Genomic DNA, 276,628 nt, shown 5'->3' with positions numbered 1-276,628 from the left:
CCTGCTTATGGCCTGGGAAAGCAGCAGAGCATGGCCCAAAGACTTGGGACTATGCACCTGTGGGGGAGACCCAGAAGAAGCTCCTGGCTCCTGGCTCTGGATTGGCTCAGTTCCAGTCATTGTGACCACTTGGGGAGTGAGCCAGCAGATAGAAGATCTTTCTCTCTGTTTCATCTTCTCTCTGTAAATCTGACTTTTAAATAAATAAATAAATATAGTTTTTTTTTTTAAAAAAAGAAGGTAGAATTGACAAGTTTATCTTGGTGCAAAAATATTTGAAAGCCATGCACATAAAGGGTTTTCACCAAGTTCATGGAGAATGCAGTGGGAGGGGGGAGGAAACAGATTTTCAGAATGTTGGCACTCAAATAAAATGACCCTCTCAATTGCATTTTCCATGAACTTTTTAAAGCCCCGTCACTTGTACACACTGACCGCAATGGCTTCAGTTCTGTTCCTGGAACACCTGGCCACCGGCACTGACAGCCTGATTTGCAGCATGAGCTAAGATTGCCCATGGCCTCAGGCTTAAATAGGTCAATGCTATAGACTTTCTCCTGGAAGGAAGGATCAGCAACTTTCATTTAAGCTCAGTGCCCTCTCTGTTCCTCAGTGTATTTGCAGTTCCTGTGCCTTCAGAGCTCACCAGGGAACTAGAGAGGTGCCTGGGGGCTGTAGCTCGGTTATTGTTACTGTATCACTGTTAATGCTGTGGTCCCGAAAGGTGTTACCTCCAGGATAACAAGCTGGGTGAATGTGGGAATTTTCCAATCTCTCTTGCATTATTGCTGTAAGTCTAAAATTAGTTCAAAACTAGAAGTTCTGAAGAAAATGAAACCCTTGCTAGGAGTTTCATTGACTCTGCTTTTCCATCTGTCTCTTGGATCTGCCATTTTGTGTATCTTTCCGTTGTCCTTTTAAAATCTGTCTGCTTCTCCTGATTCGTTGGTCCTTGATAGTGTCTATCTCTGTTCCTGTATTTCCTTCCCTTAAAAATATGCTCCCCTCCCACATGTAAACATCAAATCAGTCACTGTTTCATTATGATGATGATGATGATGAATCTGAGAAGTAGAGACAGTGAATGAGCTCCTATTCACTGGTCCTTTTCCAAATGCCCTCGACAGCTTGGGCTGGATCAGGGCTGAAGATGCAAGCCAGCAAGACAATCCAGGTCTTCCCAGTGCTTGGCAGGGATCTAACTGCTTCAGTCATCACCTACATCTCCCAGCGTCTGTGTTAGGAAGCTGGAGTCAGGAGACAGAATTGGAAATAGAACGCAGATGTTCATTTCTTCCTTCCTTCTTCCCTTCCTTCCTTCCTTCCTCTCTCTCTCTCTCTCTCTCTCTCTCTCTCTCTCTCTCTCTCTCCTCTCAAAGGTAGAGTTATGAGGAGAGAGAGGAGGTGGGGCAAGGGAGGGAGAGAGAGTGATTTTCCATTTGCTGGTTCACTCCCCAGGTGGACACACGGCTGGAGCTGGGCTAGTCCGAAGTCAGGAGCTTGTTCCAGATCTCCCACATGAATACAGGGCCCCAAGTGCTTGAGCCATCTCCCATTGCTTTCCTAGATCATTAGCAGGGTGCTGGATTTGAAGTGGAGCAGCTGGGACTTAAACCTGTGCCCACATAGGATCCTGGTGCCACAGAGGTTTAGTTTGCTCTGCCATGGTACCAGCCCCCAAATCAAGCATTCTGATATGGCATGCAGTTGACTTAACCACTTCAGCTCATATCACCAAAGTCCATTTTGTTAATTTTCCCAAATAGCTGTCAGCTCTTCCCTTCTCTCTGGTACCACTTCCAAGGCTCCCGGCATTGTCCATTTTGTATTGTCATCTGAATTACTGCGAGCCCTCCAATTGTACTTCCCATTTCAGATGTGGGCTCAGCTTCTTCATTCTCCACCTTCCTGTAGCTCTGATTAGGTCTCTGTGCTGGCTGACGTCCTCACTGGTTCTGCATTGCTCATTGAGCAAAGCCCTATCCAGCTTTATCATTAACCTGGTCCCTGCTTCCCAGCATCAACCCTCCCTACCAGTGACACAACTACTTCAGTTGAGTCCCACAGCAAAAATCTAACAGGCGCTTCTGCACATGGCAGGATAAATAGCTCTTCTTTCTCCTGGGGAAGGCAGGATTGTGCACAGGAAGTTGAGGTTCTTGGGTAGAATGTGGAAGAGAGGTGGGCAGGTAAGAGCAAAGGGAACAGAGCATGGAATTCAGTTCAGTACCTGCAGAGGGCAGGTGCCTTCTGAGGGAGGGGAGGGCAGAGTCTCAAGCTATCCCAGGAATAGGTTGTGGTTGCAACTATGTAGGGATCACAAGAAACACCAGAGTAGCCTGTGCTAGTCAGTTGTTGAAAGAAACAAAACAAAACAAAAAACTGAAGAGCGGGCACTGTGGTCTCATCCCACCCACCTGCACCTTGTCCCTCTCAGTCGTGAGCTCTCAGAACCTCACCTGCAACCCTGTCAGTGAAATGAGCCCAGTGCACACCCCTGAAAGCCATAGACCACAATAGAGCAGCTGCACATTGCTGGTTATACAGTGGCCTGCAAATATCACAGTGTTGTAGCCACTGGGGTGGAGGGGTAAGGCGGTTGGACTGTGGAGGGCTTTAAACATACCAGTCGTTGTGTAAGGGTCATGGGCAGTGGGAGGGCAAGTTGGGTTTTACCCTCCCAGGCCCTTCTAGCAAAGCAGGTTTCAGCAGCTTGAAGGTGCACCTACAAGAAGATCAGGTGCTGGCTGCTGGGAGTGAACAGGAGCATGAGTCTATGCAATGACAAAAGGGTCTGAGAAAATACAGGGACAGCAGGAGGGTGTCTGCTGCAAAAAAGGAAGATGGGGTGGTTTTGGATAAGGAAGCTCAACAAAGGACTCCTTAAGATGACCAGTAAAGAAGAACCTGTAGGAGCAAGGGCCAGCAATGCACACAGGTGCCCTTAATTTCCAACACAGTACGTGACATGTGGGCACAGACTCTGGATGAACAAGTGAGCTAGCGCAAAGACAAGCCCTGGTCCCTATGAAGAAGTGGGCAGGTGGGGAGTCTGGTGTGCAATGGGTGGCCCATGCCAGGCAGGAGGTCCGGGTGCAGGCCTCTTCCAAGTTATACTGCCCAGGGATGACAGAGAAATGAGCATCTTGAGTCCCCCAGCATCCTTGTGGAGAAAACACTCCAAGTTGCTGGAGAGTTGCAAACTTGCTGGGTGCGTGTGGGCTGCCTCGGGAGCAACAAATGAGCCTGTGCAGATGGTGCTGAGACAAACGGCGCCATCTTTTTACTGTAGCAGTACAGTCGTAATTTTCCAGAGACATTTATTAGGTGGCGTCTCTCTTCTGCGGGGCCGTGCAGTGGCTGGCGCTCAGAGCCACGGCAAGCAAAGCGGAGAGCCAAACCCAGCGCAGCTGGTAAGACGGGCACCCGAGTCTCTCCTGGTCCTTGCCTCCCATGCTTGCTTCTGACAATTTATGGGTTAGTTTGATGTGTGAATAGCTGTCTCTCCCTGGTAATATGTATTCTTTGTAAGTGTTCCCTGCTGTGGCATATCCTAAGAGAACTCCATCAAATAATTATCTTCCCTCTTATTTATTCCTCTTCTTTTCACTTGATCTGCATCCCTATAAAGTATTCTGATGGTCTCCTCTGAGTAGTGAGTTTCTCCATGATTGCAAAGTGCAATTATATACAGTATTAAATGCACTCTCGGGGGCTCTGCCTCGTGCCACTGGTCCAGTTAGGGCTCTGGGCTTGCAGTGGCTTCCCACTGCCTTCCATTAGGAGAGGGAAAGCTGGGCTCTTGGAGGTCACCTGCTGGGTCCCAGGCCCCAGCGGCATGGAGAAGCCAACAGTGGAGCCCTAGCTGGCCCCCACTTCCCCGCCCCGAGCCTCTGGGATCTGGTGGATAGGTGCACAGCACCATCAACCTTTTCTGATTTTCTCAAACTCTTTAGCACACAGTTGGGCAATCAACTCATGCCCAGATCACAACTTACAATGAAAAGCAAACTGTTATCTCTAGGGAAGGTTGTCTGATTAGGGTCTTCCTTCAAGGTCCCCGAGGCTATTACTTTTTCATATGTGATCTAATGGATTTACTATGTTTACGCAACTCTTTCCAAACTGGTGGCAAGGGTCTGTGGCATCTCACAATCGCAGGCCTGGAAATCTGCTTACAGCCCATGTCTGGACACGAATCCTGGATTTCTTCCTGCTCTGGTTCTATCCCCTCAGGCGTCCAGATTAAGCAAGTCGAAGGAAGAGAACACAGATGTTCCAGAAATGAAACTCACACTAAGAGTCAAGGTAACTGGACCCTAACCAGCTCCAACACCGCCCTCCCCTCCCCAGAGTGACAGAATTGCCGTAGCCTTTGCTTTCCTCAACTATGAAGTCCAAAAATATTTAGAAGGTCACAGAAGCCACTGATCCAAAGGCCTTTTAGTTGGACGCTCTGCACTGTGTCTCTGGTTAAACTGGGAAGGTCTTCAGGGGTGCAAATTTTCTTTGTGCCTTTTTGTCCAGGGTTTAGCCACATGGAGCTAAACATGTCTTCCGTTTGCTTTTCTCTAGCTGGCTCACAATTTAAGTAGAATCTTGGTATTCTCCCTGCTGCTTCTCAGGGACAGCGCAGGCATCTCTCCTCCACAGATAGTCTGGAGCTGCCAGGGGAGGTGGGAGTGAGGGCCAGGTGTGGAGTTCCCCAGAGGAGCATTCACCTGGCTTGGCATCCGGGGCCCCTGCGGAACTTCATACATTTGCACAGGTCAGGCACACATCTTGGGTCTGCTGGCTTACAGCTTATGGGGTTGGGTCCCTGGGTGTGCAATTCTCAAGATGCCCAATTCACTCAGAAACTCCATGGATTAGAAAGGGTCTGGGGGACACTCCCATGTCCACTGGCAGGGAGTGGCCAAAGCTCTGGGGTCTCAGCTCTTGCTATTACTGGGTTCGGGACCAAAGAACAAGGAGGCTGACAACTTTTGTTCAGGATCACAGTATAGGCTGAGCACTATGACCTTGAGATAGACCTACGGTTGCAGGTGGATGTACCAATGTGGAGCTGATAGGAGGTTGACCCCTTACCTCCCCCCAAGCAGACTACGGTGATCCTGCCACCCTGCAATTGCTGCTGCCAGCAGGAACTGTCACCCACACCAACAGCCCACCCAGCTGGACTGACACAGGTACTTCTGCCCTAGGCAGTGTCCTCTAGACTTCTGATGGCCATCTTGTTCAAGTTACCAATCAGACAAGGGGTTGACTGCTAGGATCATATGGGTTCTCTCCTTTGAGTATCTCATGTAAACAGTAGTACCCCATTCAAGCCAGACTCTTCTGTGTGTTCATATTTCTTCATACTATCACTCAGTAGGCTTCGCTCCTACTACTGGCTCTGTAGAGTTCCCCTCCCCTCCAGCATCCTGCACCTGACCCTGCTCTCCAGGTGTGGCTGAACATGCTCTGACCCACACAGGGTCACCCCTTGCAGGGTCTCAATCTTTTTTTTTCACTTATGCCAACATCCCTTATTTCCAACAACTCCCACTTCTCAGGCAGCCATACTAGCCCCTCTCTGAATATAGTCAAGTTTAGTGCAGCACCAAAGGAGCTATCCCTTCTCTTTCAAAGGGAAGAGAAATAAAGGAAATCTCCTTTTAAAAAATATTTTGAATGCTTCTGTTTCGAGGCAGTGGGGAGCGGGGAGCTCCATCTATCCACTAGTTTGCTCTCGAAGTGCCTATGACAGCTGGGGCGAGGCCAGGGTTGAAGCTGGGAGGTGGGAACTCAGTCCAGGTCTCTCGTGTGGGGGGTTCAAGATCCAATTACTTGAGCCATTGCTGCTGGCTCCCAGAAACTGGAACCAGAGCCAGAAACAGAAACGAGGCACCCTGAAGCTGGATACAGGCGACCTACGTAGTGACTTAACCACCAGACCAAACACCCGTCCATGGAAAGGAAATGCTCCTGCCCTCCAAGCCGCAGCCTGGGGCACTGCCGCAGGATGTGGCCTAGTGGGATGAGCACATTTCAGGAGAGCAGCAGCCCTGAAGCTCCCTCTCCTCTCACACCTGGACACCTGGCTCTACCTCGCCCCCCCCACACACACCCCAGGCTCCCTCCAACCCCTGCATATCCCCCATTCCTCTCCACCAGGGCTTAAGGGTGCACTGGCTGTTGCACCCTCTAGGAACAAGGTACTTTGCCCCCCTCTAGTCCTTCTTCCGGTTACGCAGTGCACTTCTTTCGCCCAGGGAGCCTTCCAAATGCGGCTGAAAGTTCAGTGGCAGCTGCTCGGCATTTACATTTTACACAGTGCAAGGTTATTCGACTGCCACGATTTGATCTTCTCTAGTTAATAACCTTGACTTATGGAATAATAGCAGCCGTGGCTCAGTCCCTCTTCCTGCTGCCGGGAGCGGTGGGTGAGCACAGAAAGCCCTCTCTCCGTCTCCTCCACCCACCATGAAGGGGACCCTGCGAGCCTAGAGCAGCCTGACTGATGCTGGCTGAGGTCAGACTCCCATCCACCACTGGCTGCTTCCTCTGTCTGCCCATCATATCCCAGCTCCGCCCCTCTTCTGGGGCACTCTGCTTTACTCCCCATGTTCTTCTTCAAGCAGGGCCACCAGCAGACAGGGCCACCATCTTGATCCCTCCACCCTGCTCTCTGGGAGTCCTTCCTGGCAAGGGTTAACTGTGTGTATAAAATTGATTGCGATTTTAGTAATTCGGTATAATCACAGTCTACCAGCAGGCTGCTTTTCCAGCAGGAGGGTTTGGAATTATTTTCTGGAGTTTGCAATATAGAACTTAAATTAAGCCTCAGAAGTCAGGGGAGCCGCGCAGCATCCCTAATGCGGTGCTAAATTCTCAGCAGCACAGTCTCTGTATTAAGCCTTTGCTGGCAATTAGGTTCATTAACTATCACAATACCTTATTTATTACTCGCCGTGCCATATGGTTTCCCAGCTAAAGAATGGCGCCCGTTCTCCTACAGACCATTTGGCATCATAAAAATGTTAACAAATAATATTATGGCTCTCGGGGGCACCAGGCCTCACTGGGTTCCGGGTCTGAGCGGCGGGAGAGAATATGAAAACATTTTTCTTCGATGGCGAAATAAAAAATTCCTCAAGACAGAAGTCTTCAAAGAACGGAGCCCTTGCAGAACAGGAATGGGAGTTTTATTCGCCCTCGTAATGGTTATGTCAATATTTGCATCAGCCGCGACTTTGACTCATCTTTCTCCCTGCTCTCTTTTGGGGCTGTTTTCGCTTTCCTCTTTGCCCCTTGACTGGAAGCTCAGGCCAAGCACCAGAGGCACCACCCACAGTCCAGGGCTGAGTGCTGCTGATGCCAAGAGCTGCACGTGGGATTCTCCCAGGATCCACCGGGTCGTGAGGTCTAGCACCACCCCCGCTGCCTTTCCCTGCCCCAGGTTGCCTGCTGTGTGCTCCCCCTGTTCAGTCTCCAGCTAGTATTGCCGGCAGAACATGTGTGTGTGCCCGTGTGGTGCTGTACTGAGCAGAAGCGTTCCACTGTTCAGGTCTGGCCGGGCTCCCGCCCAGGAGGAGGGTGGGCGAAGAGCGAGGTGAAAGCCAGAAGAGGAGCCCTAGGAAGGAACGGCAAGAAGCACATCAGAAGGCCCATCTCAAGAGGCCTGCACAAAGTCCTGCTCCCTGTCCCCTGACTGGAAAAGTGCCAGGCACTTGGCATGGGGCCGTCGGCCCCTTAGTGCGAGAGGCTCAGCATTAAACAGGTCCTCTTGCCATCAGGGGCTGCCCTCATTCGCGGCCATGGCTTTCCTGACAAATGCAGGGTCTTCCCACGCAGCTTCCAGAAAGAACTCCTTGGCTTGCTTTTTCCTTAGACCTGGATGGATGCTGGCAAGTAATATAACCTGGCAGCGGCGGGGGACTGGAGCCAGAGCAACTCTGGTTTTGCCTCGTAGTGTACCCCTGTGCTTAGTTGGGTATCTTGCCAAAGCTTAGTGTCTCTCTCTATGAAATAACGATAATAACGGTACCTGATGCCAAGGACTCAGTGCGCTGGGCTCCCAAGGGGCCTGGAACAGTCACTGGTTCAGGGTAAGCACCACGCAGTAGAAAGCTGTGTTGGGAACCACTCTTCTTGATGTTTGCTTTTTGATCCCTTTGGGGCATTTGCAGGGTGGGTGGGGGAAGCAGTGAGTTGGCCACACCCAACTCCTCCACCACTCCGTCCCAGTTCCAACCCCGAGATGGAGCCAGGAGGGCAGGGCAGTCGTGCCAGGTTGACATTTACTCTCTTTTCCCCTCATTTCCCCCACTGTGCTCAGATGACTAGATATGATATGGTCAGCGTCACTCAGCCGGGAAAGGGGCAGAAAGGAACTCCTGGCAGCAGACCAGTGAGGAAAGGAATAGGGTGGTGCGGAGGAGAACTCAACTTGACACCAATCCCATTAGGAGTCAATGACGGGCACAGTGCAGAAGGAACCAGGCCCCATCACTGGCATCAGTCAGCACAGGAAGCTGCGGAGAGTGCCCCTACCCTGTCTGCTGCACCCAGAGTTCCTGGAAAGAAACAGGTGGGTCCTGCCAAGAGAGTGCTCCTGCTCCCCTGAGCCGGTCTTACCTTCAGAGTGTGGGCGATGGCGAGCCCTGCTGCCCGGACCCCTCAGCCATCTCCTGTGTCCCTGGCTTCCCCCCCGCTGGTTGCTGCAGACTTTCTCTGCTCTTGTGTCTCCAGAGAGGTGGCCTCCTGGGGCAGACGCTTCCCGGAGGAAGTATACAGGCCTGCGCCGGTGTGATGACAGTGTGCCAACACCTGTGCTGCCCTCCACACAGCCACAAACAAATGTTGCACGTCACCACGAGCAGTTCAAGGACACACCCTTTGTTCTTTTGGGACTTAACTCATTTTCACTGCCTGGTACCCAGGATCAGTGTGTCTTTGTTCAAGTTTTCCCACACCTCTCTACCTCGTGTTTCTCCTCAAAACCTGGCTGCAAGGCTTAACACAATATATCGAAAGCGCTTCCAACACCATCCACATGAGCATCAGCTCTGGCTATAATTAATATTCTGCATGATCGTCTATCCTGGGTCAGGTTCTATTACCTTATTGATTAACTGCTATCTATCTGTAATGTATTTATATTCTACATATTATCTCATTTAGTCCTAAAAACACTATACATAGGCACAAGGGCTACCAGGTCCCACTTTCTCTGGGATGTCCATGAGGACACTGTGCCAGACGGTCCCACCGCTGAGGGTCACGCTGGGCCCTGAGGTCAACCTGTCCCTCTGCCTCAGTAAGTGTGGGGAGAGGTGGGTCAGCCGTTCAGACTGGGGCCAAGGCTCCACAGGGCCAGTGCGGATACAGGGTATGGGGTGGGCAGAGCCGACCAGAGTGAATGTGAGAAACAGTGTAGCAAGGATTCTGGAACATTACACAGAGCCCAGAGAGAAGTGGGTAATTTTAATCCCATGCAGCTGCTGGAAATTAATTTAATTGTGCTGGCGCTGGCTTTCCTCCCTTCCAGCCCATTTCATCCAGGGCCTGATGGAGTGCTGGGACTGCAGACCACAGCCCCCCCTCCCACCCCCCATGCCAAGCAGCTCTGGGCACACAGCCCTGGGCTGGACTCACCACTCCTGTGGCTGCTCCCACAGCTGACAGCACTTTTTGTTTCAATCTTGATTATCTGTTTTTCTCCTCTGGAGGAAGGGACTGAGGTGAGACCACAGGAAGAATTCCTCAATAGTGAAAAGTGGGTAGTTTACTGCTAAGCACCTGACCAAGGACAGCCACGCTCAGGCTGTGTTCACGCAGGCCCGCTCGAGGCCAGACAGGATGCTGGGCCCTGGGGCTACTTCGGAGTTTCCAGAAGTGCAACCTGACCAGTCCTGGTTTTCGAAGCCCCCAGTGGACTTTCAACGCTGCAGCCTAGTGCTGAGATCTGCGCATGGGGAGGAGCCCTCACTTCCCTCTCCGGCCCCGCGTGTTGTGCATCAGTTCTGCCTTGTGACCACTAGAGGTCAGCAGGACCTGGAGCAAGCCGCACTCCTGGGCATGCACATGCCAGCCTGCCCTGCTCGTCTGGCCCCCAGTGCAGCTGCGCTGGAAGGTCAGGCAGCCCACTGGGACCTGTGCTGAGAGAGGACACCGCCAGGGGGCAGGGGCGGCCTGCTGCCAGTGAGCTTTGCAACTTGAAAGTCAATTCTGCTTAAAAAGATTTTCAAAACAGCATGCTCCACGAACGCTCCCAATTTTGGGCTGCTGCTGCTGCTACTGCAAATACCTCTTTGCACCCAGGAGCCTCTGCACCAGCCACGAATATTGCTGGGTGCAGGGAAGCAGTGCATGCGTCCTGCCCATGTGGACAGGCACGTGGGGGAGGGGGCAAGCCTAGAAAAGAGAGCCATTTATCCTTTCCCAGAGGAGGGGCTGGTGTGGAGGATTCCAGGGGTTTGTTTGGACCCTTTGCTGTTTTTGCTGGAGAAGAGTGAAGCCAAGAGTTCCTTTACTTTGGCTCAGATGTGCACACATGAAGGCAAGGGGCACCGAGTCTTAGAAAAGAGAGCTGGAGGGGACCCGCGGACCAGCTCTCTCTCTAGTATCTCCATGAACCACGAAGCCAATGCAAAGGTGAGAGAACAGCAGCTTCTCCCTCTTTTGGCCGTAAGAAGAAGAGCGATTTACCTATGGAGACACTTGACCTTAGCAGCAAGAAGTGGGAAAGCCCCGTTCAACTCCTAGCTTCTCCTTCCTTGCTTGGTTCTGGCTTCTGGATTGCCGTGGTGCTTTGCCCGTCCACAGGTCCATGATTCCTACCTCCCTTCCCCTCTAAACCGTGAGGTGGGTGGGGTGTGTTTACAAGTCCCTGAGGTCCATGTCCTAAGTTGGTATGCCCGGTTTGAGATCTGGCTCCTTCACTTCTGATCTAGCGCCATGTTAGTGAGCACCTGGGAGGCAGCAGGGATGGCTCAGGTACCTGGGTTCCTGCCCCCTCCCCACCCTGCACATGTGACACCTGGACTGAGTTCCAGGCTCTTGGGTCCAGCCTGACCCAACCCTGCCTGTGGTGTGACCATCTGGGAAGCGAGCCAGCAGATTAAAGATTTCTATCTTTCCCTGTCTCCCAGCCCGTCAAATGTGAAAATATAAATAAAGACTTAAAAAGAAACATCTAAACTGTGAGGCTGTTTGACAGCAGGACGGGTTCTTGGCATACAGCAGGTGCATAATAGATGTTTGCCAAACCAAAGTGTTTGCTGTCAATCATGTCTTGAATCTAGCTTCCATAGTATTTATGATCAAGCCAGAGAGAACTTTCTAAACCTGTGTGCATTCAAAGGCCTCCCCCTCTTAACTCGAAAATGGAGGGGAGAGGGATTTGTTTCATGTGCCTGCAAAGCTTGACAGAGGGACTTGGGATGTGTGTGTCAGAGGGAGTGAGCACCCTGTCCCTCTGACACACACATCCCAGCTGGCTTTCTGGCCAGGATGTTTGATACAGGACTGCAAAGCTTTGATCCTGTCAGCAGGGGGTGCTGTGTGTTATCCTCATTGCTTCCAGTGGGGAAGCAGGCAGGGTTTGGCTCCTTTTCCACCTGTTCTGCTCTTCCTCAGGCCTGCTTGTCTTCCCTCCTTTTATTTTATTGCTGCTTCCCTTGGTTCCCTGTACTTATCCCAGCAGCTGGGGCATGGCAGACGTCGGAGTGTCCTATGGGACGATTCTGGAGGTTCCTGACCTTGGCTGGCAGACTGAACTTGGAGCCTGTTGGCTCACCTGGCTGCACCGTGCCTCTTCGCATACAGTACCCTCTCCAAAAGGCCGCCCTGCGTGGCGTGATCTCTATGGGCCCAACTATAAGAGTGGGAGGGGAAGCCACCTGGAACAATACCAGCCACATGTCTTGCAGACGTTGCACGGAGCACCTTGATTTACATCCCATTAAGCCCGAAGCCAGCATTGGAGGGCACGACACGTAGAAGATGATGCCAGCCCCACCTCACAGAGCAGTTAGGCCATTTGCTGAAGTCACTTAGCAAGGACATGGCAGGGACGGACTTGAATTCAGATCTACCTGACTAAAATTCCAAAGCTCAACCTCCCTCCCCATCCAAGCCCCCCACAAAATAAACAAAAAGTGGGAGCCTTGCCTTCTGCCCAGGCTTTCCAGACCAAGTGCACGAGACCAACAGAGGGCCCCAGAGCCACCTAACAACCTTGCTGAGGCCAAACACAAAGGGAAGATGACCAAGCCATCTGGAAGCAGTGAAGCCAAATAATGATAAGCGATTAACCACAGCTTGTCCTGAGTGCCTTTACCAGGGATGGCAGGGGCTGGGGGAGGGGGAGCTGGGAGTGGCCTCTGAAGGAGCACCTAGGTACTGTCGCATCAGCCCACCTGGCCGTGCCAATCAAAAAACACTGCCAGAAACACAAATGCAAGAGACCCTGCTCCAAGTAGCTCCCCAACAGGCACTCGTTATGTCAGTTTTCCCACCTGTAGAATGGGATTAATGCTACTATACTGATCCTATTTCAGTCCCAAATAAAAATACAAAAACTCAAATAAAAATCATCTCTTGGGGGCCCAGCATGATAGCATAGCAGTTAAAGTCTTCATATCAGCCGGGATCCCGTATGGGTGCTTGTTCTAATCCCAGTGGCCCCAGTTCCCACCCAGCTCCCTACCTGTGGTCTGGGAAAGCAGTCGAGGACAGCCCAAAACTTTGGGACCCTGCACCTACATGAGAGACCTGGAAGAGGCTCCTGGCTCCTGGCTTCAGATTGGCTCAGCTGCAGCCGCTGCGGCCACTTGGGGAGTAAATCATCGGATGGAAGATCTTCCTCTCTGTCTCTCCTTCTCTCAGTATTTCTGCCTTTCCAACAAAGAATAAATAAATCTTTTTTTAAAAAATCATCTCTTGAGGACATAAACTCCCACCGTCTTTCCAAGAAGCCTGGAGTGGAAAGGGTGATAATTTCTCAAAAAACAGTATACGACCTTACCCACATCGCAATAAGGAGATCCACAAGTGGTGAAAAAAATCCCAAGTGTCCTATTTTATTCTTTTTCTAAATATATTGATTTTAAAAAAAACATTTATTTTTATTGAAAAGTCAGAGAGAAGGCGAGACAAAGAGGAAGCTTTTCTGTCCACCGATTCACTCCTCAAGTGGTTGCAATGCTGAGCTGAGCTGAAGCCAGGGGCCAGGAGCTTCTTCTTGGTCTCCCACGCAGGCGCAGGGTCCCAAGGGTTTGGGCTGTTCTCTATTGCTTTCTCAGGCCACAAGCAGAGAACTGGGTGGGAAGCGGGGCCACAGGGACACGAACCGGTGTCCATGTGGGATCCTGGCATGTACAAGGTGAGGATTTAGCCACTAGGCTACCACAGCGGACCACCTGTTTTGTTCTGTGCCATTCCCAATCTCATGAGGTTTGATAGTTCATAACCCATACATAGCGGACCACATTCTCCATTCTGTCTTATAAACTAAGAGGAACTCTCCCACCTGCTTTCTCTTTTCTAACAGACACAATCTACCCAAGGCTCGGAGAGACAGAGTGACTTGCTCAGAACCACTGAATAGTGAGGGCTGAATCCTGGAAGCCTGATGTGGACGCTGGCTCTGTCTACCAGCGATGTGACCTTGAGCTAGGAATGCAGCTCTCTGAGCTGAAATGCTCTCATTTGGAAATAGATACCACGCCTTCTCTCTCTGTCTGGGCTGATATGACAGAATGCCACAGGGCGGGTCATTTCTAAATAATAACCATTTGTGTCTCTCAGCTCAGGATCGGACAAGTCCAAGATCAAGGCTTTGGCAGATGCAGTGTGGGGCGAGGCACCAAGGCCTGGTTCTGTATTGCCTTCTCTGTATTTCCATCCATGCTGGAAGCAGCCTCCGTCTCATGGAATCATTCCATCTCCTGACCTAACCACCTCCTAATACCATTGCCATGGTAACTGAGCTTCAACCTGTGAATTGCACAAACGTTCAGGCCATGGCAGATTCCCATCTTTAAAATGGGTAGGCAGTAACTGCACCTGTCTTCTGGGACTACTCTGAAGTTAATCGCTTGGCCCAGTTCCTCAGCAGCTGATGCTCAGCAAACACTAAAGTTGTTCTCCATTGTAACCGCCGTTGCTACTATCATAGCAGTCACCCCGTCTTCTTTTCTTCTCTAAGACCTCTGCCAAACCAAACCCATCCATAAACTTTCTTTCCAGGAATAAAGCTCTCAGATCTAAGCTCCCTGGGGAGACTGGGCCAAAATGTCAGCCTGACTTTGCTTGATTCTCAAGAACATGCAAAGAAGATAGAAAAGTTCAACGCAGGGGAAGAGGGGAAACTAATCAGTGGCAACTGAGACACCAAGGGGAGAGGAGGAGAGCCAGTGGCAGCTGAGAATTCTGCTGCAAACCAGTGACAGGACGCTGGCAAGGAGGGTGTGGGAGGCCTGGCACTGAAGGGCAGACTCTTACCCAGGTCTAGCAGGACTGGGCAGCCCCACAGTACTTGGGAGGCTGGTTTGATGACATTGCCAATAACGAGGAGCAACGTTGTCACAGGGAAATATGAGCAAACTACTTCAAAGGCTGATTCACACACTTAGCCTGACTGTAAAGGCAGTATTGCCCAGGTTCAGTATGAGGTTAAAATTCTGCTTCTGTCTTGTGTGGGGCGTAATGGGTAGGAGCCCTGGAGGCCCTACTAAGCTGCCTAATGAGGATTCCAATTCTGTGCCCTTAGTGCCAACCTCCAAGATCTGGCTGCTTGTTTGGTCTGTAGTCATGAGCTCAGTTCACATCCTACCTGATCCAGTTTCTGAGACTATAGTGACAGCAGCTCATCAGAGCATCGGCCAGAGGCAGAATTCCCAGGCCTTCAAAACTCCATAGTCCTCATAGAGCTGAAAAGATAGAGAACTTACACTCTGGTTAGCCACCTGTTTGACAACTTATGTCTCAACACACATGTACATGCATGAGAATGTTACCATCCCACAGGCCCACCACGATGACTCAGTGGCTAAATCCTCACCTTGCAAGTGCTAGGATCCCATATGGATGCTGGTTCAAGTCCTGGCTGCTCCTCTTCCCATCCAGCTCCCTGCTTGTGGACTAGGAGGGCAGTGGAGAATGGCCCAAAGCCTTGGGAATGCGCAATCTCATGGGAGACCCAGAAGAAGCTTCTGGTTCATGGCTTCAGATGGTCTCAGTTATGATCTTCGTGGCCACTTGGGGAGTAAATCAGCAGATGGAAGATCTTTCTGTCTCTCCTCTTTGTATATCTGATATGCTTTTCCAATAAAAATAAATAAATAATTCTAAAAAAATAAAAGTCTAGGCCTGGTGCAGTAGCCTACTAGTTAAATCCTTGCCTTGAATGCACCAGGGTCCCATATGGGTGCTGATTTGTTTCCCAACAGCTCCACTTCCCATCCAGCTCCCTGCTTGTGACCTGGGAAAGCAGTCGAGGACAGCCCAAAGCCTTGAGACCCTGCACCTGCGTGGGAGACCCTAGAAGAAGCTCCTGGCTCCTGACTTCAGATCAGCTCAGCTTTGGCCATTGCGGCTACTTGGGGAGTGAATCAGTGGATAGAAGGTCTTTCTCTGTATATTTGACTTTCCAATAAAAATAAAAATAAAATAAATCTTTTTAAAAAAGTATTTTATCATCCTCCCTGTCTCTGGCTGTGTCCACCATCCTCCCCCAGAGACTTTTTGGGGGCACCTGCTAAAGGAACTCTGGAGTTAGGTGTTATGGGAAATCCCAGTGTTTCTGCGGTCCCGCCTCCTTCTCGTCTACCCACTCCAATGTTCCATGGACCTTCTGTAAGTGAGCCAGTGTGCTGGGCACCAGGAAATTGGGAGACAGAGATTGAAGGCAGAGTGCTTTTGACCTGGACAGAGAGAGCAGTATCTGGAGTAGAAGGTACAGTCTGTCCAACGCTAGTGAAACGCAGCAAGCCTGGCCAGGGAGTGGGAAGTGGCTCACTGGGCAAGAGAACGCAGCCAACTCGAAAAGATCTTAAAGGCCATGCAAGGAGCTGAATGCAGGCCATGAGAGAAGCCAATGAAAGATGTGAAATAGAAGTGTGACAGATCTATCCCTTAGAAAAATACTTCCTGGGGCCATCTGGGGGCAAGGTTACCAGCAGCAAAGTAGTAAAGTGGGTCAAAGCCTTGCTCCAGTCACTTCTCCCTGTGGTTATTTTAAGGCTACTTCTAGACAAGTATCAGATGACATGATAGGAAAGGACAGAAAATCTGCCAAAAGCTTCAATAAGCAGGGGTGGGCTGGTGAGCTAGAGGTGCATATCTGGGGTACAGGTGAGAAAAGTAGGGATGCCCCCAGCTGCCTTGCCAAGACCCTCCATAGTAACGGCTCCGTCTGTTGTGGACCTGTGTTGAGACCACCCCCCACCCCGGGGTGTGTGTGTGTGTGTGTGTATGTGTGTGTGTGTGTGTGTGTGTGTAGGGGACTCAGCTTGCATGAATTTAGCTGCAGAGTATTCACAAGCAAAGGTTGAGAGTGCCAGCTGCATCCTGGGCAAGGCCCAGCTGTACTTGATCTCAGTCAAAACGCAGAGCCGTGGGAGCTGAGCTTGCTCATCTGTAGCATGGGTCCTGTAGAAGTCCTGGCACAGCACTGTGCACATTTCGGGTATTCTTGCACACACTGGAGACCAGGAACAGCATGATGCACAAGGTGTTTACTCAGATGGCAGCACCAGCGAGACTAACGGCCATGCTCACTGGCACTGCTCTCCCCCAGGCCAGGGAAGGACAGATGCCTGTCCCTGGCCTGATTATTGCTTAGGCCTGCCTTCGCTAGAACAGGCTGCCTATTTGTTCAAAAAGTTCTCCTAGGAAGACAGCATAAAGATAAAGTGTGTTTCCTGTTCTGTTCTTTCCTTTTTTGAACAAGTTAGGTTTTATGAACCTCCTGTGCGGAAAGCATTATCTCGGTGCTGGGGGTGGCAAGAAGAGGCCTGAAGAGTCCAGGCCTCTGCCCTCATGAAGCTTACAGGGGCTACAAGGGGTTCAGCTAAAGAGGCTCCTGGGAGGCCAGCCAGGAAATAGACAGGCAGTCGCATAAACAAAGGAAACAATTTCAAGTAGCAACAAGTGCTGTGAAAACAATCAAGTAGGGCAGAGGGCCTGCAGGGCAGGAGTCAGCTCCAGATAGGGCTGAAAGGGGAAGTGCTGTTTGGATGGAGAGTTTGAAGATAAGCATCAGGGGAAGCAAGCTAGGAGCTACTCCTATGTGCTGGGGAAGGGGGTTCCAGGGGGGAAGAAGCGGCAACAACAGCAGGTGCAAAGGCCCCAAGGTGGGAATTAGTGGCCTTGTGTATGTGAACCTGCTTTGAATCAGGTGTTCAGGATTTGGACATGATATCCTATGAGAAAGACATGTATTTCTGCTCTGGCTTCAAAGTGGCCAGTCTATATCTAATTCCCCCCCCCCCCCTTGCTACAGCAAGGCCTACTCATTGGGTCACCACTAAACTCCTTCATAACCACAGCAGCATGCCTTTTCCTCCTACTCCATCCTCTCCAACCTGGCCTTGGCTCTAGCATGGGTATTTCTTTCCTTTCCTTCTTGGGAGCCTCAGAGCCATCCTGGGCAGAAGCATCTCCCATTTCCTGTCCAGCTAGCTCTCCTTCTTCTCCATTTTGCCTGCTCCAATGTGGAACTGGCTTCTTGAAGATGGTGGTTCGACCTGTGGTAGGACGAGAGACCTTCTAAATCTGCCCTTCTCTTTATATTTCATTTCAACATGCCTGATAGAATCCAGAGCCTTGGAGAGTTTTCAGGGCAGAGCAGGCTTGGTAACACGATCAGGGTGACAGCTTCAGGTTGTCCACAATGAAGCTGAAATTTGTTGATTTATTTACTTATTTAAAGATTTATTTATTTATTATTGAAAGGCGGATATACAGAGAGGAGGAGAGACAGAGAGGAAGAAGATCTTCCATCCGATGATTCACTCCCCAAGTGACCACAATGGCTGGAGCTGAGCCGATCTGAAGCCAGGAGCCAGGAGCTCTTCTGGGTCTCCCACGTGGGTGCAGGGTCTTCCAAAGCTTTGGGCCATCCTCGACTGCTTTCCCAGGCCACAGCAAGGAGCTGGATGGGAAGCAGGGATGCTAGGATTAGAACCGGTGACCACATGGGATTCTGGGTGTGCAAGGCGAGGACTTTAGCCATTACACTATTGCGCCGGGCCTGGAAGTTGAGATTTGAAGGAGGGAAAGTACCTGGCTCCAGGTCAAACAGGAAGGTAAGGACAGGTCTTGGGGGCTTTTCTCAGAGTTGAGCAGAGATCTTAAGGAGGTGAAAAAAATTTTTTTCCATATAGTATCTCCTGGTATTATAGAGAGTAAGTGGGAACACAGAGAGCTTGAGTAAGCTGCCCAGAACAACACAGGAAGTGGTCCAGAATCCATGTCTTCTGAATGGAAGTACAATGTTTCTGTGATTTCATCATGCTTTTTCATGCCAAACAGTCCACCAGAGCATTTCAATGACATTTGGAGGAGAAAAAAGAAATTCACTATCCCTGTATGATTATATATTCTTTCCTTGTTACTCACTAGGCAATAAACTCAATAGAAGGACCATTCTCTGTCTGGAAACATCAGATATAAGTCTGAAAGGAATTTCCCCACAGCCAACTATTGGTACAGCTTGTTTCAATGATTTCTCTTGAAAGATAATCTCCAAGGACTAACAGCTCCTGCAGAATGGGCCTTCAATAAACCTGAGAAATCCATGCCTTGCAGGATTCAATTTATAGCCGTTCCTGCTTTTCACCAAATTTCTCTTCCTGGTAATATTTTTGGCATTTTATTTTTAGGACATGAATGAGGAGTGAGAATGTTTTTTTTTTGAAAAAAAACTGAAGTATGGTATATATCATTAAAATCCTGTCATTTTAAACAAGATTTATTCATTGATTTGAAAGGCAAAGCTTCAGACACAGAGAAGGAGAGACACACAGAACAAGATCTATGCTGGTTTCACTCACTAAGTGGCTGTAGTGGTCAGAGCTGGGCAGGGCTGAAGCCAGAAGCCAGGAGCTTCATCTGGGTCTCCCATGTGGCTGGCAGGGTCCTAAGAACGTAGACTATCTTCTGCTGCTATCCCAGGCACATAAACAAGGAGCTGGAGCAGCTAGGATTTGAACCTGCGCTCCTATGGGATGTCTGCATTGCAGGCGACAGGTTAGCCCATTTCATCACAACACTGGCCCCTCACATATGATTTTAACCTACATGTATTTTTTTTCTTTCTTTTTTTGAGGAGGAGCTAGAGAGCAAGGTGTCTTACATCCACTGGTTCACTCGCCAGTACACACAATACCCATAGTGGGGCCAGTCTGAAGCCAGGAGCCAGGACTTCATGGTAGTCTCCTACAAGGATGGCAAGGCTCCAGGCACTTGTGTCATCAGCTGCTGCCTCTCAGGATTCACCAACAGAAAGCTGGATCAGAAGCAGAGGTGCTAGGACTCCAGCTGGCACGCCAGTAAGGTATATGGGCATACCAAGGGGTGGCCTAACTTGCTATGCCACATGGTTTGCCCCTGGGGTTGATTTTAACATAAATCATCAGAATGACCATATAAATAGATATGTGTATATTTATATGAAACTACTTTAAAAGGTTTTTTGGAAAACGCAATTGAAATTTTTTAATGTATTTATTTTTATTGGAAATGCAGATTTACAGAGAAAAGGAGAAACAGAAAAGTTTACCATTTGCTGACTTACTCCCCAAGTAGTCACAATAGCCGGAGATGAGCCGATGCAAAGCCAGGAGCCAGGAGTTTCTTCCAGGTCTCACCCGCAGGTGCAGGGTCCCAAGGCTTTGGGCCGTCCTCTGTTGCTTTCCCAGGCCACAAGCAGGGAGCTGGATGGGAAGTAGAGCAGCCAGGATATGAACCAGCACACATACAGGATCCAGAAGCATGCAAGGCAAGGATTTTAACCACTAGGCTACCTCACCAGATGCAAAATAATCTTATCTTTTAATTCCAGTTTTTGAAGTGCCCTTGTACATATATAAGCACACATGTGGACAAATAGACAGATGTGCCTCCCAATGTGTATAACACACTTCTGCCTAATCAGGTGACAGTGATGTGACACTCCTTACGGCTCAGTGGCATGAGGTCTCGGTCTTGAGACAGCCACCGGGGCATGCTTAGCCTCAGTTCCCCAATCTGACTTGTTGTTGGGACCTCAAATTTTATTACCCAGCTTTATCACCCTCTTGCGCTAGTTTGGAAAATGAAATCTTCCCTCTAGGGGCAAGATATGCCATGATGGAGAATTTTCCAAAGACTAATGTTGAACAGCAATTCCCAAAAATCTCATCTAAAAACGACTGAATGGCTTCAACTCCATTCTTGCGATGGTCCCAACCATGGCAGTTCTGGGCTGGAGGCCTAGCTCTGACAGATTGCGAGATTTGGGGAATGTTGTACCCCTTTTCTGCTCTGTTCCTCTTGCGTGAAATGACAGGTTGTCCCAGAGGAAGCTTTATACTCATTTTGGTTTTAAGAGTTTTTCGGGGACTTTGAAAAAGGCAGTCATTTAAAAAAAAAACATATTTATTTGAGAGGCTGAGAGAGTTATCTCATTTGCTGGCTGATTCTCCAAATGCCAGCAATGATAGGGGCTGGATCAGGCCATACCAGAAGCCTGGAACTCAACTCAGGGCTCCCAGGCAGGCAACTGGAAGCCCTCATGCTGCCTGCCAAGGTCTGCCTTAGCGGGGAGCTGCAGTCAGGAGTCGGAGTGGGGGATTGAACCCAAGGATTCCAATGAGGGACAGGAATGGCTTCACCTTTAGGCTCAACACCTGCCGGTTGGCCATCATTTTGAAGCAGACAAGCTCTAAAAATATTCCAGCAAAAGGGAACTGCCTTGCTCTATGAGGGGTCAGCAGGACAGATGCCCCTTATTTACCAGCCTACCTATTTTTTTGTAAAGATTTATTTATTTTTATTGCAAAGTCAGATATACAGAGAGGAGGAGAGACAAGGACGAAGATCTTTCGTCCAATGAGTCACTCCCCAAGTGACCGCAACGACCGATGCTGCGCCAATCCAAAGCCAGGAGCCAGGAACCTCCTCCAGGTCTCCCACGCGGGTGCAGGGTCCGAAGGTTTTGGGCCATCCTTGACTGCTTTCCCAGGTCACAAGCAGGGAGCTGGATGGGAAGCAGGGCCACCAGGATTAGAACAGGTGCCCATATGAGATCCTGGCGCATTCAAGGCGCGGACTTTAGCTGCTAGGCCACTGTGCCAGGCCCAAGCCTACCTACCCCGGGTGTGGTATAAATAGATCTGACCGGATGAAAACGTATCATTCACTTGCAGCCTACCTGCAACAAGGGGCTGGCTGGGTTCTTTTTCTTACCTCTTCAGTCACAGTTTAAGGTGGGGAAAGTCTATTGCAGACCTCATTCTTGTTCCCAGGCAAGCTGACAGCCCCTAGAGCCCCAGGTTCAACAAAGCTGTCCTTCTTCTGATGGTCTAGCAATCAAATGTGCAAAGCTGAGGGGTGGGGAGGGAAAGGGAAGGAGGGCAGAACTCCTAATCTGCTTCATGCCCTCCTTCCCTTCTGCTGCTGAGGGCCCCAGTGTCTGCCACCCAGGCAGAATGAGGACAAGCCGTTCCCCAGTGGAGACTCTGGGGCTGGCTGCCCCTTAGCTGTGCTGCCTCAGGAAGCTCACATCATCCACCAGCACAGTTGGGTTCACTGTGAAATGGGAATGACAAGAGTACCCAGTCTGTGTGATTATCTGGAGGAATAAAGGACAGCATGTGTGCCGAGGGCCAGCGCCAGGCATCAAACTGAGGCCTCACTGAGCGTGTGCTGTGGTCAGTCCTTTATAACTGGAACTTGACCTCTACCAGCCTGTGGTCACGCTATCTTCTCTGTAGCAGTTCCTCCTAGTGTCTGTCCTCCCAGACACCCACTCCCTCCTGCAGCCACTTTCACTTTGGAAAACAAAGAAGCAAAAAACACAAAGCTTCCCCTCTCCTCCACCCCACCTACCCTGCCTTCGGACTGGTTCGTTAGATTGGGGCTTCCTGAGGACAGAGTGGAGCTTCTGCATGTCTTGGCCAATTGCACCTGGATTTTAACCCAAGAGAAGCAGTGCTGGTGGGGAGAGGAATGAAGGAGGGCTGTTTTCCTACAGAGACTGCAGAGAAAAGCACAGAGGCCCCCATCCAGGGAATCACCATTCCAGAGAACAAGGGATCTGTCCACAGGAAGAAGGCTTGGTCCTGTGAGGAAGGGAAGAGGAGGAGAGGGGGAAGAAAGAAAAGGAAAAAAAGAAAAAGAAAAGAAAGCACCATGGCTTAATTGGCTAATCTTCCCCTTGCATGCACCGGGATTCCATACGGGCACTGGTTTGTGTACCAGCTTCCCAGTGAGCTCCCTGCTGGTGGCCTGGGAAAGCAGTGGGGAATGGCCCAAAGCCTTGGGACCCTGCACCCGTGTGGGAGACTCAGAAAAACTCCTGGATCCTGGCTTCAGATTCTCTCAACTCCAGCTGTTGCTGAGTGAATCAGCAGATGGAAGATCTGTTTATCCTTTCCTCTGTAAATCCGCCTTTCCAATAAAAATAAATAAATCTTTAAAAAAGAAAAAGGGAAGGAGCTGGAAGAGAAAAAGTGAGGCAGGCCTGTGGCTAGGTACACTACTCATCTTCACTCTTCTGCCTCTTCCTGTGGGATCCCTGGCTCCTAGAATAATTGTTGCTAAAGAAGTAGGATGCGGGGGACAGGTGAGCATCTGGAAGGTGGCCACTGTGCCCAGCAACCAGAAGGTGGCCCAGTTTCAGTGGACAGCTTGGTGTCTGGCTACTAAATCTAAGACAAAGAAAAAATTACGACCATAGTTGTTGTTGCTTTTTTTTTTTCTAGCTTTCATGCAATGCTATATGTATCCCCAGCCAAAGGAAGAATAGGACACGATTTCTCCCTTCCTGCACCATGGGGGTCTCTCACTCTAGCCAGGTGGGCTGGAGCTGAGGGGGCACTCAGTACTCACCAGACTCCTGGTAAAGAGATGCAGACCCCAGCTACCCTGCAGACCCCTGGTCCCCTGAGTCCCGTGCTAAAGGTTAATCATAATCACAACAGGCAGCCCATCATTGCCTCCCTGTCTGGCTGAGAGGTTTACAACTTAAACTCAAGGTAGAGGGAGAAATTGGTTCAATCACTTGGAGTAATGGTACATGGAGAGCCAGTTGGGCATGACTGCTGTTTCACTCAAGGAAACCAGACTGGTGTGCTCAGCGCACGCACACGCTAATAAACACGTCATGCTACGAGGTGAAAATTAACACCACCCACTGCCCATCAGGCCTCATTCTGCATCCCCCACTTGCCTCACTCCCGACAGAACACACAAGGGTAGGCTGAGAGCATAGGGCCGTGCACAGCTGCAGTCTGCTACGACGAGAAGCCAAGGGTCCCTGACCATGTTGCAATCTAGGAAAGAGATTTAAAAATCATCTATTGCAAGATCTTAGTCCAAATACCAATCATATATTTTTTGGTTGTTTCTTTTCTTTTCTTTATTTCTTTATTTAATTTTTATTTTTAATTTTTTAAAAATAATTTTCCTTAGCTGCTTAGGGTACAAAGGGTCAAGGGCTACAGGAAAGTGGGTAATACCATTGTTAACACACTAATATCATCATTTTTTCCCCTGTATCTGGGGTCAGGGGAGAAACAAAGGGAGAAGCCTCACCCAGCCTCCCACCCATCCCAGGTCCCCAATGGGAGGCGCGCTCCAAGGGTCCTGCTCAAGCAGTTTTGATAGTTCAACAGGTCTGAATTGCTGCCAATCTCGCCATTCCAATTGCGATGAAATCTATTCAGAATCTACTAGCTGACATAGTCCCTTCATGGTTGGGGTTCTGAGATCAGCAGTTCAGTTGGAGGGATCTCCAAAGAAACTTCATCTGATGTGATCCCAGACATGATTCTTGTGCTTACTTGCCAGTACAGAGTCCGGCACAATGCATTGCCCTAATCACCTTGTGCAAATGCTGGTTGTAGTAATTGCTGGTCAGTTCTGTTTCCAGCCCTGTCTTTCACTTGAACCGATGGGTATTGTAGTCCAGCCCGATCCTGCCCACTTCATACTCGGCCCTCATGCAAACGAGTGGGAGCTGCAGCCTAGTCAGGGCGACTCCCCATAACCCCCACTAGGCCTGCCCCCTCCCCTGGTTCCCATGCTTGTATGTACCACAGATTTGTTCAGTCTGTCCCATTTAACTCTCGTATGTGTCAATGGGCATTGAAGCCTAGTTCAACCCAACCAATCCTACTATCCAGCCCACAAACATAGTGCTGGGTGCTTTTCTGTCTAGCCACCCCTGTCCCTGTCCTGGTTTTCATGCTCTCCAGTGGCAGTTGTAACTCAAGAAGGAGGTGGCCACTATCTCCCTACTAGGCCACTCTCACTCCCAGATCATGCACTCTCCAGGTGGTTCTGCAGTTTAATTTGACCGAATTAGCCCCCAGTGCCAACATCTGCCAGCAGATGCTGTGGCTAAGCACAACCCTCACCCACTCTGGTTTATGCTTGCACCAGTAGAAACAGTCACCCAGCCTGGCTTTTCCCTGATCTAGCTCACATGAGGTCCACAGATGTTGTAGCCCTGCCTGATCTGGTCTGTCCATCCTGACTCACACTCTCCAGTGGGAGTGGTTGTCCAGCAGGGGAGCTCACTTTCCCCCTGCCGGCTCTGCCCCTCCCCTCTGGTTCTCACATATGCTGTTCAGGTGCTGCAGGGAGCTGGATGGGAAGTGGGGCTGCCAGGATTAGAACCGGTGTCCATATGGGATCCTGGCGCATGCAAGATGAGGGCTTTAGCTGCTAGGTTACTGTGCTGGGCCCTGAGTGAAGTGTTAATAAGGTGTAAGAATGTCCTTTATATCAGGTGTTGAAGGAGAAGAAGTGGGGGAAATGAGAGAGTAGCTTCTTTGGTGGATTTTTTTTAATGTATAAATTTTTAGACAGTAAACAATCTGTTTTCAACTTGTAAAAAAAAAAAAAAGAAAAAATAGAAACATGCCACAGAATTCAGTCATTGATGGGCTGCACATATGAATGTGGTTCTCTTGCACTATATAACCTCGTGAGCAACAGGGCAGCTCTTTTTAAAAGATTTGTGGGCCTAGCGTGGTAGCCTAGTGGCTAATGTCCTTTCTTTGCACATGCCAGGATCCCATACAGGTGCCGATTCATGTCTTGGAGGCCCTGCTTCCCATCCAGCTTCCTGCTTGTAGCCTTGGAAAGTAAGATAGCCCAAAGCCTTGGGAACCTGCACCTGTGCTGGAGACCCGGAAGAGGTTCCTGGCTCCTGACTTTGGATCAGCTCAGCTCTGGCTTGTGGTCACTTGAGGAGTGAATCAGTGGATGGAAGATATTCCTCTCTGTCTCTCCTCATCTCTGTATATCTGGCTTTCCAATAAAAATACATCAATCTTTATATAAAAAAAAACCACACCATACCACCACCTTGTCATTTCTGTTAAAAATTATCGTTTTTAAAAAAGTTTATATGAAAGGTAGATTTACAGAGAGAAGGCAAGACAGACAGAAAGACCTGCCATCTGTTGGTTCATCTCCTTAAATGGCTGAAACAGCTGGATCTGAGCCTATTTGAAACCAGGGGCCATGAGCCACCTTTGGATCTCCCATGCACGTGCAGGGTCCTAAGGCTTTGGGCCATCCTCCACGGCTTTCCCAGGCTGCAAGTAGGGAGTTGGATGGAAAAGTGGAGCAGCCAGGACATGAGTGGTGCCCAAATGGGCTGCTGGGTCTTTCCGGCTTGAGGATTAACTAACTGAGCTAGTGCAGGAATCCTGGAACTCTACTCCTAAGTTGTAGGTGTGATGGTAGTCTCCAAATGGTGTATTTCTTTGAATATGTCTCTGTAGGATTGTGACACACAATGCATTGTTTTTTTTCTGTAAAATATTTATTTATTTAGAAATGGTGATATAGGGACTGCTGCAATGGCTCACTGGCTAATGTCCTTGCCTCGCATGCGCTGGGATCCCATATGGGGTGCTGCTTTGTGTCCCGGCTGTTCTACTTCCCGTCCAACTCCCTGCCTGAGAAAGCAGTAGCGGATGGGACCTTGCATCCATATAGCACCCCCCCTCCCCCCCCCCCAAAAAAAAACTCCTGCTTCCTGACTTTTGATCGGCTCAGCTCTGGCCATTTGGGCACTTGGGGAGTAAACCAGTGGATAGAAGATCTTTCTGTCTTATTTCATTCTCTTTCTGTAAATCTGTGTTTCCAATAAAAATAAATAAATTTTTAAGAGACGTTGATATATCTATCTATCTATCTAATATTCCTTATATATTCTTTTTTTCATTTTCATCCATTTTATTGAGGCAGTGACTAGCGTCCCATATATATTATATATATATATATATATATATAGAGAGAGAGAGAGAGAGAGAGAGAGAGCGAGCGAGAGAGAGAGAGAGAGATATTCTATCTGATGATTCATTTCCCAAATGGTTGCAATGATTAGGGCTGGGCCAGACGGAAGCCAGGAGCAAGCAGTTTCTTCTGGATCTCCCACGTGGGTGCAGCGGCCCAAGTACTTGGGCCATCCTCTACTGCTTTTCCCAGGCCACAAGCAGAGAGCTGGATTAGAACTGGAACAGCTGGGACTTGAACTGGTGCCCAAACGAGGTGCTGATATTACAGTTGGCAGTTTTATTCTCTATCCATAGCACCACAACTTCACCTACACTCCCCACCTAAAGATTTATTTATTTACTTTGAACAAGTTACAGGAAGAGGGAAAGAGAGCGAGAGAGATGCATTCTGCTTTAGGGACACCGTGAAGCCTAGCTATCATGTGCCTTGGCAACAGACAGCACAGCCCCAGAAGAGAGGCCTATATTAAGTCAACAAAGTGGTTTGGTATACTTCTTTCACATCAAAATAGAAATATGTTGTATACTGCAACCTGGTAGAGGACATGGAGTTGCATTTCTGGATTGTGGTGCCCTTTGGGACTTCTAGGGGGCTTGCCTGTCTACCTCCAAGCTTTGGAAGGCTGTGTCCATAGTCCTCAAGCTCATGTAGCCATGCCCCTGCCTTGTGTTGGAATCCCTAAGAGGTACCCACTAGCTTACCAGTTACCCATACAACAGTCAACAGGATGAGCAAATGTTACATTCTTCCCTTCTTTCTGGCCTCCCAACAAAGACCCCTGGGCATGTTGGAAGGGCTCCTGCTCCCCCTCTGAGAACCTGGGGGTTTGTTTTCAGCAACAGTGCCTGGGGATTCAGCTGTGGCGCTCCCCTAGCGGGAGTGATGTTGCTTCGCTGGATACACTCTATATTCAAAATGCACCCCTCGATAGCTACAAAAGTTTAGTTTTGAAATTGAGGCTTTCTTTGAACAAAACAGATTTCCAGAAACACCAAAATCTATTCAGTGTTGTCCAACGCAGTGTACGTGTGTTTATGTGTGATTGTGAAAGGGAGAAAATGCCTTTGTCTCAGCGCCTGTGATCTCTTCAAAGACAACACCACTGAAATGCTGTGTGTCCAGTAGCCAACAGCAACGGTTGCAATGCCTTACCTCTGAGCTTTGTTCGGAACTCCATAAAACCTGACACGTGGCTTGTGATGCTCGGTGAGACACTGTGCTTCTTCTGTAATAACCTGAGCCCTGCTGTCTGCCATTAAGGGACCTCTCTTATTAAGCATCTCTTTTTTAAATGGCTGCCGTCATCTGGTCCCAGCGTACATTAAATCCCATTATAATTATAAACACACTTCCCCATAACATCCATGGCAGATCTCATCCACACTGCCGACCCCCTCAGGGCATCTTTGCACTAATAACAACTCTGATTTGCTATTTGAGTTGACAACATTAGGTCCCAACACCATTTGCAATATGCTGGGGAGGGAGGGAGGAAAAGCTGTCTTTTCCTTGATCATGGAGATCTTGGGGTCACAGTGATCTGAGACCTCAAAGGCTTGAAAACTGTCCCCTTCCTTCCTCTTTGAAAAGTTGCGGTTTTAGGGCTTGGCACAGTAGCCCAGGGGCTAAAGTCCTCGCCCTGCCTGTGCCTATATCCCATATGGGTGCCGGTTCTAATCCTGGCAGCTCCACTTCCCATCCAGCTCCCTGCTTGTGGCCTGGGAAAGCAGTAGAGGATGGTCCAAAGCTTTGGGACCCTGCACCTGTGTGGGAGACCTGGAAGAAGCTCCTGGGTCATGGCTTCCAACTGGCCCAGCTCTGGCCACTGTGACCACTTGAAGTGTAAACCAGCAGATGGAAGATGTTTCTATCTCTCCTTCTCTCTGTAGATCTGACTTTCCAATAACAAAATAAATAATAAAAAAGGAAAGCCATTTTCATTAAAAAAAAAAAAGATTAGATGAAGGGCATACTTGGCACCTGCAAGGGAAAACCCAAGTATATAGACATCCCTGGAAAAGGGATGAAGGCAGTGCTACTCAAAGAACCTTCTTTGTGTTAGCTTTTCTGCCCTTACCAGAACACACAAGTCTCCTGATTCATTTCCTCCTGCTTTTAGGACGTGACATGAAAGAACTCAATTTTTTTACAAAATACAAACAAAACCTTTTAAACACTCAAGAACCTTTTACTGTAAGCAAATGTAAATGCTATTTTGCCTATGTATCTTAAAATTTTGTTTATTTGAAAGGCACAATAATGGGGAGAGAGAAAAAGGGAGGGGAGAAGGAGATGGTGCAGATATCAGTCTTGGGTTATGCTGGTTCACTTCCCTTAAATGGCTGCTACAATTAGGGTTAGGTCTGACTGATGCCAGGAGCTGGGAACTTAATCTAAGTTTTACATGTGGGTTTCAGGAACTCAACTGCTAAACTATCTTTTGCTGCTTCCCCGGGGGTTTGCCTCAGCAGGAAGTCATCATTGAGAACAGCCTTGCGACTGGAACCCAAGTGCCTGGACATGAGATGTAGGGATCCTAACAGTCTTACCGACAGGCCAAATGCTTATTCCAGCCCTGCCTGAGTTTTGACATTGCCTGTGGCAAGTGTTTGAAAATGGTGACCTGAAAGATGGTAGGATTCTTGGCCACCAGAAAGGGACATATGGTTAGCTTTATCTTCCGCTAAGGTTGCACAGCAAAGATTTTAGAGTAAGTGGGACTAGCCTTATCTATTTTTCCAATGGCACTCAGAGTTCTCGGAGTGTTTTGTTGTATTCAGGAGTTACCTACCACTTTCCCCAAGCAGGCTTCACTCTCCAGTGATCTCAAGGCTCAGGGAATATGTAAAACAATTTCTTCTCCCCAGTGGGTTTAGACCTTCAATTCACTTACCAAGATAAGAAAGTTGACTTTCATATTTTTTCAAAGATTTATTTATTTTGATTGGAAACTTAGATATACAGAGAGGAAGATCTTCCATCCACTGATTCACTCCCTAAATGGCCACAATGGATAGAGCTGAGCTGATCCGAAGCCAGAAGCCAGAAGCCAGGAGGTTCTTCCAGGTCTCCTGTGTGGATTCAGGGTCCCAAAGCTTTGGGCTGTCATCGATTGTTTTCCAAGCTACAAACAGGGAGCTGGATGGGAGACAGGGCAGGCTGGGCCACCGTGACACAAACTGGTGCCCATATGGGATGCCAGCACGCAAAGCAAGGACTTTAGTCACATATTTTCTGGGGCTGGCACCATGGCATAAAAGGTTAAGCTTCTCTCCCTACAGTGCCAGGAACACATCTGGATGCCAGTCCAAGTTTTGGTTGCTCCCCTTTCCACGCAGCTCCCAGCTAATGTGTCTGAGAAAGCAACAAAAGGTGTCTTGAGTGCTTGAGTCCCTGCACCCACTTGGGGTACCTGGAAGAAGCTCCAGGCTCCTGGCTATAGACTGGCCAAACTGTCACTGTGGCCAGTTGGAGAGTGAGCCAGCAGATAGAGGATTTCTCTCTGTGTCTTTCTGTCAATCTTCATTTCACCTAAAAACAAATCAATCTTTTAGAATTTTTTTTTCAACTTATTCTTCAAATGAAGAGTGTACTCAAAAAGAGTTGCAACATTCCATTCACCATCAAGACACTCAGAAAACCATTGTCCTTGGGTATCAGTTAACATTTTACTGTGTTGGGAAACTTTCATGTTAACGAAGGAGACAAAGAGAAATGATTCAAGCCTATTTACTCAGTGGCAGAGAAGAGAACTTTTGGTCGGTCCTCAGCATGGGTGGCTGCTGTACAGAGCCTGTCCCAGTGGAGTATGGGGAACAGGAAAATGAAGAGTCCTTGCCTCTTTGGTGTAGCTCAGTAGTGGGTACCTGTGTCACATACACTTGGCAGTCAGAGTGGTGTCACTCAGCTGTGATGCTGCGACCTACAGTGCTGGGTAAGGAATGTAATGTCTTTGACCCTCACAGTCTTGTCTGCTGAGACACAGAAGTAAATGGTATCTGAATGAAGAGGGCTGCAATGATTTTTTTTTAATATTTATGTTATTTTTATTGGAAAGGCAGAAGTACAGAGAGGAGGAGAGACAGACAGGAAGATCTTCTGTCCGATGATTCACTCCCCAAATGACTGCAATGGCCGGTGCTGCGCCGATCCGAAACTAGGAGCCAGGAACTTTCTCCAGATCTCCCATGTGGGTGCAGGGTTCCAAGGCTTTGGGCCGTTCCCAACTGCTTTCCCAGGCCACAAGCAAGGAGCTGGATGGGAGGCAGGGCCGCCAGGATTAGAACCAGGGTCCATATGGGATTGTGCCATGTTCAAGGCAAGGATTTTAGCCGCTAGGCCACGCTGCCGGGCCCAAGGGCTGCAATGATTAATAAGGCAACACAGGCAATGTAATTCGTGTTAAGATGCCAAATAAGTATTCCTACTGTGTTTCTTCTCCATGGTCCTCGAGGCTCTGTATACCCTCCCTGTCCATTAACTGACCTCTGCTAGGTGGGAGATGTGTGAATACAGGGGAAGGCATGCAGTAAGAAGATTCAGCAATGTGATTTCATCAAAGGGCCAGTTTCTCTTTGCCAGTCTCCACCATGACCTCCCCTATCACGGAGGTCTTGTATTTTCCAAGTGCTGTTGTCCCAGGTTCCCCTCACTTGCAACCTTCAAGAAGACATGTAACAACAACAAAATCACTGCCAATACATGAAATTCACAGGCAGAGAGAAAGAGAGAGAAAAAGAGAGAGTGTGTGTTTTCTCCTGCAATTTTCCATCCTGTTTGTTTTTAGGTACTGCTACATGAAATCTCTGAACTGGGGAATCTCATCAGCTTTCCCAGGACGCAAGGACATCGTTGTGGCTATAAATGGTGCCAGTTTTGGTGGCGGAGCTGTGACTGCTGCTTTATCTGGACCCAATAAACCTTATCAAACTGCCTTGCAGCCAGCCTTCTGTGCTAAGTGGAAACGCTTGGAGCCCAACGCTGGCACCAAGCCCACTGCCTCGCCTGCCTTCTTCCCTTTTTGTTACCTTCTCCACCTCTTAAATTCAGGCATTAATCTCTCTTTAACACTTCCTAACAAGGGCTGGGCTTTTTAATGGGCAGAGTTTATGAAGCAAGGGAGATTTTCACGTAGAGTGACTGGCATGGGGGTGGGGTGGGGTGGGAGGCCTGGGGCCATGGAGGGAAGGTTCTTTCTCTTCTATTGTTTTCAGAGATTCTCTCTTGCTCTGATTTGAGGATTAATAGGAGATTAGGATCTGGGGTTAATTGGGTGTTTCTGCCACTGTACTGGGAGATACTAGTGGGCAGTTGTGGACAGCTGGGCAGCAAGCTCCAGTCAGCACCAGCTAGGCAGAAATCCAACAGGTGAATGATGCTTCTCTGGGAGGATCTGGTGGGTGTGTTTTCTCCTCTCCTTCCATTCTCTCACTCATGAGCTCCTTGCATCTCAGTTCCCTCTTGACTTTAAGCCCCCTTCCTTTTCCAGAGGGCTGTAGACTTTGGCTAGGAAAACAGGAAGGCTCGAAGTAGGCAACGGTTGCTTTTCCACGTTGAGGAAATGAATGAGGCAGTGAGGGGCAGGTCTCATCCCCAGAGATAGTAGAAGCCTTTCTTTCAGTGCTAAGTGAAAGACACCTGCTGGTTTACCTGCAAGTAGGAGCCAGGAGCCAGGCTTGTTGGACTGGAGGGAGTGCCCTGCCTCTCAGCAGCTTTGTGCAGCCGCTCAGTTGGCATATGCAAACTCTGCCCAGCTGCTCTTCCCTTTTCTGCCTCTGATCGGTTTCTGCCACCATCCATGACCTTACACTTTCTAAGGTTTACTCTAGGTCCGGTGTAGTGCCAGTGGGCACATATGGAGAGTAGTTCCGTCTGAGTCCTGTGAGGAAAACCTTTAGCCCATCCGCTAGGCACTTAGAGAACCGGCAGATTCAGTGGCCGACGCCCTGCGACCAGCTACAACCGCAGGATGCTGGTTACTGACTGCGCGGAGACCCCTGGATGGCGCTCTCTGCTACCCCCATCCTCCAACCTCTTGGACTCTGAGGCCTCCACCGTGTTAGGAAGAAGGCTCCCCACCTCTTGCCTGACTGCCTTTGGCAGGCTCCATGGAAAAAGGGGGGAAGGCCAGTTTTCTACCGTGGCGTGACTCTTCCCTGGCGTTAGCGATTTGAAGTGCCTGCGCAAAGGCCAGGGGGCCAGGGGAGCAGGGCGCCCTTTAGGGCGTTGCCGAGCGTTTCCAAGCCACCACCCGCCCCGAAGACTGCGCTGAGCTTCGAGCTGGGTGGTTGAGGGGTTGAGCCTAAGGGATGCTGAGACCACAAGGGAAAAAAAGTTTCACTCCGGTCTCAACTTCAGCCTCCAGAGACCGCGGCTGAGAAAATCGGGGTCCCCTCTAGACAAGTCCTCAGGAACCTCCCCTGACAACCTAGTCGAGCAGGGCTCAGTGGTTCTGCGCCCCGAGACTCTTCTTGCCCGCTGGTGCGCAGAATGCGAGGGGCAACAGAGGCCTGGGAGTGAACAGGGACAGAGACCTTTGAAATCGGGGGTCCTGAGAGGTAGTCTCAAACCTGGAGAAAAGGTGAAAGACGAGATGGCACGCACTGAACTGGGGGGAAAGCATTGGAGACCGACACAAAACTCCGCGCTCGGAGCTTAGGAGTGGCGCAAACGAAACAGTGTCCAGTGCAAAAGAAAAAAAAAAAAAAAAGAGAGAGAGAGAAAATACTGGAGTGAGGTGGGGGCTGCCCCCTGGACCCCAGTGCCCTCACGCAGCGTTCCCGGCCTCCCCCGCAACGTCTCCGGCGGCCTCTGGGCTGGGCCGGAGCGCGGCGACCGCGGCGCCCCAGCAGCAGCTAGGTGTCAGGCGAAGCCCGGGGCGCCGAGGGCCGCGCAGGCAGGGCGGGTGGGGCGGGGAGCGCGCACGGGCTGGGCCGGCGTGGGGGGGAGGCGGGCTGAGCCCGGGGACAGCGCGGGAGGGGGAGGAGGGGGCAGCTGTGGGCAGGGAGCCGCGCTCGGCCGCCAGCACTAAAGATGGAGAGGCGCCGGGGCCTCGCAGGGGAGGGGGCTTGGCGTTGACGTGAGACGCGGCGGAGGCGCCGCAGCCTGTGGTGATTTGCTAACCTCGCGGCAGAGAGGAGTTGAGGGCGATGAGAGCGGGTACTGCGAACTGCCGGGCGCTGCCGCCGCTGCCGCTGTGATCCCGAGAGCAACAGTTCCCCAGCAACACCCCTCCTCGAGGCAGGCACACGCCCCCTCCCCCCCACAACCCCAAGCCGGCAGGCCCGCACGCCCACCCCGCGAAGCCCGGCTCGGCAGCGGTGAGTTGAGGGGTGTCGGGGGGCCGGGGAGGGGCTCAGCGCCCCGCCAAGTGCCGCGCGCCCGGGCGCCCCGGGGCCGGAGAGGTCAGGGCGGTAGGGGGTGGGGGCGCGCTTGCTCTGGCCACTCGGCCCCTGGGTTGTACCTTATTTTATCCCGCGCGTTCCCGTCCTGCGGCTGCAGCCGCCGCCGCCACCGCCGCCGCTGGCTGGGGTCAGCTCGAAGAGGGGGAGCCCCGGCTGTCAGCTTGGGCGCAGCTGCCTTCTCAGCCTTTCCTCTGCAGGGCACCGTCCGGGTGAGAGGTGGAAGGCACTGCGGGCTGCCGGGACAAGGGAACGCGGGCGCGGGGGTCGGAGAACCGGAGCCTTGGTACAGCAAGGCACCGGAGGGGGCTCTATGTATGCGGACCGGGGCGCGGGTGTGAGAGAGGCTTGTGGCTTATGTATTTGTGTGTTTATTTGCCGGCCGGCTGGGAAGCTGGACTCAGTGGAGCTGGCGAGTGGAATCAGGGCCGCCTAGGGGAGCAGGAGAGAGACATGCTTGGGTTTTGTTGCTCTTTCAGAAATACCGGTGGGCTCTTTTTCTTTCTTTTCTTTCTTTCTCTTTTTCCTTCATTGGACTCGTTCCTCTTTTTTTGGGCGAGGGGTTGGGAGAAGAAAGCTCTGGAGGGTCCCTCTTTCCCCAGTGCTCCGGGCCTTTCTCGGCTCTCGGCAGGAGCGGTGCGTGGCGCCGGAGCTCTCCGTGCGCTCCCTGTCGCGCTCGGTGGGCGCCCGGGCTCTGCACCTGATGTGTGCGGGATGCCTTTCCCTCCGCGGGCGCACCGACTCGCGCAGTCCTTGACGCACTCCCGCACGCGTCTGAAACGCGCCCGATCCTGCCAGCCTGAGAACCACTGAAACACAGACGCGCTCCACACCGGCTCGCTTGCCGCGTCTTTGGAACGGACGCTCGCGACATTGCCGGGCCCGGCACGCTGGCAGCTGGCGCCGCCTGCGCGGAAACGGGGACCCTGGTCATCGCTTCCCCGGGGGGTCACGGCCCTCAGGTCGGAGGCGGGGTTGGAGCGAGAGGAAGCCTGGAGACCCTTTCTGGCTTTTCTTCGCCCGTTTCGCTGTAGGGCTTTTGTGCTTCCCCTCCGCAGCGGGCCGGGTCCGCCTCCCGGCCGCCGCGTCCACCCCGCCCGCACTTGCCTTCGCCTTTCGCTTTCCCTCTGCCTAGCCCGGCTCCTTTTCTTTCAGGCTTCTGACTCCCCAGAAAAAGTTGCTTTCTGAAGTTTGCTGAACTCCGAGTTTCCAAGTCTCGGTGGGGGGGTTTCTGAGAGCTGGTAGTGTTGAGAGAGAGAGAGAAAGAAAGCGTGCACTAGGTGCCCGCCTCTGCTCCGGCTGGTTAGCACCGGCTTCCCCCCCCGAACCCGCGCTGCGGGATTCGTGCGGCAGTCAGTGCTGGCTGGGTCGCGCGGGCCGGGCGCGGAGCCGTGGGGTGAGGTGCCCTAGGTCTCCGGGATAACTCCCAGGGCTGGTTTAGAGAGAGGGAAAGCTCCCATGCTACCCTTTGCCCCTGCTTTCCCTGAAAACTCGGTGTCCGAGCAAGAAAGCACAGGGTATCGAGGTGCATGTGGACGGGCGCCCCACCCTCGCGGCCACGGTCCCCACCTGCGGCTGGGCAGCCGAAGTGTCTGGAACGAGGTGTCCTGTTAACCCTTTATTTCTGTGGGAGCTTGGTGGCTCGAGCCTGTAGGACTGCTTTTGGGCGTGGTGGCGAGCCGTGTTTGGGGAGCACGGAGAGCTGGCCCCTCGCGCTCGTGTGCTGCAATATCACCAGCAGCCAGGCAGAGGCTGAGAGGAGCCAGGCCCCGCGAGTTCTTCTCGATGTTCCTGTAATGGACTGCAGAGCCCCAACAGACTCTGGGAGAGGCCCGTTGTCTCCTGTTTTTTTTCCCTGATGGTTGTAACTCAGAGGGTCCACTCTGGTTGCCACTGTCACTTGCAGTATCCCTGAGCCGTGGTCAGCATCAGTTGTTGCTCCTGGTTGCCACTTGCCAACTCCTGTGGGGACACCCTTGGAGGCCACACCCAGCCAAGCAGGAACCCTCCTGGCTGTGGGAAAACCCGCAGACCTGTGATTGCTCTTTGTACCCACATGGCCCATTCTTCAGGTTTTTGAGCACTTGGGGGTAGGAGGGTCAAGTGTGGGCACATGGATTAGTGCTTTCTGGTTGATGTGCACGCACACGTAACAGAATCCAAATTTTGGATTCCATGTGCAGTAACTTCAAGGCAGCTGTGGTTGAAAGCCCTCCCCCAGTGAATGCAGATTGCTGGAGTGTTCCTGTAACCTGAAAAGGGTCTCAGGGCCTGGGGTCTGCTTGTGCTTTGCAATCGGGAGAAAAGTAAGACAGAAGCCTAGCTAGGAGGTCACTGGCTTGTGAAAGCATGGGCTTGGCGAGCATAGCCCCTTGTCAGTGGGTGTCTGTGGCCCCCACAACTGCAGCCTGCAAGTCCCAGAAGAATTTTTGATTCTTGGGGCTTCCAAGTGTGACAAGGTTTTTAAAAACTGCTTTGTGTTAGACACCAAATGATTGGAGGTTGAGGGCGAAGTTGCACATGTAAGTTGCCTCAAGGAGGGGCTCAAAATCTTCCTTCATTGTTAAGATGCTTGGGCAGCTCCTTCTAGTGAATGTTGGCCTTGCTTGGGAACAGATTCAGAGGACTTCACTGTAATTCATGGTTCACTTTCATTCAAGATGTCATCCAGCAGAGGAGGTAGCACGTACTGTGCAAGAACATTCTCACTTTCCTCATCCCTGGGCTTGTAAAGGCAGATTTGTAGACCTTTAGGCAGCTTCCGATTGCTGGGGGCTTGTGCGAGTGGGGATGCGAAGCAGGCTGAGTGTCATGCCTCCTGGAGATGCTGTCTGTCTGCCGCTTGTTCTCATCTTTCTTGCCTCTGCCCGCTTCTGTTTTTCAGTCTCTTGCACTCGTCCAGGAAATCCACCGTGCCCCGCCACGCAGAGCAGAGACGCCAGGGGAGCCTAATGCCTGAGCCGAGGGGAGCGCCATGGATCTGACGAAGATGGGCATGATCCAGCTGCAAAACCCCAGCCACCCCACTGGGCTGCTGTGCAAGGCCAACCAGATGCGGCTGGCTGGGACTCTGTGTGATGTTGTCATCATGGTGGACAGCCAGGAGTTCCACGCCCACCGGACGGTGCTGGCCTGCACCAGCAAGATGTTTGAGATCCTCTTCCATCGCAACAGCCAGCACTATACTCTGGACTTTCTCTCGCCAAAGACCTTCCAGCAGATCCTGGAGTATGCCTACACAGCCACGCTGCAGGCCAAGGCAGAAGACCTGGATGACCTGCTGTATGCGGCTGAGATCCTGGAGATCGAGTACCTGGAGGAGCAGTGCCTGAAAATCTTGGAGACCATCCAGGCCTCAGATGACAATGACACAGAGGCCACCATGGCTGATGGTGGGGCAGAGGAAGAAGAGGACCGCAAGGCTCGGTACCTCAAGAACATCTTCATCTCAAAGCATTCCAGCGAGGAGAGCGGGTACGCCAGTGTGGCTGGACAGAGCCTTGCTGGGCCTATGGTGGGCCAGGGCACTTCTGTTTCCACCTCCTTTGGTCTCTCAGCCATGAGTCCCACCAAAGCTGCCGTGGACAGTTTGATGACCATAGGGCAGTCTCTCCTGCAGGGGACACTCCAGCCACCTGCTGGACCAGAGGAACCGACACTGGCTGGGCGGCACCCTGCGGTGGCCGAGGTGAAGACAGAGATGATGCAGGTAGATGAGGTCCCCAGCCAGGACAGTCCAGGGCCGGCTGAGTCCAGTGTCTCAGGAGGACTGGGAGACAAAGTAGAGGAAAGAAGCAAAGAGGGTCCTGGGACCCCAACACGCAGCAGTGTCATCACCAGCGCTAGGGAGCTGCACTACGGGCGGGAGGAAAGCACCGAGCAGCTGCCACCCCCAGCTGAGGCTGGCCAGGGCCCTCCAGGCCGCCTGGAGCACTCTGCACCACCGCCCACCGAGAAACACCTGGGTATCTACTCAGTGTTGCCCAACCACAAGGCTGACGCCGTGTTGAGCATGCCATCTTCGGTGACCTCTGGCCTGCACGTGCAGCCTGCCCTGGCCGTCTCCATGGATTTCAGCACCTACGGGGGGCTACTGCCGCAGGGTTTCATCCAGAGGGAGCTGTTCAGCAAGCTGGGCGAGCTGGCGGTGGGTATGAAGTCGGAGAGCCGGAGCATGGGCGAGCAGTGCAGTGTGTGTGGAGTTGAGCTTCCTGACAACGAGGCTGTGGAGCAGCACAGGTAGGCCTCGCTGCAGTCCTACACCTGCTGCAGAACTTCTAAAACCCTGGCTGCTCCTGCACCTGGGGACCAGCTTTCCTCTCTTTACCTTGCTATTATTTTTTTTTTGCTTAAAGAATACTTCTTCCAAAGTTCCGGGGTGGGAGGGCACATTATTCAGTGTGGGGTGAGGAGGGTTGGGGGTCTTTCCAAGCCATTAGGGAATTCATGGGTCTTAGCCCTTCTATCTCATTTTTTGGGGGGGGGGGTACTCCGTTTTGCTTTTTTTTTTTTTTTTTGTAATCTATTCCACCCTCCTCTGCCAGGAATGACGGGAGTGGAGGGAAGGTGAGGAGAAGGCGGGGTTCAGGTTGAGTCTGGACCTGCTTGTGTTCCCAGGTTCAGGTGCTGGGTTCTGCACCTGCAATGGAAGGCTGATGCTGTCTGCAGCTTGGAAGGTGGGGAGCTGGATGCCGCCGAGACGACAAGAGGTGCTGCCGTAGGTGGCTCCCGTCGAATGTGCATCTTTACATTCTCTGTCACTTCTCGGTCGCTGTTCCTACAGTCACATGTTGGGGGCTGGTTGATTAACATTCAAGGTGGGAATAAGTCTTGATCTTGCAGTCTGTGTTACTCCTGTCCCATCTCTGCTCACACAGAATTAAATGTTGCTGGCTTCTGCTTCCTCCGGCTAGCATTCAGGGAGCTGTTAGGACAGCTTCTGTTCCTGATGAAGTGTGATGTCGTTCCCATAGCCCTGCCCGTGGATGCTCCTGAGATGGGGACTCTGAAGAAGGGTTGTCTCTCTCTGGTGTCCATGAGAAACCGTGTGCCTGTCATTTGATTGTCTGGCCTCTAGGTCACGGGCAAGGTGGCAAGAAATCACCCTCCATGCTCTGTGGCTGGGCTTGTGTGGGTCCTGCCCATGTGCACCCATGGCACCCAGCCCAGGGCCTCTGATGCTGCTTCAGTGTGGGGTGTAAGTGAGGGTGGTGGGGCCTGAGTTTCTGGAAGCCGAGCAGCTCACCCTCCCCGGAACCTGTTCCGACGCTGCGGTTTGGAGACCCATCTTGGTGGAAAAACAAGCTGTTAAATGGAGCCCATTTCTCCTCCCACATCCCCCCGCCCCGGTGGGTACGAAAAGTAACCGCCACCTAGGTGTGTCTTCCCGACATCCGTCCCTCTCAGAAGTAGACCGAAGCTGGGTTTGTTCTCACACTTTCCTCTGGAGGAAAGCTCCTCCCCACACTTGACCCCCTAGGTTTGTCATCCTCTGCTGTGTAAGTCCTTTCAGTGGTGTGCTGAGAAATGGGTGTGGGTATGTTGCTTCCTGGCTCTCATAGGATCCTGCTTACTTTCCTACACCTGTGAGGGCTCTCCAAAGACGTCCCTGTTCCTGGCCGGTGGGGTCCTCACTCCCCCTGGGTGAGATGGGAGGGTGACTGTCCCATTGCAGAGAGCCCAGGTGGGTGATGGTAGGCATGACAGATGACTGTCTGCATGACTGTTGCTCAACCTGCCGAGCCTGGTCGTATTGTTGGTTAAAAATGGAGCTGACTCTTAAGGTTGGTACTGAGTGAATGAAGTAAGATGTAGAAACCTCTAGGGCTGTAACTGGCTTGCGGGCCCTGCCATGGTGAACATGTGACCCCTCTGTCTCCTTGTCCTTGTTTGGGTCTCATTTCTGTAGCCTCTGCTGTGGTTCTGGGTTCTGCAGCGTCCATGGTGCTCCTTTCCATGGGGGTTGTGTGGCCTGGGAGACAGTGCCACATCATCCCTGGGGGACATCATCCCTGTCCCTCTGAGCCTGATACAGTGGGACGCGGGTCCTGGTCTCCTCAGTGTCACATAGAAGGCTGTTGACAGGGAGAACATGCTTTTGATTGAGGCGGCGAGTCAGCTGCTGCAGTCCAGGCAGCTAGCACTGGGACAGCGTCTTCCATGGACAGCTGTGGGGGTCAAAAGAAATCAAGGAGAGGAAAAGATACTCCTGTGTGTGCTTCATCCTGACTCTGAGTGGCAACCCCTTAGGTCCTGGCTCCATGCACTCCGTGGAAGGCCTTTTCCTCTCATAGTTCCTGGGCTGACTATGCTACTTGCCAATTTTCTACTGTTCTCTACCCACTCCCATCAACGATCTGAAAAAATAACCCTGGTGGAAGAAAAAACATCACTGTTACCAGTGCAAACAAAAAGGCAAGGCAAAACCATAACTGAGTGGGAGAGTTGGGTGCCAAGGGGCCATGAAAAGGGCTGGAAATATGAACAGTGGATGACTGTGATGAAATAATAGGCTACAGGGTTCACTTTATTTGCTTTTTAAGTCAGTAGGCTAGAGCGTTGGTAAAGTTTCAGTCCCCAGTGGTTATTCTAGCTGTTTTTTTTTTTTTTTTTTCTGTTGGGAGAGCAAAAGGGTATGGAGGGCCCAGTGGCGTGGCCTAGTAGCCCAAAGTCCTCACCTTGCATGCGCCGGGATTCCATATGGGCACTGGTTCTAATCTTGGCAGCTCCACTTCCCATCCAGCTCCCTGCTGGTGGCCTGGGAAAACAGTCGAGGACAGCCCAAGGCCTTGGGACCCTACACCCGCGTGGGAGACCTGGAGGAGGTTCCTGGCTCCTGGCTTCGGATCAGCGCAGCACTGGCCATTGCGGTCACTTGGGTAGTGAATCATTGGACAGAAGATCTTCCTCTCTGTCTCTCCTCCTCTCTGTATATCTGCCTTTCCAATAAAAAAATAAAATAAATCTTTTTAAAAAACAAAAAAGGGTATGGAGAAGAGGGCAGAGAGCTGGGAAGAGAGGCAAGGGGGAATTTGCTGTTTGTTGTGGAGTCCCACCTGTGCCTTTGGCCTCAACATGATCCCAGTCTAGTGTGGAGGGAGGGGTGAACCTGTTGGTCAGGCACAGAGTTAGAAAGAAGCCTGAGGAAGTTGTGTATCATGGGCCTTGCAGCCAACAACAAGATGCAAAAGCAACGTCAAATGTAGTCAGATTGCTGGAGAGATTGGGTAAAGACACTGCCTGGTCAATGAAGCAGGGCTTCCTTACCAAAATGAATCCAAAAAAGGAATCCCAGTGAAGTTGGAACAGTGGTCTGATTGGTTAGCCAGTTTGTTAAGCAGAGGTCCGAGAAGTGCTGAGTCCCTAGGCCTTCCCCAGTGAGCCCACAGTGTTTAACAGAGGTGGTTTCAGAAGGCTTGACCCTCTTCCTCTAGGCCTTCTCTGTCTCTCTAGGTCTTTCTCTCAAAAGATTGGAGCAGCTCTGCACTAGGCCTGTCCAGGTCTACCTTATTGTTCTTAAGAGTTCTATTTGTAGGTGACAAGAATCCAAGGTACAGCACAGGTTGGGAGCTCACTTCTCGGGGGTCACCTTAGTCTCCCACTAGGCTCATACAAGCTGGTCTTCGTGTGTTTAGGAGTTCAGTGAGTGGGGTCTGCACCAGCTGCACTGTATATCCTGCCCAGAGTCACAGCTTTCATCTGAGGATTGAGGAATTGTTCAGCAGCCACAAGGCAAGGTTCCATTAGCTCCCTGGGCCTAGCCCTTTCTGGAGATTTCTCTGGGGCCAGCTCTAAGGTTACATGAGCCATATGGTTGAGGTACCCAAGTCCTTGTTGGCCCTTTGCCTTGATCTTTGTGAGATGGCCAACTGCCCTGTTTCCAGTGGTTGACCACGCAGAGGGCTGTTATTGTTGATCCAGGTCACTTTGAGGAGGTTAGAGATTGTGGGGGGTCTCTTGGTTCTCATTCTTCTTTCTGCTGGGGACCTCTGATGTCAAACCAAGTTCTTTATTGAGAAGGATCTGATGTGGAATAGTGAGAGTGAGAACAGCAGCCATAGCCAGACCTGTTATCCATTTGAGCACTTTCCTTCTTTGCAAAACACCTTTAATGACTTTGTCGCTCTCTCTCTCTCTCTCTCTCTCTCTCTGTCTCTCGCGCCCAGGCCTCCCTCAGGGGGTATAGGCCCTTAATCCTGTATCTGTGATTATGAAGTCTGGCAAGCTCGGAAGGCTAAAAGGTTTCATGCAAGTTTGCGGCAAACTCATTTAGTAGCAAAAATCTGATCTGACGTGAGGCTATATTTATCCCGCTTATTTTGAATATTCATATGTTTTGCTACAAAAATATTAATGTGTTTGATTACAGAGTGCTGCCCTAGACTCTGCTAGGGTTGCTAAACACTGTAGACTGCAGAACACCTTCCAAAAGCTGAGCATTTCTGACTTCTGAAGCACCCGAGGGTTTTGGGTAAAGGGATTGTGGGTCATTATTGGCTCTTATTTGCAGATACGGAGACTGAGATTGGAGCAGGTAAGTGACCAGTCCCTGGCTGCACAGCTATAAATGGATATAGCTGGGTGCCCAGTTGGCCCTCTAATTCACAGTCCTGGGCACTCTGCACCAGGCCATATAAGCACATGGGTATTGCTGTTCTGGGCAGGAGCCATCTGACCCAGTCTTTGGTTGCCAACTCCATCCCCGCGATACCACCGTTGGAGGCTACAGCCGTCTTCCTTGACGTCAATGCTAAAGGTCAGGTGTATACCAGCTTGTCCTAGTAGCTATTTATGGCTCTTCTGTCATTCACAGATTTGCCCAAATCCTTTCTGAATCTGTCTCTATTTCCAGGAAGTATCTTTTTTGGGGGTGGTGGTGGTGATGAATGGCTTCAGTTTATAATCTCCCGAGATCCTGAACATCAGGTCTTTGGGAGCGGATGTTGAGCCGACAGTTCAGGGGCAACGGCATGCCAAGACTGCAACCTAGCCTGCATTTCTTAGCTGTGTTACTATGGCCAGTGTTTTTCTCCCTGAGGTTTAATTTCTTCATTTATAAGATGAGCCATTTGGATGAACTCTTTCTGGATTGTTGAGCTCTTATGAAACTTCCCTTGTGCATACACGTACATCTTCATGGAATCTTTCTGGCTAATTGACTTTTGCTCTGCTTTGGAATCTGGATTGGCAGTATGGCCGACTGCGCAGGGGGTCGTTCTGATTTGATGCTGCATGTTCAGCCCACAGTTTCTAGTACTTCAGCCTGCTTAGGTTTTGCCGCCATCTGGGGTTTAGAAGGCACTCCGGGAACTTCTGAAGGCGAATTCTTTTATTTCCAGTGAAGGAAAGTTGCCCGCTCTTTCATCTCAGTGAGAAGTCCCACTTTAATTCGCTGTCACTGTTGGACAGAGCTGCTAATTGCTGGAATTGGGGGTGGGGAGGGGGGTGGTGGGAGCTGGAGTTAGCAACACCTTTTTCTCTGGCTGGCTTGTTTGAAGAAAACGATCACAAATCTTTACAATACTGATTATCCTGAATGGATAGAATCAAACTGGGATCACAGAGTTTTGATTTCTTATTAATCCAGGAGAAAAACATTGCCAATAACTATATCTATCTATCTATCTATCAATCGATCTATCGATCTCTATATCTATATCTAAATCTTTATTTAAATGAATGACTTTAAAGCAAGTCCGACTCAAGGTGAAAATATAAGGATATAAGGCTTAAGATGTTGCTAAATGAATACAGGTGTGCCTTGATTGTCCCTTGAAAAGTTTCCAAATTTTCTGTAAAAACTGAAGGTTTTCTTAGCCAGGTTCTCTTTCTGCTATGGTTGATGAAAGCCCTGACTGTGACCATTCTTTGGGTAGCCAAAAAATTTGACCAAAGCATTCCCGCACTGCGACCTCTGATGCCGTATTTTATACATGTGCACATTTTTTACTCTTGGGGCAGGATCCTAGCTTCACTAGCCCCTAGCTAGTGTGACTGTGGCTATGTGAGGTAATCTCTCTGAGCCTACATGGTTGTCAAATGGGCATCCTGCTAGTAGGTACTCACTGGACTGCTATGAGGAGTCATCAGTATGTGTTTAATCCTGGGCACAGGGAGCTATGCCATAGGTTGAGTGTTTATTGCCACTGCTGTTGTGAAGTGGGTCACATGGGCAGAGAGCTCCTGCTTTCCCGCCAGAGCACCATGCCATGGCTGTCTTGGGCACCCATGGCTTGGGCTGAGACTCCCTGTGTCCCTATATCGGTCTCCAGAGGCTTCTCTATTCATGTACTGTGGTGGCCAGGGTACTCTTTGTCCCAATGACCTGAGGCCTGGTGAGTCATTCCAGTCCCTTGTTTAAATTTAGCTGGGCAGTGCGCTGCTGTCATCAGCTCCAAATGCCGAGGTGGCTCAGCAACACAGTGTCCTGTTGCCAGTGTCTATGTCACCCTGGTGACAGCAGAGACCAGGCACCAGCACCAACATACTGCAAGCAGTCTTTGGACTAGATATTCCAGAGTGCCTTCCTTTGGGATGCTTCTGCCTGTGGACTCAGCAACTTTAGCATTTATTTATTTATTTAAGATTTATTCTATTTATTTGAAAGGGAGAATTGGCAGAGGAGAGAGAGTTCGCCCATCTGCTGGTTTATTTCCCAAAAAGCTACAGTAGTTGGAGCAGGGCAAGGCTGAAGCCAGGAGTCAGGAACTGCATCCAGTTTTCCTATGTGGGTTCAGGGACCCAAGGACTTGGGGGCATCTTCTGGTGCCTTCCCAGGCTCATGAGTAGTGGAGAAGCTGGGACTTGAACCAGAATTCCAATATTGGTTGCCAGCATTTCAAGCAGCAGCTTAATTCTCTGTGCCACAGCAATAACCCCCACATATCAGGTTCTGGGTTAAGTACATTCCTGGTCAGTATCTCCAGCTGCCCAGAGAGGTGGGTGCTAGTTTCACATTGTTGATAGGGCAAGAGAAGCTTGAGAGATTACTGGGCTAGTCTGTGGCAAAGCTGCCCTGACCTCCTCCCTGCCTGTGGTCCTGGGTAGTTAGTGTGTTATTTGCTCCAGGAGTTTGGATCCCTGGGGGTCCAGGTTTGTCCATGGGTCCAAGGAATTCCATGTCGTTATCATCTCATCGCAGTGGAGACAGCAGCTCTCAGTGATAGAAACTTTTCGTGCTGACTCAAGACAAGAGAAGAAGGAAGAGAAAAATAAATGCAGTTATAAAAATAAAAATCCTGTGCTGTTAATTCCATGCCAGCATAATCAGAAAACCCCCTTTCCACTGTTTCCCCTGAAAAGTCCCAGTGTCCTTATGATGCTGGCTCAGTCTGGGAGAACTGTGGCTGCATCCTGCCTCTTCTCAGAAACTTTACCCAAAACCTGCTCCAGTCGAAACTCCCTGTTCCCCATCCACTCTGACCTGGTGACAGATTGGGATACAGCCTTGCAGTAGGATACATCCCAGTTAGGAAGGAAACTTCTTAGAAGCAGTGGGTCATTGTCCAGGAAGTTAGTAGGAGACTCAGTCACAGGTAATTTGATGGAAAGGAGAGGTAGTTTGGCGAGTCTCCCCTCCTAGAACCGCTGAGATCCTCTGCTGAGGAGCAAGAAGTGAAGGTAGCTACAAGCATACAACCAACCACCTCCAGACCTGCAAGAAACAGGACTGGCACACCAGCAAGCCACAGGCTTCAGGGCAGTCTGATGGCTATGTACAGGCATTGAAGCCTGGGCAGGGTGGGCCAGCTTGGATTTGATGCTAGCACCACATTAACTATGGCTGATGACTGCATCCTAGTGTTTTCAGAGTGGGTCCCCTTTTTTGTGACATGAAGCTAGCCCCATCTCTGAGTATAGCTTATAGAACAAACGGATCGAATGAGATTGCCACCTTCATCCTTCTCCCTTCTCTTGGGACCCTGAGCCTGACAAGGGAGCTGCCAAGCCCTTGCCACCCTCACCGGGCCTTGCTGTCTGAGTGGATTAGCCGAGCGTTGGGCTTTTAATGCCATTAGGCCTGTTGGCACAACTCTGCTTGCCGTAGTGAGAAGCAGATGTGGCTGACCGTAATGGCCCTGGGGTGAGCCATCAGGCCCGGGGGTACTGGGGGAAGCATTATTAGTGTTAATTTGGGGGAGCCTTTTATGGGAGCTGGGGGAAATGTGGAGGGATGGTTGGAAATCTATTTAAGCTGCTCAGTGAATTGGATGCCGCTGAGGTCTACTCTGGCAAACCTCCCCCAGTGTTCCCCCCCTCCAAGCACTGCGCCTGCCCCTAATCTCTGTGCCCTCCCTGTCCATCTCTTGGAACAAGGCCCCTCCCCAGCCCTGAAGCCAAGGAGGAGGCCTGATTGCTTCCAGAGTGGAGAGGCAGCCTAGCAGGCTCTTGTTTCTTCCCGATGTACCTTATTAGTAGCACCTGGCATCATAACCCGCTAATGGGAACCAGGGCCCTCCTCCTGCGTGGCCAGTGACAAGTAGCCCGTCAACCCGAGCTGGTCGTGCGAGGAAGTTCTTATTAGCTTTATGGCCAGGAGAACCTGTCCTGTTCAGGAAATGAATGTTGCCGCTAAAGGTCCGCGGCCCTGACCCTGGCGGCGTAACCTGTGCGGGCGGGGAGAGCCGATGCAGGATGCTTGGGATTTCAGCCCCTCTCTGGTTCTTGTCATAGGTAAAGAGGGAATCATTGTGGTATGTTGCAGCCTTGAACTCTTGATTTATGTGGTGAGGGAGACTTAACCATTTCCATGCCTGGACAGCTGCATGGTGACAGAGCAGAGTGTGTGTGTGTGTGTGTGTGTGTGTGTGTAAGGAGAGACCCCCAGGTGTTGTTTCTGGGGCTGGAAGGACTTGGGGTGGAATTTCTTTTTTTTCTTTTTTGCATCCTTGTAATGGCTGAATCCTTGCAGTTGTTGGTTTGGGGTGGTGGGGGGATGAAACAATCTGCTTTCTAAAAGCTGTCAAGCCTGGTGGCAGGAATCCTACCTCCCCACCCAGGCTTCCTCCCCTGGGAGATGAGAGTAGTAACTCCCAATTCCCTAGTTCCTAGTGTGGTTGTTGTGGAGGATGGCCTCTGGTTGTATATTTGAAAGATTGTGCAGGAGAGGGAATCTTTGTAAAGTTGGTGGAGAGAGAATGCCAAGGTAACTTTATTTTGGTGCCAAGAGATGTTGAAGACCACATGTAGTTTTTTCATAACAGGCTGTTTGTACCAGCTTTTTAAAGACTCCTCTTCCTCCACTTCATCTCCTTTATTTATTTTTTTCATGTGTAAAAATATCAGTTTGAAGAGATATGTTTTAAGAAAGCTTACTGATTTTTTCCTAACGAACAGAGCCCATTACCTCCAATGAGTAGAGTCCTTAAAGAAAGGCCCCCTCAGTGGTCCCTTACCTCCTCCCCTAGGCCTGCCAGGGTTATTTCTAAAAGTGAATTCTGCAGAGAACAGCAGCCTGTAACCTCGTTCTTGAGGGCAAACTTCTCCCGATTCTTGGAGATGTTTCTGAGTTGTCTGGCAGAGGGATGCGTGACTTCTGCGGCTGTGCTGCCACTGCTGGTGATGAAGGAGCGAACTGCACTTTTTAGTTGGGGCTGGGGCTGGGGGTGGGGTGGGGTGGAGGAAACGTGCCTGAATCATCCAGAAAAGCGGTCATGGGGGAAGGGATGGGACACAACGCCTCCTTGGGAACCTTAAAACAGATCTGCCCATCTGTGTCTGGCATTTACGGCATCGTTGATGGCAGTTCACGGGAAAATAAAAATAAATGCTTGCCCCACGGTGGGCTCAGGTGGCTAGACCTGGAGTTGCATGGAACGGGATGTTGGCTCATTTCTAGGGGAGTGCATGTGTGCGTGCACACGCATACATACACACACACACACAGACACACACGGCTGTGAAAGGCAGAGTCTTACCCTCTCCTGGGCTTCTCCTATGTTGTCTGCCTCCCCTGGGGAAGCAGCTTGGAGCCTCAGAGCAGGCGAAAGCTTCCTTGGGCCGGAGAAGGCCCAATGTGGAAGTGGAATCATGAGTTTCCCTGTAAAAGATCTGCTGGATTCAGCTTCCACTCACATTTCTGAAGCTCTTCCCTGTGGTTGGATGGGGGTGGGCTGTACCTTCCTTCCTACCCCCTTGTCAGGAGGGATAAAGATGAGCCCCAAAACAACATGAAGCAGGTGCTAAATCCAGTGACTCAAAAAACCCACTTTTCTCCCAGCAAAGTGCTCTGTGAACATGGAGCACCGAGCTGGGCTTGGGAGGGAGGCAGGCTTGTGTGCCTGGTCCGTCGCCCTCCCTTCCTAGCATCGTGGTTCTCATTGCACCTCTCCATGTTTCTCCCCCCTCCTCCCCTCTTCCCTTCATAATTATCCTCTGTTTTACTTTCTGCTGGCCTGACAGCTACAAGAGTGGTTGTGTGTGTGTGTGTGTGTGTGTGTGTGTGTGTGTGTATGTGTGTGTTTTGAGCAGAGTAGCTGCTAAATATTCCCCAGCAGCCAGAATCCACTGGCTTGGGGCAGGACGGGAGGGAGGGGGAGAACAGGCCAAAACCTTGGCATCCCCTGTTGCAAAAGTGAAAAATATTTCTGTTTGCAGTTAATTTTAGTGGCAAGCAGATCATGTTAACTGGATGTAATTGCTTCCAGATATGGCGGAGGGTTTTGTGTGTTGAGATGAAGGGTCTGGTAAGTGCTTACTTCCTGTGTAAATTAGCCTATTCCATTCAGTCTTTCATTCTGGCCAGCCCTGGACTCTGTCATTCAGCTCCCGTTTTCTCCCTCCCCAGGCCTGCAGCCTGGCGTGAGAGGCAGTTGGCTCACTCTCAGGTCCCTCTGACTACAATTCTTTTGTCAGTTGCACTCACCTCTTGATTCTTGCTGTGTTTGTCCTGGGAATAGTGAGGAAGCTTCGAAGAGATGCCACCTGGCTGCTGGCTACCGCTTTCCCTGCAGAGGCAGATCCACGGGGCACTTGCTGTGCACATGGGTGCAGCTCTGCACTGATCACGCCTGGCATCGCTGGGAGGTTTTGTGCCCTCTGCCCTCTGAACCCCACTTCCGCCTTGGGGAGCATCTTCTCTCTCCCTGTCAGTTTTCCACCTCCTCAACCGTAACACAGCACATTCTAGTCTTGGGGAAAATAACTCGGCTCAGAGTGAACTGGTGTCACTCGGCTGTGACGGCTCCAGCTTCGCAAGAAGGGCCTGCAGCACACCTGCCCCTCCCTGCAGGAAAGGCAGGGGCTAAGCCACCCGGACCTGCTGCTCCAGGGCTGCAGCGAAGCAGGAGAAGTGTTAAGATTCATGTTCTTTTAAACTCTGCTATTGCCCTCCGGCGGGTCCCACATTCTTAGTGCTATTTGCATAAGAGGTTGCTGTTTATCTTCCTGTATCAGCTCAGGCTGATAACCCCTGGAGTCTGTTTAACAGTCTTATGAGGAGTAGATGACTTGATAAATGCCAGTTTTTCCAATATGCAAAGATAAACTGTAGGGTCGGGGTGAGGGGTGGTGGTGTTGGAAGGGGGGACCAGGTGGGGAGGGGGGACCAGGTGGGGAGGTGGAACCTTTCTCAGATTGGGGTGGAGATGTGGGAAAGAGCCTGATGGCAGAAAACAGGTCTTGTCAACCACAGCAGCTGCATCGATCACACGTTTTGTCAGCTTCCTGCCCTTACCTGCTACCCTCCTCCATCCTGTGGACCCACGGTGCCACAGAACATTTCATCAAGTGAGTTGCCTGTGCCCCTGTTAATACAGATCTTTGCTTCTTTAGCCCCTACCTCTTTCTCCCTTGCCCTGTCCTACCCCTCCAAGTTGTTGGTGGGTAAGTCATCAGTGTTACACAAACTGTGCAAGTTGTAACTCTTCAGTGTGTAGAATTCTTTGTGTGCACTGAATTTGCCACTTCTGGGTGAAAACTTATGACCCCATCAGCTTAGTCAATAAGTTGTCTGAGAATCAAACAAAAGGGTCTGGCGGGGCTGCTAAACTGGGGACCTAGCTGATAGCTTTGTTCTGAGGTCCATGTAGTGTTTGCAGGTCATGGAGCATGCTCTTTCGAGCCTCATGGGAAGTTGAAGCAGCTGAGCACAAAGTCCACAGGATGCTGAAAATAGAGCCAGACTGTAGGAATTGGGGTGGGATGGCTATGAGTCCTCACTGCTGAAAGACTCCTCCAGGAAGTAGTGAAAGTAGTGTAGGTGCCAAGGGCAGGATGGAGGAAAGGAAAGGACTCAGATTTCCAAAGGAGACATGCTGGGCAAAAACCCAGGCTCTTGAATTTACTGTGTATCTTGGGAAAGTTACTTGGCTTCTCTGAGCTCCCGTTTCCTTGTTTGGTACAAAGGGACCAGCTAGCTATGCTTATGACTATAAAATAGGCGTAAAGTACCTGATGCAGTGAGGGTACTGGATAAACTGCTGTTGAGCCCTCAGAGTCTTGCTATTTTGGCCTAGGGGAGAAATTCCTAAAGGAGCAGTGAAACTTTTTTTCCGGGCCTTGCTGAATTGGTGACTATACTAACCCTCCGCTGGTAGCCAGCAGATAAAATAATAGGTGAAAATGCCTGTGTGTTATGCTTGTAAAGGTCTCCATTTGCAAGATGCTTCTGTTGCCCCGTAGACATACCATATCTAATAAATGATCCTATAGTCCGCGGAGGCTGCTGCAGCCCCTTCCCGAAAGTCTGTTCTTTGGCCCCGTCTTTCAGAGGGTAGTTTCTGCAAGCACCAGCGGGTGACTGCTCAGAGGGCAGATTCTGCAAGGGTGTGTAGGGTTGGCAGGTCAGCCCAGTCCAGGCGCAACACTGGTCTCACTTAGTAGATGGGAAGGTGGACAACTGCCGTGGCTGGAATTCAGAGGGTAAAAAGAGTCGATTGCCTGGACCTATTTATTTATTATTATTATTTTTAATATGATGTATTTACTTTTTATTGGAAAGGCAGATATACAGAGAGGAGGAGGAGAGACAGAGAGGAAGATCTTCAGTCCGATGGTTCACTCCCCAGTGGCTGGAGTTGAGCTGATCTGAAGCCAGGAGTCAGAAGCCTCTTCCAGGTCTCCCACGCGGGTGCAGGGTCCCAAGGCTTTGGGCTGTACTCGACTGTTTTCCTAGGCCACAAGCAGGCAGCTGGATGGAAAGTGGAGCTGCGGGGATTAAACCAGCGCTCATATGAAATCCTGGCGTATGCAAGGTGAGAGCTTTAGCCACTAGGCTACGCCACCGGGCCCTCCTGGGCCTGTTTATTGCTGAACTGTTTCTGGTTTTGCAGTGTGGCCTCCTGTGAGTTTGGGTTCCTGGAAGTCCCTTCTGTTAAAAACTGTGGCCCTTCATAGGTAGGTGTTGCCTAGAACTAGCAGCAGTGGATCCAGATTTGACCCATACACCTTGAGGCCATAAGCATGGGTGGTGCAGTAGCCTGAGTGGGAATCCTGACTTTACCTCTTTGGAAGGCTGTGGAAGGTTTGAGGAACTCATGTGTTCAAATGCTGTCCTGGTCCCTGGCACATACATGGCATGTATTAGCTGCCTTTCCTGACAAGGTGACCTACTCTGAACGCCGGAGAGTGGAGAGAGGAATGCTGACTGTTCTTCCCCTTGGAACCATTGCTCACCCATCAGCAGGCAGGGATTCAGGTCAGACCTGGTTCTGGTCTGACCTGGCTGTACAGAGGGCCCTGTGCATGTCCTCTCTTCTCTTTCTCTGCAGTATTTATAGTAAACCATATTAGAACAGAGTGTTAAAGAGGAAGGATGAGTCATTCCCATTGAAACCATTGATGACATAAATAAAAGTAAAATGCTTACTATGTGTTTTACACTGCATTTAAGGCTAGGTTGTGCTAATTTGAACACTCCCAAACTGGATTTGTGAAAGTACACATATGTGTGGGGAAAAAAATTTCAGGCTTACCTAGAGGAAAGTTCTTTATTGAAAATCCATTTCAGTATTTGCTTTCTCCCTTGCCGTTATTTCTGATTCAGATTCGTCATGTTTCTCTTTCTTGTTAATGCGAGCATTGGCTGATTCATTAGCTAAGGTTTGTTTATTTTTGGAGGGTTGAAAAGTGATGCAAAAGGGGTGCATGACTCTTGCATGCCTGACTCTGGCAGGTGTGGGCTCGCATGGTGACCAGGAATCCTAGAATGTAAGAGGTGATGGGTGGGGGGGTTTTTAAAATCATCTGAGGTCACAGAGCAAGCTGCTGTCCAAGCCAGGATTTGATCTCAGATCTCTCCCTCAGCCCACTTTGTAGACATATTTTTAATGTTAAAAAATATTTATTGATTGATTAATTTGAAAGGCAGAATTGCAGGGGGAGAGGAAGAAAGCTTCCGTCTATCTCTTGGTCCACTCCACAAATGGTCTATATGGCTAGACCTGGGCTACGACGAAGTCAGGAGCCTAGAACTCCATCTGAGTCTCCCACATGAGTGCAGGAGCCCAAGCACTGAGCTAACCTTGGCTGCTTTTCCAGATACCTTAGCATGGAGCTGAATGGGAAGTGGAGCAGGCTGGAACTCAAAACTGACACCCATGTGGGATGCTAGCATTGCAGGCTGTGGTCCTTCACAGCTTACTTTGATTGCTCTCTCACAAGCCAACCCAACCATCCAGGTCTGCTCTCTGTGTCGCTGGGTGAGGTGGCCTAGAGTGCTGTCAGTACAGTTTCAGATCCTGGTGAAGGGCTAGGTACCTGTGCTTTTGGGGTGTTCATTACCCGCACTACTGTCCTGATGACACCCAAGTATGTCAGTTCCTCAGAGTTTATGGGCAATGCTGTGTGTCGGGGATTTTGAGATCAAAGGTTAGTAAGACAAACAATTTGTCCCTGATTCACACAGAAAGGTAACTACTTAAAATACCATGTATGTTGATGACTGTGATAGGGACTGGGAAGTGAAAGGGCTATGGTACTTATTCAGATGCATGTTCAGAGATGGAGTGCATATTTAATTAATTTGAAAGCAGAGGGTTGAGAGCCAGAGGCAGAGATATGGGGTGGGAGAGAGACAGAGTCCATCTTCCGTGAGGGCACTTCCAACAGTTAATGGAATCCGAAGGCATGGTCATTTGGTGAAGGAGCGTTTTGAAATCTCTGTATGATCTTTTCCCAGTAGATATTTTCCTGAACTTGTTGAAAATCCCTAGTTTACAACATTTTCAAAAATTGCCTTTTTTTTCGCACCAGAAATGAACTTAACCTTCTGATTCCATTATGGGGTGCGCGTCCTGAAGTCTCCTCATTCTTAATACCTCTGTGTGCCATGCCTAGAACAATTGTAGTTGCTCCACAAACTTGAGTGTTGTGCTGTCGCAGACTTAATCTTGGGCAGGTGGGACTTTGATGACATTTGAGGACTAGAGTGAAGTGTCCTGAGATATCCTCACCGAAACTGTGTTCACCAGCCACACATCCAGCTGCCCCTGTTTCCTGCCTGCCTTGGAGAAACAGTAGGAGAAGGAGCGGAGAGACTGGCCCTCCCCTTCCCAGACCTGCATCTCATACTCCACCAAGATTGATGAAATGACATGAAACGGACACAAGCCGGCTCTCCTGGGTGGGCGGAGATCCTGGGAGGGAGGCTGCGCAGGCAGGAGCAAAGGAAGTGAGAGCTCAGAGCTGGGCAGCTGGACTGTCGCCGAGCCTCTTATTCACTTTTAATAGAAGTGCAAAGTCTGCCTTCAGGCTAACCGTCTGTGCCCCTCCTGCCTTCCGATAGGGGCCGAGACAGCTATCTCTGGCAGGCCAGTGTGCCTGTGGTTGTAGCTCTACGCAATGGCTGCAACCGACTGTGGCACAGAGAGATAAGGGTTCCATCATTGTGTAACAAGGGCTATGGGCTGTTTGCCCCGTGGCTCTTGGCCCCTGGGTAACTGCTAACCTCAACACAGGAGCCGCTGGGCTTGGAAATGCCGTTCCAGGGCCCCTCGCTGGTTCCACGGATGCCTTTTTGTGGTTGGATAAAGGAAGCTCACGTAGGCCGCCTACAGCGCGGCATGGCCTTGGGCTCTGGGCCTTCGCTTGTTTTGTTTTTTTCTCTTTGTCTCTTTTTTAAGAGAAGCTGAAAGAGGGACAGTCTTGCTTGGCATCTACTACTCTTTGCTCCAAACAAAATCAACAGTACTGAAGTGTCAGCTGAAATTCCACAGGTGGTACAGGCGCCTAGCTCTAAGAACTGGCTTTGGAAACTTGAAGCCACACCAACTTTTCTGGTCTTTGGTTCTAGGGAGCAGAGATAGAAAATGCATTGCATTTTGTGCATCTGCTTCCTCCCATCTCTCCCAGCCACGTACTGCCCTGTATTTTCTTTTTTTAAAGATTTATTGGAAAGGCAGATTTACAGAGAGAAGGAGATACAGAAAGATCTTCCATCCAATAGCTCACTCCTCAAGTGGCCACAGAGCTGAGCTGATTTGAAGCCAGGAGCCAGGAGCTTCTTCTGGGTCTCCCAAGTGAGTGCAGGATCCCAAAGCTTTGGGCCATCCTTTATTGCTTTGCTTTTCTCAGGCTACAGACAGGTAGCTAAATGGGAAATGGAGCAGCTGGGACATGAACTAGGGCCCATATGGGATCCAAGTGCTGTAAGGTGAGGATTTAGCCACTGAGTCATCACACCAGACCCTCCCTCACCTTTCAGGGCAGGTGGAGGCCTCTCACTCTGTATCCCTGGTCCAGCAGGCCTGACGCAATGCAGTGCCCTGACTCCTGCCCATTTGTTGTCACAGGATATGGATTCGGTGGGGTTTTGTGGCCACCCCATTCTAAAATCCTCTGCTGCCTCTCCTTGGAGCCCCCCACCCTCCAGAGGGAGATGTCATTGTTCCCAGGGCAGCTCTTCCATTTTTTGGAACACTCTTAACAAGCCTGGAAGTGCCTCATTGCTGTGGGGTTCTAGGGACCCTGGGCCACCACCACAGTGCTCTGTCAGGTGCTGTAGCTACCTGTCTCCTCCATGGGGGTAGTGGTTTCTGTCCTTCTTACTGTTTTTTTGTAACCCACCTCTAGGGAGCTGCAGGTTTGCCATTTCTTCGGAAACATCCATTCATTAATTGTTCGGAAAAGCAAAGAGAATACTCATCCATTAGCTAGGCCGAAGCCAGAAGCCACAGGAGCCAGGAATTCCATCTGGGTGTCTCACATGAGTGGCAAGGAACTGAAATCCTGAGTCGTGATCTGCTGTTTCTTGGAGTCTGCATGAGTGGAAAGCTGCAGTCAGAAGCAGAGCTGCATGATAGCCTAGTGGCTAAATCCTTGCCTTTGCATGCTCCAGGATTGCATATGGGTACTGGTTCGTGTCCTGGCTGCTCCACTTCCCATCCAGTTCCCTGCTTGTGGCCTAGGAAAGTAGTGGAGGATGGTCCAAAACCTTAGGACCCTGCACCATGTGGGAGATCTGGAAGAAGCTCTTGGCTCCCGGCTTCGGATCAGCTCAGTTCTGGTCATTGTGGTCACTTAAGGAGTGAATCAGTGTACAAAAAATTTTTCTTTTTGTGTCTCCTGCCCTCTGTATATTTGCCTTCCCAATAAAAATAAACAATATCTTAAAAAATATATATATATATCTGCTTAGAAGTAGAGCTGAGACTTGAATTCAGGCATTCAGCTGTGGGGCACTGGCCTGTATACTGTTGCCTTAACTGCTGGCCCAAATGTCTACTCCCAGTTGGTACATTTTGTGTTACTGTTTTATCCGATCATATCAGTAACATAACCTAGTAGCTATGACCAGTTTGTAGGAGAACCACTTGCTCACCTGTATTGTTAGAGATTTTTTTTAAAGATTTATTTATTTTATTACAAAGTCAGATATACAGAGAGGAGAGACAGAGAGGAAGATCTTTCGTCTGATGATTCACTCCCCAAGTGACCGCAACGGCCGGTGCTGTGCCAATCCGAAGCTGGGAACCAGGAACCTTTTCTGGGTCTCCCACGTGGGTGCAGGGTCCCAAAGCCTTGGGCTGTCCTCGACTGCTTTCCCAGGCCACAAGCAGGGAGCTGGATGGGAAGTGGAGCCGCTGGGACTAGAACCGACGCCCATACGGGATCCCGGTGTTCAAGGTGAGGACTTTAGCCGCTAGGCCATTGTGCTGGGCCCTAGAGATTTTTTTTTCCCCCTGACAAGTCCTCTAAGTACCTTCCTCCTGCTGTTTTCCATTGCATATCCTGGTTATGTCCCTTCTTTGCTACCTGGTTGCTCCCAGAGGCTGTAGTGTGAATGCTGTCTGCCTCTCCCACCATTAGCCTGAATGGTCATTTTCTGACTTGAAGGCTGCTTCATGCCCACGTAGGGGTCTGACTCACGGATGGCCAGGGGAGGGAAGATGTGATTTGAAAGATTTGAAGGTGTGGCTTCTATTGATTTTAGCTTATCTGACCCTTTTGCTGGAAGCTGCTCTTTCCTCAAAGTGTCCAATTGGTTGTAACTTAAAGCAACAGAGAAATGTATATCATCCCATTCCTTGCATTAATTAGGGCTGAGAAATTCATTATGTAAGAATGAAAAGAGCTCCTGAGGAACGAGGCTTCAGAACATGTTTAGAGATCCATGGCAGGGCTGCATGATTCCCAGGTTGCAAGGGCCTGTGTTGGAGTGGCTGACGGGAGGCAAAGCAGGAGCCAGGCTTGGGTGCCGAGACAGGTGAGGTGGCCCCAGAGCCCTGTGTGGCCAAGCCCAGATCAAGTGCCCTTCTCTGACCTAGGTGTTGGGCTCCTGCAGAAACTCTGGAGGAGGCTTCCTGGCCTGGTGTCGCTGAGCTGACTTAGAGTCAGCGCCTGCAGGAATTGCTGCTCCGACACACGGGCGGTAAGCTGAGGGCTAAGTGCTCCATCCCCTTTTGTCATAAAGCTGGTTATAGGTCGACTCACCCTGGAGCTGGGCTTGTCCTGAGTCTCTTGGACCTGCTGGGATGTTCCTACTGTGATGATCTGCTGTGATGCTGAGGTAGAAGACGGAAACATAGCATGGGTGTGTAGTGACCCTCAACCCCCAGGAACTTTTCCTGAGTTCTGTTTCAGATGGCACCCGATAGCCTGCTTCTTTTTTTTTTTTTTTTTAAATTCTTGGATGGAAGCATGACCGGTGGCTAACAGTACATTTTCCATCTCAATCCAGAGTGCAGACAGATATCATTCAAGTCAGAGGTTCCTGGACGCTGCAAATTCCTATATGCTTGATTATCTTCTTGTTCATTTTTCCTATCCTGTTTCATTTGAAAATATTCATCAGGGCTCACCTGATGGGTAGGTACCACGGTTTGGAGAACTTTCCAGAACTCTCCAGAACAGTGAGGTCCTAGCCAGGGATAGTTGAATTTATTCAGTGGGCACCTGCTCTGTGCAAGGCAGTTGTTAAGAGCTCTGGGGCTGGCACAGAGGTATAGATAAACTCTTGAAAGACACACAGTGAAACAGAAAGGACAGAAAAAAAATGTGCACCATACATATCTGGCCGTGTGTGCATATATGTATTTATATCTCATATATTTATATCTCAGACCATATGCCCAACTATCATGTAAGTGAGGTATATAGGAAAAGCAAAGGAGACTGGAGTGATTCCTAGTGACTGTTCAGGAGGGCTTCAAGGAAGGGGTGGCATTTGACCAATGCTTAGAGGCTGGCTTGGATTTGGACAAGTGGAGACAGGGACTGCTCTTTCAGGTGAACTGTGAGCCAAGTTGTAGCAGTGTGAGTGGGTGGGGACATACACACTGGGAATCGTGCTGGGATGGGGGATGGCAAGGTACAGGGTGGGAGATCAGGCAGGGAAAGAGGATGGGAGCCAGGCTGTGGGGTGCTTTGGATGCCAGGATAGTTCTGGGCATTGACAGAGGTTCCTGGAGGTTCCACAGCTGAGGTTTTCTGGGATGGTAGAGCTGGGGAAAGGTAGGATTGTGTGAGAACTGAGAATGCTGGCCTTCCGTTGGGCAAGCAGCCTCCCTTGGGGCCTGCTGCTGGGGTTGTGGATGGGGAAGTGGCAGCCTGAGTTGGGTGCTAGCCCTTGGTCTGGAGTTTCATCTTTCCCGGCACCTGCTGTCGTGAGTGGCAGTGCAGGGGGACCTGTGGAGGTGGCTCCCTGTCCGTCCTTCTGCAGCCTTTGGAGACAGCACACGCAGCACTGCCCACTCAGCCCCTAGGCTTCAGGGGGAGTTGGGGCATGGCCAGGTGTTCAGCTCTTGGTGTGGAAGTGTCTGTTTTTGGTGATTGTGACTTCCACACCCTTGACTGCTGCTTGGACTGTCCATCCCTGCCCCTCTTCCACATGCCAGCTAGCCTGTGAGTGTCAGGCTGCTTGGGGAAGCGTCTCGCTGTCTTGGGTGAGAGTTGTCTCGCTGTCTTGGGTGCTCGCTGGCTTCCTGATGTCGTCCCTCACCGTGTGCTCTGCTTGGCGCTAAGCTCTGTCTCCTGGTTGAGCTTGTGTGTATTCTTGTTTTGCCCCCCAGCTGAAACCCAGGTCTGTGGAGATGACGATCCTGGTTCTCCTTTGTCCTTTTGCCACCATGTTGAGCCTGCAGTAGGCACTCAGGCAGTTTACCATGGGCCAAGTGCTTTGCTGGCATTACCACCTTTCAGCCCCACCAGCATGTAGGAGGTGGGTTCCCTGGACAGGAAGACTTGGGTGCTTATAAATGTGTTCCTGCTGCTGGGGCCTGCTGTGGTCATTCGCCCCAAGAGCTGCTCAGTGTAGGGGACCTTGTTCTTTGAGAGGTCATTCGTGATTCTTGCTGATCGCTTAACCCCCTGCCTGCCCTTCCCCTCACATCCCTGGTGCTTTCTGGCACTCTCTCCTCGAGGCAGTACAGCCTGGTGGGTAGTCCTCTGTGGGGTGTGTGTTTGAATCTTGATGATCTAAACACTTGCCGACTCTCCTCATGGTGTATTTCCTCAAATGCAAATGCAGATAGGGTCTCCTTTGCTGGGGCAAAGCTGGGTGGTGAGTGTGTTGCCCCTGGCCATAGCCTCTTAGCAGGTGCTTCCTAAGGGGGTGTCCTTGCCTCTGTCCCCCTCTCCCTACCCTCCAGGTTCGCTCTGGCAGTCCCGTAGTTTCCATGAGTACTTCTCTGTGGACAGCTTCCAGATCTTCACTGCTAGTTGCTTGTTTGTTTTCTTTTTTGTCTGTTCCGGTGCTCCACACATTCCTTTCCGTTTGCCTGCTGGGCACAGCAGTCCTGCCAGGAGCCAGGACGTGGTGTGCCTTGAGCTGTGTTTGTCACCGTCCGCCTTGAATCCTCTCATTCTGTGTCCTGACGTCCTACCAGGGGCTCTGCCCTCTTCCTGGGCACCCAGCTCCAGACTTTGTCGTCCTCTCTGTCTTCCTCAGTCTGTGGCTTCTGTTTGCCGTTCACAGAACTAGATGCCCTCCTATCAAGCTTTCTGCAGTGCCCTCACTGCTGTGGCCCACCACCCATCACATCCTCCCTAGCAGAGCTCTGTTGACAGCCTGGGGTTCTGCTCAGACACCTTCAGTTACCAACTCTTCCCTCCTCTAGAGAAGATACAGGAGTTCTCTGTCTGACCCACAGCCAGCCAGGTCCCTGGATTCTTTGTGCATCTCTCCTTGGCTTCTCTTTCTTGGTGTATACCTCAAGGGAGAGACTGTTATTCTCATGTCTGTGTGGTCCATTAGTCTTGCCAGTGAAGGGCTGGAGGCTCTCTGAAGAATGGCCATATTTCTGTGGGGAGGAATGGGCTGAGCTCTCTGAATATCTGCAGTGTGGCTTTTGAGGGTTAACTCCCCAGGTGGTGCTGGGTATAAGGAATGCCCAGCTGCTGGCCCTGGGCTCAGGTCCTGCTAAGCAGAACCATCTTGGCTTAGGAGAATTTTCTCTTTAATGGGTGGAAACCTGGTCCTGTTTGGATCTTTACTGTGTCAGATCTAGAACAGGCAGGAGTGCAGGGCCCGGAAAGGTGGCCAGTTTGCCTCCCTTCCCCATTCACTGTGTTACTGTGTACTGTGTTTGCACCTGTCAGATGACAAGGAGCCGACCACCTGTGGACGAAGACCCTGAACCCCTGCTAAGGGTCCCGTTCTTCCCTTTTCTCACCCTCTGTATCCCTACCCAGCAACCATCCTTTGGAGTCACTCACACCCCAATAAGAAACAGTCCTTGAGGGACAGCTTTGCTGCAAGTGGCAGGCAAGGAGTAAGTTAGGGTTTTCCTGGGGATTGTTTCCTATGTGGAGTGGGTCTTGGAGAGAGAGAGAAGGGTCTGACCCTTGGTAGGCAAGGATTTTTCCTCTGCAGCTGCTGGCTTGTTAGCCTAGTGATTCTGCTTCCACCTTCCTTTTCCACACCTCCCCTTTGCTAAGCCCGAGGGAGCACTGTAAGGACAGGGATTGTGGCTTTTTGCTGTCTCAGTGCCCAAACTGGCAGGTAACACAGGGTCATGATTCATGCTTGATTTGGGGAGTTGAATTAGAGGTGGATTGAGGGGGGCGTCTGGAGTTGGCTCAGTTCCCTGGGGAGGGCATCAGTTCTCTGGGAGCTGCCCAGAGATCTTCCCCTCTGTACCAGGTTACAGCAGCTTACAGAGACTGTTGAGTGAGCTGGCAGATCTGCAGCAGGGTGGGAGTCCTAAAGCACCCATGGGGGAATGATCTTTGTGCATCAGCCTTGCCCAGGTGCTACACACCCTCTAGCACTTGAGAACCTGATGCAGTTAAGAGCTGGAATCTCCTTCTATTGCACTTTATTGGCAAAGCCCAAGGAGTTGCTTTGGTGCTGTGGAAGGGTCCAGAGGTTTCACAGGCAGCCAGCTGGCAGGTGTGGGTACCGTCCCTTTGCTTGGGGCCCTGCTGGGGCAGCCAACCAAGCTCAGGGCAGGAAGCAGCTGATTCTGGGTCACTCAGCTGCTCTTGTTAGCTGTTGCTGCGGTGGCTCCTGCAACTGCAGTCTTAGAGTGAGAGGGGACTTGAGCTGCAGAAGGGGAGTTGTACTGTCAGCATGCCCCGCATATAGACAGGTGACCAAGGCCTCTAGTGGCAGCCTGGCTCCCCTGTAGTTTCGAATGTGGCTCCCTGGGTCTGGGCTTTGGCTCACTCCCAGGGTATGGTGTGCATGGCTGGGGCGTGGGGTAGTGCCTTCATGAGCATGTGGTTCTGCAAGGTGAGACCAGGAGGCTCAGTGTTGTTGAGACTGTCCTGTTTCATTTCTAGGGAGGATGGGGAGGTGGGATTTGAATTCTTGGATTTCTCCGTGTCGAGGCCTCTCTAATGCCGAAGGCTGTCAGTGGGAGCTTCAGCATCCTTGCCCTGAGAGTTTCAGTCCTTTTATCCCTCCATCCCAGATGACTCGTTGTGTAACTCCGCTGGGCAGGTTCTGTGCTGCTGTTGGACTCTGACTTCTCCTTTGCTGGCCAGAGCTCATGTGCTCTGTGGCTGTCCCTGCGACTCATTCTTGGTGAGATCTGAAAATCCCTGCTGGACTCCCAGTTTCCTTCTGTTCTCTGTTCCTTTTTCTTGGTAAGCAGTTTATCTCTGGAGGCTGTTGCAGAAGCATGTATGCTCCCTGCTGTCTCTGCTTACCTGTTTCTCTTCTGCGGGTTTTGACTTTCATTCGCCCTATCGCCTGCTCTGCCATCAGGTGTTACCAGTGAGTCACCATGGGTCTGGCAGGATGGTACAAAGGCTCTCCTCCTGACTATCTGGCTGCAGAGGCCAAAGCCACGGGTGTTCAGAATAGAACCTTCCACCTGATTATCATGACTCTCCCAGCACAACTCCCGACTCATGCTGTGGTACAGCGTCTTGAGTGTGAGTGTGTGGAGTATGGTAGGTCGCTGAGCCGGCCTGGGGGTGTGGCTGTACTGCTGAGTTTGGTTGCCAGTTCTTCCTTGTGCCTTTCTTTCCCTGAATCTTATTCTGTCTTTCCTTTCCATTTTTCTTTTTTTAAAACATGTGACTGTATCTAGCATGACCTATAATTCCCTTTTGCTCCTCAGGCTTGTGGGGACCGCATTCTTGGTATGTAGCTGTGACTGAGGGTGGACCCCAGTCTCCGTGTCTTTGTCCAGTTGGCTGGACAAAGGGAACAAAACCAAGTGGCCTCTCCTCCCCCACCCCCAAACTAGTCAAGCAGTGGTATTCTGGCATCCTGCTCCCTGCAGCCCTTCAGACAAGTCCTGGAACTAGCCAGGCCAATGCTTCCTTGCTAATGGTTGCCCCTAACCCAGCCCCAGCCCAGATCTTTTAGTCTTGCAACCCTCTTGGTGCCCAGGGGGCATGGGCAATGGGGCAAATAGGAGGGACCAAGGCTGTGTGGGCCCCAGCTCTGTTACAGTGGAGCAGGAGGAGGGCCAGGGGCCAGAGGGGCAGGTCAAAGAGGCCTCTTTTATTTACAGTACTTTCTTTCACTGCCCCCTGGACACAGGAGCTCCGAGAGGCCGCGGTGAAAGGGTACTGTGTTTGTGCATCCAGGCCTTCCAGGGTTTGCTACAAAAGGTGGGGGCACCCAGATCCCTGAAGGGGCCTTTTGTCACGGGCAGTTTGGCTTAGGGGGAAGGGAGTGGGAGAGGCCAGAGGCCACATGGAGAATGGTGAGCATGTGCCTGTTAGGATCGCTCCAAACTGCTCCTGAAAATCAATTTTGTGGTCTGAAATTGGGGCAGGCGCATCATCTTGATATCCTGTCTTTGGAAAAAGCATTTCCTTATGAGGGTCTGTTCTTCTCACATCAGTGGTGGTTGGGGATGCAGAGGGGGAGAAAAACTCATTCTTTTCCCTATAATCTCCTCTCTCCAAAGAACAGTTTCATGCACAGTTTGTTCTTTATTCTTTTTTTTTTTTCTGAAAAAAATTAATTTGCAAGACAGAGTTGGGCAAGCAGGGGCAGGGTAGGGAGCGAGATCATCTGTCCTCTGGTTCACTCCCTAAATGGCTGCAGCAGCCAGGGTTGGAGCAGATGAAAGCCAGGAGTCTGGAACACTATCTGTGTCTGCTGTTTGGATGACAGGGACCCAAGTACTTGGACTGCACTCCACTGCCTTCCCAGGCCATTGGCAAATAGTTGGATTAGAAGCAAAAACAGTTAGGACTTGAGCAGGTACTGCAGTGAGAGATGCCAGAAGCTTTGCATACTGTGCCACAATGCTGACTCCTGAAGTTGCATTTTTTTTTTTAAAGATTTTATTATTATTGGAAAGCCGGATATACAGAGAGGAGGAGAGACAGAGAGGAAGATCCTCCGTCCGATGCTTCACTCCCCAAATGAGCCTCAACGGGCCGGTACGCGCCAATCCGATGCCAGGACCAGGAACCTCTTCCAGGTCTCCCACGTGGGTGCAGGGTCCCAAAGCCTTGGGCCATCCTCCCCTGCCTTCCCAGGCCACAAGCAGGGAGCTGGATGGGAAGCAAGATCATGGGGACAAGAACTGGCGCCCATATGGGATCCCGGTGCATGCAAAATGAGGACTTTAGCCACTCGACTACCAGGTCAGGCTCAGTGACTTTTTTAATTTTCTAAAAATGCAACTTTAGGGGCCCGGCGGCGTGGCCTAGCGGCTAGGGTCCTCGCCTTGAACGCCCCGGGATCCCATATGGGCGCCGGTTCTGGTCCCGGCAGCTCCACTTCCCATCCAGCTCCCTGCTTGTGGCCTGGGAAAGCAATAGAGGATGGCCTAAGGCTTTGGGACCCTGCACCTGCGTGGGAGACCCGGAAGAATCTCTAATCACCGGCCGTTGTGGCCACTTGGGGAGTGAATCAGCAGACAGAGATCTTTCTCTCTGTCTCTCCTTCTCATCTCTGTAAATCTGACTTTCCAATAAAAATGAATAAATCTTAAAAAGAAAAATTCACCAGTGCCTACCCTGGCTAGGCGACCCGACCCCTAGCAAACTACCAACCTGGACTTCTGGGATCTGAGGATTCACACTTTTTTGCCAATGCCCTTTCGTTGTGTCTTTGCAGCCAGGGCTGACATTAGCCTCTACTTGAGAGCCTTAGGCTGCCTAGAGAGTTCTGGGTGGTGAGCAGCTTTGGGGATTGTGTGGGAGGTTCTGTGTCCCAGGCATAGAGGGGCTGGTCGTTTTTTAGCCTTTATTCTCTGCTCCCACAGGGAAAGCCTGCTTTTCTCATGCTTACCCATTTCCCAGGGAGGCAATGCATGAACAATAAGGTAAGAAGGTGTGAGAGGACACCTTAGAGGGAGACAGGTAAATAACCCAGGAGGGATGGCAGGGCGCTGGCTTCTGGCATAGACTCTGGTGTATTCCCAGGTGATGTCTTACCCATACTCTCACCCCTCAGCCACTTCTGTGTCCAGCAGCTGGAAGCAACAGGTGCCTGCAGAAAGATGGGAAAGACACATTCATGGAGTTTTCTCTTGTAGCTGGCACCGATTCATTTTGCTCCTGGCTGCTCAGAAGCACTGATCTGCAAGAGAAATGGAGAGCCTGATTTCTGCCCCTGAATCTGCCTGCCTTTTCTTGTTGGTTTATAGAAAGCACATCATTTTTTGGGCGGAGGAGGGTAATGTTGAGGCATAATGGGTTAAGTTTGCTGTCTGCCGTATTGGCATCTTATCTGGGCACTGGTTCAAATTCTGGCTGCTCCACTTCCCATCTGGTACCCTGCTGCTCCACTTCCCATCTAGCACCCTGCTAATGGCCTGGGAAAAGCAGTGGATGATGGTCCAAGTGATTGTGTCCCTGCATGCACATGGGAGACCTGCATGAAGCTTATGATTCTGACCTGGCCCAGCCCCAGCTGGTGTGTACATCGGGGGAGTAAACCAGTGGGTAGACAATCTCTCTTTCTCTCTCTTCCTCTCCAACTCTGACTTTGAAATAGATAAATAAATCTTTAAAGGAAAAAATTGACACCCTTATAGTTCTTTGAGGCAGTGCTTCATGGGTAAGGATGGCATCTGGTGGGGTAAATCGAATGGTCAAAGGACGTTTTATTTTCCTGCATTCTTGTGTTTAGAATAGTGATGTTATCACTGTTGTAGACTTTGAGGCCTTATCTGGTTAAGGCTTTTCCACAAAGTCCCTTAAAAGTATTGTTCTGACTTTCTAGTAAAATAAAACCTGTGTGTGTCCACTTGCGGTCTGAGATGTCAGTTCAACCGAGCCCTGGGATGTTGGGATGCGGTGCCCTTGAGGAAGGTTTGTTCTTGCAGTTGGTGTGGGGCTAGAGCTACCCCTTGGCTGGCAGAGCTGCTGCTGCTTGAGAGGCTGTAGCCTCGGGAGGTTAGTGGGAAACCTGGTGGTGTAGACAGAAGGCAGGAGGCGGTGGTCTGTGGGCAGAGCCTATGCCGCTCACATAGGACGTTCTTGTGTGGGCTCAGGCAGGGTGGTTCACCAGCCGCACAGTGCATCCATCTGAACTGGGAAAAGTGCCCCTCGTTATCACAGGATGTGGTTCTTGACCAGGGACTGATACTCAGTGAACTGATCTAGTGTGGGGCTGGATCTCATTGTCCTTGTTTCAGAAGCCTGGCTTTCCTGGCCTAAGGGGGTCTCAGTACTATAGTGGTCCTGAAATAAAAGCCGAGAAGCTTGGAGCTGCCGATTCATTGAGTTTTTCAAGGCCAGAGCCTCTGGGATCTATTTTCCCTGATTCCTTAGCCAGCCCACAGCCTGTCCAGGCCACAGGTCACTGGGGGCTCAACACCAAAGAAACCGGGGCCTGTCCGCATGTTGTGGTGTCCCTAAAACTGCCTGGAAATGTCAGATGGGGTTTATGGCATCCTTGAAGCATGACTGCCTCCTGTAATCAGGGCTAAGAAAAAGTGCAAAAGAGAAAGATTGGTAAATCTGCATGCGCCTGTGGTCTTGGCCTTTATAATCTGTAGGGTTAGCCTGGAAAAAGAGGCAGTTTTTTACTCACAAGGAAGGGTGAAAGAGGCCTGTGGACTAGGTACCATTTAATTCTTGGTAAGATGTGAGTCTCACTAAAGCAACTGTATGGCTCGAATCTGGGGGAAAGAGTCTAACTCAGGGTCACTGTAGCTTCAGTGAGCTGGGAGTAGTGCATTGCTGAGGTGCCAAGTGCCCATGGGAAGGAGACCAGGGTCTGGGAATTATTCCCGTTGAACTAATTATTATTCTTACTCTAGTAGGTTTGAAATCTATTTAACTTTTCAGGGTCCTGCAACCTTTTAAATGTTGCAAGTGTATTCTCTCTGATAGGTTACCTTTCCTCTCCCTGTAGGCTATAATTAGTGTCCTTTACACAAAATTGGCTTAGAATTGGATTTAGAGAAGATAAGAATCAAATTACTAGTATTTATCTTGTAAATTCCAAAAGATCTACTTAAAACACTGTATTGAGGAAAAAAAAAAAGAGTATAAGAGAAAAGTTGGTTCTATGAAAAAGTCAGTGCCTCAGTCTGAGGAAGTCAGGGACACGACAGAGTTAAAGTCCCAGCTTGGAACCTTGTTGGAACCTACAGCCACGCTTGCCTTTGTCTGTTTGGAGCCTTGGTTGAGCTTCTGAGATCCGTTGCCAGGCTATGGATGGTGGAGAGCTGATGTGGTCTTGGCTTTCATTGCCCTTTGGAGGGTTTGGCTTATCTATTAGTTCTGATTTGTGGTAAAGCATAAACCTCTTAAAATAGGCCTATCTTAAAGAGATACACACAACTTTTATCTTGGCATGGCAGGTGGCTAAGCTGTTGAAAGATGGGAGAAAGGACTTTCGTGATCTCTTGCATGTTTGTGTAAGGGGTCTTTAGCAAGTTCATAAAAAATCCCTAGAGGAAAAAATTACGAACAGAATTTTTTTTGCATCAAAATGGACTTAATGTTTAACATTTTTTCCATGAATTTTTTTGAGTGCTGTCGGGTTAGCAGGCAAATTTTAACATGCTACCTGATACAGTCTGTCCGCAGTGGATTTCCCGCAAGTCATGCTGGGAGTAGGTATTCATTTTATTTATTTTTTAAAAAACGTTTATTTATTTATTGATTGATTGATTGATTGATTGATTTGAATGGCAGAGCAGCAGAGAGAGGAGAGTTGCATTCGCTGATTCTCTCCCCAAATGCCTGCAGCAGCCAGGGCTGAATGAAGCCATAGCCACTCATTCATAACTCCATGGTATTCTCCCCTATTGTGGCAGGTCCCCTGTATGTGGACTGTCTTCTACTGCCTTCCCAGACTTACTAGCAGGAGCTGCCTCAGAAATAGAGCAGCCAGGACTTGAACGGGGCACTCATGGGACACTGGCTTAACAAACATCTGCTTAACTTGCTGTGCCACATGCTGGCCCTGGGCATGGGTGCTCAGCCAGTGTTTAAGCTGCCTATGTCCTGTATCAGTTCCTGGGTTTGATCCTTGGCTCTGAGCCCTGCTTCCAGCTTCCTATGACACAAACCCTGGGAGGCAGTGGGGATGGTCCAAGAAATTAGGTTCCTGCCACGCACATGGAGATGTGGATGTTGTTTATAGCTCCTGGATCCAGCCCCATTCATTGTGTTGGGTACTCGGGGGAGTGAGCCAACTAATGGGAGCTTTCTATCTGTCTCTCCCTCCCCCCCAACCCCAGTGTTTCTGCTTCTTAAATAATTATTTTGAAAAAGGTCATATTAGAAAATATGCATATATTTTTAACATTGTTGTCTAGCCAAGGTGCCAGGCAGGACCGACTGAAATGGCTTATCAAATTGCTTGGCGGTGTTGCCTGCACCTATGAGTGTTTTATGGAGGCACATTTCTGGTGTTGAACTCAGGCCTCTTGCCTCCTGCCAGCCTGGAAGTGAGAGTAGCAGGCCACGTCCCCCGCCTCCACGTGGCAGTGTGGCTCTTCACAGGCACTTGGTGACCCACTGCCCTAAGTGTGGCTGTTTTCCCAACAGTGTCTCCTTCAGAGTTCTAATGAGTTAAGTGGGTTTCGTCTTCATATTTTTGTACTCCTGAGTGTTGATTACAGAAGTACAAATGATGGATGGCTTTTAAAGGGGCAGAAATACGTTTTCTGAGCAGTTCTGCTTCTGGGTGTGTAACCCAGAAGAAGTGAGTGCAGGAAGTTGAAGGGAGTTCATGGCAGCGTTAGTCACCAAAGTCAAAAGGGGGAAGCAATGCAGACATGCATTGACACGTGAGTGAATAGACAAAATGTGCTGGAAACACATAGAGAAAGACTGGCAAATGCTAAGCTCTTCCCACAGGGAAATCCTCCACTCTTAATGTTTTAAAAAACTCATTCATTAAAATTATTTCTTAAGCATGGATTCATTTTGAGTGGCAGAGTGACATAGAGAAAGAAAGAAAGAGGCAAAGAGTTTTCATCTGCTGCTTCATTCCTCACATGGTTGCAGTGGCTGGATGGAGTCGGGAGCCAGGACCTTCATCCGGGTCTTCCGTGTAGGGAGAAGGGGCCCCAGTACTTAGTGGACCATTCTCCACTGCTTTTCCAGCAGCCTTCGCAGAGAGCTACATTGGATCTGGAGTAGTCAGGACTCAAACTGGCATCCTAGTGAAGGATGTGGCACTGCAGGCAGTGTTTTAACTTGCCCCCCATGTTGTGGGCTTTTATTTGTTTTATTTTGGCACTTAAATAATTTAAAAAAACATCTGTGGCACTGAAATGCCAAAAGGGTTCATTGAGGAAGGAAATTCGATCTAGGTTACAGCATTTCTGAAAATAATAGAAGAGGTATTTGTGGTTGTAGACTTGGTACCTGTGTGGTCACGGTTTTAGTCACCATCTGGGCTATGCCTTCTGCCCTCCAAACTGGTGGCAGATGTAGCTTCCGAATGGAAGCTTTTCTCTCTATTCCTTCTTTTTGTTTAGTTTTTAATATAACAACAAGTGACAAACTCCCCAGGGAATTCAAGTGGGAAGAAGTCTATGCCCAAATCAGAACCTCAAGTTGAAAATGTGAGCTCTGGAAATGGAAGTGTTCCCTACCCCCACAGTGGTTTCGCAGCCAGCAGCCTCCCTCTGAGCTCCTCAAGGTTTGCTGGCCAGTGAGGGGAAGGTATGGAACTCACCATATATATAGTACCCAGGCGCGTAGGCGCGTAAGCACGCTGGCGCCCATCTGAGAAAGCTTAACTTTGGCATTTCTAGGTAATGCCAGACACAGTGCTGCCTTCCCACTTAATGTAGCTATACATTGATTGCTTTTAATTAGTGTTGGATCTTTTTTGGTGTTTTGCAGCTTGGGATATATAAAAAGTCGGAGTTAAAAAGAAGAAGAGCTAACTGCTGACATTCTCACGAGTCTGGCAGAAATGAACACAGGGGCTTTGGAACTCTAACCTCCCCCACCCCCTCTCTGTCCTCCTTATTTTTATCTTCAGGTGGGGTGGCAGTGAGGAAGGGAACACGTGCCATTAGGTGGGTGTCATCTCCTTGGGCTGTTGGGACAGACATTATGCATTTGTGTTGAAAATTGAGGTGTGGTGAGCTAGGTTTTCATAGCAGTCATGTCATTGATGAATACTGTGCCAGAGGAAGGGGTTCTTGTTGAGGGGGACAGGAGGTGGGGAGGGTCTGTTGGTGGTACAATTTAGAAATGGTCATGACCCTTGCCTGATTTTCAAGCCAGACTTTCTCCCATTTGCTCACCAGCCTCCCTGACACTGTCGAATTCTACAGTAAACCTTTCAGAGGTCCTCAGCCCTGCTTTCTCCTCCCTGCAGTAAATTACATATTAAAGTAGCCTGGTAACTGAGCACTGGTTGCTGTGAGATAAGGGCTGGGAAATCAATATGTTTGCCATGTGGCTGCTTGTTTATGACACCTGCCTCTGGAACAGTTGAGCAATGTTCTGTTTGTTAAGGCTGCATTTCAGGAGCTTGTATCCTAAAACAACCTGACTAGGGGAGAGAGCGCGAGCGAGGAGAGAGATGTGCTACAACTGATATTGATTTTAGTTTTTCTCAGTATGGAATTACACTTCTCAGCAATGGTCTCACAGCTTCTGATCCCTGTCTTGCGAGGAGGGGAGTAGATGCTCTGGCACTCTGGACACAGATACATGCATATCAACATCCATTTATTTGGTAATATTTATGATGTGGCCAGTTGGAAGCAGGAGCATCGTTTGTAACAAGAAAGTGAAGGTGTTGTTTAGATTGGTCTCTTCTCCCAGTCCCTGGCTTACCCTGGTTCCATGCTCTCCAGCCTCTTGGTCTTCCCTGACTCTGCCTTTCAAAAAAAGAAAAGCAATGGGAAATATGGCTGCTGGAAAGTTGGCATTTGGACCTCATCTTCTAGTGAGGTTTGAGTTTAGCCCATGAATGAGGCTGCCGTCTTGGGACCCCGTGTGTTGGCTAGTCTGTAGCAGTTAAAGCAGTTAAAGTGGTGTGCTATCGAGTGGAGCAGTGGTTGTGTGTGATGCATAATTGTCACATATGGAGGCAACCCTGTCCTCTTCCCTTGGCCTTCCAAAGCTTATTGGAGTGATTCAGTAGGAGGAGACATGCATTTCCCAGCACGTTGCTTGAGAACAGTCAGACGTTGGGGTATAAAATGTGCACTGTTGGTGGGCTTGTGGCTGCCAGGGGTGCACACCCTTCCCGTGTTCCTATACCTTCTGAGAAGTCTTCAACCTTTTCCTTCCTGCATTGTGTCCTGTGGCTCCAGCGGACTTACACAGAAACAGGCGACTGTGCTGTATTTTAACCAGATGTGAGTTAAAGGCTCGGGAAGAGGAGCCCTTCCAGAGGCACCACAGAGGCTGCTGCAGTGTGAGCTGCTGCCCAGCCTGGGGAGCCCCATGGGCAGGGCCCGTGCTGTCCTGATGACACTAATACAGCCTGAGACCTGATGTTTGTGTTTGTGTGTGTGTGTGTGTTTTTTTTTAACTCAGATTGGCAGGTTCTCTTTAATCAATAGGGCAAAATGTCTCTTTCTTTTCTCTTTTCCACATGATGGTAAATGGCCTATCCTGTCATCTCTCTCTGCTCGTGCTCAGCCCAAGGTGATACTTAAAATTGGATGGCAGGAGCTTGGGGTAGGAAGGTTTGATGAGCTTGGCTCCATCATTTAAGCCCAGGAAGAGGGCTGGATCTGCACTGCTGATGGAAGGCCTGTTATGATCCCGGAATTCAGATAAAAATATTCTTTCCTCACCTGCTTGTGTACCTCTGAATCTCCACTAATTTAGCGGTCATGGGGAGAGGTTCAGCATTACTTAGTTTTATTATCTAAGGTTTTTTTTGAGACGTATTCATTTGCTTAGAAGGCAGAGTTTCTCTCTGTCACACACATATACATAGTGGAGAAAGAGAATGAGAGAGAGAGAGAGGGAAAGAAATCTACATGCTGGTTCATTCCCTAAATGGCTGCAGTAGCTAGGGGTGAGTCAGGCTGAAGCCAAGATCCTGAAACTCTATCCAGGGTCTCCCACGTAGGTGGTAGGGATCCAAGTATTCAGGATGTCTTCCATTGCAATCCCATTCCCAGGCATATTAGTGGGACATGAATGGAAAACGGAGCAGTTGGAAATCGAACAAGCCCACCAACAGCGTGCACATCTCAGGTATGAGATGCCAATATCATAACCAGCAGCTTAAGCCACTGTGTCACAACTCTGGCCTCCAGTTTTTCTGGTTGTTTCATGACTGGAGGATAGAAGACTTGACGTGGGGCCTGGAGCTAGGTTAAGCTGCTGCCTGCAGTGCTGACATTGCATTACAGCCATTTGGGGGAGTGAACTGGTGGATGGAAGATTCTGTCACTGTGCCTTCCAAACAAATGAATAAATATTTTTGTTTTGTTTTTAAAATACACTTACTTGCTTGAGGGAATCACAGTGTAATATGGGAACTTGGGTGTGTTAGCGAACTGGTCCCTTTACTCTTGAGTTTACTTACGCACCAATGGAAAAAGATGAAGCTCAGTGAGGATGCTTCTAATTATTGTAGCTTTCTGGGACAGTCCCTGAGTGGTGCTGGGAACTGAAGTGATTCTGACCTTTCTGATGGACCCTTTTCAAGATGCAATGTATCTTGCTTCATGAAATTACTAACCTTTTACAAGACTGTGGTAATGATGGATAGAACGGGGCCAGAGCTCAGTGGTCAGGCCTCTCACTTAGAAAGATCAGTGCTTTATTGCTTTCACAAAACCTCCTACTGGTGTGGGAGTCCAGTTGGAACCTGGGCATGGGCAGTGGCCTTGGAGCTGTTGTCATGAGGGTAGACCCCTGTGGTCCAGCATTTCAAGGACTTGGGCAAAACGTGTGGCTGGGCTAGTTTTCTTGGGCGATGGGGAAGACTTTGGTTTTAGACAGTTATTGTCCTATTGAGGGATATAGAACTCTCTCTCTAATGCTCTCTGGCCCAGCATTCGGGGCTGTGGAGGCATGTTTTCTGGGATGGATTGATTTGTCTGTTTAACCAGACTTATTTGATGAGTTTGCTAGAAACCTGAGTGACAGAAGAGAGCAACATCACACGGTGCGTTTGTGAGAGTAAATGTTGGAATCCTGTAGGCCTGGATGGAGAGCTAAGCCATGTGGTAGTTGTGTGCCTCCTTAGACACGTCCTGGTGACATTCACAGGCTCAGATCTATCACTAGCAAAGTTACTGTGACTGTCCAACAGAAAAACCTACACAGATCTCCTGACTGTTCTTATGAAAATATCCAGAGGGCCCTGGCTCCCGTATCCTCATTTCTCTTCTTAAGAACAGAACACTTGATTTTATTTCTTTGTGTTTTTTAATGTCATTGCACAGATGGAGACAAAATTGTATGCCTTTTGCTTATTTTTATCTCTATTATGGTGCTGACAAGGCAATTGGTGGTACCTCAAATGGGAAGGGAGAAGGTTAAGGTTTGCCAGTGGCTCCTCTTTTTTGGATGAAGTTGAATGCTGTCCCAGGGAGGGAGAGCTTGGGGTCAGTCACGTTTCACTGCAGTGGCCAAGAACCCCTTTAGGTAGGTGGTCTGCTTCCCGCTCTGTCTTGGTCTTGTCCGGGCATTTAGTGTTGGTGGTGAGCATGCCAGTGAAAGGTATCCATACAGGCCCTCCTATGTGGAGCTCCAAGGTTTGGCTGCTCTGCCCTGTGTGTTGGTTCTTTTTCTGTTTTCCTTTCGAGGAAAAAAAAATGCTTTGGAAAGGCTTTCTTACTGTGGTTCTAAGGCACTGGTGAACTGTTGGCAGCTGAGTTGGGCTGGAATCTCATCGGGGATGGAGGCTGTGAAGTCGCTATTCCTTACCATGCTCTTGGTCTTTTTATGCAAGGACCGTCCTCTGGATCCTTGGTGAATTTCTCACTCTGTGGTTTTCAGGAGAGAGGTTTGTCATTCATCGTCACTATTCTCATCCATCACAGCACTCAGGAGGTGCTCACTGCAGAGAGGGGAGAGGGAAAAGGTAGCAGCAGTTGTTCACACTTTTTCTATCTTCCAGGTAAGCTTGCCCACCCCACCCCCCACCAGCCCCTTGACTTTCTGACCAGGCCGTGTCGGGGCGTGGGGAGTGAACTCTTGGAAATGCTTGCACCAGCGTTTCCGGGATGGTTTTGGTGTGTGTAGAAAAGAGGGGGTATCTTTTGCTTGAAACCCCAGGGGTTGGCCCTGCATTGTTGAGGTGTGGTTTAATAAGAGATAAACAGTCATTTAATTCTTTATAGGGTGCCTGGAGAATTTTATAGACAGGAGCACCTAGGGCAGTTTTACGATGAAAAGGCCAGTCTTGGAGTTCGTTGCAGGGGATGCCCTTCTTGGTGAAACCTCTGATGGTCCCCAACATTTGTAGCCTCCAGTGCCAGTTGTATGCTGTGTAGGGTGTTTGCTTGTATAAGCTCATCTAGTCCAAAGTGGGTACCCTTGCAAACTGTTATGTCTTGCTCTTCCCAGCTGCTGGAAGTATTAAAAGAATTTATTTGAGGGCAAGTTCATAAAGAATGAGTATTGGGGAAAAAAGCCATGCATGGATTTCAGGTGTTTGTTTTGTTTTGTTTTGTTTTGTGCCAGAGTGGATATATTGTTTAATCCCATTTCCCCACAAACTTATTTGAAGACACCTCTCATCAGTGATGTTGAAATTTGAGGTCAGTGGAATGATGCTTCATTGCATTGATTACAATTTCTGCTTTAAACCTTGCAGCTCCAAATAGGAGTTGAGAGAACCTGGAGATGGTTGAAAACCTTCTCCTGCCTTTTAGGTAGTTTCCTGTATTGTATAGGAAGCAGGAAAAAAGTTCGCCATGCGGGCGGGAATTAAAACAGAGTGGCAGAGTGGCAAAGGTGGACTTCTCCCGCTCCCCAGCTTGAGAACAACGTGCAATTTGTCTGTCTCCTGGTGGTGGGCACAGAGAGGATGCATTGCACCCGAATTGCCAGTTGGCTGAACATTCTGCTTAAACACACATTTTTTTCCCCCTCTTTTTTAATGTGAACTGCCTGCTGGGACTAAAGTTTTGGTGGTTGGTTTTTTGACTTTCTGCTTTAGAGTCTCTACCTGCATTTGTGTTTTGGTAACCACATATAACAGCCAGTGGAATCTTTCTTCTCTTTGCCCTCTCTGAACTTTCCAAAGAATGGGGCCCTATCTCTTGGGGGATTAACTCCTTGTGGGCCTGTCGTTGGTGCTCCCCCACCCCACGTCAGCATCTAAACCTCTGCACACAGGATGTTTTCTCCAGTGCTTATCAGATGGTTTAGGAGATGCGTGGTAGAGATAGAGGTAACGTTTAACCCACCCTGAATTCCTTTCACGAGCTGAGGCCCAAAAAGAGCTCAACCACAGAAGAGAGAAGGCTTGGCTGGAACAAAAGATGTTGGTTCTGTGGTGGGGTCGGCGGCTCACTTACCCGCTCTGTGGACCCTCATGTGTGGGTTTGGAGCCTGGATAATCAAAGGGAAGTTTAACAAACTGTTCTTTATTGTGTGGGGGCTGAATGCTGAGTTTGTGGGTTGTCCACGCCAGTTCCTTTTCTTTTCTCACCCTCCTCCCTTCCGCCTTGCCCTGGCATTTTGGCCAAGGTGCTCAACTGAAGCACACTTGCTCAGGGTGTGTAGGGAAGGGAGTGAAAACGGACTTAGATTCTGAAAAGCAACCCAAGGCTCTTTGCTACCGTGATGCGTTTGAATTGTGTAGAAGTTTAAATTTTCTTTATAACCTGGGCTCAACACACATGGGAGATTGGGAACTCACTGTGTTCTGCTTTTCAGCCCTGCAGTGGTTCCTCCTCTGAAGGCAGCAAGGGTAGAAGCCAGGTAGGGAGTGGTTTAACAAGGCTTTAGAAGTGAACACCAAGCATGTGCAAGCCTGTAGACATTGCCTGCCAGCAAGAGGACAGGACGAATTGGTGAAAGACGTCCACCTTCACTTTCAGCATCAGCACTTAAAAAGTAATTCTCATTCTGTCTGGATCACAGCTGGAAGGCAGAGGAAAGTACCCTGGAGCAGCTAGCTCCCAGCACCAGGCCCTGTAGAGAGGAATTTGAGTTTTCTAGGAGGGGAGTGAGTGGAGAGGGAAGAATGCATTGGTTCTACTTTGCTGCCATTGGATGTGCATTCTCCAAAAATGTCTCTGGGGTGATTTTCAGATGCAGTGAAAAGGGAGTAGGAAATCCTGGGAAATAGGAGACCTGGGCCGTGGTAGCTCACTGTGAGAATGGGCTCTCTGAGGCTGCAAAATAGACAACGTCGCTGTAGCTTCTGCATCACGCCATTTTGTGAATGGGCATGAATCAGCTTAAGCTCTTCATGAAGATACAGGCAGTATCTCTGGCTTTTTGACCATCAGAAGGGGAGTGTGCCTGGAAATGAGAGGTGGTTACCATACTAGTAGCCATACTTCCCTTAAAACAACCCATTTTATACAGTAGGCCAGCAACACTACCCTTGCGCTTGGGGAAGATACATTGGGGGGAAAAACAAAACATCAATGACTGGCACCTGTTCGGTGAACATTGTGGTATGTTTAGGATGTTTCTTCTGATAATTCATCCTGGTTTTCTTTGTTGTAATCTGAGTACACGTCTCTGCGTTTTGTAACACACCTGTAAGCTAGACAGCTCAAACTCCTGGAGTTCATTCTCTGGTTGAAGCCCTGGGTGGGGCTGCGTTTTGGTGGAGGTAACAAAAAAGAGGTGGGGTGTGTGTGCCAGCTCCATTTAAGGCAGAGATCTGGCCTCTCTCTCTGTTCCTTGTTTGTTTATAAACTCTGCTTAAATGAGGTTTTTTTCCATTCCCCTCTCCCCTTGTCATTCTCTCCTCCTCCTCTTATCCTAACAGTCTCCCAGGTAAACTTAGAAGGAAGACAAATACTTCTCCAACTGTCACCAAGGGTGCCATAAAAGAGACATTTGGACAGTGGTTCTGGGGAGATCCTTGTCTTTGCTCGATGTTAATACAAAGGGATTGAGGGTAGCCTAGATCATCGGGGAAGACGGTTTTTCTTCATTTAGCTTTTAATTGCTTTCTTTCACTTTTATGTATAAAAGATTGTCCATTTAATTAACTCAAGAATGCAATTTCAAAAACACTAATGCTTTACACATGATGGCTTTTAAAATAAAAGTAGCATTCTAATATTGCGTAATGTTTCCTTGTCCCCTCCTCTCTACCAGCCCCAGCCCTCCAGCCGGCATCCACCTTTAACGGGAGGGTTGTGAAGAGGAAAGCCCTGGGCTTGCTGCTGTGTCTCTGTTCTCCCCTTCCCACCCAGCCAGACCCTTTCCAGAGGGTTCTGTCCCTTTTCTGGTGAGGGGGGTTGCTCATCCCTGCCCCCTTGTTCCATTTCTTATCTGTATTTACCCTCTTTTAGGGTCACTGTGGCCTCTACAGTGACTGCCTTTTAAGAAACTTCATTATGATGGATTAGATGGGAAAATTAAAAAGAAAATAAAACACGAGCACTTAGCTCTGGTTTCCTTTGGTGATTTCATTAGAAGTCTGTATAAATTGGCCCAGGGGCCTATGATTTCACAATCCTCTCCTTTCTGGCAGAGAAGAAGTGTAGCTCTTTCTTATTTCTTCTTATTCCCTTGCCACTTCCAAAACCGATGTGAATTCTTTGGTCTTTTTTTTTTTTTCGCTGAGGGAGGTGCCACTGATCCTAGAGTTTTGCTTTTTCAAACCAGCTCTCATCGCCCAGTTCCCCAAAATACTTTTTATTTAAAAACTTTTTCAAAAAAGTGGTTTTTACAAGTCTTGTCTTTACCAGGTGGACTTAAGAAGGGGCAGGAGTAAAGCTGGAGACAAGAAAATACATGGATAAAGTTCATAGAAGAATGGAATTAAAAGATTATTTTAGAGGAAAACATTTTGAAATCCCGGCATACTTGTTTTTCATAATACACATTTTCCGTGAGGTTTTTGAAGAACTCCTGTGCAGATGTGCACAGAAAGATCATCCTGGTGCCTGTTACAGCCATGAGGTGGTGAGGACCGGGTATGAATGTAGAAGACCTGTGACCAGCCCTAAGGTCATGCTGCCGGCATGTTAAAGCCCACATGAGTGTCACTGACTTGGCAGAAATGACCACTTGCCTAGGCAAATGTAGTTGGATTCGTCTAGGTCCTGGAAGAGAACTTGGGGTTAGTGACATTCACGCATGGCTTGTGGTTTGTTTCCGATGATGGCCTGAGAACTTTATAGGCCTTGTAATTTGCACTGTAAAAACACTTTGCTCTTGGATCTACCTTCACCCATGCAAGGTTCAAACTAACCCTGTTTTCCTGTGTTCTGATCCATGTGCTACGGAGACGCGGGACTGCTCAGAGTGAACGTGTCTCCCTGCTCTGCCAGGCGCTTCTGCGCGCAGTGGTGCACTTCCCTCACTCTTCATCCAATGAGTCTCTTCAACAAAGCACACTTTTTTTTTCCTTCAGCCTACTCAAGTGATGGCAGCATGGAATGTTTCATCCTGGGAGAACAATTGGGTAATCATTTGAGGTGATTAAAAAGATGGCTTGCTTTACAACGTGTGTGTGTATGTGACTCTTTCTTGATTGTGTGCTGTAAGTAGGTGTCTGTGTATCCTGGGAAAGGGATGTGCAATGTGTCGGCTAATGGACCTTGCATATAGTTGGGCTGGGAGGAGCTAGAGTTGGGAGATGGGGTATGCAGCATAATGCGTTTTTTTGTTTTTGTGTTCTTTTTGAGAAGAAAGATTTCCCTTTTTTCCAAGTTTTTTATTTAAAATTAACAAAATATTGGAAAGGCAGATTTACAGAGAGAAGAAAAGACAGAAATTTCATCCATCTGTTAGTTCACCCCTCAAAATGGCTGCCATGGCTGGAGCTGAGTTGGTCTGAAGTCAGGAGTCAGAAGACCCCTTTGGGTCTCTCACGTGGGTGCAGGATCCCAAGGCTTTGGGATGTCTTCTGCTGCTTTCCCAGGCCATAATCAGGGAGTTGGGTGGGAAGTGGAGCAGCCGGGACACAAACCAGTGCCCATGTGGGATCCTGGCGCTTGAAAGGAGAAGATTAGCCAGCTGAGCTATTGTGCTACCCCCAGAGAAGAAAACTTTTCAAATGATTCTGGAGCAAATGCATAATATGGTGGGAGTTCTGAGACCCATCTTTTTTCCTTTAATGTCTGCCTTCCTTGCAGAGAGGTCCTATGTCCATCTGCCCCCCTATGTTGTTATTCCTGAAGTGCTGGTTTGCACTTCAGGAAGCTGCAGTGTTGAAGATGCTGGGGTCGCATACCGTTTGTAAGAGGAGAAGCCGACAGGGACCATATACCAACTGCTCTTACTGCAGTGGTGGTCACAGTATCTGAGCTTTAGAGTGGAATTGATGGCCGTGTGCTTCTTCATGGGTCTCTATAGTAACAGCTATCTGCCTTCTTATTCTTCAAGGAGTCCAAGTCTTTAAATTCACTTGGGAACTTTGAGCTCTTCTGCCTCCTCTTTCCCTTTCCCACTCAACTCACTATAGGACACCTCCAGTGAGGCTGGAGTGGGGAGGAGGATGACAACTCAACTAGATGGTGGTGGTAGTGGCGGAGGTTGCCTTCCTCCCTAGGTTTGGTGGGAAGTGGCTGTGGTGGTCCAGCACCTACAGTGTGCCCACCCCTGAGCTTAGAATTGGCACCTGTGATCTCTCTTAGTCTTCTTCATAGCCCTTGGCATCCTGGTGTTATAGATGAGTTGATGGTGTTGGGTAGCTGTTGATACATCCCACAGCTATCTGATTGTTAGCCTGCTCTCTTGGCGCCTTCTGGAATTTTCTCTGTGAATACAGAGTTGGCTGGGCACAGTGTTGATGGGCAGATAAAGGTAGGCACCCAGCAGAGGCTGCACCTCACCACAGGTGTGCTTACCTCTGTGTTTGCTTTGTCAATGAGTCAGTCCCATTTTTGAGGCGGGTGGCAGCATATCTGCTGTTCTAGTCCATGATAGACTCAGGTGAACTGAGAGGTATCACTGTATTTATGTGTGTGTTGGGTGATCTGGGAAGTAGGGGTTGAGCAGGGAGGAGAGTAGTGTTGGGTGGGAGTCAGGGCAAGGAAGGAAAAGAGGGGGGCCACCATGTCCTTGTCTGTGAGGCACTTTTTCCTTCTGGTGGAGTTCAGTGCTCTGCAGTGGATGTTCATCTGACTGTGGCCATTGTATAGGGAACTTTTGTGCCGTCATGAGCTGGCCCTGTTGCTGTTTGGCCCAGTGTTGCTTCTGTAGTAGTGTGGCTGGTCTGTGAGAGGGAGATGGAGTGTGGTGCTTTGAAGTTGGTATCTCAGTTTTAGCTGGGACTTCGGTGAGACTAAAATGGCTGCACCCTCTTCTGGAGCAGGGCCCTGGCCTCCATGTCCTGGTGTCATTCCCTTTTGGAGAGATGTGAAGGTTGGTGGAATTCCCCAAAGCTGGTTGGGGAGCACAGAGAAGGCCAGATGTTTTGCATAGTTTTCCCGTTGCCCTGATCAGGAATGTGTTCCCTCAGGACAGGTTATGGCCTGGAAGTGAGCCTAATGTAAACATCCTTCTTGAGCGGGTCTCCCTCATCCAATTGCAGTGGTTGGGGAGGGGCACAATGCGCAGTTTGGGGATCAGGGAGAGGAAAGGCAGAGTTGGGGGAAGGGGAGACATGCAAGGCTGTCTTGGGCCGCCTTGTAGCGGGTCTGGAGGCAGCCACAGGGCGGGTCCTGACTGGAAACTGACTTCATGGAGATAATGGAACAAGAACTGGGACAGTTCTCTTAGGCGACTGACTTCCCTCGGGCAGTGTTGAGGGAAACAATGGAAGGGAAACTGAGGTGAGTTAGAAAAACCAGGATGAGGAAGGAGAGGAGCAGTGGAAGGCCAGAAGGAGGTCACATGGAAACCTCTGGAAGGATCCTACCAACTCATGTTTAGATTAGATCCTACAAGGACCTGGCACAAAGGCACAGTGGCTAATCCTCACCTTGCAAGCACCAGGATCCCATATGGGTGCTGGTTCAAGTCTTGGCTGCTCTACTTCCCATCCAGCTATCTTTCTGTAGCCTGAGAAAGCAGTAGAGGATGAAAGAAAGAAAGAAAGAGAGAAAGAGAGAAAGAGAGAAAAGAAAAGAAAAGAAAAGAAAAAAAGAAAGAAGGAAAAAGAAAAGAAAGAAAAGAGGCAATACCGGCCCAAGGCCTTGCAACCCTGCGCCTAAGTGGGAGACCAGAAGAAAATCCTGGCTTCAGATCAACTCAGCTCCAGCCGCTGTGGCCACTTGGCGAGTGAATCAGTGGACAGAGATCTTTTTGTCTCTCCTTCTCTCTGTAAATCTGCCTTTCCAAGAAAAATAAATAAATCTTTCAGTAAATAAATAAATAAATAAATAAATATCTAGATTAGATCTTACATCCCGAAGATGATCTGAAGGATTAGACCATTAGATCCAAGTCCTTCAAAGGACTTGGAAGCTCTTGGGCATCATTATACTTTGAGGAAACTGGGCTTGAGGGATATCAGGAGAGAAGGAGAGTGAGTGTGTGTGTGTGCATTCACGCTAATTACAGGAACGGCTCCTGGTAAGGGGTTCTTGGTACCATGGTGAGACCCTTTCCACTCTGTTGCCAGTTTATCCTATTTCTTTGAGGGGCTCACACTATCAGAGAATCTGAGGCTTTACTCGGACCCTGGGGGTGGCAAGACTGGGCAGTAAGTGGTGTTTTGTGGCTGCCATTTGCACAGATCATCCAGCAGGAGTCTGGGGTTGCCAGGAGCCATTCTCCATTCCTCACCTGTTCTTCCCGGGGGAATGTAGGACTGCTCTAGGAAAGCTGCCACAGCCATTTTAGCCCTGTAAGCCTTCAGGGCTTTTCTGTTAGGCTGACTTAAAAGAATTTGCAAAGATGCCAAGACTGGCCCATTGGTGTCACTGATGCAGAATCAAAGAATGAGGGTCGGGTATTGATGCAGACTTTGGGATGGTGGTGATGGGAAGCTTTTCATCCTGGTGTTGGAGAATCTTGGTACCTTGAGTATGCCAACAAGATGGAAGAAGTAAACAATCTAGTTTGCCTTCAGGATGCAGAATCTAATTTAAACATGATTAAGTTGATTTGATTTTATAGATTGGAATTTCTAAGTGATAGAAACTGATGAGGTTAATGTGAAATATTTACTTAATAAAAAGCCTCATTACCTGATGCTGAAGGGTAGAAAGAGAGAAAAGACTCTTCGTAACACGTTTGATCTTTTGGAAACAAAGTTGGATTCAAGTTTTCTTGGTAAAAACTAAATTCTGCGATCTTGTTTTTACACATGCTGTGCTTAAATATTAACACCAATTGAGCAAATTGCCTTTTAACTGCTTTTATTTGCTTTCATTAACAGTATAATTTAAAAGCTCAAGAATTTGCATGGAACCTGTTGTGCATGTTGCGGGGGGAAAACTGTTCATAAATTAATTAATCGTGAGAACATTATCTGTGTGGAAGGTCATGAAACATGAGCCTAGTGTCTGAAAAGCCAAGGACATGCTTTGCTGTTTCTTGGGGACATGATGTACTTTTGGCTTAGAGATAAGGGGTGAAGGAGTGTGTGTGTGGGGGGGTGTGTGTGTGTGTAATGACTTGGCTGGATTAAGAAAAATTCTACTGCATGGCCGTGGTTGAAGTTAAGTTGAGTGAACCTAATTACACTGTAGTTTGTTTCCAGGCAGCTAAAGGCAATACGGATGGTATTTAAGCACCACTTTCAAAATTAAAGCAACCTATATAATTGGCTGTAGCTCCTTAAATTGTTTATCTCTGCTCTCCTCTATCGTGCAACCCTCCCCATCTCTTTCTTTCTTTGACTTCCACACCAATAGGGAGAGAGAAAAGGAACTGGCCAGTTCTGCCAACCGCAAGAGTACTCCCTCAGTGAGGGATGTGAACTGTGTTGTCCTTTTGTGAAATGACGCTAAAGATCTTAGAAGTTTCCAGGGTGAGTTCACTGAAATCAGTTGCTTCCTTCTGTACAGATGTTGTGGTTTAGGAGCTTGGCCAAGGCAAACATTGTGAGTGAGAGGCAGAGACCACTGTGTCCTGGGAGCAGCAGGCAGTGTCTGGCGCAGTTGTGCACTGCTGTGACACCTCTCTTTCACACTGCCATCTTGTCTTGCCTGTTCTGGTGCTGTTGGTGTGGGGTGGTTTTTCTTAATGGATGTAATCTGGAGTTGAGTTTTGCTGGGTCTGTAGATGCCAGAATGCTGTATTTATTTATCCTGAGTGTGTTTATTGGCTCCTGTTGAGATACAGTCTTCCTCTCCCCCGCCCTTTTTAAATCCTGAGTCTCTGTTCTTTTTTTATGAAGCTTCCAGATCCACTTCAAAATAAACGAAGACTGTAGTGTGCATGTGTCAGGTGCCTTGTTTTCAGGGGGGGGTTTGTGCATTTTAAATAATCCATCTTTCAGACAGTCATATGAGTATCTAAAATGTAATGGGAGTAAAGGAGATAGGTAAATTTGACTGCATCAAAAACGATCAAACTTTTATGTGTTTTCTCTTGAGTTTCTGCTCTTTCCTTATACAGTTGTTGATTTGCTTTCTATATAAATCAGAACTACTAATCCTTCACTTGTCAAATATGTGGCAGTTGTTTTTTTCCAGAGTCTGCCATTTATTCCGCATTTTTATTGTGGCTCTATTTATCACTGAATGTTTTTATTATTTAATTTTAAGTGTTAGAGTGATGTTCCTAGAATGGATGGTATAGAGCCTTAGATCATTGTATCATGTAGTTTCCATTTGGGAAGAGTATTTGAGTGGAGAGAGGGAGGGAGAAAGTGAGTGAAAGAAGCTAGGGAATGATAAGAATAAATGGTATTTCAAGGGTGATTTTTTTTTGTTGTTATTCTGTAAAAAGCTCTACTGTTTTCTTTGGTTTTAATTTTCTTTATTTGAAAGGCAGAGCAACAGAGGGATAAAGGGAGGAAGGGGGTGAGAATAAAGGGGAAGGAGAGAAAGAAAGCAAAGGCAGAGAGAAAGAGAACAAAGGCAGAGAGACAGACAGAGAGACAGAGAGACAGAGAGACAGAGAGACAGAGGGAAAGAGATCATCCATCTGCAGGTGCATTTCCCAGGCCAGGCTGAAGCCCAGAACCGAGAGCTCCGTCTGGATTTTCCATGTGAGTGACCAGAATCCAAGCTTGGACCTGGGCCATCTTCTGCTGCCTTCCCAGGCACAGCAACAGAGAGATTGTGGAGAAGCTGGGCATCAAACCAGTGCTCCAAGCAATGGCTTATCCTGCTGCACCATAACACTTCACCCCCTTCCTGTACCCCACCTGCCACTGACTTCTGAGGAGGGCTTTCCTCTCTAAGGGGAAACCTGCTCTGGTGCTTTTAGCATGCTCTTGTGGCATAAAACTTCCCATATCTTGAAGAGTCTCTCCTAAGAGTCACCAGAAGGTGGTTCCACCGTGTTCTGTCTCGCACTTGAAATACAAGTTCCATAAAGCCATGTTGGCTTGATTTTTTTTTTTTTTGCATTGTTTTCTGATTTGTGGCAGTAAAATTTCTTAAACAAGATTGATTTACTTATACAGAGTTACAGAGAAAAATGAACACAAAACATATTTCACAGATTCCATCTGCTGGTTCACTCCTAAGATGGCTGTGACGACTAGGGCTGTGCCAGGCGAAAGCCAGGAACTTCATCTGGGTTTCCCACCTTCCTGTGCTTTTCCTAGACTACTCAGCAGAGAGCTGGATCAGAGAGGAGCAGCAGGTTCTTGAACTGGTGCCTGTATGGGATGCTGGCATCACAGGTCGTGGCTTAACCTTCTATGTCACAACACCGGCCCCAGTAAAAACTTTTTTCTTTGGTTTTAATAAATGTTTTATTTTTTTTAAATTTTATTTTGATCATGTCTACATAGCTGAGAAGGATGCATGTTCATGTGAACTGCATACCAGAGTTGGAAGCGTCGAGGAACAAGGGAAAATGGACGAGACCTCAGTTTTTGTTTTCTTTTTGCACCTGGGGGAAGAAGGGAGAGATGGGGAGAAGCCAAACCCAGCACCCCAACTGCCTCAGTATCCAGGGATGAGGAATGGCCACCCGATATCATCCCAGGGTCCCCAATGTGGAGCATGCTCTGAGTGCTCTGCTCAGGAGGTTTTGTAGTTCTGAAATGCTGTTGATTTTGTTGCTCTAGGGATGAGGAAATCTTTCCAAGATCCATTGGCTGACATAGTTCACCTTAGAGTCTCCATATGTTCAAATACTTGCAGTCAAAGCTTGGCTGGGAGAGTTGTCCAAATCGCTCTGCCCTCCTATTATGGCACTGGATGTCCTCTGTGGGCCCCAATGAACTTCCATATCTCCCATGTGCTTCTGGGCATGCTGTTTACCACACTGTCTTCAACAACTGAGGAGGCCCAGTTCTGACACATGCATTCCACAGTCAGACCACACATCCTACGATCCTTCCTGTGGTTGAAGTTCTGAGTCCTCTGGTTCAGTTTGCAGGAGGGGGTCCCCAAAGAAACCTTGTCTGAGGTGATCCCAGACCTGACTTTTATGGTGCCAACCAGTATGAAGTCTGGTTCAGCCCGTCATCCACATCAGCCTACACACACACTGGTAGTTGCAGTTGCTGGATCAGTTCTCCAGCTCCATCTCTTATGCAAACTGATGGATGCCATCCATACCACACACAAGGCTCTCACACACACCAGTGGGAACTACAGTCCAATTGGAGTGACCCCCCATAACCTCCACCAGGCCCGCCCCTGCCATGGTTCCTGCATGTGCAGCAGACTGGTTCAGTCTGTCCTGTATCCCATTCGTCTTTTGTACACACCAGATTCAGCCTGACAGACCCCACTGTCAAGTCCATGCTGGCGTGTGTTATTGCCTGTTCAGCCATGTCCACCCCAGCCCTGGTTCTGATGCTCACCAGTGGAAGCTGCAGCTCATCAGAGGGGTGCCCACAATTTCCCTACTCTGCCCACTTCCAGCCTCGGATCTTGCGCTTTCCAAGTGGTTCTGTTGTCTAATCTGACAGGACGTGCCCCTATTCCTAGCACTTGCCAGCTGATGATATGGCAAAGCCCAACCAGCCTGTGCTTACTCTGGTTCATGCATGCAGAAGTGAATATGGTTACCCTAGCCTGCCTGTCTCCCTAACCCAGCTCCCATGCAGACCAATAGATGTGTAACCCTGCCCAGCCTGGTTTGCCCTTGGTCCCAGTTCTCATGCTCACCAGCAAGAGCAGTGACCCAGCAGGGGAGTCCTTGCTACCTCCTACTGGGCTTGCTCACCCCTTCCCAAGGGTCTCACGTGTGCTGGTGGGTGCTGCAGCTCAGTATGGCATGACCTGTCTCACCTTCGAGTTTGCTGGCAGGTGCTACAGCCTGGCTGTGCCCGGTTTACCCCAGTTCCAGCTCACGCTAGTGGGTGTTGCAGCCTAGCCCCACTAAAATTTCTTAAGTGTTATATTTTTCTGTAGGTTGTCTCTTAATAGTAAAGACACTATATATACTTATTTTTTAAGTTTTTGGGCTTAAACTTTTTTTTTTTAAATATATCTGAAAGATAGGTTATAAAGAGAGAGGAAGCAGAGAGACTCTTCTATCCACTGGTTCATTCTCCAAATAGCCACTGTGGCTAGGACTAGGCCAAGACAAAGCCAGGAGCCTGGAACCTGGAGCTTCTTTCAGGTTTCCCATGTGGGTATTAGGACCCCAAAGCACCTGAGCCATCTTCGGCTACTTTCCCAGGCACATCAGCAGGGAGCTGTAATAGCTGGGGTGTGAGCTGGCATCCATACGGAATCCTCTTGTCACAGGTAGAGGCTACACAACAAGCCAGGCCCCAGTCTACACTGTTTCTAGCATTTATCAATAAATAGTCTGCCAAACACATCATTTCTCCTATATTCTTTCTCCATTGCTTTGTCCGAGAAAGGGCTGCACCTCATAAGAGGTATTGGGGATGTTGAAGTCCAGCATTCAGATACTTGGCATAAATTAGAGTGGAGGGTTTACTTGGAGACTGGCTGGTATTTGGGGAAGAAGGGAGGGGAGCAGACCAGGTAAGAAGGAATGTAGAGTTATAGCACTGATCTCAGGATATTATTAATCTAAAAGCCCTCCAGTCTTGTGGTCCCTTCCTCTCCCAGATGAGTTACCAGCAGCTTATTCAATAGTCATTTATTGACGGCCTGACTACCTGACGGCTTTGGGTGGGGGCTGGGAGGGCATGTAAGACAAATAGAAATAATATGTGATCTCTGCCCTTGGAGGCAGTTCTCCAAGATTTAGAACACTGTTTTTCTGGAAAAAGAATTAAAAGATACAGATACTTTCTGTTATTCTCCCCATTCCCTTCTGTTCTTTCTGTTTTTTAGAGGAAGTAGACTCTGGTAAGGACCTTTCCCAAAATCGTCCCTAAGGAGGTTGTTGGGGCAGCCAGAGTTAGCCACCTAGTTGGTCTTGCTTCTTCATTTGTCCAGTTAGCCATTCAACAGAAAGTTATGCAATCAATATTAGCTGGATTAGTTGATTATTGGCAAGTGTTTAGTGCAAGAATGCTCAAACTGAAGCCCTTTTTCTATTAGAAATCTGATCTTTTAGTATCACTGGTGGATGGCAGGGATCAAATTGCTACCAAAAACTCCCACTCCATGGATTGGCCTACCACTAACCAGCACTGTTTCTACCTCCTGGACGTATTTTTGGGGACTACTTAGTTTGGATTTAGAATAGCCTGGAATTATAAATGGAGATGATTTCTTTAAAGATTTATTTATTTTTACTGGAAAGACAGTTATATAGAGAGGAAGAGAGACAGAGAGGAAGATCTCCTATCCATTGATTCACTGCCCAAGTGGCTGCAATGGCCAGAGGTAAGCCGATCCAAAGCCAGGAACCAGAGCCCTTTCGGATCTCCCACACAGGTACAGGGTCCTAAGGCTTTGGGCTGTCCTTGACTGCTTTCCCAGGCCACAAGCAGGGAGCTGGATATGAAGTGGGGCTGCCGGGATTAGACCTAGCGCCCATATGGGATCACGGCCCGGCATGTGCAACGAGAGGACTTTAGCTGCTAGGCTATCGTGCTGGACCCAGAAATGACTTCTTAAGAACATGTCTGTCCCCAATGCTTGATACAGTGTTTGCCACAAAAATAGGAGAGCATCGAATGTTTGTTGAAAAAGCAAATGGAAAAAGATTGAAATTTATGAGGCCACTCTCTTGGGGATGGTAGGGGAAACCTGATTGGAGGGGCTCACACAGGAGTTGGGTATTTTATCTTGCTATTGTTCAGACTGGTCGAACTTCTGAAATATTGGTTAAAAGTTCTTGTTCTTACAGTTGTACCACCTGGGAGATCTTGTGTCTTTGTAGCTGCCTGGAGGTGATGGAAGCCAGAGTTTAGATATTAAAATTTTGTCTGTTTTTACCAGGATTCTTTCAGAAACAGGGCATACTTTTCAGTACCTGGGCAGAGTCAGGGTGGAAGCTAAGGTGTTTCTAAGTTGGCTGGGCTGATTTTTCTTAGAGACCTTAACACACCCTTGTTCCACGATGGGTTACCAGGATGTAGGAATAGAGACCTCAGGCCACTGATCCCTCCCTTCCATCCTTCTTTGCTTTTGCTAAGAGGGAGGCAGGAGGGTTGGGTAAGGCTGGGGTACTGCATAGCTGCAAACCTGGATCCTTTTACTTCAAGAGCCAAACCTTTTTGCTGTGGTATCTGGGACAAACCTGGAGAAAGCAATCAGTCTATTATATGTGAGTATGACAGTGGGGGACAGTGTGGTCTGTGGCCTCTACAGAGGTCAAAGGTGAGACAGACTTTGTGTTGGTGTTGATTCCCTCTGTGTGTGTGTATATGTTTAAACTCCCTCTCCTTGTTATCTCAGCTCCCAAATACCAGCTTTGGAGTCTGTTGTTGGGACTTGGAGAGGACTCTTAGCACATGGGCAGGTGTTGGTTTTAGTGGGCAGGCGAGAGTCCCACATTCTTCTGGGAGAGGGAAATGGGTTCCACCATGTTCCTAGCCCTAAGGCAGGAGTCTCCAGCCCTGCACCCTTCCTGGGCTGTGCTGACCAAGGATGTCTCCCAGTGGAGGGTGAGTGTGTGCTGGTTTTCTCCTCTGCTTTTTAAAGCCTGTCTGAAGGGATCTGTCTTCCATCAGAGTGACTGAAGAGAGGCTGTCTAACAGGAACGTATTAAGGTTTCATTAATCAAAGACACTTCCACTGCCCCTTTACAGAAACACAACTGCTTTGGCTGTCCTCTGTTGACAGCCTGCTAATTTATCTTTTCCCGAGGAAGGGAGGGGAGAAGGACAGGGAGGCAGGGGCTTGGCCCTGTTCTGCAGAATGGCTCTCTCAACCCAGGTTCACATGGTGCTTTCAGGGGACTGTGCTCCTGCTAGATTTGCTAATGCTGAACAGAGGTAGCCTGCTACACCTCCTCCCTGCTCTGGCCACACAGAACTACCACAAATGGACACTGGAGATGGGGTTACTTGATTTTCTTCAGTTTGCAAGAAAAATTGCGCTTTTGACTTCCAGCTTCCAACTTTGCTGGAATCAGAGACAGAAAACTTTAGGAGAGAGAAACAGGAATATAAGTGCTTGTCAATATATGAGTTCAGCAGACATTTAGGGTGAGGTTAAGGAGTGATGGGGACGTTAATGCTGTAGGAGCCATTGACCTGAAATACTTCAGTCTTTTTAGCTCAGGTTCCCCTAGGTTCAGGTTAGAATCTGACCCTCTGTAACCCTTGGCCCAGAAGGGGGCATTTAGAAACCTTTCCAGGCCTCCCAAGTAGCTGATTCAGCACTGTGTCCTGCTTTAAAAGCTGGATCTCTGATGGGGAATAACTTTGAACTCATGTTGTTCAACTCATCAAATATTTGCTGAGTTACCTACCAGATGTGCTTTGCTCCATTGGAGAAGTACTAGGAACACATATTCTATCTGCTGGCTTTCAATTTAGAATTGGAACTACTACGCAGATGGGCATAATAAAAGGTAGAATAAAATGTGTTCCCTGAGACCAGTATGAAATGGAAACTTTGAGAGTGGTGTAGTGACCACTGAGTTGATTCCTGCTATATTCCAGACAATGGTAATGCAGAGATTCAAAGAATTATTTCTTGTCTGCATGAATCTGATAAGCTAGTAGGAGGTAGTGGACATATAGACATAATAGCATATTAGCATATGATGCAAGGAAAAAGGACAGAGGAGGTGGAGGTGAAGCAACAGTTGATTATACTTTGAAGGGGTTGAAGACAAGACCTTGGTCAGAAAGTGACCTCTAATCAAGGTTTTAAAAGTGGGGAGGAAGATTGCTGGCTAGACAAGAAGGAAAGTGCTTCTAAGAAGAGAAGATGGCTGGGAACTGGGTTGAGCTCATCAAGCAGGTCTTGCTTGTGCAGCAAAAGGACCTAGTCTTTGCTCTGTAAGTTTGGGTTGAAGGTGTTGCAAGGTTTTCATCAAAGAGCTATGTTTTAGAAGAGGAGCAAAACACTCCTGAGTATTGGTACTAAGGATGAATATGAGGGAATTGGCTTGGAGTCACAGGTATACTAGGAGCCAGTAGAGTGGTTTGGGTTGGGGAGAAGTAGGCTGAATCATGGCAGTCTAGAAGGAGTACTCTTAGACTGGTCTTGTTGATGGTGGTGATGTTATGAGAAGGAAGTTGAGAGAGACTCCTGAGTTCCTGGGCTTGATAACTGGTGGATGTGGGGGGAAATCTGAAAGGAACTCTGGGTAGAAAAACACTACAATTTCTGTTTTGGGAGAACTTTGTCAAGGTGGCATGTGTGTTTGTGATAAGTCTTGAAAGGAAAGCTGTGCTGGCAAGTGGAAGACATCCATTGACTAATCTAGTTGTACTCATTGACTTTTGATGACATTTTAGAGTGAATAAGACTCGTAAGTATCTTAATTCCAAGGCAGAAAAACAGTATTTTTGGAGTTCCCTGAATAATGAGAAGTGTTTTCATCAAAGCTCTTTATTCATGTGTGTGCTGACATCTGGGGAACAGAGATAGATATTTTTCTTCATTCTGGATTCCCAAGCCATAAGCTCTTTTCCTGCTCCTAGTGAATCCTTTGTAGTTAGTGACTGATGGTATCATGACTCTATGAAATTTTAATCCCTGGCTGTATAGACTCAACTGGCTTTATCATAGGAGCCCAGGTGTGTATCTGAAATTCATGTGTTGAATCTGTTGCATATTTGATCACTATTATAAAATTCGCAGGATCTGCAAAATACAGGCTAGGATTTTTTTTTTGACAATGTCAACTGATTGTCTGATGTGTATCATGGAATCTGAGCTCTTGGAGATTACACGATTAACCATCTCACCTGCAGAAACTTAGGCCCTGGGAGGTGAAGTATCCAGAACTTGCACTTTCTGTTTCATAGTCTGTCTCCTTGCTTATTCCTAGAACAGGTAAAAGAAAAGTAGTCTTGAATGATGGGTTAAGAGAGAATAATGCTCCTAGTAAGAGTGTGAGTCTTGGTTATGAGACAGAGTGCTCCGGCTTCTCTAGTTTTCCATGTCTCACAGTCAAGAACCTTGGAGTGGAGGAGTAGCAGAGACTAAGGAAGGTCCCCATTGCACAAGCAGTGACTTACAGTGGAGATTGACAGTTCAGGCTGACACTTGGGACAAACCGTGTAGGGAGATGCTGTGTGAATGGGCAGGTGTAGACACAGGCCCTCCCTCTACCACTACCATTCTCTTTGGTAACCTAGAGCTTAGCTTGCTTGATAGATTTCCTGCTAGGGACCCTTGACCTTAGCATCTGCCACTATGCTGTGATGCAAAAAGACTTCTCCCTGTGAAGCTAGACAGGGAGAACTTGACAAGGTGCTCTGGGTTCATGTGTGGGGTGTGGGTCACTGGCGTTTATAGTTGGCTTGGTGGAGGACTATGGCAGAGGTCAAGAACTTCTGTTTGGTTCTTAGCAGAAATGAGTCATGTGGGTTTTACCTTGTCCTTCAAAACCAGATTTTAGTTAATTCTCCACTGTTGTGGTATCCTTGAATCACATTGTTACTAAGCCATGGAGCTGGGACCTTGATGCTGATCCCCAGCTTTGCTAGTTCAGTGGCTCCCTGTTTCCTTATGGCACCCTAACAAGGGAGGAGAGTGACACACTGGGATGTGTGTATTCTCTGTTGAATGAGAAACACCTGCCCTTAGGGGAGGGATTTCTCAGAGGAAGATGACAGAGCTTTCTCTGGTGACTACAGGAAGAGCAGAATCCCAGGATACAGCTGAAGGGTATTGTCTGGAAGTGGGGGAACAAGCAAGGTGGCCTCTTGGGGCCTTCACAGGAGGGGTACCTTTGAGGGTGGAAGAGGAGGGTTGCTTAGGAGGTGGGTGAGTGCCTGAGACCAACAAATACCTTCTGTCCCAGGAGCTGCAGAGGCTGCCCGAGCCACCTCAGGCTTCCATTCCAGAGACACTGTCAGGATGAATGGGGCTGGAAGCAGGTGCTGTCACGAAATAGCAGAAAAGGAGCAGGATGCTCAAGAGGATTGCAGGTCCAGGGGGCAGCCATGTGCCTGGTGGAAAGTCAGATCACCTGTTCCTAGCCTCCTGCCCTGCCCCTTGCCCCCATTTATCCTGGACAGGATGGAGGCACTGTGGTCCCCACCACCTCCTTAGCCATCATCTAAGACTCTTGTGCCTTCCCCTCAGGATTCCTTCTTCTCATCTTCCCTGGAAGCCACATAGCTTCAGCCTCTCCAATATGGCACCTACTGTGGCAGCACCTAGCCATGGAGCCAGTCTCCATAGGAAATGGTTGAGAAGAGAAGTAGAGGAGCAGTCGTGGACACTCAGTTTCCTGTGAAACCCTATCATGTTCAGAGAGACCATTTGGCTGCTTAGAGTCATAGGTGTCAAGTATTGATCAGATCCCTAGTCTTCTCGTGGAGGAAGTTCTTCCATTGTGCTGGGAAGTGTACGGGGTAAGTCCTGCTTTGAAGCTTTTGCTGACTTGTGTAGGGTAAACACTCCCACTGCGGCTCATTTCAGGTTACCAGGGGATGTCATTGAGAGCAGAGTCAGGAAATAGTGTATACCATAGGACATGCCAGCTCCAGGGCACCTTGGCTTCTGATTGCCAGCATCAAAACACTGCAAACTACTGCTAGACTCTGGAGTGGCAGTCTCATCCTTGTGGAGTTACTTCCTCAGTACATCAAAACTGGAAATCTATGGCTCTGTTCTTCGTCTCTCCATTCTCATATCCAGTTTTTGATTCTGGCTGGCCCTATGGATATTCAGTGAAATTATTGCTGCTCCTGTTGCTGCCTTCAGTGAAATGTTTGCATCCGTGATGTCAGTGAGTCATTATGATCCCATGAGATTTGGTGTAATTATGATCTCCATTTCACAGATGAGGAAACTGAGACACAGGCTGGGTAATTGCCCAGGGTTTCATATGGTTTAACTTAGAGAGTCAGAATTTGAAATCAGAATGAGTCTGATACCACATCCCAGATTCTGGCCCTCCTAGTTTTGGATAATTCACATATATCTCTAAACTTTGAACTCTACTTCGAAATTAGGGTCCTATAGTATAATCTTCCTTCCTACTGGTAGCTCCTCATTTTGGGCTGTTGAGATGGCATCTCTGAGATGTGAGGTTCATGATCAATTAATGGTGAGTTTGGTTGCAAGGCCCTCCCTGGCTCTTCTCCAAGACAGTTCTCCAGCCCCAAGTCCACAGATTTCACTGAGGACTGAAATGACTGCATTCTTCATAGATACTGGGTTTGCCTGTTCCAAAAATGGTGATTTCTATAGCAACCATTTATTCTAGCAGATGTGTGCCTGGTATGGTTGGCAGAGAGGGTGGGATCAAAAATGGAAACGGCCTTTTATTCTTCACTTCCTGAATGCACGCCCTGCATGTGATGCACGGAGGAGGGGCAACATGGCATCCTTAGCGTTGGCACAAGATCTCTGGCCGGCAGAGAAGTACATGTTGCCGACAACTGATCCGTGTCTGGAGATTCATGTGGGCTCTGTTGGGTGTAGAAGTGCATCCTTTGGCAGATGGACCTGTTGGTTTTTAGTCAATGAATGTTTGTCACTGGGTCTCTCTAGAAGGTGGCCATTTCTGTGGGGGCAGAGTGTTTAAAAAATGGGAAGACTGCTTGGTTTCTGGCCTTCGAGTCTTAGGATGCTTTTTGCTTGTAAGTGGTTAGGCTGGCAAAATCCCTTAGAGATTTCATTGTGACATACAGGGATGTTTTATGGAGCCTGTGGACAGGGATACAGACCCACCTTTGAAAGGCAGATGAATGGAGTTACGATCTAGCTGTCTAAACTCTTTCTCTCGTCCTGGACCTGCACGTGCATCAGACTCTGTTTTCATCTTTCTTTAGATCACAGAGTCTGAGTGACCACCCCAGGACACTCAGGTTTGTGTGGGGCCTGATTCACCTTTTCCCGCCTGCCTCTCCAGTTCTACAAAGAACAAGAATCTGTCTAATGAGGCATAAGGAGGGTCTGTCCTTGGCCAGCTCCTCCCTGAAGGCTTCATGCGATCAGGGGTGCCATTGTCTTTCTGCTCAGCCTGTCACAACAAAAGGCTGGCTGACATAAGCTACAGAAACATGTTTTTTTCACGGTTTTAAAGGTGGGAAAATCCAAGATGAGGATTCAACAAGGCCTGGTGCCTGGTGTTTTGTCGATGTCTGCCTTTCCCTGGGTCATCACCTGGTGGTGGCATGAACTCTCTGGTGTCTTTTTGTAAGAACCTGAATCTGTTAGATTAGGGACCCACCCTTACCACTTCATCCTTAGAGATCCTGTGTCTAAGTACAATCCCATTGAGGGCTAGAACTTCCAGGTGGTAATTTTAGGGGACACAGTTTAGGCTATGCAGTCATAAAGCATAATAACATGGCTGCTGGCATCTAGTCTTGGGCCTTGTGGATTGGAAGGGGGCTCTGTGGGGAACCCAGCAGGACATCACTACATACTGCATGATTATGTGTGCTTCAAAGACAATGTCATGTGCCAGGTTGGACTCTGAACCTCATCGTTGTTTTTTAAGTTTTGATGTATTTGTGAGAGATATTTTCCTTTTATTGTTCCACTCACTAGTTGGCTATAATAACCAGGAATGTGCCAGGTCAAAGCCAGGAGTCTGGAACTCGGTCTATGTAACATGAAGTTGGTAGCAGCATGACTACTTAAGTTATCCAAGGGTGTATATCAGCAAGAAGCTGAACCTGAGAACTCCAGAATGGGGTATTGGGCATTCTGAGGATCAGCTTAACTGCTGAGCTGAATACTCACCTGTGAACCTCCATCCAGGTGGAATCACAGTTGGAGTTAATAGCTGTGCTGTGATATGCATGTATGTGGTTGTATGTGTGTGCCTGTGCATGTGGTGTACAGCTATGTATTTATGAGGGTAGTTCAGAATTTCATGAACCAAGAAGTTAAAAAATATGATTCCAAAAACTTATCTACCAGGCATCCACAGAAAGTTCATGGAAGGGCCCAGCATAGCACGATGGCTAAGTGGCTAAATCCTTGCCTTGCACACACTGGAATCCCACATGGGCAGCGGTCCATGTCCCAGTTGCTCTACTTTCCATCTAGCTCCCTGCTTGTGACCTGGGAAAGTAATTGAGGATGGCCCAAATCTTTGGGACCCTGCACCTGCGTGGGAAACTCAGAAGAAGCTCCTGGTTTCTGGAGCCAAGCTGATTCACTTGGGGAGTGAACCAGCAGACAGAAGATGTTTGTCTCTATGTCTCCTTCTCTCTGTAAATCTGCCTTTCTAATAAAAATAAATAAGTCTTAAGGGAAAAAAAATTCATGGGAGGAATATATTTTGTGAAAAACTTAAGAATGGATTTCAAAATTTTTTCACACCAAAACTTAATTTTCTAGCTGGATTTTTCACAAACACGGTTAACTTTCCTTGTATATGTGAATAAATATACATAAATACATAAACATGCATCATACATACCCACAGATTTGCTCATGTGTGCTGTGTATGTGTGTGTGTGTGTGTGTGTATGTGTGTGTATACATAGAAAGCTACAGAGAACTTTGTGGAAAAGGAACGTTTGTGTACAACATTTTCTCTGTGTCAGTTTTGCACATGAGGTTTGGAATTGAGTATCAATTCCTGCTTCTCTTGCTTGTGGGTAACCTTCTTTCTGAGGAATAACCAAACAACTTGGATTTACAGTTTGCCAGGCTCTTCACTCCATGTTGCTAAGGAATTAAGTCAGTCTTCCTGACAATGGCCTTAGAAGAGGGTTTTAATAAAGTGAAAAGGGGTGCTGTGAGGTCCTACCCTCCTGTGCCCCATGGCTAAGAGAAGATCTGGGCTCCAGGCTCCTAGTGGAGTGCCTGTATTAGTGGGATGCGTGCTGCGACAGAGACCAGATGATGAATATATTTTTAAACTTGGAACCCATGAACCACTTATTATTTCTGAATTAGAAATGAAAACATACGAATAATCTCAACAGGGTAGCAGCAGATGTCTTCTGCTTTTAAGGTCAGTTTGCTCGGGGAGGTTGGGGCGATGGTTCACGTTTGTGACCCAGGAGACATCCATGTCTTATGTGTTCAACTCACACCCTATGTGGAAGTGCCACGCCGGGGACCAGGTAACATCTTCTTGCAGCTTTAATACACCATGGTCACCAGCACGGACATAGCAGTGAGCAGGTGACAGGCGCCAGGGGCCAGGTTCACTGCTATGATGAGAAAAAGGCAGCTATGGGCAAGAGTCTTGAGGTTTACCTGTGGGGCTTCTCCCACCCTCTGCTCTCTGAGTATCTCTCCCTGCACACTCCAACCCCATGCCTCACAAAATCCGGAACTGAGGTGTTCTGGAATTCCACCTTGTTAAAGCTCAGGGATTAAGGCCAGTCATTTGGAAAGGGGATGATGGGAGAGGAAAACAAAATCCAGCCTCCAAATGTTAACCCCTCAGGCCCATGACACTGAGGTGGCCTCACCTTTTCAGCCCCTGGCACATCAGCGGCCCTTGGCCACATCCCTGAAACATGAGCCTCAGGCACCAGAAGGAGACAGTTAAGCTGAGCCAGGCTGATGAAAATCTCCCTATCCTTCATGAGGGACACCTGTTCCAGCCGCTCACACGCTCTCATTGTCAGGCGGACTCAGGTATTGAGTGACGAGCAAGGACACAGTGTGGCCTTGGAGGCTGTGGGGGCAGAGGAAAGCCATTTCTTAACCTCCCAGGAATTCTCTATGAAGTGTGGATGGGGATGGGGGAGGTATGTCCATCCCATGGCCAGCAGGTGGGGTGGGAGGCAGGAGAGAGAGCTCCCACTTGGCCTTTACCTGCTTGACTCTTGACGGATGTTTAACAGATTTGCTGCACTGTTTTTTTTTTGGAAGTAGGTGGCACTAATCTTTGCTGTGTTGGAGGTGAGGAAGCTGTGGCCCAGGGCGTTTGGGCATTGTGCCCAAGGTTATGTGTCGAATGGCAGGGGCGAGTGTTCAGGTTAAGTTGCAGTTTGGCATGCTCACATCCCATATCAGAGTGCCGGTTTGAGTCTCAGCTGCTCCACATCCAATCCAGCTTCCTGCTCATACCTGCTTGGAGGCATCAAGTGTTTGGGAACCTGCCACACGTGTTTTCCTGGCTTTGGCCTGGTTTATCCTTGGTAGTTGTGGATATTTGGGGAGTGAACCAGCACGTGGAAGAAATTTTTCTGTCTCTCTGACTCTACCTTTAAAGCAAATGAATATAAATAAATAGTTCTGTTTTTTTTTTTTAATAAATTGTGTCATGGGACAGGCACTGTGGTGTAGTAGATTAAGCTGCTGCGTATAGCAAGAGCCTCCCACATGGGTACCAGTTCAAGCTTTGGCAGCTTCACTTCCAATCCAACTCCCTGGTGATGCACCTGGAAAAGCAGCAGAAGAGTCCTTGGGCCCCTGCACCCTTGTGGGATACCCAGAAGAAGCTCTTGGATCCTGGCTTTGGCTAGCATGACCTAGCCGTCACAGCCATTTGGGAAAGATTCTCTCTCTCTCTACCTCTCTCTCTCTCTCTCTCCTCCTTCCTCCCTCCCTCTTTCTCTTTCACTCTCTATAACTTTGCCTTTCAAATACATAAAATAAATCTCTAAAAAAAGTCACAGCTGGGATCCCTGTCATGTTTCTCCATGATTTTACTATTACATTAATATATTTCTTTACTCATAGGATGTCTCATTTGATCAAATCTGCAGAAGGGGGGTTCTTATTCTTTCGTGAGAGTGAGATACTTGCAGGAAACACCTCCTCTTATTTTCCTGCGTTGGACATGTGAGCAACCTGCAGGACCATTTAGGTTTCTTCTTGGGGCAGACCTGGCCTGGTGGGAGGAACCCCGGGGGTGCTGGGTGCAGGAGTGTCATCTTGCCTCAGCCCCTTTCTGCTTTGCAGTAGGTAAGGTCTTCTGGAGTCAGGTCTAACTCCTGTAAAGGAAACTCCACACAGGCATCTGCTTTCTAGTGAACAGGAGTTTTGTCTCACTCCTAGAGTAGCAACAGGGTCTTCGGAGCCAGATCTGGGTGTGCACAAACTTGTAGAATTGTCTTGTCCTTATTTGTGATGTGTCGTCATTTGTGAGAGGACTGGATTACTCTGGTAATGGAGCCTTCAATCTTTCCTGCAGCCCCCGCCTCTGCTACATTTGCACTCATAGATAGAAGGGTTGGAACACACTGCCCAAGTTTCCTTCTCTGGGGCTCTGGAGTGGCTGGGGGAGGATGGGGCTTGTAAGCACAAGGACAGTCTCTAGAAGATCCCTGACAGGGATCCCTGACAAGGCCTGGATAGAGACAAGCCCCAGAGTGGGGGTGGGAGGTGAGGTCAGATGCTGGTGTGTGTTCCAGTACCCAGAGTCTGCTGGCACCTTGTCCCAGCCATGGCCTGGATGGGGCAGTGCCGCTCAGCTGCCAGGGTCCCACTCAACACGGAGCACAGTTTGCTCTTCAGCTCCTGTGGCTACTTTTTTTTTTTTCCTTTCACTTCTCTTGGAAAATAGTCAGCAAAAATCCTTATTTCCATAAGCATTTTTCTGGCTGTAAAAGCTGAATCCCAAACCTGTTATTATAGCTGTTCATGCTATTTTCATCTGCTCTGTTTAGAGGTGAGAGGGTAGCAGTGACTCTGCAATTACTGAGTACATTTGATCCATGGCGGTGCAGTCACTGGAGCCGGCAGAGAACCCTCTGAGTGGGATGGTGCCGTGTGTGGCAAATCACTTTCAAATTTACTAAAAATATGCCCCTTTGCAGCCGTGCAGATATCATAATTTTCCTCCATGAGGCTTGTTGAAATTCCCATTCGCTTCCTGCCTTACGCTGGCGCCCAGCACGCGTCCCTCAGCCCACCTGCTCAGTCTCTTTCCTGTCTTGGACCTCTTGCCAGCTTCTATCTGGGCTGGCTCGGCCTCTGCCCCAACCATTCCCTGCTTCTACCCTCACCCTCACCCGCTGCCTCTTCATTTCTGCTGAAAAATATTTTCTATTCTACTACTGACCAGCACATGAGTGAAACCATTTTCTATTTGCCACGGTTAGAAGAAAAACACTTAGAATTTCAAATCTAGCAACTATTTCACATTTAAACAGGCTGGCAGGCTGGAGCGTCGCTGCGCCTCCTACATACAGTAATTGTTGCATCCCCAGGCTCCCTTTTCTATCTCTGTTCCCATTTCATTCACTTTTCTATTTGCAGCCAGTGTAGGCTCTGGGCTTCTGCCCCCTCCCTTCCTCCTGCAACCCGCTCTCTAGCTCAGTGACCTTGGCTTCCCGGAGTGCTGCACTGTAAATGAAATGTGGCATGGCCACATGTATCTTGATAAAATATATCAGTGGATGAATTGATTTTCATATTGATTTCCTAGGACGAGCAAGGTGTGTATGGAAATCAAGCGTCTCTTAATGATGGTCCCAGGGAGAGCCAAGATGCCTGGGAAGGAGCTGGCTTTGTTTTTCTTGCACTTAGGAAAAGTTTCTGTCTGAGAGCCTGGGAGAGAAGCCACATGGCTCAGTAAGTTCACACTCTTGTGGGAAGGGCATTGCCTGAACACACACACACACACACACACACACACATACCCCGCCAGAGAGGACTGCACCACCCCAGTGACTTCCTGGGGCGCTGGAAGAGAACCTGTCCCTAGACGCCCATGTTACTTGGTCATGGAAAGAGCTGGGAAACTTCCAAGATGTGCTGGAAGCTCATGTGCACCTGACGACATGGTCAGGGAGATGAACTCACCTGAAACATTCGCATCTTTTCCAAAAGTGTCTGTCCCTCACCCACTCCCATTGCCACTTCTGTTTCTCATGTTAGTGGAGAAGTGTCACTTACCAATCTGGGATGGATGTTGTATCCTATGGGCATAGTGAGGATGCACTTGATTGTGTACATTTCACAGGTAGACATCTGCATCAGTACTGGGCATGGATGGATGGATACGTGTACTTGCAAGTACACACAGATGAAATGCAGCTGAGAGTTGTCTGCAGGTTAGCTGAGACTGAATGAGCATGTCTCCTGACTCCTGGTAGCTTTCATTAATGATTTGTGCACGGCCAAAAGGACAGTATCCAGTGAGGTTTACAGAACTTCATTTTTATCTCTTCTATGGTTGTTTTCCCAATTCCCTGTCTGAGCTGCTCCTAAATAAAATAGATGCTTTCAGTCGATGGTTAGTTGACACCTGAATCCTTCTATTAGGCTAAGTAAGCATAGCGTGTTTGCCTATGCTCATGTGAGGAGAGTAAAACACAGCTGGAGTATTTGGGGGGATGAGACTGTAATAACTCATGATGCTGTCTGACTAACTGAGGTAGTTTTGGCAAATTCTGGTGGTGTAACATTGTATGCAACACAGCAGCTGTTTTTGTGCTTCCTAAAATCTTAAGATAGCAAGCTGAGTCCTTTGACAATTCACCATCTAATGGCCTGCAAAGGCTGCTGTTTTGGTTATCACTGATGGTTACACAATGCTATATGAAAAATATGGAATTAGCATGGATTCATATTTACCCATAAAAGATGATTCTCACTTTGGGGACAGGTGTTTCCCCCAGGGCAATTTTTGCAATGTCTGGAGACAATTTTTTTTTTTTTTTGCTTGTCACACCGAGGGAGATCATTACTGATATGTAGGGGTAGAGTGTAGGGGTGTTTCTAAACTCCATAAAATGGACAAGGCAGTCTCTCTCCTCCCACTGCTCCACTCCACTGCAGATCATTCTTGGTTCTAAAATGCTGGGAGTGCTGAGATTGTGAAAACCTGCCCTTTATGATGAATCTTTAAAAAAAATTGCCCCCAGGGATCCCCCAGCCATGTGGCTGTGACTGTGGCTGAGAGTACCCGTGCTGGCCCAGGTGCCCTGCTGGGGATCCTAGCTCTCCATTCATTTGCTAGGTGTGGGGAGGGTCCTGGGCTTCGTGATTGGAGTGGCAAGATCGGCAGCAATACAGAACTGTTGAACTATCAAAACCACTTGAACAGGACCCTTGGAGCATGCACCACATTGGGGACCCTGGGATGGCTGGGGGCTGGGTATGTCTTCTCCCCTTATCTCTCCCCTCCCCCAGATACAGGAAGGAAAGAAGAGAATGTGAAAACAATGGTTTTACCCACTTTTCCTTTAGCCCTTGACACTTTTCACCCTAATCAAATATGTAAAAATTATCGAAAATAAAATTTATACAATTAAAAATAAATAATAAAAATTCTTATTAAAAAAATTTTTTTCCCCTAATGTATAGTCAGTTTTTACAAATGAGATCTTTTGTGTTCACTGATCTGTTTTTTCTTATGAGTTGGGTGCTAAGAGCATTGTGAATAGTAGAAGCTGCTAATGCATTGCCTTTTGTTGTTCCACAGAACAAGTTGGGAAGCCTGCCAGTTTGCAGATGGGCAGGCCTGTCCCCAGATGGCCCACCAGTGAATGCCCAAATTCATTGAACCATGTAGGGCCATTAAGAACTGTGAGGGCCACACTAGCTTTAAGTTGACCGAGGTGGAGTCAATCATCTCAGAGGAAGGTGTCATTTATTCCCTTCTTGTTCTTTGCAACCCAAACTGAATGCCCAGAGACTAAGCTTTTGGATGATGGAAGGTGTTGCTCTTTTTACTGACCGCTGGACAGTGGCAGCCTGGCAATGCTGCACTTCACAATGCTTTCAAAATAGAGACAAGTGCATTGGTTTTCAGTGGCCCTAAGTAAGTCTCTGGCAGGATCCACCTATCCTGTTGTGATAGGTGTATTACAGGGCAAATGGGGAGATTCTGCCTACTCTGCATCTTTGTGAATATACCATTGAAAGTCCATGGATTCACATATGGGAGGGTTCCTAGGCAGAATGCAGGTGCTTTGGCAGGATATCCAGGGAGCCTAGAGAACCTATTTTATTAAGGCAGAGGAAAAGCTTTTGCATTTGAACTTAATCTCAAATTTAAACGTCAGTGTCAAATATTCTGGAACTATTGCGCATCATTTTATTAACCTATCACCTTTCTGTGCAGAGTACTGTGAAAGAGTAGTTAAGTGAAACCAGTGTGTGTCTGAATATGTGTTAGGTGACTGCTGGTGAGAAGTCTGAGGTGGAATGTTCCACACCTGGCTTCATGTGCGTATTATTCATGGTGATAACCTCTGGCAGGGGCTCATTATTTTATTCCAGCGGAAGAGGGAAGATACTATCCCCGCAAGATGAATTTTCTGAAGCACTCACAAGGTCGGAGTCATGCTGCTGAGGTGTGGTTCATCAACCTGGTCATGCTTTAGTGTTTTACCTTTCTGTCTGAGCTAGGAGGGAGAGAGGACTGGGGTGGGGTCAAGGAAAGGGGAGGGTCTCAGCCTGGTTCTGTTGCCTGCTGGCTGTGCAACTATGGACAAATTACTTACCTTCCGTGAACGCTGTCAAGACCATGGCACCCACTGTGCCTACTTTACCGCTTATTTAGGGGATGAAGGGCTAGGAAAGTACCCTGTGTGTTGCCAAGAGCTGAATAAATACCAGGCACTGGGGACATTGTTCCATTGTGAAGCAATAGTGGTGCCACGTGCCACTTGGAGTAGATCTGCAACATTGTTTATCAGAGGAGTTGGGACTTCCCTACAGACGCTCCTTGAAGAATTGGTGTGGTGGGTTGCTCCCATTGCTGTTGATTGAAATCTAAATGCAAGTGTAGGTGGCCTGGGGTCTTCTGTCTTACCATGTGGACTCCAAGAGGGAACTGGACATGTCTCCTGTCCTTTCTCTTAGGTGGAGGTGTATTTATAGCCTGGTCTGTGTACACTCAGAAGGTTCCAATAAAACTCTGTTATTACTGCAGTGCAAAGTTAGAAATGCTTGAGGTTTCGGCTTCTTGGCTCTTCCATGTGGCAATGAATATTTTATGGGAAAGGAAATACTTAGTGTCTGACTCTTTTTATAGTGCAGCTCCTCACAGGGCTGGTAACCTTCCAGATCTCACCAAAATCCAAATCACTGCCCGTCCAGCTCTCTTGTCCCTTCTCCATGACATCCACGGGTACCCTGCCTCATTGAGGTGACTAGATTCTCTTCTGAATGAGTCCATTTATAAAATGTATAGATTGCACTTTTCAGTCCTAACCAGTGCCCTAAAACCAGAGGAGCCATCATTCAGAGGGTCGCACTGGCTAAGGACCCATGGGGTCTTCCCTACAAAGGTGTCCCTCAGCATTTTCTATGATGCCTGCTTTGATAAACCCTGGGAGTCTCTGGAAGAAGGTGCCTAACTTCTCCAAAGTCCAATCTGACTTTGGAATTGAAAAGGCAACTCTTTAGGCCAAGCACACCCCGAAAGTGCCTTTCTCTTCCCAAGGCCTGAACTTTAGGCTGAAGTCTGTCACCTGCTGGTGACATGTTCTTTCTGTGGTCCCTTCTGTGGTCTCACGTGTAAGGCAGGAATGTGGACCTCTACGGTCTTGGCCGTGGTCTGCTAGAGCAATGACTTTTAGGTAGAGGAAATGGGTCTCTTGGCAGGTGTCAGTGGAGATGGCTCTGCTGGCAACCTCACTGAGGTCTCCTGATATAGGTGTTCAGCTTACCCATCCCCGTGGTTTGCAGAAACTTGTGGCTTCAATGACTGCAGTCGAGGTAGAGGGCCTGATTGTGATGTCGAAGAGCACTCTGCCCCCAGCGGAGGACCCCCAGCGGAGGACCCCTAGGACTCTCAGCGAGTCCCTAACAGGCTGGGAAGTAAGAGGGAGCCTCAAAGCATTCATGGAAGATGAAACTGCAAGGTGAATCTGCTGGTGCGAAAGTTAGCAAACCCATTTTTTTTTTTCAGAATGCACTTTTCCCATGAACTTTATGAAAAAAATAAAGATTTTTTAAAAAAGATTTATTTATTCTAATTGGAAAGGCAGATATACAGAGAGATGAAGAAACAGAAGAAAGATCTTTTCCCCAAGTGGCCACAATGGCCGGAGCCAAGCTGATATGAAACCAGGAGCCAGGAGTTTCTTCTGAGTCTCCCATGCAGGTGCAGGGTACCAAGGCCGTGGACCATCCTCCTCTGCTTCCCAAGCCATAGGTAGGGAGCTGGATGGAAATGGAACAGCCAGCATATGAATTGGTACCCTTATGGGATCCTGGCAGATGCAAGACAAGGATTTAGCCACTAGGCTATTGCACCAGGCCCAAAAAGTAGTTTAATTTGTTTTTTGAAAAGGCAGAGTTACACAGGGAGGAGAGATGGAGAAATCTTCTATGTCCTCTAATAGCATCAATGGCTGAGGCTACACAAGGCTGAAGCCAGGAGCCAGGAGGTTCTTTTGGGTGCCCCGTGTGTGTGGGAGTCCAAGCAGTTGGACAATCCTCTATTGCTTTCCCAGATGCATTAATGAAAAGCTGGAGTGGAAGTGGAACAATTGGGGCTTGATCCTCCACGCATGTGGGTTGCCGGCACTGCAGGCTATGGTTTAACTCACTGTGTCATAGTGCTGGCCACGTTTATGGGCATTTTAAAAATATTTATTTATTTTTATTGGAAATTCAGATATACAGAGAGGAGGAGAGACAGAGAGGAAGATCTTCCATGCACTGATTAGCTAGTGGCCACAATGGCCAGAGCTGAGCCGATCTGAAACCAGAAACCAGGAGCCTCTTCGGGGTCTCCCATGTGGATGCGGGGTCCCAAGGCTTTGGGCCATCCTCGACTGCTTTCCCAGACCACAAGCAGGGAGCTGGATGGGAAGCAGGGCCTCTGGAACACGAACTGGTGCCCATATGGGATCCGGGCACATGCAAGGTGAGGACTTGAACCTCTAGGCTACTGTACCTGGCCCACTTTTATGGGCTTTTTAAAGACCTGTGATTTTCTGATTATCATGGAGGTGCCTCAGTGACCTCACATTTTCAACAATGCCTAGATTGGCCCGGTTTAGTGAGGCTGGTGGGAGTAAAGTGTAGCTTCTGAGATGATCAGAGCATAATGGTGTTTTGCTGAGCAGGGGTGAGTCTGAATAACACTGAACATGGTTCAGATACAGGCTCCACACTTAATTTCCAAGGACCCCGGGAACTCCTTGGTCTCACTGCATTTGCCTTCTGCTCTGCCTCTGCTATTTGTCTCAGCGCCAAGTAGGTACAGGGAAAAAGAGATTGGCTAAACTCTAATGGCTTGGATTTGATCTCCCAACAGTGATTGCCAGACTGCGAAATGGAGCTGTATGTTTCCTCACCTCAGCTTTGCAACGGAGACTTTCTGTTCTTTCCCTTCCTCCAGTTTTACATTTTGGTTTCCAAATATAGTGATAGCAAAAGGCAAGGTGGGGAAGAGAGGCTTTTGGGATGGTGGGCTTATCAGTCCTGACCTCCCAATTGTGTTGCTTTAAGCCACTGAACTTATGACAATTAATTGTAGTAACTAATGACCTGATACAGTGAAGAAGTAACCCCATGGCTCCTCCTGGGGGCAAATGGGAACCAGCACTGTTCCTTTTGCAGTTAGTGCATGACAGGGAGTGAAGTCCAGGCAGCATGGGCCTTTATCCAGCCTAGTTTCTTGTTCAGCTTGAAGAAAAGAGACTCTGCCCTTTCTCTGCCTCATCCACAGGTTCATTCTGGGCTGCATGCTGTGAAGTCATTTGGTGGGCAGAGACTGTCATGGAGTTGGTTCTGACTGAGTAGGGGATGAGGTGGGCATGGACTTCAGTTGGCATCCGTAGGCTTGGGAGGCTCCTGAGAATGGTGTCTCCTGGAGAGGTCTTGGTCTGGGGCATTTCTGGTTTTCTGTGCCTTGAGCCCTGCTGAAGGTCGTTCTCACCATGCTACCTCTGAGTGACAGGTCTTGCTCTCACACTCTGCATTGCTATTCTCCTACTCCCCGGCGAGGCTGCACAACTGTCGTGTGTTCTACATAGCATGTATTTTCTGGATGTTCTCAAACATACTCTAAGACATGTCTGGAACACTGGAGTGCTTCTGTAGCTAGAGGCCTTTGAAGGACCGGGGACCTCCCCAGCTGTCCAAGGACTCTGCCATCCCCAAGGTCAGAATGTTACAGAAACAGGCATCACATCTGCGTCTTCTGTAGTTCCTTGCGTGTAGCTGTGACCTTTGGGGTACATTGTTCAGGAGAGCGACATTCTCTGTTGGCTCATTCTACCAAAAGAGAAATGAAACTTCCCTGTCCTAGTTAAGGTCACAGCCTGCAGCTGGTTAAAGAAGCCACTGCTGCTCTCCTCTCTCAGGCTCCGGTAAGGCCTGCATCTCTAGGATGGTGATGACTTGGGAAAGAGAAGCAAGTGGAGTGCAAATGAGACAGGTGGGAGGTTAAGGCTGCCTGGGGTCTACTCCACGTCTCTTCCTAGCCCTGGTTGACTGTACCAAAGTGATACGTAGTGGATGATCAGGTAGCCATTAAGTATTTATGTGACTAAACATGAGGATTTCCAGGCCACGACACCTCCACCTCCTTTTCAGTCTGCTTATGGAGAGAGGCCTGGAGGCTTCCAATGAGGCAATTAGCGTGTGAATTAGATTGTATTATCTGGAAGGGAGATGAAGTTCCCTGCCCACTCCATTACGGCTTATTTCATTAAGGTTGACCATGTCCCTCTCCTTGAAAAGGCAAAGAGAGTTGGATGTAGTCTATGGAAAAAGTCAAGCAGCGTATCAGTGGTTATGGAGAACTCTACCGCATCAGAGGAAAGGGGTTTCTGAGGCTCTGGGAAGGTCTAGCCCTTCCTCCAGGAAACAATACAGAGATGGGAGCAGGTGCTGCCTGGTGCTGAGTGCAGTCAGCCCCGTGCTGTGCCTTGGTGAAAAGTGGAGAGAGGATTGTTCAATCAGGTGTAGCTCTTTGCCAAGCTCATGAAGAAGACAGTGGGCAGAGCAGAACCTGGGGGTCCTTTGGAGGAGTGCCCGTCAGGCACCAGGATGACAGCATGCGTGGGACCTGTTGGCAGGCCCAGCCATCAGTCCTCCATCGCTGAGCTGGAGAGAGGCAAACAGTGTGGAGGGGACTCCTGTTGCCCTCAGGGGCCATATGAATGTCAACCTTAGACTCTCTCATCTTAGGGAGAGGTAGGACAAGATTGCAGCGTGGATGGGATTTTTTAAAAATTATTTATTATTTAACTTCATTAATTACATTGTATTATGTGACACAGTTACATAGATACTTGGGTTCTCCCCACCCCTCCGTGGATGGGATTTGTATTTCCATCTTGGTAGGAAATCTTTCCATCTTTAGTATTTTGCAGTGGAGGCCAGGAGCTGCGGAAGGGATGCGTAAGGCTTTGCAAGTATATGTGATATTCCCAGATGGTGATCAATCTTACAGAGAGAGGAGGAGGCTGCTTTCTACTCCTGTGGCTGGAGTGGGATGTCTGCTTTACAGCTTTTACATCTCTTTATCGGATATTGGGCCTCACATCTCCCCTGTGCTTGTCATGTTGCTGGTGTGCACCATTCTCCAGTCTTCCACATGTATGTGGCTTGTGTTTCCTACTTAATTGTCAGCTTTTTGAGGGCACAGCCAGTGTCCAGTGTACATATAGTCTTGGTGCCTCTCTACCATGGCTAACAGGAAAGCCTTCTGCAGGCTGTCACTTCTGATTTCTGGCTGGTTGCATTGCTGAGTGGCCAAGTGACCCCCAGTCCCAGAGCAAAAGAGGGCTGCCTCCAGTGCCCTGACATTTCCCGATTTCCTCTTTTCCTCCAGCTGTTATTTTTGTGGTACTTCCTCCCTTGCAGCTTCTTCATTCACCAGCTCTGCCAGTTTGTTCAGTGTGATTGTTTCGGCTTTATTTGGAAACTGGAAAGCTCATTTTTACTATAATAGTTGCTTAATGATTTTCTAAATGAATATTGCATACTTGATTTGCCCCCTCCTTTCAGTTATTAAACAAATATCTCTAAGAGGTTTTCTTTTTTCCTCTGCTCAGACACCACCAGCAGTTTGCTTAGCCAGATGGTGAGGGATGGTGTGTGTGTGTGTGTGTGTGTGTGTGTGTGTGTGTGTTGGTGGGGGTAGGGAAGCGTGCCTCCCATCCAAGTGTGTGTAGAGGGCACTTAGGGAGGGCACTGGTGTTTGCTGCATTTTCTTGCCTCGTTGGCTTCCAACTATGGAGCAAGACACAGCACCCTGGCAAGCGACCAAATAAAGAGTGAGTGGCAGGAAGGCCCACTAGTCTCCATGTTCCTGCGAGGAATTAACTTTTCCATGAATGGGAGACTGAGGAGGAGGAGGTTGGAGGAGCAAATGTCTGGCTGTTCTCCAAGGCCAGATGTTCTGTGGTGCCATGTGTCATGACAGGAAGGATGGCAGAGGGCGTCCAGAACGTGTCAGACCTCTGCTCTTGGGCTATCAGCATCTTCATGTCCTCTTCCCTCCTCTGTCAAGGGCAGACAATGCCCCCTGTTTGGCTGGGTGTCAGCCCCACCACCTCCCCCATTAGCTCTCTGGCCTAAACTCCTTCCCACTACTCCACAGCACTCACCTCCACTGTTCACCTGTTGCCATCTGGGCTGTCTCTCGTCCATTAATGCTACTCTCGGGCCTGTTTCTTCCTCCCCAGAAATGTCCTCCCTTCTGTGCTTGCTGCTTCCCTCATGTCGTCTGGGCCCAGTCTCTAGTCCATGCTGTACAGGGATGTCTCTGAGCTTTTGATTCTTATTCACACTAGGGGTTGTGATTGCAGGCAGGACCTGACAAGGGACCATGTGAGCAAGGATTTGTCTTTGGTACTTTGTGTGTTGTCTTCTTTCTTCAATGAAAGCTGTATGCAGATCACTTGGTGTTGTATCCTTTTGTTGTCTCTTTTACCATGCTAGATGAATACCTAATTGATTCTCAATCTGTCTACACTCACAAGGGACAAAAAGGATCTGAAGAGTTGTACCCTCAACCACGCTGAGCTTGTAGCCTGTTCAGAACACCAAACGGATGGAACTAACACGGCAGACCTTCCCTGCAGCCATTCTTGCTACTGTCTGGATTTAAAAAAAATACGTGTTTATTTGATAAGTAGAAGAAGGGAAAGTTTTCATCTGTTGGTTCATTCTTTTTTTATTTTTAAAGATTTTATTTTTATCACAAAGTCAGATATACAGAGAGGAGGAGAGACAGAGAGGAAGATCTTCCGTCCGATGATTCACTCCCCAAGTGAGCCACAACGGGCCGGTGCGCCAATCCGATGCCAGGAACCAGGAACCTCCTCCAGGTCTCCCATGCGGGTGCAGTGTCCCAATGCATTGGGCCGTCCTCGACTGCTTTTCCAGGCCACAAGCAGGGAGCTGGATGGGAAGTGGAGCTACCGGGATTAGCACCGGCGCCCATATGGGATCCTGGCGCGTTCAAGGCGAGGACTTTAGCCGCTAGGCCACGCCACCGGGCCCTGTTGGTTCATTCTTGCTTGGCTTCTATAACCAGGTCTGAGCCAGCCTGAAGCCAGGAACCAAGAACTCTATGCAGGTCTCCCTCTTGGGTAGCAGGGGCACAAGCACTTGGGCTGTCTTCCATTGCCTTCTCAGGTATGTTTTGAAGTAGGAAGCTGGATCCTAAGCAGAGAAGCCAGGACTCCAGCTGATACTCTGATATGAGATTATGGCATTGCAAGTGGTGCCCATGCTGAGTCTTCCACCCCCAGCTACCTCCATTGCTCTTAGGAGGGCTTTTCCAGGTGCCCACTGACTACAGCACAACAATCACAGATGGCAGCCTTTTCCCTAGGACCCTGCATGATCCAGCCCATTCCAGCACCCCTGCAAGCTTTTCCACACCCATTCCCCAATCTGCCCCCCTGTGGATAAGGCATGAGAGCTGTTCCAGCATGACTTGCTCATTCTCAACCTCAAATTTTGGCTCAAGTCAAACCTCCATCCCATGTAGCTCTTGGCTTCAATGGAGGCATTTTTGTTCTTAATGTTCCTGACCCTGGATAGAGGAGCCCCTGGCAACCTGAAGGAACCCTAAGGCGGCAGGCTGAGTCTTAACATATCCTGAGCCTTTTCCAGCAACAGCAGCTTCTGGCTGCACGCTTCTCGTTTGCACACCCTTGATGCTGTGTATTTGTGGACATGCTGTCCTTAGCATCATATCCTCCTTTCCAGATGCCAGCTCTGTCTTCTTCTCTGGCTCTTTGTCCAGTGTGCTGTAGACTGACCAGGGAGTTCTTCCTCAGCCTTGCACCTGCATATATTTATTCCATGCTTTGTGTTCTCAGCATCAAGCTGGTTGTACTGCCTGTGTAGTCTTCTTTGATCTACCTTGTGAAGTACATATTACTACCCTATTTGACAGGTGAGAAGATCGAGACCTGGGGAATCCAAACATCTTTGAGCTTGTAAGTTGCAGTTGTGGAGTTTTCCAGTAGAGCTTGTTTCTGAGCCCTAGTTCTTGAGGGTCTTAATCTACTAACTGGTTGCCTTGGACTCTGCCACAAGCTTTTTAGCTTTGGATAGGTTGTTCGCTTCCTTGGGCTTCTATTTTCTCCTCAGAAAAACATGCAAAAATAATCCCTGCCTCCTGGGCTGCTCTGAGCTTGTGAGAAGAGGAAGTACAAAGAAATGAAGAAGCACAAAAGAGTGCATGCTCACCTCCGTGTTGTGCAAATGTTCTTCCAGTTCTTCATTGCCATCACATACATATTGTTTGCATTGCTCTCATCGCCTCCCCTGTCTCTGGCATCATCTTAGCATTGGAGACAATGGATTTGCCCCCAGCTTGTGCTCTGGAGATGTTTAATGGGTGGATGAAAAGGCACTTGGGTTTGCAGAGGTGCCTTGCTCAGAATGATGATGTGGTCTCAGGGCAAATGCTGCCGATGAGCTTGTCATTGCCAGTACACAACCTTGGCAGGTTCCTGGTAGTGGTGGCTGGAGGAACCAGGCAGGTTGGGCAAGGGGGGCGGTGGGGAGGGAGTGGAGGCTGCAGCTGACAACTTTCCTGTTGCCTAAAAACTTTATTTTCCTTTCCACCTCTTCCCCAGTAGCTCAGTGCCCTGCCAAGTCTGTGCACAAGCCTTGAAATGACAAAGTACCCTTTAGTTAATTGCACAACGGATTGCCTAGAGTTAAAAGTTCTGATTTATATGACTATAGCTCTAACTGCTCAATAACACAGGCCTGTAATCTACTTTCATTTCAAACAGAACGGTGATTTATAGGGCAGCATGCCGCTTTAGCTCAGAAATGAGGTGTTCAACATATGCTCTGTTGACATAAATTTGGAATTTATCGCTGTTGTCAAAACTGCCTGTTGGACAAAGGTGGGTATTAAGGCAATAAATGGCTGAGAATAGTTTTCTGTCACATTTCCTAACCATTGTATTCAGTCTATTTGGGGGGAAAATATATACTTAGAAGTAATCAAATGTCCAAAAATCCATGCATCTTGTTTGGAATGGTGAGAAGGGAGGATGTGGCAGGGGGTGGGGAGAGGCTGTGGAGTGGGAAGCTGCTCGGGAAGTCATGGCCCCTTCAGGAAAGATCCCACTTGGCTTCCTCTTCCCTCTCCCCATTAAGAGGTGGGCTTTCCTTTCTCCTTTCTTCTCTACACACAGGGGCAGGGAAAATGAAAGTTCCTGAAATAAAAAATAGTAAAGAGTGTTTGTGTGTGTGGGCTTAAGGCCAGCAGTGTCAGGGAGCAGTTAGTGAGTGAGTGAGACTGTGAGGGAGGGCCGGCAGGATTTGGTTTAAGGGGAAATAAAGCCCTTGGGCAGTGTTACCTTCTGTGCTGCCTTGACAAGCAGAAGCTACTCCCTCGGTCCCACATGAGCTCCACTGACTGGGCGTTAGGACACTTGGGTGCTAGACCCAAGCCCTGTGCTGCAATGTGTGTAGGTGACTTATTGGTTGCTGTCAGTGCAGTCTGGATGCACCCACCATAGGTCCATCCTGTTGCGACTTTTTTTTTTTTGAGTGCCCTTGGCTAGATTTGAGGATACAGAGATGAGTGAGGCAAAACCCTGACTTCAAGTTGCTGCCCATCTAGCTGGACAGAGAAATTGGCAGAGGCACCTGAGGGCTATTTGTATAGCAGTAAACATGGGAGAGAAAGAACATGAGGAAGGAAGGATGGAGTAGGCTGGGGAAGGCTTTCTGGGGTTGCTACTATTGGCCCTCCTGCCTTGGGAAATGTTCCTTTGGGGGAAATCTGGTCTTGGCAGGGAGTATGCACAAGATAAATAAATAAATAAAGGAAAGCTATGCTAGCGGTAGGCCTGTTTTTCCTAAGATGTGCACTGCTGTAGCCAGGAGTCAATGATAGGTGTCAGTTTGGGTTTTTATGCTGTGTATTCTAAGAAGCAGGGCTAGACTCCCCGTAGATTGAAGCTGCAGCCACCCTTCTCACGTGTACAGCTCAGGGATTGGTCACAACGTCAGGTGGTAGGGAGGGTTAGCCAGGAGAGCCATGGTCCAGGTGAAGCTGCTATCTGGCCATCCCGTGTTTCAGAGGAGCAGAGCTTGCCGCGTGTTGCTGGCTGTTGTATGCCAGACTTGTGAGACCAGGCCCCTATACCCAGGGAGCTGCTTGCTGTGGAGCCTCAGCTGCTCCTGGGCCCACCTCATCAGTACCAAACATTTCCTGCATGCTCGGCAGTCTTGCAAGTTAGGAGCCAGGGGCATGCGCAAGCTGTCTGGTCCTTCTCCCCGTGAAAATGAGGCCCAGCGGGGAAGAGGATGTGAATTTGCTGCTCTTATTTTATTTTTCTTTTTAACTCTATACCCACATGCTTGGACCGTCTGAGCCTTGATGAATTGTGTGCTCATCTCTCACACACGCACATGCACACAGACCCCTTTCTCTTGCCTGCATGTGTCTCCCCCCGCAATGGCATCCCACACACGCTGGACACCAATTGTAAAGTCCCTCTGCGTGGCTCACCCTCCCTTTGCCACCAACTCCGGTCCTTTTCACACAAAGCTCCCTGTTGGGAAAACTCATAATTTTTACACCACACAGTCTTGACTGGCCATTGCTGGAATTACTGTGTCTTTGAAGTGCTTTCTGCTGGGGCATTTACAGGCTGTTTTAATTACCTGCAGCTTGCAAAGGGCCTTGCTCCGTCCCAGCCTTTGTTTGTTTGTTCTTTGCAAGGAGTCTGTGCAGAAAGGACTACGGCTGGCCGCTCTTACAGAGACAGGAAAAGGGGGGAGCACTAAGCAGAATTCTCCAGGCATGGGACACGCTGCTCGTTCCGCTGGCCATAGAGGCAAAGAGGACATGGTTTACTCTTGGCCCTCTAGTCTTCTCCGCAGGTGCTAGCTCTGTGGGCCTCTCTGCCCGAGTGGATCTGGAGGAACTTTTTGGTTTACTTGTGTGCTTTTAAATATGACTAAGTCTGTCTGCACCCTTACTGTCATGGGCACGGATCAGGCTCCTTTGGCTATATCAAAGACAGCTGTAGTGAACGTGGGATGGCACTCATATTTTTCAGCTGAATCTGAGTAAGGAGTGTGTACGTTATTAATGAGTCTAGATGTGGAGTGGAGGGTAGGGGTTGAAATCACATATGTGATTCACTTTGAGTTGTCAGGTGGCTTTTTTTTTTTTCCTTTTTCTCCATTTGATCCTGTTAAAATGAACCAAACATGAGTGGCTTTCTTTAGGGTGCCTGTAAAACTTGAGTGGCAGGCAGATGCAGCTCCTGACCAAAGCAGAAGGAGAGTGTGTCTCTTTCTCTGGAGACTCTCACAGTAGAAGGGATCTCCGGTCCCTTATTCCTCCGGCCTGAAACTGTACTGAGAATTCAAAATTTCCTTTATTGCTAACAGGAGTGCCTGGTGGTGCAGCTGGTTTGGGACATGGTCTGGCAGATCCTTAAAAGTTTAAATGTAGAGGTGCCAAATTATCTAGCAGTTCTACCCCTGGGTGTATTGCAAGAAGAACTGAAAACAGATACCCATGAATCTGCTTGGCGGGAATGTTAACAGTGTGACTCCAAAATAATCAAAGAGGGAAGCAGCCCAATGTCCATTAGCTGATGAGAAGGTGGACACAAAGCATGGCACATACCTGCAATGGAATCTTACTGCATAATATAAAGGAGTGAGGCCCTGGTATGAGTGCCAGTAGGGATGAAGTTTGAAACAGCACAGTGTGAGAAAGAAGCCACACTCAGAAGCACACACACGCTGTAGGATCTCATGTGGATCAACTTTTCAAAACAGGCAAATCCGAGTAAGAAGTGGGTAGATGAGATTGTGCCCTAGTATAGGCTTGACAGGAAAGAGAAATGACTGGTAATAGGCACAGTTTTTTTTTAAGGTGATGAAAATATTCTGAAATTAGATAGTGATGGCTGTACAGTTCTGGAGTACACTAGAAAACACTTTTGGGGAGTAATGTTACACAGTATGCGGGTACTGTCTCAATAAAACTGATGTTGGAGAAATGTCCTGACTGCCTGCTTGGTCCCAGGCTTGCTGCCAGCCTCTGAGCACATAGTGCATAGTTACTGTGTGAATGTTACTTATAGTCTCATAGAGATCAAGGATACTAATAAAGCCGTATGTAGCTCCCCACTGTGTTAAGTGGGATCAAGGAAATCAGTAAAGTGTGCTAATGGGGACTGATGGCTGATGCGGAACCTCCGCAGGTGAGCTTGGCTCAAGTGCAGTGTGACTTGTTGAGAGCCTGGCATACAGGACGTAGGTGCTTCATAGATACCAGGTGAGTTGTGGGAGGTTCCAGAATCCCCCATGAGGCCCACTTTGTATGTGATGCCACATGCCGCCTTTGCTCTTAGCAGTGTTTCTGTTCTTGCCTGTCTGTGGTGAGGTCAAGCCACTTACAGGCACTGCTGTGCATCTTCCCTCTAGCTGACAGTTTTCCTGTGCCTGCAAAGATCTCAGCTCTCAGGCTTGGATGGACATTGAGGGCCTGTGGTCTCTCCTATGGTGGGTAAATGTGAAGGCAGATCCTGAGAAGTCTGGAGACTTCTGCCTGCCTGTGTGGGAAAGTAAGTCACTCAGCCCGAGGTTCCTTATCCACACGATGTGCCCACAGTCCCTGGCCCAGCCGCAGCGTAATTGAGATGATACTCAGGAAATACAAATGCACCTGTTTTATTATTCCATAACCTCCAGCAACTAGATTTTCTAAGAAAAAAAAAAAAGAGAGAGAGAGAAGTTGTGAGTAACTATTTGGTTTCCATGTTTTTTCTTTCTTTAAATGTGCCTTGGTGTCCAGGTAATCCGCCCAGTCTCTTATCTCCTGGCCATAGCTGATGGTTCAAGTGATGGCTCTTCAGCTTGGGCACCTCAGAGGGGGTAATTTAATTTTCAGTGTCTTAGAGTGGAAAGAATGAGGCAATAGACATTACAAAGGTTTTGGGGGAAGGTTTCATTTCCAAAGATGCCTTCTTGGGAAGCCTTCAATAACTCTCCCTGATGCTCACCACTCTCCCCAGTTTGCACGGCTGGTTGCTGGGATTTGAAGGCAGCAGTTTGGCTTCCTGGCTAAAGTGGAAACATCAAAATCCAGCGGAGATAGCCCGGAGACAAAGATGTTTCCTCCACACACCCCAGGCAAAAGAGGGAAAGAAAAGCCTGTCGCTTTTTGAAAACTGTTTCCCCAGAAATTGGCTATTTGTGCTGGTTAAAAGCCTCATGTGGGAGGGAAAGAAAACAAAAGAAATCCTGCTCATCCAGAACCACCATTGAATTCCATTTTAGGGCTTTTTAGGATCTGGAGAGAATATTTGGGATTTATTTTTGTTTCTCTGAGCTGACATCATCAAGCGTGCAGCACAGCACCCTGTTCTGGGCTTGGAACTGGCTCCAAGAGGCTGCAAACCCGAAGGCATTCCACAATTTTTCCTTTTCCCTTGTCTAAAAGCTGAACTTTGCCGGTTTCTTAAAAGAAAAAGGAAAAGAAAGAGAACTACCAAAGTGGGTATTGATCCTTTCCCCTCAGATCTTAACTGCCAGGCTGTAATACCTTGCTTACATCTTCCAGGTTTTTGTGCAGTTTTGCAACATCTCCTTAATCCAGTGGACATAAATAGAACATTTCAATCATATTTGGCTACCAGGAACTTCACAGATAAGCACGTTAAGACCTTGTTGAAAGAGACTGTATGAGATTGTGTGTGATAAGATCACCCCACAACCCAGTGCCCAAATGAAAAACTTTTGTTCTTGGTGAAATTTGTTGATAGAGATATTTCAAATAGATGACTTTGGAGAACTCAGTTTTTTAAAACAAAGGGCTAGTTGCGTAACCGCCAGAAGCCCTGGCCTCCTGGTGTGCGGCGGCCACCGAGGTCCCTGCCTGAGCACTTGCTGCCTCAGATTAGTCCCTTTGTCATTTCTGACATCGTATTTTAGCACTGGCAGGCAGTCTTATCTCAAAGTACTGTACTCAGGGTGGTTGTAGCCCTGAGGACTGCCATTGTCCTTCCTAGAATTTTCTGGGCTCAGGACAGTGCCTTCCACGGCAGAGCCAGCTTCAGATGGGCCTTGATCCCAGGCCAAGGCAGGGGGTGAGCCTTCTTTCTAAGGGGCTCAGGGGGAGTTCCTCCTTTGGATAACAGAGACAATTGTTCTAGCACTCCAATATGTGTGGGTGGATCTGGTGGGTGTGTAGGAGGTTCCCCCCCCTTCTCATTTTTCTGCTTAAACTTTCCTTCGTATTTGTTTTTTTGTCCATTCATTCAGCACAAATGTGCTGAGTCCCTACTATGTTTTGGGCTGATGACAAAAGATGGAGAAGATAAATCTGTGAGATGGATTCTTCGTGAAGGAGCTTTATCCACCTGGCACATGTCGCTGTTATCCCTGCAGCCTTTGAATTTTATACATCTGATTGGAAAGAACTCATGCAATCCTCTAGCCCAACCCTTGCTGTGTCTCAAAGGTGGAGAGGCACTTGAGGGTGGGTAAGCGATTTGGCCAAGCTTACCTGATGGTCACCAGAAGAGCTAGAACGAACACCAGTGCAATTGATAGATATACATGTGTGAGTCAGGTCTGTCTGTCTATCTATCTATCTATCTATCTATCTATCTATCTATCTATCTATCTATCTTTATCTAGATGGTTCTTGGGAGGAAAACATGGCCTTTATAGTACTTTCTCCCCTTCCCCTTAAAAAGCTCCAAAGACAACCAAATGAACACCACCTTCTGTAACTGTATAGGCTGGAATCTCCAGCAGAAAAACACCTGCTGGCCACCCTCTCTCCCGTACTTGCTGCATGCCAGGTATTATCTAGCACTCTGTTAATTCTTGGTTGTTTCTAAAAAAAAAAAAAAAAAAAAAAGTGTTGTTTGAGAGCTTTGGCTTTTATTGGTATATTTACTTTATAGCATACATAAAGAGCCGTATTAAAAAATAAATTGTGTTGTAAAAGCATTCGGTAATGTTTATTAATATTGACTAGTCAGGGAGCAACGAACTCTATTGCTGAGAGGATAATTTGTGGTAATACCAGCTAAGCATTCACAGCCTGTCAAATGACTGTCTAATCTCAACATTAAAAAAAAAAAAAAGTAAAAGGATAATTTCCCTTATGCCTTGAGAAAATAAAAGTGACCCACTTCCCATCCATGATTTTAAACTATCCTTTCTCCCATGGGTCTCCGAGCCTTCTCTTTCTTCTGGAAAATTCTAGGGCTGAATGTTAGTGGCCAGACGTCCCTGTGATTTAGGATGGCAGCAATAGTTTCACTAGCAGTAGTTTTTCTTTCATCTGCCCTGGCTGCCTGCACCTATGCCGAGGGCATGGAAGGCAGAGAGCATGCGTCCTGTCCTTAGAGAGCTTCTGGTGTCAGAGAACTTACACATGGCTGAGCTTTGAGTCGGAGAGTTGGATACCAAGAAGACAGGTAAGATGAATGACACTAGGTGTGACTAGTGGCCTATCCTTCTTGGAATATAGCACTGTTGGTAGCATTAGGAGGCAATACTTGGGAAGATCTGATGTCAACTTTAGAAAGTGGGGAACAGTCTCTAAGTGGAACTCTGTCTGGCTTAGGGTAGTGGTCTCTGTGAGACTGTTGCTTTTCTACATGAACACCTGAAGGAAGTATAGGACGTTGGACCCAATATGGAAACACCTGCAGTCTTCCTGGAGGATGTCTTGGGGATGAAATTCTTGAGACGTAATACTTTTTCATTCATCCCTTCATCTTAAAAGCAAAGCACAGGATGCTGTATTGGCTGTTGGGCTTGAGTTATTTGAGTGAAAGGTAAACAGGCACTTAGGTACTTTCTTGAAGTTAAGCAGGGTCCAAGAAAGATGAACAAGCTCTTTGCTGAGGAGTGTATGCTCTTCCCTTTCTAAATTCCCTGTTTCCTTGGAAAAGGGAAGACAAGGTGAGGTTCTCTTCCCACAGTGCTGGTAAGTCATTACCTTGAGGCTGAGAACGTAGATGGAGGGACCTGCTGTACGCTCTCCATGCACAGGGAATCACGGCAGCAGTCAGGACCAACTGGCCAAGCCCTGCTCATGAGAGGATCAGGAAGTTTGCTGGGTGATGAGATCACAAGGGAAGTAGAACATGCTGGTGGCAGTTGGTTTTCCCATGGATACCAAGCTTTCAGAGAGAGCCATTTGGTTATTTAGATCATGGTTTGGAAGCTTCCATCCTTTCTGTCTGTTTTGAGAATCCCTAGGAAACCCAGAGTTGATCACATGATAGCATTTAAGTGCTGGGATGACTTCTGCATGTTGAGCAGCCTAGTAGAGTAGGGTGAATCATGACAGTCTGGAACCCATCGCCTGATCTTGGGATTGGCCTGGGTCAGGTAAGCTGAGAACAGGAAAGCATGATCTTACAAAAGCCCTCACAGGTGGATTCACCACTTTAGTCTTCCTCATTCTGGGAGTGGGAGAGGACAGCTATGGAGGCCCCTCCTGCTCATGTTCTCCAAGTACTGATCTTAGTTCCTAGCACGGTTGGCTGGAACTCACAAGTGAGGCAATTTCATCTTCAAAGTGAGAGAATCAGATTGGGTTGATGGAACAGAGAATTCTGTCCTTAAACCTTCTCTGACTCCTGATTGGCTCCAACCATGGCTATTCATCTGCAGGCAAAGGAATGTGGAAGGAAATTTAGTGTTGGTTGCATGCTTGTTCTATCAGCCAGGTAAGGCTGCTAGCTTTTTCCCCTTGGCGCTTGGTGACACAGTGAAGTCCTCTTCTGGCCTTCCTCCCATGGGTCACTGATGCCTGAGATGGAAGTGGATTGAGCCCTTCCTGCCAAAAGACCAAGATGAACATAGGGGCACTCCTTAGGGGCCATTGCCTGAAGGTAATAGGAAAGGAGGATGGATTTGATGAGGGTCTTTCCTTTGCTGTTAAGACTACTGTTGTGGGTCTCAGCAGGCTGGCTTGATGTAGGCTTACCTAGAAAATACAAGATTGCTCTCAAGCTGAGGCTTCATGCTGCTGCGAAATAGCCCTTGGCTTTCCTTGTGTGGACTTCCTGAGCCCACTGCACAGGGTCCAGTACTAAACTTAAGGCTGCCTGTGAAGCTGTTGTAGTTGAATTATCATTGGAATCAGAAGCGGAATGCCCTAACTTGTACTCCATGTAGAGCTGTTTCTTCAGCAATATTGAGCAGTCACTTTTAAGTTTGGCTCCCTGAAGAAGATACAGACAGGACTTCTGTCATGATAAAGTCTGCAGTCCAATCCAGAAAGAATTGCTAGATTTTTAAATTTGCAGTGGCATAGGAGTGGTCCAGATGATGAGTGTGTGCCTTAGTAGCCTTATTTTACTAGTGGTAATTGAGAATTGGTGGGAAGAAATGATCCTTCAGTTACTTGTTAAAAAGCCCAGATTTGTTTAGCTCTCATTTCTTGTAGTGACTTAGGTTTCTTGGAGATATAGATAGGAACTTGCTAGAAGTTAATTTTGTTTCCCTTCTCTATGGATGTAAGCAAAAATCTGTTATGAGCAAAGTGAGTTTACCTAAGTAGTTAGATGTGGCCTGGTGTCAAGTAGCATGGCAGGTAGGAGACGACTCGAGTCTGTTCCTCCATAATGGATGGGAAGGAGAGGATGCATGGGGAGATGGATTCTCTGTTGAGGAAGGGGAAGAGATGCTTGGGCCAGGCTGAACCAGGTTCTTTTCTACATTACTTCTTCTCAGAGAAGAATGGGTAAAAAGTCATCAACCAGGTGTTATGAAGAAAGGTACAAAAATGTTTCCAGCAGTTCTCTTTTCCTGTGACACAGTGGAGGCTGCTGACCCCAGATGGCCTTGGGCAGCCAAATTGTGGGAAGATAGGAGTGGGCTGGGAAAAATCTGAGTGTGTGTAGTAAAGAAGAAAGATGTGGGTAGAGATTACAGCTTGATCGAAATGCCTTACAGTTGCATAGCACAGGGATGGTGCTAGGCTCTTGTTGTTTATAGAGGGACGGATCATGTGTTCATACCAATTAGCACTTTTGCTGTAGAACCCAGTTGAAATCCAGTTCCTGTGCTGACCATTCTGTCGACTGTGCCACGGCATCTCCTGGTGGCAGTGTTTCATGCATGCTCTCAAATTCTTCTCTGCCTTCTCCTTTCTCTCTGTTTCTGTCTTCCTTTGGTATGTGAATACGAATTAAAGAACCCAGGGTGGGTTCTGCTGAACTCCCAGAGAGACCTGGAAATCTGTTCTCTTTCTTTTTGCAGGCTTTGCGAGCTGCCAGTGGGGCAAGACCTTTGTCCTTGTCCCACATACAGTTCACCTGGATGCCATACTGACCTCTGTTCCCATGTTGGGTACTGAGTTATAGTGTGATCATTTGCAGGCACTGTTTTTACCCTGAGCTTTGGACAGAACAACACCCCTGTGTCTTTGAACGCTGGGAAACACTTGGCAACAACAGAGTGGTTCCACAGTTTGTTGATGAATTCTAAAAGTTTCTTTCAGTGAAGATGACTAGCAAGTGAATAAAGGATGAAACTCAAGTCACCTGAATCAGAAAATTTTATAATGAATAATTTGCCAGATTGGGTCTGGAGTTTGGCTAGATTCTAATCTTGTCAGAATACCAGATATTGGAGGACATCACAGGGAGTGGTGGCAGGTGAGGCATGATTCAGGAAGAATCATCATCTCACTTAGAGGACTCCTGTGAGGCTGGGTGAAAGGAAGTGGGTAGGAATTTTTAATAAGCAAAGTTAAGATGTTAACTGCATTGTTTAGAGGGGAGAAAGAGTAGACTATGGTAGTGTGGCTTGTCCAAGGTCTTAAAGTGAATTAATGACTGAATCAGAATGGGGATCCAATTCTTGCTCACTGGGCGTCTTTCCTCCATCCTGCAGCCTTGGTACTAAAAGGGCAAGCATAACCACCTTTCCCACTATACAAATCCAGTTGGCCAACAAGGACCACTTCTGCCCCTTGCTACGCCAGTCTGTGGGCATCTAGAGAGAAGACAATGGTGATAACCTGAGCGTCAGGGGCAGTTTATTTGTTCTGGAACCCTTGGAGGGATCAGATGGGAGCCCCAGAAGGAAGTTTTGTCTGGAGATGGCTCCTAAAATCTGAAGACTGAACACTGGGAGTCCTTTTGAAAAACAGGTGTGGATGGCTGCCTGCCTTCTTGCTCCTCCTGGCAGCCATTCTGAGAGCTGAGCACCACTGACAAATCGCCAGCAAGGCAAAGGAGGGGAATGAAATGAAGGGAATCCCCCCCTGCTCTGCCCTCCACCAAGCCTCACTGTGATTGTGTGTATGAAGTTCACCTGCCCAACCCTTTGTGACATGAGCCTTTGCCACTCTGCCGTGTGTCTCTGAAAAAGCAAGCATCCATCATCCCTGAGCAAGGGACAGAAATATTCTGCTACTATGTGTGTATGTATGTGCACATGCACAATCATGTGTGTATGTGGGCAGGTATATGCATGCACCTCCCTGGATATATATTTAAAAACATACTTTACCCCAAACACAATTGGGACATGTCCCAGTACCCAGGGTTGTGAAATATATTTGGAGTAAAGAATGTTCAGTTCAGATGTTCTGTACTGTTACTGTTTCTCAATTTGGATGGATCAGCAATGGCTGGGAGTTAAGATAACGTGAGGCGGAGGGGGTGGAATGGGCTACAGGGATGGGTGTATTTGTGTGTGAGTCTGTGCTCGCCTGTGTGCACTTAGGATTGAGAAATCATTTGTCTTTGGCAAGGGAGTCAAGAGAAAGTAAGCAAACAAGACAGTGTGGTTGAGAAAGAGTTCTGTGAAGAGAACTGTGTGTGATGCTCTTGGAAGGCTGCCCATGTTGGACATCGCAGGCTATCCTCAGATCATGGCGCCTGCAAACTGGGTGCTGGAGGTCCCTGGATTAGGCTACCACATGACCTGGACACACTGCTGTGTTCTCACTCTGGGATTTAGAGGGTGGTGGCAGTAGTTGGCTTTGATACATTGTTGTGGTCTGGGCTCTAGGGTTTGAATCTGGGTGCTGCTGGCTTAGGTGCCTGGTATGTACCTCCTTTGCCATCCCTGGTTTTATACCAAAGCAGTGCTGTACCAACTGTTTTACCACTGCAACATTTGGATTGCAGCAGGTTGTTGGCTCTCAGAGTGCTTGGTGTTCTTTCATGTCTGTCCTGTAGATCCTACCTCTGGCTGCCACTGCCTGCCCTGGTTCTTCTGGCCCAGGGCCCTGGAGATGTTGTGAGGAAGGTGCTGACTAGGACAGAGGTGGAAGCTGCATCCTGGACCCAGCAGTGGCACACAGGGCCTGAGAATGGGAGTGTGGGCAGTTGGCAAATGAGTATCCTGGGGCAGCTGATGGCTCAGGGCTTCTCCCCTGTTTGGATTCCCTGCTCGCTTCCCTGTTTCCTGTGTCTAACTGGCCTTATGGCCAACTCATGACTAAAACAGGGTCTGCAGTTAAGCAGGGAGCACTGTTGTATGCTTGGCCTGTCACCAGTTGTTGCAGGAGCCTCTGTCTTCGCAGGGGTGAGCACACATTTCAGATACTACGTGAGAAAGGGCTTTGGAAAGCCTCAAGTGGTGACTCTCACCTTGTGTCTATAGGATGTTGTCTGGTTTCTTGAAAGCCTTCTTTCTTTTGAGGCAAGACATAGTGGGAAGAGTTTAAAAGCTGGTTCCCAAGGAGGGGTATGTGTGCTGGGGTTACTTTAGCACCTGGAACATCTGGATGACCTGAGAGGGGAGGCCTATAGGAGCCGTAGAGACACTGGTTCCTTCATCAGCTTATTCCAGTGCACCGTGCACTAGAGAGGCCATTGGAACTAGAGAACAGACCCAGGTGCAGCTCTCCTGAGTTTTGCAGGTGAAGGGGGAACCCAAGCACATACATGGTCAAGGTACAGAAAAGCTAGCAGGCCTCTTAACATTGGTTTGGTAATGCTGAGTGCTTCTTTTTCCCTTCCTCTGTCACCTTGATCTGTGTTCCAGTGGGTGAAGCAGCAGGCTGTGCTCTGTTCTTCTGACACTTGTTCAAGAGCAAGAAAGAAACTCTGGGTTGGCAGCAGTCTGTGGGCAAAAAGGGGTGGCTGAGGCAGTCTGAGAACCTAGGGCTGTGTCTGCATTCATGCTGTGCCCTCCAGCTGCCATCTTGTTTGCCTGTGGAGGGATGGCCACCAAGCCACCAGGTGGGGTGGGCCTGGCTTCTCTCCAGCCTGAGCAGAAGCAACCTGTCTTTTGCTTTCCCTTACAGGAAGCTGCACAGTGGGATGAAGACGTACGGGTGTGAGCTCTGCGGAAAGCGGTTCCTGGATAGTTTGCGTCTGAGAATGCACTTACTGGCTCATTCAGGTAGGCAAGGATGCCTTAACTGCCTCACCCGGCCATTTTTACCCCTGATCAGAGCCTGCTGTGACTCGGATGTCACCCTTCCCATGCCCCGTCTGCCAGCCAAGGCCTTGGGGTGTCTTGTCCTGAGACTCTCATGGGTTTCTGGAGCAGGAAAACCATCTCTATGGCATGCCTCTCTGTTTGCACCCACCCTTCTGCTCCCCTGGATCTCCCAGGGTGAAGTTGGGCACCCAGTGCCCTGTGCGGTCTACCTTCCTAAGTAGACTGCAGTTTCATTAGCAAAACAGTTGTGGAATTAGGTTCTCGCTGTCTAATGAATCTGACTATTGGGTTCACATTATACAGGAGCCTTTAATTAAATAGATATAGAAAGGTTGGAACACAAAGCTAGTTATAGCGTGCTGTCTTTTGCAAGTTAATTTTATCCAATTCTAGTGGGGTTGACTATGTGGCTGCTGGTAATTTTGCTCATGTTTGGGCAAAGCTGCTCTGCTCCACGAGGCATGGAAAGTGGAGAAGCCCCTGACAGTCAGCAGGCCCCCAGTATTCTTGGGAAGGGGAGGATTCAGCAGGCTGGGTGCTGCAGCCTTAACAACACACAGAGGTCATCTACATCCAGTAGTAGACCCCTCAGTACTTTCTGCCAGGGGCGTGCTCAGTTACCTTGCCATTCAGTTTGGCAATCACTTGGGGAGAGGAGCTGTTTTAGTACTGGTCTTGCTCTCCGTTTACTTAGGCAATGGCCAGGTCTGTCTTTTTCCCCAAATTGCTGCAAGCTCTGGCCTGCCAGGTACTTCTGTGATTATGAAATGAGCATGGGCATTAGGCTTGGGCAGGGGAGGGTTCAGGTCATGTTTGTGACCTCGGCCCAGATGTATTCTGTGAACCCCAGTTGCTGTCTCAGTCAAGTGCAGTGTTGCTAATATAATAATTATATATATATATATTTATGTATAATAGTTGTTATATATATATGTAGTTGTTCAGTAATAGTTGGCAGAGTATATGTGTGTGTATTTGTATATAGAAGACAACAAATCTGTAGTATTGTAGCAGATCCCTGCAGTATAAATGGCATTTAGTGAATGTCAGTGGCTTCAGTTTGCACCTTCAGCTCCTTCATCCTACCCCCCAAAGCTGTCCTTTAGCTTCTTGCTCCAGAGACTCTGTTCCTGGGAGCCGTGTGTGCTCTGCTTTCTCCCTACACCGTCGTGGCCGCAGTGTGAAGGGCTTTGCTGCAGACACCTCTTCTTCAGCTTGATTGCCTGGCTGTAGAGCCACCCTGGGGCCCCTTGCAGTCCATCCCAAAGTGCCTAGCCTCTTGTTTCCCATTCTCCCTGTTTGCAGATCCAGGGACTTGGCCACCCCTGGCAGCTGTCTGTCTCAGTGTGTCTGCTCCACCATGGTTTCCTTGTGTGTTCTGCTTCCCTCTCCCGTGGGGCCTCCATACCCCACCTCTTGCTTTCTTGACCCAACCTTGTCTTGCCCACCTTCTCAGAGACCCAAGTCCAGGCTTTCTTGCCTGCAGTTCCCGCTTGGCGCTCATGAATGCTTAGGTATTGCTGCTTTAGTGATGTGTGCCTTGCAGCTTCTTGCTTCTCTCCAGCTTTGGTGTGTGCTTTCGTAAAGTGCCTGCCAACCTGGTTAGCCACCCCTGTTCCATCTTTTCTCTGGTGTTGGTCATGTTGAAAGGAGGTCATGTTGAAAGCTTCCTTGTCCTCTGGAACTTGGTCCCTGTGACCCATTTCTTGAGTCCAACATACAGGCTGGACATAATCTCTGCTTGTTGAGTTGCTTTTGTGCTGCTTGCTTTTTGAGTGCACTCCATCTGTCTGCTTAGGGCAGCCCTACCAGCGTCCCTTCTACAGTGCTCTCCTCAGCTGTTCACTATCTACAGCCAGAAACAATCATGCCCTCCTCTGGGTACCCACATTTCTTTACCGGAAACCCTCTTTGAACTCAGTCTTTCTTTGTGTTAGGGGTACTCATGACCTTCCTTGACCTCTCCTACATGAAAGGCAGAGCGATAGCGATAGAAGGATTTGGGCACCCATCACTAGATATTATGAACTTGGGAAAGAAATGTGAATTAACATGGGTATAAATGGGGCACACCTGGAGGTGGAAGAAGCCCATCAAGGTCATGCTTTGTAATGCCATGCTTTGTAGGCAGTAGGCCTTAGTAAGGGTGACTTTCCCTGCCCTCTGTTCTAGTAACAGACCTGAAGCTACTACTCAGGGACACGATCTGTCTTCATTGTGTTTGGCACGTTGCCTGGCACACTGGAGTGATCAGTGTTTATTGAATGAATGAGTGCAAACTGGGAGGAAGTTGGTGAACAGCTCAGGAGAACTCTGGTCTTCTGCCTGGGCAGGATCTCACCAGAGGGGCAGCCTGGAGCCCCCTGGCACACATGGCACCCTCTTCCAGATGGGGAAGGTGCAGCTGGGTAGAAGTTAGCTGCTGTCTGTCCTGTGGAGCACACATACTAGCCCTGTTGGGTGGGGCAGCTGGGGGTTGAAAGAGGGCTGCCTTGACACATTCAGATGGGCTTGGTGTCCCCCCAGTCACACAAGAAGGGGACTTTGTTATCTCTTTCCTTACCCCACCACTAGGAAGCAGATATTGCCTTAGGGGAGTGCTCTCCGGTTCTACTTGAGAGAGCCCTTGGAGTTCCCATGGTCTCCTGTGAGTGCCTGGAGGCCATGGGAGCTGGGACCTGTGACTCTGCTTTTCCCTTTGCCTGCCTGTCGCCATGGACAGGGCAGCTGATTGTGTGGAATGACTTGTCCCTCAGGGCAGATTTGGGGCTGGGCAGATGTGAAGAATCACACTGGTGAGTAGCTCAGAGCTTACAGAGTTGGACATGTCCCGTGCATACCTGCTCTCCCACGTATCCCTCACCCTCACAGGGGTGTCTTGAAAACAACACAGTGCAGGGGGTTAGTGAGGCCAGGGCCATCCTTAGTGCCGCTTGTCTGAAGATACCTGGCCTTACTGGGCTGGTTCTGACAGCTTCCAGTGGAGGTTTTTACCTGTTCTGATTGCTGCCCTCCAGTGCCAGCTCACAGAGCTGTGTGATGCTTTAGCAGAGATGCTAAACTGAAAGGCCTGAGACAGTCTTGCTGCTGCTGGGGTTTGGAGGCTCCAGGCAGGCAGCAGAAGGTCGGAAGGAACCTGCAGGTCTGTAGTGCAGACCCATTTTCCGGAGCTCACCGGGAAGGTGCAGAGGCTGTGGGGGAGCCTAAAGGGTGACAATCACTCCATGTCCCTGAGCACCCCCTTTGGTGAACAAAGAGCCTGAATCTGTCTGGGAGTCACAGCCATTCCCTTCCATGTGTTTGTGCCTGCTGTTTTTTGGGGCTGGGTGGAAGAGCTGCTCAGAGCTCACTTCCTTGCTCGCTCTGTGTGCTGCGGCCCCGCCCCCTCTTGGCTAGCACTGCCAGTGTTTGTTATTGTAGTTCTGGCGCCCAGCCACGCCTGGCTGGGAGCCAGACTTGTGGGTACAGTATGTACAGTGAGTGCTGAGCCAAGTTTGTCATCATACACGATTAATTTTTTTTCCCTAATCTGGTAGGGGTGGGGTGAAGGAAGAGGCAAGGAATGAGTTTCTCTGATGCTGGCAAACAGGCCACATGGAATTCTGCAGAGATGTTCATTACAAGAAAGCCAGAGAATGTTCCTGCCTCATTCTCCCCCACAGCCAGTCCTTAGCTTCCTCCTCTCCTCCGAGTTTCCTATCAGATGGAATCAGCCTGTAGGAGATCGACAGTGCAGGGCCTTATTTCCAGTGACTGGAATACTAAATTTACACTCCTAAATCAGTTTGCATTGTGTCGAAATTGACAATTTGTTTAATTGGAAGTTTGCCCCGTAGGAGGCCCTTCTGAGAGACCATGGTTTCTCTCTCTCTTACTTTCTTCTTTTTTTTTTCTTCCTAGTGTTTTTAAGACCTTAACTGGTAGTAGGCAATGTTCAGTTTAATTGGAGTTTTTATTTGGATTTGAATGTGTAAACTAGTCAAGTGTTCATGAGATATACCTGGTAATAACAAGAAATTTAAATGAACCAACTGTAAACTGAGTTGTGAACTACCGAGTTGGCTGGCCGGGACTTGCACGTGCAGAGGCAGGTTTGGAGGGTCTGAAGGGTTTGAGCGTTGGGGACAGGGCCATGGTGGGGTGGGAAGAAAGGCAATCTCAGGGGCTTTGCAAAGCTTGCACCTGGGGAGAGGGGGAAACTTGGGGGCTGGATGGTGGCTGACCTGCCCTTTGTGGTCACAGGGTCCAGAAGCATCTGTGCATTCAGTATCTCCGTGCCTCTTGTCGTTCGGCACAAACTGCCCATGTCTCCAGCTGAGTCTGCAATGGGCCCTAGGATGGCTGCTGTTCATCCAGTGGTGTTTCCCATGGCTGGGGTTCATATTCTGATGGATTAGAAGAAATTACACACTTAGCCCTGTTTTTGATTGGGTTGTAAAGCTATTAAAGGTTTGCATATTTGTGTGGTCTGGTCCTGTTTGGGGTGCACCATGTTTTCAAATCCCATGAAGGTAAGCACATGTCGCAGATCTGGCTCTGTGTACTGCCAGCATCCCTGCCCTCATGGAGTTTCCATCCACCACATCAGTGAGATCATGACACAAGAATGGAGTGTGGGCTGCAGGACAGGGAACTGTGCAGGCAGGGGGTGTTCCAGAGGAGAGCAGGGAAGGGTGAATTGGTGAAGGATGTGGAGCTAGGAGCCCAAGCCACTGATGGGAAGTGGGGTCAGCTGGGCATGCAGGAGGACAGAGTGCAGAGTGTGCAGGGAGAAATGGCAAGAGGCATTTGAAGGCCTTGAGTGGCCAAATGCTTGGTATTTTCCTGAAGCAAGCTTGGGAAGGGAGAGACATATTTTCTTTCTGAAACAGAAGGGACTCTGGGATTGCTGATGCAGACTAGATGGGAATTTGGGAGAAGTCAGAGTGGCATGTCCACGTTGGATATAGCTGGAGTGTGGGGAATTCTGTGCTAGGGAGGGACATGTAATCCTTTTGGGGGAGTTGGTCCTGCCAGGGGCCAGATCCCCTCTTCTCCCTCCTGCCATACCCTTCTCCGAGCTGTGAACCAGGAATATGAGGAAGCACCTCTGAGACTGGGCCTTCCCTGAGTCACAGCCACAGGAGAATATGGGCTTCACTGATGGGTTTTCGGATTCCAGCAGTGACAAGGGGTGGCTGGGATCTGTGATGTAGAACCAGGATCATCTGTCCTGCAGGAAAGAGGAAGCCCTGGGACCAGAAACCAGATTGATTCTCTTTTGCTTTCTCCTGTTGTAATCTCCTGGAAGAAGAGAATATGATCAGATGGCAAAGATTTGTATCTTTTCTTTGCATCTTATTTCTCTTTTCTTCCTGCCTTCCCTCCCTTCTTCGCTCTTTTCCTCCCTCCTTCCTTTCCCTCCTTCCTTTCCCTCCCCCTTTCCTCCCTTCCTGGAACCTTAGGGTCTAAAGACGGGGATCTCTGGTCTTGTGGCAGCACTAAGCTTGCAGCTTCCTTCTCTTTTTTCCCCTCTCTCTTCCCAAACTTGTGATCTTCTCAGAGAAAGATGGGGGCACTGCTAGGCATGGGAGAAGACATGGCCAGCCTGTTCCTTCTTGGCCTGCACTCTGGCCACCTCTCCTTCCTACTTCAGCTAGCTCTGCCTTCAGGGTAGCAGCCGGATGCAACGCAGGAGCCCACCTGGCCTGGATCCTAAGATGCAGGCACCTTGGAGAGGGTGAGTTGTGAGAGTTGAAGATCAAAGATCAGAGAGTCCTCCCTTGGGTCTGTGTGGGTAGAGAGCAGGGTGAAAGGAACGCTGTTTTCTCCGGTTCTCTCTCTCGAACACACTCCTCTCTCTCTCCCCCTCCCTCTGGAGTTGGCCTGCTTCCCGAACTTTTTCCCAGAGTGGTGTCGTCACTGGCCTGCCGGCAGGTCTGGATGTTCTGCCAGCATTCCAGAGAGTTTATGATGGCTTGCAGATGCGCCTCCAAGAACACACTGTACCCAAAGCAGAAATTAATGCAGGCTTGACTGCCGTCCAAGCCCATACACAGGAGAGAGGAAAAAGAAAACAAAAACTGTTTAATGCTGTTTATAAATTATACACTGACTGATGAAAAATACATTTCTCTTCTGCCCCTTTCTCCTCACCCCTTGCCTCGCTGCCCCCTCCTCAGCTCCCCGCCCCTTCTCACTTTCTGCCTCAAGAGCTTCAACGAAGACTGAAAGAATATAGTTTTGCTTTTCAGCTCCCGTTTTGGCTGGGAGCCGAAACCCTACTGCTGATTCACTGCCAGAGTGTTTTTCCCTTTTACCTGATGAAATATACTGATTTTCCAGCCCAGATGGATGTTGTTGATTTTTGTTGTCTGGGTCGTTTTTTGTTGTGGTTGTTATTATTTGGTAGCTTTTTTTGGGGACCAGGGATTTTGTTGACAGCAAATGTCTGGTTCTATGATGGCAGGAGGTGTGATGCTGGCCCCCGGGGTACACAGATCTCTTGAATCTGTCCACTCCGAGGGTCCTGGAGGGTGCGTCCAGGCCCCCTAGCCCCCGAAGACCCCTCATCAGGACCAGCTGAGAAAGTTGGGAAAGTTGAGTGCAGGTCATTGTAATAGACAGTGTCTTTACCTCCTGTCTTTCAGTTTTGCACCTTTCACCCCCTGTGTGAGGAAGAAGAGGTTCATGTCTCTACCACCCCCCAACTATACATGTCCCTGTCTCCATATGGTGCCTTAGCAGGGGTTGGGGAGGATGGCTTATCTACCCCTTTGGATCGCAGCCTATCCCCCTTCCTCACCCACCCCCAACCCAATTCATTCTATAAATTCGTTTCCACATTATGTCTATCCATTTACATGGCTTTTGTGTTTTTTAATACTGCTAATGTTTATCATTTGCCCAACAGGCTCGACAGATTTTGCTTCCTGTAGAGCGTCGCGGCTGTAGAGCCCCCTGGTTGCTAAGGAGCAGTCTCCCCGTACTGTAATGGGCTGATTTTGTATTCTGCTCAGCGCTGTCTCTTATTTTTGTATGCAAGACAAAGTGTTTTGATGGAGGACGATTGCGGCAGTGTCTGGAGGCTGTTTGGAGTTTTATGGGCTGTACAGTACACTGTGTGCTCTCTGAACAGAACACAGGCTGTTGAATTTGGGATTGGATTTGTCATCCCCCATCCCCCCCACCCCCCCAGAGAGGAGCCTGTCAGATAGAACATTACTTTAAGGGTGGAGGAAAAGTGGAAATTATGTAATAATCTTCCTCCTTCTTTCTCTCTCTCTCTCTCTCTCTCTGATTTTTCTATGCCAGAATAGGGTGGTTTCTCCCACACAGCCCCATGGCTGCACATGCGTGTGCAGAGCTGGCTGCTGACGTCCCTGTTAGACACTGAAGGGTACCTTGAGGGTAGCTTCAGGGGCATCTGTCTATCCACTGTTGATTCTCATTCTGTCCTGTCTTCTTCCTTGCTGCTTCCCTCCGTCCTAAGGGCTGGCCCTAGTTTTTGTCTGAATACAAATGGATCATGGGTTTCAGAGTTGGCATTATTTGCATGGGATCCACCCAAAGGCAGTGCTGGTTTGTTTCTCACTTCCAAGCTCTTTTCACCTTTCTTTGGCTTCCTAAGCATGCACCCTGCTGGAAGGATTCTTGGTGTTGGGAGAGGGATTCCATGGCCTCCTTCTTCCCCAACTCCTTTCCCTGGCCATGCCTGGGTCTCGGTTTCTGAGGCTGTGCTGCTACGGCTCAGGTGCTGCTTTGCCTCACCACCACACTGCTGCAGGAAGTGCAGTCCTCCCAGTGCGCTCAGCTCTCAGTGGCAGGTGTCTGCTTTTTAGCATTGCTTCTCTCTTCCATTTCCCTCCAGTCTTCTCTCATCTCACTTCATGTTTTTGTCCTTGTATCTGTGTCAACCTCAGGCTCTCTTGACCATCCTGTGTATATTTCCTATCTTCCCTCGTACGTCTTTGCCTTGATTTCCATCTGTCCTGGGTTGTCTTCGCACTGTCTGCCTGTCTCCAGATCCCTCCCTCCCTGAAAATTTCTCAGCCTGCAACTTGGGCAGTCGTTGAAAGAGGGAACAAAATGTCACTCTCAGCCAGAGGCCTGGGAATAGCTCTTGAGCCAATGACTGGACAATGTTCTCAACTCCCAAAACCTTAACTTTTGACTTTTTCCTCATGAGGGTAAGTGTAGGGCTTCTCTGCCTTGGCTATTGCTTTTCCTGGATCCCTGTATTTTTGTTTTGTTTTGTTTTGTTTTGTTTTGTTTTGTTTTGTTTTGTTTTGTTTTTCCCCAAGTTGTGTTGAGGCTGTGCACGAAGTAGACGAGCAGGGTTAGGCGTTGTAAGGTCCTCACTGGAATTTGCCACTCCAGGTTCACCTTGGTGATGTTGAGACTCCTGGACTGCACGCCGAGTACAGAAACCTTACAGATGGTTTTCCTCATGTGTCTGCCCTCTAGGAAACTTCCAATAAGTGTTTGCTGAATAAATCACCATCCTGTCATTCATGTGTTTGGTGACGGGCTGATTTGGGCAATGGTGGGGACTGAGGTATACACAGATTCACTGAGGTATACACACATCACTCATGAAGAGAGCTGTTCCAGGGCACAAACTGGTGTCAGGGAGAGGCCCGAAGCGCTGGCTTTCTCAGCATCCAGGGGAATGGACTGAGGGTGAGGGGAGCTGCTGGTGGAAGACTCTCTTGAATGGAGAGCCTCGTGGGCTGCAGATGGGGTGGGGACATCTGCTCAGCTCTGGGGACTCAGAGTGTGGGGCAGTGGAGCTCACAGGCCTTGGGTCTGTATTCCACGGGCTCAGGCCAGATCCTTCTGCTAAGAGTCAGCTGTAGCTCGGCCCTGTGTACTTGGAAGTCTCCTGGTCTTCCATAGTCTGTTCTCAGCAAAGCCAGTTGGTAGGGAAAGACCCCAGGCACCTTTTCACCCAGAGGCACCAGGTAGATGGGCAACTAGTCTCCACACTGCCCCTTGGTGACTTTCAGAGAGGTGGTGCAGTGTGTACCTGCCCAGGTGGTCCAGCAGCCTGCACCTCTGTGGTTTGTGTGTGGTTTTGTGTGTGCCTGGGAATGTTTTGAACAAGAACCATTGGGGAGAGGGGCATGGAGGTGATGGGGCACACATATGGAGGTCTGAGGGATTGTTCTGTGGGGCAGGCAGATTCACCATTTTGGGGGCCAGTAGAGGAAATTGGCTTGGACAGATCTTTGGGTGGGAAGTCCTTCCCAGCTGGAAGGCAGGAGAAGCTGCTGTTGTGTTCCCAGCTGGAAGGCAGGAGAAGCTGCCGTTGTGTTCCCAGCAGTGAGGGGCTGAGTCCTAAGCAGAGTGCTCTGTGTATGTGTGTGTGTGGTGGGGGGGCATGGTGGAGGATATATGCACATCTGTGTGGGGTTGTGTGAGGGACAAAAAGAGATTGAGAAACAGCGTTTACATGAAATACTCAAAATTGTTCTTTTGCTGTAATGGGCCCGCACAGACCATTACCTTAAGATTTAAAACCTAAATGTGCTCATCATATCTGGTGACTTCCACTGACATTCATGCTTGATTGCAAAGCCTGCTCTACCTTTGCATCAGAACCGGTCATTGGTTATTAGTTCTCGGATGTTGCAGGTGCCGATGGCCTTGGATTCTGCCCTGCGGCTTGCCGTGGTTGTGTGATGGCTGCATGTGCTGCTCAGCCAGACCCTGCCCAGGAAAAACAGCCTCTTTTACCTTTATGGGCCTGGCCTGGGGTTTCCGAGGAATGGAGCGGGCTAAAGCAGGACCTGGGTTGACTTTGGAGGGGATAAAAGTTTGTGATTTTTTTTCCGTGTAAGAATTTGCGTTTCCTATGAATGATTCTGTGTTCCGTGCACTACTATGCATTTTCATAACTGTCTCCTCTGCTTTGGGTAAAGGAAGGGAGGGAAAAAATAACAGCAGCAGCGTTCTGTGGGCAAAGGAAGAAAACAAGAGAATGGGGCAGAGAACAGGCTAAATTTAAAATTGTAATTGGCTGACTTCCACTGGCTTGCGGGTGTTTTAATGACTCATAATAACTTCATTTAAAACCAGCTGAGCAGAAAATAGATTGGAGAGGAGCCTCGGGCCATTATGGATTTGTTTTTTTTGACAAGCTCGGTTTTCAGCAGTCAGGAAGGCTCTCAGAGAGGGCTTGGCTGAGTTTCTGTGTCTCTCTCCCTCTCCTTCTCTCTCTCCCTCCTTCACCCCTCCCACTCAGGTTTGGTGGTCTGCCCAGCAGAGATGTACAGAAACCAGGACTAATTTATTATTATTTTTTTTAGATTCTCCCCCCAACCTTTTATTTTTAACTGATTAAAAATAGATGTCTTGAGGTAATATTTTAGCATCGGTAGGATTTTTTTCACTTTTGATGTAGCAAATGGAACATAAATAAAATTGTGTTAGAAATTACAGAATTAGGTAGTAAAGCAACTCCAGAGCCTGCATTCCCCGTGCCATTCTGCTTTTCCCCCAGTCCTAGTCCATAATTATGGGGCGTTTCCCCAGGCTCCTCCGCCTTCTGAGGGTGGACTCTGCCTTTGAATAGTGAGATTCTTTTGTCATCCTGGCAGCAGCTAGGTGGTTCTTTAGAACTCACTGGGGTTTGGACTGGATTGGTGAGTCTGGTTATCCAGTCAGCCCTGGGAAGTACAAACTTTGGGAGTTGTTGGAAGAGATTGTAGTGTGCCCCTGGCCATTTGGAGTAGACCTTGTCCATCCTCCCATCCCTGTACCAGAAATAGGGCCAGGTTGGCCAGATGTCCCTTTCTCTTGTTCTGTTAAAAGCTTACTTAAGGCCCGGTGCAATGGCTCAATTGGCTAAATCTTCCTTCTAATTGTTGGCATCCCCCATTGGGTGCTGGTTTGTGTCCCAGCTACTCCACGTCCCATCTAGCTCCCTGCTGATGGTCTGTGAAAGCAGTAAAGGATTGCTTTAAGGCTTGGGATCCTGTGCCCATGTGGGAACCCAGAAGAGGCTCCTGGCTTCAGATACTCAGCTCCAACTGTTGTGGCCGTTTGGGGGAGTGAACCAGGGCATGGAAGGTCTTTCTATCTTTCTCTCTGTAAATCTGCCTTTCCAATAAAAATAAATAAATTCTTTAAAAAGCAAGAAAAAAGTCACCCTGTTCAGTCCTAGGATGCATTTCCTGTCTGGGCATCTGCATGCATGGACCGCTTATCTGCCTTGCTTAAAGCCCCTGTCACTCTCTTTGCTGAGTAGCTGTTTATCTGGCAGTCATTTCTCAACAACCACACTTCTTGAGAACATGCGGCTTATGTGTGTGCCTCCCCTCCCCACTATGTCACTACCTGGTGTGGTCACCCACTGCACAGAGGCTGTATTTCTCAGTGGTGTTTGGCATGGGCAGGTGTGTGAATGGACCCAGGGAGGGAAAATGCTCAAGACAATCCCTGCTTTCTTCCAACTCCAGGAGTTTGAACGCGGAGACAAGTGGGAGGGAGGGGCCCCAGCAATGGCAGGTTCTGTTGCTTCCCTATGGCCTGATGTGCAGCAGCTCCCAGGAGACACTAGCATCCCTTCAAAGAACAAATGGTCCAGGTTGGGGTGCTAGAGACTCAGGAGAGGGAAGGGGGAGTGATACTGACTGCCAGTCGTGTTCTAGGCACTGAGCCTGATATTTGCCGTATCCAAGCTCAGTGAATTTGGCCTTCTTGAAGGCAGACATGCTGATTCCATTTGACAGCCAAGAACACTGAGACTGTAAGAGTCAACTCGCTTGAGAATGTACTGGATTTGAATCCAGGCTTTCTGTCCCCTCCAGCCCATCCTTGCTTGTAGTAAATACTACTGTTGCTCCTGGTCCTGGGCTCAACCTCCTGCTTCTTAGTGCCTGAATTATTTTTTTTTTCTATTTGTAGAGCTAACTAATGTCTTGGGCCTAGGCCATGAGACTGCAAAGGCCCTGTCTGCAAGTATCCTGGGGTGGGGTGGCCAACACTGTCACTAGCTACTGCACAGAGCCTTGCACCTGGGCCTCCAGGAGCAGGTATGGCTTATTTGCCTCTTTCTGCTCTGCCAATACAGTAAGTCTTTCCTAGTGGCTAAGGTATGGCCATTACTTCCGTACAGCTCTTTAGGGGAGTGCAGAGATGGGTGGTTCTGGGAGCATTGCTGGAGGATCTGTGGGTGGCTGTCCCACCTACTGGTGTCACACAGAGGTGGGGAGCAGGAGAAAGACCTCTTCCAAGGCAAACCAGCTGAGGTACCCTGGGATGCTAGCTGAGCAGAGAAAGGGGTGGCTTGTTCATCCTGCAGCCATACAAAGGGGAGCTAGGACCAAGAGCTTCTTAGACCACCACTGCTTGGAGTGTGACTCAGGCAAAGTGCAGCCTCCTCACCTGACCTTGCTCGGTGTGTCCTGTGGAGCTAGACCACTTGGCATAAGGCTAGGTAACGCCTCTTCTCTGACAGCCTCGTCTTCCCTAGGCACACGCTGGGGTTATTGGAGCCTTCTCTGGGGAGCAGAGCCTCAGCCAAATGGGAACCAGATGGTGAGGATTGGGTAACAGAGAGAAACCTCAGTGACTGTTCTGGGTCACATGCATGGTTCTGTCTCAGGAAGAAATCGTTTATGGATTAGTTCATGTGTTAGCCATGGAACTTAAGGCCAATGTTCTTACCTTCAGGGAGTAGCCAGTCTGAGGGGTGATATCAGTGACCTGGTGAGAGAAAGTGTCCCCCACGCTAGGTGTACTCATTGTCTTCATAAGGGGAGAGGAGACAGTTACCACAAGAGGGAAAAAATAGCTTCACAGAGGAGGTCTATGGGATTGTGATAAGGTTTCTGCCCAGGAACATCCAGAAGGAGCTCTGTGCTGGGCAGAAGACGACTTTCCTGGACCAGAGGAGGCAAGAACTTGACTGGTCCAGGAGTGGCCAGCAAGCAGCAGCTCCTGCTCCTCTGCCTGCTGTGACCTCAAGAGGCTGAGCGTGCAGTACCCTGCACTTGCTGTCCTCACAGCCCTGACAACCCAGTGACCTCCCCGCTCTGCAAGTTGAGAAACACGGCATTGAAAAGGAAAGGTGGCTATTTCAGTTGGTCCCTTCTTTCTCTGAAGTGTCACCTGAACAGATTCACCTGTGAAAGCAATGCTTTAAAACTGGATCCAGAGGCATGTTGATTCCTCATAGGGGACTTGATGAGTGTTCAAATACACTGAGTGTCCAGAACACCCCTGAGCCCAGGGTGAGCAAACACCATACAGAGGGTGGCCCCTGGGATGAGGTTCAGGGCATGTGTGGTCTCCATGGGAGGTCATATTGGGTCCCCCAGGGTCACCCATGTGTGCCTTTAGTGCAGGGAGAGCTCCTGGTAGAAGCCTGTGGGAGAGGTTGGGGCTCCTTTGCTTGGCTTCCTCCAGGATTCAGCCTGACAAAGATGACTCTTTCAGACTTCTCCTCACTAGTTAACACACTGTCTCTTCCTTCCTCTCAAAACTAGCCCCATTTTGATTGCAGTTCTTCTGCTTGCCGGGCAGAGGGAAAGGGAAGGGGGTAAGGCAAATCCTAAGCTTTTCATTAGATAGTTGGGATAAAAAGTCTTCTGGTGTATTGGGAATGAATTTCCTCAGCTCTCTCACTATTATAAGCTAATTGAGCCAAGGGAGCTTGTTGGCTGCTGGTGTTTTGTTGGAGTAATTATGCAAGGCCCCAGTCATTTTCAGTAACGAGGTAATTCAGGTAAAGAGAGAACCAACTGAAACTTCTGATTGGCCAGAATCATCCTCCCACTGTCTTTGTGAGTGGGAGTTCAGGATAGATGGTGGCTGGGAGATAGGAGGCTGCTGTACTTGGGGACTGATAGGAACAGGTGAGCAAGCGCTGCTGGGGGCCAGCTTTGCACTGATTGGGATCTGGATTAAGACATGCCTGGCATACGGGTGAGAGAGAAAATAGGTGCAAGCTTGGAAGCTGACCAGGGACCAGGGACCTGTCTCCATGGCTTACCTATGCACTGAGGACGGGACCTAAGGACAGGTACCGCAGGCAGAATCATACCCTTTGTCTCCCCTGGGATCCTGTCCTTTCCTAGGTAAGCAAGATGCAGTGTGGATGAAGAGACCATAGCGAGCACCCCAAGGATCTTTTCTGTTGCACAAGATTCTAGGTGGTGATCACATCTTAGATAGGCTGTCCCTACCCAGAACTCTACTTCTATGTGGAATCTGAGTCAGGAAGTAGGACTGGAAGTGGCCAAACAGGGGCTTGGGCTTGGTGGGCTGGGAAGGGCCCTTCCAGTGCCCTCTGGAAGGGGCCATGGTCAGTAACCACACTGGAGTGTCCTCTGGGTGGCCCTGTTTCACCTCTGGCCTGTGGCCCAGCAGCGCTGAGTTGTGTCCCTCGGACAACAGCGTGTGACTGTGCTTCCTGGTAGAGCCCCCAGTCCCCCAGGTGACAGGGAATGTCATTGTCAGCCGGCCACTCCATCTTTCTGCCACCACGTGGCTGGCCTGGCTTTCTGCCTGCCCTTCTCGACTTGCACAGCCTGCCGTTCTGCTCTGGGGGCATGAGGGAGGCTCTGTGCCAGGCCTGTCTGGCTCTTCCCTTTCCTTCTCCCTCTCCCTCTCCCACTTCAGTGTCCAGACCTACCCTTGGTCTCTGCCTGCACTGTCTTTTATCCCACCTCCCAGTCACAGCCAGGGACTGGCTGCATCAGGCAGGAATGTGGTGTTTGCTTAAATTGTAAAATAGCTGGGGAAGTTAATGAGGCGATACACTACTGCCTCAGAAGACCAGGGTGTTCTGCTGAGGTGCTTTGAGCATCTCACCTAAGAAAGAAAGGGGGAAGGAGCATGCTACTCAGGTGTGTAGAGAGGGCCAGGTGAATGTCCAGTCTGGGATTCACCTGTTGCTTTCTTAGCAGTGACACCTGAGAAGTTGTCTCCTCAAGCCCTTGTGTTGGGATGACCCCTCTGGAATTTTGGGGTTTGTTACCACTTACCCAAGGGTAGCCCCAGACTGTCCACAAGTGCTTATGGTTAAACACTTCAGTGCCCACGTGCCTTTTTTGTTCTGGGAAAGGAAGAAGAGACAAAGACCAAATGCTTTGTCTTAGAAAAAGCCTGCAGTGGGCTCATGTGCTGACTGCTCCACTTCCAATCCAGCTCCCTGCTAATGGCCTTGGGAAAGCAGCAGAGGATGGCCCAGGTGCTTAGGCCCATCCAAGGAGACCTGAAGGAGTCTCCTGGCTCCTGGTTTTGGCCCTGGCTTGGACCTGGCCATTGTGACCACATGGAGTAAGTCAGCAAATAGAAGATCTTTCTCACCATCTGTCCCTCTCTGTGTTACTCTTTCAAATAACAGTAAATCTCAAAAAAAAAAAAAAAAAAAAGATGAAGGAGCCCACGGTGTAAAGGAGGAGGTTAAAGACAGCAGTGACAATGGCAGCCAACATTTGTGGATGAGGGGAGGGTTACAGGTGCCAGGCACTGTGCCAGGTACTTTTCTCCATTATCTCATTTGATCCACACAGGACCAATATGAAGTTAGTATCGTGATTTTATTAAATCCATATTATAGATGGGGAACTGAGAAGCTGAGTTCACTTGCCTTAAATCACCCAATGAGAGGTGATTGTCTGCTGGGGACAGCTGGCTCTGGCACCCCGGCTGTAGCTCTGGGGCTATGTCCATCCTTTTTTTTTTTTTTTTTTTTTAAGATTTATTTTATTTTTATTACAAAGTCAGATATACTGAGAGGAGGAGAGATAGAGAGGAAGTGGAGCTGCCGGGATTAGAACCAGCGGCCATATGGGATCAAGGCGAAGACCTTAGCCACTAGGCCATGCTGCCAAGCCCTATGTCCATCCCTTTTGCAGGCTGCCCACCTCGCAGCCTGTGGCCCACAACATACAGCTCACACACTTGCTAGTGCTCACCTTCAAGCTTTGCAAGTCACGCTCACAAAGGTCCATGCCTAAGAGCTGCCAACAGTCTATTTTCTGCCCACACCAAATTCACAGGTCCTCCCATTACACCAAACAAACCTTTCTGTTTGCAAGCAGCAACTCTTATGTCACGGCAGCTGTCAGAAGCACTTGAATCATGGTTAAGACTTCACATAGGAACTAGTTACCCCACCTGGGCCCTCTGTAGGGGGTGAGCCAAAAAGAGAGTTGTTTTGTTTTTGTTTTGATTTTTTTTTTTAAAGTGGGAAGATGGGCGTCAAGTGTGACAGGCAGTATTTCTGTTTTGAAGAGTGTGGCGCCTTCGGGCTTCTGAATTGAGAGCCTGAAAATGTCAGTGCTGTGGCTGTAATGTAACACCTCAATTATGGTGCAGGGGGGTAAGAGAGCCAGACTCAGAAACCTGCAAGGTTCTTTAGATCCATGGCCTGAGCCACAATTAAGGTTTCAGAAACACCAAAGGCAAGCCAATGAGTGTCATTTTTAACCAGTTTGAACATTTTACTACTTCCTAACATCAGAAGCGCCTGGGCTGGAGAGCCCGCTTCTTGTCCTCAATAAAGTGATTAAGCTGAATGGGTGTTGGGGAGTATTATTAGGCTGAGAAGGGCTAAAAATAGAAATGCTCTGTTTTCTGAAAGCCACAGCAGGCCTGGAGAGATGAGCAGCCTCGAGGTGCCATTGAGGGACCTAAGGAGGAGGGCGAAGCGGAGGGTGGCAGTTCCCTGGGACCCAGCTCTGAGATGGGGTGAGGGAGGCACTGTGCTGGGTGAAGCTGGTGATGGGGCCTCTTTCCCTACTGTCACCAAGTGTACAGAAATGGTGGCAGTCATGGTAGATGGATTGTTTCTCTCATAGTATACAGAGATCTGTATGTGTGCATGTGTACCCGGACATGTATGCATCAGTGAACTTGGAGTAAGTGATAGCTCTGGAGTCTAGGAGGGGCACACTCAGGCCCAAGCTAGCCTCATTTCCCTGTTGTTCTAGGGAATACATTTGGGTTATAACGGGGAAGTTGTCAGGGCATGAGTGAGCCAGGAGTGTGAACCACTTTCCAAAGCCTTGATTCACTAGGAGGCTCAGGGAGTGAGCAATGGAATGACATTCTGGTTAACTGGTCAACCAGGAAGAACTTTACCATTATAGTCTTTGCAATGTGAAAGTCCATTTTTCTACTTTCAATGACACTTGGGAGCATTAAGTGGTATATTGTGTATCAATGAATTAGCCAGATATTTGATTGCTAATCCATGTATCATGATGTTGGTTGTTAATGTGCATGGAGTTACTGGTGTCAGCAACTGCGGCACCAGCATTGTCACTCTTCATGGCAGGGACATCGTAGCAGGACCCCTTGGATTCTGGGTTAGGGAAGGGAGAGAGAAAAGTTGCTTTTCGGCTTTGCGCCTACGTGTACATTATCCTGTTTAAATTTCCCTCCCAGACTTTTGACTTCATTTCTGAGGGGTGCTCCTGGAGTTTTGCAATGCTGAATCTCTGCCTTTAGAAATTTATCATTATTTCTTTATTGGGTGAGGAACTCTAGATTTAGAGAGGTTGGGGATCTAATGCTCTTGATGTGGCTGTTGGAGAGCTAAGTTGAAATCCCAAGCTATGGGCATCAAAGCCCAAGTTCTTCCCTGCTAAACCTTTAGTGATGGTAACATCACAGTGCAGCTTTTGTTCAGACTGAACCCTATCATTCTCTCTGGCAGCCCAGCCTGTATATTTGGAAGGGCTGGGGCATTGAGCCCTGGTAGGAAGCAGAGCTTCTACTCACAACCAGTGGAGTTGTCAATGGATACTTGGATACAGAGCCCTGCCAATACTGGCTTCTTGGGCAGTATGGTGGTTGTCCCAGTTGGGAGGACATGTGAATACTTCAGAAGGGCTTTGTACGTTGTCATTTGTTGAAGTATTATTAGCTAAGGATATTTTAACTTGAGAGCAAACAATACACACATATCACAACGGCAACTGCAAGCAGCATTGTAGAAAGATACTAGGAGTATGGAGTGAACAGGATGAACAAGAGATTCTTGGGAAGAAGGGGATAAAAACCTTGCTTTTTAAAATTTTTCCTTTGTCCAGGCAGGATTGTGGATCTTAACCCAGTGGAGAATGGTGCATATGTGTGCACATATTTGTACATGTGTGCATATAACCCACTGCCCATCCTAGGTAGAGGGGAGCAGGGAGGAAGGTAACGGTGGCATCTAGGAGCTGAGGATCCGTTCCACAAATTGTGGCAGAAAGCCCCATTAGGATCTCTCTGACCTTTTCACTTATTCATACACATGCCATGACTGCATGGCTTGTCTCTCGTAAACAAAACAAAGTTAGGAACACCTGGAAAGCCCAGGAGTTCCCTGAAACTCAGGGTCAGCCTCTGGTACAGCCGCACAGGCTCAGACAAACTCTGGCTAATGATTCTCCCAGTGTCTGGACTCTCTATTCCATTTCACCCACCTATTAGAGCAAGGAATTCCCCTTGACGTGGCTCCTGCTGACTGGACCCAGGAATCCAGTCCTGGCTCGGTCCAACAGCCAGCACCTGCCTTTCCAACACTAAGGATCATAAGTATTTCAGCTCTGTGTTTGAGCACACTTAGTTTTAATTGCTATGTGCTCCCAGTTTCTTCTACCAAACTCATTCATGGGTTCTTCTCCTTGGAGGTGTCTCAGTTTAAAACTTGTCATTTATAGATGAGACATGAAATGACTTGTTCAAGGTCATACCGCTCAGACAGCAACACGTGAGACTGAGTCCATTTCTCTTTGTCACCCTTTGGGAAATCTTCAGGGCTCTGGGCAGCAAAAACCTCCTTGACCTAGTTATCCATCCTCTCTGCTTCATCTAAGGGGGCCTGCTTCACCTCCTAAGGGAAAGAATATTTTTCATCCAAGAGCCCTGGAGATTGGAGGATCTTACCTATCCAGGCAATCCACTCACTGCAGATGGACCTTTCCCCTAATAGGCTGGGGCTAGGACAGTTATCAAATGGACTTCCTGGGGACTCTGGCCAGGCGTTGACTTCTTGGAGCTCATTGGCTTGATTGAAGTGAGATTATCCTATAATTACAATGATTGTGACTTCAGTACCTCCCACATGCCAGGTACTTCATGAAGACTGTTGTTTAAACTACTGTGTGAGGATTAAGCCCCATTTGAAGGAGGGAAGTTAGGTTATAAATTTGATGCCAAGACCACCAATTTCACCAATTAGTGGAAGAACCCCAATGCCATGTCTGGACATTAGGTTTTCTGAGACTTCAGGCTAAAGGACTTGGGGCGTTAACTTCACAGAGATTTCCTGGTGGCAGGCACAGTGTATTTGGAAGGAAGTCTCAGTTTGATCTACCACAGCATGACTGATGTTCCTTTTGTAGGTTATTATTATTATTGCTCTTGTATTATGACACCTATGCCTTGATCATCCAATTATAAAAGTTGCATGGGAATAAAGAGGTTAGAAGTAGTGGTCAGTGAGTTCTCAGATGAGTACTTTAAGACTTCAGAAGATTTGCATGATTTTAAATTATAATAGATGCACCATGCTACTGGTACTCTATTTAAAATAATATCACTTAAATTGGTTTGTGCTCCTTGGTTATCTTCTGTATGAACAGAGGGAAGAAATAATGCCACTAGAATGTGACTATGAACCTTGAGGCAAGCTGAGTTGGGGGAGATACTGTTTGCTTGATCCTCTTCCAGGAAGGGTGACTTACCCTGAATTAGCTTGTATATGGTTGATTGGTTGGTTGGTTTCTATCTTCTCTGTGGTGCACAGTGGTTAGTACCTTCTATCTTTATCTTTTGCTGTGCAGAGGAAGTCTCCTGAGTGAAGTCTGGTGAAAAGTTTACGTCTTCTTCCCTTCTGTATTGCTTTGGTGGGCAGGGATGATAACATTTTCAATGTTGTGATATATCTGTTGCATGCATTTGATGTTTGTGTGTATATCTCAGTGCAAAACTGGGGATAAAATAGTAACAGGATGAAATTGAGGTGAAACAGGCATGGTGGGCTGAAGACTGCTTATCATGGGAGGACTTCAAGAAGTTCATGGGAAAATGATATTAAAAGGTACATTTCTTTTGGCACAGAATTTATTTTAAACCATGGATAGTGTTTCCATAATGTGCATATTTTCAAACTTCATATACATGGATTTCAACTTTTTAGCACCAAAACGAGCTTTAATTCCATTTTCTGTGAACTTTGGGAAGTACTCTCTGTTTCCATGAGTCATCATTCAGCCAACCTTGTAATATACACAGTCTGAGCCCAGTCTTATGGGTGAAGAAATAAACTCAGAGAAAGATCATTTGCTTCTCTTGATGGTGTCTAGAAGTGGAGGAACTAGGGTTTGAATATGAATTTGCTTGATTCTAGCAAGCATGTTTTGGACTGCTGTGCTCTGTAGTTGTGTGTGTGCAGTGGTCCTGGGCCTTGTTGTTCAGCCTATTGGAGTACTTGGTGGTACTTGAAGTGGTAACAAAAGGACTTCCTCACCCTCCTTAACTAAGAGGGTAGACCTGTATTTCCTTAGTGAGATGGGAGACAGCAATCTACCACAGGATCCCATTGCAAGCCAAGGAACCCAGGCACCATGGAGCTTCCTGGGAGCCTGACCTTTATTGGATGGAGTAAAGAACAGGATTTTAGATACTGGAATCCTGCACTCTGTCCTCTTGATGCATTCCAAGAACTTGTGTCCTCCACAATGGTTGTAAAGCCAAACACAAGGTCACTGGTGGCAGATGGAAAGCCAGCCACCTTAAACCCCGGAAGTCTCCTCTCTCTGTTGTTCAGCCCAGGATGCAGGATGCCTGCCCAGTGCCTTTGTCTACCCCACTTTTGATGTGGGGACCTGCCCCTTCAGTGCCTGCTCCCTCCCAGTCCTGCCAGGCTCGGAGTACTGCCCCACAGCCTCATCTACCGCAACAGCAACCTGGGCTAATTGATAGGGCTGGTGGTTTTTCACTCAGCGGGCGTTGCCCACCTGCTTCCTCTTTTCTCTATGAGGTGCTGGGATTTTCATTCTGTTGATAAAGCAGAAGGAGTGCACAGGGCTGGGGAACAAGCGTGCCTGCAGCTCCTCCCCTGGGCACACATCCCCTGGAGGGGAAAGAACACGCAGTGCTGGCCTTTGGAATGGGCAGCCAGTGTACTGTTCTCTGTCTGATAAGAGGTACTGTAAATAAAACTGTACACCGTGGCCTGCTGTAAAGTGCTCTGCGTCTGTACTCATTGTTCTGACAGCTTGGGCTTTTTTTGGGTCTGCTGTTGGGTACACTCTGTACTTCCTTATGTAAGCAGGCATGCATATCTCATCAGAACAGTTAAGGTGTTTATTTTAAAATCTCAAGGAATTAAAAAAAAAAGGACACACCACTCACCATTAGATGCTGGCAAACACTGGGTGTTTTTTCAGTGCTTCCTTTCCTCTCTGTGTTTTTTTTTTTTGTCTTATTATTGTAGCGCGAGAGTGGGAGAGGCTTGGGAGAAGGAGGGCTTTGTGGATTTTTTTTTTTTCCTTCTCCCATTGGCTTCTGTGTTATTTCCTGGAAGAGACACCGCTGCACAGATGCCTTCAACGTCATCAGCTGCCCCCTTCTTAAGTGTGCAGGGTTCTACACCACCCCACCCTCTTCTCTCATTTCTGGTTGGGGCAGGGAGAGCGTCTTGAGGTTGTGAGTGTGTGGGATGGGGGAAGGGTGGCAGTGGTGAGGAGCTTGCCACTGACTTCTGCTAGATTTCAGTTCTGTTGTCACTGGGCTCCTGGCATTTAGAGAAAGCTTTCTGTGTTTGGATGTGCTTTCCTGTGTGCCCCCTCCTTTGATTCCCGTGTGCAGCTGTGGGTGAGCTTCAGCACAGAGTGAGAACCTGAGAGTCTGAAGCTCTCAGCCCAGCTTCAAGCTCTTTCCTCTAGCCCCTGCCTAACCTTTTCCAAGAGTCAGGAAGTTAGGGAGAAAATGGTAGAAAATCCCCACTGTGAAGGCAACCCTCTTTGAGCATCCTTGAGCCCTCGTGTATTGGGCCCTAGGAGGTGACTGGGGACAGAAGTGCCTCACTGTGTCTTTAATAGCTGGGGTTGTTGACTCTCAGATGAGCTCAGCAACTGGGGTGGGGGATTCCCCCAGCAGATCTCTGCCAGGCAGTCCGTGGTACACTCTGGCCTTGTGGGGGTCTGTCTGGGCATAGGAGGGTCCCTGATCCCTTTGCAGGATGTGGCTGTTCGCTTCCTGCCTGGGGAGAATGTTTGGCCGGCTGGGCCAGAGCTCCTTTCTAGCAGCGGCTGACAGCTCCACTTCCTCATCTGTGCTTTCCTCTCCTGAGGACTGGCCTGAGGACAGCCAGAGGCCTTGTCCTTGAGTGTTTCAAAAAGAGGCAGTAGAGTCCAGAGATTGTAGAATAAGGACTCTGCCACCCCCTAGGGGACAGCTTGGCAGTGCCCTCAGTGGCCACTGCCTCCTTCTCAGGCCACTTCTGCACCCAGGAAGCTGTGCGAAGATCTGTTTAATAAGCAGTTAGTGGGGATGAGATCAAGTCAGGCCAGGCACCAGGGCACAGCAGAGCCAGGCAGATGCTACCTGCTCTTGTGATATGTAGTCTGCTGGGGAAGACAGAGCCAGGAGACCAGGGTAACTGAATGGGCTCATGGGGTGGGGGCGGGAGGCTGGAAGGGAACTTGGGAGGCAGGGCAGTGAATAGCTGCTGATGCTGACGTATTGGTCTGATGACAGATGTTTCTGCTCCACTCAACAAAACAATCACTCACCTTAAATTGGAGGGACAAGGGCGTGTGCACATGTGGTGTGGTGAAATATGTCTTTACAAATGTGAGACTCACTTTATACAAGATAAATGACTCCCACATAACTGTACATTGAATTTCAGTAAAATCAATCATACTTTAATTGCACAAAGGGAGTTCTTTCTTCAAAGAATCGTGACTGGTAGTGACAGTAGCTGCTACTTTGCCGGGTCTGTACACCTGCTGGCCATGTGCAGAGATGAGCACCCACCTTGTCACAAGCCTCTGAGGGACAGACTCTTGATGCTCCCACTTGGCAGCGTGCTGGGGGTTCCAGGCCACTGGGGTTCGAACTGTGTCTGATTCAAATCCACAGGCACACAGAGCATCAGTGATGGTGCACACGTGCTGAGTGCTCTGTGATTGCTTATGAGTTTTGTGTTCTTCAGTGGTTATCTCCTTTCATCTTTGCAGCAGCCTCTGTGAGGCAGACAATAAGCTCATTCCCATTTTCCAGCCTGGAAACAGACTCATTGAGGCATGAGGACTGCTATGATGAGTCAGCTGCACAGTAACTTCCAGAACTCCGTTCCCCCGCTCCTGGATCGGCTGTCCAGATGCCTACATGGGTTTCACCAGTATCTGTGATCCCCAGGGAGAATAGCATGGGGCTGGCCCACCTTATCTTCCTGCCAGTCTCCCTCTGCTGTTTAATTTCTCTCCCTGTCACCTGTCCCTTTCCTGATCCTGTCCCCTGCTGTCCCCTCCCCAACATTCATCCTGATGGCCTCCTTGTTATAGCTTTGCCTGGCAGAGGAGTCCCCAGAAAACTTCCATCTTATATTTGCTTGCTTAAAAAAAAAAATCAGCCTTCGTCTCTGGACTGCAAGCTCTGTGAGGGCAGGATTCTGTCTCTTTGGTTTGCTTTGTATCATCTCCCTTTTGACATACTGAGTGAACCTCCCACCACCAGCCCCTGTGTGCAGGAAAGGTAAGAGGCAGTCCTGGCCATCTCAGAGCTGTGTCCCCAGGGTTCTCCCCTCTCCAGGATCAGCCCTGGAGTAGGTCCCTGTGCACCTGCTGTGCTCAGCGTGCGTGACCTCTATTCCTTCCACCATCAGCCCTCTACTGATGCTTTATAAATGTAGGAGCGGCTGAGTGATGTCACCATAGTGCATTTTGGGAATAGCCATGTGGTTTATACACACTTGAGTTGCTTTGAATGCAAACCTGACATCATACTGAAGGCAGCAATGAACAACATATGCACAGTAAACAGGCAGAGACTGTCTTATTGATTAACAGATGAGGCCTCTATTATTGATCAAAGCTTGGCGAGGAAATTTATCACTTTTAATTTCAGGACTGCCAAATATTTCTGCCTCTGAGCCAGCCATTACAGAGACAATTTAAAGGCACCAGCCTGCTTGGAAGATAGAATTCCGTCTAGTTCTCTCTGCTCAACTCCTATAGCTGTGGTTATGCCTGTCTCTGCTGTTTGGCTCATCCTGGAGAGCTGGAGGGAGGGTGGTAGTGTGTGTGGGGCGTCAGAGTCTCAGTCTCATTGCAGGGACAGGAGTGTTGGGGCTTCTTGGCTGGCACTGGCAATGGGAGCCAGCATCTGTTGTCTCCGCTTTTGAGGACAGGGGCCCTTCACATGCTCCACCCGGTTCTGTGACTTGCATGAGTAGGTGGAATGTGGAGTGCTTTGAAGGGGCCGGATGTGGTCAGGCGTGGGCCATGCCAGTACCCTGGACTAGACCTTGTGGATCTCCATCTGAACTTTTCTGATGGTGCACATCCGGCCCTTTATGTCCTACCTACCCTCCCGCTCTCTTTGCTTTGCAATCATTAAAGTGAGAAGCTCTTGTAAGGGCCCAGCTGGCAGTTTTCTGAGATGCCCTCTACCCCACAGCCCTTTGAAGCTTGCATACCATTGGGCTCCTTGCTGGGTCATGCAGGGCTGCAGCCTGAGGCCCTGTCCACAGGTACCCATCCCTTCCCAGCCTACATTTCTCTCCTAGGGTCTCTGCCCCCTGTTCTGTAGGGAGCTGTGAGAACAGCCAAGTGAAAAATAAATACAGTGAAAATCAGATCCCTCACAGATCCACAGAAAATCATTGGCACCTAATGATTTGGGACTTGAGGGGGTGGGGGGTTCTGATTGGAGGGAGATGCTGCTGCCCTCAGGCCCTTCTTCCCTTCCCTAGCCAGCTCTGCACTTTGAGATTCAAGTGCTGTGGTCGGCTACCTCTGCAGACACATTGTGGCTGCCTCCCTGTCATCATTGGTAAGGCATCATCTTGGCTCCTTCTTCAAAACTCAGTAAACCACACGCCAGGTGCTTGGCCAAGGATGGCCTGCAGCTTGGAGGGACACCCAGAGGTCATCACGGGATGTTCCCTGTTGCCAGATGAAACCCAACGCTAGCCACCTATGACAAATGACAATATTTGTTTTCAATGCTCTTCAGGAAAAAGCAATTTTGTATCTTCTTTGGGATCCTTGGTCATTCATTTCTTCAAACAGACAATGCTTACTTGCTGAGCACCTATTTAGAATAGATCTTGCTCATTATTAGGAATGCAGGCATTATTGAGACAGACAAGGTCAGTGCCCTTGTAGGACCTCATGTTCCAGACCTGCGCTAGGGTCCACGTGTTCCCAGCTGGCCACAACGCTGCATCGTTGTCCAGGTCTATGCTCAAGCAGTGTGCATGAAGAGTTACATTCCTGAAGTATTTGATAGCAGAGGTTTTCAAACTTGTAAGTGGTAGAACCATTTTTTCCAAATCCAATTTTACCCAAAGCCCTGATGCATAAAATGGTAAATGAAGTTCTTTCTCTCTCTCTCTTTTTATTTTAATACAAAGGAAGAGCCTAGATCTCACCTTTTTAATGCAGGAAGCACATTTGTAGATACGAATAAAGTTAAAAGGGGTCTGGAAGGCCAAGGATCCTGAACAGAGGTTCTACGATCAGGCTGCCAGGTTTGAATCCACTTCTACCATTACCCACTGGGTGACACTGGGCAGAATACCCAGCTTCTCTGAGTTGAGTCATCTGCTAAGTGGAGTGTACTTGAAGTGGTTGTTGTTAGAGTATGGTACATATTAAGCACTTGGCAACAGGCTTGGTTTGGAGTAAAAGCTTTGGGAAACCCAGGATGGTTTGAAATCAGTACTGTGGACTGCTATTCCATTTGGAAGAAGTTTTGACTCTCAGAAGGCTCCAATACAAAAACCACCCAGGCAGTTATAGACGTGTTGAGACAGGTTTATAGGAACACATACAGTGCAGATGGGAAAGGGCAGAACAGTGAGGAACTGGAACGTGGTATCCATATGCTCTGGTCCTGGAAACAGCATGGTACCAGAACAGAAGGAAAAGTGAGGAGATTCAGGCAGGATGGAGCCTCATCCAGAGAGGGTCTGGGGAACAAGCCAGCTGTGGAGCTGGCCGATTCCCTGAGATAGGTCCTGGGGAATCTCAGAGTCAAGGGAAGGCTTCATCATTTGTGTGAGCTGTTGCATCTTGTTGAATGAGGAAGCAGCTTTTAAGGCTCCTGTTACTGGTGGTGTGCATCTGAGGGTGACTGGTGGTATGGATACCCTTTGGCTCGTGACATGCTCCAGGCATGACACAGCTGGTGCCTGGGTGTGGCAGTGAGTCCCAAAATCCTGTGGAAGAGAGATATGGAAATAGAAAATGCCAAGGCTTGTGACAGGCGACCCTGCGATTAGATGATATCTTAGAGTCTTGAAGACTATTAGCCAGTAGTAGAAAGTACTGTATGGTTTGGCCATGGTGATATTATGCTGAGCCTTGTAGATTATGATTCTAAGAAATTTTATTACATGGAGATACACTGACTTGATTTGGTTTATCTATAGCTGTGTTTAGTAATAAGTTCCCACTGAGGGAGAGACAGCTGTGCATGAGATGACTTGGTCCCCAAGCAAGGGAGTTGATGGTGGTGAGAAGGAGTGACAAGCCCACAGGTGTTTGTACTGAGCACAGCAGAGGCTGTGATCTGGGTCATATGGGCTGCACCAGGGTGTCAAGAAGGGTCACCTCACCCAAACATGGCAGGGAGCAGGTCTCAAAGCTGCTGCCTCAGCAAGGAGCAGGACCTCCAGCCTACTCCGTATGGGTCAGAGGGCAGGAGGGAGCATGTCAGAGGCAGAGGATGGGTGGGATGTGCAGAGGCACAGCAACAAGGAAAAGGTGGTTGGGGAGATGGGAGCAGGAGTAGAATGTGAGAGATGGAGCAAGGAAGACAAGCACTTGGAGAGGTGGTGAAGGGAAGCAGGGGATTGGGTTCAGACTTTATCCTCAAGACACCTGGATCTTTAAAGGTCAGGGTCAGGTGATGGTGGTTGGAGGCAGATGGTGAATTTATAGTTTTGGACATCCTCGGTCAGAAGTTTTTATGAACATCCAAGAAGACATATGCCAGTAGTTCCTTCATTTCCCAAAAGTGTGAGTGAGGTGACAGGACATGCTTTTTCACCGTGAGTTCTCCTGTTCCTCCTCACCTGGAGCTGGCCCTTCTGAATCCCCCTGCTTCGTGGAGTGTCTCACCTGGAGCTCATCTCTGTTCATTGTGGGCATTTTGACTGTGTCCCTTCTCCCTGGGTGACTCCTGGACATGGATATTTGGGGCTCAGTGAGGTGGGTAGTTACTTCTTGGAGGAGGGTCTGGGGTGGCTACTGGTGACATACAACAGTGCTTCTCTCTGGATCTTCATAAGTACCTAATACTCTTTCCCAGAATCCGCCTGCGGGGTCTTGGCTGAGGACCACTCCCTCGTCCTAGTGGAGTACCCTGCTTGTGCTAATCACCTCTCCTTCTTTGCAGCGGGTGCCAAAGCCTTTGTCTGTGATCAGTGCGGAGCCCAGTTTTCCAAGGAGGATGCCCTGGAGACGCACAGACAGACCCACACTGGTGAGTTGACTTTGCTCCCTTTCTCCAGGTTCCCCATTGTCTGAGAGTCCATGAGGATGAAGCATCTCAGTGGCATTCTGCTTGTAGCAGATGGGATGGTCAGTCATTTCCTTGAGGAGCTGTGAGCAGGGCTGGGCTGCTGCCACTAGCAGCTACTTGTGTGTGTATGGCTGACTGGGCAGCAGCTTGCATGTGTGACATTGCCCTGACCAGAATAACTCTGCTGGGTTAGGCTGGAATATCTGTTACCAGACCATTGAGCTCTCATCCTCACAGAAGCATCTGCTATGTTCACATTGAGGCCTTAAACATCTGGGATGTTATTGTACCATCACCTGCCTTGGTTAAGAATTAAGAAATCTCTCATTCTTTCATAACATTTGGAAACTCCTGTGTGACCACGAAGGCCTGGTGCAAGATTTGAGCCACTGTCCAAGCAATCAGTCTATATGCAAAGATGTTTTCTAACCATATCCGCTATAAATGATCCAGCTTTCTTTAATTTCAAAGCATCGATTTCACAACATCAACATCTTGTAATTGGTGTCACTGTTGGTGCAGCTCATACTTCCTGAATGCTCATGGTGTGCCAGCTCTGTTCTTGGTAGTGTACATGACAAGACAGGGGCAGTCTTTCAGTCACTGACTAACGTCGGAGGCTGCTTGCATGTCATAGATGACAAAGAAGGCAGTCAAAAGCTTCAAGGAGGGAGAAGGCCAAAGGCAATAGAAGCATAAGCGTGATGGAGCCTTGCAGTTCATGGCTTAGGCCTCCAAGTTTTAATTCTGAGGCCGCTTCCTATTTGTGGTACTATGCATAAATAAACTCTCTTATTTGGAGTTTCTTGGACCAATGCAATGATAGTAGTTAGTTATCTCCCTTATAGCAGAATTTTATTATGGAGATGAAATATTTTGTTTGAGGTGCTTTGTAAAGTGTTTGACTCACAGTACCTACTCTCATCAAAAGGTAGTAGTAGATGTATTTAAGTTAATAAATATTTATTGAGTTCCTACAATGTGCCTAACACTCTGTGAGCATTGAAGGGAGAGCAACATATGACACAGAGAACATTCTTGCCCCCTCATGGAGCTGCAATTTGAGAACCAGCATCAGCAAATAACTGTGCTCTAACATTAGGCTCTAACAAATGCAAGAATATACACCGACTAGATGAAGGAACCGGTAAGCTAAAGCCAGCCTGACAAATGCTAGAAGAAAAAGCAGGAGAAGAGATAGAGGATGAGAGGAAAGTATTGTTTGGATCTAATAGCCAGGGAAGAAGGCCTCCCCGAGGAGATAACTTGGGTAGGGTCCTAAGGTGAAGGGGTGAGGAAGTGTAAGCAAAGGGAACAGGTGCTGGCAAGAGTCCCATGGCTGGGTTGAGCTTCACAGGTCCAAAGAACAGCATTAAGGGCAGTGTGACTCAATGTCAGGCAGTGACATGCGAGTGCTGGGAGAGGAGGGTAGAAATCAGATAGGTCTCTGGATCCTAGCACTGTTGGTTTTACTCTGCATGTGCTGAGTTCATTGGAGAGGAAAAAGACATTTTTAAGGAACTTAACAGATAAAATGTATGAAGAACCCCTGGGACTCAAAAACAGAATACAGACAGCCAAAATGAAGAGTGATCAGAGGATCTGAATAGACATGTTTCTGAAGACAGACAAACAGACTATGAATACATGAAAGGATGCTGAGACCAATAGCCATCAGAGACATGGCAGTCAAAACCATAATGAGTTATTACCTCATATCTACTAGGATGAAGCTATAAAAGAATATTGGTACCAACAAGTGTTATGACAGAAGTTTGTTGGTGGGAATATAAAACAGTACAATCACTTCGGAAAACAGTTTCCTAGAAGGTTAAATGTAGAATTATCTTAGGATACAGCAGTTCTTCCCTTAGGTATATACCCCAGAGATAGGAAGATATATGTCCATGCAAAAAAATGAACAGGACTGTTCGTAGTAGTATAGACACTGACTGTCAACTGATGTGTGGTATGTCCATACAGTGGATTGGAATTTGGGCATTGATAGGGGTGGATACTGACACATGCTACGGTAGGGATGGGTGAGCATTCACATACTTAGTGAAAGAAGCCAGGCACAAAAAGGTCCATCTATGTAAAATGTCCGGAATAGGCACACCCATGGAGATGGAAAGTTAATTAGTAGATGGTGGAGGCTGGGGGAATTGGGAGTGAGTAGCGGGTAACTGCCAGTGGAGATAGGGGTTCTTTTTGGAGTGATAAAAATGCTCAAATGTTGAGATGGTGATAGTTGGAAAGCTTTGAACATATACAAGTTCATTAAACTGTATACTTTGGGAGCATGTGTTTTCTCTTGTATGGTTTGTGTAGCATCTCAGTTCAACTGCATGTATGTTTGCAAATGTGTGATATATATGTATATTTGATCATGTGCCTGGGAGAATCACTGGCTTCACATGTACATGCACAAAGACATAGGTGTGCTGAGGTATCATACACATACATGTGTGTTTATGCACACGCGTATTTGTAGAGTACCATTTTAGAAAACGGTTTTGAGTGGGAGAATAACATGACTTGATTTTTGTATTTCAAAGATCACCCTGGCTCCTGTTTTGAGCGCTCACCCCAGGGACAGTCTGAGCTGTCAATGGCCATGTCACACAGTACTCCAAGGGTAGCTTACAGCAACAAAGTGCGCTTAGCTCTGGCAATCCAGCACGTGTTTTTCCCTTGAAGTCTGTCTTCTGGCTTACAGTCATGTGGTCATCTGGAGGCTCAGCTGGCTGCATATCCACGATGGCTTCTTCACTCCTGTGTCTGACCTTCATTGCTCCTGCATGTGCTCTGCCGCTACTTGGACTTGCTCCTTGACAGCTCAGGGCTCCATGAACCAGGAAGCAGAAACTGCCAGCCTTTATAAAAAACTAGGCTGGAAACACAAAACTTCACCTCTGCCATGTTTTATTGGTCAGAGTAGTCACAGGTCAGCCCCAGAATTTAAGGAGGTGGCAAGCTGAACTTTCCTTCTCAATGGGGGAATGATAAAAACCTACAGGAAAAGAGGCATTTGGCAGCAGTCATGTTGAGAGATCAGAAACTACAAGGCACTGGAGTAGAAGAACCAGTCAGCTACTGGTACAACCGTCATACTGTTACAACTATTACAAGTACCGATACAATCTGTCATCAATAATAAAATTATTACAGTAAAATAATAAAATTAGTATGGTAATTCTAAGCTGCTATCCTTCCCCCTCATAAAATCTGCCTCTTGGCAGTGAAAAACGCACTTCTTAGCACTGGAATCATGGACTTTGGCCCGGTGCTGGGCCAATGATGGGAGGGGAAGTTACAAGTGAGCTGTCACTCCACTGCATACCTTCCTTGCTGCATTACAGAGAAGGTAATGCAAGTATAAGTTATTACATACAGGGATCCAGGTCTAGTTGCTATGAAAGCCAGAGGAAGACCAGGTCCACCAGGGTGCCCCCCACTTTGTTACTATGAGACCAATTCTACTCTAGAATCCCACTCTTGAGAATTTTCACCTGGTTGTTGGGGAGACTAAGCCCTGAGCCAGCTTTGCCATCCAGCTTCATTCTGCTCATCTGAATTAAATTGCACAGCAAGGAGCAAGTTGCCCTCTCACCCAGGGGCAGAGGAAGAAGCAGAGCCTCCCAAGGGGTGAGCACCAGGGCAGTTGTGCCCACATGGGCCCTATATCCATCCTGAGCACTATATATGTGCCCAGCACTTGCTGAGAATATGGTGGTGACTAATGCAGGCATATTTCCTGTTGTGAGGGTGAGTCCCTCAGAACTTGTCTTTGACTAGGAGAGTTTGTGATACACAAGGCTACCTCCATCAGAAGGATGGAGGCCAGCTGCCTAGCACAGCAGTTGATATAGAAGGAAAATGTGACTGATTTTCAATAATCCACATGTGTCTTGTCCCAAAATAGATTGAGTAAACCAAGCTCTTGAAAGAGGGAGAGTGGGAAAAAAATGGATCCCAAGAAGGAACAAGTGACCAAGGTGGCGACTTTGGCCATGCCCTGCTTGCAGCCTAAGTGTGAGCTGTAGGCAAGCTCCTCCAGTAATAGGGAGTAATAACCATCTCCTAGCATGGGGCAGGCATGACGCTGGGCACTAAAGGCATAAATTAGGGCAACCTCCCCCTCTGAGTAGTGTTGGCAAGGAGGTGACACCAAAGACCCTCCTGACACGGGGGATTGTTCTTCTGTCATTCATGGCACTGCTTCCTGTGGCCCCAGGTTGGAGGAACCCAATGTGAAATCTGTTTACTCATTTGTGTTCTAGGAAAAGGGGACCTGGGAGGATGGGAGAGCCCATACTGTGGAGACTGCAGAAGGTTAGCACTCTGCTCATGGAGTAGGAAAAACCAAGCAGGATGGCAGATACCACTGAGGGAGTGAACGGGAAGGTTGGGAGAGAGCCCTGGAAATAGAAAAAAATTAATTTAGTATTACTTGATATTGATGGTAAAAATTTTCTTACAAGATAGTTACAATAAGTGCTTACTTTAAGATAAACATTTTACTATACCCGTTTAATAGGTGGGAAAACAGAAGCTTAGAAGCTACTTACTGCTAAGTGAAGTGCTGAAACTTGGCACAACTCCCACTTTGATGCTCTTCCTACTACTCCCCAGCTGTCTGCACACTAACTGAGTGGACTGAGATGTTCAAGAAGTCATTTAGCTTCCAGATCTCTGTGATTTGTGTAAGAAGTCCTAACACCTTGTTGGCCACGTCCACCTCTTAAGGTTGGCTCATTTCCCTGAATCAGCCTGAGCCTGAATTTCATACCCTAGAATTCGTAGGGCCAACATGCAGCATTGCATGGGATGGTACTATGGCGTCCCACAGACATTCTTTTTTTTTTTTTTTTTAAGATTTTATTATTATTGGAAAGCCGGATATACAGAGAGGAGGAGAGACAGAGAGGAAGATCTTCCATCCGATGTTTCACTCCCCAGGTGAGCCGCAACGGGCCGGTGCACACCGATCTGATGCCAGGAACCAGGAACCTCTTCCAGGTCTCCCACACAGGTGCAGGGTCCCAAAGCCTTGGGCCGTCCTCGACTGCTTTCCCAGGCCACAAGCAGGGAGCTGGATGGGAAGTGGAGCTGCCGGGATCAGAACCGGCGCCCATATGGGATCCCGGGGCTTTCAAGGCGAGGACTTTAGCCGCTAGGCCACACCGCTGGGCCCCCCACAGGCATTCTTGACACTGAAAACATGAGTGTAGTACCAAGTATTACTGATTGTAATGTAACTGAGTAAGTGGCACCATCATATCTCACCCTCTTGACCCCACTTAACCTGGCTTTCTTAAGTTTATTTATTTATTTACTTGAGAAGGGGAGAGTAAGAGTACAATCACACCAACTCTTATCTGCTGGTTTATTCCCCAACGCCAGACACCTGCTTGTTCATACCCCACTTCCCAATGGCCAGGGCTGGTCCTGGGACAAAGTCAGGGGCTGGAAGCTCCGCCTTGGGTCTTTCATGTGGGAAATAGGAAGCCAGTGGCTTGAGTCTGCACCGCTACCTCCCTGGATCTGAATGGGCAGGAAGCTAAAGTTAGGAGCTTGAACCAGGAATTGAACACAGGCAGTCTGACTCAGGAGGTGGGAGTCTTTGCTGCTAGGTTGTGTATCCTCCTGGATTTCTGCCCTGGTGTGTAGAATCCCATCTTGCCTGATTCCCAACCTTGGTGGGCTCAGGCTGTTGCTTGGGAAGGCCACACTCCAGGTTTTGTTGTCACATTTGAGCTTTCTGTTTGGGTACAGCAAAGACTTTGAGGAGATAAACAGAGATCGTTTTACACCTTTTATATTATGACAAATACATATTGCAAAACACTGCTGCTTCCAAAATGTTTGGGTTGCTGAGTGGTGAAGAATGAGCAGTGAGACGGCTGCCGAGGTGCTGGTGCCTGGGTGACACGTCAGAGTTGTGTTGATGCTGCTGAGTACGATCAGAGCTAGGAAGCATGTGCACGCTCACAGGCACGCTGAAATTAGTAAGTAGTTCTCTCAGTCCAGATGAACTGATAAATACCATTAATGGCCTAACTTATACCCTGAGTTTGAAATTTGACACATGGACGCTGGCTTGGCTCAGGAAACACAAGTGGTTTTGTGCCAGGGGTTCTAATGACCGATCAGTAATATAAATTGCTGCATCACTGAACAGAAATAGCTTCTCCATGTCATTTGATCTGGAAACTTCTGCGGCCAGGCAGCAGTTAATAAATTTAAAAATAATTACCCTCTTTATTCAAAGTCAAACTAATTAGGAATGGGTTTTACAAATCATAATGTTGTTCAGGCCACTGCACGTCCTCATTTGGGACTTGAACGAGCCTTGAGGCAACAGGCAGGGTAGGGTGGTGTTAATTAGAGGCCAGGAGAGGTGCCTTAACTGGGGGCTGGAATCATCTTCAGCTTGTCCTCAGAGCAGCCGCCTCCTTGTGAGCTAAACTGGGGGCCAGGATTGGTCTGGGAGGGCCAGGCCAAAGTGACTGACAGGCAAGAAGAAGGAGAAGTGGGTGTGAAATGATTGCTTGGAGTCAATGGAGCTACCTGCAGGCAAGGGAGTGGATAGGGTGACACCTAGGAAGCCAGTTGATAGTTCAGTGTCTTGTAGACTAAGGAAAAGAGGGATCTCAAGGAGCCAGAAGTCAGAGAACCAAGTTCAGGGTATCCACTCAACTGTGAACCAAAACTTGGAATGTGGTGTTAGACTGAGTAATAACAGATTCTAGCCCCACCAGTTACAAGTCTCATAATCTTGGGCAAATTGTTTAACTTCCAAAGACCTTATGTCTTCCTTGTGTCACCAGGGCAATTAATAATAGAGAAGGACTATCAAGAGGGTTTAATTTGATAGTCCATGTCAAGAATTTGGCACATAGACCTGTCATGGAGCAAGTGTTTGGGAAGTAGAGGTGTTTGGGAAGCACTGTTACTGCTTTACTGTGGTCTTCTTCATTATGAGCTTCAAGAATTGTCACTCCCCCGTGGGGTGGGCAGAAGGGGAAGGACCATGTCTGTGGTGAGAGTGGTGAAAAAACATAAACCATAACCAACTGCTTTTCCAAGGTGGGAATGGAATCCTGGACCATCCTAGACCGTGCAGAGGAACACTGCAGGTACATCCATTAAGCTCAAAGCTACTGGGACTCTTCAAGCACAGTTGAGGGAAGTAAGAGTAGGGAAAAATTCCATACTTTGGGCGATCTCATGGAGCCAGTGTCACAGGCCACAAGGGTCAGAGCCTTAGAATGCCCAAAGCTGCCCCGAGGCCAATATCTAAACAAGTGTCATGGACAGAGGCCCGGCAGGCAGCCTCCAGGAACACCAGGCCCTTCCTCAGTGATACCCGCACTTGAGAGCTCAGAAACACTGGGGGTCTGATGGGATTCTTGCCAGGAACCCCAGTGTTGTAAAAACCATCTGCGTTTTTAAAGCAGGGACTTCTGTTTCACCTCCCACCTTTTCTTCCTCAAGGAAGAGAGTCAGGTAGCCTAGGTTATCCCTGGTTTTAGGAGTTGGCGGGCTGGGAAGCCTCAGGATGGCTGCCTCAGGCCTAGGCCACTAGGCTGAACCAGAGCTGCTCACTCCTGCAGGCTCTAACCTGCCATAGCAGGCTAATGAGATTGCTGATTCTAGTTTGCAATATATCAGAACCATCTGTGTTTGGCCCACCATTGCTTCATTCACCTAATTCCCGAGTTTTTATATGCCTACAGTGTGCCAAGAACTTTGTGGACCCAATGTATATAATGGTGAACCAAGCTTAGTCTCTGTCTTTTGGAAGGTTGTAAAGGAAGTGAACAAGTCAGCAAGTGAACCTGCCTTGGGTACTAATAATTGGGTATGCTACTGGATACTTTCCAGTTGTGGTTTTAGCAAGTCTTTAGTGAAAGCCTAAAACGTGAATGTTTCTCCTGGTCTTTGCTGGAGACAACTGAGACTCAGGTTAAAGAAGACCAGTCCAGGGAGGAGCTAGAACACATGCCCCTGGCTCCTGCTCTCTGCAGCATCTGTTGCAATACTGTCTGCTGTCCTCAAACAATCTCCTGTGCAGGACAAGGGAAAGACGCTCATACTGAGAAGTGGGAGTCAGTTCATAGAAAACCCTCCAAAGTAAGGTTAGTTAGGCCCACAGGTTGGGACTTTTCAGCTCAAGATTCTCTGGCTACAAAATAGTGGCTTTCTTTTATTGGCCCAGAAAAACTTACTTGGTTTCCACTGCTCTGTGCCACAGCGGAAGTCACTGGAGCAAATGCAGATGGTGTGATGCTGGCTCCCACCCACAAGAGGGTCTTGAGTCCAGGGACAGCCAGTGCACCTGCTGCTGACACTACTCTTATCTTCTAGCAGCAAGTGAGCAGTGGAGAGGGTCCTTCCTGAAGGGTTCTTTCCCCTTTCAATATGAAGGAGCCTAGGGTGCACTCACGTGTGTACGCACGCACACAGTCATTTCTGCAGTGGCTGACCACAGGGCGGGTAGCAGGGGAGCAGCAGGCCAGGCAGAGGGCTTAAAAGGGCATGCAGTAACATTACTTCCCACATGGTGCTGTTGGCCTTGCCCCTTCCCTGCCCTGGGTCTGGCACAAGGCTCAGCTCTGGGCACCGAGGAGCCCTGTCAGTTTGGCACAACCAGCAGCCCTTGTGCCTCCCCGTTCTCCTCTTATCAACAGCCTCCCAGTACCCAGCCCCTGGGGAGGTAGAGAAAGGCACAGGGAACAGATGATGAGAAAGAACTTATTCATTTACTGAAAACTTTGTGTGAAAAATTAAAGAAAAGGAGCCTGAGGCCTCTGCCTAGCCAGTGTGGGGAGGACTAGGGAGGACAGCCCACAGAATCATCTGGTGGCTGTGTGGACTCCATGCAGGTTGGCGTGACCTCCCCATTGAAAACATAATAGCACTTGACTTTTATAAATATCAGAGGGGATTTGTATAGCATTTCACATGGTGTGCCAAGGAATGTAACATGCAAAAGCTCAAGTTCGAGAATGGCCACAGATCGTCATGGGCACTTGGGGAGGGCGGGTCATGTGCTGTTGCCATACAGTCGGTGCCCAGCTTAGATTTACTCTTGACCTAATTTCATGCTGTTACTATAAAGGCATGCTTGATGCCTAATATAGAGTTTTATTTTCCAAGCACAGGCCTGCTGGCTCTGGTGGAGCTGTTTGCTGTGGAGTAAGGAGGGACAACTGAGCGGTCACCCGCTAGCTAGACAAGCCATCCTGCTTCCCCCACTGTTCACCCTGGTGGCTGTCAGGACTCCTCTGGCTACCTCCTGGAGGGGCCCTATGACTTTTTTTTCTTTTAATTGAGGGTATTCTATTTTTAGAACATTTACAGGTTCATAGCTGAAGTGAAGGAGAGGTATTGAGTTCCTGTGTCCCTTATTATCTGTCTGCATCCTCTCCTACTCCATCAGCACTCATGCCTCATGGTGGACATTTCCTACCCTCAGTGAGCCTACATGGGCATGCCATTATCACCCACAGTACATGGTTTCCCTCGAGAGCCACCCCTGCTGCCATGTTTTCTGTGTATAAGATGTGTGACCGCTTTTGTAATATTGTCCAAGGAAGTTTAGCTGCCCTCAACATATCTTTTTTTAAAAAGATTTATTTATTTGTATTGGAAAGTCAGATATACAGAGAGGAGGAGAGACAGAGAGGAAGATCTTCCATCTGATGGTTCACTCCCCAAGAGGCCACCAATGGCCAGAGCTGAGCGAATCCGAAGCCAGGAGCCAGGAGCCAGGAGCTTCTTCCAGGTCTGGGTCCCAAGGCTTTGGGCCGTCCTTGACTGTTTTCCAAGGCCACAAGCAGGGAGCTGGATGGGAAACAGGGCTGCTGGGATTAGAACCGGTGCCCATATGGGATCCCGGGTGTACAAGGTGAGGACTTTAACCACTACGCTATTGCGCCGGGCCCAACCCTCAGCATGTCTTGTGCCCTTCCTTTCATTGATTTTAATACGACATGTTGCTGCTTGGCACAATATTTTCAGGGTGCTAGTTGACTATTGGGTGACTGATTTGGAACTAAGTTGAAGAACATTCACCCAGCAGGCATCCTGATTATCTTTTTGTGCCAGCTTGGCTGGGCACTGGGCTGGGAATGGAGGGGGTAGGCAGTTACAGGTGGCCTCCACCCTTTACACCCTCCCACCATATTAGCAGGGATGTTGAACATTCAGAAGGAACAGTCAATTGGGAAAAAGGAGAATCAGGCTCTTTCCTGCACTACCTTGGGCTTGTTTACGACATGGAACAAATTACTCTGTTTGTCTGGGTTTCTCGAATGTCAGGTGTAGGAATTGTGTGAGAAAAATTGCTATATGGGTTTTGGGGGTAGGAGCAGTAAATTCTAAGTGCCGTGAAAGAGCCTGGTCTTGTTTTGATGGTATCCATTTTCTCAGCTTTTGTTTTTACATCTGTAAAATGATTAACGAGAGGGTCTTTGAAAGGACTCAATAAAATAATGTGAGAACACTTGAATAAGCTTATGGAAAAATAGAGGATAAATGGAATACAAAAATGTTTATTTTGATGCTAGTTTTTTATTTTTTAAAAAAGATTTATTTATTTTTATTGGAAAGGCGGATACACAGAGAGGAGAGACAGAGAGGAAGTTCTTCCGTCCAGTGGTTCACTCCCCAAGCGGCCGCAACGGCCAGAGCTGAGCCAATCCGAAGCCAGGAGCTCTTCTGGGTCTCCCACGTGGGTGCAGGGTCCCAAGGCTTTGGGCCATCCTTGACTGCTTTCCCAGGTCACAAGCAGGGAGCTGGATGGGAAGCAGGGCTGCCGGGATTAGAACCGGCGCCCATATGGGATCCTGGCGCATTCAAAGTGAGGACTTTAACCACTAGGCTATTGCACTGGGCACAATTTTGATGCCAGTTTTTGAAACTCATAAATAGTGTTGCAGTATACACGTTTTCCACAGACTTCTTGAAGATCCTCTCTACAGGTAGAGTGCTTTGCCCGGTGATCAAATGAAGGACAGAATGGAGTTTAGCTGCTGGTTCCTCCTCTGGGAAACTGATAGTCTCTGCCCCTCACCTAGAGACAGGACGTTTAGTAACTGCTGTGTCTGAGCAGTGGTTCAAAAAATGAAGAGTGTTTACCTTCTACAAGCTGCACTAGAAATGAGAGGAGGGGAAGACAATCAAATCTTAGAGGAAAAGTATTGGGGACTTGGTCTGAGCCTCGCACTCTTGTTTTTTGTATGGCAGCCAATCGAGTTGCTCCAACACCACTGACCAGTGGGCTTCACTATCTGTGTCCCTGCTGAGGTTCCAAGACATTTCTGTAATGACTCTGTCAGGGTGGACACTTGGTCTAGTGGTTAAGGTGGATTTCAAGATGCCTGTGTCTTGCTTGGGAGAACCTGGCCTTGGTCCTCGTCCTACTTCTCATTCACGTTTTCTGCTGATGCAGACCCCGGGAGGCAGTGGGGGAATGCTCGGGTGGTTGGCTTCCTGCCGTCTAGGTGGGAGACCTGGAGAGGTGGAGCTCCTGCCTCCCAGCTTTGACACTGCAGGCTCTGAGGGTGTTTGGAGGAGTGACCCAGGGAATGGAAATGCCCACTCTCCCTACTTTCCATCCCCCCTCCAAATAAAGAAATAGACAAATAAATAAACAATTCATCCAGTGGCAGGCTGGGGCACAGATTGCTGTTCCCAGTGGTATTCTTTCATGGTGCCCCTTCCCTGCTTCTCTTTCTGCTTCAAGCTTTCTGCTCTGACCTCTCCCCTTTCTTCCTGGTGTCACTGCCACTGCCTGACGACAGAAAGGAGTTAATAAAAACCAATGTGTAACTGAAACTTGAAAAGCCATAAATTGCCTTGTTTTTTCTAGGATGTTGGTAGCATTTTGATTTAATAGTTGGACAAACACAAGGGCCTATTTTATTCAGAGTTTACAGGCCTCAAGGCTGTTATTCCTCCAAATTTAATAGCATTGAAATTGCAGGGTTTGCTATAATTTGCCTATCGCTTTCTGCTCCACCATTGATGTTTATTGTCAGCGGGATGGAATCTCAATCCGACTCACTTAGATAACATGTCTGTTAAACATTTAGATAATTGTACCATCATTAACTTGTCACATTATTTTAGAGATTCAAAACAGAGGCCGGGTAAGTAGAGGTACTGGGGGCGGGGGAGGTGGAGGTGGGGAAGAAGGAGGAGGAAGAAGAGAGACAACCTCTCTGAGTTAGACGAGCAAGAGATGAGAGTTGAGTGTATACTCTGGGTGTCTGTCACAGTTGTCCGAGTTAAAGATGTGTGTGCTGCAGAGATGGGCCAGGGGCTGCTCCCTGCTCATCCTGTTGTCCTTCCTCCAGCCATTGCCTCTGTGCCATAGGCTGACCCGCTGGGAGAGCATGGCCAATGCTCAGGAACCCTCAGCATGTCATTCTTACCTTGTGCCTTTATGTGCCAAAGACCCATTTTGAAACTTCCCTTTGACATGCTTATTGCTTATTATTGTAGTGATGAAGCATTGAAAATGACCCAAATGTCTAGGGTTAAGGAATCTGTTCATTACGGTACCTGACGTGAAAAGGTGGCCATGCTGTTTGGTATGGTAAATAGGAGGAAGCAGGTTAGGTAGAGTATAGAATACAGAAGCCGTCCAGTAGGGTTCTCCAAGACTGTGCAGTGCTAGCAGTCATTATCTTTAGAAAGGAGATTACAGGGCAATATATTTTCTGCTTTATCTACTTGTGAGTATTAGTTATTATTTGTACGTATGTGCCATTTAGGTAGTTTTTAAAAATTAAAAAGTCTTCTAAATAAGAAAAATACCTCCTGGAGTTCCATTCTTTCTAGGGAGGAGAATTACAGAAAGAAAAGACAAGTATCCAAGTAGATGGGTTATGAGTGAGAGTTAGGACTGTATTATCTAACCACACAGGCAGGTGCCTCGGTTTCCCACTGCTAGGACAGGGAAATGCCTGGCTGAGAACTCAGCGCAGTGGGGATGGGCCTCTGGTGATATTCAGAGGTCAGGAGCGCTACCCTGTTCACTAAGGGTACGAGGGAAATGAGTACTGTTAGAGATTTTCATTACACCTAAGTGAGGGGGTAGGAGGTGATGAGCCAGGAATAGGAACGAGCTCAACTGGACTTGGAAGTGGCTTGCCCTAGGGGAACTTCTGGGAACAATTAATATCCATATCCACACTGGGCTTGGAATTCAGAATTCTGGCCGGAAATACTGGACTAGCCTCACTTTAATCCTGAGTGGCCAAGTGTGGCCGCAGTTCTGTCCGTGTGATTCCTGGATACTGTGGTTATCTCTCATATCTTGGGGCCTGCTGTGCAACGTGGGCAAGAGAATTCTCGCTTTTGCTACTCACAGCCTCTGCCTACTTCCCGCCCACCAGGGACACCAGGGAACAGGGAAGAGAACGCACCAGACAAAAATCATAGGTTACTATTTCCCCATCTGTACTGTAAATAATGCAGTTATTTGGGGGTGGGAGAGACAAACAGTGTAAATATTTTATAGACTGTAGGCTAAATAATGTATATATTTAGAAAAGCAGCTTAAATATTTCATTTGCTGCAGCACAGATTCCTCCTTGGAGGAAGTGTGGGGCTGGTGAGGCTGATGGGGGTCCTATGGAACCCCAGGGCGGAGGCCAGAGGGCAGGTGGTCAAACCATGTGTGAGAGGTAGGGGCATACCAAGGATGGACCATTACCATTTGAAGTAGTCAGAAGTCTCAGGATTTTAGAACTCTCTCTCTCTCTGGCAATGGAGGAGAGAGCTAAATGACAACCTAATAAAGAGATTTTATTTTTAGAAAGCCATTTCCAGCCCAAGAGAATTGAAAACATGTGTCCACACAAAAACTGGACTGTGAACACTTGTAGCAGCATCGTTCACAGTAGCCGCAAAGTGGAAATGACCAAAATGTCTCTCAGCTGAAGATCAGAGGAACAAAGTGCAGTCTATCCCTGCGAATTAATATGATTGGGCCATGAGAACGAAGGCTGCGCTGACACACGCCACTGCACGGATGAGCAGGCAAACATGCCCAAAGAAAGCAGCCAGGCTCAGAGGCCTCATCATGCCTGATTCTGTGGATGGGAGGCATTCCGGATAGGCACATCTGTTTCCGCTCTCCAGAGCTGGTAGCATAGTGGTTGCCAGGACTTGAGACCAGAGTGAGGAATGGCCTCTAATGAGGATAGGATTTCATTTTAGGGTGATGAGACTATTTCAGAATTAGAGTATTCTGGTTGCCTAGCTTTGTTGAGTACATGTAAGAGCATTAGAGGGTTATTGTTATTGTTATTGGATGTAAATTGTATATCTCCATTAAAATGAATAGTGGCTTCCTGGCATTTGTCACTGTTTGCAGACTCAGCCCACATCTTACCTGCTGCATCACAGCACTGGGTAGATACAGCAGAGACTGGGGACATCCCAGCAGTGTAGACAACCACAGCACCCTTGGAGTCAGGCTATTCCCAGAAGGCAACAGGAAGCGAGGCAGTTCAGCAGTGCCTCCATTCCCTCCTTATTCCTCTGTTTTCAGCAACAGGAAAGAAGAAAGAATCAGATCAGGACAGTCAACAAGCAAAGGCTGTGAGTCTGAGGCCCCCAAAGCCAGGAGGAGGCTGGGCAGGTATCTTCTGTGTGGGTTTCAGGAAGAAAAGCCAGTTCTACAGGGGCCAGGGAGGAGTCACTCTTGCCAAAGGCAGGGCACAGGCAGAGTTGGTCAGGGCTGCCTGCTTCAAGGAAAGAATCCTATCTGCCATGCATGTTCAGTGTGGCACAATGAAAAAGCATGCAGAGAACACAAGACACATTTCCTCTGCAATTCAACCATCATCATGATCTCATGTTTCTTTCAACACAGACAGTGCAATAATATACAGTACATGCTGTTTTGTAATCTGTTACCTAAATACAAACAAACCTGTGTTTTGATGGTCATTGTAATGATGCCTGAGCATTCTCCCCTGTAATTCCCCATGTGCCTTCCTGGTGCTGTGGCCCATTAGCACCCCTTACCTATTGCTGCTTCTGTCAACAAGATAAACTGGGCTGGCCAAACAGTGGTGCAGCAGCTGTTTACTCGGCCATTCCAGGCAAGCTTGAGATGCTGGAACAACACCCCCAGTCCCCACATTCAATCTCCTAAGATGTGGTTTCCCTTTGGTTTTCTCTAGCCTTGCAAACAGCCACTCGCCCTGGGCAGGGTTTGGCCAGATAATTTACCTCCTCTCCTAATGTAACAAATGGCACTGGCCAGGGGCTGGCCAGACCGAGGAAACTACAGGCATCAATTTATTTGCCAAGTTAAAATCCAGGGTTAAGTAGCAAGGTAAGTATCTTCACATATTAAGCGTTCCAGGTCCAAGGAGGGAAGGTTTCCCAGAGCAAGCCCTAAGTAGATGTTAGAAAAGGGTCCTTTCTTTGCAAATTTTCTCCTCTTTACATTAAGAAAAGTTGTCTAGCAGAGGGATTGTAGGAGTGGGCCAGACAGAATGTTCCCTGCCCCACTAGGAGAAGATCCATTACAGATTGGAAATGACTTTGTCTCTAAGAGCCCGTTGTCAGATGGGATGCGCATTCCCCTTCAACCAAACAAATATAAAATGCTTCCAGCCCCTGCTTCGGATTTTCTATTACTGTTTCACAGGACTCTAGAGACTTTTAAGATAGCAATTTGATTAAGCTTATGGGGAAGATCCCATCAGATAAGATTCTTTTGCTGCAGGTAGAGATAATGTGTTCAAGTATTAAGTATGTTTTAAAGGTAATTATCTTTTCCATATTCATTTTAGTTACAGGAATTGAAAAGGGGAGACTTTGCTTCTGAAAGCTGCCCCCTGGGCCTTGGGGTCTGACTTTTCTCCTCTGGAGTACACGTTTGAGGGTTTTGACAAATGAATGGGCATCAAGTGTTTGTTTGGAAATCACTCAGTAGCCTATCTCTGGGGATGTGGTTCGAAGGTGTGGTACTCTGTCACTGACCTCACCTTGGTTCCTTGTTGTGGAAAATACCTGCTGAGCTCCCAACCTTGAGCCAAGCCTTGTGTGTCAGGAGGGAGCTTGACTGCTGCTCAGAAAGATTTGCCTTGGTCTAATAGGGATGTCACAGTGCCACATCCTCACCTTTCAAAAACAGTGTGTGGAGTCACCATTTACATATTCTGGGTCCAATCTTGGGAGACCAATTAGAAATCCAGGGTTTGGATCTGGTACAATGGCTCAACTGGCTAAATTCCACCTGCAAGCACCAACATTCCATATGGACGCCCGTTCATTTTCCAGCTCCATTTCCCATCCAGTTCCCTGCTTATGACCTAGGAAAGCAGTGGAGGACGGCTCAAAGCATTGGGACCCTGCACCCACGTGGGAGACCTGGAAGAGGCTCCTGTCTCCTGGTTCCTGGCTCTAGATAGGCTCAGCTCTGGCTGTTGCAACCATTTGGGTAGTGAGCCAGGATTTCTTTCTCTTGCCTTTTCTCTGTAAATCTGCCTTTCTGATAAAGATAAATAAATCTTAAGAAAAAAAAGTTCTAGGATTCTAAAATCCATAGAGTGTGTGACTGCAGACCTGGGGTACTGCGCTTCGGGGCACGGAAACCTGAGCCTCTGAGGGCTCCCCAAGGTGCCCAGCATCACATACTAGGTAGAAAGAGACATTCTGGGCCACAGCCGGGAACTCACCTGCCCCTCAGTAGCCCCACAACTCTGGGCACTTGCCAGGCAGAAAGAATCTGCCTTGCCTTTCCTGGAAATCCTGAGCATAGGCTATTACCTCCTGGGAGCCCTTCTTAACTGTCAATGAATGATTGTCTACACTAAGACCTGGCCTGAGGAGACCACCCCCCTTCTCCCCTGCAAGCTCAGGGTCCATTCTCTGTGGGTTCTAAGACCTCTCTGTGCCTACCTTCTAGGCAGCTCTTAGACTAGCCACCCAAACACTTTTTACAAAATAGAAAACTTGAGCCCTCCCTACCGTAACTTCAGAATTACTGGGTAGGGAGGGGGCAGAGGGTGGTAACGCATATCTCCAAACCAGACCATACAAGGCATACAAAACAACTGAATGTGATACCCACCGTAGGAGTGGAGGGGTACTGTTTTTAGTCTTTCCTACCCCTTTGTCTGCCTAAATTTTTTCTGCTGTGGTCAGAAGATCAGAGCTGCTGCATGCTGCTTTTGCCTTGGTTGCTTGTCTGTCTGATCTCTCAGGGGCCCTCAGTTAGGTGGGCTGTCACTGGTAGATCTGAAGCCAGCCAACACTGGCACAGGACCCTAGGTGAGAGGTTAATCACTCAGGACCCCAGGATGGTGGCAGCCACCATTGTTTCAGAATGACTGGCTCATTCCTATCCAATGCAGGTGGCAGAGAAGGGGTGGGTGTGAAGTTGATGTACACAGCCCACGTGCTAGGAGCTTGGTCTCCAGCTTTGTAATCTTAGGTGAGGTTGATGTAGCATGTAAAACCTGTACTTGCACTTCCAACTCTTAGGTTGCACCGACTGACATCAGCTGCACATTGAGACTGCTGGGCAGAACTCTGTCTTCAAAGACAGAGTGGTCTTTGAAGCTCCCATGAGATTCTCCTGGATAAACAGTGCTGAGAACTTCCTGGATAGAGTGAGCTCAGACTCTAATGTGTGGCTCAGAAAGTCTCTTCTAAACAGTCTCAGGCTTCATCTTGTCTTTCCCTACAGTGTCACTTGATGTTCCCCAAACTCTCCTTGCTGTTTTCCTTCTCCATGAACCTTCTCCTCACACTGACATTCGTGTGTCATGTCTGCCAGGTGTTTTTCTTCTCAGCTCACTTGTGTTCTCTCCATGACACCCTTCACAACATGGTTCCCTCCTTCTGGTTTGCCGTACCATGGACATGGCCCTGTGTCTTGCAGCTCCTGATACCTGTTCCATCGTTGGGTCCCTGAGTCCTTTGCTGTATTAACACAATTAGTTCCTCCACAATTATGTATTGATGTGATTCATCAGAAGCAATAAAGGAGCTTCCTGATTATAAGCAGGAGTGTATGGCCTTGGACAAGTCACTCAATCTTCACAAATTGAGATTCCTTGGCACCATGCTTGGAACATACATACCATTCCTCAGAGGTAGAGGTGAAGGCCAGAACACCTTTTAAGACGCTTTTAAGACAAAGTGGTATCTAAATGGCCAGGCACAGTTCAGGCTTCAAGTGCTGTTGGGATTATGATGTCCCCTTCTAATACCTATGGGAACTTTGGTTTTAAGGTGTCCAACAATGCCCATGCACCTGTCTGGGCCTTTTGCACAGCATTTTCTGCACCTTTTTCTCCAATGAATGCTACATGAAAGGAAGTCAATGGATACCTCATATGTAACGATGAAGAAAATATTGGTGGTAGTAGGCTGGTACCAGGAAGTAAGTACTCAGGATCAGGTGGTGGCCAGAAGTTGGGAGAAGTACCTTGGGATTTTTGACTCAGTGTCATCTGATTGGATCCTGAGTCCACATGCCAGCCATTCCAGATGCTGGACCTCTGCTTTGCTTTGTAGCAAGTTTCAGAAGGAAGATCCTTCAGGGACTGCTAGTCCCTCCTTCTTTCATCAAATATGTAACGAGCAGCAACCACTGATCCAGGCACTAGCTTCCAAAGAAACCTGGTCTGCTATGCCTAGAAATTGTGAGAGGAGGAGAGGGTAGGGGTAAAGGTGCCCCCTTTGTGGTCTGCTTGGTAGGTTCAGAAAGAAGTAATGCCCAACCTGATGAGGCAAGTGAGCAGAGAGAAGAGATGCTCCAATTGAACATTCCTCTCCCTCTCATCCTCCTACTTCAGGGGGAAAAATTTTTGCAGCCCCGGGGGCTGATTTGCTGGCCATCCTTTGTGTGCATGCCTATGTAGGCTGCTCCTAATCCCCTTCCTTTCTTGCTCTCCTGTTTCTGAGGCTAGTGGTGTCTGGGATTTGCAGAGGGAGGAAGGATATGAAAGGGCAAGACAGGAGACCCAGTGCCTGGATTCAGAGCCTCCTGCATTCCGGAGATCCCCAGAGGCCCCTCTCCCTGCAGCTCCAGAAAGCCATTGTGCTGCCTCCTGCCCTCTGACCCCCAGGCTCTGGGAAGCAGCAGGTTGTTGACACTTGGACAATCATTTCTTGCAAGGCAACTGCTTCCATCAGGAGCTCTCTTCTCTGCCTTGGGGTGGTAACTGTCCCCCCCACCCCCAGCCATGGAGGAGTGAGCAGTGAAAGAGGAGGAAAATGAGCTTTTTGAGTGAGAGGTAAAGGTCCTCAATGCTGCACCCTCAGGCAGCTTTCTGAGCTGTCCCCACAGTTCACCCCTCTTTCACCTGCCAGTTCAGGGACACTCCTTCCCCAGGGGCATAAGTGGAAGAAAGTGGGTTCTGTTCCAAATTTGTTCTCACTCTTCTGTTCTAGGTTTCTGTTTGTTGGAGAGTTCCTCCCTCCCCATCCCCCAACCCCCGTTTCTTCATGGAAGATGCCTGTTTATTCATTTCCTGTAGTCACAGCAACAAAAACGTTGCTAGCCCTGATGCTGTTACTTGTTAGCAGCAAGACTTGATCAAGTCATTTGTCCTTGGAGGGGCTTGGTTTCCTTGTTGGCAGAAGAGGGTCAAAAAAGCCACTTGCCTAATGGGCCTGCTGCGAAGCGTACATGAAATAATATGTATGGAAGCACTTCACACTCAGTGACACTCTCTGTAAATGTGCTCTTTGGTTATTAATGGCATCTCTCTGAGCCAAGGCTGGTAGACTGTGTGTGTGTGTGTGTGTGTGTGTGTGTGTGTGTGTGTGTGTGAGAGAGAGAGAGAGAGAGAGAGAGAGAGAGAGAGACAGAGAGACAGACATGCAATTTCTGGTTATGGGCTTCTCCGTCTCCCCTGTCCTACTCCTGAGCTGACCAGATGGGACAGGGAGGCTCATAATGTTTTTAAATGCCACTTTGCAATCCTTTCACCTTGTTCTCAATCATGGAGCGCTCTCAGCCCTAGGCCAGGAGCTGGACTCTCCTGTGCAAATGAGTTCCAGCAGCCAGGCATCCCATTCAGCCAGCTCTCTCAGTACCATTTCTCCAGTGATGAGAAAAAGCCCTCTTGCTAAGCTACAGAAAAATCTCCCTTGTGCTTGAATTCTGGAAGAAGCGGATTAGTGTGGCCATATTTAACCTTTGACCCTGGAACAAAAGCATTATCAAAATTGGTTACCCGGAGATTCTGCCTTCCTTGCCCTGCCCCCACTTCCCTGTTTGCAGGGCCTCCTTTAGGATCTTGGTAAACTTCTTTGGGGCAGGAGCAAAGGTTTACAAGGTCATTGTTGCCTTAGAGACTATTCCCAGCTTGGCATTCACCACCAGGGCTCTTGCAGTTCGTGGTAGATTGGAGCACAGAGGTGAGAATCTTGCCCTTGCCAATGGGGTTCAGAATTTATTTCAAAGTGCTCTTTCTTTCTCTCCTAAAATGAGTGGGGTTCCTGGCTCTCTTAGAGGTTTGACTCTGGTGAGATGTAGGTGGGTGTTTAGACCCACTTCCGCCAGAACCTTCTTTGACACCCTCATGTACTTAGCTGCTGTTGGGCCTCAAAGGGCAGGCTGGTCTAAAGGACTGGTGGTCAGCCACTTCCCCTCTGTAGGAAAGACATGGATCTGGGAGGGTGGGCTGGCAGTGTGTAGACTTGAATTGTTGTTCCCCCCCCACACTCCACCCCTCGCCACGCTGGGAGTTACAGCCCATCTTCCCTGTCATTTCCTGTCCTTGTGGCCTTGGGTAGACTGTTTCAGCACCCCAAAGCCCCAGCTTCTTTATTTTGTAGAATGGGCATAGCGATCATAGCACCTGCCTCCTAGATGTATTTTGAGGATGGATACTAGGAGTTATATGACGTGCCTAGAAGGCTGTTGGGCACTAAGTGGCTAATGAATATTTACTACCATTGTCCCTGCCCTCAATATCCGCATTACTGATTCTTGGTCACCTCCCAAGTTCCTGCTCAGCTTTTGCTGCACATGAGCCACCCGATCCCAGGCCACATAGGGGTGTTCTTGCTGACCCTCCCATTTCCTGTTCCGCCTCTTCTCCAGCCAGCTTTGCAGTCATTTTCAGAGTCTCTCCTCCCACCCCCCACGTTGGATGAGGGTTAAAGTTTGACTTCATTTCATTCCAGGAAGTCCACCTCGGGGTGGGGGGTGGGGAAGGAGAAAGCACTTTATAAGCTTGCGATGAAAGCTGTAAAACGAGATGGTCAAGGATCTGGCCCGGCCTGGTTCAGGATTACGGCCTGGCCCCTGGAATGCCGAGGGGGCCTCTTTTAAGAAGCCAGTGTCTATTTACAGTGCATCTCTCATAAACCCCGATGCCGGGGCAAGGGCAGGGGAACTGGCCCTCCTGGCATGTGATTGATTATCTGGTATTTATGCCATTGAGGGCTTGTCAGCGCTCCAGGGTCATGGGGTCATCTCGTGTGTCTTGCAGCCAGCCCACCCCCTTTTGTACAGTGTGGACCGGGTGCGCTGTGCACAAAACAGCTTTTTCTTCTCCTTGGGAAAAGGGGGAGGGGGTGGAGGGAGTGTCCATGCATTTTTTTTTTTCAATCTTTTCTGAATAGTGTCCTTTTAATTCTAAAGAACTTTTAATTAAAAGTAGCAGGAAAATTCATCCTGAGAAGGTTCAGTTTACCTTAACAGATACTTTTGTGTCCCAAGAAGCTGAGAGTGACTTTCCAGGGGAGGGGAAAAAGGCAAGAAAGAAAAGATTTTGTTGTATCCCCAACTCCAGAGATCTTCAAACTTCCCTGAAGTTCCCATCCACTTAGCAAATAATGTGGACCCTACCTAGGAAAAGCAGGAGAGAGGTCGATCATCCTTTAGCACAGCCTTAAACTCTGAGAAAGGGACTTTTGGGTTCTCTTGTCCTCCCTTCTCTTATTACATGTGCAGGTGGGGACCCCCCAGGGTGGTAGAGCCAGGTCCTGGGATCTGGATTCTGCTGAGATGTTTCGGGAGACTTGGATGGCCAAGTATAGATAACCATTGTGTGTTTTCTTAGGTTACTTTCCAATCCTGAATTTCAGAGTCTTGGCACCTCGCTCCATGATTCCTTCGGCCTAAGGAGCTTCAAGGGGTCATGGGTCTCATTGGACCCGCCGCTGAGCTGGCAGGAGCTGGCAGCCAGCTGACATGGCCCAGAAGCATCGATGTGCACCCTTTCCTAGGAATCTGTGGAAGGGAAGGCCCTGTGTCGCTGGCTTGGGAGGAGAGCCCGCACCCCTGGCCGGCACTGTCACATGGTGGCCTGCCAGCCCGCAATGCCCACTCTTTGACCTAACTGTGTGTCCAGTAGGGCCCTTCCAAGAACTGGGGTAGGTCTGGAAATCCCAGGCTATGTTGCTGCTGCCCTGTAGCATTGTCAAAACAGCTGACAAGAATTTATCCTTCCATCTGCCTCCCGGCCCCTTGCCTTGGGCTCCCCAGGCCAGTGAAAATGGGCCTTGATGGGCTGTTCCTGCTGAACAGCCTTAGCCAAGCAGAGCCAGCTGTACATCTGCATCCTGTGAAACCAGGGTTCCACCTTTCCCGGGCTTTGGCCCTCTGCATTCTAACACCACTCCCATGTAAGAAATGCAATCCAAAGAACTGTCTTTGAAGGAATAGTTTGGGAGATCCTAATTCCCTTCTATTTCCTCCCTTCCCATTCAAGTTAAATTGGTGAATGCTAATTCAGCCTGATGGGGGACCCCTGTGAGGAAGGTGCCAAAACTATGTAAAAGCTGGTTCTTTCTGCTCTGACAGGAGAAACCAGTGTTGGTGGCATCTCTCCCAAGTCCTCCAGTTCTTGCATGCTTGGTGCTGGAGCTTGGCTCAGCCCTCCTCTTTGTTTAGTCCTCACGTTGGCTTCTCAAGATCAACATTTTCAGGGCCAGCTGTGAGCAGCCTTCCCTGGGTGTGGATAGATACCTGGTAATAACAGTCGCTAATCATTATAGAATTTCTGCTTTGAGCTACATAGCAGTATGCCTTTCAGACACACTTTCTTGCACCTTCATGTAATCCAGGTCCTTGTCCTAGCCTTGTGGAGGACAAAACATGTACAGAGGGGCTAGTTCACTTGCCCCAGATCACACAGCAGGTATGGCAAGCAGCAGGAGTAGAATTTGACTCTTAGGTGGGTGACTGCAGACTTGACTCATCAGGAGCTTTATGGCCGTGCCTCTTTAAGTTGTGGAGCTGAGCTGAAGCTCAGAGCAGTGCGATGCCAGTGCTCATGTTCTGTTGTCTTTTCCCACTATCCTAACGTAAATTTGCAGGGGAGACACTATATATAGACATATATAAATCAGCTAGAGACCAGCAAAAGGTCACTGTGTAATCAGATGCCAACCTGGGTGGTACGTGGGGAGGAATTTAGAGGAAGAATATGTTAAGGAGGAAGGACATGGTCCTTGCTCTCATCTCTGGACTCCCACAGGAAATGGACAGTGCCTTATTCATTTGCTGAGCATGCTGCATGCTGGATGCTGATTAGGATTAGGCAGGGAAAGCTGCGACTTGGACTGAGTGTAAGTTTGATAGAAACGATGTTGATGACTGCGTTTTTGTGAGTGCCAGGTGCCGGGACCCAGTGGGCTGTGTTAGCGCTGTTGCGCTGAACTCTTCACAGAGGAGACCGAGGCTCAGGAGAGAAGGGCTGGACTTTGAGGTGATTTTTTTCTTTTCAGTTTTCAAAATTAGCTTCCATTCTCCAGGCAGGAAAACAGGTGTGCGTGTGGAGATTTGGAAGTGAGTGAGTGCTATGAAGAGACCTTGCTGGGCCTGAGGGACCTGAGGCACCTGGAAGGTGGGGGATGGGAATGGGTCTTCTATCTCTGATAGTCAAACATGGCCTCTGATAGAAAGATTCCAAGATCTATGAAGGCAACTGTGTCTGGTGAGTGGAATTTATAATTCAGTCCCAAAATGCTGAAAAGAAGCATTCTTTCATGAGTGCATTCTTTTATGAGTCCCTTAATGAGTGCTATAAAAACAAGCGGTGAATCTAATTCTATGCATGATCCTTTATGACTTACCTGGTAACTGGTGATTGTTCAACACAAAGACCCCATAACGGGAGGCTAGACCTGCACTGCTTGCCTGCCGTGCTGTCACTCAATGGAAAGTTGCCTTCTTGCTGCTCTCAGGGGCACAGGGCGGGGGCCGCTTGTCCTCTGCCACCCCTTCTGGTACAGGTTGAGCCTCAGGGTCTTCGTTCTGGAGAATGGTGGAGGTCAGCGTCCACACATGTCAGGATTGGCTCTTGTTGAAAAAGGGGAGAGACAGGTGTAACAGCTCATTCAGTGTGGTTCTGGCCATTGGGGGTGAGGTGTGGTCGCCTGGTGTTGAGGGAAGAGAATAGAAGCTAACAGAAAAGTTTCTCTCTGCTTCATCAGCCTGAAAACCTTTGCAGTGAAAGCATCTTGTAGCAACATACTCATTGCACTTGCTGTGTGGAAATCAGAGGGCAGGGGACTTTAGTTTTCTGCCCCTCCTAGATTTTCGCTGAGTTGACAAGGCACTAAATGGCCTCCTGTTCCCTATAATTTTCAGAAGCACCAAGACTGCTGCCACTCGTTCCTTCAACATTTATTATTTAGCTGCTTTGTGCTTACATGTTGTAGGAAGAGTCTCTCAGGTCAGGGGACTCAGAGTTACTGAGAAGACAGATGGACAGGTAATGCTGGAGCAGAGATTATTTGTACCCAGGATGCTGTGGGAGCACAGAGGAAGGGAACACAGCAGACTCTGGGGACACATCAAGCTTCTTTTTTTATAATAAATTTATTTCATCTTTGATTATGTTTACATAGTTAAAAAGGATGCATGCCCATGTGGACCACCAATTAGAGTGGGGAAGGTTGAGAAATGGGAGAAAGTGGATGAGACAGCTGTTTCCAATCCCCTTTTTTTCTTCCTGTATCTGGGGAAAGTAGGGAGAGAAGGGGCCGGGGCCACTCCCAGCAGCCTAACTGCATCAGTAACACATGAAGCTACTTAGCAAAGAAGACACTCTAAGACTTCATGTATTTATCTGAAAGGAGTAAAGACAGAGCTCTTCTTTGCTAGTTCACTCTGGAAACGCCCACAGTAGCCAGAGATGGGCCAGGCGGAACTTGGAACCCAATCCCACCATCCTATCTTGGTGTCAGGGACCCATGTATTTGAGCCATCACTTGCTGCCTCCCAGGGGACACCATAGGAATTTTAAAAAGAAATATAAATTAGCCAAGAGGAAGGAGAGGAGGGCAAAGGGGTTGGATCCCTGTGAGTTTGAAGGTGGTAATGGTGATATGGCTTAAATACCACAGTGGAGGCAGGAAGTAGAGGCATTCCTGTATCACAGACACCCTGTTAAGCTGTGTGTAGAGCTTAGGTTATATTCCTTGCTGACAACAACGATGAATCCCTGGGAGCCATTAGAAAGGAAGTTATGAGATCAGATAAATTTTCTGTAGGCTGGCCTGGGATTCACATCATAGACAAGTATCAGGAATCTGTTGTGGTAAACCTGGTGACTTGGACCAAGCCAGTACCTATCTGGAACGAGGAGGGTGAGGCACGCAAGTGTTGGGCACTTGGATAATCATAATACAAAGTAGCATGGTCTGGATGCTTGTCAGAATGATATGCAGGCACCTAGCAGGGTGACAGAATGGATGCTGTGCTGATAGCTGAGGCAGGTCCAGCAAGAGAAGCTGGATTGAGATGTGGACATGGAGATGTTGGCTTTAGATGAGTTGAGTGCAAGTGCCTTTGGTCATCCAAACAGCAATTAAATTTGTGGATTTCATGCTCAGAGTGTACTCTGGACTGGAGGCCTCTTCGTTTGTAGCCTTCTGGTAGCATGGAGGTAGCCACTATGGAGCTCACTTGAGACCGACATGGGACACAAACTGCTGTGGATGGCAGGTAGAACACCATGGGGTGGCAGTGGGGCAGCGGCACTGCTCAGCAAGAAAGGGTCTTCGTCCTGAGGAAGGTGGATGTGGGTACCTGCTGCCAGAGGGGCCATGTGGCATGGCCTGCTGCAGGGTTTGCCATGCACAGAGGGGCTGCCAGAGTCAGGAGGCCCTCTACTGGCCCTGCACCCGGCATTTCCATATCCCTGGGTTGTCCTGTGAAGGAACTTTTGCCCCTGGGGTAGAGAGAAGAGGCTGACAAATTCAGTAGTCAGCTCAGAACTTCTGGGACCCTGAGGAATTACAGGGCTGCTCACTGCTCCCAGGGGAGTAGACAGAGAGTCCTCTGTGCTTGACTTAGAGTGGGACTGTCCCTAATGCACACAACTCCTGGATGTCCACTTCTCATTGGTCACCTTGCCCAGGGTGTCATTTCTAGAGTTTGCTGTGCTGGGTCTCTCGTTGTCCTGAAGGGGATGCAGACACCCGCAAGGAAGCAGACACCCCCAAGGAAGCAGAGTGGGAAGCAGGAGCTACACCCCGTTAGGTGCCTCCACTTGTCCCCTTGCATGGACTTCATCTGGAATGAGTGTTCCTTTCTCCCTACATCCCCTCCTTGTCCAGTGGCTCGCCACTTGGGGACCAGCTGCTGGCGTGATTGACATAAAGCCAATCTATAAATAAAGTATTTTTCTTTTCTCATAAAGACTTTGTGGTTGAGTTTGCCTTCAAGGTCAAGATCAGACCTTTCTAAATAAACACATATCAAAGGATCATTAGCAAAGCAGCACTGTTAAATTGAGATATTAACTTCTGTCAACTGCTTGTTTCTTTTTTGTTCTGTAACTCATGACTGCAGTAGGTTTTTATTATTTTGTCCTTAGGCGGTAGCATCTGGCTTCTGTAGAGACTGTAAAAATTAAAAAGCAACACAAATCATTGCGAGAGAAAAGCAGTAAATTCAATGATAAGAATTTAAAATTAAAATGTTTCAGCACTTTTATATTCTACAAAACACAAAGTGAATGAGTTTGTTGCCTGTTGCCATAAACTCAAGCCAGCTAACCATCCTCTGGAGTTTTTTCCCCTATCTTCTTTGCTCATCACCATCAATTCTGTCTTGGCACGAGGCGAGATATAAAGTGAGAGGCGTGTGTGTGTGTGTGTGTGTGGTGTGTGCGTATGTGTATGGTGTGGTGTTTGTGTATATATGGTTTGTGGTGTGTGTGTGTGGTATGTGTATGTGTGTGTGAGTGGTGTGTGGTGTGTGTGCATGTGTGTATGTGTGTGTGAGTGGTGTGGTGTGTGCATGTATGTGGCATGTGTGCATGTATGTGGTGTGTGTAGTATGTGTGTAGTATGTGGGGGTGTGTGTGATGTGTGTGTGTGTGGTGTGTGTGGTGTGTGTGTGTGTGTGGTGTGTGTGATGTGTGTGTGTGGTGTGTGTGATGTGTGTGTGGTGTGTGTGATGTGTGTGTGGTGTGTGTGATGTGTGTGTGTGGTGTGTGTGGTGTGTGTGTAGTGTGTGTGATGTGTGTGTGGTGTGTGTGTGTGTGTGGTGTGTGTGATGTGTGTGTGATGTGTGTGTGTGTGTGGTGTGTGTGTGTGGTGTGTGTGTGTGTGTGTGGTGTGTGTGTAGCGAGGTTGGGGCAGTGGCAGATGCACTGATTCCCACCTCATTTGAATGGAGAAGACAGTAGCGGGGGTGCGTCTGTAGAGCTAGGGTGAGAAAGGAAGGGTTGAGAATCAACATTTCAGATTTGCCTGTTTTTCTTTGCTCTTTCTGTTTTAGCACAGTTAACAAAGCACAACACAGTAGGCCACAAATGTATGCGCAAACATCAACTTGTATCATCCAAATTCAGTCCTCAGAGGTCACTTTCTGAGCAGATATGTGATGCTGGATTGGGAGACTGGGCAGGGAGGTGACTTGCACAGCAGAGATTTCTGGATCTAGAAGTAGTGTGTATATTGGGGGTTGAAGCAGCATCTTAGGTTTTTTTTTTATTCCAGCCAGAAGATTTAGGGTTTCTGTGGTGAGGTCATTCATTCTTATTGCAAAATTGAGTTGTAACTTGGGGCCTAGCTGTGTCCTAAGCTGCGAGGGAGATAAAAGTGAATCATTTTTCTTCCCTGCTCTGGAGAAAGTGTAGCTTTAACAAAAATAAAAAGATAGGCTTACTGGGAAGCAGCTAGAGGATACTTTAAGGCCACTGTGCATGAGGAGGTGATGGTGTTGTGCAGCTGTGTATGGACAAGCTGGGTCGGTGTTGGGGGGATGAACTTGGTGGTGATGTCCCAAGAGATCTTGGAGGAGATGAGTTCCATGGGGCCAATTCTCCGGTGCACCTGGCTTAGGGCCTGGAGCACCTGAGATTTGTCCTGTCGGAGTGAGTTTGCCATATTGCACTCGGGGTGATAGGTTTGACTGCTGGGCCCACAGGTAGGAGGCCAGTGCTTGCTGTCCTGGACAAACTTCTGCTACCAGGGAGAAGTGAGAGAGGAGAGACAGTTCTTGGCTTCCATTGAAGGGAATGAAGGCAAGTGTGAAGACTGGGTGACAGGGTTGGGTTGAGAGCATATGATCAACACCGCTAGTTCTGACAGAGAAGCACACTGCTCTCTGAGCCCAGGTGGTCTTGGAATAAAAGTCAGCCTGAGCAGAAGCCAGATTTCCAGCTTGACAAAGCTGGAGAGACTGCCTGCCTGCCACTCCACCATGACATAACCCAGACCCCAGTCCTGAATAGCAGCCATTCATGTCTCCACTGGGGGTGTGAGATTGCAGACATGAGCGTGTGTGTGTGTGTGTGAATGACAGAGAGAGAGAGAGAGAGAGAGAGAGGAAGCAGGCTTGGGGACTTTTCTATGTCAGGGTCCATGCCTGGGAGTTCTGTAAGTGGTCACTTGGGTGACACTGTCTTCTTCAGTGGGTGGGAAGCTCTCCAAGGACAGGAGTGGTGTAGGTTTCATTTGTCAGGGTGTGCTGGGTCTGCAGAGGTGCCTTATAAATTTAATGGGGCAAACTCAAGTAGCATAGTTTTCTCTATTGTGGTTCTCCCCATTAGTTGGTAAGTAAATAAAAAGAAATTCACAGTCCAGCTATTCCTTGCAAGATTCCTAGGGACAGTTATGAGGACTGAATGCGTTGGGGTAGGGATACTGACTACAGCTGTCATACAGCATTTTGGTACAGTGAGTCAAGGCTATCCCTTGGGGTACCCATGTCCCATATCAAAGTGGTTATAGTCCCTGTTACCACACACTTTGAATTCAGCATCCTTTTAACATGCATGGCAAGCAGCAGATGATGGCCTAAGTACTTGGGTTCCTGCTGTCCATATGGGAGACCCATATAGAGTTATTGGCTCCTGGATTTCTAACACTCTGTCCTTGTGTTCTGTGGTGGTCGACTGTACAGATGCTAGGATTCCCCATCCAGCCCTATGTAAAATGGTATTTGGAGAAAACGAGAGGCCTAAATGGCACTTTGGGAGAAGAGTTTCTCTGGAGAATCAAGCTCGGTCCTCTTTGTTTGGAGATTAGATAATTTTCTTTGTCTTGAAATTTAAAACTAGTGTATATTAAACAAATGACAGTGGAGGCAGGTGAACACAGCTTGGTTTGAGGCCCTTGGGTTAAAAGATAATGCAGTCATCCACCTCCTGCTTAGATTGTCCTGCTTCCCCACTACTCATTGTTTTGCTTTGTCTTTTTTATATTGTTTTTATTTGAAAGGTAGAGAGACAGAGATCTCGTGTGCACTCATTCACTCTCCTGAATGCCTATAAGAACAAATAGGGTTGGGCCAGGCTAAAGCCAAAATCCCAGAGCTCCATCTGTATCTTTCATGTAGGTGATTGGGACCCAAATACTTAAGTCATGATCTGTGTGCTAGGATGTGTGCATCAACAGGAAGCTGGAATTTGAAGAAGAACCATCCAGTATGGGATATGGGAGTTCTAAGTTGGTGTTAACACCTGCCTCTGTACCACAATCCAAGATGCAGGCTGCCTAAGTGTCCTAGTTGGGTAAACTAAGACTGTTTCCCACTTGTGTCTGAGATCCCAAACAGTCCTCATGGCTGTTTCTTGAGTCCTTGACTCTCCAGGCTATTCAGAAGGAGAGCAGATCTGTAGCATTTTCTAGTTGGTATTACTGAGAAACTAAAGTCTGCTCTCAATGGTCCATTGATGCAAAAAGCAGGTACAACTGAATTTCACAAGGAACGGGAAGAAAAGGAGAGGACAGGGAGCAAAATGCCTGACCCCTGAGATACTAGAGATACTAGAGAGAAGAAGAAATGAAGAATTGGTAAGTACCAAGAGGAGACCCTTGTTAGGACTACACCATGTCCATCAAGGTGGACGCCGCTGCTTGCTGCCTAAAAAACACTGTGCCACACACTGCCCTGGGGGAGGGATGGGGTAGAATCCTTCTCCCTGCAATCATTTTTACAATGACAGTGTCTTTCATTCTTTCTTTCCAACGCATCCCGAGGGCTTTGGCTTAAAGTGCTTCCATCTGAACTCCAACGGGAACATTTCTGAAAGCTGCTCAAATACATGCCTCCCTGTGACCTTTGTCTCAATCCTACCCACGCACAATCACTCTAATCTGAATGAACAGGAAGTGCCAGCTGTGCATCCCATTTCTCAGTGTGCCTCATACTAGCCTGAAAGTCACAGTTCCCCATCCGCTTCCTCCAGAGTTAGGACATTGGTCCAAAGAGGATTGGGTCAGCTGCTTCCCCTTCTCACTTTGAAGGACTTTTTGAACTTGAGAGGATAAGGACTAAGGAATGTGGGAGTAGGCAGATACCCAGCGAAAGAAGGAACTAGAACAGATCAAAGCCAATGGGTCCCTGGGGGCAACCTGCGTTGTCACATTTGCTTACAGCAACGCCTGACACTATTCACCTTCAACAGATCATCTTTAGATCCACAAGAATGGGGGTCTTAGGCCAGAGCTGAGAGCAGCTCTAATCTGAGAAGTCCTGTTCAACTCTTGAATGAAGTATCAATCTTTATTTTCCTTGCAAGGAAATTATTGGAGGTCACAGTTTATGAGTGTGCTGGTGACATGCTTTTGGCATTTCCATTAGCAGCCTAGTTTTATGAGATTCCCATCTGCCGTGTAGAGTGAGCCTGAGAACAGTATGTTGGGCATAGTCTCCATCAAGGAAGGCTGAAACCTCACCAAGAGTGTGATTTGGAAGAGGCCCCTGCCAGGATGTGGAGACCTCTGGACTCCAGGCCAGCTCCTGAGCCTGAGAGTAGCACAAAGCAGGCTGTGCAGGGAGAGATGGGGCCTGTCCAGGTTCTGGAATAGAATGGAGTAGGGACATTGGCAGCTTCAAGTCCATGACCTGCCAGCGGCCAGGCTAGACTTATTTGTTTATTTGTTACCACTGCTTATTTGTTACCACTGCACAGCAATCCATGGTTAACTCCATTCTGCTGCACCTTCCCCTGTCCCCAAAACCTTGGTCCTCCATTGGTGTGGATGACTGTCCATCATGAAGACACTCCTAGGTGGCAGCCCTGTGAGGGAATACTAACAGGTTGGGTGCAGAAGACAAGCCAGTGAGATCCCATGCTGTGTCCTTCATATATAGACATGTGTACACATATGATCACACATGTTCACATCTTCAAAGATACATATTGAAAGAACCTGTGGGCCGGGAAGCCAGCGACTCACAGGGGATCCAGGCTGGTGAATGGGTGCTGGGAGAAGAAGAGCATGTTTCTCTGAGGTTGGTAAAAGTCAAATATTAATGACTTGGACTCGGGAAATCATAACTTACTAAGGACTCTGACTCAAGCTCACAGAGATATTTATGATGTGCTTATTTATTAATCCACTCAGTAAATATTTTTTATACATGCCATATGTGCTTGCTAGGAAGATGTTTAAAGAACAATGAGTGCTGGGGCCCGGCGGTGTGGCCTAGCGGCTAAAGTCCTCGCCTTGAATGCGCCAGGATCCCATATGGGCACCGGTTCTAATCCCGGCAGCTCCACTTCCCATCCAGCTCCCTGCTTGTGGCCTGGGAAAGCAGTCGAGGATGGCCCAAGGCTTTGGGACACTGCACCCGTGTGGGAGACCCGGAGAAGGTTCCTGGTTCCTGGCATCGGATCAGCGCACACTGGCCGTTGCAGCTCACTTGGGGAGTGAAACATCGGGCGGAAGATCTTCCTCTCTGTCTCTCCTCCTCTCTGTATATCTGACTTTGTAATAAAATAAATAAACCTTAAAAAAAAAAAAGAACAATGAGTGCTCCCTATCATTTTCTGACTCTTTGCCTTTCGAAATAAAATCAATTAAAGGCATGGCTCAATGATTCAATTGGCTAATCTTCCCCTTTCAAGTGTCAGGATTCCAAATGGGCACTGGTTCATGTCCCAGCGGCTCCATTTCCCATCCAACTCCCTGCTTCTGCCTGAGAAATCTGTGGAGGATGACCCAAAACCTTGAGACTGTACACCCTAATGGGAGACCCAGAAGAAGTTCAGCTTCAGTCATTACAGCCACTTGGGGAGTGAACCAGCAGATGGAAGATGGAAGATCTTTGTTTCTCCTTCTCTCTGTGAATTTGCATTTCAATTAAGAGAACAGGTGGACATTTAGAACAGTGGTTAAGGTACTTGAATTGTCTATAAGGGTGCCTGGAGTTCCAGTGCCACCTGTGCTTCTAATTCCAGCTTTCTGCTCATGTGTGTTCTGGGAGACAGTAGGCCTTGGCTCAAGCAGTTAGATCCCTGCCACATGCATGAGAGATACAGGCTGAGTTCTGGGCTCCTGGCTTTGTCCTTGCCTAGTTCCAACTGTTAGAGGCATTTGGGGAGTGAACCAACAAAGGGAAGATTTTTGTCTCTGTACCTTTCAAACAAAATAAAGTCAACAAGTATCTGGTAGGAGGAATTAGATAGGGAAACTGGAAGGATGGGAAAATTTTGCTTTCCAGGCAGATACAGCTCCTCTTGGTGGTGCCACCTGGTGAGATGCTAGGCTCCAGGAGTGTTAAGGTGAGGAGGACAGAATCCTTGTCTGCATGGGTCTCATGCCTTGCAGGGAGAAACACAAGTTAGGAAGCAGCTTGTGCAGGGGATAAACATATTTTGGAGGTATAGGGTTTTAAAAGAACACACAGGTTGCTCCAGCTTGGCTGACATGTTAAAAGGCCTCTTGGAGGGGGTGTCCTGACAGCTGTCATCTGAAGCATGAGTAGTAACAAGTAGATCAGGACTGCAGGGGTAACGGAGCAGAGAGGGAACAGTGACAGGCTGGGTACCATGTGAATAAGTGTCTGAGGCCAGAGCATTGGACCTGAGGTTAGAAAGATGAATGGGCATTACATAGCTGAGGAGCCCCGTGGGCCATTTTACAAAGGTATGGGGGGAGAGACAGAGAGAGAGGGAGGGAGAGGGGGGGGGAATGGAGGAAGAGAGAGACAAATTGAGACCCTTTCATTTACTGGTTCACTCTTCCAAAGGGCTGCAAACAGCTAAGACTAAGCCAGGCTAAAACCAGAAACCCAGAATTTCATCCTGGACTGCACATGGGTGGCAGGGGCCCAAGACCTGCTTTTCACTGCATTCCCAGGCATAATAGCAGGAACCTGGTTCAGAAGGGGAGTGCCCCAGACTGAAATGAGCACTTTGATATTGGATGCCCACATTATAAATGGTGACTTGACCTGCCATTCCACAATGCGGGAGGGTTTCAGCTTAAGACAGGGATATCAGGATAATATTACCATCATTTAAACAAGATTTTAAAGTAGATAAAACCCATGTGCTTATTCTGGAAATGTATTTGAAAACTAAGACACTAAAAGGCTGAAGAGAGTGTGATGTCTTTGAGAGTGTGATGTCAAGGAGGCTATTAGAAGACATTTCTAAAAGGAAAAAGGTAGTTTGTAGTGCCACCAATGGCACTCTATACTTTCTCTCTAAGAGAAAGTATAGAAAATATGTTGGATTTAGTGACACATTCAGAGACAAACAACTTTGATCTTGGCAGAAAGATGGAAGCAGGAATGAGGTGATGGCTTGAGCAGGTGGATGGGTTGAGCAGTTTGTGAAAGCCTGGGAAGTAGAGGCAGCATCTGTAGGCAGCTTGAGGAATGGAAAAGGGGTTAGATCATGAGCAAGAAGTTCAAGAACTATGATTGGTGGGTAGTTGGACCACGGACCTTGAAGTGTGGACTGAATGGGAAACTGGACAGGAGTTGAGGCTGGGAAGGAAGTTTGAATGCAAAACTTGAGAAATACAGCTCTTGACAGTGAGAAGCAGGAGTGTTCTCTATGTGGACCTCCTGGTGGGAGCTGAAGGTAGTTCTTGGTTCATTCAGCTTTCACAGAATACTTGAGACTGGGTAATTTTAAAAAGATTTATTTTATTCAGTTAGTTATTTGAAAGGCTGAGATACAGAGAAAGAAGGAGAAAGAAAGAGAGACATATTGTCCATCTGCTAGCTCAACTCCCTGTAGGCAGAACTAGGCTGGTCCAAAGTTGGGAGCCTGGAGTTTTCTGAAGCTGGGAGCTGTGGGTCTCCCAGTCTGCTTTCTCAGGCAAGGGGGAAGGAGAGGCACCATTAACATGTCATTAGGAGGGAGCTGAGCTGGATCTGAAGTGGAGCAGACAGGCCTAGGATCAGCACCTATTTGGGATGCTAAGCTACACACTGGCCCCGAACTGGGTGATTTACAAAGAACAGAAATGCATTTCTCCCAGTTCGGTAGGTTGGTTAGACCAAGATCAAGCCTTCAACATTTGGTGAGCTCCCTCTTGCTGTTCAAGTCAGTGACAGAAGGCAAGAGGGGGGGGTAAAAGAGAGAGCAAATGGAACAAGTGACAACAGGAGCGGTCAAATTCACCCTTTTGTAAGGAACTCACTCCTGCCATAAGAGAATTAAAAATAACTGGAACGAGGAAGGAAGGAACAGGAAGATTTGTTGGCAGTTAAGTGTTGGCAGTGGTGAATACCTTGGACAGTACCAGCTATGTCTAGGCACTGGACAGCCACATGAGAGAGTTGGCCTAAAGGTCTCCATCTGTACTAGAGCTGCTCAGGAATTCCAGAAGAGAAATTGAAAAGGGAGGTACCTGGGAAGCAAACCCATGTGGGAGGAAAGAAAAGCTTCAAACCACCCCCTGACATTTGACTTTGTGGTTTCTTTCTAGTGTCAGCATCTGAGGCTGGAGGTTTCTTCCCTTCAGCTGTTTTGGGGGTGGTGTGTACGCACAAGGGCGTGGGAAGGGAGGACCATGCTGCCCATCACTTTCTGAGGAGTATGCATACCACCTGTTGTGACTTTGAAGTCACAGTAGGTGCCTGCCATGTGCTTGGTCTCCTTTCGTCTGAACAAAGGGTAAAGCTAGAAGGCAGCACTGTGCAAAGGAGAGTATTGCCAATGGAGAATAAAGGGAAAGTCTGGTCGTCTTCCTCCTCCTCCTCTTCTCTCCCTCCTCTTCTTTCTCTTCCTCGTCGTCTTCTTTTTTCCTTCTTCCTCTTTCTTTTCTGCCTCCTCTTCTTCCCCTTCTTCCTCCTTCTCTTTCAACTTCTTCCATAATCAGATTCTTCTCCCACACTCCTTGGGTAGCCAAAAGGACAGAGTTTTCCTTCCTGGCTTAAACAGCCATTGCATGCCACCTGATACCGTGTAACAGCCTTTGTCTCAAGTCTCTGTAGCTCCTTCTTATTGCTTTCTGTTCGGTCATATACTGTCTTCTCACTCACCGCTGAGACACCAGCAGCCCATTTCATCAGTGTGACAGGGCAAGTGGCATCATGAGCCCCTGAACTCCTTTAAGGACATTAGCAGGATAGATATGTAAGCAGTGGCTGGGACAGGACCATCTCTGAAGTCCACAGGGGAGTCCTAGGACCCAAGGGCAATGCCATATCAGGCATTCTGTCACTACAGCCTGTCCTCCACCTGGGTGCTCATGTGCTGTGTCTCCCCATGGGATGGAGACAACAAACTCATAGGATTAGTGAGTTGAGGAGGGTGTGGCACCCCTAGAGCCCCTTGGAACTATAGGAGGTTTCAAGAATCAAAGCTTGCCCCTCTGTTGCATAGATGAGTTCAAGTCCAGAGAGACTAAATCCATTTGTTTACTCTTTCATCCATATATGCTTCCTTCTCTCTAGCCAATATTCATTGAACATCTATCAGGTCAGAGAAACAGTGGTATGTAAGAGAAATGAGGGCCCTGTTCTCAAGGGGTCTTCATTCTGCCAGGATAGGGGAAACAGTGAACTTTGAACCTAAAGGTGTTGCTGCCAGTCTGATCAATGTGAGAGCTAAGAGGGCAGCGCAGATCTTCTGCAGTGTCCTTTCCAGGGACCCAGAGGTGCCCCGTTGCTTTCTCTCCCTGGGAGCTGAGCATTCTGTTCTGTTCTTTGAGGATGGACCAGTTGGAAGGAATGGTTTGGGTCTCGCTATCTCTGGGAAGCAGAGGGGTTGGCAGGATACATGGGTAGCTTTGGACTAGGGGATTTTTTTTATTTGTTAAATCCTGACAAAGTGTACACAACATCAAGTTTAGCATTTTAGCCATTATTTAAAAGAAAGTGACAACAAGGAGTGGGAGGCAGAAAGAGAACGCTTCCATCCTTTGGTTCACACCCTTCTCCAGTGGCCACAACAATAAGGACTTGGCCAGCCTGAAGCCACGATCCAGGAACTCCATCCGATTCTCCCATATGGGTGGAGGGGCCCAGGGACTTGGGTCATCATCTGCTTCTTTTTCAACCACATTAGCAAGTGAGCTGAATCAGAAGCAGAGCTGCTGGAACTCTAACCAGCATTCTGATACAGGATGTCAGCATTGCACGTGGAAGCTTACCCTGTTGTGGAATAACAGCATCTCTGTTTTAGCTATGTTTGAGTGCAGAAGATCCACGCACATTGATGTATGGGCATCACTCCCCTTACCATCTTGTGAAGATGAAATTCTACACCCATTACGTACCGACTTCCTCTCTTCCCTCCCCCTACCCTGGATCCTGGACAACGAATGCTTGCACTTTCTGTGCCAGGTACTCCTTGGGAAATCAGGTGAAGTCTGACTTCTCAGAATAATGTCTGTAAGATGGTCTCCCCAAGAAAGTGTTGAATTGATCTGGACAATAAGATGCTGGACTCTATGCATGGTACATGCTTGCAATGAAAGAGGCATGACTGGATTTGAACTGTAATACTGCAATAAGGTGGAGTAATCCACCATGCAGGGAGGGTACAGGGAGGGGTTGGGGGAACCTCAGAGCCTATGAAATGATGTCATAAAATGAAATGTAATAAAAAAAAAAAGGGGAAAATGTAACCTCAAAAAATAATGTCTGTAAATGCATCAAGCAAAATATATGGAATGATCATGGAGATTTCACAGAAGGACATCAAAATAGTCTCAAGGAATCCCTCTACAACACAGCACCATGTGTAAGTCTTCCTACCATCACTGAGAATGACAAGTCGTGGTCAAATGAATGTTATTCTGAGCAAATAACGACCTTTCTGATTTGGCATCAAAATGTCTGTGACACCTGTCATGGATGAAATCATTACAGATGCTCTGAATAGGCTGGTCTGTTAACGAACATTCTCTAAATAGAAGGAACTCCTACATTTTAGTTGGAGATGAGTGAAAATAAGCTTGTCTGTTCCTCTGCCTACCCTCCCCAAGTTCACCCATCCCACAAGTTATCTCCTCTTTGGCCTGGGGGTCTGCAGCTGCAAGTTACAAAGCCCTGCAGAGGCAAGAGTGGGCTCACCAATGCTACCTGGGGCAGTGTGGCCAGCTCAGAGTGTGCCCACCAGCAGGCCATCGTGAGTGAAATCCCTCTCACACAGAGTGGCACAGGAGCCGTCATGGGGACAAGGTGCCTGTTTGCTTCCCGTGGCTGCCAGCCTGCTGTCTGCAGTGGGCGGAGCCCGTGCACCCCAGACGTGTGCCTTCTGGCAGCTTCCTCCGCCCCCTTGTCCAAAGGCTCACTGCAGAAGGCAGCCATATGGTCCTTTGTGGACACATTCCCCAGTACAGTATCTTTCCAGGGTGAATGCAGGACCCACACCCCGTGTCAGCTGGACCTCCCCTCCCTGACAGCCAGCCCCGGGTGTGGTAGGGGGCTGCTGTGTGGAGCTGGGGGAGCCATGCAGAGCCAGGGTGGATGAGGAGTCTCTCAGTAACACCCCCCTACACTCACACAGAAAACTGTTGAAGTGAAGTCAAATGTCTCAAAGTCAGATCCCTTTTTAGTATGAATTTGCTGTGTCTCATTCTGAGCACTAATTCCAATTTAATTGCAAGTGGCCTGAAGCCTCTTCAATAGGAGTAACAAATGGTTTGATTTTGTAAACTTCATCAGACTGCATTTTAAATGCGACACAGTAGCCCAACTCGAATGCCAATGAAGCACTGGAGTAGCTCTCTGTTTACTAATTATCCGTTTTTACTCCAAGCCACGCTGGCTGGCTTGTCTGATTAAATCGGATTTGTGGGATAGAGAACAGCTAGCAGAGTTTTCTCTATAGTAAACGAGATTGAAACTATGGGCCGCCTGGCTGCACACTGTAAATTATATTTCCTTTTAAAGGGGACGTGTCTCTTTTATTTCTCCATCGTCCCTCCTGCATATTAAACCTGACGGTACAGAAATGCGCCCGGCTGCTCATGAATCCAGCGTCTCGCCCTCCACCTGGCCACCAGCTCAGCCTGCATTCATCCCTGAAGAACTGCAAAGAAAATGGGTAGCTGCCTCCCGTGTCCTCACTCTGCCAACCCCCCACACTTTTAGCTTTTTAATCCTCTTCTTCTCTTCCCCTTTCTTCTGGGGTTGAGTTTTCGTATTGACATTATTTTCCAGGATATCTGAGCTGGTGTTGATTTTTAGAAACCATATTGAATTGGCTGAGAGGAAATTCTAGCCAAAATTTACCAGAGCCCAACAATAATTGGGGATCTGGCCTTGGCAGAAGGACATGAGTATTGGCAGCATTGGATTAGGGTACACATAGGGGCTGGGCATGAATTGGTGGTGATAGTTGCAACGTTGCAAGATGAGTCTATTGTTAAAAAGTAGAATCATTCTTTTGGTCCACCTGGAATATAGTCCGTTGCTCGGATCAAAGTGAAATTTGGACTGGCTTGTTTCTTCTCTGCCTGTGGCCCCAGCACAGAAGGTCACAGGATGTCTCTTAGAGAGCTGGACATTGGGAACTCCGGTCCTCCAAGTTGAAGTCCAGGCTGGGATGGGGAGAGCTGGGGGAGGCTGGTGTGCCCTCTCCCACTCCCTGGCCAGTTTGGTCCAGAGCTCTGAGACTCACAGTTAGTTGTTTATTCCTTTGTCCTTGGGAAGCAAAGCAACTCTGTCCTTTGGTTTCTCCCACACTGCATGTACGTGTACACACACACACACACACACCCCACAGTGCATGAAATGAATACAACAGGCTTGAACACAAGGTGTCAGCCACACTGTGCTTCAAACTCCATTGCATATAAGATTTGAGTTCCATGAGCTTGGCCTGTCCTGCTCTTATGCTCTGTTCTCTGTCTTGGAGCCAGGGTGTTTTTTTGTATCATTTTGTTTTAGAAAACCTTTCAGCATTCACATGTACACTTTTCTGTTTTTGGCCATTGTGTGCAGTACAGTGCAGGAAGGCCCTGTTACAGTGGGAGTGAATGGCTGCCTTCAGCCCCTCTTTAATTGTTGACAGTAAAAAGCCTTTAAATGCTGCTTAATTTGTAATCATCTTCTGGGGAGGGGGAGAAGGAGAGGCATCATTAACATGTCACTAAAATGAATACATCTTCTCTTTGGTTTGGGTGGGTTTATTTACATGGGGGAGTGTGTCTTTTTGTGGGCTCAGTGTTTGCCAGCTATTTTCATAAATCTGAAACAATTTGTATTTCATCTTAATTTTGGAATTCTGTCTTCCCTGACCCCTACTTTTCTCTTGACTTTCTCCTGGCCCTCTAGCTCTTGTCTCTGTGTATGTCCTTCTCTACCCCATCTCTTCTTTCCACTTCCACTTCACTGTTTCTGAATTTTTCTGAAGTACATGAGGGTTTATCAGAAACTTTTAAAAGAACCCAATTGAGTCTTTTTTTTTTTTAAAGTTTGTTTTGCAACCGGAAATATCCCATTACTGGGCCCTAGTTCTTCCCGGGGGCCTTGGGGTGACTCTAAAGTGTCTAAAATTGAACTCTAAAGAAAACATCGCATGCATTTGAGGAGCACGAACGACAGAGACCTGGGGTAACTTGTATGAATAAGGAAATGGGCCTATGTGTGACAGAAGCTCATTCCCTCCCTTAAGTCCTCGGCATGCTGTTCAGTATTCATGTGCCTGCTGAGTATCAGATCCAGGGATAAGAGTACCTGATTGTGTCATTCACCTTCTGTTGGGGGGTAGCCCGGTGGTCCTCTCTCTCTTCCTCGTGCTGGGCCACAGGAGAGAGGGAGCCTCCAGCCTGCAGCTTCACCTCAGCCCAGCCCTCTCCCAGCACTGCGAGGCTTCAGGGGCCCTCAGACCAAGCTGCTTGACACCTGCCTGCTGTGTGTGCTGTCAGCTTTCTGGGAGAGGGGTACAAGGCAGGCAACAGGTGGTCCCACAGAGCAGGAACCTGTAGGTTCTCTCAGTGCTTTCCCTGTTCCTCCTGCGTATCCCAGTCTCTTGGCGTTGCTTGAGAAGGATATAGACTGTCATGTAGCAGGTGCTCAATGTTGGACTTGATCTTCATCTTGACTGTGGTTTTCTGTTTGTTCACCTGCCTCATTGAGAAAGTGGCTCCCACTAATGTCTGAGACTGTTGAGTCATGCTGTGAAGGAGGAAGCGGTGCACATCTCAGCAGGAGACAGGACATGCCACTCAGCCAGCACATTTCTGTTCGGTAGACCTGGAACTCTGAAATAGTAGAGTGTGGGGAGCTCATGGAAGATCGTTTTTTCAGTGAGGAAACCAGCCCAGAGAGGTCTAGTGGCTTACCCAGGGGTGCACAGTGAGCTGAGACTTGAGCACAGGCCTAGGGGCTGAAGCTGTTTTTATGTGTGCACCCCTTTGTCCTCTCAACTCAAAGTCGGCAGCAGTAAGTCACAGGGGGCAGAGGCTGGAAGGATTGTCTCAGCCCATCCCGGCCCACTCCATCCTCACTTCCCAGCACACACTTCTGGTCTCTCTTTCCTGGAAGCCTCAAAGATCAGAAGAGTTAAAGACCAGAGAGCCTGCTGACTTGTAGTTCCATGTAGCATTGAAGAGACACGTAGGGCTTGCACTGTCCATAGTAGTCACAATAGGAGGCCTGGGTACAAACCCATGCAGGAAGGAATGAATTGATTGTGTGCTTACTACCGACCATTTGCTAGCTGCAGAAACCTAGGGGGTCCAGGTTGCCGGTCTCTGTCCTTTGAGCCTTATTCCTACTTGAACAAGTAGTTCTGAGAGACTGGGTGATCTAACGAGTGGTTTCTACCTGCATTTGGAGGAAGAGGCGACCATAATCCATATTTGGCCCACTCCCAGTGCTTCACTCTCCCCACTTACCTGCAGTCCATTAATGCCCATTGCCAGAATGGGTAGTCCCCGAGGAGGCTGCCCTGTCCAACCTGTGGTGGGCTGGGCCCAGAGTGGGACCGGGTTAGCTACTGTCAGCTGCCCTTTCCTTCTCAGGGCTTGTTGAAGTTGCTCCAATTTTTCAAACGTGGGCCAATTAGTTTCACAAATGGGGGCCCCTGTGGTGCCAGGGCACATTTGTTCCGGGCCTGCGCACTGGCCAGGGCCCATTGTCTTGCCTCCCAACCCTGTGGGGGCCCATTGTCCTCCCCCCCAGCGGGTGCTGCTTACCACTGATTTATACAGGCAGGCGTCCTGCAGGCCCAGGCTTCACCACCACAGCTGGCGGAGGTGCTTAAGGCCTTGGACCCCCTGACCTTTGCCCCAGTCCTGCTGTCATTTTGAAAGTTACAGACCAGAGGGCTGCATACCTCTCCGGATTTACTTTCCACCCCAACTACCCTCCCGCTACAGACCTCCCCTTGCCCCCAGATCCCACCGCCCCGCCCCACCCTGGCCTGCCCCTGACCACTAACTCCCTTTTCCTTCTCTTGCTCTTACAGGAGAAACTTGGACACATTCTGGAAGGTCTAGTAGAGTCCAGCAGCTAGACTAGGAGGGCGAGAGGCAGGGACCATCATAGGCACTTGTGGTTAGTCATTGGGGTCGCCAGTATGGTTTTATCCTTGGATCCATCGGTTCCATATTCGGTTGCAGTCAGAAGGGATGGAGACAAGGACCTTCAGGCAGGGGGGCACTGCAGGGATATAGGACTTGCAATTTGCTGTCCTGCAGCTTCTCCTTCCCTTGATCCTCTATCTGCCAGCAACTCCGGGCCACAAGAAAAGATGACCCAACAAAGAAGGTAGATGCAATATGGTATACCAGGCAGCAAACTGCAGCCCTGGGCTTGTTTTAAACCTTGATCCTCATTCTTGCAAAATGAACTTCTTTAAAAAAATTTTTTCTTTTTTGTACACCCCTTTTCTTGCCCCTCCCCTCCCCCAGCTTCACTCCCTCTTGGATTCGGTTCGTTTGTTGGAGTGATTGACAAAATTAGTAAATCCATCCATGTTACTTTTATTGTGCAGGTCTCAATAAATCCCCCGTGTCCAGGGCACACCTTAATGAGCTAGTGAGCTGACAAATTTGTTTACTGTAGCTGGAGGTGCCGAGTAATGAAATGCACTTGTGTCTGCAGCTCACTGCTAAACAAATACACACTTTTTTCTAAGAACCAGCTCTGCTTACTATTGCTACTGTAGTAGCTGCCGCTGCCACTTCTGCCTGGGGATGTAGCTACATTCCCCCGGAGTTGAAAGAGGTGTGTGTGTGTGTGTAAAAATGTACTCACCCATCCATGGGTTACTTTTAAAGCAAATTTGATCCAGCTGCTGCTACTCCTCCCATTTTTGTTTTTCACTGAGGACTTTTTGCGCTTCCTTAACTAATGATGTGAAACCCTGACATGCCCCCTGTGACCTGTGGAAATGGATGGTTTATGTAGATGTATAGATGCCTGCCAGGATGCTGAGCAGGTATGAAAGACAGAAATAAAGAGGGAGAGCTAGATAAGGGGACCGAGCAGTGATGAGGCTGACGTTGACGAGGAGGCCAGAGGCTAAGACTTTGGCCATTTGCTTTGGGGAGGTGCCTAGGTGCCCCAGCAGTTAGGCAGCCCTGTAGGCAGAAGGCAATCAGCCACGCCCAAGCCTGAAGCCACTTTAGTTTGTGGCAAACCTTCCCAAATGCTTACACACCTTCTCCTCCCCCAAAAGAGGAGTCATAGCACTTGTCTCCTGGCAATGCCAGTGATCAGGCTGGTAGGGCGCTGCCATCCTCAAGCCCGGCAGTCTGGGCCCTCACTGCCTGTGGGAAGGAGTTGGGGAGTTCAAGAATGTATTCCAAAGGATCCCATGAGGAAACCCACAGGAGAGCTGGGCACAGGTTCTTCTCCTTCTCCCCAGTAGATTGCTTCAACGAGCTAAGCCTTAAAGGGAGGAACCAGGACCAGTGGCAGATGTCCCCCACTGGGCCTGTGTCTCCTCCCTGTCTGCAGCTACTTCTGCCATCCCTCACCTCTGGCCGCCTCCTTCCTCTTAAAATGCAGACAGAGCCTGCTTGCCTTCAGTGTGAGTCAGCCTGGGGCCACCGTCTCTGCCCTTTTCGCTGGTGGATGATGCAGCTCCACCACTTTTTTCAACAATGACTTGGGGGACGTGGGAGGAGAGAGATGGAGGAGGGGAAACGGTGGTACCGTGGCTGCAGTTTGGGATCATGAAGGTTGCCATGGCTGGAGATGGGGTTTTAAGAATGACCCCAGGGGATTAGAGGAAACAGAAAGATTCATCTGAAGGATTTGGGGGTGGGAGATGTTTCCAGTTTCAGTCCAGGTTTTCACCTTCCCCGAACCCTCCCACCCCCACCACCCTGTGGAAAGAAGCAGCCACCCGAAGTGGCAGGGCAGGCAGCTCCTTCTTTGTTGGGTGAGTTCGGGTGAGGGTAGGTGTGAGAAGCCCACCGCGGTCGAGTGTACCATATGCACTCACGGCCATGCACACACCACAGTCCTGGCCTGCTTACCAGAAAAAGCTGGAGTATATTTAGATCCCTCTGCTCCTTTGATTAGGAAACTGCTTATAGCAGGAGATAATAAGAGCTTTGCTCCAAGAAGGTGTAGCACCTGAACATCTTCTCCAGCTGTGGACCCCTCCGATACTGTTCCTTCCTTTTCTATTAGAGAGCTAATTGGTATGGAAATGACACAGGTGTAAACATGAAGGGTTTTGTATCTCCTAATTTCAGAGCCCCTTGTCACCTGGGTGAAATAAATACCCTCATCTGCTACCCCTCCTGCCTCCACTTTCCACCCTGGCCTGGCTTTCTTCATTTCCGGCCCCCTGCCATGAGGCTTGCTTTCACTTGGCAGTGAGTTTTGCCTGCCCTGCAGCCCACGCTGGCTGTGCGACCCAGGGGGAGTCTGGACAGGTCACCTTCTCTGGAGATAGACTTGATGCTAGTAGAGGCCTGGATATTTGCGTGGGCCCTGCCCACAACACCTAGAGCCACGCCCAGTGCCTCTTCTGCCTTCAGATCACGTTCTGGATTACAGGCTGGGATGCCAGGCTAAGGCTGAGCCCAGTTCACTCTTAACCAGAGCCCCAGAGGTGCTAATTCTTTGACATGCTCCATGGTGTGTAGGTGATTTAAGTATCTGATTTATACGGAAATTTACAGATGAGTACAAAACAGTGCACATGTGGGACTTACATGCTCCAAAATATCTGTTGTCTCATAATAGTGCTCTGAAGTTCATGTTGGAAAAGGCAGTTTAGCTAGAAATCTACCTTCTTTTTTTTCCTTTTGTAAATTTTTTTTTAATATTTTTATTTTGAATTTTGAATTATGTGGTACATTTTTGTATAGGCTGGGATTCCTCCCCAAACTCCCACCCCCATCATATTTTCCCATTTTGTTACAATAGTGTAGTCCTTCATAAGGAATCATAATCCCGACCTTGTTTCATGGCTTCTCATGGTAATGTATAGTGATGGAGTACTGGGGTCTATCATATACAGATGGGGAGTGGTACAATGGAACATGCATCCCTGAATCCAGACTAAAGATAGATTCCCAATGAAACTGTTGGACATGTGTAGACTGTGGGATGCTGGACTGTGACATTGTACCAACAATGTTGGGGTACACTTAAATAAGAGACAGATAGAAATCTACCTTCTTAATGAAGAACCTGAGGTCAAGGACAATAACTACCTGGACCCTAAGTGCAGAGCCACCAGGGTCTGCATTCCCTAGCCAAAACTGGGGTCTTCTGACTGTCACACTGCGCTCTGAGTGTTTGCTCTGGAGTTCTGACCTATAGTGAGAGCTGCGGAGCCATGTTCTACCCACCAGATGAATGAGAGAGTCCCCACTGGGATCAGCTGCCTCCAGGTCACTTGGTGTTACTGATGGGAGCAGAGGGTCCTGCTGGTGACTTACTTGACCAGCTTTGGCCTGTGTCCTTGCTGTCTGTCTCTGTGCTGTGACTCATCCTTTCTTTGTGATTGTCCCCCAGCCCTTACTGATTTTTTTTAATACTTCTTTATTTGAAAGTTAGCGTTAGAGAGAGAGATCTTTCATCTGCTGGGTCACTCCCCCAGATACCTGCATTGGCGGGTATCTGAGCCATTGGTTTCTGAAGCCAGAAACTTCATCCAGGTCTCTCATGTTAGTGGCAGAGTTCTAAGCAGTTGCACCATCTCCTACTGCTTTTCCAGGTGCCTTACTAAGGAGCTGGATTAGAGTTGGAGCAACTGGAGCCTGTGTTGGCACCCATATAGGATGCTGAGTTACAGGTAGTGGCTTAATTCACTGCTCCAAAATTCCAGCATACTTCCTCATTGATTGTTTAATGCAACGTACAGTTCTTTAGTACCAGCTGTGTGTCAGGCCCTGTGTTACATCTTGGAGGATATAAAGATGAATAGAATAGTTCTAGCTTTGGAGGTCTACAGTCTGGTAGGCAGAGCTGAATGTCAAAAATAAATACAGCAGGGCTCAGCAGTGTGGCCTAGTGGCTAAGGTCCTCGCCTTGATCCCATGTGGCCGCTGGTTCTAATCCTGGCAGCTCCACTTCCTCTCTAGCTCTCCTCCTCTCAATATATCTGACTTTGTAATGAAAATAAGATAAATCTTTTTTTATTAAATAAAGCAAACATTTATTAAACTGTGATAAAAACATTCCATCAAATTACAAAACCTGAGTAAGAAAAACAAACGGCACATGCTTAACTGTGGTTGACATTCAAATGAAATTTGCATTCCCAAAATATTATACAGTAATTAGAAAATACCAGCCAAAGTAATATTAGGATACTTTTACGTGCGGTCTCAACAAATTTGAACAGAAGCAAGTTTTAACAAAGGTAAATTTTACAGTGAAACATAGCAGTAGATTAAGGATCTTAACATGTTTGTTTTACTGCTATTTGACACTATGATACAAAAATAAGAGGATTTACTTGACATTTTTAATAAATATCTCATGGGCTGTTGAGTGCCTTACTGGTGAAAAGATTTAACTGGCTAATCTCATCAATCTATTTTGTACATTTAGTAAGCATCAACTCTGCCCTACATAACTCTTAATGCAATTCACAGCACACAAATGGTTATCATATTAAATACATAATCAACTCGGACTTCTCAACAACGAGGAAATTAGTAAACCATCAAATGGACTGCTTACCATATACTTTCCTCATAACTAAATAACACACAAAAAAATCAAAATAATATTTGTCATCACTCTAAACTATTGCCAGCAACTGACGGAAACTGCCAATTTGCCATATTCATGTTGCCATATTCATGTTCACAATATGCTAAATATACTCTGCTGTTACTTCATCCATGGAATGCCTACATGCTTAGAACAGAGAATCTTCAGCATCTCTTGCTGAAAATAAAATAAATCTTTAAAAAAAAATAAATGCAGTAACGTGTTTTATACACTGTGGCATTGAGAGCTGAGCGCAGGACAATGCCTTTGACGTTGGATCCTTAAGGATCTAAGTCATCCAAGAAGCCTTCTTCCAGGTCTGTTTTCTGGAAGAAGAAACCTCAGAGTTAGTAAAAGAGGAGGTGTCTATATCTTTCACAGCTGCCATGATTCGTGATTCAGGTAGTGCACTGTGCGAAGGTTCCCCACCAAGGGGAAAGCAGACTGAGACCCAGCCCTCTTCTTACTCGCTAAAACTCAAGGCCTGTGTGCTCTGAGGAAAAGACGTGATTGTCTACTTCAGACAAAGGCAGCATGTGGGTTGGCACTGGCTCTACAGTCACATTATGTTATAAAGCTTTTTCACGTGGATATTGCATTGGATGTTTGCTGGAATCACAGGCAGTACAGAAAATGGTGCACACACTGAGGCAGACACCTTAGGTGAGATGCTCAGGGTCACAAAGCAAGGAAAGCAGCTGAGCAGGGATCTCTGTCCCGTCCTCCTTCTGCTCTCTTGTGTCAGCTGCCCACAGGGCTTCTGAACATTCCCTTCATCCTTGTGGAGTCCCACTGCTTCCCACAACTCCATCAGGGAACACTAAACTCCTGCACCAAAAGGGAGCAGAATGCTTGAACGCTGCTGGGCCACAGCCCCATTGCACAGCTCACTGCAGCTAATGAATTGCTAATACAATTTTCTAGATAATTTTATTTCCATAGTCCCACATTTTAATGTGTTTCCAAAAGCTAGCATTTATTTGCTTAATCTCCCAGAGTAATAGAATCTGCCCTGACTCATCATACATGCGAACAATCAGCTAGGCAGAAACGACAGCAAATTGTTTAATAACTCACATCTAGTGTCTAGATTTTTAACTTGCATGCACCAATAGCTTTTCTTATGTTGCATCCACTTCTCTGCCTTTGCCTGTTTTTCTTTTCTTTTTCTCTTTCCCATCATCACAGCTGTAGTCTCCGAGAAGATGACTGGGGAGTGGGGATTAGTGTCTCTGAAGCCCCTTACTTCCTATACCCGGCTTGGAGGATCAACCGCGTGGGAGAGCCCATACCATTCTGTGGGGTGTCCTGGGAAGGGGAGAAGGGCCGCCATGAAGACACTGCCGCATTTCCTTCCCAGCTGATGAACCTTGAACTTCATACGATTCAGAGCTGGCAACCTGGGACCTCTTGTGTGCAGTCTTCCCTATTCAGGCCCAGTCCCTGGCTGTTGTACTGGAATTTTGTTTCTCCATCCTTCTTCCTGTCCGCACAACTCCTGCTGCAGCCTGCTCTGGTGGCAGCCCAGGAACCATCAGCCCTCTTGTTTCCAGCCCTTTGCCACAGCCCTTCATCCCTGCATTATGCCAGAGACCCTGCCCTCCAGCACAGGCTGCATTACACCAGCACTACACTTGTCTGATAGCTGACCACAGGCAGTTGTTTGTGGCCTGGGCACCATAGAGATATGTTCCTTGCAGGTCTACAGGCTAGGAAGGCTGAATCAGGGTGAGCCTGAGCAGGTGTTGATGGAGGGCCCTCTTCCTAGTTACAGGCTCCCGACTTCCTGGAGTATCTTCCTAAGGTGCATGGGGCAGGGGAGCTCCCTGGAGTCCTTTTTTCAGAAGTGCACTAGTTTCAGTCATGAGGGTGCCACCCTCATGACCAAAGCACTGCCGAAGGCCCCTGTGTTCATACCATCACTTTGGGAGTTAGACTGTCTGTATCTGCCTCTTTGGAGGGACACTGGCTTCAGACCCTAGCAACACCCAGTACCTCTGTGGCCCTAGTTCCATTATCACCACCTCTCAGAAATCTTTCTGGATTTCAGGAGGGTTCAAAAGTTTCAGAGGACTGTGCTTTATGATCCCCCCCACTTCCTAGCCCAAGACTCGAGAGCCATTGCTGGAAGAAGCCCTGCACACACTGGTACCTTTTGTTTTCAAGCCTGTGTCTTCCCAGGCAGGCCCAGACAATCAGGTGGCCAGCCCTTCATGAAACACGATTGTACTCAACCCCATGGTGTCTAGAAGCAGACAACCAAGTTATTTCCAGATCCCAACTCTGTCCCCTTTGTAAACTGGGTGGCTTTTAGATGAGTTACTTGGTTTCTGCTTTCCCGTTTTTAAAAAAGGGGAATGAGAATGCCTGTCTAGTATATTCAGAAGAAATAAATGGGATGGCACTATAGTCCCTAGTGTGGTACCTGCATTGGCTTCCTTTCCCTTCTGCTCTTAGAGGGTCAGGAGCAAAATCCTGTGTTCACTTGTGTTCCTCATCACTTGCTTATAAGCCTTGTTGACTGCTGGTGGGTTGGGGCATGGGCTTCCGTGTCTGCAAAAGGAGGTCTGTGGGTTAAGGCAAGGGATAGGGGAGAGACCACGTTCATCTTCCCACTGGTACCTCCCAAGCTCAGCCACAAATGAGCCTGAAGTGATGAGACCCAGCCCTCCCATTGCCTCTCTCCCTTGTTGGGCTGGGAAGGTCGGTTCATCAGGCAGTCCACTCTTCACACACCTGTTACCAGAAGTTCCCCAATTCTACACTCATCTACCACAGCAACTAGCAACCCAGGCTGTGTCCCCCATTGTGCTTTGGGCTAGGCTTGCTCAACCCCACCCTTTTCTGTCTCTCTCTCCAGGGGATTAGCTGGGTAAGGCTGAGCACAGGTGACCTATTCCAGATGCCAGCAAGCAAAAACATACAGATGGTCTTCAGGAGGAGTGGATGTGTCCCTATTTGGGAAATTAACCCCAAAATAGTGGGCCAGGAGCTACAAGCTGGGACTTGAGCTCCTGCGATATTGTAGCCTAAAAGGCTATGGGTCAGAACAGCCAAAGGAAGCTTCCTGCTGGTAAAAGGGACCAAAATAACATGTGAGTCTGTTGACTGAAAGGACCTTTCAGATTCCTACTGACAGAGAAGTGAAAGTCCAGGGTCTGAAGCTGGTCTCAGGAAAGGATTCAGATCCAGGCTACTGGCTCTGAAAGTCAGCAAACTCCCACTTAAAAACTGGAATATTGCACACTTGGCTTGACTGCCTTGTGCTTCGGCCTTTTTACCTGGAGGGTGAGGTGTATTTACCTGTATTTTGGAGTCGTGGACTAATATGGATTATGTTGCAATGATGGCTCTTTCATCTTCCTTATTGTTACTCCTCCTCCACTCCTACCCCAGACGCTGCAAAGTCCCTCTGGGCTGTGTCCTTAGTACCCCACCCTCCACAGCACCCAACTCGACTGCAGATGTTCATTCACTGCTGCGAAAGAGATGTTGGCTTAACATCCCACTGGACTACTTTAGGTACCATTGTATCATTGTCGCCTCTGTATGCCCCCAGCTTGACATGAGTGACTCAGTCAGCACTGTGTGGTCCGGGCTGCCTCTGGGTTTGCTGCTGAGTCTGGGCACCAGAGGATGTTAATCCTGAGCCTGACATCTGTTGTCATCTGCATGGGTGGAGAGTGGCCTGTGTTCCCACTTCCTGAGACTCTCCCTCCTGCTCTCTGCACAGGCACAGACATGGCTGTCTTCTGTCTGCTGTGTGGCAAGCGCTTCCAGGCACAGAGCGCGCTCCAGCAGCACATGGAGGTGCATGCAGGCGTGCGCAGCTACATCTGCAGTGAGTGCAACCGCACCTTCCCCAGCCACACGGCCCTCAAGCGCCACCTGCGCTCACATACAGGTAGGTCCGTGCACATGGTTGGTTGGTGAGTGGGTGGGTCTCTGGAAGCTAACATTTATGTCCAAAGATGTAAAGTGAAGAGGGCAGACTGAGTAACCCTCAACTCTTCCCTGTCCAAGGGTGATACATGTTGGGGCTTCCTGTGATGTAGGAAGATGCTAGATGTTCTCCCCATTGCCTCTTGAGCTCTCCATCCTTAACATGGAGCATACTTGTTATGCATACTTGTTGGCAAGTGGAGAGGCACAATCACATGGGGATTCAGAAACTTCAGTGTTTTACTAATGATCGAGTTACTCGTGTATTTAATAGGACAGCAGAGCAAGGAACACACACACAGAGAGAGAAAAAAGAGAGAAGAGAGAGAGATTTTTACATCTGTTGGTTTACTCCCAAGTGACTGCAGTCTCCAGGGCTTGACCAGATGAAAGCCAGGAGCTAGGAACTCTGCCTGAGTCTCCCATGTGGGTGGCAAAGGTCCCAAGAACTTGAACCATCATTTAGTGCTTTTCCAGGTACATGAGCAGGGAGCTGGATTGGAGGAGAAACAGCTGAGACTTGAACTGGCGCTTGGATGTGGGATGTCAGTGTTACAAGCAGCAGCTTAACCTGCATGTCACAACGTCCACCCCCAGGAATGTCAGGCTTTTAGCGAGTATTCCCCCAGGATTCTGATGCAAGTGCACCTGAAATGCATCTTGAGGAAAACTGATTGACTAGGTCTCCCTACTCCACACACACACACACACCCAAAGCCTCAGGCTCTTGAGCGGGTGTTAAAGAACTGCTCCCATGTTTTGCACAGTAACAGAGGGTTTGTCCTTGCACCCTCACCTTGCTGAGCATGGGATGATGAAGGCATCTCCATAGTGAGCCATGAAACAGTGCTGGCCACACAGTTCCACAGCATGGGATGAGCAAGAAGTTGTGAATCAAGAAGGCTGTGCCAGACGCCCTAGTGCTAGTTAATCCCTGCCATGAAGCCTCTACTTTGCGGGATGGGTCACTTGGTCCCTGGGGCCCCAGAGGTATTTTCTTCCTTGCAGCACCTCCTGGCCTGCCCCTAGCACAACCATGGATGACTGAAATCTCTTATTTTCTCTGAGACAAAATTGGATCTTCTCTGTACCCAGATAGCTGTGTGCCCATGAGTGTGTGCTGTGTGTTGTCCAGTGCTGCATGTGAGAGGGGAAGGTCAGGTCCCTCTCCAGATACATAACAGAGTAAATGTATGCCCTTGTCTGTTGCAAAGGGGTTTGTACGTGAATCAAGACTTTGTATGGGAGGCAGGCTTTCCTGAACAAGGAGGCTTTTTGTATTAGTCTGCTTGTTGTTTTACTGACATACCCAGGAGGAGCTTCTTTGGGAAAGAAAAGGTTTGTTTTGGCTCGGTTTGGAGATGACAGTTGGAGATTGAGTGGCCTCCTAGCCTGGCTTCCTATAGACACTGGTCATGGCAAGTGGAGAGGCACAATCACATGGGGATTCAGGATAGAGAGAACCTAGGCCAGTCTCAATTCTCTCATGAGAACTATCCTCCAAGGACACGCCCACCAGTGACTTAACCACTTCCCATCAGACCCACCTGCTTCTGCCACAGTGAGATCTGGTGTCCACCCTGAATCCATACATGTCCGTAACAGCTTTATTTATTTCAGGCCTTAGTTCTCGATGTCCAATGCCATCCTATTCAGATTTGCTCAGAACTACTTGAAATTGCTAGATCAGGACAAGAGGAGGTTAAAGAGAGTAGTGCCCAACCTGAAAGGGATGTAGCCAAGGCTTTTTTGTCCATAAGCATAAACGTCCAGCTTCATTAAGCATCCCTGCCACTGCCTTCCTCAGTGGGTCCCCATGTCCAGTGTTACGAGAGATGTCAGTCAACTCTTGGTTACTTCTGAACTTGCTGCTGGGTCAGGTGTCTTAGTTTCAAGTGATCTGAATAATTCTTACTCTGCTAAGTCCACCCCAGATATACACTGCTTTGCCCAGGCCCCCTCCTGAGGACTCAGAACCTGAGTGTTAGCTTTTCTCCAATCTGTTGGAAGGGACTGTTTCCAGAGTTTGGGAGAGGCCCTTGCTTATTCTGGGAAGTACAGACATTGATTTTCACACCAATGAGGCACAGTATGCACAAGCCATGTACAGGCTGTGCACACCCTACACACAATGCCTCATTAATTTCCGTTGTTCTTGGCCCATTTGCTGCCGGGGCCGGGTGTTTAGTATCAGCAGCTGTGTTTGGTAGGTTAGTCCAGCCGTGCACTTGGCATTGATGGATTCCTGATTCACAGGGCTTGTCATATAATGAACTCTTAGCTGTGTGGAAGGTGGGGCCGGAGGGGGGCGGCCTGAGGAGCCAAGAGGCTGGGACTGGGATGTAAAGGACACCTCCCAGCCCTGCCAGTGGCAGGGGAGCCTCCAGGTGAGTACAGCCCAGGGGGTGGGGAGGGGTCGCAGGTGCACTGGGCTGGCCAGAGGGGCCCTAATTAGTCTCGTTTGTCCTGCACTTAATGTCAAGCTCATTAAAGAGGCTCCAGAGTTAATCAACATACCACAAATTGGATTTTGAGTTCTGCAGCCAGTTTTGTGTACACTGTGGCGACACTGACCCGATTAACTCAGGGTGGGGATTTCAGACCAGGTGCTGGCCCTGCTGTAGAGTGTGTGAAAAAGGAGATAGTGGTGACGTTTTTCTTTTCTCCCCGTAAGTTCTTTTTGTTGCTTTCCCAGAGTGGACTCAGGAGATTATTTAAACTCATTTAACATGTGATCCACTTCATAATTAAATTCATAAAAATCTGATCAAACACACCCCTCCGTTGTACCCTTTGTTTCTCAAACTCTCAGGGCCCCTCTCCGGAGGGGAAAGGCACAGGTGGCCGCCCCCCCACCACCACCTCCCTTGGGCCGGGGAGATTGCCGATGTACGTTTTAATTACCGGCTCTGGCTGAGGTCTCACGTGGCCCTGGTTTTATTTATTTATTTATATCTTAATGAGGATACTGAATCTTTGATTAAAGTCGTAATCGTTGCCTATTCAGGAAGGAGGGGGAGTGGGATGTCAGCCCAGATGAGGCCATGTGTGCTGATGCGGGGAGAAGAGTGGCATGCAGGCACATGTAGCCCCAGGCTGACCCCCACTGTCATGAATGGAGCAATAGTACCAGGGTCGGTCCAGACCTCCAGTCCCCTTGGTTTTAGTGGAGCCGGGGCCCAGGTAATTCATGCAGGCCTGACAGTGAGAGGCCAGGTGGGTGTGGGTTGTCCCGGGAGACCACTGGAGGACCCGGTTCACTCCCAGATCTGCAGGTCCGGGGCAGTGCTCGACAGAGCAGATGGACCCAAACCCTGGCATCAAGGCTAGCTCTGCTTTTTGAGCTTCTCTCATCCAATCCCTTGGTGGAATTGGCCCTGCTTTCATGCCCTCAGTGCTTCTTGCAGATCGTCCACCCATGAGAGTCAGCTAACAGACCCCAGCATCTGCTCCCCATAGAGCCTTAAAAACCCTTCAGAGCCATCAGGGGAGGGGAGAATTTATGTGGGTACAGGGGTCTGCACTGGAGAAGAGGCAGGTTTGGTTAGCAGCCTGAGGAACAGAGAGAGGACAGAGAGTAAAATATCATTTTCAAGAGGAAGTGAAGGCACAGGCACGCGAGTCTATAACGAGAGGGACAATTTATGCCCAGGCACGAGCGCAGTTTGACATGGGGATAATGAAAAAACGTAGGTCATTGTGGATGACTTAAACCTCAGCGGCTGAAGAAAATGTATGAAATGCAGAGGACATTACACGGTTGGCAGCCCCGCACATCTGCAGAGGGACAAGTGAAATACAGTGGGCCATTCTTTACCATAAACTGTGGTTGTTGGAGATGCAGCCCAGAGAAATTGTAATTACAGTGACAAGACGAATCAGCGATATTTAAATATTCATGAACAAAGTCTGGGGTGATCAATCTATCTTTATTGTCTGTGCCTTCACTCCTGTAATAAATGAGTAGCTGAAGTTCTCACCTTTCCTCCTCCAAACCCCCGACTTTGGGAATAAAAATACAAGGTGGTTGTCCCCGCAGCCCAGCCCCTCAGCACAGATGGGGCGGGTGGGCATATGATGCCCTTCATGTGAAGGCTGGCAGGCACAGGTTCTGGGCTGAGTCAGGCAGTTCTTTCCCACACCTCGCTGTTGCACATAGGAGGGCCCTTCACCAAGTTCCTGGACAAGTGGAATGAAAATATCTGTCTATTTCAGGGTAAAACATTTTTGACATCCTGTGTACTGTTTGATAAACATGTATTTGCTGTGACTTTCTCTGTGGTTTCCATCTTCCGGGAACTTTCTGAGAGTATGTTCCGGGTCGTCCTTGGGTTCTGTGACAGGATTAGAGAAAGCCCCCTTCTTACGCTACAGCAGTGTTGTGGGCAGGTCAGCTCACAACCTGATGGGAATCTGGGGAGTCCGGCTTGGAGTCCTATCAGTACCCCAGCAGCACTAGAGAGCTGCCTGACCCAGCAAGTGGCAGCTGAGCATCTCTGAACACCTCATTTTTCTCATCTGTAAAGTGAAAATGATATTCTTCCGGAAGGTCACCACCACGATTGTGGGACACGGACTGCGTGATGTGCTCAGAGCACTGGTGAGCACTCAACATATAGAGGCCATTTTCACAAAAAAAAAAAAAAAGTGTCCTGGACATAAAGGATATGATGCTGGCCACATCTTTTCTCCTGGGACAGAGCATCAATTGTGACGTGCTCTGTGTGGGAGTTTTAAACAGAAGCTTCCGAACAAGGGTGTGAAACAAGCTGAGTGTTGAGGGGCGATTAGGTGTTCCCTGGGGAAGCAAGAGGAAATCAGAACAGCTTAAACTGGAAAGAGGAAAAGAGTATGGGGGACACTGAGAACACCCCCCAAAAATTGGAGTTTGTTTGAAGAGGAGCAATCAGAGTGCACTGGCTCTTGTCCTTAACCAACAACAAAAGGAAAGGGGACGGTGAAAGGTGCAGGCTTTCAGAACCTCTGCGCCCACTAGGCTGACTCTACCCTCTGCAGGCAGCTGCTTTCTGGGGCTACTGTTCATCCCCGAACCAAACTGGCTCTCTTCTCTGGGGACTGGCCTTTCCCATCTGGATGACAGCTGGGGCACAGGCACCCCCCTCTTTATGCTGGTGGGAGGGCAGTGACAGAGGCTGAGAATACTTAAATGAGGTGTGTATAGACAGTCTCACCTCCTGTATAGGGAGTCTGGAGAGCCCAGGACCTGACCCATCTCCTGTTTGCACAGGCGACCACCCATACGAGTGTGAGTTCTGTGGCAGCTGCTTCCGGGACGAGAGCACGCTTAAGAGCCACAAGCGCATCCACACAGGCGAGAAGCCCTACGAGTGCAATGGCTGTGGCAAGAAGTTCAGCCTCAAGCACCAGCTGGAGACGCACTACAGGGTGCACACAGGTACCATGGGTGCTGAACAACACCTGCGTTGATTCTGCAGCTGGGTGGGGGTGAGGAGTGGATGGGTGCCCAGGGCAGTCCCAAGAGAGGCCAGCCCCGTGAGCCAGAGAGATTCCATTATATGCTAACATGGTGGCCCCAGTACTCCTGAGTCCCTCTCCTGGCCAGGGCAGACATCGATAATCAATCACAGCAGACCCTCCCAGGAGGCAGACCAGCCCTCTAGGCAGCCACACCAGTAGTGCAGACATGACTGGCAGGGTGGCATCTACTTGGGGTCCTGTGTTAGAGTGAAGTTGGCCTGATGAACTGACAGAGAAGGTTAGTACACTCTTGTGTTACTCAAGGGACTGAGTAAGAGGTCGGGTAATCGAATTAGATAATGATGAGGGTGGGGGAAGTCGTCAGGTTGGATGCAGTTGGCATCTGAGCTGGGGGGATGGATGCATTGAATCGGCCTCTCTGTTCATAATGTTTTCCCTTTGCAAAGCACTTTCTCAGTCTTCATGTGAAAGTACAGGTAATCCACTCTTCCCCTCGGGGTCTGAGAACAGAACAAGTGGCTCAGACTTTTGGAAGGTCCCAAGTTGAGAGCAGTAGGTCCCAGAGTTGATTGGTGAACACCTAGTTGGCACATCTGTTCCCAACTTCAGAGCTCTGTGACTTCTTCCCTGTCCCTGCATCCCAGGCTGCTTAAAATCAGCTTGGTTGGGGGGAGTATTTGCAAAAAGCAATTGGCCAGTTGGTAGATGCTGACCATTGCTGGGCGTAAGGAGGGCAGCTGGACAGAGGAACTTCCACTGAGGATGGAAGGTTGGGGAACTGGACAGGGGAGGTCCACCAGCCCGTGCCATAACCCTAGGCAGGTCCTGCTTCCTTCGTGTTGCCCCGGGGGAGAAGGGTTGCATGATGTCAGGGCTGTTGCTATAAGCCAGGGACAGGGTGCTCATTGCTGACGAGTGACCTGGAGGATTTCCCTGGGCCCTGGGGTTTCCTCAGCCCCTTGTTGGGGATATGACCTGGCAGACGGATCATTAAGTGCATCGGCAGTGACTATTGTAAATAGCCGGTCGATAGTTAGATCACTTTGGCTGTTCATTACTTCATTATTTGCTGGGGCCTCTGCACGGAGGAGTATCGATAACGAGATGGCTGGCCAGTTAATTACTGTATTGAAACAAGGTTCCCTTACATGCTCTGCTCAGCTCCAGGGGATGGTGGAGAGCAGGCCAGGGTGTGGCTGTGCACTGCTAGCTTCCTTGTGCTCACTGCTGATGCTCAACCCAGTGGGGGAAACACAGGAGGAGGGTCTGGGGCAGGGTCTTAGTGCTTAAATGGAACTGTGCCCCAGAGAGAGTATTGGAAAGACCATCGCTCCATTTCCTCCTGCCCCTGCCTCCATGGTGCTGAGAGGACCCCACCCTCCAGGTCAGGCAAAGGCATCTATTTCCTTGGAAGGATAGAGACCTCTAGGGCAGTCAGAACAGCACCACAGGCAGCCAGAGCCCTGCTGAGCATTTCTGTAACTGTTAGCCCTGGGACCCCCAGCACAAAGGCCCATGTCCCGCTGCTCCTGGTACCTCACCTCTCCCGCCCTGTCCTGCCCTTGTCCCGCAGGTGAGAAGCCCTTTGAGTGTAAGCTGTGCCACCAGCGCTCACGGGACTACTCGGCCATGATCAAGCACCTGCGGACCCACAACGGCGCCTCGCCCTACCAGTGCACCATCTGCACCGAGTACTGCCCCAGCCTCTCCTCCATGCAGAAGCACATGAAGGGCCACAAGCCCGAGGAGATCCCACCCGACTGGAGGATAGAGAAGACATACCTCTATCTGTGTTATGTGTGAAGAGGCACCCCCTGCCGCCATGGAGGCCGTGAAGCAGGGGCCGGAGCCAGGGGGAAAAAATCAGGAGAGGGAGAGGACATGGAGAAAGGACTGCGCACAAAGATAAAAACAAAAACAAAAAAGAAGAAAAAAATGGAGAGATAAGAAAGAAATCAAACAGCTGTTTGGCCTTGGGTTCTCTCTAGGGCTTTGGGTGCCCGGGACACCATGCCCATCTGCCTCCCTGGCAGACGGGGACCCTGGCTTCCTTGGGTGGGATCAGATGGGATGAGGGTGGTTTTGCTCACTTCTTCTCTCTGCCTCCCTCTCCCCGCACCCATCTCTGTGTCCAGAAGCAGAGGTTGGTGGGCAGATGATGGGTACTCCGGTCTCAGCCCACTGCCTTGCAGAGCAGGCAGGGAAAGCAGACTGGGGGTGCTGAGATGGTGGGGCAGGGCTGGGCCTCAGTGGGCACTCATGATGGCAGCTCTGGCTTGTTGGGGGCTGATCAGAGAGGGGCCGAGTGCCCTTCTCATCCACCACTCACTTTATCCTGCCTGCTAAACCTGAGTGTCCCTTCCTAGTCTCTAGGAGCCCTGGGATTCTTGCCCCTTGCTTCCTGCCTCCCCTTGACTCCTGCCCATCAAGTGCTGGGTTGGAGAGGGGTGGCTCTGGGCCCTTCGGGGTTCTGACTGCATGAGGCGTCTCCCTCCCTCACCTGTGCCCTGGACGGGGAGCTGCCTCATCCCTTGGCTTATGAGAACACACAACAGAATGGATGAAACAGCCCCTTCGTCATGAGCAAGATTCCCTACAAACTGCTTTTGCTTCCAGAATGGAAACCATGTGTCTAATTCCCTACCACACAAACAAAAGGAGCCCCTCCAACCCTCCTTGGTTACCAGGGAAGCAAGCCAAGAAAGGCTCATTGTCCAAGGGAGACTTGCATGTGTCTTTCTCCGGGTGGGCCCTGTACCTGGAGGGGAGACAGGATCAGGCACTCTGCCCATGGGAGGAACTGTCAGGTCTTGTTGGGGACCCGCACAACATGAGGGCTGAGTGATCCCAGACCTAGAGAGTCCAGCGGGGAATCCCGGATGCAGAGAGCAGCTCAGAATTCCCAGCTCAAGGGCCCTTCAATCCGCAATAGGGAGGAGGAGGAGAAGGAGCAAGAGGAGGAGTGGAAAGTGTTTTGGCCTTGTGTTGTGTTTTGCTTCTTTTCTGTGTCCTCTGTTAGCACATTGTACTTGAATTACCTCACTTTGTTGTGACCTCATGAGCTTTGTCCATGGCCCCTCCCCTAACCGCCCTTCCATCTCTCACTCTTTTTTTTCTCCGTTTGTTAGGGGTTGGAGGAACAGAGAGGGTGTCCTTTTCTGTTTCTTGAGTGAAGTAAGAGTTGGTTTTCTAGGTTTCAGCTGGCCAAGGCCTCCCAGATGGAAGGAACCATGCACAGGAGGATTTGAGTGCTCAGGATCTGAATGGGAGGACTGGCCAGGGGCGTAGCCCTGGGGACAACAGTGTCGCCCCCCCCCCCCCATGTCACCAGGGGCCTCATGAGTCCCTGGGGACTCTTACAGGCTCAGAGTCTTCAGTGCCCAGACTGAGAGTGCAGCCCAAAACACTGTGGAGGAAAGTCCCACCTTGCTTTCCTCCACTTGGCTGGACTGTGCAGGTTACCCACCTGTGTACATAGCCACTGTCCACAGCATATGTCTTGGTGGCTGGTCTCTGGGTGAGCCAGCTTTAGTTCTGTTGTTGGGGTGGGGCTTTCGTTTCTCCAAAAGCTACCTCTTCTGTTTGTCCCCCTCACGCCTCCCCACCTGCTGCTCTGCTCCCCATTCCCGCCCTCCCTGAATTGCAATCTCCCTGCTGGCTTTGGGATAGATGCTCTGTGACATCTCACACTTCATATGTAGGAGGTTTTACTTACGTTGCGTGATGTTTTTTCCCCCTTTCTCTCTCTGAGAAAGTCCTGGCTGCGTTTGAATCTTAGGTTTTAAGAAGTGGTTTGGGGAAGCTGTGTTGGGGAGAAGGGTTGTGCAAGACACAGGGAAGTCGCAGGGATTGGTGCAGCTGTGACCACCCCCCCCCATCCCTTGGCCCTGTCCATCCTGTCCACCCCTTCAGTCTTGCCCACCAAATTGGAAGGCCTTAAAAATCGTGTGTGAGGGGGAGGTGGGCTTGGGGGTTTGGGAGGTCGGGCAGGGAGACTGCTGTATCGTGGCAGTGGTAATGACAGCGCTTAGGAAAGGAGAGAAGTTAAACTTGAAGCACGTGACTAGACACGTCATGTTGATAATGTGAAAACAGCAGAATTGTCTGGGGGAGGAGACGGTCTAAGAAATTATGCACTGTGGTTCCCCCCCTCCTTCGTGGGCCCTCAGGACATCTGGAAATCCCAGAAAACAGTGTTTTCAACAGCAAGATGTCATTCAACATTGACGGGGAAGGGGAAAAAAATCCAACTCTTCCATAGAACTCACAAGTCTGGCCCTCCACTCACTCCCTAGCCCTTCCCCTGAGCCTGGGTTGCCCTTGTTCCTGTTCACAAAAACTGAGGGTTGAATAACTCTTTACAAAATTGTAATATTTTTGTAATATTCGTTAGTTCCTCTATCAGTGCTACAGGACCTGGCCCTTTTGTAATGTGAATAGGACAAACAAGAATGAAAACAAAACCGAAAAAAAAAAAAAAGCCACCCAAATCCCTCTGATGTGTATGCATGTTGCGTGTGTGCTCCGTGTATGTGTGGGTATGTGTCCAGTCATGTGATGCCATGGTCTGGTCATGCAGCATTGGGTGGTACCACGTCTGCCTGCCTCTCCCATTGCTTGGGGCTGCACAGACCCGGTCTGGATGGAAGAGGGGCTGTTTCTGAGGGCTGTGGGACGAGGAACACCCCTGTTCTTGCTGCATCATCTGCTGTACTCCTGCCAAGCCCTAGCTGCCTCGAGGAGGCTCCAGCTTGGGCTATCCACAAAGACAAGACAGTTGGAAAGTTGGCCAGGGATTTCTGCTGGCCAGGGCGGGGCGGGGGAGAGGAGGGACAGGGAAAGACACTGTCCTGAGGCTGTAGCTGTGTCTGTGGCACTGGAGTGAGTTGAGAGGCCCGGGCAGGTGGAGGATGCCCCCTCCACTTCCCACTTCCTCTGCGCCCCACTTCCTCTGCGCCTGGTTCGCCAGCTGACTGCCTTTCACTGACTGTCCCCTTGCCCCACCGCCACTTGCTACTGCCTTATCCAGCACAGACTTGCAGGTCGGGCAGGCCTAATTGTGAATATTGCCCTTCCCATGTGTGGCTCCCACATGCCTGTCCATTCATGCTTTGGGTCAGTTACCCCTCACTTGTGCGCTTTTCCCCGTTTCACTCATTCAAAGCATTAAAATCCTATGTGTATATAGGATAGACAAATATATATATAGAGAGATATATATATAGCAAAAGAGATATAAAATAGTAACTATCATTGCTGCTTTGGAGGCTGTGAGTATGGGGAAGGCAGACGTGGGATGCCAGGGGTGATGGGGAAGCTGGGAGATCCAGTGGTCAGAACAATCCAGGGATGTAATGCAGGCTTGTCTCATTGTTGTGCCTGAACAATTTTTCCATGTTGAGGAAAAAAAAAAAAAGCAGAGTGGGGAACCTGCTGTGAGTTTTCGCAGGTGTTTGGCCCCTGTCTTAAGACTGCCGGTACCACCAATGCAGGCACGGAGGAGAGGGCCCAGCCACATCTCATGGGGTGGTAGGCACAGGTGCAGGTGGTCTTTGCAACTGGCCCATCAGGTGGCCCGGTGTGGGTTTTTTTTTTGTTTGTTTATTTTCCCTTTTGGCCCATGTATCAGCAAGCCCCAACTGGGGTGAGAAGCAGGGACACCAGGATAAGAGGCAGGAGATGGGACTCCACGTGTTGGTTTTCCCTGTGCTCATGTTACTGTTATCTGTTCCCCTGCCTCCTTCCCGGAGCTCCTGCTGGCTGGGCTGCAGTGGCAGCACTTACCCAGAGATTTCAGTGAGAGACAAAAAGCCAAACTCAAGTAGTGATGGTCAAGAGAGGGGTGCAGGACAAACCTGGGCGGCTGGGTCAGGGGGAGAGGGTGGGAGACAGGCTTACATGCCAGCAGCCTCCCCACCCAGAGACCTTGGCCTGTGGGGCAGACAGTCCCCACCTCCTGGGTGTATCATAGTATTTGTTCACTTAGTGTGATGCATGATCCTTGTGAGGTCACGAAGCCGTGGTGGTAACCCCGTGACATCCGACCCCTATAGATAAAGATAAAGATATTATATATATATATATATATATAAATATATGTATGTAAATTATAGCACTGAGGGCCCTGTGGCCCTGCTGGACCAAGCAAAACTAAGCCTTTTGGTCTGGGTATTTTGTTCTTTGTTGGTTTCTGTGGCTTGTCTTCTGTCGTGACAGCACAAGTGCCAGTCCGATTGCGCTGTATTACAGAATAGTGTTTTTAATTCATCGATGTTCTAGTTAATGTCTACCTCAGCGCCTCCTCTTAGCCTAATTTTAGGAGGTTGCCCAATTTTTGTTTCAATTCTACTGGTTCCTTTTTGTACAAATCAACCTCTATCTCCATCTTTCTCTCTCTCCTCCACTTTCTCTTTGTCTCCCTCTTCTTCCGCCCCTTCCCCCTTCCCTTTTCACCCCATCTTTGCACTGCCTGCCCCCTCCCCCTCCATTCTCCTTCTCCCCACTCCTGCTCCCCCCCATCCCAGCCCCACCCCCCCACCCCGCCATGCTTGCCCCATCCTACAACATCCTACAACAGTTGACTCGAAGTTGTGCGATCCTGGCTGCAGCTTTCCGCATCTGCCTTTGTTTTGTGTAGATTGATGCGTTTCTTTGTAATTTCCGTGTTTCTGAAAAGATTTAAAGAAAAAAAATGAATTTACTGCTGCAGGTTTTTTTCTCTCTCCATGTGTCACTAAGTGAAGTTTGTGCCTTCTATAGCAAAGAGAATATTTTTTACATCCTACTAACAGTAGATTTTTTTGTAGTGAACATTTTTTGTATTTTTATTTATAAGTCTCATAAGAAAAATAGCAATGTTCAGTTGTATACCTTGAATCTGCAGTTAGAAGAGAATAAAGTTAATTCAGTTGTCTCTGGTTTGAAGTGTTCTTTTGTTTTAAGTGCTTTACATTCTCTGGGGAGTACTGTTGGGACCCTGAGGCTTCTGCTGTGGGATGGGGGCAGTAGAGAGGAGGGGTTCCGTAGGCTCCCCCACATTCACCCTGCCTACTTCTGTCAGGTGGCATTCAAGTCCCAAGCCTGCTTCATAACACATCATCCTGTTAGTTTAAAAATAGCATGCAAGACAGAGTTATCCCTTGATGCCCGCAACAGCCTACTAGGTAAGTGTTCATTCAACAAAGATCTGCACATCTTACTGCCGTGGTGGGGCTGGGGGTGGGGTGGGGTGGGTGTATATGTGTTAACTATTTCAGCAAAGATGTAGCAGAGACAAGCCCTGGTCCTTGGGGGGGGGGGGCTATCATGCTAGCAAGCAGTGGCTGGAGGCCCAGCATTGGCCAGGGTGTGTCTGCCTGCTCAGGCGCAGGCTCCTGGCTGGCAGGAAGCAGCCAGAGCTGGACGCCAACCCCCAACAGTCTGCTCCCCTGACGCCCCACGCCAGGTATGCTTTCCCAGGACCCTCAACTTCCAGTGGCTAAGTAAGCTCCAGAAATGTTTCCACAAGGGGGCTTCTGTGAGTCAAGTCCCAGCCTGGACCTCTGGACCTGTTGCTGAGGGAGCTAAGACAGGTGCAGGGAGAGTATGGGCAGGGCTGTGGGACAGGCCAGCCCTTCCTCCCTCCAGGGGGCTAGGATTGTGAGCCTTTCACTGCCACACCACTTGCTTGCCCTTCCTTGTAAACCACCTCCACTCTGTTCCAGCCCTGGCACCTGCTGACGGGCCTGGAGACACAGCTGTAACTCCCACTGCAGGTCACTCCAGAGTGGCAGACCCATGGCATGCACCCCAGGTCTGACCTCCAGCATGGTCCTTCCCACTGCAGGCTGTGGGGGTCTTGTGGGTCGGGGGTGGGGGAAGATCTCCTGTTTTGCCCCCCTGGAGGACTAAGAAGGCAGCCTCTGGGCTCCCCAGGAAGAGGCCAGGAGGGGCAGCAAAGCTGGGGAGTGCCCTGGCTACCTCCTGCCCCTTCCCCACCTCTGCTTTTCTCTTTCCTCGCTTTCTTCCTCCCCTCCAAGCACGGGCTCCGTCTCACCCCATCTTTCTTCTCTGCCTCCCTCTCTTCCTCCTCCTCCTGGTCTTTGTGTGTCTGTCCTACACTCTTTTGCCTCTCCCCATATTTCTTATCTCATCAAACAATCCTTGGCCCAGAATATATTTGTTTGGCTCTGAGCGGCTGCCCCACCCCAGAGGCCCAGGCATCCCCGCCCCTCCCCCAGCGGCTGCCTGCCCCTCCCCCAGTACCCGCCCCTCCCTCAGGCCTCAGCTTTCTCTTGACAGATGGGAGGGCAGCGAGCACTCCCTCTTTAAAACAACATTTAATCGCCGTTTTCTGTTCTTGGACATCAAAGCTGGGGCTTAGGCGCTGTGCTGGGGTCGCGGCGGCGCGGGCGCTGGGGGAGAAGGGGGTGAGTGAATAGGGCCCGGGCTGAATGGGCTTTGTGTGACCGCCAGGGTCTGCCTGCTTTACATGCTCTTTGACCCAGATATGATCTCATGGAGAGAAAGGGGCCCTGGCCCGGCCAGCCTGAGCAAGTCGCTGGCTCCCGCCCTGGCCTGACTCCGTCCCCTCCTCCTCCTGCTGCCCGCCCTGGCCGCAGCTGCCCTCTGCCCCAACTGCAGGCGTTTCTGGTCCTGGTCCAGGACAGGGCTGGCAGGATGGCGCCCTGCTGGGGTCAGGAATTGCAGAGAAGGAGGGTTGGGGGGCACAGTGAGTGCGAGCTCTGTCCGGAGTGCCCTCCCTTGTCCTGTTCCCCTAGCCACAGCTGCTAGGTCCCTTGGGTACTCGTGTCCCATCAGCCTTAGTCGCTGTTCGTCCTTACGGTGGCTGCAGAGGGAATCCCTCTGTAGCAAAGGCAGTAAGCTGAGGCCCAAGCCAGTGGAGACCTGCAGAACATTCAAGCAGGTTGTGTCAGGTGGGAATGGGGAGATGGCCACCCTGGTACCCGCAGAGCCCCTGGAGCCCCTGACACCAGGGAGTGATGAGTTCTGAGTGTTGCTGACCTGCGCTCGCTCCTGTCCCTCGTCGGTTCCATCCTAATAATGTAGCCAGTAAATAAAGGAGGCTCCATCAGCCAGCATGATTTTCCAAAGTGCTAATAGTGTCACCTTACTTATTGATGAAGGTCCCTGGTGGCTGCTCCTCATGGCTCTTAGGATGGAATTTAAACATCTCCACAGGTTGGTAGGCCAGATCCTGGCCAGAGGCCCAGTGCTCGACCGCAGCCTCATTGCAAGGCCGCCCCTGTGCTTTGCTCCAGGGGATGGACCGCAATGGTTCCTGGTGCACACAGAGCTTGGTCCCCCCTCCTGAAAGCTGCACGAAACTTTCCACTGGACGATGTTCAGCGCCCCACCCCCATTCCTGGAAAAAGTCCCTGGCTACCTACTATGTGGAGCCTCCCCGTTCCCCCGCCGTGTTGTCATTTATCACTCCTCTCTTACCCGTCACCATGACTGTAACTGGAGTTACCTGAGGCCAAGAGCTGTGTGCTGAGTTCCCAGAGCCTCGCACCAGCTGGACACATGGCGGGCACCTGACAAGCCATTGCTGATGAAGTGAATGAAAGAGAGAGAAGGAAGGCAGGAGAGAGGTCCTCAGGGGGCCAACGAGGCAGGATTCAGTAGGAGCACTTCTCACCTTCACAGGGGCACCTGCGCGGGCCGTACATGGACACGTGTGTGTGCATGCCAGAACCCAGGAGAGGTTCCTGCTGCCCGCTCCGCCCCCCCCGCGCCCCTGGGAGTGCACAGAGTTACCAAGGAAGGTGTGGAGGGACCAGACATACAAGTGGCCCTTCACAGTGAGGTACAGCAGGTGGGGCATGGCTGGCGTGCACACCGGGTCCTTGGGCAGACCCAGGAGCCAGTCTGTCATTCCCCAGCTCTCTCCATGGTTCTGGGTCCAGGCCCTGCCTCTCCTTGCTGGCAGGAGGGCGGGCTCCTCCGGCTGTGTTTTGTCCTCCCACCCCCAATCTCCCAGAGAGGAGGGGCTCAGTGAAAGTGAACTCGCTCATTTAAACCTGACTCTGCAGCCCTGCAGCCCCCTGCAGCGCTAATTACCCTGTAGTTCTAAACTGATTGCTGTACACTAAGCTTAAGCCCTCCTTTATTTATTTACTGACTACATTAATAGCAAAGCCATGCAGCTCTCAGCCGCTCCCCACTGCACACCATCCCCCTCCTCACTCCCCACACATCCCTAAGGAGGCTGGGTGCAGAGGCGCAGCCCCATCCAGAGCCCCCAGACCTGACACCCTACCCTGGCTGATTGCCTGGGCCAGACAGTACTGAGCGGTCATGGACTTTCTCCTGGGTTCTATGAGGTTCCTCTTGTTCTGGTTGATGGGGTGGAGCACCAAGGCACAGCAGCCCTCCGACCAACAGGATGAAGGGACCCTTGGAACTTGGCAGACAACCGCAGTGCAGTGGGCTGCTGGGCCTGGCCTCTGTAACCCCACCCAGCTGGGCAGTGGAGAAGGTGGACCTTGCACTCCAGGGTGCTTGTTGTCACACCCTGCCCATCTGCCCAGGTTGAACCATTTCTGTGGAACCCAGTGTTGCCACAGCTTTCTCCCCTTGCCATGAGCAAGGAACTCTTCCTCTGTGTTGGATCCAGCCCTGCATCTCCCAACCGCTTTTAGCCCCATTCACATGGCAGCCTGGAACTGGCTAGAAACAGAAACTGGCCTCTCCATGGCCTTTCCCTGGACACATCTGAGGCAGATCTTGGCCCTCCACCAGCATGCACCCGAGACTTTTTTGGGGTTGGGAGTTAGGGATTGGGGAGGCTAGCCAAGGCTGTCAGCTCTGGTTCAAAGTGGCCATGACCATGCTGTTGTCACTGCCTGCCTCTCCAAGTGCCTTCCAGTCCCCCAAGCAGAGCTGGAACCTGGCCTTGGGGCACAGCAGTGCTCACATAGCCAGATGGTCGCCATCAGGGTGTAGCAGCTGGACGCATGGAATCAAGTGCTCAGGCACTCCTTTGGCTTGAAATAACGCTGTGGCTGCCATGCTGGGCACCCCTGGCGTGCAGGGGAGAGGCTGCTGGGGCTTGGACGGGCCACCCCAGCTGCGGCCCAATGCCTCACTGAGGTCTCATTTCTGTAAGACTGTGTAGTGCAGAGGACACAAGTACCTGTCCTATCCACCCTCGGGTCCATTGAAAAGCCAGCTGGAGGCATGCAGCATGCCAACAAGTGCTATAAATAGGGGCAGGCTGGGGCTGGCCAGCAGGGAGAGCTGGTGGGCTAGTCATTGGTTTCCAGGGCAAGAAGCCACACCTGACTGTGGCTGGGACCTAGGAGTCTGGGATTCTCGAGTGACAGCAGCAGCTGCAGGCATCGCTGGGACTCTGTCACCATCTAGTGGGCATGGGCTGTGAGGGCGTCTCGCTGCTCAGCATGGAGAAGGTGGTTGGCCTTGGGGCTGGGGTCGGGATGAGTGTGGTCCAGACTCCTGCTAGAGAAGATGTGCATGAAGCTGTACCTTTCTCCTCCCACCTTTCTCCCGCAGACAACCCCACAAATCCAACTCTATCCATCCCTAGACTTCATTGGAAGTCTCCCACCCCACAGACCCATGAGGCCGTCTTGCACACTGGGGAAAGATCAACCTCATGTGGACTCAGCTGCTGTCTCCTAGGGAAGAAGCTGGCCGACCCGGAAGGTTTCAGAGAGAGCTGAGAGCCCCAGGCCTTGGGGCTGCGAGGCGGGAGTGAGCGGCCATGAGCAGGTGGACACTCCCTCCCTTCCTGTGCCCCGAACCTCCTGAGAGGTCCGGAACGCCACTGTGCAAGGTCACTGACGTGGGTGCCTGCCTTTGATTGAACTGCCAGTGCAAAGAGTGAGCCTGGGACTCGCCCCAAGCCCACCACTGCCCCATCCGGCTGCGCAGCTCCTGAGACTGGGGACAGTCTAACCTTTACATTTCCAGGCAATTGGTTAGAAGCGATTTTGAGCTTGGCCACTTTCTCTCTCAGCCTCTGAGCACCTGCAGCCTTCTAAGGGGATGCAACCAATTGACTTGGAAGACCCCTCCCTATGCTAAACTTCTAGAAGCTTTGGACTCTAGGCCACCAGAAAGATTTAGAAAGCATAACATAGGCCTGGCCTGTTAGCACTTTGTAAAAAAGACTTATTTATTATTTTTGTTAAATCAATTTTAAAAGATTTATTTATTATCATTGGATAGTCAGATATACAAAGAGGGGAGAGACAGAGAGGAAGATCTTCTGTCTGATGATTCACTCCCCAAGTGGCCGCAATGGCCAGAGCTGAGCCAATGCAAAGCCTGGAGCCAGGAGCTTCCTCCAGCTCTCTCACGTGGGTGCAGGGTCCCAAGGCTTTGGACCATGCTCAACTGCTTTCCCAGGCTACAAGCATGGAGTTGGATGGGAAGTGGGGCCTTCAGGACAGAAACCAGTGCCCATATGGGATCCCGGCACATACAAGGCAAGGAGTTTAGTCACTAGGCTACCATGCCAGGCTTTATTTATTATTTTTAATAATTTTCATTGAAAAGGCTGATTCATAGAGAGGAGAGACAAAGATTTTCCATCCACAGGTTCACATCCCAAGTGGCCACAACAGCCAGAGCTAAGCTAACCCAAAACCAGGAACCAGCAGCCTTCTCTAGGTCTTGGGTACCATGTTCCAAGGGCTTCAGCCATTTCCCCCTGCTTCCCCAGACCACAAGTAGGGAGCTGGATGGGAAACTAGGCAACTGGGACATGAACTGGTGCCCAGATGGGATGCTGGCACTTGGAAGTAGATTAGCTAGTTGAGCCGTTCAGGAGGCACTTGTAAAAAGCCATGCTCACTGCATTTATCTAGCAGTGTGAGCTCTAGCTAGAGTGAGCTTCTAGTGACACTGGGTGGAAAGAAAGAGGAAGTGCAGGCATGATGGATAATCCTGTGGCAGCCCTGCAAACAGGCTTGGCTCTGGATGCCTCACTTGGCCAGGGTGGAGTCACAACGTGGCAGGTTCAGGTGAACACAGGAGATCTCCCCCAGTTCAACTCAACATGGTTGACATTCCCCTCACTCTCAAGCATCTCTTACTGATCAGCGTTCCTCAGACCCCAAGCATGGTACTTGACACTAGCCTTAGTTCTCTGCAATTTTAAGCGTAGCAAGGAGACTAAGCTCCAAGAACAGCATAACATCAGCTCAGGTGTTCCCAGGTACCAGTGTGGCTCTCCTACATCTTGCAGCTCCACTGATTCTCTGCCACTTTGGGGGCATCTTTGTCTTTCTTCTTTTTTAATGTAATTACTTGACAGAACTACAGAGTACAGAGAGGGAGAAAGAGAGGGTGTGTGAGAGAGAGAGAGGCAGAAACAGAGACGGTGATCTTTCATCTCCCTGTTCACTCCCCAAATTGCTTCACTGACAGATCTGGGCCAGGCTGAAGCCAGGAACCAGGAGCTCCATCCAGGTTTCCCAAAGGGGTGGCAGGGGATCCGTACAGCTGGGCCGTTCTCCACTGCTTTTCCCAGGCCACTGGCAAGGAAGCAAGATCAAAAGTGGAACAGCTGAGACTGAGACCCATGTGGGATGCCAGCATTGTAGGCGGCGGCTTCACTCACTGCACCACAGCAGTGGCCCTGACAGGGGCTGTTTTAGTCCCTACCCCTGACAAGCCCAATAAGTCACAGCTCGGAGCGACAGCAGCTCCTGCTTTTGGTGGCCTCTGTACTCCTCGTCCTGTCAAGATCAACACCTCCGCCTTTCCAAGTTCATCACTGTTGGTGCTGTTCTCTTGTGTTCATCTATTTTTCCCTCTCCAAGTCCCATCCACATACAAACATCTTCCATTTTTTTAGCTTTGTTTATTTATTATTGGAAAATCATATTTACAGAGTGAAGGAGAGTCAAAGAGAAAGATCTTCCATCTCCTGGTTCACTCTCCAAGTCGCCGCGACAGTCGGAGTTGAGCTGAAGCCAGGAACCAGGAGCTTCTTGTGAGTCTCCCACATGGGTTCAGGATCCCAAGGCTTTGGGTTGTCCTCAACCGCTTTCCCAGGCCTCAGGCAGGGAGCTGGTTGGGAAGCAGAACAGCCAGGATATGAGCCCACGCCATATGGAATCTCGGGTGTGCAAGGTAAGGACTTTAGCCGCTAGGCTACCTCACTGGGCTCACATCTTCAATTTTTACATGTGTGCCCCATGATCCCCGAATTGCTCTCATCGTTTCAATAGCAAACTTTAAGAGCACTGTTGATAGAAACTGACATAATAACATATTCTTTACAGTGTCTGTTCTGAGTCTCACCTCTGACTCCATTGAGACTGGTGCTCTGTCCTGCCGTATGATGGCTCCAGCGCTGGTATCATCTTCTTCCCTTTCCCAGCAGTTGTCCACGAAATGGACAGGCTGCGTTGGAGGCACTGTGCTGGTTTGCCTGACCTTGCTAGCGGCTGCCTTGCAGTGTCCAGGGCTGGATCCCAGCCTGTGAGGCTCCCTCTGAACTGTGAGACGGACCGGCTCGGCCAGGAGCAATCAGTCTGATGGGAACAGGACCTCGTGAACGGTGGGCAAGGATTCGGCGAGTGACAGACACAACTCAGGGCAGTTGTATCGGAGTGCATTTTTGCAAAAGCAAGGCATCAACTTACATACAATAGATTATTGCAAAGGGACATTTTCTTTGTTTATTCATGTGGTTACATTTCTACAATTATTCCCGGGATGTAAGCGGAGCTGTCTAGAAAAGACTCTGCTCTAATAGCCTGGTGACAGACTGCGGTTGCTATTTCTTATGGATGCGGTTTGGCACCAGTTGCAGTTTTAATCATTAAGCGGTTAGCTCTCATTGTGCCTTGTGCCTTACATTGGTTTTAATATTTTTTTTTCTTTTATCCACTTTATTGGTAACTTTTTTTTTTTTATTATTTAACTTCATTAATTACATTGTATTATGTGACACAGTTACATAGATACTTGGGTTCTCCCACCCCTCCCCAAACCCTCCCACCATGGTGGATTCCTCCACCTTGTTGCATAACCACAGCTCAAGTTCAGTTGAGATTCCCCCATTGCAAGCGTATACCAAACATAGAGTCCAGCATCTTATTGTCCAGTCAAGTTCAGCGTCTTCTTAGGTATACCCTCTCTGGTCTGAAGACAGAGCTAGCAGAGTATTATCCCAGTCAATTGAAAGCTCCATCATACCATCAGCAAAAATTTACATCATTATGGAATTAATTGACATAGTAATGACATTGGTTTTAATATTAACCCGTCTATTTTTCTCAGTTTTTCTTCTTGTATGGCTTTTGAAGCTATAGATTTCTTCTTTTTAGGAATTCTCAAAAGTAGTCCCAGGAATGTTTATTAAAGCTAGTGACGTGATAGTTTTTATTCCATACTGCTTGCAATCTATGTCCAGTCTCCTGTCAGAAGGCTTCATAGAACTATAAAGGAATATTGAGCCTTTGCCGCACATAAATAGCATTATTCCAGCCATAAAGATAAGCATAAAGAGAGTACAGTCAGGAATGCCAAGACCGCTAGAGATGCAGCCGAATCCAGGAGGCATCCTTCCGTGAAGCGTCCGCCTCGGCCTGGTGATTTCTCACGCAGGCTCCACTGGAGGTGGCGTGACACCCCTGGACTCTCGGACCTCGCCCTAAGTCCTGGCACCTCGTTTACTTCTGGTTTTAGCATGCACCAGTGACTTCCAAATGTCTGAGTTTTGTGTTTTCCACAGGTCTCACATTCAACAGCTTTCGATGACAGCAGCCAACAGCCAAAGCCAGGCTCGTGGGTCTTCGGCAATTCAATTTCTTCAGCTACAGTCTTCAGCTCTGGCTCTTAGGCCAATAACCACACACCTCAGTGCCTTCCTGGACATGTTTGTCAGCTTTTTTATCTTCCTCTTCACAGTCAAGACTCCTTGTCAACTTCCCGGTGGTTATTTTGGGATCATCTGAAAGAGCAAGGGAGGCTGGGGAAGCAGTACCTTTAACCTGATGTGGGGACAGGACTGAATCTCTTTGTAAGAGAATTTCTAATAATGAGCTTTTGTTTGTTGGAAGCTCTTGCCATTCTTATTTTTTTGTAATTTATAACTTACAAATAGTTCATTTTCAGATAGTTGAGAGAATCCAAATTTATGTGTTCATCTTTTATTTTCTTCTTGTTGTTGTTACCTGAACTTGTCTCTTAGCAGTAATGTCTTACTACAAATACTGAGAAGCATGGAACAGACGCTGCTATTCTAATTCTTAAACCCACTGTTTCTGTTAGAAGTACAGGCTTGGGCCTGGTGTGGTAGCCTAGTGGCTAAAGTCTTCACCTTGCATGTGCCAGGATCTTACATGGATGCTGGTTCATATCCTGGCTGCTCTACTTCCCATCCAGCTCCCTGCTTGTGGCCTGGGAAAGCAGTCGAGGACAGCCCTAAGCCTTGGCACCCTGCATCCGTGTGGGAGACCTGGAGGAAGTTCCTGACTTCTGGCTTCGCATTGGCTCAGCTCTGGCCGTTGCAGCCACCTGGGGAGTGAACCAGGGGATAGAAGATCTTCCTCTCTGTTTCTACTTCTCTCTATAAATCTGACTTTCAAATAAAAATTAAATAAACCTTTAAAAAATAGACAAATAAAAAATGAATCCTTAAAAAAAAGAAATACAGACTCAGTATGTAAGGGTGCCTGAAAATATTCCTGAATGGGGTGTGTGCTTAACTTTGTGGTGAAGATGCCTCCATACCTTGGTTCAATGCCCAGGCTCTTCTCCTGATTCCTAATTCCTGCTGATAAGGACCTTGCGAGGTAGCAACGATAGCTCAGCTCCCTAGGGGCCTACACCAACGTGAACTGCCTGGGCTGCGTTCCTGACTCCCAGCTCCAGACCCTGAGGATCGTTATCTGGGTAGTGACTAGGGACGGGAGCCATCTCTCTCTACCTCTTAGAAAAAAGAAAAAAGAAAATGATCACAGAAGGTAGAGTTAAAAGATACAGGTTATTTTGGGTGCAAAAAAAAAAATTTGAAATCCATAAAATACGCATTTCCCGTGAACTTTTCGAAGATTCCTTGTATGTCTGGAGTTTGATTTCTTGTGCGCACCAAAATTAAAGTGTGTTTTAGCTTCATTTTCCATGCACTTTTTTTCGAGTACCCCTGTGTACTGGCTTGATCTTCCCTTCACATTCTTACAGGGAAAGGTTTTCCTACATGCTTGATTTCTGTCCGCTATGGGACTCCCTTTCTAGCCAGCTACATCTCTCTTTTTGCTGCCCGCTGAGATCTTAAATAACCTGGTCTCTGTCCACTTGCCTGAAGCTTCTCCTGCCTCATTTCCCCTTCCTGTCCCGGTGCGCCTCTGATCCCTCTGTTCCCAGGGCAGCACACACGTCTGCAGGTGCTGTTCCCTCTGACAAAAGCTATCTGGGGCCTGGTGCAATGGCTCAATTGGTTAATCCTCCATGTCCAAGCGCCAGGTTCCCATATGGGCACCAGTTTGTGTCCTGGTTGCTCTACTTCCTATCCAGCTCCCTGCTTGTGGCCTGGGAGAACAGTGCCAGAAGGCCCAAAATCTTGGGACCCTGCACCCATGTGGAAGACTGGAAAGAGGCTCCTGGCTCTTGGCTTTGAATTGCCTCAGCTCTGGCTATTATGATCACTTGGGGGAGTGAACCAGTGGATGGAAAATCTTTCTCTCTGGCTCTCCTTCTCCCTGTAAATGTGCTTTTCCAATATAAATAAATATGTATTCTAAAGGAGAGACAGAGAAAGAGAGAGAGAGAGAACTCTACCCCCTCCATCTTTTTGTGGCTATTTGAGGTCTCAGCTCAGATGCTGCACATTTGTGGAGTCCTCCCTGACCAGCTCATCTACAGTCTGATTTGCGGAGCATTCTCTACCATCTGCTGTAACTTTTATTTACCGTCTGTGCCCATGCCCTATTCACCCCCGTGTGTGCTGCGCAAAAGCATCTTCAGTGTTATGAACTGTGCTTGCCATATGATCATTATGATACAAATGCTGATATTTCCATAACACACCTTGTGTGCCAATGTTTTAATTCTTTATCAAAAACCCTTTTTAAATGAGAGATTTCAAAAATAAACAAAAGTAGTTAGAAAAATATGATCAACGCAGCTCTCCATGAAGCCCATCACCCTGCTTTCCGACTCTGTCAAACTTGCTTCATCTGTCTTCCTTCCGGCTTTCCCTTCCTTTCCCTTTTCTTTGCTTTTGCTGAAGCCTTTTAAAAACAATCCACACATCCTTTCATTTCACCCCTGCAGACTTCAACATAAGCACTAAGTGAATTTTTAGTACAGATCCTCACACATCTTCTGAACGTGGTAATGATGCTTCGAAGTCAACATTCAGTCCATTTTCAGATTTCCCTCATTGCCTCCAAAATAACTTCTTAAAACAAGATTTACTTATTTTTATTCGAAAAGCAGAGCTACAGAGAGAGAAGGAGAGACACAGCAATATTCCATCCATTGTCTCATTCCCCAAATAGCCACAATGGCCAAAGCTGAGCCAATCTGAAGACAAGAGCCTGGAACTTCTTCTGGATCTCTCATGGGAGTGCAAGGACCCAAGCACTTGGGTCATCCTCCTTTGCCTTCCTAGGCTGGGGCATGACCTGGCACCCATATGAGATGTTGGCACCACAGGTGGAAGATTAGCTTATTGAGCCAAGGGTCAGGCTCTAGAATCCAGAATTCTGGGCCCAGTGCAGAGCCTAGCAGCTGAGGTCCTCACCTTGCACATGCCAGGCTCTCATATGGGCACCAGTTCTAATCCCAATAGCCACACTTCCCATCCAGCTCCCTGTTTGTCGCCTGAGAAGGCAGTTGAGGATGGCCCAAAGCCTTGGGATCCTGCACCTGTGTGGGAGACCCAGAAGAGGCTCCTGGTTCCTGGCTTCAGATTGAGCTCTGGCCGTTGGCGGCTGCTTGGGGAGTGAATCATCAGACCTAAGATCTTCCTGTCAGTCTCTCCAGCTCTTTGAATATCTAACTTTCCAATAAAAATAAAGTAAATCTTAGGGAAAAAAAAGAATCCATAATTCTAACCAGGCACTTCAATGTGGCATGTGAGCATTCCAAAGCCATGTCAACCTCTATGTCCCACTCCCATCCCAGCTATTTTGGTTTGTCTGAGTCAAGTGGATATATACATAACAACATACAGTCATAAAAGAAAAGGGCATTTCTGGAGAAACTGACTACTAGGACACAGCACCAGCCACTCCACCCCACCCCCAAATAACTTTTAAAATCAGTTTGTTTGATTCAAGAACCAAACCAAGCACACACACACTACATTGATTTCTTACTGAAGTCTTGCTTTCTCTCCATGTTGTTGACTTGTTGAAGAAAGGGGTCATTATTACGAACTATTTAGACGTGAGGTGGGTAGTGGCGGTGAAGGGGTGGTCTAGGAGACCTTGTGCGGCAGGATCGTCTGGTTGACCCAGCTGGACTCGGCAGGGTGGTGACCTCCTAGATCTCTCAGAGTCCCTCAGGGCTGCAGGATCAGAGTGGGCTAGCTCCTTCTGAAGGGTTCTTGGCATGAAGGTTCCTGAAGTTGAAAACCTTGCAGATCAGCTCTCTGTGTCTTATCCCCATCATAAGATTATGAAACATCTGTTCTGCGCTCTCCCTTGTCCATGGAATTCCCACAAGTTCTTGCATCCTCTGATGTTCTTCAGGTCACCAGATGTTGTCCTTGCCATGGTTCCCAGAACAGCTGTATGCTGAAGCTCGTGCTTGTTTTTAAAGCGCTGGTTCCATCTCCCAGGCCCTAGAATCAGAGTCTGTGGGCACAGATCCAGGCCTCTGCAGTGCCCAGTCGCCTTCTATGTGACCCTGGTGGCATTCGCTCGCAGACCCACGTGAGAAATTTGACGGGAGTCGCTGGTGATGTGTGTTCCTAAGATGAAATGCACAAAGAAATATCAGCTCTCCAGTGGCACAATGGCTCAATTGGCTAATCTTCCTTCTTCAAGTGCTGGGATTCCATATAGATGCCGGTTCGTGTCCTGGTTGCTCCTCCTTCCATCCAGCTTCCTGCTTGCGGAGGGTGGCCCATAGCCTTGGGACCCTGTGCCTACCTGGGAGACCTGGAGGTTCCTGACTCCTGGCCTCGGACCAGCTCAGCCCTGGCCACTGGGACCTCTTGAGGAGTGAACCAGCGGACAGAACATCTTTCTCCTTGTCACCTCTTCCCTCTATACATCTGCTTTTCCAATAAAAATGAAATAAAATAAGTTTTATATCAGCTCTCAGAGTTAAAATTGCTCTGGAGCCAGTCATCTCTCAACCTCTGTGTGTGTGTGTGTGTGTGTGTGTATACCCTTTTCATTAAGATTTTGAACAGGTACCCCATGGCTTGTTTAAGCAGTATATACATGAAGTAGTGTATTATCATACAAGGTCTAAAATACGTTTTGTAAGTCAATGAAATCCAAGCTCTCCGATCACTCCTTTCTGGCCAGTGCTCTCTTGGTTCTTATCTGTGGACTGCAGCTCCAGGATATTCTCATCAAGCTCTCCTTGCCCAAAGCTTGCCTGAGGCATCCAGTCTAGAAAGGTCCTTTCTCCCATGACATTCCTTATCAGAACCCCAAATTCCATTTGCAAAGAGCGCTGTCTGGGTCCCCTGGGCTGTGCTTGCCCTCCACAGTGCATCCCTGGGAAGCCTGCCAGGCACATAAGTGACCACGACAGCCAAAACTGTGCTTGACCTGAGTCTTCCATACCCCTGTGGCCCTTTTGGTCTCTGGGAACTCACAGCATAGAACTTTCCAAATCAGCATATGAGTATTTGAGGCTGCAGAGCAAGAAAAGATGAGCATGTGTCTGATGGAAGCAGAGGAGAAATTCAGGTCGGAAGGCCAGGACTTACTGCAATTTGAGCCATTGCTGGGAGTGGACAATGCAGAGAACAGAGTTAAGCCCTGTTTGGGATGCCCGTCTCCCATATTGGAATACTGCAGCTCCTCGGTCTCCAATCCGCTTCCTGCTGATGTGCTTGGAAGGCAGCAGAAGGTCCCGCCCACCTACGTGAGACTGGGATGGGGTACTGGGCACCTGGCCGTGTCCTTCTGCCTCCCTCCCTCCCTCCCTCCCTCCCTCTGATTCTTGCTATACCTTTTAAATAGATAAAAATAAATTAAGATTTAAAAGCCATTTTGAGGCCTTTTCACCCCTCTGTAGACCTGAGTTTTCATCAGGTCTCATTTTTCTTTAGCCTGAAAAACTTCCTTTGGTATTTCTTGAAGGAAAGGTCTATGGGTACCACATTCTCTCAACTTGCATTGATTTGGAAAAGGCTCTCAATTTACTCTCAATTTTAGGGGGATTTTTTTTTTTTCTGAAATGGGAACTCTGGGTTGACAGGCTTTTTTTCTACTTATTCTATTTACAGTTTCAAAGCTGTCTCTCCTCCTCTCCCAGCTCCCGTGGCTCCTGAGTAGAACCCAAGATTACTTGGGGTGGTGTTCTGCTGTACGGTATATGCCACTTTTCTCTGCCTGGCTTTGTGGTTTTCTGAGTCGACTGTGATAAGCCTGGCAGTGAGCTTCCTTTCTCGTGCCTAAGCTTCTTCGCTCTCTAGGCTGTCAGTATGATCAGATTTGAGAAAATGAATGCTTTGGCCATTTTCCCCCCAAATGTTTTTGCTGTCCCTTTCTGGCTTCTCTCTTTCAAGGGCTGTAATTTAGAATGGTCCTGGTTGTCTCAGATTCTCCAACAGCGTACTGAGGCTCCATTCGGTCTGTTTCTATTTTTTTTTTTTTTTCTCCTTTCTTGGATCAGGTCATTTCTTCGATTCTTGTTGAGTTCATGGACTCTCACTTTCGCCATCTCCAATCTGCTGTTAAAGCCATTCAGTGAAATTTCATTTCAAATATTGTGTTTTTTAGCCCAGAATTCCCTTTGAAAAACAAGTTTCTGGGCCCGCATTGTGGTGCAGTGACTCCGTCATGCAGTATCAGAGCCCAGTTCTGGTGCCCCTTGCTCTGCCTCTGAGCCAGCTCCCTGCTAATGAAGATGCCCCCAGTGGCTGGACCGCTGTCCCCTAGGCAGGAGGTCGGATGGAGTGACAGGCTTCTGGCTTCACCCTGGTCCAGCCTTGGCTGTTGTGTCCATTTGGGGAATGAATCAATAGATAGAAGATCTCGCTCTATCTCTCCCTCTCTGTCACTCTGCCTTTCAAGTAAGTAAGTAAATCCTAAATGATATTGTTTCCATTTATTTATGGATATTTCTTGTTTGCTTCCTAATGAGATTTTATTTTCCTATAATTTCTTGGACATATTTATAATAATTGCTTAAAAACTCTGGCTTGTGGGCCCGATGTGGTAGCCTAGTGGCTAAATCCTCGCCTTGAACGCGCCGGGATCCCATATGGGCACTAGTTCTAATCCCGGTGGCCCTGCTTCCCATCCAGCTCCCTGCTTGTGGCCTGGGAGAGCAGTCAAGGATGGCCCAAAGCCTTGGGATCCTGCACCTGTGTGGGAGACCCAGCGGAAGCTCCTGGTTCCTGGCTTCAGATCGGCGCAGCACTGGCCATTGCGGTCACTTGGGGAGTGAGTCAGCAGATGGAAGATCTTCCTCTCTGTCTCTCCTCCTCTCTGTATATCTGACTTTGAGAACAAAAACAAAACCAACTCTGGCTTGCTGATGTCAGCATCGGAACCATCCTAGTCTGTCTCCAATGATACATTTTGTCTTTGTAGGTAGAATTTTTCCAATTCTTGACAGATCTAGTAATCTTTTATATTTCTTGTTGTAGGCAAGTGATGCACTGTAAGAACTCAAGATTCAGTTCTTTTTCTTTCAGGTGTTCTGCTGGTTGTCTCGGCTGGCAGTTAATTTAGTAGAGGCTTTGCTTGGCACTATTGTAGCCTTGCTGAAAAACAGCCTCTGGGCACGCGCCGTCTTCTCAAAGCACGACTCCCCCAGTTCTCGCCACCCCTTGTAGAACCGTGACTCCCAGCCTGCCTGACCTCTGGTGGCTCTGTTTATCCACCCAGTTCCTAACAGCCAATCTCTCGCAAAGTCTCAATCTGTGTACAGCTCAGTTCTTGACCAAAGATACACCCTTTGTTTGGGGTTGAGTGATATTTTCTTGAAAATACATGTTGGCAGGAGAAAAAAAATTGAAACATTTATACCTGGCATACCACCTTTCCTCTGTACTTCCCCCCACCCAATCAGAGACCCACGTGGGAGTGCATGCCTCTCAACTATGTAAGCAATATTAAAAATGGAATTAAGAAAAAGAAAACATGGGCCCAGCGCAATAGCCTAGCAGCTGAAGCCCTCACCTCGCACATGCCTGGGATCCCATATGGGCAAGGTTCTAATCCCGGCAGCTCCACTTTCCATCCAGCTCCCTGCTTGTGGCCTGGGAAAGCAGTTGAGGATGGCCCAAAGCTTTGGGACCCTGAACCCATGTGGGAGACCTGGAAGAGTCTCCAGGCTCCTGGCTCCGGATTGGCGCAGCTTCAGCTGTTGCAACTGCTTGGGGAGTGAATCATCGGATGGAAGATCTTCCTCTCTGTCTCTCCTCTATGTATATCTGACTGTCCAATAAAAATAAATCTTAATAAAAATCTATATGTGTTGGGATCCTAACCTTTGAAGATTCATAACATAACCTTTATTTGGATGAGAGCTCCTCAGAGGGGCAGATTAACATGGGTCATGAGGCTGATCTTAAACCCATATAACCAAGCTTCCTTATAAAGCGAGGGCTATTTGCTCACGGGGAGAATGCAAAACAGAGCTACAGGTGCAGACGTGGGGACATTTCTACGCACAGAACCAAGACCAGCAAGGGTGGCCTGCATGCCACCAGGAACTCAGGGACAGGCGTGGGGCAGGCTCTCCCATAGGCTGCCAAGAGCGACCCTGCTGACACTGTGGCCTCAGCCGGCCAGCCTCCTGTGCTGTGAGACGGGAGTGCCATTGCTGCTGCCCAGGTGGTGGTTATAGCTGCCCTATCAGGTGGGTACACCCCCCAGGTACACTTTAGGGCTCCCCCCTGGGTGACAGTCTCTCTCCACCAGCACCTTACTGTGATTGGTGCTTTCCTAGCTCAGCAGCCGTGGCGACTCTGTGGGTTCCACTGTCCTGTGCCTGGTGGCGCAGGGCTTGCGCTCACAGGGGTGGTGGGCCTGCCGTGTCTCTGGTGCAGTACCTGCGAAGTGTCAACATTTGATCCAGATCTGCTATTCTTCATGGCTCAAAGCAATTCCAATATTTGTTAACTCATGTGTAACCAAAAGCAAAATTTTGTGTCCTCAGTTTTTTTAAAATTGAAAAGTCATATATACAGAGAGGAGGAGAGACAGGGAGGAAGGTATTCTGTCTGCTGATTCACTTCCCAAGTGGCCGCAATAGCCGGAGCTGAGCTGATCCAAAGCCAGGGACCTGAAGCTTCTTCTGGGTCTCCCATACGGGTGCAGGGTCCCAAGGCTTTGGGCCGTCCTCAACTGCCTTCCCAGGGCACAAGCAGGGAGCTGGATGGGAAGTGGGGCTGCTAGCACACGAACTGGCACGCATATGGGATCCCGGCGCATTCAAGGCGAGAACTTCAGCCACTAGGTTACTGCACCGGGCTCATTTTCCTTAATTCTTTGCTTAAATTAAGTGATTTAATATTCTTGGCAACTCTGAGAGGTACATTATTATCCTCACATTTTCACAAATGAAGGCGCTGAGACAGGATGAGACTAACTTGCCCAGGAACGCGCTTAGGGCTTACACATGGTGGAGGTAGGTGCTGGTGTTGTGGTGCGGCACGGTGAGCCTCCACCTGTGGCACTGGCATCCATAATGAGCACTGGCTCAAGTCTCAGCTGTTCCACTTGGGCTCCAGCTGCCTGTTAATGTGCCTGGGGAAGCAGCAGAAGACGACCCAAGCCTTGGCAGGTCTCTGCCAGCCATGTGGGAGATAGGAACGGAGTCACAGGCTCGCGATTTGAGCCTGGCCAAGCCCTGGCCCTTGTATTCATTTAGCGTGTGAACCAGCATGTGAAAATTCTCTCCCCACTCCCTGTCTTTTTCTCTCTGCCTTTCAAACAAATTAATCATCAAAACTTGTTGAGTGAAACCAACACTGGAGATAGCGTTTGGATAAAGGCAGGTTGGCTCTGGACACTAAGTTCTCTATATAACCTGTTCCTGTATATGACAGGTGCTCAGCGAATGCGTTCAGAATAAATGGCTTTCTCTTCTACCTTTGCCCCTTTACCTTCTATCCCACTTGTCCAGGAAAATCTCAACTTGACATTAGTCTAAAGTCTGTTCCTCTCCTGTGCCCTGACTGCTGAATACACTAAATAAAATTTACCTTCTCACAGATGGGCTCCTCCCACATCACCCTGACCTTCCGCAGTATGTCCTCGTGTTCTGCTGGGAACTGGCGCTGGACTCCCTGCACATGGCACAGCCTGTACATGCTCACGTCCTTTATGAAAATGCACCTCCTTACTCTTTGCATATAACCCAGTTACACCATCCCATATACTTTGTCACCTCTGGGTTATTTATAATACTCAATAGGGCATGAATGCCATGCAAGTAGTTGTTATGCTGTATTTCTGCTCCTTTTTTTTCCCCCTAGGAGACAATGACCAGACAGACAGTCTGTCAAAGTTCAGGGCACATGCATTATTTTCCCCAATACATTCAAACTCTGTGCATAGACAGACTGAGAGTAATTCCGATTTTCCCTGGTCTTTGCCTTCCACTTGCTGTAGATTCTCACCTCAGTGGCAAACACCTGCACTGCTGTTCCACGCACCATCTTCACGAAAAACAACAGGTTCCGCTGTGGGCTCTCAGTTGCCTGCTCATTGTGATGCACTTGGCTTGTGTCAGGAGCTGTCTTCGCCTTTTCCTCGACTGTCAAAATATTTAGTGTTTTTCTCTCTCGCAAAGGCTCCTCCTTGTAGTGTGCTACTGCCCCGTGTCTTCCTTCCTTTCGCAGTCAGGCTTCTGAAGTGTTGTTTACATTCTCTGCCTGGATTGCCTCATCCTCTCTCACCTCCCGCCCGCTCCCTCACCACAATCCGTCTTCTGGGCTCCTCACTTCGCTTATTGGTGTTGGCTTTTATCTTGGTTAATCCTGTCCTTATGCTTTCTTTAAATGTATTTTCAAGCAAGAAGAAAAACAAAACCCCTGCTGCTTGGATAGTTTGAAAAACCAGTACAGAAGAGGAATACAGTAGAGAAAAGAGAGATTGTAAGAATGAAGACCCTTTCATATACGCCGCTGAAAAGCCTGAGGCTGGGTAGGGAAACAGGCACATCAGTGCACCTGCTGCCCCGGGAGAGGTGGTGAGACATGGGACGCAGAGAACGTGGTTCAGGAAATTTCTTCCATTGGCTCTCCTGTCCAAAGGCTTATATTGGGGCTGAAAATGCAGGGAGAATTACAGAGCCGGGCTTAGTCAAGGAAGGCCCAAGGGCTCAGATGATGTGTCCTCACTGGACTCACTCACTGTTCACCATGGCTCGTCAGAATCCACAGCTCCTGGCATCTTTCCCCACAGTGCATGGTGCCTTCCAGCCCAGAGCCTGTGCTATGTGTTTTGTCCAGAATCTCTTGGGCAGTGTCACCTTTAAGTCCAGTAGGGATCTCCCTCAACCGTGGGAGAGGTTTGTGGCTGTGCCAATTCCAAATCAGGTGCTAATCCATTCTACCTTATGGCTGGCTGAGAGAGAAGGGCTGGGAGGGCAGCCAGGCACGTGGCAGGGAGTATGTGGCATAAAACCTAAAGGTTTTAGCTGTGTCTGCTGTGGTACCTGGTACCTGTGCAAGTCTCTGTCTCTGAGGTCTCTCTCTCTCTTTAAAGATTTATTTATTTTTATCTGAAAGAGTTGCAAAAAGGAGAAGAGAGACAGATTTTTCCTTCCACTGGTTCATTCCTTGAGTGGCTGCAATGGCCAAAACTGGGCTGATCCAAAACCAGGAACCAGAAGCTTCTTCCAGTCTTCCCATGTGGGTGTTAAGGGCCCATGTACTTGGAGCCATTTTCCACTGCTTTCCCTGGCGCATGCGCAGGGAGCTGGATTGGAAGTGGAGCTGCTAGGACTCAAACCGGCACTCCATATGGGATGCTGGCCCTGAAGGCAGCAGGTTAATATGATTTGACACAGTGCTAGCTCCTGAAGTTCTGCAAATGAAGATTCTGCTGCTTGGTCCTTGGAGCTGTGGTCCCTGGTGATCCTGGCCAGAGAAGCTGCCAGGGCGTCAGCACGTGTAAGAAGAGCCCTGCATATGCTCCACTGTTGTGCCCAGTTACCACTGCGGCCCATGTGCTCAGGAGAAGGGAATGGGGCTAGGCAGGCTAGATGATCATAACGAAATCTTGGGCCTTTTGTTATGATTCATGTGAGAACATTTACAAAAGAAAAACATAACCCATGGAGAAGATGTTCCAGGCTGACAATTTTCTGCCCTAACATTGGCTCATGTCTGTGATGCCTGCCTTGATCTATGTGCCATGGCAGTCTGGATAAAACCACTGAGTGGGCACCAAGTGAACCCGCCCATTCCTGTGGTCACCTCTCCCCTCGAGCTGCACGCCCGTGGCTCTGAGTTTATGCTGCCTGTGTGTGGCAATGGCAGTGGCAGGTCTCCTGCTTACTGAATGGTTCATAATTGGTTTATTAAGATGAGAGAGCTGATTATTTCTACAGAAAAGACCAAGGCCTCCAGGTGTTCCACCATCTGAAGACATATAAGACCCGCAGTTAGCAGCACAGAGGGCTCACATAGCCAAAGCCTCCTGCATAAGCAGATGGGCCTGGTTGAAGGAGGGCTTCCTCCTGCTCCATGGCTGGAGGCGGGGCCAGGGAAGGCATTCCAACAGGACCCTGGGTCCAGCCAGTTTTCTCCCTCCTTGTTGCCAAGGTGCACATGCTACTGATGTTCTGTGTCAACCCAGCCTCTCCTGGCCTGCAGAGAAGGCAAGCTAGGGAAGGGAGGTCAAGGACTCTTGGAGCAGGTGGTGTGGCACTCTCTCGTGGCCTCCCCCTTGTCCACCAGAGCTCTGGGAGTTGAGCTGGTGCTCAATGGACTGTGTTTGTTGACTTATGCAGTGTTGGGATGGTCTCGGTAGGGCGACAGAGAACTTCAGACAGAGTTTGTCAAGTAGGGAAGCCAGGGACCCCAGTCCCCAAGCTCATTCTCTACTGATTGCTCCCCTCTAGCACTCCTGATTCTAATATTCCCCTCCCACCCAAGCCTTCCAAGAAATGCCAGGGGTGCTGTTGGTGAAAACAAACCCCTGACCCCAGGGTTGACATTACGTGAAAGTCTCTCTACATGGCTTAGAAGGAGTGGACCCATTTGGGGAATGTGGACCTCTGAGACAGGCATTGATACTGACAGTTTAGAATGCGACTGACTGGGCCCAGCACAATGGGTCAATGGCTAAATCCTCACCTTACATGCACCAAGATCCCATATGGGCACCGATTTGTGTCCTGGCTGCTCCCTGCTTGTGGCTTGGGAAAGCAGTCAAGGATAGCCTTGAGACCCTGCACCCATATTGGACCCGGAAGAAGCTCCAGGCTCCTGGTTTTGGATTGGTTCAGCTCTGGTTGTTACAGTCACTTGAGTGAACCAGAGGACAGGATATCTTTGTATCTTTCCTTCTCTGTAGATCTGCCTTTCCAATAAACACAGATAAATCTTAAAAAAGAGTGACTGACTGAAAGGAAGTGGACAGAGGGAAAGCTGAGTTTGGTTCTCACTGTTCATTCCCAAGACCCTCGCTTCTGACGACGGAGCTGGAAACGTGGCTGGAGAAGCTGCCAGGGGCACCTGATAGGTCTTCCCTGGTGAAATCCATGTGAGCACAAAGGTCTGGTACTTTCTGTTGCACCTCCAAATACCAGAGCTTCACTCAGCTCCCTGACCCCAGAACTTTGCACAGCACGCCTGTAGAAAGGACTGAGAAGAGGAGGGGTGGGAAGGGGAGGGGAGAGGAGAGGAGAGGGGAGGAGAGGGGAGGGGAGAGGAGAGGAGAGGAGAGGAGAGGAGAGGGGAGGGGAGGGGAGGGGAGAGGAAAGGAAGGGAGGGGAGGGGAAGGGAGGGAAGGAGAGGAGAGGAGGGGAGAGGAGGGCAGGGGAGAGGGGAGGAGAGGGGAGGAGAGGGGAGGGGAGGGTTAGGGGAGGGGAGAGGAAAGGAAGGGAAGGGAGGGGAGGGGAGGAGAAGGGAGGGAAGGAGAGGAGAGGAGGGGAGAGGAGAGGGGAGGGGAGGGGAAGGGAGGGAAGGAGAGGAGAGGAGGGGAGGGGAGGAAAGGAAGGGAGGGGAGGGAAGGAGGAGGGGAGGGAGAGAAGAGGAAGAGAGGGGAGGGGAGGGGAGGAGAGAAGAGAGGAGGGGGAGAGGAGGGGAGAGGAGGGGAGAGGAGGGGAGAGGGGAAGGGAGGGGAGGATATAATATACTTTCAGAGAGTAAGAAGGAAGTGCTTTGGCATCCTAGGGTAGGGGATTAAGCTACTGCCTGACACTGGCACCCAACCTGGGCATTGATTTGAATTCCAGCTGCTGCACTTCTGATTCGGCTCCCTATTGATGCGCCTGGGAAAGCAGCAGCAGATGGGCCAGGTGCGTGGCCCCTACATTCACGTGGAGGAGCTGGAGGGAGTTCCAGTTCCTGGCTTGGAAGCCTGAACCATTGTGGCGATTTGGGGGAGCAAACCAATGGATGGAAAATCCTTCTCTCTTTGTAATTCTTCCTTTGAAATAAAATAAATAAATTTCAAAAAAAGAAGAAAAATAAAAAATAAGGGCTTGGTGCCATGGCTCAGACGCTAAATCCTCTGCTTGCACGCTCCCAGATCACATATGGATGCAAGTTCACGCTCCAGCTGCCCTACTTCCCATCCAGCTCTCTGCTTGAGGCCTGGGGAAGCAAGTGCAGGGTTCTCCAAAACCTTGGGACATCGCAGTGTGTTCCGGAAGTGTGGGCACTCACCCCTGGCCCCTGCCCTGCTACCTGCTGGGCGTGGCCTAAAGCTTCCCTCCCTGTGGCCTGAAGTACAACTCCCAGGCCTACACGTGGAACACGACCTCTGATATGACCGGAAAATCAAGGGAAACAGACGTATCATATAGCCAATTACAGTGTCTTTGGTGGGCGGTGGGGGGCAGGGAGGGGTCTGTCGGAAGATGCCCTCCTACCCTCCCCTTTCTTCCTCTTTAAAATCTGTAACCTGTGCATAATAAAGCAGACATTCCTCACTAGCTTGCCTCCGGTGCTTCTTATGGCCAAAGAACACTGTTGCCTCCCCCTCAGTGACCCCTGGGCCTGCTGGCAGGCCTAAACCTCGAGGCTGAAGAAGCTCCTGGCTTCGGGTCAGCTCAGCTCTGGCCATTGTGGCCAACTGGGGAGTGAAACAGTAGATGAAATATCTTTTTCTCTGTCTCTCCTTCTCTCTGCAAATATCCCTTTCCAATGAAAAGAAATAAAAGGGGGGATATACAGATGACAGCATAGAGTGTACCTCGGGGAGCCAGGCTGGGATGTGCCATGTGCTAATGCTGGGACTCGCAGGCACAGGAAGATGAGGGCAGGTGGTGCACAGGGTGCCACCCTGCCAAATGGACGACTCCTGCGGCAGACGCCACATCCAGCAGGGGTCTGGGGCCTCCATGAGCTTTCTATTTAACTTTTCAAACTTTCCCTTTTTGCTTTCCAAAGGAAAAAGGGACTCAGTCCTACACACACACACACACACACACACACACACACACACACACACACACACACACACACACACACACACACACACACACACACACACCCCAGCACGCAGGGACAGGCCCCAGCCCTAGGCACAAAGCAGGGCATCCTGCTGTGTAAGCCCTGTGGGAGAAGCCAAGGAGATGGCTGGCTCCCCCAGGCTGTCATGGATCTGCTCTGGATTGAGTTATCCTGTATTCCACTCCCTGGCCACGAGGGGGCAGCAGAGCCTTGAGTTTGACAGACTGCAGGGCAAGCCAGCCTAGAGGACTTGGATAGCCACCCTAAACCTGCAGCCTCTCTCTCAGCCTCCCGGATCCGGGCTCTTAAATGGAGGACTCTAACAGAAGAGGGCTGCAGCCAGCACAGAGCACCCTGACTTCTGCTCAGCCACACACAGTATGCACTGCCCAGCCTCCACAAGGCGAAGGCTCAGGCAAGATGCCTGGACAGCAGACTAAAGGAGGGGGACCAGCCCTGGAGGGATGTCTTCTTTCTTTCTTTCTTTTTTTAAATATTTGAGGAAGATCTTCTGTCCGATGATTCACTACCCAAGCGGTCGCGACGGCCGGAGCTGAGCCAATCAGAAGCCAGGAGCTCTTCCAGGTCTCCCACGCGGGTGCAGGGCCCCAAGATCTTGGGCCATCCTCCACTGCTTTCCCAGGCCATGAGCAGGGAATTGGATCTGCTGGGATTATAACTGGCGCCCGTATGGGATCCCGGGCACGCAAGGCGAGGACTTTAACTACTAGGCTATCACGCCGGGCCCGAGGGATGACTTCTGTTTGCTCTCTGCTCTAAAGCCCCTGAAGCTGAGGCAAGAGCGCCCAGCACAACAGATGGAGGATGCCAGCTGGTTTGAACCACCCAACAGCTTTTAAGCCGATGTTTGTAATTAGGTTTAAGGCAAGTGATAGAAATGCAAAGGTGATTCTCTGAGATCTTCCAAAATGTTTACTAGCCAGGAGGCAAACAGCCACTGTAATGTGTGTGGTTGGAACTGGAGGAGAGGGAAGAGAGAGAGGCTTCCAAAGCCTTGGGAAGCACATGAACTTAGCCTTGGGCTTGGGTTTGAGGGAGACTAGAGACCTGTCCTCAAGTTAATGTCCAAGCTGAGTTTTCTTTCTTTCTTTTTTCTTTCTTTCTTTCTTTTTTTTTTTTTTTGCAAAGTCAGATACACAGAGAGGAGGAGAGACAGAGAGGAAGATCTTCTGTCCGATGATTCACTCCCCAAGTGACCACAACGGCCGGTGCTGCACCGATCTGAAGCCGGGAACCAGGAACCTCTTCCAGGTCTCCCACGCAGGTGCAGTGTCCCAAATCCTTGGGCCGTCCTCAACTGCTCTCCCAGGCCACAAGCAGGGAGCTGGATGGGAAGTGGGGCTTCCGGGACTAGAACCGGCGCCCATATGGGATCCCGGCGCGTTCAAGGTGAGGATTTAGCCACTAAGCCATAGCAGTAGGTCCAGAACTCCAGTTTTGTAGACTAAGGAGTGAGACTGAGGAATTAGAGCAAATTGGATGCCAGACAGGAGAGCTGGAAGCTGGGAAATTCTTTTTGGAGATGGGTCTTTTCCTCTGGGACCTTCTACTTTTTGTGACATGTCTTCTCTTCAAATTGGGAATTTAAAAAATATGCCATTTACTTTTGTATTTGACAGGCAAAGCTGCAGAGAAGAAGAGGGGAAACACGGAGCTCTTTTATCCATTAATTCACTCTCCAAACACCTGCCATGTCAGAGGTGGGTCAGGCCTAAGCCGGAGTCAAGGGATCCTTCCACATTTCCCACACGGGAGACAGAAACACAAGTGTACAAGCCATCTTCTGCTGCTTTCCCAGGTGCGTTAGCAGACAGCAGGATCAGAGGTGGGGTAGCTGGGACTTGAATCTGTGTTGCGATAGGGGATGTTGGGAAAATGAAAGAAGAGGAGATAAAAGTGGTTTAAGAGTCTTGTGCCTTGGCAGTGGTTCCTGGGATGTAGCGAGAATCACCAACCTTGGCTAATAAAGATTCCTCTTTGTGCCTGATGTGATGACTCTGTGGTTAAACCTTCCCCCTTCAAGGGCTGAGATCCCGTACGGGTGCCAGTTCATGTCCCAGCTGCTCCACTTCCCATCCAGCTCCCTGCTTGTGGTCTGGAAAAGCAGTTGAGGACGGCCCAGAGCCTTGGGACCCTGCACCTGCATGGGAGACCCGAAGAAGCTCCTGGCTCCTGGCTTTGGATCAGCTCAGCTCTACTGTTGTGGCCATTTAAGGAGTAAACCATAAGATCTTTCTCCTTGTCACCTCTTCTCTCTGTGGATCTGCTTTTGAAATAAAAATAACTAGATATTTTGTACTATTGTAACAAAATGGGAAAAATCTGATGGGGGTGGGAGTTTGGGGAGGAATCGCAGCCTACACAAAATTGTACCACACAATTCAAAATTCAAAATCAAAATATATTTTAAAAAATAACTAAATCTTAAAAACAACAACAAATTGTAATACTGGACCTGGTGTGGTAGCCTGGTGGCTAAATCCTCACCTTTCATCCACCAGGATCCTATATGGGCGCCAGTTTATATCCTGCCTGCTTCAGTTCCCATCCAGCTCTCTGCTTGTGGCCTGGGAAAGCAGTCGAGGACGGCCCAAAACCTTGGAACGCTGCACCTGTACGGGAGACCTGGAGGGGGTTCCTGGCTTCGGATCGGTGCAGCTCTAGCTGTTGCGGCCACTTGGGGAGTGAACCAGTGGACTGATTTTTCTTTGTTTCTCCTTTCTGTAAATCTTAAAAACCCTGCAATATAAAAATGAATTAAATTACACAAAAATTGGATCCCTAATAAATGAATGGCATCAGAGCCACGGCTAGCAAATTGGAAGAAATATGTGTGATGGTAAGAACAGCAGGAGGCCAATATCTTCTAGAATATACAAGGAGCTGCCTAACACGAATCAACAGGAGGAAGAAAATCAAAGACAAAGAGGAGCGAGAATAGGATTGGGATGTTTCTGGAAGGGAAGACTCTAAGTTAGCAAGCACTCCACGGCTGACTCGGCCTGGATTGTCACCAGTTCCCACGTCTTCTTGGCACAGGGCTGGCCTGGGTTTCTCAGCCCTGTTTCCCTATTCCATCTAACAGTCTGACTCAAGGAGCATGAGTCAATCAGAGTGGTGCTCTGTAGGTGGGACCTTCAAACCTCTGGTTCCTTCCTCCTCTTCTGAGTCTCTCTTCCCTCCCTGGCCGGCTGGAGGCAGCATGTCCAGTGGAGGACGCGGGGTCCTGCTTGATGGCAAAGCCCATGACAGAAGAGGTCTTGCAGCACCCCGCCCCTCACCGTGCTCATCTGTGGCATGAAGCCACTGAGATGTTGAACTTGTGACATCACTTAGCCTGTCTCCCAACACACTTGTCTCAGACGCATTCAAACGTATCAGAGAAAGGCAATATCCAGAAATAAACAGCTTCTCTTATTCTCATTTGGCTCCAAATTTTGCATTGAACTTTATCCATTGCTCTTACTCCAAGAGTTATTGGGTAGGTGAGGAATAGTGCCACCTGCTGGGGATGTAGGCTGGTGTAGGCTGCCTGGGACATCTGGACATTCTCAATCAAGTCCAGTGGTATTTATCCCATGACCCAGCAGTTCTACCTCTGGAGACACATCCCATAGTTCTAGAAGGAGGAGACATGGGTCTCTCCAGAGTCCCTGAGCCAAGGACTTGGAAGCAATGTGGATGCTCAACACTGGGGGTTGAAGTAAATGAGGGGGTGTAAGTCATGGGAACTACCCAGAAGCAAGGACCAGACACACCTAGGGATGTGCGTGAGCCTTCAGAACAAGGTGAAAGTGATCTTAGGATACAGGCATACATAACAGCAGCACACATTATACAAACACACAAAGAAAAGGACAAACACGAGGCATGTGAGCACGGTTGTCTGGTGGTGTTGGGTGGGGGCGGGGAGGCAGGTGGGAGCGGGAATCGGAAGGGAGAAAATAGAATCTAATGGAGGCATTCACTTGCACTGCGCAGATTCTCAGCTCACTTGTAAAGCCTTCTGACAGGATACTGAAGACAGACAATCAAAGCTTTGCACTTCCGAGACTTGGTATCCTTTCCAGAATCTGATTTCCACAAGGTTATTGCGGCTGGCAGCAAGTTTGTTAAAAAAAAAAGAAAAAAAGAAAAAGAAAAAGCCATGGCCAGGCTTTGCTGCCCCTTTTTCTGGTTTGATAAGCTTTTTCTTTTAATCACCTGATTTCATGATTTTTCGAAAACAAAACCAAACCATAGAAGAGGAACCGTTACAAGATCCAATCATTGTCCTAACTCATTCTTTACCCAAAACATGAAACGAATTGCTTTTTGCATAGACAATAAACAAAGGTGGGGGGGAGTGAAGTGCGGCCCGCTTCAACTCATGGCAGCATTCAGAATTAATAGTGTGAACGTAAACAATCAGCATCTGGTTGGAAAAAAAAAAAAAACTTAAGCTTGGCCAGTGAGTCCAGCTGAGGACTTAAACCGGAAACATCCAGGCAGTCATTCGAGTTGACTGTTCAAGACCGAGTCTGGTTAAGGTTTATACTTTTCTTACATATATTGAGTCAAGTTTAAGCAGTATGTGGTTATCAATCAGATGTGAACCGATTTGATTGTTTGATCGTAGAGGTGCATCCCGTTCCCACACGTTCCTGCGTTCATGTCCTCTATGTGCAAAGGGAGGCCAAGCATGCATGGTGAACCACTCTTCCTGCCTAGGTCCTGAGACACAGAACTCCAGCCGTAGCAAGGTGTGGTAGATGGTACTGATCACACAGAGTGTGCTGGAAGGCACTGCTCCCTGGCAACCAGCCACCGGGCGTCCCTAGCTGACGTGAGCCTCTGCAGTCACTTGGCCACTCTCAAAGTCCCGAGCAGATCAGAGAACAGTCCAGGAAGTTTGCTACAATAGCGTGAGACAAAGGAGCAACACACCCAGGAGAAAAGCAAACATGATGTCCACGGCACATAAGCCACCGCAAGCTCCCAGGGCGTGCCAGCTGGATGCTGGGTCAGCTCCACCATGGTTTTCTGCCTCAGTTCCATTGGCTTGTCAGCATTGCATCTGCTAGCACACGCTGACCCCGAGCAAGATAACTGCCTGCTCTAACAAACCTGATGGCACTGGTCTCTGCCAAACGTCTTGCAACCCTGGATACCATATCTTTGCATTCACCACTCATGCCGTGGGGGAGGCTGGGGTCGGGCTGAATGAGAGAAACAACTCTTGGTGGAGCGGGAGAGGCATCTGCTTTCCCGAGGGGTCCTCAACTGCCCCTATCCCAATATTGCTGCCATCATTCTTCTTTCTTCTCCCAAGCGATTTGCTACCTTATTTGCTACCTTACGTCCTTCCTAAATCCCCCTTGGCATGCTGCTCAATGCTTTCTGTGACCTCCACAGTGGATTCAGTAGCCAGTTTCGAATCGTGAGATGTGTTGAGTATTGGTAGCCAGGCGGCTGGACAACTAGAGTTTCTGGGCGAATCAGTCTCTTTGTGGCTGACGACTTTCAACACAGAGGTCTGGTGGAGTGTGCAGGTGGAAGGCAGCCCGTTGTGAAGTGTCACCACACCCTCTCCAGGGCCTGATGGAAGAGCATCCACCGAACCCCACAGGAACCCCACACTTAACAGAAAAGGGGAAAACCGAGAGAGTGTGGACCCTAAGAAGAGTTCTGTTTCCTGCATTTGTGCCTGGCATCAATCATCCTTGGCTTCACCGTGCCTGCTCATTAAAATCTGAATCACGCCCCGGGGGACCGCATCAAATTTGATGAGTTATCATCTTGGCTGTAAATTTGTTTATTTATCATTAATTAGCAAGCTCATGAAAGGCTCTAAACTTGCTAGTTCTTCTGACCCCAGGAGTTGCTTAATTTGGCTGGGCCTTGGAATTCTGACCAGGGGCTCACACCTGGCACTGCCTGGACTTTCCACCCCAGTGAGGTCCTGGCCCTCTGTGGAGCAGGCTCACAGTGGCTGTAGGATATCTTGGTGGAGGAGTGGGGAGCTGTTCTTTTTGGGGGATCAGCAGAAGCCCTGGAGTGTTGAAAAAGAGCTGATTCCTGCTGGAATTCCTGTCACTTCTGAGCGTCTGGGAACTTTGATGTCACGTGAAGCATGGAGGACTTGCCTAGACGAGCTTGGAGGAAAACCTTGAGTTGCAGTTTTGAAGGCAGTCCTCCCCATCCTGGTCCCGTGGTTGTTGAGCTCATGGTACATCTATAAGTGCCACTAATTAGTTTACTCCCACTGAGTAAAGTTCAATGGCAGGCAGCACCAGGGGTCCTGTCTTAGGTAGGACACTTGGGGGAAAGCTGTATTATCAAGCACATTGGATCTCTAAACCCATGACATTTGGTATTTGCACCTGCAGGGTGCTTTTCCCCCCATTTTAGAGGCAGAGAGACAGAGAGAGCTTTCCTTCACTGGTCAATCCCCTTAATGCTCGCACAGCCTGAGGCTGAATTAAGCCAGAAGCCACGGGGTTCCCACGTGGGCATCAGGAGCCCAACTGTTGGAGCCCTCACTGATGGAGGCCATGCAGTAGGTGTGTATAACACGAAGGTGTGAAGAGAACAGCTCCCTGACTGGCAGGGCCCGGGGAGCTACCAGCTGCTTAGCAGGGCTAAGTGGATTCATCTCTGACCACCTTGACGCAGTTTTCACTCCCCCTCGCATGGACTCTCAACCACCCCACTATGTAATCTATTGAGGCATTGTCTGCCCCTGTGAGATGGCTTTTACAACCAATGTGAGCTTAAGAGTTAATGTTACTGAGGATGTCCTGGTGAGTGGGCCTTTAACTACACACAGGAGTATAATTAAGTCTGTGCTGTTTACCCATTGCCATAAAATCTGGCCCAGATATTTATCATGCTTTCTGGGGAATGGCTTGATAAGAGGAACCCTAAAAGTTATCCTGTTACTGTGACCCTAAAGGTCATTCTGCTATGACAAAGAATATAGTTACTATGACTCTAAAGGCCATACTGCTATGACGAAGAATATAGCTACTGTAACCCTGAAGCCTATCCTGCTAAGGCAAAAAATATAGTTACTGTGGTCTTAAAGGTTAGCCTGTCCTTGCAATTCTTTAGAATATAGAAAATGTAGCTGTTTTAGTTGTTTTCATAAATTTTTAGCTAGAGGAAATATAGGGTGATTTCACTAACATCATAAAGAGATATTTTTGATTATTGTTTGATCACTTATGAAGTTGTAGAGCCTGCAGTTGTAGAGGAATGTAATGTTTATAACTTTTTGTTTTAGATCTTCATGTTTTTTCTCTCTTGATGTATTTCTCCCATTTAGTGATAGATAAGTTGTAGAACAAGAATTGTATTAGGAGTGTATTACTGCATAAGATGTGTTGTCTACTGAAAAACTCTTGGTTGCAACGTTGGAATGGATAATGCCTTGCCTAATACTGAAACAATTTGTAGAATTGTCTTTGGAAACACTCACTCACCCATTGTAGAGTTGAAACTTAAATAGAGTAACTTAGCTCATTGCTAACTGCAATTCTTTCCGCCGTTTTTACCCTTGCTTTACTTGTTTGGTTAACAAACTGTGAGCTTACAGACCTATGGCCAACTAATGTCAATAATCCTGATCCCCATAGAACAAGGCCCCAGTCCTTTTAACTCATACAAGATAGGGGTCTGGTTGATACAGATGGCGCCTAGGTTATAGCCCAGACCTGAGGAGAGCAGATGAAGACTGGCAAGCCAAGATAAGCAAGGAATGTGGAATCCTTCCTCAATCCTTTCTCAGGAAGTTGTAAATTGTGCCCCCCTGAAGCTATGTTAATATGCCCCTAAGAAAAAACTTTGTACTGCTTCTGTATAAATAAAGCGGACAGCTTTCTCGCTTGGTCCACTACGATCAAGGAATCTGGTGGTCCGTCTCCTTCTTTCTCTCTTCACGCCTCATCCACGCACCCTTCCCGAGTTCCGAACCTCGGCTGGAGCTGGACTCCGGCACCTCACCACTGCCTCCCAGGACGTGTGTGAGAGGAAGCTGGGGTGGGGAGGCAGAGCTGGATGTCCAACCCAGATACTCTGGTGTGGGACACAGGTGTCTTACCTACTAGGCTAAGTGCCCAGCCTCAGGATGCTTCTTGAAATCGTGAATTAGAAAGCACTTGTGTAAAAAGTCCTGAAAGAGTTACATATGTTGGGAAGATCAGTGTGAACACTGATTAGCACTACAGGATCCTTGAAGAACCTTCCAGGACCTGAACACAAACCCCTCCCGCCTATAACCCCAACCCAGAGGCGGTCATCTTGAGATCTCTTAAGTAGGAATTTGATTGTTTTTCTTTATTGTCTTCCCATCCTCTTACATGTCAAAAAACCATATAGTTCCATTTTTAATCTATCTTGAATTTGATATAAACAGAATCAAGAGCTTCCTTTTGCTTTTTTCTTTTCCTGTAATCCTACATCGCTTGGGGAGAAGTTTCAGTTGTTGCCTGTAGCTGTGATTTGTTCATTTTCATTGTTATAGACGTCAGTGTGTTTATTTATTTTACCCCTGCTGGACATTTAGGTTGTTTTTAGTTGGGAACTATTCTGAACCATGCTGTGGAGAGCATTCAGTGTAAGTGCCGCGTTTTCTCCAGGGACGGCTGGGCACAGGTAATGCACAAACCCAGCCCTGCTGGCTAGAGACCATTCCCCAGGACGCTGCTCTGGTTTCCGGGCCTGGGAGAAATGCATGAGACCATCTGGTAGTTAAGGCCCTTGGGACCGATCGGATATTATTATTTTTGCCAAGTTGATGACTGTGCAGTTGTACCTAATTGTGATTTAATTTGCATTAAGTATCTTTCTGCAGGTTTGTTGGGCGTTTGGATTCCCTCTCTTGTACAGGGTATGTGCACGTCTTTATTTTCATTTTGTTTCAGTGGAGTTCTTTATAAATCCTGAATCTCAGGCCGTTGTCAGTTTTATGGGTTGCAGTATCTTTTCCTGTTCTGTGGATTGTCATTTCGCTGTCTTAAGTAGCTTTGGAACAGACATTCCTAACTGTAATGTACTCAAATTTATAAACCTGTCACTTCCGATGAATGGATTATGTGTCTGTTTTAAGAAATCCTCCTCTTCCCCCAAGGTCATGAACATACTTCTCTGTATTCCCTTTGAGTCTTTAGAGTTTTGCCCTTTATGTATAACTTGTTAATCTACCTTAATTTTTTGGAATAGTGTGAGGTACAGTTCTAATTTCATTTTCCTCCCCCTGGATGCTCAATTATTCCAGCACTACTTCCTAAAGAGTTTATCTGTTTCCCCACTGGTCTGAGCATTACTTCCGCCATATTTCAAATGTTCATACAAGTATAACTGTGTTTATGCGCTGTCTTCCACCAGTCTGTCAATCCTAGTACCATTGCTACACTGTCTTAATTACCGTCTCTTGGTAATAAGCATTTGTATCTGTAGACCAAGCCCTCCCACCTTATTTTTCTTCTTCAAGAGTTGCTAGCCTTGGCCTTGGCACTGTCATATAAATTTTAGAGCCAGCTTGTCAAGTCCCACCAAAAAAACCTATTGGAGTTTTAATTGGGATTTTACTGAGTCTATAAATCAATTTGAAAAGAGATGACATCTTTATAATGTTCGGTCGTCCAATCCATGGGGTGGTATATTTCTCCATTTACTTAGTTCTTCTTTAATGTCTTTCAATAAAATTTTATAATTTTCTCTATTAATGTCTTATACATATTTTCTTGGATTTATTCCTAGCTACTTGATAATTTTTAATGACACTGTGGACAAATTCTGTTTTAACTTTCATTTTATTGGCTGTTGCTGATTAGAAGTAAGTTTAATTTTTATGTCCAAAATTTTTTCTAAACTCTTGAATGCATTCTAGTGATTTGCTTGTAGTTTTCTTATTGTCTACATATAGTTCATCATGTTATCTGCTAGCAATAACATCTTTCTCATTCTCCTTTCTAATTCTAATGCTTAAGAAACCATTGATACATTTTTCTTTTTATTTGAAAGGCAGAGAGAGACAGAGACAAGGAGATCTTCCATGTCCTGGTTCCCCAGATGCCAGCAGAGCCAGGCCTGGGCCAGCCTGAAGCCAGGAGCCGGTGACTCCATTCAGACCTCTCGTGTGAGGGATCCAGATATGAGCTCTCACCTGCCACCTGTCAATGTGTGCAGTAGCAAGAAGCTGGATGGGAAACAGAGCTGCCAGGCTGTAAACCAGACACTCCTGGGATTTGCCACCCCAAGCAGCAACTTACCATCTTTGAGTACCATTATTTCTTTGTCCAGAATACAGTTAGTAATCCTTAGCATACTTGGCTCTGTCCTCAAGTTGAAGGGAACGTTTTTAAATTGTGCCATCAGTAAGTGTGATGCTTGTTGAGGTTTTGTGGATAATCTTTATCAGATTAATGACGTCTCAGTGTAGTCCCAGAGTGGCATGTGTTGTTTTTATGGATATTGAATATGAGTGTTTATCCCCATGCATCTATTGAAGGGATCAGAAGATATTTCTCCTTTATTTTGTAAATGTGGTGATTAACATTAATTGATTTTTGAATATCAAATCATTTTGTGTGCCGTGAATAAACAATCTTCGTCTTAATGTAGCTGTTACAATAAACTCTTGAGTTAGTCGGCATCATCTAGAACCTGATGAGCTAGCAATGTGGCCCAGACAAGCATCTTCTGCTTCCTCGGATGCCGAAATGGGCCTGAGTGCTGCAGCTAGTACCGAGCTTAGTATTATGCTCAGAATGCCTAAGCCGATGCCCGGGACGGGGTAGGTACCCTGTGTTTATTATTTTATTGACCAGAAAATAATTCATTAAGGAGTTTTTGCATGAGTGATTTTAGCTTGTATCTTTCCCTTTGTATAATTAACCTTGGGGTTAGGGTTTTATTAGACTTAAAGAATTAGCTGAGAGGGGTTTTCTCTTTTACTGCTCTCTGCAAGAATTTCTGAGGACCACAGTTATTGATTCCTTGAATATATAGCAGAACTCACCAGTGAAGCCGTCTGACCTGAAGGTTTTATGTGAAAATAGTCTGCGTGATTGTAGGATTAAGGGGTTTCGTATGTGTTATGCAGTCCTGCAATAACTTATAAATCAACATTTTCTGATATATTGGCATATAATTCTTCCTATCTGACTCCATCTTTTCCGTTCTTGACACTGGGTGAATGAGTTGCTTCTTTTCCTTGACCATTCCAGAAAGATCTCTTTCTTCCATTAATTGTTTCAGAGAACCACACTTGGAGCTTTGTTGGTTTTCCCTATTGTAACTTCTCTACTCTACATGACTTTCTTCTCCTTTTGTTTATTTTGTCGTTCTTTTAAAAATTTTTTCAGCTTACAAGTTTGACTGGTGCACATATTTGAGGAATAGCATCTCCTTCACTTTCAGCTGAAACTCTCAGATTTTAACATGTAGTATCTTATTAGGATTCAATTCAAATTACTCCGTAATCTCTGTTGCAATTTCCTCTTTGATCCATAGGGTTATTTATTGTCATATTTCTTCATTTCCAAGCAAATTAGGGTATTCTGGTTATCTTACTTATTTAAGATTAATGTATTTGCTTTGAAAGAGCTACAGAGAGCAAGGAGAGATGAGAGAGAGAGAGAGAGAGAGAGAGAGAGAGAGAGAGAGAGAGAGAAATCTGCTGCACCTCCATGCCAGCCTCAAAGGGTAGCATTAATACCACACAGATAGTCTTCATTTCTTCGACCAACATTTCGTGGACACCGTCAATGACTGATCTAAAATTAGGTATAGCAGCTGCCGTATAAAATGGACAGAATGGAGCTGCATACCCTGAATGAGCAAAAGAGGAAACCATTTGAGAGAATAGAGACCCTGAGCTCCAAAGACAGGCAAAAAGAAAATGAAGATGAAAAAGCTAGTGATTTATTTTTAGTTCTCAAGGCCTACTTAGCTACTGAGCCTCCCCCTCACTGCCCGCCCCCGTATTCTTCTACTGATTTCCTTTTTGCTTCTTTGCATAAATGCCTGTACACTGTAACCAAATGAGCCCTTGGTAGGTCATCACCTGTGAAATACTGGACTCACTGAATTACATTTGGTGCAAGATGACAACAGACAATCAATCAAGCATTGTTTTGGACATCCAATAAACAGACCACCAATTCTGTACAGTATGGGACATAATGTAACGTGGTTCTGGCATTGTAGCACATTAGATAATGCCACTACCTGTAATGCCTGCATCTCACATGGACTCTGGCTTGAATCCAGGCTGCTCCACTTCTGATCTGGCTCCCTGCTAATAGCCTGGGAAAAGCAATGGAAGACAGCCCACGTGTTTGGGACACTGGCACCCATGTGAAAGACCCGAATGCAGCTCCTGGTTCCTGGCTTCAGCCTGGCCTAGCCTTGGATGTTGCCAGCAGGGGAATGAAGCAGATGGAAGATCTCTCTCTCTCTCTCTCTCCTTTGTAACTCTGACTTTGAAAATAAATAAATCTTCTTAAAAAAGATAATAGTCGTCAAGCTCCTGGCTTCTATTCTGGTTGCCTAGAGAGTGCAAGCCTGCAGGGGATGTGGGGGATGGTGCCAGTGGGGGTATATGGGGAACTGGGGGCTTGCACCCAGGCAGATAGAGTGACCCTAGGGATTTTCCTATGTGCTTGATCCCCGGTTGGGTGGAGGGAGGGAGAGAGCCCTAGGTTAGCATGCTGGTGTAGTCTGCTGGTGGACTGGGCTTGGGGAACTGTGTTCGTGCTTGGATCTTGGGGCAGCAGACAAGATAGAATCCCAGGCCAGCACGCGTGTCAGGAGCTTGGGTCCCTGGTGAGTGGGCAGAGCCCCAAAACAGCAGCACCACCTCACCAGAAGACTGAACTTAGGAATCCTGGACTGGGAAACCCATGTGCTCCCAGGCTGGGATGCTGGGTGCAGCTTCTCTCCTTCTCTCCCCCGTTCCCTCAGACATCCGTAAAAGAAAATTGGAAACAATGGTCTCATCCACTTTTCCCTATTCCTTGACTCTTCCCACCCTATTCGGTAGTCCACTTGGGCATGCACCCTTCTGAACTATGTAAACATCATCAAAAATAAAATTAACGAAAGATAAGTGAGCCACAGTCTTTGATCTATCTAAAGGAGCTGAGGGTTTAGTTTGTCATGTGAACGCTTGTTAAATTTAGTTTGGGAAGAAACTTTGACACAGACAAAACTAGGAGCAAATATATAACATCATAAAATCAAGTGCTTGATGGTGAAATAAATTTTAAGAAGAGATAAGTTCAGAAGGGTGAACATAGGCATTCTCAGAGGCTCCTTGTTCACTCTGAAAGAGCTACTCTGACTAGGGTTGACTGGAAGGAGTGGGGAAATGGGTGGCGGAGGAAGTGTTTGACAGCGGCTTCACAGTGGCAGGGTCAGGTGAGGCTGAGATAAGTTCAGGATAAAATTACTCTCCCTGACTTTATCTGATACTCCTTCTATAAGCTCTGAACATTATTTTCTATTCTCATCAACCTCCTCTTTTATTTCTTTTATATGCTTAAATTTAAACTGTTCTCTGTGACTTTTTTCCCTGGAGGCATCACTGCAAAATGAGCATCTCAACCGAGCTGTCCTGAGATGATGCAGCTCTCTAACTCTCAGGTTCTTCTGTGAGTAACATCGCTTCCTTGATGAGGCCAGGTGAGTCCTCTCCCAGCACGTGCAGCTGAGCTTCCTCCCTTGGCTGGATATTGCCTACAGTTTCGGCACTCCCCCTTTTTCCCAGGTTCTCTTCCCAAGGAATATTATCACCCCTAGAACAACTAGAACACTTGTGGTCCATTTCTCCGTTAGTGTTTCGTCTCAGGAGTGGGCTGACCTGAAGAAAGATGGATGGCCCAAGACTCAGAAGACAACTTCTGTGGGGTGACTCCCTAGCTTCTAGAAGCATGGAAGAGGGGCAGTCCACTGTTAGCACAAAATACATATGGAGAAAATGGGGCCTCACCTCCCCGGGGAGATGGCTAAGCCATTTTAACCCTCAGGGTGGCCTAGAAAAACATTACAACTTTGGATTCAGCTACTCTGAACAAAGCCAGATTCTTAGGCATCTTCCGGAAAAATCTCTTTGAGATATTCTGCCTTGGTAAGTGTGCCTGTTGCCTGTTGGTCGCCTGCCTCAGTATGTGTGTCACATTGATAGACTTTTGGGGCAAGACGGGATTAGTGTTGAGTCACCATCATTTGACAGCATCTTGCATATCACCCTGTATTTAACCAGAATACAAACTCTTGCTAGGATCACTACGCTACAGTAAGTAAAATGCTTTTGTACCCATTATGGTATTTGGTCATGCAAAAGGAACACCTTTTGTGTCCTTGAGTCGACCATGATTTTCTAGGTGACTGGAAGCATCCATTTAGCCTCCCGGGGTCACTTAAGAAATGAGGAGTCTGAGGGAGGGTAGCCACAGCAGGTGACCAAGGGGAACCCAGGTTCATGTAGACAGGAAGAATGGATTTTTGAATCTATTGCACAGCAGGGTGTCTATAGTCAGTAACACCATATTTTATATTTCCAAATAAGAGTACATTTCAAAGGTCTCCCCATAAAAAATAATAGGTAATAATGGATATGTCAATTGGTTTTAATAACCCCATGTGTATGCATGTCAAAACATGGTGTTAGACTCCATAAGTGTGGATAATTAGGAGTTGTCAAAAATAATACAATCATACATTTGAAAAGAAATGGAGATTCAAATACTTGCTGGAATAGGACATGACCTGTTGAGGCTGATGTCATGTATGGTGAGACAATTCACCAGGGCAGATCTATTGCGCATGCTGCAAGGTAGTCTAGCGGCTGGGTAGGCAGAAGCTGCCTGCCGTGACGTGGACTGCCATCTCAAAAGATGCACTTGTAAGTGCAGCTTGTGCTCAGCAGGGTGAGTCCTTCGCCTCGGGAACCAATAGATTTTCCCAGACAGGTGATTTGCATTTCTGGGTGGAACCTGAAGTATCCTTAGCTTTGGGACCTTTCCCAGGGTGCTGGGTCAATCCTCCATACTCATTCTGTTCCTAACACAAAGGAATGTGGTGAATACGCATGTGATAAAAATCTCTCAATCTATCAAGAACTGAGTGCTTTTTGGAGAAAGACTCATTTTTTGTATTTAAATTAACTGTCTCTGAAAGTGCGCCTTAATAGTTTTTGCATTCTCAGGGTGGCAGTTTTTCTGGATCAGGAGTCTGTGCAATACCATTAAAATTAGGCCCGGGCTGCTCTGTGTCTGACAGCCAATTCACCAGACGGAAGCTGATGCAAGAAAAGAGGTTTATTCAAGAGGCCAGCAATCTTGGGGGGAAGCAGACATCTTTAGTCTCAAAACTGCTTTTCTTGATTTGCAAGTTAGCAAGAGGACTGTTAAAAGAGAACAGAGAATTGGTGAGGTTAGGGAAGATAATGGGTCTAGTGATGGATGGGTGTGTGGGTTCTGATCGTCATCCTGACAGCAATTACGTGGGAGTTTCTTCCACACGAAGCGTGGCTGTTTTGCCTGGAGGGTGTAAATTCCTTCCTAATTTATCTGAAATCTCAGCCTTAATTTTAGCCATTTCCCTCCAGTGGGCCCCTGAAACCCTCAGGTGAGCATCTGTTGGACAAACATTCTGCTCAGTCATAGGATGAGCAGTTAGCTTTTGTTAATTAGAACATGAAAGCGAAAGGCAGCTTTCTGTACAGCTGCGGAAGTGCGCCTGCTCACCAGGCTAGGCTGTGAGCCCCGGAAGGACGATGACTGGGTGTGTTGGGCATGCATCCACCAGATACAGAGGTTTTGTTGTGACTTTTTCCTAGATTTTAAAATAACCCAGCAAATATAAGCCTTCCCTTTAATTAGGATTGGAAAACGAAAAAAGATTTTGAAAAGAGACTTTCGGGGGCAGAGTTGTGGAAAGAGTGGTGTCTTTGGGATCTCCAGGAAGGTCATACAAGCTCAGCTCACAGTGCAATGCCTGATCATCTGCCTTAACGCTCCTCCTAAGCAGGTGGCCTGAAGGGGGCATTTCCTGGTTGTCTAAGCTCCCTTGTGCTGTGAGTCCTTCAGGGTGGTTATTATCACCAACTCCAAGGACCAGAACCTGCACCTAGTGGGGAGATGTGGCTGATAATGGAGCCAGGGACTTTGCATTTGTTTGCAGTTTGATCTAGGAGTTAAATCTCTGCTTGACTCCTCCATCCCACACCTGGGCAGCTGGTTCACATTTAGTTTCATGCTGATTGCACTCCTGGGGAGGAAGCAGGTGTTGATGGTTCAAGTACTAGAATCCCTTTCACATATGTGGAAGACCAACATGAAGTTCCTGGTTCCTGGCTTTGTTTGGGAAATGAACCAACAGATGCAAAGTATCTGTTTCTTTCTGCACATTTCCAATAAAAGTGAAAATGAATGAGTAAATTAATGAAAAGAATTAAATGTTTTTGTTTGGTTTGGTTTGGTTAATTTTTTCTTAGTTCAGTGGCTAAATTCTTACCTTACAAGTGCTGGGATCCCACAAGGATGTTGGCTCATATCCCAGCTGCTCCACTTCCCTACCAGCTCCCTGATTGTGTCTTGGGAAAACAGTAGAGGACGGTCCAAAGCCTTGGGACCATGCTCTTAAGTGGGAGATCCGGAAGAAGCTCCTGGTTCTTGGCTTCAGATCAGTTCAGCTCTGGCCATTGTAATCATCTGGGGAGTGCACCAGCAGACGGAAGATCTTTCTCTCTGTCTCCTCTTCTCTCTGTAAACCTGCCTTTCCAAGAAAAATAAATAAATCTTCCAAAAAAAGGTCAATTTGACTAATTTTATTTGCTAGTATTTAGAAATGTAATTGATTAAAAGATCCATATTTATTTATTTTGTTATAGTCTTGGTTAGGGTCTAATATTTATTCCTAGGTTTTTACGTCTTACTTAAAAAGCACTTTTTAAAAAGACTCATTTATTTTTATTGGAAAGTCAGATATACAGAGAGGAAGAGAGACTGTGAGAAAGATCTTCCGTCCGGTGATTCACTCCCCAAGTGAGCGCAACAGCTGGTGCTATGCCAATCCAAAGCCAGGAACCAGGAACCTCTTCCAGGTCTCCCACACGGGTGCAGGGTCCCATATGGGATCCCGGGGCGTTCAAGGCGAGGGACTTAAGCCGCTAGGCCACGCCACCGGGCCCCTTACTTAAAAAGCATTTTAAACACAGGCACTGACAGGGCTCAGGGAAGTGATACGATTTTTCAGAGGGTGAGGTATAGACACAGGTGAGCCATGTTCAGGGAGAGTGGGCCAGGAGGGGAAAGGGGAAGGCGCAGGGAGGTCACTGCCTTTCCTCCGAAGAGTCTGTCTCACAGCGAGAGAGGGGAGCAGGAGCAAGCCCTCCTCAGCATGGCACTTCAGGGGGCTTGGAGGGGCGCGGTTATGTGACATCGCCCCCACTCAGGTCCTGGGTAACGAGAGGTAAGTGCCATTTGACTCACAGGATTACTGTATAGGTGGGGAGATGGGACTTCCAAACTCATGACCCTGAACTGGCTGCTTGCCTAAATCCACATCCATTTGAAAGGCAGAGTTACAGAGAGGGAGGGAGAGAGATGTTTCATCTGTGACTTCAACTTCACTAATTTTAGTAGGATTTTTGTTTTTAGATTTCTCAGAGTTTTCTTGATGCAGTGATATATCACCTGTAAATAAAAATAGATTTTTCTTCCTCTGGTCCCAATGCATGCCTCTTATTTATTTTTCTGGTGTTATTACACTGGCTAGGATTTCCGGTAGGATTTTCAGTGTACTGAGCTGGCTGTCAACAGAAGCGGGACAATGGTACCCAGAGGCAGATCCCGTGAACAACACACATGAGCACCTACCTGACAACTTGCTCTGGCATCTCCTCCTCCAGCCCCATGTTTCTGAAAAAGACACAAACTAGCATCACTTGCTGCCTTAGTCCTGGACACCCCAGATATCTGGATGGGGCTGAAAATGGCAGTGCTGTCCCAGATGTGTGCCGCTGGGGCTGTCTGTACTGGGAAAGCAGAAGTAGTGAACTATGTTGGTATCTGAATGTGGTCACACTATGCTGAGCACATGAACCTCTTCACGAATTGAGTCATAACCTGGAAATAATCACAGAAGCTGCCTGATGCTGCAATAAACTGCCTACTCCATGCAATTATTCTTCTATTACTTTATAATTTTTTTTATTATTGCCATTATCCTTAACCCTTCTGCCAAACCCTAAGGTAACAGCTGTTTGATCCATATAGGAAGTAATAATGGGTTTTAAATACAGAAACAAGTTCAGCCGTCATGGAGAACAGAATAGGGATGTCTTTAAAACCTAGAAATGCATCTGCCACATGATTCTGCAATCCCACTACTAGGTCTATACTCCAAAGACAAGAACACACTGTGTCAGAGGGATACCTGTCTACCATGCTTTATAGCAGTACTGTTTCTTTTTTTTTTTTTAAAGATTTTATTATTATTGGAAAGCCGGATATACAGAGAGGAGGAGAGACAGAGAGGAAGATCTTCCATCCGATGTTTCACTCCCCAAGTGAGCCGCTACGGACCGGTACGCGCCAATCCGGTGCCGGGAACCAGGAACCTCTTCCGGGTCTCCCACGCGGGTGCAGTGTCCCAAAGCTTTGGGCCGTCCTCAACTGCTTTCCCAGGCCACAAGCAGCGAGCTGGATGGGAAGTGGAGCCGCCGGGATTAGAACCGGCGCCCATATGGGATCCCGGGGCTTTCAAGGCGAGGACTTGAGCCGCTAGGCCATTGTGCCGGGCCCGCAGTACTGTTTCTAATAAGTAAAATGTGGAATCAATCAAGGTGTCCCTCATCAGGTGGGTGTGGTACATATGCCATGGAATACTAATCGGCCATGAAAAAAGAACAAAATCCTGTCATTTACATGACTAGAACTGTAGGACACTATTTTGAGTAAAATAAGCCTGATATAAACAGAGAAATATCACATGTTCTCACAGGTGGGAACTTAAACAAAGAAAAAAGAAAACACAGACTGTATCAGTTTTATCACAAATAAATTAAAGTTTTGTCAAGCTTTGTTTTAAATCCTTGTCAAACAAATTGGTGGGAATTATATACCACTATAGTTCTAAAGATTTTGTGACTATTTAAAAAATATCTTGAATGAATGAAGGCGAACATCCTTTCATTTGATTGTAGCCGTGGCTTGTTTTCTGTTGCACTATTATCTTTTTATTTGTCTCTTTATTGAGTAGAGCCATTAAGCAATGATTATAATGCAAATTTGAAATAGGTTATCTCAACCATCATAAATAATATGAAGCTCAAAAAGAAATGTTAAAAAATGATAACATGTGGAACATCTCTGCAGAGTTGACGATCCAAGTTCGGAAACTCTTGATGGTCATCCTCCAACTGTGGCCGGGGCCCCTCTGCAGAGAAGAAAGCGACAGTCTCCTTTTTCAGGCTCCGGAAAACATAGGCGCTGGAGAGCATGTTTCTTGATGGGGATCATTTTGTTGGTAGCCTTACTGGAAATGCTGTCCTTCTCGGACAAATCAGCAGAGTTCCATGAGAGAAAATTGACGACTTGAAGGGAATAAGAAGGCAAGCGCAGGCAGTAAAACCGAGCACTGTGGGTCTTTTCTGAATTTGTTATGGGAGGAGTGAAGGAAAACTAAGAAAATAATCAAAATTAAATAAATGCATAAATAAATTCATAATAAACTCTTACAGATTTTCTGATTGGCTAGAAGGGAGGAGCCAAAAGGCTCCAAACAAAAAGTGATGATAATGAGAGGGGAAACACTGCTTACCACATTATTCACATACACTGAAATTTTATATTATATCCCAGAAATATGTACAAGTAAGTTTTGTTTATTTATTTTTTAATGAGGCCAGCACTGTGGTGCAGTGGGTAAGGCTACCACCTGCAAACCTGGCATTAAATATCAGAATACCCCCTCGAGTGTTGGCTGCTCTGTTTCCAATCCAGTTGCAAGCTAATGGAACTGGATTGTTTTGGGGTTCCTGCCACTCCCAGATGGAGTTTCTGGCTCCTCACTTCATGCTAGCCCCATCTGGGACATTGCAACCATTTGAGGAGTGAATCAGTGGATGGAAGAACTCTTTGTCTCTTCCTCTTCCCCCATTATTAAAAATAAAATAAAATAAAAACACAGAAAAACATCAATCAAACTTAGAAGATTCTACTTCACTTCCATTATAATAATTGCCATTAAAGAGTCGGAGAATACCAAGGGCCAGGAGGATATGCAGCAATGGAAGCTCCATCTAGTGCTGGGAAAATATAAAAAGTCTGTGTGCTATAAAAAACAGTCTGGCAGTTTCTCAGACGGCCTGACGTAAGAGGAGTTACTGCACAAGCCCAGAATTCCTTGTTTAGGTATTTACCCAAGAGAAAGGAAAATAACTGTCCACACAAAGCCTTGTATGTTCAAAAGTAGTCTAAAGATGGAAACTACACAAAGGCCTTCACGAACAGGTAACTGGAATGCAGTAAACGCATATGTGAAATATGATTTGACAATGAAAGGAAATGACCTTCCCATACATACTTCAGTCTGCATGAACCTCAAAATCATTACGCTAGAAGAAAGACACAAAATTAAAAGGCTACACACAGGAGAGCACTTTGAAAAGTTCTTGGGAAATGGAATTAAAATGCAGGTTTATTTGGGTACAAAAAAGATTAAAATCCAAGCACAACTGTTCTCATTATAGGTATCTCCACGAACTTGTTGAAGATCCTTTTTATTACCTGGTTCCATTTGCGTGAAATGTCCAGAAAAGGCCAGGCTGTAGTGACTGCAGGCAGGCCAGTGATGGCCAGGGACTGAAGGACCTGAGAGGAGATGGGGTGAGTACTAACAATACAGAACTTCCTTTGAGAGTTAGGAAAACGCTCTAACCTTGATGGCGAGGGCGGCACCAGTCTGTACATTAAAAACAAAAACAAAACAACCACTGACCTATGTAGTTTAAGTGGTTGTGTTAATGACATGGTGTGTGGGTTACAGCTCAGTTAGGTATTATACTGAGGGGGAGGGAGAGAGAGAGAAAGTCACCAGGTACTGCCTCCAAAGGATTCCTGCCAGCCAATACCATAGTATCTACACAGGGAATAAAAATTACCCTTGATGTTTGGTAGCACCATGTCCAGATTTGTCTTGGGTTTTTGTTGTTGTTTTGAGCACTTAAAATCCTGCATACTGAATGTCCCTTGCAGTCCCAGAAAAACCAGGACATTTAGTCACTCCAAAGGTAGGGAAAGCTGCAAAGCTGCCAGGCTGCCTTGCCAGCACATGGATGATTTGCTAGAACCTCCTAAGAATAAGAAATGATAAATAAATACCATGGAAGCCTAAACAGCATGGATGTGAGTAGATAAATTAATGTAGAGCAGAAAATCTTAAATGGTCTACCTGCACATATTGATAGCTAAAGTGCAGCCAAAAAGCAGAAGCGACAACGCAGGGTTCCTTTGAGTGTGTTTATAAAACAGTCCTCTCTTGAGAACATTGTAGGAATGTGTACTTAAGCGATGACGTCAGAAGCAGACAGGACCTGTGTGCCCCATTGTGTAGTAAGCTATTTTAAAGATACAAATTATCCCAGAACTAGTAGTTGCCAGTCAGTTGGTGATGGAAATTGTTCTCAAACTGTGAGACACACTGTGAAGTCTTGAAAGCTCACAGAGAAGGTGCCAATTTGAGAGGGAAATTGGTCAGAAACACCCACTGTCGGGATACCTGCTTGTCCTCAGAGTCACAGCAAACACTGGTGAACTCGGTTGCCGAGGCAGCTGCGTAAAGATTACACCTCAGGGCTCCTTGGGGCCTGCCAGCGCACCTGCGGGGAAATGGACTCGCCCTGAGACCCAGGCAATTTCCATTCAGCCTCATGCTTAGCTCCAGGGGGAGCTAATAAACACGCGGGAGAAGTTTCAGGCTGTTTTACTGAAGGCTAACAGCGGTGTGGCCATTTTTCTAGTTCTAAAGATGTACTCTTTCAAATGCATCAATATGCAAAAAAGAGCAGCTATTTCCACTGTAAATAGGCTACCTGGGAAAGCCTGTGAAAACGGGTGAGAAAGGGGCGGAACCAAAGGTACAAAGGCAGGCTCCTGGGAGCACCTGCTGGGCGAACACCTTCCAGCTTAGGTCATTAACCTGAGATAGAGAGCAGGAGGTTCCTCCTGCCTGCTAACACAGGCAGGTGGTGGATTGAAATCTCCCAGACAAGCTTCTTCCATGACACTTACCTCTTGCAAGCCAAGTCTTACTGCGGACTCTCTTGAGAGAGAAGCCTCTAAACATGTCAGGGAAATAAAACCTGACTAAATTTGTATGTCAGAGTCATTGGCAAACCTTCAGCACGGGCCACACCTGTGTCAGGTGAAGGACGTTCTGGATGGAGGGCCAGTTCACAGCATTTATGTGAGGGGAAATGTGCTGGGCCCCCAGGACACAGGATCCTATCCTTAGAGATTACAGTCTCCTGCCTTGGGGTGTGAGCGGTGGAGCACAGATCCCTCAATTCGGCACAAAACCACAAAGGAAAAACGGTAAATGCAAGGAAAGAAAAGAATGAGGCATTCATAGTGGGGGTTGGGAGTTTGGCTTGATCAAGGCTCAAGTACGAGTGAAAGTTCTTCCAAGAAAAAAAAAAAGTGAGAAGACTCCTGTATTTGCAGAGGATATATCTACACAATTTATGTGGGCAAGGGAGGACACTCCAGAAGAGGAACGAACAAGCGTGAATATCACACGGTGGGGGTGAATGTAGGGAGGGAGGAGATTGCCCGGACAGCTGGGCCCTGAGCAGGGCAGCCGGGTCGGCACGTGTCAGACAAGGTGGACTTCCCTAAGTCCACATCAGGAACTTGGCCTCTCGTTCCCAAAGCTATGGGGAAGCATGAAGGGATGTTGAGGAAGGAAGTGACACAGTTTTACGTTCTCAAGTGCTCGTTTGGGTTGCAGAGCAGTCAAGAAGGACAAGAGTACGAGTGGAGACCACAGGAGGGCAGGGTTGACACTGCAGGCTGGCGGGGCACATTAGAACATGCTCATTTGAGAGGAATTCGGGGCTCTAGATCAGACATGAACCGTGACAGAGGGAGATTACAAGCTGGACTTCCAGGCTTTTGGCTCATCTCTTAGGTTCACAGTGGTGCCGTTTCAGGAGCTAAGAGCATCAGACTCGGAGCAGACCTGCAGCAGACAGTAGCTCTACTTAGGACACGTGGCGTCTGAGACACTCCGAGACCTAAGTCAGAAAGGTTTACAACTCGAAGGAAATGGCTGAAGCTTTCTGAAGCTGCCCTGTTAATTCTCCCAAAGGTAATGCAGTCAGGGCACATGTTGATGAAAGAGAGGTTCTGCAACAGGCATGACCAGACAGTCATGGCCACCATCAAGACCCTGAGTTTGAGAAAAAATACCCCTACCCCTTTGTAGGCCAAGAAAAGCCACTGATGCTTTGGTGTAGAGGTAGTTGACTAGCTTGTGAAATAAATCAAACAACTGCATCTATTTGTGGAGAATTCATCAGCTTTCTTTTAAGTGGCCATGGGGAACTTTGTGTTGGAAGTCATTGCCTTCAGAAAATGGCCATCTCTGTAGAGGTTCAAGCTTTTCCTCTGGGGCTAAATGGAGGAGCTGTTAGCTGGAGAAGTGACCACGAGGGGGCTCACCCTCTCCAGGCACCTTCTGATAGCCCCAAGTGTTAGTTATTTAAAAAACAATGTGAGTTCTAGTTCATACGCTATTACGATATTATTACGCGCAGCTAATTCCCGCAACCTGGTTCTTTACCGTGAGCTGAAAACAGCAGACGCAATGAGGTATCTTAGGAGGTTTGTTCCAAGGGGGCAGGAACAGGGTAGAGGTGGTGAAGATCAGAAAAGGAGGGAAAGGGGGAGAGCAAAGAAGAGCAGGCAAAGGAGAGAAAAGAGAGAGAGCCACACCTGGGGGGGGGGGGGGGAGCTTTTTGCTGCCAGGTGTAGGGGGCGGGGATTGGGAGGGATTGAGGGCAGGCCCCAGGGGGTTGGCGCCTGCAGGTGAATGCCTAGGGATGATTGGTGAGTGGGCAGGGTTGGGGAAGGGGCTGGAAGATTGGGGGTGGGATTCAGGTGGAATGCCAGGTTACATCTGATTGGTGGATAGCTAGGCCAGCGCGAATTTCGTGAGCTGTGAGGAAGAAGGAATGGCGCCGGGTCCAGGGTATCAGTCTCCGTGATGACCTTCAAATCGCTCCTCACACCAAGGGCTTGGTGAACACGCGGTGGTGGATTCCCACCCACCTGTATGCCCTGGCACACCTGGTGGGAAGTGCTGCTCTAGACACTTACTTCTCCAATGCACATCCAACTCCAGCCCATCTTACCAGATCCGCATCCTGCAATTAGCCAGCTGGACCAGGAGTCTGCATTTCTCACAGTGTCCCACGTGACACTGAAGCTGGCAATCTGGGAGCCTGAGATGAGGCTGTTAGTTTAAAACAAAACAAAACAAAAAACAGTGTTAGAGGAAGAGAGAGAGGTTTCCTGCGATAGTGACAGGAGGGTGTTCCAAGGGAGGAAGGGATGGAGAGAGAGGAGAGAGAGGGGGAGAGAGGAGAGAGAGAGGAGGTAGGAGTATGCTTTTATGGCCAGGGCAGCTGGAGTAGAGCCTTGAGGGATTGTTGGATAAGGCCACCAGGGCTCAGAGGATTGGTAGCTGTGGCGGTAGGCGGGTACCAGAAGGATGGGCCACAGGGGGTTGGTGGATAGGGCAGTTATGGATGGTGCTGTGAGGTTACAGTGATTGGTGGGAACAGGGTTACAAAATTACAGCAAATAGGTGGAGAACAGGGTTGTGAGGTGACAGCAGATAGGCGGCAATAAAATTTGAACCTAACGGGAGTGAATCTTAAGGAAGCAGAGATTTAGGGGAAGCGGATGCTTAAAATGGCGTGAGTGCAGAATGGCAGGGGGCTTTTTAATCTTCACTGCTCGCAGAGGCAATGCGTTCAGATCCTAGGGCCAGTTGCTGACGAATGCTGGGTCATTATTGCTGAGTCATTAAATGTTAGTGTTTGATTTGTAAATGAACAGTGCGGGGCAGCAACTGGGAACTGATGCCGCAGAACCTTTTCAATGGCTGCAGAAAATGAGCAATATTTAAATGTGGGAATCACACTCCAAAAAGCAGAGGATCGAGAGGCAGCTCACATTGTCAGTTTCAGCCGCCAGCTCAAGAAGCAGTTCTGATAAGGAAAAATAATCTAGGGGGAAATAGGTTGCTGGTTGATAGAGGTACTTGAAGATGTGAGAAAGACGCAAGTTGAATGGGATCACTATCATCTCAAAATAGTCAAAGCCGCAGGATCTGGCTGGAGGATAAGAGAACGCAGACCTTGACTGCCAAAAATACAGTTCCTCATCCTAACACTGTGATGGGGAAGGGACAACATCTCAAGAGTCAATTGTTCCAAGCTGACAATTCTGGCATGAGATAAGTAATGCTTTTACTATCCTGCTAGATTTTAAGGGTTCATTTTTGAATGAGAGGGAAAGGCCGGTGATGGCTAGGGAAATTGAGAACAAACTTCCAAAAGTCTTCTTGACACGCGATTTAGACTTTAGAAAGGTGTGCTAACAGCAGCTCAGAACTTTTTTTAAACAAACTTTCTCTGAAATTTTACAAATCCTAGGAATTCTTTACTTTTATGTAATACTTTCAGATATTGCCTAAATAAATCCTCATCAATAGAGTTCCTTTTTCCTATCTAATATCAACCTCATTTTGAACAAGAGCATGGTCAATAGCAAACAGAAACTTAACATTACTCTTATTTTTAAGAAAATATCCTTAGTTTGGAGCAATACAAAATTTAAAAAAAATTTTTTTTTTTTTAATTGGAAACTCAGATATACAGAGAGGAGGAGAGGCAGAAAGGAAGATCTTCCATTCGATGATTCACTCCCCAAGTGACCGCAACGGCTGGTGCTGTGCCGATCCAAAGCCAGGAACCAGGAGCTTCTTCTGGGTCCCACAGCTTTGGGCTGTCCTCGACTGCTTTCAGGCCATAGGCAGGGAGTTGGATGGGAAGCGAGGTCGCCAGGACTAGAACTGTTGCCCAGATGTGTACAAGACAAGGACTTTAGGCACTAGACTACTGCGTCAGGCCTAGCAATACGAAATTCTAAGAAATGAGTTAACAAGTTAAAATAGAGTATGAAAATAACCTCTCAACTTCCTATTAAGGGAAAGAATGAGCAACAGGTGGAGAACATTAAGCAATGTTAGAACATTGCAATGTATACATCCTAAATAGACATGGACTTAGAGAATAAGACATTTAGGCTTTCTTTGTGAAAAGAGTTTAGAAGTCTTACTCAATTGACTGAGATGAATCAAAATTTAAAACTCAATAACTGAAAAAAAGATCATATTCAATGAGTATGTGACCATGTCGCTGTAAATATGATTACAAACAGAAAGCTGGTGTCCAGACAAATACTGAAAGAAAACACAAAAATAATACTTTACAGTATCTGAATGTAAAACTCGGATTTAAATAATAAACACTGTGAAGAAAAATGCCAGGGAGACTCTGGATATCAGGAGGCTTTAAATTACTCAGGAGGAATGAAAAACAAAACACTGAATCTTACCTGACATTGATAAGCTGGGAGGATTTGTCTTCAGCAGGCCTCTGTTATCAGTATTAAGAGTTTGTTAAGGGAAATTCTTTAGGTGATGCCAGTCAGAAGGCTAGCCCGACAGAAAGGAGTGCAGAATGCTAGACAAGACAGGTGTGTGGGTGAATAGAAACAGCCTTAAATAAATACACAGGCATACGCAGTTGTATAAGTTTGGTGGGTATAAGCAATAGAAATCCACTTCTCTCCCTCCCTGGGGGCTGCTGCATGTGCCAGATCGTAGTGTCCACACAGACAGGTGCTAGGCTCCTCAGGGTTGCGGGAGGTTGACTTTTCCTTTTCCTTTCCATGGAAGAGACTATGGTCCCGTGGCCTGTGCCGCTGACTGGGGTGTCCAGGACACAGCCATTCCCTGGGGCAACTCCCTTGGTGCCGACACACTTTGTCTTCAGGAGTCAGAAAACATTGGCCCAGGGTTTCTGTTCATCCCGAGGACCTGGTTTTTGTTCAGCCCATTTTTAAATGCCAACTATGCTGCTTATTTGTTGTTTTTACTTGGGAAAGTTAAACTTACCATGCCTACGTTTTCTCACCTGTAAAATGTGATGAAAATAGAACTCTTATTAGGAGAATTCAAATGCATTGCTACTTATAAAGGACCCCAGTAATGCTTGGTGCTTGATAAGCATTCCGTAAATGTTAGCTAGAGTCATTATCATAATCATCATAATCATTGCCTTTGATTTTGGTTGCCACAGCAGCCGAGAAAAGATATCTCCGTTTCCAGGCAGGAAGGCAGTTCCTACACCACATGCCAATTCCTCCCTGACTTAAAAAGTACTTAGCAGTGGCTAGCCACTGTGGCGGAGTGGGTAAGGCTGCAGCCTGCAGCTCTGACATCTCATATGGGCTTTGGCTCCACTCCCAGCTATTCTACTTCCAAACAAGTTCACTGCTAATGTGCCTAGGAAAGCAGCAGAAGATGGCTCAAGTGCTCGGGTCCCTGCACCTGTGTGGGAGATACGGAGGAAGTTCTTGACTCTTGGCTTTGGACTGGCTCAGCTTTGGCAGTTGTGGCCATTTGGAAATGTACCAGCAGATTTTCTTAAAGACCTAAATAAGATTTCTTTGTTAAGGAAGAGAAGTAAAAAGTTACTGCCGAGTAGCAAAGCCAGGAGCCTTCCCCGGTCCCCACCCTTGCTTTGTCCATCAAGGATGCCCTGCCTCAGGGGTTAGCCCTGGGAGCCTTGTCCACTGATGCCGTCTCTGCTTTCCTGCCGTCAAGGCTGAATCTGGTCATGGGTTTGGGAAGGGTTTGGCAACAGCTTCTGCCCCATGCGAGGACACCATGTCCCCAGGGCTCCCTCTCATCTTCCCCTGGTGACACTGAATGCTTGGAAGTTGCTAAGAAGAACAGACACTCTTGCAATGCCTAGCCTTAGGAGCCCCAGAGCTCCTCCCTGGTCACACGCACCTGCCCAGCCTCCATCTCTTATTCCCCGCTATACCCTATTCAGTTCTGGGGACAGGAGAGCTGGTTGTGGGCAGGGCCCCATCTCAGAGGCATGTGTCTCTGCTGGGGGGGCGGCTGGTGCCGTGATGCAGATGTGGCCTACAGAAACCCCATTGGAGCACACCAGCTGAGTACAGGCAGAACATGGGGTCATCTGTGCTACTCCACTCTTCCCCTGAACCATCTCCCGATCGGAGCCTTTCCTCCTCCTTGGGCCAAAGGTGTTCACAGATACAAACAGGAAATCAGAAAGCAATGTTGGGGAGAGACTGCAGATGGAGTGTCCAATACACTGGTATTTTTTCCGAATGCAAGTTGCCATCTGTTAGTGTATCATAAACTCAAGTAAGTGCACCATCAGAAACCTTTTTCACAAGAACAGAGACAAAAACTAAAGAACAAAATAGCAGAAAGTAGCACTTGCATTATCTGTGAGGTTCTGTTTCTGTTTCGTAAACATCTGTAATTGTTGGTTTGTCTACCTGTGTGCACGCACGCACACACACACACACATGTATGTGTACCTGTTTCATTAGACCGTGACACATGCATGCCCAGTAGTGTAAATCCCAATGAAGAGTTTGAGAGCCATTGGAATACACCCAGGGCTTCTTGGACTCTCTCATAAGCAACATTTTTCTATCATGCAAAGACAAAAGGCATGAGCTGGACCTAGCTCTTAAAGAACTTGAGTCCATGGGAGACATTGTCTTGCAAATGGTTAAAGTCCAGCAGGGTAAGGGCTCCGAGAGGAGGCACTGGATGCGTGGGGGCCAGCAGGCTGGTGGCGCAGGCGCTCTGGGTCTTGCAGGGGTGTGTTTGACACCCAGGAAGGCAAGGGCAATGGAAAACTAAGGAACAGCAGGTACGAACCAACCCATGCTGGCAGTGGACTCCTCACAGATTGTTCTGCCAGGAGGCCAAGACCTGAGCAAACATTTGGCTTCTGGTTTTTTGTTTGCTTTCTCTGAAATCAAACAGACCAACCAAGTCGTGAGCAAACATGGACTAGGGGTCGCGTTGGCCCTGCCTTATTAATCTCTTTGACCGCTGACCCCATGCAGGCTGTCTGGGGCCCACTTTCCAGAGAAGCAAGCGTGTAAGTCTCGGCCTGAGCAACCTTTTATGATGCAGAAAGTTGCAAGCCACAAGGTCCTGGGGAGCTATGGAGCCCGGAGACCCATCGGTGACTCCCATCAGCTGGCTGTCTGGAGGAAACAAAAGGAGCTGTCACTGGTTCCGCTTAGGAAGCCAGGCTTTAGGAACTGGACTGCCACTTCTCAGCTTAGCCACAGCTGACTCAGAGAGTGCAGGCCTGGGGGACAGAAAACGCGAGTGGATCTTGGCTCCCTTGGTGGATTACATGGGCGTGTCACCTATCTTTCCTAGATTTGGGGGACTCTGGGGGAAACTCAGGACTGTCTTAAGAGCAAATGAAACACCTGGAAAGGCATGGCATGACCTGTGAAGTGACAGATGTCAGATCGTCTTGATGCTGTTGACCGCCCCCCCCAGAGCTGTGTCCTTCAAAGCCTGTCTTGCACCCTCTGTTTTTTGTTGTTAAGATTTATTTATTTTCCATTTGAAAGGCAGATCTACATAGAGAAGGACAGACACAATGGTTCTTCATCCACTGGCTCAGTCCCCAAGTAGCTACAATGGCCTGAGCTGAACTGATCTGAAACCAGGAGCCTGGAGCCTCCTCCAGGTCTCCCACGTGGGTGCAGGGTCCCAAGGCTTTGGACCATCCTCTACTGCTTTCCACAAGCAGGGAGCTGGATGGGAAGTGGAGCAGCTGGGGCATGAACCAGTGCCCATATGGGATCCCAGTGGTTGCAAAGTGAGGATTTAGCCACAAGGCCACCACATCAGGCCCCTTGCATCCTCTATGTCTCTGTCAGCTCCATCTGGAACCCACAGGTTTCCCCGGAGAAAGTATCTTTCCTTTGAAAGATACTGACTGGTCCCAGGAAGGTGTCAGGCTCTGGACTTGCAGCTGGAGGATGTTGAGGACCACACAAGCTCTGACCTTGAAGAAGGTCATGTTCTTGGGAGGGAGACCAGGCAGTACTCTCTGTCAGAACTTAGGGAAAGGACTGATTTTTTTTTCTATTCTCAGATCAGGGAACCCTTGGTGCTTTGTGACACAGCAAACCTAAACAAAACAGCCGAGGCCTTCCACATAGCTGGACTGTTCCATGTCTAGAACAACTCTGCTCAGACAGTATTGAACAATATAAAGCGATTAGGGAAGGTCATCACCAAGCAAGACACCATGGTGAGTGGAATGAGAAAAACTGCAGGAATCTTGGGAAGTACTTTTGCCTCCTGTTCGCCAGCAGAGGGCGCTCGAGGTTCGTGCTGAAGCTCCCGACTTCGCCCATTTCCACAAGAAGGGATTTAAATTCAGTCAAACCTTTCTGAACAAGAAGCTCTCCACAATATATCCTTTTGTACCGTCATCTTAGGAGGCTGCTAGGGAAGAGAGAAGAGGAATCCAGCATGTTTTCCCTTAACAAAAAAATATGTATAATTATTTTTACAGATGCATTTGTTTTTCCCTTCTGCACTATATACAAAATGAAATTTTAATAAATCTTAGGAAGGCTCTTGGTCAGATTAGCATGAGAAATGTTAGATGTTAGATTATGCAGTTAACTCACCGTCACTTCCTATTTCCTGTTTATTCAGTGAGGGGGAGGGATGTTTTTGTGCCTTTTCAAACGCTAGGGTTTTTTTTTTTTTTTTTTCATTTAAAAAATGGAGACGGTTTTCTTTAGATGCTGGCCAAACCGCTGTGTTGAAAACCTTTTACACCAGTAGTGTCTGATGGATTCCAGGAAAGAACTGGGTTTGAATTTTAAGCCCTCAGCAGGTAATTTTAAGTTATCATTGCCTTTGTTTTGACTTCAGTGTGGGAAAGTAGGGCACAGGCTCTTGCCTAGTAGCTCATTGTCCCTCACAGAAAAGCTTTTGTGCGTGTAAATGGAAGGGGAGTTAGAGAACTGTAAACTCCATCCCAGTAACTTGATTCTCCTGAGAAACGGTGACAGGGAGAGGCAGATCTTTCTAGAAAGAGTCAGACATGCTCTTAGTTTATTGCCCTCTTACCCTCTTCCGGTTTTTTCCTCTAGTATTTGTTAAAAGCTAAGGAAATCTCAATTGTTTGATGTAACCCTTGGCCTCACAATTTATAATCTTGCTAAAAGTTTAAGAATTACAAAACTGAAGGTCGAGATCTATCTTACAGCTTAAGAAAATTAGATTAGCTCAGCTGCAGGGGCCTCACCTTTCCTGCCTGTCCCTCCTGTCCAAGGAGCGGTCACATTCGGCACCCGAAGGGCCCAGTGCTTTGTGAATCATAGAACAGTGTTGATTGAAGTAAAATTCTAACCCAAAGTACCAAGTGTGTCATCCCCCTCTAGAAAGTTCAGATGAAATTGGCTCAACCCACAAGTCCCCTCCTCTTTGAAGGAGCCTGCTTCTCTCCTGGCGACCCCTGGCAGGAGCTCTCACTTGAGCTGAGATCCTGGTGGGAGATTTTCTGCCCTCATGCGTGTGCGGATCCTCTGCTGCACCGCATACCCCCTGGCCAGGCCCATTTTGATCCCATCATTTCCTGACGTTCTAGTGTCTCTTAACATGTCTGTGTCACAGACTCTACTGAGTGTTGGAACACTGGGCCTGCAGCCCAGGCTTGGTGGCACCGGGTGCTGCAGTGGAAAGCCCCTCACCTAGGGACGTTCCCAACTAAGACCCTGCCCAGGAAACTTTCCCCAGCAGACTTTCTCCATATCCTATCCACCCATGACCAGGATTCCAGTGGTGCTCTGCGCCTCCCATGACTTACTGCTTAGGTAGAGACTGGGCAGGGATTCACATAGTGGCTAATTGGCTAATTCTCTCTTTACAAGTACTGATATCCCATATGGGTGCCAGTTTGTGTCCCAGCTGCTCCCCTTCCCATCCAGTTCCCTGCTTGTGGCCTGGGAAAATAGTAGAGGATGGCTCAAGGCCTTGGGATCCTATACCCACATAGGAGACCTGGAGGAGGCTCCAGGCTCCTGGCTTCAGATTGGCTTAGCTCTGGTCATTGGGGCCGTTTGGGGAGTGAACCAGCAGATGGAAGATTGATCTCTCTTCCCTTCTCTCTGTAAATACACCTTTCCAATATAAATAAATAAGTCTTAAAATAGAACAGGTTGTACCTGCTGCTCAGATCCCAGCTTAGTTGCACCTGTCCTGCCTTCTGTCCTGGCAAGCTCTTCCCCCTTTCTCTCTTTATTCTTCCGTACTCCCGTTGTCTCTTCCCTAAAATAAAGTTTTCCTTAACACTTGCCTTCTTTCCTCCTTGAACCCTAAAATCCTGAAACTTAACCTAAAAAAAAAACCTAACATTGAGGCTTCCAGACATCGAAAGACATTCATGGTGCAGGGACTCCAGCAAGTGCCAGCACTGGGCCCCTGCACTCTGAAACCTGCGGGGAGTTTCTCTGTGACTCACGCCCCCTGTGGCCCCTGATCGCATTGCTCTGCCTCTGCCCTCCTTTTTTGGGTTCCCAGCTCTCTCCCCTTGAGCCACCTGCCTTTCCTTCCAAATGTCTATGCCCATCTCACACCCTAGGGACTTCACTTCCTTCAAAGCCTTCAAGAAGTTTTCACTGAAAACTCATATTTATATTTGAAACGAAGAAAGTCACTCTGTGTGTCTACTGAGGGACTCAGGCTCTGAGCTTCCTGTACCCCCCCAAGCTTGGGAAGATCAAGTGTAAGGTTAACGGTGCTCATGAATTCAGATGTCATTCAGCATAGCCCCCTCTTTTTTCCTGAAAGCACCCATGGGTCCTGATAATGGGAACCAAGAAAAGGAATTTACTAACTCGCCTGCCTCTGCTATGGCATATTTCATGCCGCAGTTTGGATGTGGTCTGGGCAGGCAGCTAACTAGTTTGGAAGCCCTGCATCCCCTGCCACTATAATCCTTTATGCCTACCTGTGAGTTAATTGCAGTTCACCTGTCCTTATCTGGGACCCTAAGGGGGCGGTGTTGTGTAACTGCACCCCCACAGGCCCGCTCAGATGCTGGGAAGGGGGTCTCACGCCTTGCCACTCATGTGGCTCACTATTTGGCTCTCTTCCTCTCACACACTTTGGCTTTTTCTCTTCCTGGGGCAAGAAGGGAGAGGAAAGGAAAGGGCCGCTCCCAGCAACCCAACTGCATCAGTACCCAGGGATGGGTGATGGCCACCTTATGTGATCCCAGGGTCCCTGATGTGGAGCATGCTCTGAGGATACTACTTAAGTGGTTTTGATAGTTCTGAGACGCTACTGATTTCATTGCTCTAAGGTTGAGAAAATTCTTCCAAGGCCCATTGGTTGACACAAACCACCTTAGAGTTACAATTTGCAGAGATACTCGCTGCCAAAATTTGACAGGGAGAGCTGTCCAATTTGTTTTGCCTTCCACAGTACTAGATGTCCTCTGCAGGCTTCAATGAACTGTCATGTTCCCCATGAGCATCTGGGCATGCCGTCCACCACACAGGCTTCAACAACCAAGGAGACCCATTTCTGACACATGCACTCCACAGTCAGACCACAGTACCTGTGATTTTCACCATGATTGGAACTCTGAGTCCAGTGATCCAGTTGAGGAGGTCCTGAAAAAAATCTCACCAGAGGTAATCCCCACTCCTGTGTGTGCCAGCCAGTGTGGGTCCAGCTCAGTCCATCACCCACATCAGCCTATACACAAACTGTTGGTTACAATCACACAGTTCTGTCCACAGCCCCTTCGTATACACGAACCAATGGATGGTATGGCCCAGCCTAACCTTGCCCACCACACTTGGCCTTCATGTACACCAGCGGGAACTGCTGCCTAGTTGGAGTGATCTCCAATAACCCTCAGTAGGCTTGCCCCCAGCCCTGGTTCCTGTGCATGCAGATATATACAGCAGACTGGTCCTGTCTGTCCTGCATCCCATTTGGCTCTCATACAAATCAATCAGCACTGCAGCCTAGCTCAACCCAACTGAACCCACTATCCAGCCAACACTCATGTTGCGGGCTGCCACCACCTGTCAAGCCAGACCTTCCCCCTGCCCTGACTCTCACACTCACCTATGGGAGCTGCAGTCCATCAGAGGGGTGCCCACAATTTCCCTACAAAGCCCACTTCCAGCCCTGATCTTGCACTTTCTATGTGGTTCTATGGTCTAGAATTGCCCCCACTCCCAGCACTTGCAAGCTAATGCTGCAGCAAAGCCCAACCAGTCTGCACTTACTCTGACTCATTCATCTACCAGTAGATGTAGTCGCTTAGCCCATCCTGTCTCTCCCACTAAAGCAACTCACATGCAGGCCAAGGGGGTGTTGTTGTAACCCTGTCTAGCCTGATCTGCCCCCAGTCCCAGTTCTCACGCTTACCACCAGGACCAGAGGCCCAGCAGGGGAACTTCCACAGCTACCTGGCTGGACTTGTGCCGCATTCTGGATCTTAAGTATGCGTGTGGTAGCTGCAGCCAGTCTGATATGACTCACTTCACCTCAGCATTCACCAGCAGGTGCTGCAGCCTGGCTTTGCCTGGCTTGCCCCTGGTTCCAGCTCAGGCTGGCTGGTGCTACAGCCTAACCCAGCCCAGCCAATCCCCAATACTGGCCCTCATGTGAACTGGCTGATGTTGTGTCCCAACCTGGCCTAGACTGCACCCCATCCTGATTCTCGTATCTGCTAATGGGTGCTCTGAACTGGCCCAGTCTGACCAGCCCCCAGACCTGACCCACACATATGCCAGCAGGTACTATAACCTGGGGTGGTCTGGGCTGCTCCCAGCCTTGGTTCTTCTGCTCACCTGCAGTTACTGCATCCTGATAGAGGAGTCCTCCAAGCTCCTCTATCAGGTCACCTCTCAGTGGTAGGTCTTGCGCACAATGGTGGGTTCTTGACCTAGCCTGACTTGGTCTACCTCTTGCCCTGGCAGGTATAGTGGCTTTGCGTGACCAGCCCACAACCATTCTGTCTATTACTGTTGGGTGCTACAGTCGATCCCTGCCTGTCCAAACACAGGTCTTGCATGATTCAGCAGGTGTAGAGACCTAGCCTAGCTTATCCTATACCCATCCTGGCTCTTGTAAGCACCTGCAGGTGTTGGAGCCTAGCCCAGTCTGTCCACATCCCAGACCCTGTCCACACCCACACCAAAGGATATTGTAGTCATGTCCAGCCTAGTTTGTTACGCCCATTCTGGCTCTCACAGTTAGCAGTGGGAACCACAGTCCAGCATGGGCATCCCCTTAGCTCCCTCATCAAGCTCACTCCAAGACACAGGTTGTATGCATGCCAGTGGTTACTCTGACCCAGCCCAGCATAGCCTATCACCCTACTTGCCCTTTGTCATTAGCTGCTGCAGCCTGGCCTGGCCTGTGCCCAGTCCCAACTTCCACTGGTTGGTGCTGAACACCAGCCCTGCCAGTCTGATCCCATCCTTGACTTTCATGCAAACTGGTAGGTGTGACAGCCTAGCCTAACCTAACCTGGCATGGCCTATGTCCCATCCTTGTTTCTGTGCATGCCAGTGTGTTATGGTTTGGCCTGGCCCTGCCTGGTCCACCCCAGCTCTCCAACTCAGAACCAACTCACACACCTGTTGGCAAGTGAAGCAGCTCTGAATGGCCTGACCAACACCCAACCCTGACTCACATGCTCACCAGTGGGAGCTACGGCCCACCAGGGAAGTTTCCCAGGGTCCCCTGCCAGGCCCACTCCCAGATCTCACATATGCCACCTGGTGCTAAGCCCTTACCTGGCACTATCTGCCCCCTAGTCTCAGCTCTTGTGTGCGTTGGTGGATGTTGTGGTCCAGCCTCCCCACCCCCAATTCTTGGGTGCACCTGTGGGTGCTGCAGCTTGGACTAACCTGGCATGTTCCCATATCAAATATCCGTGAGTGTTGGTGAGCTCCATAGACATGCCTAGCTCAATCTGTCACCACCCTGCAGCCGTTGAATAAACCAGCAGGTATGGCAGTCCCACAGGGGTGAGCCCATGTTCCCCCATATAATCTCCTCCAAGGCCCAATTCTCTTGTGAGCTGGTTAGTGACATGGCCCAGACTAACATGGTCTACATTCTGTCCTGATGCTCACTAGTGGTATTGTGGTTGAGCCCTGCCAGGCAGGCCGCCAGCCATGGCTTTCACGTGTGCTGGTCAGTGGTGGTTGGTACCACTAGCTCAGATCTCCCACATGGGTGGGTGTATTGGTTTAGCTAGCCCCAAAAGGTCCTCTGGTTTCCCTCCTCTAAACCACCCAGTCTCAGGCCCCTTGTTTACCTGCAAATCTTGCTGATAGAAGTTCCCCAGAAGTCATTCCTCACCTGTCAAGTTCTCCCTCAGGAGACCTCCCTCCCACACACCTCCACTGCTTCCCTGAGCAATCCACAACCCCCGTGCCCACAAGCATGCAGACCCCCAAGCCCAGTGCTCCGGAGGTTTGCCATGCCTTCCTGGGCCCTGCCTGCTTACCCAGAATCCGTGCATATGTGTGTGGGTCCCCACATCCTGTCTGTTGCCATGCCAGCATCTGCCCTCGCATATCTTAAAAGAAAAAATAGGCAACTATGCTGGCACATTGATATAGTTAACACAAATTTGGCATTAACTAGACCCAGGAGGCCCATCAGCTATTAGCTGCTTTTCTCCTAACAGTGTAACAGTTGCCTAGGTACTAGGTATGAGGCAAGGAAATAAATATTTGGCCAAATCTAGAACATAACATTTTGGAAGGGTCTCCCACAGGTTGACATATTAGAAGCTTGGTCCTCAGGTGTGGTGATGCTGCAGTGGTGGAACCCTCATGAGATCTGGTCTAGTGAAAGGTAATTAGGTCACCAGAGGTACCACCCGTGGAAGGGATTAATGTATTTCCCTCAGGCTCCTAGTTAGTCCCACCAAGGGCAACTTGTTATGAAAAGAGAGCAAACCTGGCCTTCGAATCTTTCTGGCTCTGTGACCACTCTCACCATGACTGTGATGCCATTTACCTGAGCCAGGCAAGCCAGTGTCATGCTCCTGAATCCCCTACACTGAGAAATGAAGTTCTTTGCTGTATAAAGTGCCCAGTCTTCGCTAGTTTTTTACAGCTGCAGAAAATGGGCTAGGACACCAGGCTTATTTCAATTAGCAATTGTGGGCCTGGCGCGGTGGCCTAGCAGCTAAAGTCCTCGCCTTGAACGCGCCAGGAGCCCATATGGGTGCCGGTTCTAATCTTGGCAGCTCTACTTCCCATCCAGCTCCCTGCTTGTGGCCTGGGAAAGCAGTCGAGGATGGCCCAAAGCCTTGGGACCCTGTACCCGTGTGGGAGACCCGAAGAGAATCTGGGCTTCTGGCTTCAGATCAGTGCAGCACTGGTCGTCATGTGGTCACTTGGGGAGTGAATCATCGGCTGGAGGATCTTCCTCTCTATCTCTCATCTTGTCTGTATATTCAACTTTCCAATAAAAATAAATAAATCTTGAATTAGCAATTATAACTTGGCTTTTTTCCCGTTATGTTTAAATACTTTAGAATAGCATAAAACACTCCTAGACACACAAAGCATGTATGGAGTACCAAGAGTGGTTCTGAGCATCTAATAGAAAGGGATGCAACACAACGGTGGTCTGACCTCCTAGAGGCCATGGTCAAGCTCAATACAGATATGTGGGTAACGAACTTTATCATCTACTGCAGCACAGCTGGGGACTGGAGGGGACCCCCGCGCCTTCCCCAGCCCAGTGTTGAAAGGTTGTCAATGGCACCCTGGAGGAAGGCCAACCTGAGAAGAGGGGGGAAAGACTTTCCAGCTAGAAAAGCAGGTGCTCTGAGCCCAGAGCTCAGAGGGAATGGTATGTAAGGTTCGTGACTGGAACAGTTGCTAGGTGCCCCACTGGGTCCCTTCCTCCAGGTCAGCCTACCCAGCTCGTGGCATGGTAACCTCCTTTGTTAAGAAAAATTGCTCTTGGCTAGTAAATAGGAGCCTAGTTTAGGACTGTGGGCTGCGCCAATGCAGGGGTTGGAAAGCCTTGTCTGTTGGCTGCACAGAGCAACATCTACCAAGGGACTTTACGCTCTGTGTCTCCTTCCCTGCAGGTCAGGCCCAAGCGGGATTTGACCTGAGACCAAAGCCTTGCCTGGCTTCCTCCTTCCTCCCTAATCAGCTTCTTCCCCACGGCCACTCATTTGATAATCAACACATCCACAGATCCTGGTCTCCGGTTCTGCTTCTAGCAAACCCAAGCTGATGAC

General features: G+C 48.6%; 1 protein-coding gene and 1 long non-coding RNA gene across 3 annotated transcripts; one reads left to right on the top strand and one right to left on the bottom strand.

Annotated features, from left to right (window-relative positions):
- Positions 1-7,362: 7,362 nt before the first annotated feature.
- On the bottom strand, positions 7,363-11,815 carry LOC131480092 (uncharacterized). The gene is made up of 3 exons (XR_009245247.1): positions 11,511-11,815; positions 9,643-9,723; positions 7,363-7,618 (listed from the first exon to the last, which is right to left on the bottom strand). It is a non-coding gene; the product is annotated as an uncharacterized LOC131480092 (long non-coding RNA).
- A 21,431-nt stretch (positions 11,816-33,246) lies between these two features.
- On the top strand, positions 33,247-209,290 carry ZBTB16 (zinc finger and BTB domain containing 16). 2 transcript variants are annotated; one of them, XM_004585084.3, is made up of 7 exons: positions 33,247-33,830; positions 36,796-38,150; positions 123,360-123,457; positions 151,061-151,147; positions 201,718-201,888; positions 207,175-207,342; positions 208,960-209,290. In XM_004585084.3, the coding sequence occupies exons 2-7, from the start codon at positions 36,886-36,888 to the stop codon at positions 209,187-209,189; spliced, it is 2,019 nt and encodes a 672-aa protein (XP_004585141.1). In that variant the 5' UTR covers positions 33,247-33,830; positions 36,796-36,885; the 3' UTR covers positions 209,190-209,290. The 2 variants fall into 2 exon arrangements, with proteins under 2 accessions (XP_004585141.1, XP_058519875.1); XM_058663892.1 differs by lacking the exon at positions 33,247-33,830 and adding an exon at positions 33,993-34,123.
- Positions 209,291-276,628: the final 67,338 nt, after the last annotated feature.

Source organism: Ochotona princeps, chromosome 4 (genome assembly GCF_030435755.1).
Source record: "Ochotona princeps isolate mOchPri1 chromosome 4, mOchPri1.hap1, whole genome shotgun sequence".
In the NCBI taxonomy this organism is placed as follows: Eukaryota; Metazoa; Chordata; class Mammalia; order Lagomorpha; family Ochotonidae; genus Ochotona; species Ochotona princeps.
This window is presented reverse-complemented; position numbering and strand designations above follow the sequence as displayed.

Bases quoted from the DNA above. Each gene is read 5' to 3' on its own strand.
- ZBTB16 (XM_004585084.3), top strand. From the start codon at position 36,886: ATGGATCTGACGAAGATGGGCATGATCCAGCTGCAAAACCCCAGCCAC. The intron at 123,458-151,060 runs GTAGGCAAGGAT...CCTTCTTTGCAG, and splicing joins GCACTTACTGGCTCATTCAG to CGGGTGCCAAAGCCTTTGTC. The intron at 207,343-208,959 runs GTACCATGGGTG...CTTGTCCCGCAG, and splicing joins GCACTACAGGGTGCACACAG to GTGAGAAGCCCTTTGAGTGT.